This window comes from Phyllobates terribilis, unplaced genomic scaffold (assembly GCF_046119375.1).
Source record: "Phyllobates terribilis strain yellow unplaced genomic scaffold, ASM4611937v1 Scaffold_5__5_contigs__length_657084704, whole genome shotgun sequence".
Lineage (NCBI taxonomy): Eukaryota > Metazoa > Chordata > Amphibia > Anura > Dendrobatidae > Phyllobates > Phyllobates terribilis.
This window is the reverse complement of record NW_027362765.1, coordinates 77,486,048-77,774,405: the sequence shown is the minus strand read 5'-3', so window position 1 is coordinate 77,774,405 and position 288,358 is coordinate 77,486,048. Positions and strand designations below refer to the sequence as shown.

At 46.1% G+C, this 288,358-nt stretch overlaps 2 protein-coding genes across 3 annotated transcripts; one reads left to right on the top strand and one right to left on the bottom strand.

Annotated features, from left to right (window-relative positions):
• The first annotated feature begins 67,253 nt into the window (after nt 1-67,253).
• On the top strand, nt 67,254-265,420 carry LOC141272089 (oocyte zinc finger protein XlCOF8.4-like). Its single transcript, XM_073682396.1, has 7 exons — nt 67,254-67,323; nt 68,883-69,023; nt 250,097-250,276; nt 250,359-250,482; nt 250,566-250,663; nt 251,676-251,766; nt 260,374-265,420. The coding sequence occupies exons 2-7, from the start codon at nt 68,952-68,954 to the stop codon at nt 261,231-261,233; spliced, it is 1,425 nt and encodes a 474-aa protein (XP_073538497.1). The 5' UTR covers nt 67,254-67,323; nt 68,883-68,951; the 3' UTR covers nt 261,234-265,420.
• LOC141272087 (uncharacterized) lies at nt 101,856-215,396 on the bottom strand. 2 transcript variants are annotated; one of them, XM_073682394.1, is made up of 6 exons: nt 215,092-215,396; nt 214,886-215,009; nt 214,714-214,802; nt 213,531-213,621; nt 211,629-211,700; nt 199,718-206,193 (listed from the first exon to the last, which is right to left on the bottom strand). In XM_073682394.1, the coding sequence occupies exons 1-6, from the start codon at nt 215,389-215,391 to the stop codon at nt 205,379-205,381; spliced, it is 1,491 nt and encodes a 496-aa protein (XP_073538495.1). In that variant the 5' UTR covers nt 215,392-215,396; the 3' UTR covers nt 199,718-205,378. The 2 variants fall into 2 exon arrangements, with proteins under 2 accessions (XP_073538494.1, XP_073538495.1); XM_073682393.1 differs by lacking the exons at nt 199,718-206,193; nt 211,629-211,700 and adding an exon at nt 101,856-103,399.
• Nucleotides 265,421-288,358: the final 22,938 nt, after the last annotated feature.

The following is a 288,358-nucleotide window of genomic DNA, read 5'->3' as shown; positions in this document are numbered from 1 at the left end:
GTCTGATGCCTCGCTCTACTTTGAACCATGCTGTGTCACCGTGTTCCGTTCGGACTGTTGCTTCTTGGTCGATGTAAAGGTTCGTAATGAGGCTGATCAGATGGTTTGGCACACCCACATCCTTCATGGTATTCCAAATTTTCTGATGATCAACACAGTCAAAGGCTTTGCTGTAGTCGATGAAGCAAAAATAGATATCCTTGTTGTATTCTTTGGCCTTTTCCATTTTCTCTTGACCCTCTGCCTTTTCTATATCCTGCTTGTTCCTCTGGCAGCTCTTTGTCAAAGTATGGCTGTAGCTGTCTTTGTAGAATCTTCAGTAGTATTTTGCTGACATGAAGTATGAGAGCAGTAGTCCAATAGTTTCCACAGTCGGCACAATCTCTCTTCTTTGGGATAGGAATAAACACCTATCTTGTCCAGCTTGGCTTGGGCCATTTACCAGTTGCCCATATCTGTTGACACAAGTGTGTGATGACATGAACTGCTGCTACAGAAGACTTTGTTAGCTCTATTGGAATATTGTCAAATCCAGGTGCTTTGTTTTTTTGACAGCTTTATTGCAGCAACGACTTCATCTTTCAAGATGTTCAGTTCTCTATCGTTTCCAGTCTCATCCCCTATATCACAAGAGTCGTTCTTGTAGAGGTGCTTCGTGTATTCTTTCCATCTTTCCTTGATCTGTTCTGGCTCAGTTAGTTTGCTCTCGTTGACATCTTTCACCATTCCCACTCTTGGTTGAAACTTTCGCCATATCTATTTGATCTTTTGGTATGTCTTCCTGATCTTGCCAGTCAGATGTTTGATTTCTATCTCTGTACATATCTTTTGGTAATAAAGTTCTTTGCTCGATTGACTCTCTTTAGTCTTTTACTGATGTTGTCTAAAACCTGCTTGTTACCTTTTGCCATTTGTCTTTGTTCGATAATCTTTATGGTCTCTTCTCATCACAATGGCTACGTGGTCTTTTCTGCCTCTTGTTTATTGTCTTTCTTGCTACTTCAGTAATAATACACTGCTCAAAAAAATAAAGGGAACACTTAAACGACAGAATATAACTCCAAGTAAATCAAACTTCTGAGAAATCAAACTGTCCACTTAGGAAGCAACACTGATTGACAATCAATTTCACATGCTGTTGTGCAAATGGAATAGACAATAGATGGAAATTATTGGCAATTATCAAGACACACTCAATAAAGGAGTGGTTCTGCAGGTTGGGACCACAGACCACATCTCAATACCAATGCTTTCTGACTGATGTTTTGGTCACTTTTGAATGTTGGTTGTGCTTTCACACTCGTGGTAGCATGAGACGGACTCTACAACCCACAGAAGTTGCTCAGGCAGTGCAGTTCATCCAGGATGGCACATCAATGCAAGCTGTGGCAAGAAGGTTTGCTGTGTCTGCCAGCGTAGTGTCCAGAGGCTGGAGGCGCTACCAGGAGACAGGCCAGTACACCAGGAGACAAGGAGAGGGCCGTAGGAGGGCAACAACCCAGCAGCAGGACCACTACCTCCGCCTTTGTGCAAGGAGGAACAGGAGGAGCACTGCCAGAGCCCCTCAAAATGACCTCCAGCAGGCCACAAATGTGCATGTATCTGCACAAACGGTTAGAAACTGACTCCATGAGGGTGGTATGAGGGCCCGACGTCCGCAGATGGGGGTTGTGCTCACAGCCCAACACCGTGCAGGACGCTTGGCATTTGCCACAGAACACAAGGATTGGCAAAGTCGCCACTGGCGCCCTGTGCTCTTCACAGATGAAAGCAGGTTCACACTGAGCACATGTGACAGACGTGACAGAGTCTGGAGACGCCATGGACAGCTGCCTGCAACATCCTTCAGCATGACCGGTTTGGCAGTGGGTCAGTAATGGTGTGGGGTGGCATTTCTTTGGAGGGCCGCACAGTCCTCCATGTGCTCGCCAGAGGTAGCCTGACTGCCATTAGGTACCGAGATGAGATCCTCAGACCCCTTGTGAGACCATATGCTGGTGCAGTTGGCCCTGGGTTCCTCCTAATGCAGGACAATGCCAGACCTCATGTGGCTGGAGTGTGTCAGCAGTTCCTGCAAGATGAATGCATTGAAGCTATGGACTGGCCCGCCCGTTCCCCAAACTTGAATCCGATTGAGCACATCTGGGACATCATGTCTCGCTCCATCCACCACAGACTGCATCACAGACTGTCCAGGAGTCGGCGGATGTTTTAGTCCAGGTCTGGGAGGAGATCCCATCCGCAACCTCATCAGGAGCATGCCCAGGCATTGTAGGGAGGTCATACAGGCACGTGGAGGCCACACACAATACTGAGCCTCATTTTGACTTGTTTTAAGGACATTACATCAAAGTTGGATCAGCCTGTAGTGCGTTTTTCCACTTTAATTTTGGGGGTGACTCCAAATCCAGGCCTCCATTGGTTAATACATTTAATTTCCATTGATGATTTTTGTGTGATTTTGTTGTCAGCACATTCAACTTTGTACAGAACAAAGTATTCAATGAGAATATTTAATTCATTCAGATCTAGGATGTGTTATTTGAGTGTTCCCTTTATTTTTTTGAGCAGTGTAGTTTTTATTGCTGATGACCCAGTGTGCTCGCCACTGCTCGATACTCAATTGAGCATCGGGGTGCTTGGGTGCACTCGTTATTCGATCGAGTATCACGGATGCTCAAGCGCCATGTGTGAAGAATATTGGAGATATAATTCCATGTCAATCCAATTTGGCAGAGGATTCTAAAGCCCCTTAAGTGTGCAGTTGTAACAGGAAACCGAGCAGCTGCAGGAGGGGGGGGGGGGATCAAGAGAATGTGAATGACAAATATCACACCTCGAGCCAACTCAACTCAGAAGAAAGGACTAGCATGACATTTGGTCCCAAGCTATGTGGATTTCCTTTAGTAAGACAGATAGGAATTCCAGATCGAGTTATGGAAATACTATACATCTTAGCCCTACACCGAATAGATTTTTAAAATCCAGAGGACATGGTGAAGGTCCACCTGGGTCTCAACCCAGTGTAGCACATAGGGATAGGGAGATACATGTCACAGCCATTCGAAAACCCCTAGGGCCACTGTGTTTAATTGCAACAAGTAGCAAGGGCCCGGCTGGATTCGATGACACCAGAACCGGCTCCCTAGAATCATCCATTAAGGAGTTATGACCCATCTTAATTTCTGGAGTTTCTATCTGCTAGAAGCCAGGGGTGGAGATATAGGTCCAGCCCAGCGGGCAGAAGGGGGGTAACTCAGAGGGATTAAAAAGCTCCTGCAGCTCTTGGCCTATCGCTTTTTCTCAGGGAGGTCGCATCAACACATAATGTGGGAGAAGTCAACCAACAGAGGGAACCACAATCCTCCCATGTGGCAGCCCTCCCCTGCAAGCCAGGCCTTTCATTTGACTGGTAACTGACTATTAATATCTGCTTATATCTTTTGTACCACTACTATTTTGTTTGCATCTCTGACCATTATGTATGTATAACTCTTATGTATATAGTGTATTGTCTAGTGTGCTCTTAAGACGATTAAATATATAATTCAACCTTGGACTACTCTTTTATCTTGATCCACGAATCCACAGGTCCGCTGTTCTGTTCAACTTACATGCTACCCGGGGCTGGATTCTGGCCCCATACAATTCCCGCTACATACCGGGCTTATGTCTAATAGGAACTTGTGCCAGCTCTACCAGGCTGATAAGGTTCTGTTTCACTGGGGTGAGTGAGAGGAGCCTCTCAGCCTGTCAGGGGTGTGAGCGAGTGTGGTGCCACTTCAGTGACTGAGTGGACCGCCTCTTCTCACTCCCGATACTTTCATGAACCTGTGAGGACAGGGGGTGTCTGTGTAGAACTGTACCAATCTAACATTACATGCCCCCGAGGGGGTGCGGAACTTCACGTTGGTGCAAAGTGCGGATCCTTATCACGTGATCCATCTGACGTAATAGCGACGTCAGGCGGGAGGCGAGGTGGGGATCCTTCACATGTGGTGGCAGCGGTAGGATTCTGCATGATTTCCCCGATGCCATTCTTCACATGTGGTGGCAGCACGTTGGGATCGAGATAATAATGTGTGTGAGTGTAGAACGCATACTCACAGACACTAAAGACTGCCAGCAGTAGCTTTTGCTGCTGGGGTCTTAAAATCAGCTCAGCACTGCACACTCTGAGTGCAAATACTGTAAGGTGTGTGGGTGCAACAGGTTGCAGCTCTGTGTCAGTGACCATAGAGTGCAAGGATGGCCAGTGGTACCAGGGGCAGAAACAAGAGATGGCCAGTGCTATGGACGGTGGGGTGGAGGTGGAAGACTATGTCACTCTAGGAGAGAGGGAGTCCAGCCTAGGCTCCCCAAGGAGACAGTCGCCAGCGGTCGGTCCCGCAGTGGGCCACTCACCACCTGCCTATCCCCCCAGCCAAGCAGGCTCGCATGACCTCATGCAAGCTGCCTTGGCCAGTCTCAAGGCTGGGGACAAGGCCACCAATGAGACCCGCACAGCAGCAGTAGAACGTCGAGAGGTAGCATCAGCAGCAGAACGCCGGGAGGAACGTGAGCACCAGCAAAAAATGCTTCAGCTCCAACTCCAGGTCCAGCTGCCGACCCCAGCCAGTCACTGAACTGTATAACAGAGTCCCCTGAGATCAGAGTCCCATAGTTACGGGCGGAAGACCTCCCCTTGCTGGACAAAAAAGAGGACTTGGACACGTTCTTGCTGGCATTTGAAAAAAACTGCCATCAGTACCATCTGCCTGAGGACCAGTGGGTCCGGTTCTTAACCCTTCACCTCAGGGGTAAGGCCCTGGAAATCTTTGGGTACCTGCCCAGTGAGACCACCCTGAGCTATTAGGACATCCAGCAGGCTCTGGTCCGGCAGTACAACTTGACCCCTGAGACGTATCGGAAGAAGCTCCGGAGTATATAGAAGGGTCCTGCAGACAGTTGGGCCGATCACATGCAAGCCCTACTGAGAGCAGTTGTCCTAAAAGTTTTGGAGGATGGCACTGATGTCAGACATCCATGCCCACTCATTAGCTTTTATGTCCGGAGGCTGTTCTGAACTCCAATGGGCATGTTGAAGCTGGTACTCAACAACTGCCCTCTGCTGCTCACAAATTCTTCCCAACATCTGCAACTTTGATTTTCAACGTGTGGTCACATCACACACCAGTCGGTGAGCGGGAAGCTGCAAATGCTGCTGAAACACAGCCGGGGTGGCGTAGCTGACTTTCTGAAATGGGCTCAAGCTAGACAGCAGTGGTGGTCGGTCTCTTAGACAACGAGCAAACTCCTTCATGACGATAGAAGCCACCATCTCCTTAGCTTGCTGGTACTTTACTGTGGGAATGAGCTTGGCTCCAACCAGCCAGGAATGTTTCAAGTGAATTATGGCACACCATGGTTTGGTATTAGCACAGAGTACCAGAAGCGAAGCCATCCACAATTTCCTTCTCAGGAATTTTATTTGCTAGACTGGCTGCCCAAACATTAGTTTCTCACAAAGGAGCTGAAAACACTGAGTGGCGGTAGGTGGAAGTTTCTCTAGCATGACCTGTTTGTTAGTGTCACGCTAGGTATGGGGAGAACCCAGCGTATAAAGAAGGAAACAGAGGAGGGAGTCCCTACCAACATATGCAATGTTGATTTCCAACGTGTGGTCATATCGCACACTAGTTGGTGAGCTGGAAGCTGCAAACGCTGCTGAAGCACTGTCAGGGTGGCGTAGCTGTAGCTGACTTTTTGAAATGGGCACACATGTGGCGTACTTTCACAAGCAGCTCTGGCAGATCTGGGTAGGTTTTGAGAAACCGCTGAACCACTAAGTTGAGCACATTTAGTGCTCGCGCATCACTAATGTGTACCCCTGTATGGAGAACAATATCAGCACCAAAGAATTAAAATATGAAATGTAACCTCCCTTATATACCACGATAGTAAAAAAAAAAATTGATTTTATCATGTATACCCCTGTGTGGAGAACAATATCTGCACCAAAGAATTAAAAGATGAAATATAGCCTGCTTTATATACCACTGTAGTAAGAAAACCAATTTCGATTTTTTTAACATGTGTACCCCTGTGTGGAGAACAATATCTGCACCAAAGAATTTAAAGCTGAGATGTAGCCTGCTTTATATACCACGGTAGTAAGAAAATCAATTTTGATTTTATCACGTGTACCGCTGTGACAACAATATCTGCACCAAAGAATTAATTTCACTAGAGTATAACAATTATAATGGAGACTGACACCTCTTCCGTGAGTGAGGTGCAGGCGGAGATGTTATGGTGGATTGAGAAAGATGTGATGTGCTCGGTGAAACAAGCACAGCTGGCATGTCCGCTTCTGTTACAGCTGACAGGCTCTCACTCAGCCTGACTGAAGTAAGTAAAGAACCGGAGGTTCTGCGGTCAGAGACCTGCATGACTATACTTGGCACCAGGGCTGTGGAGTCGGAGTCGTGGAGTCGGAACCCATTTTGGTGGAGTCAGTATAAAATAGACCAACTCCGACTCCTAGAATATATAATAAATTGGGTACAGTAGTTCAATGCAGTTTGTGGGGAATATTTTTTTATAAGAATTTGGGAAAGTTATGAAATGTCCTATAAACTTCTGTCCTATTCCTGATCTAAGGGGCTAGACGTTTTGTGCTACAGTAAATTTATTACTTAAACATGAGCAATGTATGAGGGAGTCGGAGTCGTGTCATGGAAATTGAGGAGTCGGGAGTCGGAGATTTGGCTTACCGACTCCACAGCCCTGCTTGGCACGGATGGACTTTAGATGCCTGGTTCCCACCGTGAAGCATGGAGGAGGAGGTGTGATGGTGTGGGGATGCTTTGCTGGTGACACTGTTGGGGATTTATTCAAAATTGAAGGCATACTGAACCAGCATGGCTACCACAGCATCTTGAAGCGGCATGCTATTCCATCCGGTTTGCGTTTAGTTGGACCATCATTTATTTTTCAACAGGACAATGACCCCAAACACACCTCCAGGCTGTGTAAGGGCTATATGACCAAGAAGGAGAGTGATGGGGTGCTACGCCAGATGACCTGGCTTCCACGGTCACCAGACCTGAACCCAATCAAGATGGTTTGGGGTGAGCTGGACCGCAGAGTGAAGGCAAAAGGGCCAACAAGTGCTAAGCATCTCTGGGAACTCCTTCAAGATTGTTGGAAGACCATTTCCAGTAACTACCTCTTGAAGCTCATCAAGAGAATGCCAAGAGTGTGCAAAGCAGTCATCAAAGCAAAAGGTGGCTACTTTGAAGAACCTAGAATATAAGACATATTTTCAGTTGTTTCACACTTTTTTGTTAAGTATATAATTCCACATGTGTTAATTCATAGTTTTGATGCCTTCAGTGTGATGTACAATTTTCATAGTCATGAAAATACAGAAAAATCTTTAAATGAGAAGGTGTGTTCAAACTTTTGGTCTGTACTGTATGGCATACTGTATCACGTTTGTCACAGAAAAAAATAGATTTTTGTACTCTGCAGGAGCTCTGCATACAGCTGAATTTTGCCCCCACAAAATGACAAGGTGGGCTACTATGGCTTGCTGTATCACGTTAGCAACTGAAAAAACTAGATTTTTAAAAGCTGTATTCGTGCATGGAGCACAATAGAAGCAGTGCACAACAGACTTCTATGAAATGTGCCCTGCTGTCTTTGTGTGGATCTCAGCAATGGCACAAGAAAAAAAAATCTGCTGGAAGGTCGATTTCACATCCACATAGGACAGCAGCTACCTAAACTATCTGACTTTGAAGCTACCGCCTAGCTAACTAGCTAAAATCTCTAATGAGTCCAGGAGCAGCATCAGCAGCAGCCTCTGTGACTTGTTATAATGACAAAATGGCAATAAAACAACATGTCCGCTCTTAATATAGAGAGGGACATGTGATTTCAGCAGCCAATGGCACAAGCCCTTGTGTCTGGACATTGTGGATGGTTCCTGCGCCCTTTCTGGCTAGCTGCAATTTTCACACATAAAGTTAGGGAAAAAAAAAAGATTACAAGCATGCTGCTGCTCTGAGCTCTCCCCAAACCCTCCCCTCATCAAACACATCCCCCCGCTAATCATCATATACCACCACTATCCTAGCCAAAGTGACAAAAATACTTCAGTTGCAAGCAATAATTTCCCGCACTTTTACCAAATTTTACAGATTTTTGCCTATTTTAAGAAAAAACACTCACGAATCCGAATGTGCCATATTCGTGCCGAATTTGAAATTTGCGATTGTTTTTCGAACATATTCGCTCATCACTAGTTATTACATACCTGCTGGTCTTCTGTATAAATCCAACCTGTTGATTCCTACTTCTAACAAGCAATCTCCACAACCAGAAAATTGTGAGAAGATCTAGACAACATCTAATGTTTATGATCAGCTTTAGCTTGTCATGTTCACCAAGTATAAAACATATACTGCATGGCCACATCATTAGAGACACCCATCTAGACAAACATTAAACTTCTGTGGCCATCAGAATCTCAGCAATTTGTTGATTTGTTGTCGATTACACTTGGTGTTGAAATGTTGGCCAATGAAGACAGGATACTTTTTAACAAAACCTTGTGGCATGGAACATTGTCCTTCTACCACAGAGTAAATAGCTGCCATGAAGTGATGAACTTAGTCGTCCACAATGCTCTAGCTTCCAAACATCCATACACAAGTATCAGAGAATACAGGCTGTGCATAGAAAACATTCCCAGCACCATTACTCCATCTTAACCAGACTGAAATGATCAGTTCACTCGAATTTCCTATTTTATTATGGATTCAGTTGCAATTTGCATTAATTGTGCACCAAGTGTTTGTTCCTAAGAATGGTTCTTGATATCTTCTTAGATGATTTGTTAACTTCTACATGATCCTCTTTCAATGGAAGTTTATCCTCGATCGCAACATTTTCTGTATACTCCTGACACATTGTACGAATAAATAAAACAAAGTTGCCAGTTTCTGAAATACTTGTCCTGACCCTAGAACCGATGACAATGCCTCATTCAAACGTGCACAGATCACTCTTGTTTTTCATTGTAATGTGGATTCACAATGAAAAATGATCACTTCATCTCTGCTGCACTTCGGGGTCATTGGTCTAATTACCATACACGGAAACTCTAATTATGAAAGAACCAGTATCTCTAAAAAATTGTCCATTCAGAGTACAATACTGGTGGAAAAAACAAGACTGAACACAAGACCTTCACCGCCTTATACACATCATAGCAAAGATTTCATGACACCTTCTCTCCATCTACCTGATGATCCTGAGGAACATTGGGATTTTCTTGTTTACAGTCCTGTGGAAGAAGAAGACATCTCTCTGGTGTTGTCCTCTTAGGCTGCGTGCCCACTATGCGTTTTTCAAGCGTTTTTGCTGCAGAATTTCCGCAGCGAAAACGCTTAAAAAACGCTTGGTAATACGTGCCCCATGGTCCCCAATGATAATCCGCATGTGCTGTGCACATGCTGCGGAAATTTCCGCTGCGGATTATCATTGTGGAAAAATACGCAGCATGTCCATTAATTTTGTGGACACGCAGCGTAATCGCCGCCATTTACTTGCATTGGACCGCGTGACATCCGCATCACTGCATCTGTACATGCGGATATCACACGGTTCAATGTGCGGACGGTACCCAGGTCTGGAGGAGAGGAGACTCTTGTCCAGACCTGGGTACCAAAGAACCTGTTAAAAAAAGAATTTAAAATAAATAAAAAAAGATTATACATACCTTCCCATGTCCTCCCGGTGTTTTCTCCCCTCCATCTGGTCTGCTGTATGGGTCGCGGTGTTGTGAAGGAAGATCTCCACTGAGAGGATCCAATATTGTAGGGACCTGAATGGGAAGAAGATGAAGATGTAACATCATAAAGATCCCATGTAATATTACAATTACTGGACAAAATAGAGGTAAACATATGAGGAAATATAATGTGTAGATTTTGTATTCTCTCTTTGTATGGACTGGAACATGTAATATTGTATGAAGGCAGCTCCGTCACTAATACCAGAAGTCGAGGATGATGAAAACGCTGAAAGCGGGATATGTGTCATAAAGATGGAGCGCGGCCTGAACGCCATGTGCTTTATGTCGGTGGCCAAGAATCTACCGTCTTCATGGGAAGTGGTGGAGATTATGGGTAAGTGCACACGATTCGCACAGGCAGCACTTTGAACGCAGCATACTTTATGCTGCGTTCAAAGCGCTGCGTTATATGGCCGCAGGGGAATCCTCATGTGTTCATTGAACCATGAGGATTCACCGCACTCAATACATTGTAGTGATTTAATTTCTCTTGCGGAGACTAGCAACTTCACAAGAGAAATTAACATGCTGCGGTCTGGAAAGATGTGCCGCATGTCCGTAGGTGATCCGCAGGTGTACGGAGACGCATAGTGGACATGGGATTTCTGAAAATCCTGTCCACTATGCTATAACAACTGGTCACTCCGGGTTTGATACTGCATAACACACAGCGTCAAACCCGCAGTGGCTCCTGACCATGAGAACATACACTAATACTACAGGAGCCGCTCAGGTCACAGGGACTCCAGAAATATGGAGGAGACCGGCAGAGATACAAAGAGCGATGACACTGGAGGGTCCGGGGAGCGGCCATGAGGGGGATTTACAGGAGTCATTAATTATAACAGCTGCAATTATAAAAGTCACCAGAAGAAAGCGCGACAGAAACAAGTGATATATACAGTACAGACCAAAAGTTTGGACACACCTTCTCATTTAAATATTTTTCTGTATTTTCATGACTTTGAAAATTGTACATTCACGCTGAAGGCATCAAAACTATGAATTAACACATGTGGAATTATATACTTAACAAAAAAGTGTGAAACAACTGAAAATATGTCTTATATTCTAGGTTCTTCAAAGTAGCCACCTTTTGCTTTGATGACTGCTTTGCAGACTCTTGGCATTCTCTTGATGAGCTTCAAGAGGTAGTCACCGGAAATGGTTTTCACTTCACAGGTGTGCCCTGTCAGGTTTAATAAGTGGGATTTCTTGCCTTATAAATGGGGTTGGGACCATCATTTGTGTTGTGCAGAAGTCAGGTGGATACACAGCTGATAGTCCGACCGAATAGACTGTTAGAATTTGTATTATGGCAAGAAAAAAGCAGCTAAGTAAAGAAAAACGAGTGGCCATCATTACTTTAAGAAATGAAGGTCAGTCAGTCCGAAAAATTGGGCAAACTTTGAATGTGTCCCCAAGTGCAGTTGCAAAAACCATCAAGCGCTACAAAGAAACTGGCTCACATGAGGACCGCCCCAGGAAAGGAAGACCAAGAGTCACCTCTGCTTCTGAGGATAAGTTTATCTGAGTCACCAGCCTCAGAAATCGCTAGTTAACAACAACTCAGATTACAGACCAGGTCAATGCCACACAGAGTTCTAGCAGCAGACACATCTCTACAACAACTGTTAAGAGGAGACTTTGTGCAGCAGGCCTTCATGGTAAAATAGCTGCTAGGAAACCACTGCTAATAACAGGCAACAAGCAGAAGAGACTTGTTTGAGCTAAAGAACACAAGGAATGGACATTAGACCAGTGGAAATCTGTGCTTTGGTCTGATGAGTCCAAATTTGAGATCTTTGGTTCCAACCACCGTGTCTTTGTGCGAAGCAGAAAAGGTGAATGGATGGACTCTACATGCCTGGTTCCCACCGTGAAGCATGGAGGATGAGGTGTGATGGTGTGGGGGTGCTTTGCTCGTGACACTGTTGGGGATTTGTTCAAAATTGAAGGCATACTGAACCAGCATGGCTACCACAGCATCTTGAAGCGGCATGCTATTCCATCCGGTTTGCGTTTAGTTGGACCACCATTTATTTTTCAACAGGACAATGACCCAAACACACCTCCACGCTGTGTAAGGGCTATTTGACCAAGAACAAGAGTGATGGGGTGCTACGCCAGATGACTTGGCCTCCACAGTCACCAGACCTGAACCCAATCGAGATGGTTTGGGGTGAGCTGGATTGCAGAGTGAAGGCAAAAGGGCCAACAAGTGCTAAGCATCTCTGGGAACTCCTTCAAGATTGTTGGACGACCATTTCCGGTGACTACCTCTTGAAGCTCATCAAGAGAATGCCAAGAGTGTGCAAAGCAGTCATCAAAGCAAAAGGTGGCTACTTTGAAGAATCTAGAATATAAGACATATTTTCAGTTGTTTCACACTTTTTTGTTAAGTATATAATTCCACATGTGTTAATTCATAGTTTTGATGCCTTCAGTGTGAATGTACAATTTTCAAAGTCATGAAAATACAGAAAAATCTTTAAATGAGGTGTATCCAAACTTTTGGTCTGTACTGTATATAGAAAAGCAGAGAGTTTTCCCCAGGAGACGTGTGCGCTTCTCTCTATTCATCGTCTATGGAAGATAACAGGCAGTTCTGGCTCCAGGGAAAGAGAAGAAACCTCCATCAGTAAGTTATATCTCCAGCGCAAGTTGCTTATTTTATTAATTTTATATTTACTTGACAACCCGTGGTAGGTGTCCTTACTTGCAGCAGAAAACATCAAGGAGACCCATTAGCGCCACTATATACCATTTTGACAATGGTATTGTGATCAGTTGGCTCTCTCCAAATCATTGGGACTGCATAAGGCAACGATTGCCTCTTCCCATACTGGGTAAGATGTGATGCACATCTATTGCAGCATATGAGTGGAGCCCAACTCTTGTCCTGATCTCTTATTCTGAAGCCAAAATAAAGGCTGTGGCTTACCTTATTATCATGGCAGTTAGATGTAATAGACTAGCTACTAACAATTCAATAATGATGATGAAATAATAAAGACGCAATTTTTCTATAAGCCTTAGCAACCTTAGCAGAGAATGCTGCTGAACATCGTGCCTCGCTGGCCTGGTGGGCCACATTAAACATTGGCGATGATACTACTCCAGATGAATAGATCCAAGGAGTACTAGAGGTAGCCAAACAGCACCAACAAGCCTTCAGCCAACACCCCATGGACTATGGCCAGACCACTCTAATCCAGCATTCCATCCTGACAGGCGACAATCTCCCCATCAAGGAAATGTACAGGCCGGTACCCCCTGTCATGTACCAGCAGGTGAAGAAAATGGTTCAGGACATGAAGATATCAAATGTGATCAGGGATAGCCACAGTCCGTGAGCCGCCCCCCCTTGTTCTAGTAAAGAACAAAGGTGGGACCATACGGTTCTGCGTGGACTATCTCAAAATCAACAATATCACGCATAAAGATGCCTATTAGTGATGGGCAAGCACTAAAATGCTCGGGTGCTAGTTGCTCGGGTCGAGCACATTGGAATACTCGGGTGCTCGACCCGAGCAACGAGCCCAATGTAAGTCTATGGGAAACTCAAGCATTTTTCAGGCGGCACCCCTGGCGGTCTGCAGAGGGCCTAAAAATTGCCCAAATCAATGGGAACAGTGCTCAAATGGCATGGGAACAGCATGGGGAAGACCCCTGGAAGCATTTCTGACTCCCAGGTCACTGCTGTCAACAACGTTGTCAGAGGTATTACGCCACTTTTACGGACTCACAATAAAACATACTAAAACAAAACCAAAATGGATTTTCCTGGGAAATATGTTAAGGAACATCGTTTCCAGGGTAATGACTTGTATATAAGGCAAAATAAATATACAAAAACAAAAATATTCCTCCACACATTGGGCTATGTTCACACGTAACGTTTTTGATGCGTTTTTGCACTTTTGCATTGCTTTCAACCGTGACAAATGCATTCACCAGGAAATGTCATTTTAACATTTTACCACCTTATTTGGCCATGTGGTGTGTGAGACATGATCAGACACATCCTGTTTCATTTATGAAGGAGGGACTCTGAAAGTCACAAAGCCTATTTTTATAGGGCCATCAGGCGGCCTTTACTATTCTGAAAGGGCCAGCAGGCGGAGAGCCATCAGCCGGTTAGGAAGAGACGTGAGGGTCAGAGGACCTCCTGAAAACAATGTTCCCATTATTAGGATGTGGATTTCCCATTGTGTTTGCCTATGCAGTGAATGCAAGGGTTGCCAAAAATTGGGAGGCACTCCAATGCCCCTTGTAAGAGACGCGGAGGAGGGCCTCATAAAAACATTAGAGGGCCCATTAGAAAGGAACGGGTCTCCTATACTTGTAATGCCAATGCATTAAGTGTATGGGCTGGCAAACATTTACCCCTGGGGGGTATACATGAACATACTGTATAAAAAAAATTTTTTACCGGCATCATAAACACCCTTTAAAAAAATTATGTCGGTGTTGCATCATGGACCACGGTCACCCTGGTGATATGGTGGTGGAGGATGAGGATGAGGAGAAGGAGGAGGACAAGAGCAAATAGCCAAAATCAGGAAGCGTATACCCATGCGTGGGTGTGAAAAGGTGCATGTGAATACACCACCCAAAAAAAGACACTGGATTGAGTTTATGTTACGCTGCTATCAGTGGGTGGTGTTGAGAAGTCTGGCCCAATCCAGCCCTGGTTCATTTTTATAAGAGTCAGCATGTCAGCATTTTCAGTTGACAGGCGGATGCGCTTATCAGTCATAATTCCACCATAATTCCAGCGGCACTTAAAACCCGCTCTAATAGAACGCTAGCAGCAGGGCAGGCCAGGACCTCCAAGGCGTAGAGAGCCAGTTCATTCCACATATACAGCTTGGATACCCAAAAATTATAAGGCACAGAGGAATCACGGAGGACGTTGGTACAGTTGGCAAGGTACTCCCTCAGCATCTTCCCAAACTTTGCACTCCTTGTGAGAGTACCCCGCGCCTCAGGGCCTGTGCAATGGGAGGGGCTGAGAAAATTCTCCCAGAACTTGGACAGTGTTCCCCTTCCTCTGCTGGATTTGACTTGTGTCTCTCTCGCCTGTAGTCCTTGGTTGTCCAATGAACTGTGACCTCTGCCGCTAGCGTTTTCAGAAGGGAATTTCTTTAATAGTTCCACAACAAGGGCTTTCTGGTACTGCCCCATTTTTGTAGACCTGTTCGCCTCGACAATAAGAGATATAAAGTTCTCCTTGTAGTGTGGGTCTAGAAGTGTCACCAACCAGTAATGACTGTCACCCAAAATTTTGAGAACACGAGGGCCATGGGAAAGACAGCGTAACATAAACTCAGCCATGCGTGCCAGACTGCTAACAGGCAAAACCTCTGTGTCTTCATCAAGAGGACGACTGACCATGCTCTCCTCCACCTCTCTGTCCTCAGGCCATCCATGCTGAACAGACGGCATGACAGTTGTGCAGGTAGTACCGTCTATCGTGCATGAAACTAGCTCCTGTTCTTCTTCCTCCTCCTCCTCTTCCTCATTGTCACCCAATCTACATTGGGATGAGATGAGGCTGGGCTGTGTGTAATCATCCTGTATGGTTCCTTGCTCCATCTCATCGTACTCCGCCTGCAATGCATCCTCTTTGATTGTGAGCAGAGAGCGTTTCAGAAGACAGAGAAGCGGGATGGTGGCGCTAATTATGGCGTCATCGCCGCTCACCATCTTGGTGGAGTCCTCAAAGTTTTGGAGGATGGTACATATGTCTGACATCCATGTCCACTACTGAGGTTTAATATGTGGAGTCTGAACTGAATACCGACGGCCTTGTTGATGCTGGCACTCAACAACTGCCCTCTTCTACTCACAAATCCTTCCCAACATCTGCAGAGTTCCAACGCGTGAGGACATCACACACCAGTCTGCTGAAACACGGCAGAAGCTGTAGGTGACTTTCTAAAATGGGCACACAGGCGGCGTACTTTGACAAGCAGATCCGGCAGCTCTGGGTAGGATTTGAGAAACCGCTGAACCACGAGATTAAGCACATGGACCAGGCATGGTACGTGTGTGAGCTCGCCTCGCCTCAGAGCCGCCACCAGGTTCCGGCCATTTTCACACATGACCATGCCTGGCTGTAGGTTCAGCGGTGTGAGCCACACATCTGCCTGCTCTTTCAGAGCTGTCCACAACTTTTCAGCATTGTGCGATTTGTCACCTAAGCATATTAGCTTCAGCACAGCCTGTTGCCTCTTGGCCGAGGCAGTGCTGCAGTGCTTCCAGCTTGTGACTGATGTGGTCATTTCGGAGACGGAGGCTGAAGAGGAGGAGGAGGATGAGGTGCAGAAGCTGTACACTGTGGGGGCAAGCCTGATTGACCTAGGGCCAGCAATCCTTGACGTCGGGAGGACGTGTTCCGTCCCAAGGTCCGACTGGGTCCCAGCTTCCACTATGTTAACCCAGTGTGCTGTCAGCGAGATGTACCATCCCTGCCCACAAGCACTTGTCCACGTGTCCGTGGTTAGGTGGACTTTCCCGGTAACTGCATTGTTGAGGGCATGGCTAATGTTTTGGGACACGTGCTTGTGTAATGCGGAGATGGCACACCGGGAAAAATAGTGGTGGCTGGGGACCGAGTACCGAGGGATGGCTGCCGCCATCATGTTGCGGAGTGTTTCTGTCTCCATGAGCCTAAAATGCAACATTTCGAGCGCAAGCAGTCGCGAAATGTGGGAATTTAGTATTGTGGCCTGTGGGGCATTGACTGCGTATTTGCGCTTGCATTCCAAGGACTGAGGTATGGATAACTGAACGCTGCACTGGGACAAGGACGTGGACGTGCTTCCTGTTTCTGCTACTTGAGAGTGTGCAATGACGGGTGCAGGGCAGGAGGCATCTTCGCATGCACCATGGACAGGGGATTGGCTTGCATGCACAACAGCGGAAGAAGCAGTGGTGCCACCCGCAGACACTGTTCCTGGACCCTGCGGTTCGACCCACAAAGTAGGGTGCTTTTCTGCGATGTGCCTGATCATGCTGGTGGTGGTCAGGCTGGTAGTTTTGCCACCCCTGCTGATGCTGGCCTGGCAGGTGGTGCAAATGGCCTTTTTTGGGTTATCGGCAGAGTCTTTAAAAAACAACCAGACTCGGGAAGACCTAACAGTTGTACTGGCAACTTCCTTCGTGTTGGTGTTACAGGGAATGGTTGCCTGCCTTCTGTCAGCGACCACCACACTGCTTCTCCCTGCCTGTTGGGGTGCTCTGCCTCCCCCCCCCTGTGTGCTGCTGTCCTCAATCTGCATGTCCTCCTGCCAGGTTGGGTCAGTTACTATATCATCCACCACCTCGCCTTCCACTTCAGCACCCTGGTCCTTCTCCTGACTTTCTGGCAATTGTGTCTCATCATCATCCACTTCTTTTGACACTTTCCCACCGTCGCCTTCGTGCGACTGTGGCTGCTCAAATATGGAGTGGACTGGGCGAGGGGCCCTAATCTATAAATGGAAAAGTGAACAGCTCTTCGGAGTGTCCAAGTGTGGGATCAGTTATCTCTGGGCACTCGGCATGGTGGGAGGAAGGAGGTTCAGGGTGAGAAATATGCGGTCCAGACTCACGGCTACTAAGACTTGACCGTGTGGAAGACAGTGTGGTGTTGGTGGTGGCTAAGTGACTGGAAGGAATATCTACTATCCAGCCAATAACCTTTTCACACTGCCCTGTGTTCAATAGTGGTGTTCTGCGGTTCTCTATTAATTGGGACAGGAAGGTTGAGCGAGAAGTTGTGGGTGTTTGTTGTGGCACAATTTCAGCTTGCCCACGGCCTCGTACTCTGCATGCACCATCACCATCACGTCCAGTTCCCCGTTTTTTGCCCATTTTAAATGGAGGACAATATCTTCCACACTCGCTACAAATGGCTGAATTTGGAGCGAACTTATATGTGATCCGTGAGACGGACAAACCACAGTTTTAAATAGCTGGCCTGTAGGTAACTATTTTTAACAGCAAACTGGTGTCAATAGCTTCACTGACACACAAACAAAATTTCAATGGAGGCCAGAAATGGCATTATTTTCAACGCAATTATATGTGATCCGTATGACGGACAAACCACATTTTTAAATAGCTGGCCTGTAGGTAATTATTTTTAAAAGCAAACTGGTGTCAATAGCTTCACTGACACACTGAAATTTTTTTAATGGAGGCCAGAAATGGCAGTATTTTCTGAAAACGTATATGTGATCCGTTTGACGGATAAAACACAGTTTTAAATACCTGGCCTGTAGGTAACTATATTGAACAGCAAACCGGTGTCAAAAACTTCGCTGGCACACTGAAACAAATTTTTTATGGAGGCCAGAAATGGCAGTATTTTCTGAAAACGTATATGTGATCCGTGTGACGGACAAACCACAGTTTTAAATAGCTGGCCTGTAGGTAACTATTTTTAACAGGAAAGTGGTGTGAATAGCTTCACTGACGCACTGAAACAAAATTTCAATAGAGGCCAGAAATGGCAATATTTTCAGCGCAATTATATGTGATCCGTGTGACGAACAAACCACAGTTTTAAATAGCTGACCTGTAGGTAACTATTTTTAACAGGAAACTGGTGTGAATAGCTTCACTGACGCACTGAAACAAAATTTCAATGGAGGTCAGAAATATCAATATTTTCAGCGCAATTATATGTGATCAGTGTGTCTGACAAACCACAGTTTTAAATAGCTGGCCTGTAGGTAACTATTTTTAACAGGAAACTGGTGTGAATAGCTTCACTGACGCAATGAGACAAAATTTCAATGGAGGTCAGAAATATCAATATTTTCAGCGCAATTATATGTGATCAGTGTGTCTGACAAACCACAGTTTTAAATAGCTGGCCTGTAGGTAACTATTTTTAACAGGAAACTGGTGTGAATAGCTTCACTGATGCACTGAAACAAAATTTCAATGGAGGCCAGAAATGGCAATATTTTCAGCGCAATTATATGTGATCCGTGTTACGGACAAACCACAGTTTTAAATAGCTGGCCTGTAGGTAACTATTTTTAACAGCAAACTAGTGTGAATAGCTTCACTGACACAATGAAACAAAATTTCAATGGAGGTCAGAAATATCAATATTTTCAGCGCAATTATATGTGATCAGTGTGACTGACAAACCGCAGTTTTAAATAGCTGGCCTGTAGGTAACTATTTTTAACAGGAAACTGGTGTGAATAGGTTCACTGACGCACTGAAACAAAATTTCAATGGAGGCCAGAAATGGCAATATTTTCAGCGCAATTATATGTGATCCGTGTGATGGACAAACCACAGTTTTAAATAGCTGGCCTGTAGGTAGCTATTTTTAACAGGAAACTGGTGTGAATAGCTTCACTGATGCACTGAAACAAAATTTCAATAGAGGCCAGAAATGGCAATATTTTCAGCGCAATTATATGTGATCCGTGTGACGGACAAACCACAGTTTTAAATAGCTGACCTGTAGATAACTATTTTTAACAGGAAACTGGTGTGAATAGCTTCACTGATGCACTGAAACAAAATTTCAATGGAGGCCAGAAATGGCAATATTTTCAGCGCAATTATATGTGATCCGTGTGACGGACAAACCACAGTTTTAAATAGCTGGCCTGTAGGTGACTATTTTTAACAGCAAACTAGTGTGAATAGCTTCACTGATACAATGAAACAAAATTTCAATGGAGGTAAGAAATATCAATATTTTCAGCGCAATTATATGTGATCAGTGTGTCTGACAAACCACAGTTTTAAATAGCTGGCCTGTAGGTAACTATTTTAACAGTAAACTGGTGTGAATAGCTTCACTGACGCACTGAAACAAAATTTCAATGGAGGCCAGAAATGGCAATATTTTCAGCGCAATTATATGTGATCCGTGTGACGGACAAACCACAGTTTTAAATAGCTGGCCTGTAGATAACTATTTTTAACAGCAAACTAGTGTGAATAGCTTCACTGACACAATGAAACAAAATTTCAATGGAGGTCAGAAATATCAATATTTTCAGCGCAATTATATGTGATCAGTGTGACTGACAAACCACAGTTTTAAATAGCTGGCCTGTAGGTAACTATTTTTAACAGAAAATTAGTGTCAATAGCTTCACTGACACACTGAAAATAAATTTCAATGGAGGCCAGAAATGGCAATATTTTCAGCGCAATTATATGTGATCCATGTGACCGAGCAGTAGCGAGCATGCACGCTGATCACTAATGCCTATACCTTGCCTCGGATAGAGGAATCTCTCACAGCTTTAGGGGTCACGGCCTACTTCTATACTTTAGACCTGACTAACGGCTACTGGCAAGTTCCTATGGCCCCTGAAGACAAAGTAAAAAATGCTTTCACAACACCAATGGGACTCTTCGAATTCAATTATATATCGTTTGGGCTGTGTAAAGCCCCAGGGACGTTTCAGAGACTGATGGAGAGGTGTCTTGGACACCGGAATTTTGAAACAGTTCTTCTATACCTGGACGATATAATAGTGTACTCCAGGAAGTATGAGGAACATCTGCAACATCTGGCGGAAGTGTTCCAGACCCTGGCCTAACATGGGTTGAAGATAAAACCTTCCAAGTGCTTCCTCCTGGAGCCTCAAGTGAAGTATTTGGGCCACATTATGAGTGCTGCCAGAGTCCAGCCGGACCCAGACAAGATAGCTGCAGTGAGAGACTAGCCTGCTCCTACCACAGTCAAGGAAGTGAAGAGTTTCCTGGGATTTGCCAGTTACTATCAGAGATTTATCTTGAAATTTTCCCAGATAGCGGGTCCTCTCCAAGTGTTCTAAAGGGGCAGCCAAAAGGCTGCCAGAAGGCCAGACTCCTGGTGTGTTGGACAAATGACAGAGAAGCCACATCCAGTTACTGAAAGAGAAGCTGACTGAGCCACTGGTGCTGGGGGATGCAGATTACAGTTTACCCTTTATCCTATACTTGGATGTCAGCAAAAAAAGGCTTAAGAGCAGTGCTTTCCCAGGCCGGAACTGAAAGGGTTATGGCCTATGCCAGTTGTTCACTTAGGGAACCTGAGCAAAATGATCAGAACTATAGCTCCTCCAAGCTGGAATTCATGTCCCTGGTCTGAGCAGTAACTGTGAAATTTAAGGACTATCTGGCTGCGTCACCCTTCACCGTATACACAGATAACAACCCGTTGGCGCATCTGAATTCAGCCCATCTGAGAGCTCTGGAGCAGAGATGGGCCTCTCGATTGGCCAACTTTAATTTTAGTATAAGATACCGGGCCGCCAAGGCCAATGATAATGCCGATGCCTTGTCCAGGCTGACTGTTCAGATAGAACTCAAATCCTGGGACAATCAGTGGGAAGATGTGGAGATGCCTGCTTTTTATACTTGGAAGCCCTGTGTATCAGACAGCAGATTCCTAGGACTATTAGTGCTTCCCAGCCAGACAATCTTCTGCCTCCCATTGAAAAGGAGCTCTGGGAGAATCTTCAGGCCGAGAGGAGAGTCATTGTAGAACTACTGGATTACTTTTCCAGTGGGTGGGTGCCAGAAAGAATCCAAAGGAAGAGAGCTGATGCACAGCTGGGAAGTCTCTGGCGACAAAGAAAATGGCTCTTCCTCCAACAGGTCCTATTGCATAGATGAACTTTGAATCCAGAAACTTATGAGAGAATTTTCCTAGTGGTGGTCCCCAGAAGAGACACTAAAATGGTTCTGAACATGTATCATAACCAATCTGGTTACTTTGGAATGCAAAAGACATAGGTCACTATCAGGCAATGGTTCTATTGGATCAACATGAGAGCTGACATCGAGGCTTGGTGTCAAGAATGCCCCACCTGTGCTGTGATCAGGGGTGAAAAACATAATTAGCATGCTCCTGTTCATTCCATTGTGACCAAGAGCCCCTTGGAGCTGGTAGCCATTGACCATGTCAAACTGGAGCCTAGTCGGTCTGGGTATACGTATGCTATGACGGTCATTGACCACTGCACAAAGTTCGTGGTGGCCGCCCTCGTGAGAGACTTTACCGCCAAGACCTCTGCGGCTGCCTTGTGGAAAAGTTTTATCTTACTCTATGGGAGCCCTAGAAAGATTCTCACTGTTCAAGGGTTGGACTTTGAATCTCAGTTGTTTCAGGAGCTGTGTGCACTATATAATTGCAAGAAGCTGAGAACTACAGCCTATCATCCGCTGGGAAATGGTGTGCGAGAAGATGAACCAAACCCTAATTAGCATGCTCAAGGTGGTTTGCACACACCAGGGAACGAACTGGTCAAGACTTCTGCCGGAACTGGTGTATCTCTACAATAATACCATGCACTGCTCCACCGGATACACCACTTACTATCTGATGTTTGGGAGGCATGGGCACTTGACTGCTGACATTGCTTTGGATATCTGTGGACCAGACTCAGAACCTCTCCTTCCTCAGTCTGATTGGGTCAAAGAGCACCAGAGACACTTGGAAGATGCCAGAGGAATTGTGGACTGTAGAATTGAAAAGGCCCAACAAAGACAGAAGCAAAACTTTGACCTCCATGCCAGTGCGAAGCCCTTGCAGTCGGGGGATTAAGTGTGCTTAACGAACAATCACCCAATCAGTTAGCTAGATAGTAGATGGGAGCGTGAGCCATATGTAGTTATGGACAGTTTCTCTCCTGAAGTCTACCTGATTTATCGAGAGTACTGAGGTACCCAAAAAGTTCACCATAACTGGCTGAAAAAGTGCCTGCAAGAGCCCATTCCTCAGCAACTATCAAGAGAAAGTGAGCCAACTGGGCCATCATCTTCTTCAAGGGGTTCTCCCTTCGAGATGTCTTCTTTACCTGACCCGCTTCAATTGTCCTTGTTGCCACAGATCCTGGTGAGGATACCTATATGGACAACCACCGTTCGGGCGGGGTCTCTGCAGAAACCTATTGCCCCTTCTCCACCTTCAATTGAGGATATTGTCTCTTCAGAGAAATGGGTCGCTTTGCTTAGAAACTCTGTACCTGCAAGAAGTTCACTTCTGGTGGAGATTGGAGAATTATCAGGACACTCTGCGAAGGTCTCAAAGGGAGAACAAGGGATGACTTCCCTCTTATCTGCACAGTTAGGAGTTGTCCCAAGAGCAGAAGAAAGTTCCTATTCCTCCAAACCCTAGACCCAACGTCTAGAGTCACCTCTAAAACAATAAGTACCTCGCCCTACTGGGGAAAGGACTGAGATCAATACTTGAGTGCCCCATGATCCTGTTTTTTACTGAAAAGAACCCTGTTCGTGGTCTTTCTGGTTTTACAAGTTAACCCCAGTTATTCTATTCAAGTACTTGTGATGTGATGGTTTTCAAAATCTATTGCACTTCACCAAAAGACTCATTGCATTGAAAGACGGGACTCGTTGCTTTTAAAAATATGGACTCTTTGCTAACTATAAGTGTTGTAGAATAGCTAGGCTTTGTGTTCCAAAGAGCTACTCCCACAGAAAAGCTCTGCTTCTGAGGATCGATGTGTAATGGTTTTATTTCACTGTGTAGCTAGAATCCTAGGAAACATACTTAAGTTGCATATACTCTTAACCAGAGGTCTCCTTAAATGAAGCTGGAGCCAGCGGATAATGTGTCTCGGGTAATATGTGTTGCACATTAGTGAGACTTACACACTAGGTCACAAGCAGGCACAAATATACACTTGAATGTATCAAGGTGATGAAGCGTTCAGAGTAATTACAGGCCTTGATGAGCTTGAAGGGATAACTGTTTCATGACACCCTTCTAAAGGTAAATTGGTTCAACTGGTTAAGTGGTTGGAATAATCATGCCCCCATGCTCTTTGGGTTCTTAAGAGCTCAAATACAATCATGAGGAGTCTGCTAGAGTAGTCTTTGCCATAGGACACTAATTTTAGTAGAAAGTAAAATACACTTTAGTCAAAGCCTAGTCAGGGAACTGGGTATGAGTCTATGGCACTTCGCATACATGGGAGCTACATGAAGCATGAAGAGTAGCCTCGTGAACTCAAGTGAAGTTCTATAAGACTAATAACTGGAATTTCCAAAAGGTACACTATGATAGGAAAAAGGCATTCTCTTTAGGTGTACACCACATATCTGGGTGGTTACAGGACAATGCCCCATCAACTATTTAGCCGAGACCTCTTAGGCAAGCCAGGGGCGGCTTAGTTCTTCTTTAAGGGGGTATGTAATGACCCAAAAGGGGCCATTACAAACATTTCTGCATTCATAGGTGACTATAAATAATTCATGCTTTGATGTTTTGACTGGTGTCATTCTGTTAAATTAAATGTAAATCGTCGCTCTGTAATACCACTGGAGACCAGCAGGTGGCGGTATATGGGTCAGCAATGCACTGTATTGGAGGACGACTGATCAACATCCTCTATAGTCTGGTCACTATGGTAACCAGGGGGAGTTGGCAGTTGGCGCTTAGAGAGAATCAAGCCTGACTAGAGGTGAGGCGTAGGGTACAAGGGCTGCTAGGATTAAGTACCTTGCCAGACAATCTTTTTTAGAGCTCATCACAGCAAATCCAAACCTTTTCCCATATCAGAGTATCAGTCCTGTTGCCATCCAGATGGCAACTGTATGGAAAACCAGTACTGCAGCTAAATGCTGGAGAAGCTGTGAATCATTGATCTGTGATGCAGTAAACTGTTCATACAAGGTCTGGCCTGCCTTCTTCCTACCTACCTCTAAATCCTCTAGATGTACCCTGTGAACAGGTCTGGAGCACCAGGAACCAGGTAGGAGCACCGTGACACCCCAAACTTCTCAAGACCGCAGAAGAGTCATACCACCGCTCGGCACCGACGTCTGGGCCTAATAGTGCCTCCTGGCCCTATTACTCTGGTACATTACACATGGCATAGCCTATAAGTCTCCTTACAATGGCATGCCAGGAAACCTCACACCATCTATGAAAAACGGTAGTGATATTAGTGGTTTTGGCCTGTTTTGCTGCAGAACTAATTAACAATTACCACAAAAGTTTAGATGTAGTTATTACTGCAAAAAAAGTCACACAGCAGACACTGAAAGAAAACGTTCACATAGTTTTGCCACTCACAAACCCAGTGCTGCTCTGAACATTAAGACCAGGACTGCAGAGGTGACTTCTTCCAGCTGTCAGAACAGCTTGGTAGCCTAGTATTAGTAGCACAATACCTTGTTAATCCCCGCTGTTAGCGCCGCAGTTTTCAGAGCACAGCAGTGTAATAATATTGCTGCTGTGCTCTGAGCACTGATTGAGCTCTACTATGTCAGTGTAACACCTCATTTAGACCTACCTGTAAAACAGACATCTGAAGGATGCTTTACGATGGCATAGCAGAGCTGTGTATCTAATCCAATCATGTATGATACAGTCCGCAGAGCAGTGTATCTAATCCTATCATGTGTGATACAGCTCGGTGCTGCGTATTTTAATGGAGAAAGCAATAAAGAAAAATCAATTTAAAATTTACTCACGGATGTGACGTTTTTTTTTCCCCCTTTTGTCTGATGATTGCTGGAGCCTACAGAGAAGCTGCACCCATCTATATTAGCATTACAGCAACAAAGGAAACATGGTGAGTCCGGCACCGACTTGCCTTTTGAGTATTGACTATAATCTCATTGTTAAACGGCGCAACGAGAAAAAGAATCAAAATGCCAAAATTTCCTGTCATGGATAACAGCAGTTGAATCGCGCAGATCCCGCCGCTGCCACTAGGGGACACAACTCCGCTGCCTCCAATCATCAATATGCAGTGATATTATCATCTAATCTCATCAAACAATAATCATATAGGTGGACACCACCAAGAAATAGTCAGATAAATGGGAAAGGGGAAAGGAAGGGGGAAGGATGTGAATAAAATTTAACTTTTATTAAAGGGGTTTTCCCCATGAACAAAAATTCATTTTAAAAATTGTCTGTGTCTGACCGTGTACGGAACATACCACAGCTCCTGGGCAGGGGAGGTAGCAAAAGAGTATACAGACATTACAGCCGGGGATCACAGAGGATTAATTTTGTGAGGTAAAATATTGTTTAAAAATAGGCAGTGAAATATATTACCTCACAAAATGAATCCTCTGCTGCAATATCTGTATTGTATTTTGCTTCCTCCCCTGCCCAGGAGCTGTGGTATGTTCCTTACACGGTGAGACACAGACAATTTCTAAAATTAACTTTCGTTTGTGGGAAAACCCCTTTTAATTGTAATTATAAAATAATAACAAATTTACATACATCCAGATAAGGATGTATATTGAGTCACGGTTAAAAATATTATGTATTGTGTATAAATGTGTCACGGGTGTGTCAGATGTGACAGACAGTCACCCTGCAGTTGGTTGCAGGAGATTTCTTCATTTGGCATTACAGACACTTTCTTAGATCTGTCTCACTCTAGGACCCAGTGGCTGCCTCACTCTTGCTGATTAACACCCTGGCCTGGGTGTTTAAATACTTTCAGTCTGCAAAAGGGGGTTGTCGGTGATATTCGCATGTTTCCTTGTGAAAGCTTGGAGCAAGTGCTGTCTGCTTACTTCCTCTCTGGTGCAAAGTGGACGTGTGTGTTATCTCTCTGAAGTCGGCTCAAGCTAAGTTATTTTTCCCCGTGTCTGTCTACATTGTTGTCTTTAGTTGTTAGAGGGGACTGACTAGTGCTCACCCCCCCTTCCCTAGCCAGGGCCTAGCTCTAGAAAAATACAGGGTTTTAGGTTCCTGAGGAACCAATATAGGGACGAGAGGGGAGACAGGGTGATATCAGATCAGCCTAGGAGGTCTCCACTCCCCCTTTCCCTAGTGTCTGCGCTCCTTTCCCCCCATCTCTTCATGTTGCACTTAGTCTTTCCCACATCTTGCATGACAAAACTTGACCACTAAAGTCCAGATAAAAGACTAGATAAGATGTTATAAATTCTCGATCCCTAACCAATGTTCCTTCTAATTAATGGTTGGGCTTTCTATCTATTTAATAAAACTCAGATTTGATGCCATGGATGCAGTGTAAAACCACATGGAAAACTTCAAAAGTTAATTACACTAGGTCAAGTGCATACTGGTAGCCCAAATTGTTCAGAAAATTATATTATTATATACTCTTGGATGTGTAACATATGGCTATAATCTCTATATGACCATAGTATTATGCAGAATTAATCATGAGAGGGCAGTTACTATTCATTATGCCTCTTAACCAGTCTAACAACCAAGGTCTCTATTATATATTTATTGTGTGCTGTGATGGAATAAAAGCACTACATTAAGCACATAATTAATCACTTGTGTATCAAATATACAGTTAACTGCAGTGCGATGTATCACGCTGTCCACTGTACAGAGCGACTGACACCTTGTTGCGCTGCCTGCATCAGTGTGTATGCGATATGCCTTAGGGACCGTGTCTTGGTAAACCAGCTACACTCACGGACGAGTCTTTCACCACAGACACCTTCTCAATTAATTCATTCTGAAAACAGTTTATTTCTATACTATACACATATAGTTATCCTGAATTGTTACAGTAAAGAGACCTTCTGTATATAACAATGAAAATGCATATAATAAAACTCTGTAAAGGGAGTATAAATAAGCCACGAAAAATTCTATCATAATTACCAACTAGCGGTAGGCTTAAGTCCCATGGGGAACTTTTTGCATTCTCATTATGAAGATTATTACAAATATGAATATAAATATAAACAAGGTGGATATTATACTGCTCTCAAATCAAAAAGGGGTACAAATAGGCCAAATAATCAATTTAATTCATCTTCAAATTTTTTATGGAAAAAGTATCCAATCGTCAGTACAATTACACAATTGACTGACGATTAATGGATGAGGCCGTGGCTGTTTCTACTACTAGCCCGGTTACTGGGGAACTCACAGTGAGCGTGTATGGTATACAGTTAGGTCCATATATATTTGGACAGAGACAACATTTTTCTAATTTTGGCTTTAGACATTACCACAATGAATTTTAAACAAAACAATTCAGATGCAGTTGAAGTTCAGACTTTCAGCTTTCATTTGAGGGTATCCACATTAAAATTGGATGAAGGGTTTAGGAGTTTCAGCTCCTTAACATGTGCCACCCTGTTTTTAAAGGGACATAAAGTAATTGGACAAATTAAATAATTGTAAATAAAATGTTCATTTCTAGTACTTGGTTGAAAACCCTTTGTTGGCAATGACTGCCTGAAGTCTTGAACTCATGGACATCACCAGACGCTGTGTTTCCTCCTTTTTGATGCTCTGCCAGGCCTTCACTGCGGTGGTTTTCAGTTGCTGTTTGTTTGTGGGCCTTTCTGTCTGAAGTTTAGTCTTTAACAAGTGAAATGCATGCTCAATTGGGTGGAGATCAGGTGACTGACTTGGCCATTCAAGAATATTCCACTTCTTTGCTTTAATAGACTCCTGGGTTGCTTTGGTTTTATGTTTTGGGTCATTGTCCATCTGTAGTATGAAACGACGACCAATCAGTTTGGCTGCATTTGGCTGGATCTGAGCACACAGTATGGCTCTGAATACATCAGAATTCATTCGGCTGCTTCTATCCTGTGTCACATCATCAATAAACACTAGTGACCCAGTGCCACTGGCAGCCATGCCTGCCCAAGCCATCACACTGCCTCCGCCGTGTTTTACAGATGATGTGGTATGCTTTGGATCATGAGCTGTACCACGCCTTTGCCATACTTTTCGCTTTCTATCATTCTGGTAGAGGTTGATCTTGGTTTCATCTGTCCAAAGAATGTTCTTCCAGAACTGTGCTGGCTTTTTTAGATGTTTTTTAGCAAAGTCCAGTCTAGCCTTTTTCTTCTTGATGCTTATGAGTGGCTTGCACCGTGCAGTGAACCCTCTGTATTTACTTTCATGCAGTCTTCTCTTTATGGTAGATTTGGATATTGATACGCCTACCTCCTGGAGAGTGTTGTTCACTTGGTTGGCTATTGTGAAGGTGTTTCTGTTCACCATGGAGATTATTCTGCGATCATCCACCACTGTTGTCTTCCGTGGGCGCCCAGGTCTTTTTGCATTGATGAGTCCACCAGTGCTTTCTTTCTTTCTCAGGATGTACCAAACTGTAGATTTTGCCACTCCTAATATTGTAGCAATTTCTTGGATGGGTTTTTTCTGTTTTTTGCAGCTTAAGGATGGCTTTTTCACCCGTTTTTCTGCGCCATTTGCTTGTTGGCACTGCTGAATACAGCCAGGTCCTTTCCATATTACAGCGCTAGAAATCCATCTATTCAAAACTGTGTTTTCTCCGTCACACGGATCACATATACGTTTTCAGAAAATACTGCCATTTTTGGCTTCCATTTCAATTTTTTTTACTGTGTTAGCGAAGTTTTTGACACCGGTTTGCTGTTCAAACTAGTTACCTACAGGCCAAGTATTTTAAAACTCTGTTTTCGCCGTCAGACGGATCACATATACGTTTTCAGAAAATACTGCCATTTTTGGCCTCCATTCCAATTTTTTTACTGTGTCAGCAAAGTTTTTGACACCGGTTTGCTGTTCAAACTAGTTACCAACAGGCCAGGTATTTAAAACTCTGTTTTCTCCATCACATGGATTACATATACGTTGTCAGAAAACACTGCCATTTCTGGCCTCCATTAAAATTTCTTTCAGTGTGTCAGTGAAGCAAATTCTACCAGTTTGCTGTTCAAACTAGTTACCTACAGGCCAGGTATTTAAAATTCTGTTTTCTCTGTCACATGGATCACATATACGTTGTCAGATAATACTGCCATTTCTGGCCTCCATTAAAAAAAAATGTCTGTGTGTCAGTGAAGCAATTCACACCAGTTTGCCGTTCAAACTAGTTACCTACAGGCCAGGTATTTGAAACTCTGTTTTGTCCGTCACACAGATCACATATAAGTTTGCTCCAAACTCAGTCATTTGTAGTGAGCGTGGAAGATACTGTCCTCCATTTAAAATGGGCAAGGCACGTGGCAAGGGACGGGGAACTGGACGTGATGGTGATGGTGCATTCAGAGGCTGAGGACAAGGCCGTGGGCAAGCTGAAATTGTGCCACAACAAACACTCACATCTTCTCGCCCGACCTTCCTGTCCCAATTCCTAGGGGACCGCAGCACACCACTATTGAACCCAGAGCAGTGTCAAAAGGCTGTTGGTTGGATATCGGATAGTGCTTCCAGTCACTTAGCCACCACCACCACCACCCTGTCTTCTACATGGTCAAGTCTCAGTAGCCGTGAGTCTGGACCGCATATTCCTCACCATGATCCTCCTTCCTCCCACCATGCTGAGTGCCGGGAGACAACTGATCCCACACTTGGACACTCTGAAGAGCTGTTCACTTTTCCATGTATAGATTCGGGCCTCTCACCCGGTCCACTTGAAGCGGGGCAAGAGGAATTTGCATCTAGCGATGCCCAAATATTTGAGCAGCCATGGTCACACAAAAGCGACGGTGGGAAGGTGTCACAAGAGGTGGATGATGATGAGACACAACTGCCAGAAAGTCAGGAGGCGGACCAGGGTGTGGAAGTGGAAGACGAGGTGGTAGATGATATAGTAACTGACCCAACCTGGCAGGAGGACATGCAGAGAGAGGACAGCAGCACACAGGGGGAGGGAGGCAGAGCACCCCAGCAGGCAGGAAGAAGCAGTGTGGTGGCCGCAGACAGAAGGCAGGCAACCATTCCCTGTAACACCAACACGAAGGAAGTTGCCAGTACAACTGTTAGGTCTTCCCGAGTCTGGTTGTTTTTTAAATACTCTGCCGATAACCTCAAAAAGGCCATTTGCACTACATGCCAGACCAGCATCAGCAAGGGGTGGCAAAACGACGAGCCTGACCACCACCAGCATGATCAGGCACATGGCAGCAAAGCACCCGACTTTGTGGGCCGAACCCCAGGGTCCAGGAACAGTGTCTGCGGGTGGCACCATTGCTTCTTCTGCTGTTGTGCATGATGGCGGCGGCCGTCCCTCGGTACTCGGTCCCCAGCCGCCACTATTTCTCCCAGTGTGCCGTCCCTTCATTGCACATGAATGTGTCCCAAAACATAAGCCGTGCCCTCAACAACGCAGTTACCGGGAAATTCCACCTAACCATGGACACGTGGACAAGTGCTTGGGAGCAGGGACGGTACATCTCGCTGAAGGCACACTGGGTTAACATAGTGGAAGCCGGGACCCAGTCGGACCTTGGGTTCGGAACATGTCCTCCCGACGCCAAGGATTCCGGGCCCTAGGTCAATCAGGGTTGCCCCCACGGTCTACAGGTCTGCACCTCATCTTCCTCAGCCTCCTCCTCTTCAGCCTCCATCTCCGAAATGATCACATCAGTCACAAGCTGGAAGCACTGCAGCACTGCCTCGGCCAAGCGGCAACAGGCTGTGCTGAAGCTAATATGCTTACGTGACAAACCGGATAATGGTGAAGAGTTGTGGACAGCTCTGAAAGAGCAGGCAGATCTGTGGCTCACACCGCTGAACCTACAGCCAGGCATGGTTGTGTGTGACAATGGCCGTAACCTGGTGGCGGCTCTGAGGCGAGGCGAGCTCACACACGTACTATGCCTGGCCCATGTGCTTAACCTCGTGGTTCAGCAGTTTCTCAAATCCTACCCGGAGCTGCTGGATCTGCTTGTTAAAGTACGCCGCCTGTGTGCTCATTTTAGAAAGTCAACTACAGCTTCCGCCGCCCTTGCCTTTTTTGAGCAGCGTTTGCAGCTTCCGGCTCACAGACTGGTGTGTGATGTCCCCACGCGTTGGAACTCTACACTGCAGATGTTGGGAAGGATTTGTGAGCAGAAGAGGGCAGTTGTTGAATACCAGCATCAACAAGGCCGTCGGTATTCAGTTCAGACTCCACACATAAGACCTCAGGAGTGGACATGGATGTCAGACATATGTACCATCCTCCAAAACTTTGAGGACTCCACCAAGATGGTGAGCGGCGATGACGCCATAATTAGCGTCACCATCCCGCTTCTCTGTCTTCTGAAACGCTCTCTGCTCATAATCAAAGAGGATGCATTGCAGGCGGAGCACGATGAGATGGAGCAAAGAACCATACAGGGTGATTACACACAGCCCAGCCTCATCTCATACCAACGTGGATTGGGTGACCATGAGGAAGAGGAGGAGGAGGAGGAAGGATAGGAGGTAGTTTCATGCGCTATATACGGTACTACCTGCACAGCTGTAATACCATCTGTTCAGCGTGGATGACCAGAGGACAAAGAGGAGGAAGAGGAGAGCATGGTCAGTCATCCTCTTGGCGAGGACACGGAAGTCTTGCCTGTTAGTAGTCTGGCACGCATGGCTGAGTTTATGTTACGCTGCCTTTCCCATGACCCTCGCGTTTTCAAAATTTTGGGTGACAGTCATTACTGGTTGGTGACACTTCTAGACCCACGCTACAAGGAGAACTTTATATCTCTTATTCCTGAGGCGGATAGGTCTACAAAAATGGGGCTGTACCAGAAGGCCCTTGTTGCGGAACTATTAAAAAAATTTCCATCTGAAAACGCTGGCAGCAGAGGGCACACTTCATTGGACAACCAAGGAGTACAGGCAAGAGAGACACAACTTCAATCCAGCAGAGGCAGGGGAACACTGTCAAAGTTCTGGGAGAGTTTTCTCAGCCCCTCCCATCGCACAGGCCCTGAGGCGCAGTGTACTCTCACAAGGAGTGCAAAGTTTGGGAAGATGCTGAGGGAGTACCTTGCCGACCATACCAACGACCTCCGTGATTCCTCTGTGCCTTATAATTATTGGGTATCCAAGCTGGATACGTGGAATGAACTGACTCTCTATGCCTTGGAGGTCCTGGCCTGCCCTGCCGTCAGCGTTTTATCAGAGCGGGTTTTTAGTGCCGCTGGTGGAATTATAACTGATAAGCGCATCTGCCTGTCAACTGAAAATGCTGACAGGCTGACTCTTATAAAAATGAACAAGGGCTGGATTGGGAGAAGACTTCTCACCACCACCGAATGATAGCAGCGTAACATAAACTCAAATCCAGTGTCTTTTTTTGGAGGTGTATTCCCATGCATCTTTTCACATCCAGACATGGGTATACGCTTCCTGATTTTGGCTGCTTGCTCTGGGTCTCCTCTTTCTCCTCATCCTCCACCACCATATCACTAGGGTGACCGTAGTAAGTGATGCAACACCCACATAATTTTTTTAAAGGGTGTTTATGATGCCTGTAAAAACATTTTTTATACAGTATGATTATGTATACCCCCCAGGGGTAAATGTTTGTCAGCCCATACACTTAATGCATGGGCATTACAAGTATAGGAGGCCCGCTGCTTTCTAATGGGAACATTTTTTTATGAGGCCCTCCTCCACGTCTCTTCCAAGGGGCATTGGAGTGCCTCCAAATTTTTGGAAACCCTTGCATTCACTGCATAGGCCAGCACTATGGGAGACCCACTTTCTAATAATGGGAACATTGTTTTGAGGAGGCCCTCTGACCTTCATGTCTTTTCCAAGGGGCATTGAAGTGCCTCCAAATTTTTGGCAGCCCTTGCATTCACTGCATAGGCCAACACTATGGGAGACTCTCTTTTCTAATGGGAATTTGTCGTTACTGTGGCCCTGCTCTATGTCTCTTTAAATTGTTAGTGGGGTTTCTCCTAAATTTGGTCAGCTGTTGGACTCACTGCATACCCTATAACTGTATAGCAGACCCTCTGCTTTCTAATGGGAACATGTCGTACTTGTTACTGTGGCCCTGCTCTATGTGTCTTTAAATTCTTAGTGGGGTTTTTCCTAAATTTGGTCAGCCGTTGGACTCACTGCATACCCTATAACTTTATAGCAGACTCTCTCCTTATTAATGGGAATTTTTCGTTACTGTGGCCCTGCTCTATGTGTCTTTAATTTCTTAGTGGGGTTTTTCCTAAATTTGGTCAGCCGTTGGACTCACTGCATACCCTATAACTGTATAGCACACTCTCTCCTTTCTAATGGGAATTTGTTGTTACTGTGGCCCTTCTCTATGTGTCTTTAAATTCTTAGTGGGTATACCCTATAACTGTATAGCAGACTCTCTCCTTTCTAATGGGAACATGTCGTACTCGTTACTGTGGCCCTGCTCTATGTGTCTTTCAGAGTCCATCCATCATCAATGAAACAGGAAGTGCCTGATGATGTGTCACACACCACATGGCCAGATAAGGTTGTAAAATGTTAAAATGACATTTCCCGGTGAATGCATTTGCCTTAAAATATAACGTAAAAAAAAAAACAGTAGGATCTTTCTTTAGTATAAAAACAGAGTCGCGAATGTAACCTCAATGTAATCACATTGTTCAGCTCCTGCACCTCCTCCTCCATCTCTGAAATGACCACATCAGTCACAAGCTGAAAGCACTGCAGCACTGCCTTGGCCAAGCGGCAACAGGCTGTGCTGAAGATAACATGCTTAATGCTTAGGTGACAAACCGCCCAGCACTGCAGAGTTGTTGAAAGCTGTAACACAGCAGCTTGATCTGTGGCTCTCACTGCTGAACATACAGCCAGGCATGGTCGTGTGTGACAATGGGCGGAACCTGGTGACGGAGAAATGACAGCCGGAGTAGATACGGTTTCCCTCTATGCCAGTCCTTTCACCGAGCTAAAGAATATGGCTGTGGAGAAATACAACTCCAACTGAGAAGCTGTTTCAGATTGAAAAACATTGTGCCGATCGCGGCTAACTACCACCGCTCCACAGAATCTGTCACCAAGCCCTGACCTGGAATCAGACGCGGACGGTGGTGCGGACCTGGGAAGAAAGGGAAGCTCAAAGGCAAATGTGAGCCCCGCGACCCCCCCCCTCCATACCTGACAATCAAACCATATGCTATCTGGCTTCCCCTTGGCACGGCTGGGTCGGGTAGCAGGAACGGTAAGCTCCATCTTTGCAAGGCGCTATATAAGTGAAGTTGTTGGAGCGGCAGGCGGGCGACACTGCTCCTGCATATACGAACAACCTTCCAGCTCACTTAATACAATTATTAAGCCCAACTAACATCACAGAAGGGGGATTTAGTTAAGATTCCTCAGACACCTTGAAATACAGGCTGGGCATTGTAAGCGGCATCAAGGACCTAGGGAGATGAGGAAGTGGACTGTGACAGCTACTCTATAACCTTCAGAGCATCAGCAGCTTATCCCTCCTCCCCTCCCTTCACTCCTTCCAAGGTACTGAATAATTTATTAAAGAGAATATCCCTGAGACGCTAAGTGACTCCTCCGCACAACATAATAGGAGGCTCTGATATAAGGAGAAGGGAGAGAGACCCACAGATACCACTTTAAACTTAATAGATTCAGTGTGATCTCTCCCCCCTAGTCTCCACAGTACCCTACATACTGCCAGACTCCTCAACCTGCAGCATACAGGTTTATAAAAAATTGAGCAGGAGGAAAAGGAGCAAAGGTACAGGCATAGGATCTGGATGCTGCAGTGTGCTACTGCCACCTACTGTCCTTTTTGAAAATTGCACTTGTTGGACGAGCTCCTGACCCTGGGTCATACAATTGAGCGCAAAATTCTTAAAAATAAGACATTCTGCATAATTATCACAGTTTGATATTGTAAACCAGTGTGTGACGACAGTGACATCCAATGTTCAACACTGGAAGACCAATAAACCACTAATTAATACATCTGATGATCAGAACTGAAATCGTAATGAACATCTAAATAAAGCAACACGTTCAGGTAGTGTAAAAAAGCTGCACGTTATTAGAAACTCCAAAATGGTGAAAACAAATAAAGAATGTGCAAAGAGCCGACAAAAGACCCCTTCCGGAGGTCAACAACCTCCGTCACAAGGAGACATCGGCAGATACTTGAAGACACAACAGGACACTACGCGTACCCCTAAGATACGCCCACCGAAACGGAACATCTCGTCAGAGCAACTGCCGGACTCAGATACTAGCGGAGAGGAGTCAGAGGGAGATTCGGCAAGGGAAGACTACACTCCAATAACTAAGGACTTTATGGAACAGTTAATGGCGGGCACAATGAAACCACTAATGGAGGAAATCTCGGGACTATGGTCCGATCTACAACAAATAGGTCAAAGGGTTGAAGCCCTAGAATCCACTAATGGGAAGCTTATTGAGGCGGCCAGCTGCTTAAGAACGCAAGTTATATAGCAACAACATTTACTGAACATGGCCCTCCTCGCAACTGAAGATCAGGAAAACAGAAGTAGGAGGAAAAATATCCGCCTACGAGGAATTCCTGAGTCATTTGCTAATGAGACACTGGAGAAGGTCACCAAAGAAATCTTCGCAAATCTCTTGGGAGAGGAGAGGGCGGAATCTATAGTTATTGAGAGAGTACACCGCGCCCTAAAGCCAAGGCCGTAGCAGAATGAACCCCCTAGGGACGTAGTATGTGGATTACTCAGCTATGTGGATACCTCCGCCGTCCTCTCAAGAGCCAGAGAGTTGAAAGACATCACCTATGAAGAAGCACAGCTTCAACTATTTCAACACCTTGACCCTTCTACCCTTGCGAAGAGGAGAACCCTTAGACCGCTTCTACTGGCTGTCAAAGACAAAGGATATAACTACAAATGGCTCTTCCCTTTTGGCTTGGCGGTCACTGCAAAGGACCAACACATCGTTATTCGCTCCCCAGACGACCTGAGCAAGATCTGGGAGACGCTAGACATAGCACCAATCTCCATCCCCTCCTGGACACCAGTAGACACGGGCTGGAACTTCCCCCTGCCGTCCAAACCACCAGACTGGAACCCAGTCAAGAGGAATCACGCCTCAATTAAACAAAAGAAACATGGATCCAGAAGTCATCTAACCTGCAAGACATTCTCAACTTCTACCTTGTTATATTGATAATTCTGTTCTCCCGCCTCAGATCCCAAGCAGGTTTGAGGCTCTGTGATGACACTCCAGAATGTACAAACTAATATATTCCACACTGACATAACACAAGGAATATGAAGTTACTAGAGTAAAAACTGTCTGCTTTGAGCCTAAGTCACAAAGACACTACCTGAACCTCCTCACCTATGTGGGGACATAACCCCCCCCCCTGCTGTAGGCGATGTCTCAATTGTACAAAGTTATTATTATACTTGGTTTAACATGTTTCTATTGCTGTCTATCTCCTATCCCCTCCCTGACCCTAACAGTGTGAAGGTGAGCGCAACGGGACGAACCGACCATGACAGATAGCCTGAACCCCTCCAAGATCACCGTGGCATCCTTCAATGTCAAGGGATTAAACTCCCCAGCGAACAGACACCAGATCCTCAATATTCTTAAGAAACACAAGACTAAGGTAGCTTTCTTACAGGAAACCAATTTTAAACTGGATAGAACCCCCAATCTAACTTACGCATCCTTCCCCACTTGGTACCACAGTTGTAGCACTTCGGCATCAAAGGGAGTAAGTATAGCCTTCAAAAAAGGCCTCCCTTTCTCCTTCCAAGACAGTTTGAGTGATACCGAAGGTAGATATATCTTCGTGAAAGGTCATATAGCCAACATGGCAGTAACTTTTGCCAATGTATACGCACCAAATACACGCCAGGTCCAGTGGTTACTCACAATGCTAGACACTTTGACTTTATTTAAACACGGCCTGCTAGTGCTAGGGGGAGACTTTAATATGACATTGAACCCCTTACTAGACTCGACCAGCGGCCAATCCCCAATTTCTCAAAAACTGAGGAAACGCTTATTAGACAAACTCCACTCACTATCATTAACAGACGCCTGGCGTTCCTTACACCCCACAACAAAAGATTTCTCATACTTCTCCCCACCACATGACTCGTACTCGTACCATCGGATAGATCTCTTTTTACTACAAGCCAGAGCTCTCCCATTGCTTACATCTGCCAGCATAGATTTAATCACAATCTCCGACCACGCCCCAGTGTTCATAGACATACTCATCACCTCGCTACCAAAATCTGCCATGACATGGCGACTAAACGAAACCCTATTAGATAACTCACAAAATGTAGATAAATTACGTGATATTATATCGCATTATTTTACGGAAAACACTACGCCCGGAATGCCTGAGCCACTGATATGGGAAACACATAAGGCAGTTCTTAGAGAAATCATTGCTTTGAGCTCTTACATTAAAAAACAGAAAGAAAAAGAGATATCCTCGATACTCCATCAAATTTATGAGATGGAGAGATTAAGCAAACGTGTCGGGGCCTCGGGGTCCCACTTGGAACTCACGACTCTACGAAACAGCCTTAAAAATTTACTAAATGCACAATTGGCTAAACAGTTCATGCGATGCAGGCAACGCATCTATATGCATGGAAATAAGGCCGGGAAACTAACCTCTTCCTTACTTAAAAAACAAAAAGAAAAAACTTTTAGGCTGTGTGCCCACGTAGCGTTTTTCAAGCGTTTTTGATGCGGAATTTCCGCAGCGGAAACGCTTGTAAAACGCTTGGTAACCCGCACCCCATGGTCCCCAATGAGATTCCGCAAGTTCTATGCACATGCTGCGGATTTTTCCGCAGCGTTTATGCTGCGTTCAAAAATCCGCAGCATGTCAATTAATTTTGCGTTTCCGCAAGCAGAATTGCCTTTGTCCAATGCATAAAAAACTCAAGGCAATTCTGCATGTGGAAAACGCATGATAAACGCGCGAAAAATGCGCGATAAACGCGTGCGGAATTCCGCATGCGTTTTTCCGGGAGAGGACTTGCAGAAATGAAGCAGAAATTTTCTGCTTCATAAATGCAACGTGGGCACATAGCCTTATAAAACAAATTACTACAGAGGCTGGTGGAGAGGTCATGGGGACCGAGGGGATAGCTGAGGCATTCCGTCAATACTACGAATCTCTTTACAATCTTCCCACGCCAGAGAGCATAAAGAACCCAATAGAAGCCACTACCTTAATCCAAGGTTTTCTCAATCAGCTCTCCCTTCCAACATTGTCCCCATCTGAGGCTAATATGCTTCTTTCTAAGATCTCCCCAACAGCCATACAAACTTCACCCACAGGAAAAACACCAGGTCCAGATGTTTTTTCCATTGGATACTATAAAAAATTTTTAGACCTCCTCCTTCCACAGATGACGAAACTATTCAACGCTTTCCTGGCAGGAGAGACATCACCATATCAAGCTCTAGAGGCCCATATAGCTATCATCCCGAAGGAGGGAAAGGACAGCAACCTTTGTAGCAACTATAGACCCATTTCATTGCTCAATGTAGATATGAAGATCTGGGCCAAAATTCTGGCAACCAGAATTGGGAAGGTTCTGGGGGGGCTAATTCACCCGGACCAAGTGGGTTTTGTGAGAGGCAGAGAGGGCAAACAGAACTCAACACAAATTCTACAAGGTATCTCATTCGCGAGACGCTCCAATACTAGTCTTGCCCTTCTGTCTACTGACGCCGAAAAGACATTTGACAGAATTAGTTGGCAGTATATGGTACGCGTATTGGAGAAATTCGCTTTTCCTCCTACCTTTATAGACGCCATTATGTCCTTATATACTCGCCCCACTGCAAAGGTCGGGGTGAATGGGGTCCTCTCAGCTCCTTTCACGATCCGTAACGGAACTAGGCAGGGCTGCCCCCTTTCCCCTACACTCTTCATTCTAGTGATGGAAACACTAATTCAAAAAATAAGGCAAGATGAGTCAATTGTGGGCCTAAAAATCGGACAGGTGGAATTGAAAACGGCAGCTTTTGCAGATGATCTCCTACTCCTGGTGTCGAACCCAACAATAGCATTTCCCAAACTGCTGAAGGTTTTTTCAGAATTTGGTGTTATATCTAACTTCAAAATTAACATGAGTAAATCTGAAGCGCTAAATATTACGATAACCAAGGCAGAAGCAGACGAACTGATAAAGAACACCCCCTTTAAATGGCCCCCTAACAAATTGAAGTACTTAGGTATAAACCTAACTCCCGAACCGGACTCCTTATATACTGATAACTACTTACCTTTGCTTAATAAGATTAGAGACACCCTAAAGAAATACGATATTCCTGTGTTATCGTGGATTGGTAGATTTAACGTTGTTAAAACATATATTTTCCCGAAGATTTTTTATACCATGAACATGATGCCCATAAAACTCCCCGATTCCTTCTTTTCATCTTTACATCAAATTGTGTCCCAGTTCATATGGACATACAAAAAAGCCAGATTATCCCTTAAAACCATAATGAAACCTAGAGAAAGGGGGGGGCTGGGACTCCCAGATTTCCGCCTCTATTACTCGGCAATCCACCTCACCCGCTGGATTAACCTAGTAAAAGCTAAACAAGATAACAATATCTGTAATATAGAACTTATCATGCTGGGCACCGATGTTGATTGCTACCTGTGGACATCAAAACATCCCTCTCCAGGTCAGCTAGACGAAATAACTGACGCAACCCTTTCATTGAGACGTACCCTCATACCAAACCAACTGCCTTACTGCCACTTTCTAGAAAATATCCCGCTAAAAGTATTACCGTGTCTTGCAGACCCCCAATATAAGGATATATATAATGTATGGGAATTATTACCCAACTTACCAATTTCACATTATATAGACGACCTACCTGCATACCGGGAAAGCTGGCTGACGGTAAGAAACAGAAAATCATTCAACTTCCTTATGGAAGAACATATAAACTACACTATGTCACAATTTAAAACCACACTCAAACACAAGACAGATTGGCTTTGGCTCGAACTATTTGTTAGACTCACGGGCACCATAACTAAACTCACTTCCAAAATTTATGCCAACCTGACCAACCCAATTGAGCAGCACACCCCAGTATATATCCTTTCATGGGAAAAGAAGTTAGAGACTACATTTTCCTCTCAAGACATACGTCGCATCCTAGCAAACTCTCACGGATTTTCAAGGTGCACACTACTACAGGAAAATACTTTTAAAATAGTGTCCCGCTGGTATTATACCCCTGAACGCCTATATCACTTACAATTGGCAGAGTCATCTTTATGCTAGAGATGCTCTAACTCCAAAGGCACATTAACCCACATATTATGGTCCTGCCCTAAGATACAGCCTTTTTGGCTGGACATAAAAAACTCACTTCGCTCGCTAGGCATAAAAGAATGGGACCTTACTGCCCCAGAAATGCTACTATGCCTGCCTACTTATAAATATAAATCTAAGAAACACGCACTTGTTCCACTATTACTCTCTTGTGCAAAAAATCTAATCACGACTCGCTGGAAACAGGTTTCACCACCAACCTTACACGATTGGGTACAGAAAGTACAAGATCTCTATCATTTAGAAGAAATCTCAAGTTGGGAAACTGGATCCCATGACAAATTTGTAGATACCTGGTCCCTATGGTACGCAAACTTCCAATTGCTTGCATGCCCCCAGTCATCTCCTGCGGCCCCGATCTCAACCACTACTTGAGCCAATTATTCCAGACCTAAATCAATATGCCACGACGACTGAAACCACTAGTGGTTGGAAGGACACTGACGTTAACCATCACAGCCGATAAGCTCGCACCTCCCCTTGACAAACTTAATTTGATGTTTTTACTGAACTTGACATGACATCTAATTCTATCATGCACGACTTGCTCGCCTGAGACTATGTATCCCAAAGTTCTTCCCCATTCCACCCTCCCCCTCTTCCTTTCTTGTTAAAATTTTTTTTTTCCTAAATTAAAGTAAATGTTTATTATACATTTTGACTCACTAAGTAATAATTAGAACAATATTTACCGTATTTGCTATTGCTTTATTATTATATGTATACAAATTCCTTAAATAAAGATTTGAAAAGAAAAACATTGTGCCCACCAGAGGATTTGATTCTGAGGGCTCACCTTTCTCCCCCGCTCAAGAGCCCCATAGCAGCTGCAAAGTTAGCGCTATCATGAACTCTCCTGATGTAGAAGCCAAGGCACACCAGAGGATTCTCTGGTGGGACCATCCAACCCTGCCGAGAAGCAGTCCTGGCTAAGAAAAGTGTGTGGGAAGGTTCCCGGACACTCTATGGCTGCTTTTTTTACTGAGGTGGAAACCCACGCAAACATGGGGAGAACATACAAAGTCCTTGCAGATGTTGTCCTTGCTGGGATTTGAACCCCAGATCCCAGTGCTGCAAGGCTTCAGTGCTAACCACTGATCCAATGTGCTGCCGTTCACCCTCTAATATCTAACAGGCTGGAGAAACTTGCACCTACTGCCACTCTATCTTCAGCTCCTTTGTGAGAACTAATGTATGTGGACAGCCACTCAGTCTACCAAATAAAATTCCTGAGAAGGAAATTGGGGATGGCTTCGCTACTGGTACTGGTGGCAGTGCTAATACCATGGCGTCGTACCATAGTTTACTGGAAATATTCCAGGCTGGTAGGAGGCAAGCAAAATCCCACAAAAAAATACCAGCAGTAATGTTCAGGGACCCGCGCTTGTAGAAGGCGGAGACAACACTGGGAGAAATAGTGATGGCTGGGGACCAAGTATGGACACGAGGCATGAGGCTGCGAAAAGCTTCCGTCTCCATGAGTCTAAAAGGCCACATTTCAAGTGCAAGCAGCTGCCCAGAAATCTGGCAGTTTAGTACTGCAGCCTGTGGGTGGGTGGCTGGCTGCATACTTGCGCTTATATTCCAAGTAACAGAAAACTAAGTAGATGGTGGCCTCTATCATCATCATGGCCTCACCTCGACACTATGAACTCTCCTGAAGGAGAAGCCAGGGCCCACCGGAGGAGTCTCTGTTTTTTTTAATGTGTATCAGATGTGCTTATGCATGTTATTTCTCAAACCGCATTGCAGATCAGGCCATTGCCCAACTCTGTAGTCATGAAATTAAATGCGCAAAGAAAGATGTTTTTGTGTCAAAGCACCACCGAGAATTGCGAGTTGATGTTGGACGGGCTGCCATTGCTTCTGCAACAAGCTGCTTTAGAGGACTTCCTGGGAGAAATGACACCCAGAGTAGATGCGGTTTCCCTCTATGCCAGTCCTTTCACCGAGCTAAAGAATATGGCTGTGGTGAAATACAACTCTGAACAAAAAAAGTTGTGGACTGGTTCCGTACCGTCCCTGGCCACATTCACCTGGCTATGTGTTTGTGGTTAGGCGGTCCTTCCCAGTAAGTACACTGGGGAGGGCAGGAGTAATGTTGTGGGACCCGTGCTTGTGTAAGGCGGAGACGATACTGGGAGAAACAGTGGAGGCTGGGGACCGAGTATGGACTCCCGGCCGCGGCCGGCATGAGGTTATGAAAAGCTTCCGCCTCCACGAGCCTAAAAGGCCACATTTCAAGTGAAAGCAGCTTTAGAGGACTTCCTGGGAGAAATGACAGCTGGGTAGATATGGTTTCCCAAGTCCTTTCACCAAGCTAAAGAATATGGCTGTGGTGAAATACAATTCAGCAAAAAAAGCTGTGGACTGGCTCCGTACCGTCGCTGGCCACATTCACCTGTCCACGTGTTTGTGGTTAGGCGGTCCTTCTCAGTAAGTGCACTGGGGAGGGCACGTGTAATGTTGTGGGACCCGTGTTGGGAAGGCGGAGACGACACCGGGACAAATAGTGGCGGCTGGGGACCGAGTATGGATACCCGGTCGCCGCCGCTATAAGATTTTGGACAGCTCCGCCTCCACGAGCCTAAAAGGCCACATTTCAAGTGCAAGCAGTTGTCAAAAATTTGGCAGTATAGTATTGCAGCCTGTGGGTAGGTGGGTGGCTGGCTGCATACATGCGCTTGCATTCCAAGGAATGGGGTAGGGACAACTGAATGCAGCACTGGGACAAGGACGTGGACGGTGATTGTTGCAAGTCTGCAATGACAGGTGCATGGTGGGAGGCATCTTCGCATGAGCCAAGGATCACTTATGATGGGCATACTTTTAGGCAGTGACCTGGGAGTCAGAGATGCTTCCAGAGGTCTTCCTCATGCTGTTCCCATGTCTTTTCAGCACTGTATGCATGTGTGTGATGATGTGTCACACACCACATGGCCAGATAAGGTTGTAAAATGTTAAAATGACATTTCCTGGTGAATGAATTTGTCTTGGTTGAAAGCAATGCAAAAGTGCAAAAATGCATCAAAAACGCTACGTGTGAACATAGCCCAAGGTGTGGAGGAGCATTTTTTGTTTTTGGTTATTTATTTTGCCTTATATACAAGTCATTAACCTGGAAAGGATGTTCCTTAACATATTTCCCAGGAAAATCCATTTTGGATTCGTTTTTGTATGTTTTATTGTAAGTCTGTAAAAGTGGCGTAATACTCTGACAACGTTGTTGACAGCAGTGACCTGGGAGTCAGAGATGCTTCCAGGGGTCTTCCCCATGCTGTTCCCATGTCATTTGAGCACTGCTCCCATCGATTTGGGCAATTTTTAGGCCCTTTGCAGAGCGCCGGGGGGAGCCGCCTGAAAAATGCTCGAGTTTCCCATAGACTTACATTGGGCTCATTACTCGGGTTGAGCACCCGAGTATTCCAATGTGCTCGACCCGAGCAGCGAGTACCTAAGCATTTTAGTGCTCGCTCATCAATAGTGATAACTATTGCTCTCATGTCAATTTATAATATTTTCTATTCTTTCACGCAACTTTTCCATCTGTCTGTGACTTTTACAATATTTGTTTCAGGGTAAAGAGGCATATGTGAGGGGTGATGAGCGGTGGAAAGAGGAGATTCCTACAGATAACTGCACAGGTGAGTAGTGATCACTAAATGCAGAGAAGTCACAGATTTTATTCATCCAGATGTCATTACGCAAAATTGAAATGATGCTTTTCAGAATAAAAAGAGAGTTAATCTCCGTGTTTTTTGCGTCCAATCACTGGTTACAGCAGCGATGCATTGGTCACAGCCGAGGTTAGTGAGAGGCTGAAGTGGTCCCAATTATAAGGTGAGTATGCCTTATTAGTTTATTGTACGCCGGACCATAGTTTTTCTTATTCATGAGATATAATACATTTACTCCAGATCTCTTTACATTTATTTTACTCTAACCTGAATTCAGGATAAGAATTAGAAGACTCTGAGATAACCGCGGGACTCCCAGGGAAATTAATTAGGCCTATTGACTTACAGGGGTTGTTCACTACATTTTATTACCCCCCCAATGTATTCTCCCGTGGCCTCTAAGTGGTTTTGTAATTACCTTGGGGTGCAATTACTGCCTGTGAGCGGCGCCATCACTGGCCGCTCACAGTCATCACGTGACCCCTGGCTGTAGCCGGCTCTGACATCCGCTGATGTCACGTCATGATTCCAGATGCAGTCTGTCTTCTGCGTTCCACCGATGGATGCTTGGTTGTGGACGGGATTACCCCGCCCGTCACACCCGGCATCCACCGCATGCTTTCCCTATCCCCATTCATTGGGAAAGCGCGTGGTAGATGCTGGATGTGACGCGTGGGGTAACCTCGCCCACAACCCAGCATCCATCGCGGGGACCGCTTCACTGATGTCACGCCTCAGTGGCGGGTCACGTGATGCCTGTGAGCAGCCCACGGTAGCGCCGCTCACAGGCAGTATCTGCAACACAAGGTAATTACAAAATCCTTCAGGGACCCTAGGGGAATACATTGGGGGGGGGGGTAATAAAAAGTTGTGAACAACTTTGTTAAGATGAGACGCATGGGGACTCTCTACATGTTCAATTGGCAGCTCTGAAGATGGCTACTTTGAACAGGCTTGGAGCTAGTTAATCCAGTTTTCAGATCCCAGGGGTTGCCCTGATCTTCACCATTTAACTGCTGCGCAGGGATCTGGACTTACACATGTACCCCTAGGTTGGGGCCATGGAGTCAGCTGCTCTTCGATGGTGCAAGCTGACAGGAAAAATTGTCAGAGAGCTGGCTCAGAACCAGGAGGTACGGGTAGATACAAAATCATCAGACAGGAGAAATGTCAGCATAGAAGCCAAACTCAAAAACAAAAATATCCACTATTATACAGGGTCTGTGATACACAACCAGAGCGATTTAGGTTATAACTGGCAGTGGGAAGTAATTCTCAGGAGCTTAAATAGTGAGCATCCCCACCCAGGGCTGACAGCAGATAGAAACAAATACTAACAGAATTTAACCCCAAAGCTTCTTCACTGACCAGAGCCACATGTCCCAGGAGTAAAATGGGGCTACTAAATAGTCACCCTGCGTCGGGCGACGATTGAAATAGTAATAGCAAGAACAGGCCCCAGCACGGATGTCACAATCCCTGTCATCCTGAGCAATGGTACGCCACCAGAAATGTTATTTTAACCCCTTCCCAACCTTGGATGTACCCAGTACGTCATGTTTGGTAGGTACTTACCGACCATTGACATAGCTTGGAACGTCGGTGCTGTAAGAGTAGCTATCATAAGCTGAAGCCTAGCAACTAAGGTGTCACAGGGGCCAGCTCGGATTGGTGCAATTGGACGATGATGTAGATCACACCAATCGGAGCGCTCAGATGCCATCTGACCCAACAGTGACAGCCCTATACTTCCTCATTCCTGTTGCGGACGTGTATATGGCGATCACTGTGTCCTTCTGTGCACTGTGCTGGACCTTGTGATGCCACAGACTTTTTCAAACCTGTGTCATCACTTCTGATGTTGCTGCTGCTCATGCTTAAGAAAGAAGAGGTTCCTGATCCTTGCCTGATCCGTACCTAATCCACTCCAATCCCCCTCTCACACCTTTTCCCCCTTCTGTCGTTGAGTGCTGATCACTACTTGATCGCTCATTTTATGGCAGGTTTTTTTTTTCGTGCGTCCTGCAGCCCCTGAGTGCTGATCAGTGATACAAATTACTGATCCGCACTCATACACACTGTTTTCCAGGACTTTTTTCTTTCTATGTTTTCTTCACTCCAACCCCCTTTAGACCACCTCTGTGTGTGCTTCCTACAGCCGCTGAGCCGCTGATCAGATGCACACCACTAATTGGCACCCACGATCACCTTTGGCGAGGACTTTTTTTCCGTGTCTATTTTTTTATCCTCTTTTTGCACCACATCCGTGCGTGTGTCCTGCAGCCATCAAGCGCTGGTCGGTGACTAACATCGCTGACCGGCTTCCGGTTGTTGTTGTTTTTGGTGTTAAAAAAGAATCGAGTGAAAAATAATTTAGATTAGTTGATTAGGAACAGTAAAAATATACCGTAGTAGTCATCGTCTACTGCAGTATTTTTTGCTGAATTTAGTGTGTCCGTCCTACAGCCGTCGAGCTCTGATCGCTGACGTACATCAAGTGATCAACCTCCAGCTGTTTTTTTTTTTTTTTCTAAATAAAAAAAGTTTACACCAAACACACACACACACACACACACACACACCAGAATAAAATTTGCTACACACAGAACCACCACATACGTGAAAAAATGTCCCGCTCGTCCCAAACCTGGTATTCAGTGGCGGAAGCATACGCTTTCCTTTTCCGAGTATTTACAGCTGCTCGGTGATATGTTTGAATCGCTCTCGTGTGCATGATTTGCAACTGTTTGACAGCTTTATTACATGTGAGGAATGTGTAAGAAATAGACATTCCTCACATGTATTAAGAATGTCAAACAGTCGCAAATCATGCACACGGGAGCGATTCAAACATATCACTGAGCAGCTGTAAATACTCGGAGCTCGGCCCGAGCATACTCGGCGAAAGGGTTAATAGAACATACTCGCTCAACACTAGTTATCACCTCTACATAGATAACTTTCATACCAGGATCTCACTCTTCAAATCCCTCTCTGAGCGAGCTACTGCAGCCTGTGGTACTGTCTACAAAAATCAGAAAGGCCTCCCTAAGACAGGCAGCTGCTCAGAAAGGGTGAGAGCAGAGCCCAATGTAGCGACAACATGCTGGGGGTCAAGTAGAAGGACAAGAGGGATGTCCTTTTCTTGAGCACCATATATGGTGATGGTAGCACCTCCACCACTGTACGAAGTACCTTTTACACAGGTCCACAAACCAAACTACGTACTGGGGTACAACAAGAACATAGGGGGAGTTGATCTCTCTGATCAAGTCCTCAAGCTGTACAGTGCAATGAGGAAAGCCAAGGTGTGGTTCAAGAAGCTGGGCGTACACATTGTACAGATGGCAATGTACAATGCTTTTGTGCTATCATGATGTGCAGGCCAGACCGGTACGTACCTTCAGTTCCAGGAAGTAGTGATCATGGCCCTAATATTTGGCTGTCAGGAAGGAGCGGGCCCCTGTACTTTCGGAACTGAAGCTACTATCATATCAGGCCACCATTTCCCCGGTGAGGTCCCTCAAACTCAAGGAACGGAAGGTCGCAAAAGAGGTGCCAAGTGTGTTATAGAAGGAGAAACACAAGGACACCATTTGGCAATGCGACACCTGCCCCGACAAACCTGACCTGTGTATAAAAGAATGCTTCAAACTGTACCACACATCCATGGACTATTAAATTAATTTCTGACTTACGTATGCCAATCTGAAGTACACTACACAACTCACATATACCAACCTGACATAACACTACTGTTAGTGCCACGCCGGATCCCCGCTCAGACAAGCAGGGTCTCCGGCATGTGCCTTCACTCACTCGCGCTGTGGCCGGCGCTTCCCTTCCCCGTGCTCTTCCTGCTTCCAGCAGGGCTTCCAGCGGTGTCCTTAGGGCACGCGCGCTCTCCAGCCCTCTTAAAGGGCCAGCGCGCACACTTGCTATTATGTCCCCAGCCAATGGCTGTGGGACATTACATATATATTGCTTCCTCCCCACTGGGGAGGTACCTGAGCAATCTTCCTGTTCTGCAGTGTATGTTGTTAAGGTTGCGTACCAGTCCTCGCTACAAACCCAGCTTGTTGCACTCCGGTGCAAACTCAGCCTGCTTCACTCCAGTGCAAACCCAGCCTGCTGCACTCTGGTGCAAATCCAGCCTGCTGCACTCTGGTACAAACCAAGCCTGCTGCACTCTGGTGCAAACTCAGCCTGCTGCACTCTGGTGCAAACTCAGCCTGCTACACTCTGGTGCAAACTCAGCCTGCTGCACTCCGGTGCAAACTCAGCCTGCTGCACTTTGTTGCAAACTCAGCCTGCTGCACTTCGCTACAAACCAAGCCCGCTGCACTCCGATGCAAGCCCAGCCTGCTGCACCATCCGGTCTGTCCTACTGGTTCCAGCTGCTGCACGTCCGGTGATCTGTCCTGGAGTGGCACCTGGCGTTCATCGGGAGCCAAGTCTAACCTCACCATCAGAGGCACAGTCTGGTGCTCTCTTAGTCATGCCCCTCCAGGCTCTCCGCGGTCCGTGACACAGTGGTTCCACAAAACACGTCCGTGAAAGTTTGCTCAGGCCATGGACTCCGCTGGACCCCAGATCCCATCTGATCAGACCATATACCAAGAGCTCTGCCGACAGAAAGCCGTGCAGGAGAAGTTGTCAATGCAGTTGCAGTCCCTGACTACCAAGTTGGAGGCCTTAAACATCTCTCCAGAGTCCCCTCATGTTCAAGCAGCCGTGTCTTCCTCTGAACCTTCTCAGTCTGTTTGCTTAGTTAGAGATTCAGGCCCTCGAATCGCCGCTCCACCATGCTTTGACGGCAATCCGAAGCTCTGCCGCAGATTCATCAATTAATGCCGGCTACATTTTGAACTTCTTCCTCACCAGTTCCGGTCGGACCAACAAAGGTAGCATTCCTTATGTCGCACCTTGAAGGCGAAGCCCTGGCATGGTTGAACCCATTATAGGAGAGAGAGGACCCAGTCATCTCCAATTTGCCGGCATTCTTGGAGGCTTTTCGCAAAGTATTCGATGAACCTGGGAGAACCACCTCTTCAGCTTCCGCTCTTCTCCGCTTACGTCAGTCCGATTCATCTGTGGGTCAATATGCGGTACTCTTCCGCACTCCGGCATCCGAACTCAGATGGAATAACGAAGCATCGGTGGCGACATTCTGGGAGGGGCTTACCGGAAACATTAAAGATGAGCTAGCCGGTCGAGACCTACCAACTACCTTTGAGGACCTGATCTCCCTCACCATCCATATGGACCTTCGTTTCCTAGAGCATTCCCGAGAGATTGCACGTGAAAGAGGATTGCGGCGCCTGGCTCCATCCTTTCAAAGGCCACTTGTTCCTCCGCTGTCCCCTGTTGAGGCCTCACCTGAACCCATGCAGGTTGACTGCTTTGCCCTCGCCAGTCAGCGACAGAGGGATCGCCGCGCTATAGGCCAGTGCTTGTATTGTGGAGACATGGGCCACTTCATTCGCGCCTGTCCGGTGAGGCCAGAAAACTCCAGCATGTAGGGTTGGTGGGAGAGGCCTTCCTAAATGGAAAATACACCTCTCTACCCCTGACCCTTACTGTGGTTGTGACAACCAGTGAATGCCAGTTTATTAAGACTGCATATTTGGATTCCAGGACAGCAGAAAATTTTATCCTCCTGGCTGTAGTGGATCGCTTCCAAATCCCAATTCATCCACTCCAAAACCCTGTGGCAGTAACATCTGTCGATGGGAGAACTCTTCGGGAGACGGTTCGTCTGATCAATGAGCCACTCGAGGTCCGTATCGGGATGCTTCATACTGAGAAGATTGCCTTCTATGTCCTTACCCATATGTCTCATGCCTTTCTCTTAGGCCTACCATGGCTACAACAACACGAGCCTGCGTTGAATTGGAGGACTGGAGAGGTGCTCTGCTGGGGACATTCCTGTCATGAGAATTGTCTGGCCCCCATACGTCCGGCTAAGGCCCCATCTTCTGCAGCGTCGGTGCCCGGTTTGCCGTCCGCCTATTGGTCCTTTGCCGATGTATTAGAAAAAAAGAAAGCCGAGACTTTGCCGCCTCACAGGCCGTATGACTGCCCTATCTACTTGATTCCCGGATCTACACCACCTAGAGGCCGAATTTGTCCTCTGTGCCCAGTTGAGACTCAAGCTATGTTGGAATACAATCAGTAGAATTTGGTCAGGGGGTTTATTCAGAAGTCCTCCTCTCCCGCCGGGGCCGGGTTTTTCTTCGTCAAGAAGAAAGATGGATCCCTCCAACCCTATACAGACTTATCGGGGTCTCAACCAGATCGCGATGAAGAATAAATACCCTATCCCACTAATCCCTGAGTTGTTTGTTTGATTAAGGGGTGCCCGGATCTTCACCAAATTAGACTTAAGAGTCGCCTACAATCTAATCCGCATTTGCCTTGTAGACGAGTGGAAGACGGCCTTCAACACCAGGGACGGGCATTATGAATACCGAGTGATGACCCTCGGTCTCAGTAACGCATCGGCAGTTTTTCAAGAGTTCGTCAATGACATCTTCCAAGACCTGCTTTATTCCTGCGTTGTTGTGTATCTAAACAATATTTTGGTATTTTCCCCGGATGTGGCCTCCCATAGATGAGCAGTTCGCCGTCTTAGGGAGAATCGACTCTATGCCAAATATGAGAAATGCGTTTTTGAACAGTCCGTCCTTCCCTTCTTGAGTTACATTATCTCAGATACTGGGCTCAGGATGGATCCTGAGAAAGTCTCTTAAATGGTCGCTGCCTGTTGGAGTCAAAGTGTTAGAACCCTCCTGTTTGTTTTTTTCCATCTTGTGTTTTATATTCCAGCTCTGCCATTTTGGCTGTGCTGGACTTCAGTGTTTGACTGTTTCTCTAGCCAGGTGCTTCGGTGTCTTTCTCTGTCAGTTCGCTGGCTCCTTTAGTACCTTTTTGCCAGTTTGTCTTTTTGTGTTCTGCAACAACTTCTCTGTTTAGGAGGTGTCCCATTTTTGTCCCAGTCCTTAGTTCTTTTAGGGACCCCTCCCCTTATGCTATAGGTCTTCGTTCAGACTAGCCGAGGACTAAGGCGGGTCTGTTCGCTAGGAACAGGCAGCCCGCTACATCGTAGGGATTCAGCTTAGTCTTACTGTAGGGACAGCTTTCCCCTATCTTTCCTTAGTACTTGTTGCAGATCATAACAGTAAGTCCAGCCCAAAAAACTAAAAGGAAAGAAATTCGGGGATCAGTATGGTTTCCGTCCAGGATTTGGCTCAACCCTTGCAGGGATTGTCTCTGGAGGTGGCCGAGCTACTGCAACACGTGAGTAGCTGTTCTGGAGCGCATTTTGTGGAACCCAAGGTAGGACTACCTGATGTTTTTTATGGTAAACAGCAAGATTTTTTTTCCTTTAAAAATGCTTGTTTGTTATATTTTCGTTTGAGACCAAGGTCCTCTGGGAATGAACCACAGGGGTGGGCCTTTTCTCTCCAACCTAATGATCCATGCTTAGGGTCTGTAGAAGAATTTTTTTCTGCTATGGGTCTATTATATGACGATCCTGATAGAATCTCATCTGCTGAGGCAGAACTCAGGCGTTTGAATCAGGGGTCAGGTGATGTTGAAAGTTATTTCACACACTTCAGAAGAAGGGCTTCAGAAGTCTTATGGAATGATCCTGCTCTGAAATGTTTATTTCTTGCTGGTCTGAGTGAAAGGGTTAAGGATCTGCTAATTGCATTCCCTGCACCTGAGACTCTGCAGGATGCCATGCAATTAGCTGTTCGTGTGGACAGGAGGCTGAGGTGCAGGCTAAATGATGTAAAGACTCCTGTAATGTCAGGTCCTAGTCCCCAGAAAATCTGCTCAGACGGCGGAGAACCGATGGAGGTTGGGGCGATGTCACTCCGCTCTCAGGAAAGAGACCAGAGGTTCGCTGAGGGATTGTGTCTTTATTGTGGTAAAGCTGACCATTTGATTAAGTATTGTGAGCTTCGTTTAAGTAAAGAAAAAAAAAAAGGTCAGGTACGCCCATATTGCTTGTTTACGCTCTGCAGGAGTATTTCTTTCTGGGAGTACTACTTTGCAGGGAGATTTGATTGAATTTCAGGTATTTGTGGATTGTGGTTCAACACTTAATGTGATTGATAAAGGGTTTTTTGAAAAACTTAACTTGAAATCCAAACATTTGTCATCACCTATTTCTGTGATTGCAATTGATAATGACTCGCCCCCTGGGCCGTGGGGCACTCGGGACCGGGCAACAGGGCAACGCAGGGAGTAGTAGTGGCGGCCCGGTTCCGTGGCTCAGGGTTGTCAGACCAGTGGTAGTCTACTATGTGCTTTAAGTAATGTCCGACTACGCCACCCGTGGATTGCGGCTATCATGAACCGCCGCTGCAAGGCAGTCCCCTGAGGCTGATGGTGTGTGCAGCTGAGTTAGTATAACTCCCCACGGGAGGAGTGTAGCCTCAGGGCAATGTAGTAGATGGTGGGGGTGATAGTGCAGGGAGTCCCAGTACCGTTAGTGCTGGTGAAGTAAGAAGCACAAAGACAACATATTGCAGTCCAGGGTCTTTTACTCACAGTTCGTATACTCCAAGTCACTTCAGTACAGGTAATGACTGCCCGAGCCGTGCCGTTTCCACCAGGTGAGGGGCTCGGTCAACCCCCAGGCAATTCCGGAGTATGGCACAGGACTCCCTTCTATCCTTCCTCTGGCTCGTGCCCCACCAGTGACCAAGCTTTTGTCCAGCTGCCGCGGATCTATGCGGGTAAACGTGGGCCCCGTTTCCCGCTATCCTATATGGTGCCTTCCTAGCAGGGTTTAGTAGGGGGTCGCACCAAGTAATGATCACGACCTCCGGTTCTTGGCTGAGGGTAGTTTCTCCTCCACCAATTTGGGATCCGGTACCCTTTTCTCGCCTGACCCGTCACCCGTAATTTCCTGGGTCCTTAGGGTCCCTTCTGCCTTCTTGTCTCTGAGCCCTCCTACACTTTGGGTACTTCTCTTCCTTTTCTATTCCTTTCTGTTTCTTTCTGTTTCTGTTCCTTTCTGTTTCTGTTCCTTTCTTCTGGCTCCGGCCTTCACCCTAGGCCTGCCAAGTGGAGCTGGGCCCAGACTGAGCCACAGCTCCCTGTCAGCCCTCTCTGGCTGAACTCCTTCTCTCACTGAACTCAACCCAGAACTAAGATGGTGCCCACCTTATATACCTTCCCCTAGTGTGTGAGCTCAGGTGACCAGCAACCAATGAGCTCCTACGTATGCTCAGAAACCGTCCCCTTCTGCTCCTACATCACTGAGTTTCCTCCCCCATCCCCACTCCAGCCAGGGACATGGTCTGTCGTGCCTGCATTACTATATAAATGGGAGCACCGTTGAGCTGTCCCCAGAAATGGGGTGTGTGTGATGCATGCAGCTAACTGAGCCCTGGTCCATACTCCATCCTTACCCGGGAGTAGAATACCACACCTCTGGCAGAGGTGCAATACCCCTGTAGCGGCCGAACCCTCGGGGCGCTACAATAACACTCCCTTGAAATGTATTACTCACAAGGTTGCTGCATTTCCCCTCACTATCAATGGAGTTTACCAAGAAATTTTGGACTTGGTTGTTTTAGATAATTTATCCTCTCCGGTTGTTCTAGGATTGCCTTGGCTAAAACTGCACAATCCTTTACTGGACTGGTCTACTAATGTGATTAAGTCTTGGAGTCCGAAGTGCTATGATAAATGTTGTAATGCTTGCATTGCGGCTGTGGAAAAAGGGGAATTACCGGTACCTATTCAAGATTTTTGGAGGGTTTTTTCGGAGGAGGAGTCGCAAGTTTTACCTCCTCATAGGGATTATGATTGCGCCATTGAGTTTGTTCCGGGAGCTACTCTTCCCAAGAGTCACTTGTTTAATCTGACTATCCCTGAAAGAAAGGCCTTGGAGGAATACGTACAGACTATCCTGGCTACTGGACACATTAGACCTTCTAAGTTGCCTGTGGCAGCTGGATTTTTCTTTGTTAAAAAAAAGGACGGGGGTTTACGTCCATGTCTGGATTTTCGTGAAATTAATAAGATTACCATATGCAATTCCTACCCATTGCCATTAATTCCTGACTTGTTTAACCAGTTAGTGGGGGCCAAGTGGTTCTCTAAAATTGATCTCCGGGGGGCATACAATTTGTTACGAGTGAAGGAGGGTGATGAATGGAAAACTGCTTTTAACACTCCGGTAGGTCATTTTGAGAATCTGGTGGTGCCTTTTGGTCTTGCCAATGCACCTGCATTTTTTCAGAACCTTATTAATGACATCCTGAGACCTTTGATTGGTAAGAATGTGGTTGTGTATTTGGATGACATTTTGATTTATTCACCAGATCTAGAGTCCCATTGGCAGAGTGTACGTGAAGTTTTGCAGTTATTGAGTGATAATTCACTCTTTGCTAAGCTGGAGAAATGTGAGTTCGCTGTGCAGAAAATTAGTTTTTTGGGCTACATTGTCTCCAGCGAGGGCTTTGAGATGGACCCTGGAAGATTCAGGCTGTGCAGGAATGGCCTAGGCCTATTGGTTTGAAATCTATACAGAGATTTTTGGGTTTTGCCAATTATTACAGGAAATTCATTAACAATTTTTCTGTAATTGTTAAACCTCTAACTGATCTCACCAGGAAAGGTGCGAATACGGTCCAGTGGACTACTGAGGCCATTGAAGCGTTTAAGTATCTCAAAGAGAGGTTCAGTTCTGCCCCTATCCTTATGCAGCCTGATGAGACCAAGCCTTTTTTGGTCGAGGTCGATGCTTCATCGGTGGGGGTCCGAGCAGTTTTGTCTCAGGAGAACAGGGATGGAGTACATCTTTGTGCCTTCTTTTCGAAAAAAATTTCGGAAACCTAACTGAATTATGATGTTGGAAATCGGGAGCGGCTGGCTATTAAACTCGCGTTTGAACATTGGCGGCATTTTTTGGAAGGTGCTAGATTTCCTATTCAGGTTTTCACAGATCATAAGAATTTGGTCTATCTGGATGCTGCCAAGCGCTTGAATGCCGGTCAAGCTAGGTGGGCACTTTTTTTTTCTCGGTTTCATTTTTCTGTTACCTATATCCCTGGTACTAAGAATGTTAAAGCCAATGCTTTATCTTGCAGCTTCTCTCCTACGGTCGGTGCCGAGGAGGAGGAGAGCATTTTACAGAAAGGAGTTGTGGTGGCGGCATTGGACTCCGTTTTGGAGGATGGGATTCTGAAAGCTCAAAATGATGCCCCATCTAACACTCCCCATGGGAGGTTGTTCGTGCCTAGAAGCTTTAGGAGAGAATTGTTTGTGGAGTGTCATGAGTCTCGGTTGGCAGGTCATCCAGGAATTTCTGAGACTAAGAGCTTATCAGTCGCAGTTTTTGGTGGCCTGGATGGGAGAAAGAAGTCATCAAGTGGGTGCGTCAATGTACTGTGTGTGCTAGGTCAAAGACTTCACATACTACTGCTGCAGGGTTGCTTTGCCCTCTGGAGGTTCCTAGTGCGCCTTGGACGCATCTCACAATGGATTTTATTACTGATCTTCCTGTGTCCGAGGGTTTTACTGTCATCTCGGTGGTCGTGGACCCTTTTAGTAAGATGTGTCATTTGGTTCCATTCATTAAGTTGCCCTGCACCAAGACACTCGCTAAGGCGTTTGTTAAGGAGATTGTCAAGCTTCATGGCGTTCCCAAGGATATTGTTTCTGATAGAGGACCTCAGTTTGTGGCTCGCTTTTGGCGTGCTTTTTGTGACAGGTTGGGAGTCCATTTGTCATTTTCGTCTGGGTATCATCCTGAGTCTAATGGACAGACTGAAAGAAAGAACCAGGATGTAGAACAGTTTTTGCGTTGTTTTGTGGCGGACAATCAAGAGGTGTGGTCTGAGTTTCTGCCTCTCGCGGAATTTGCTCTTAACAATCATACATCCTCCTCTGCTGGGTGTTCTTTTTTTTTGTTGTACTGGGAGACATCGGTCTTTTGGTTCGTTCTCCAAATTGGGGTCGGCGGAGAATTTTTCCGGTGATTTGGAGAGAGTTTGGACTAGTGTACGTTGCAACCTTCAAGAGGCTAACAAGAAGTCCAAGAAGTATTTTGACAGGAAACATAAGGAGGTTTTGTTTACTGTGGGTGACATGGTTTGGTTGTCCTCAAAGAACCTGCAGTTGAGGATTCCCTCTAAAAAACTGGGTCCTAAGTTTGTGGGTCCATTTAAAGAGCTTCAGGTTGTTAACCTGTCTGCTGTTAGGTTGGATGTTCCTACTTCCTGGAAGATTAATCCTGTGTTTCATGTTTCCTTGTTGAAAAAGGCTAATGTGTCAGATACGGATGCCACTGTCACAGTTCCTCCTGTGGTGGAAGACGGCGAATATGAAATTTCTCGTATCTTGAATTCTAGATGGCATAGAGGGAGATTACAGTATCTCGTCTCCTGGAAGGGTTTCGGTCCCGAAGACAACTCCTGGGTAAGGACGGATGATGTCTCTGCTCCTAGGCTTGTTAAAGCTTTCCACAAGAGGTTTCCGGATAGGCCTGGGCCTGGAGGATCCGTAGGATCCTCATAAAAGAGGGGGGTACTGTTAGAACCCTCCTATTTGTTTTTTTCCATCTTGTGTTTTGCGGTCATGTGACCATCTGCCTTTATATTCCAGCTCCGCTCTTTTGGCTGTGCTGGACTTCAGTGTTTGACTGTTTCTCTAGCCAGGTGCTTCGGTGCCTTTCTCTGTCAGTTCGCTTGCTCCTTCTGGGACCTCTAGTACCTTTTTGTCAGTTTGTCTTTTTGTGTTCTGCAACAACTTCTCTGTTTAGGAGGTGTCCCATTTTTGTCCCAGTCCTTAGTTCTTTTAGGGACGACTCCCCTTATGCTATAGGTCTTCGTTCAGACTAGCCGAGGACTAAGGCGGGTCTGTTCGCTAGGAACAGGCAGCCCGCTACATCGTAGGGATTCAGCTTACTCTTACTGTAGGGACAGCTTTCCCCTATCTTTCCTTAGTACTTGTTGCAGATCATAACACAAAGCAATTCAGAGATTCCTTGGCTTTGCAAACTATTATCGACAATTCATTCCTCACTTCTCCACTCTTACCGCTCCCATCTCTGCCATGACTCAAAAAGGAACTGATACAAAGAACTGGTCCTCTGAGGCTGAGGAGGCCTTCCGCTCTCTGAGGCGGTCCTTCTCCACCGCTCCCGTTCTGCAACGTCCGGATTTGAACAAACAGTTCTTCCTAGAGGTGGACACATCATTGATAGGGGCTGGGGCTGTACTCTCTCAAAACTCTTCCTCGGGTCACCGAGTGTCCTGCGGTTTCTTCTCTAGGGCCTTCTCCGCTCCAGAGCATAATTACTCCATTGGTGACCGGGAGTTACTCGCCATTAAGATGGCTTTGGAAGAGTGGCGATACCTGCTGGAGGGCGCAGTCTATCCGGTGGTCATCTACACGGACCATAAGAATCTGACGTATCTTCAGTCCGCTCAGAAACTTAATCCACGCCAGGCCAGGTGGTCTTTGTTTTTTTACCCGCTTTAACTTTTTGTTACATTTCAGGTCCGGTGACAAGAATATCAGAGCTGATGTCCTCTCTCGCTCATTTCTGTCTGGGGACCAAGAGGAGGATCCTCAATTTATCATCAAACCGTCCAAGACGGCTACTGTCGCTGAAGTCAGCCTGTCGCGAATTCCCCCAGGAAAAACCCTTGTGGCCGAATCCGAGAGGGAGCGAGTTTTGTCACGGGGCCACTCATTCAAGGTGGCTGGTCACGCAGGACAAAGGAAGGTGCTACAGTTGATTTCTCGCCACTACTAGTGGCCATCCACGAGGAGGAAGATCCATGCCTACGTGGCTGCCTGTCCGATTTGTGCTCGCAATAAAGTCTCCAGACGACTTCCTACCGGTCCTCTCCTGCCATTACCCATGCCGTCTGGTCCATGGCAGCACATAGCAATGGACTTCATTACAGATTTGCCAATATCCGAGGCCTGCACCATCATCTGTATAGTCGTAGATCGCTTCTCCAAAATGGCGCATTTTACCCCGTTGTCTGCTCTTCCGTCTGCTCCCGAACTGGCTGACTTCAAACATATTTTCCGTCTGCACGGATTTCCTTGTCACATTGTGTCAGATTGAAGTTCGCAGTTCACTTCCAAATTCTGGCGAGCTCTCTGTAAGCATCTAGATATCGTTTTGGATTTCTCCTTGGTCTATCACCCTCAGTCCAATGGGCAAGTGGAACGTATACTTTGTATACATTGAGCCCTAAAGGCTTGAATAGGGAAATTGATTGGCTAACATGATGTGTTCTTTCCCCAGATTCAGTGATACTAATATACGAGGTTTCTGCTATCATCCCTTCTAGCATGGTAAAGTATAGTAGAATAAACAGTGGGAGGGGTAGTTCAACACATTACCCAAGTTTCTTTTCTTTGATTTGGACTCCTTCTTGATTGTATGTCACTTATCTTGTTATATCGATACAAACTTGAAATATATGGATGATATATCTATAGATTACACCTTCATCCATAATTGTTGTACAGTAACTTATCTTGATGTAACTTTACAAACTTGTAATATATCACAGTGTATCTATAGATTACACCTTCATCCATAACTGATGTACAATTTTTATGTGTATATTCACCATCACTTGATACAGAGCAAGATTGACACACTAGGGGGTCACCCTATTACATTATTCTTTTTTTCAGATTATTCCCCTTCTCTTAACAAACATTTTCCCCCCTTCTCTACCCCATCTCCCTCCCCATAGCATTCCCTCTCCTATCTTGATGGATACCGGGAGTTAATTACACCCCCGTAGCCCCTCGTCACTACAAACATGCCCAATGTGCGCAGCACGCATGCGCAGGGAGAGGCGTTACAGCATCTCCATAGTAAACTCACACATAGTGGCGATGCCGCATCTCAGAGATAGCATCACATCAAGGACTTCTGCTCACGCGCGGGCGTCTGACGCCACTTCCGGTCACATGACCGGCAGGCGCTTCATTTTGAAGCGCCGCTCCACACAATGTACCACACACCGCCAGGGCACGGACCGTGCCAGCTGCAGATCCAACAGTAAGCTGCCAACACAAATGGAAAGCAAAGATAAGTAGATTTTATTACCATCTCTACGTACTTACAATTGGTATTTCTCTACTATACTTTACCAACAGATTGACACCCTCAATATAACTATCAATACTCTCTATAGTAAATTAGTGACCAGAACCTACAAAAAAATTCTCCCCTTTCATTAAAATTACCCTAAGGTAAAGTGGGATTTTTTCTACATGCAGACATTTCTGGTTGTGATACGTCTATGATAAATTAAATAAGACACACTGTTTTAAATCTACTATCACGCAGTTTTGCATGAACCATATATTTGATACCCAGGACAAGGAGCGGTCCATAATACACAAAGCTTACTTGGCACAGGGGTATGGCTCATTTTTTTTATATAGCATTAGATTAGGTCATTTGGACCTTTTAATTCATATTGTCATAATTGAACAGGAACCCACTCTGCCAGAAGGAACCATAGGTTTAACCTGAGACCCGTCTTCTCCTCTTTGGAGTCCTTGTACCATTTTGCAGCTATAGGGAGACGTTTATGACCACCAGGATGCAAGACCCAACAGGTACAAACACCTACTTCAAATAAAATTTTCCACACAACAACCCACAAGTAGTTTATTTCCACCTTTGAACTACTCTCATTTACATCACTGAGGGATAGTTGACCTGATGAACATCTACATTTATAGATCTCTCTACTAGAATGATCATTTAACATGGGTTCACAAAATATGTGTAAATAGTGTAAATAGCAAATGGATTCATGGATTCTTTGTATTTATTTTGATTGTTTTCATTTATTCCTAGCGACACTGTGGTGGCCGAAACGTTAGCTTCTACCTTGTCATTTATTTCACATTTTGACTATATTGTATTGGAATAAATTATTTTCACTTGAAGCAAAACTATTCAGTACCGTGTGCAGTGATTACTACCACTGACGTATAAGTGGATCCTATGATCCGTTCATGCACACCGGAATAGACATTGTTGAGTGCTACCCATTTACCTTATTAATTCAACCAGGTCCTGGGCAACTACCTGTGACACTTCGTTAATGCCCACCACAATGATTGGGTGAAATTACTTCCCAGGGCTGAGTTCTCGTACAAAAATCGCACTGGTGAAGCCTCGGGAGAGTCTCCTTTCTCCAACCCGAGGTTCCCCTCGCGGTGACAGTTCCTTCTGATGTTCTTGCGGCAGATGTCCTCTCCAAGTATTTTGTAAAGTTGTGAGAGGACACCAAAGCCACTTTAGAAGCGTCCTTCGCTCGTATGAAGAGACATGCGGACAAAAGGCGCCTGAACCCTTCGTGCTTCCGCCCTGGTGACAAGGTATGGCTCTTGGCCAGGTACGTCCGGCTGAAGCTTCCCTCTTACAAGTTGGGTCCTCGTTTTATCGGTCCTTTCAAAGTGCTGAAGCGGATCAACGAGGTCTCCTATAAACTGAAGTTGCCTCCTTCATTACGGATTCCGAATGCTTTTCACATATCTCTGCTGAAGCCAGTCGTCCTGAGCCCCTTCTTCAAGGATCCTAGTACCACACTCGCGCCAACCGCCTCGGATGATCTTTTGAGGTGGAAAACATCTTGGCCACGAAGAAGGTGAGAGGCAAGACTTTATTCATTGGTCTATGTTTTCTCCCGGACAGGGTTACCAAGGGAGATCCTGACTGACCAGGGAACACTCTTTATGAGTAAGGTGATGAGAAAATTGTGTAAGGTCCTGCAAATCTCTCAACTGAGAACATCAGTATACCATCTTCAGACAGATGGCCTTGTGGAGAGGTTCAACAAAACTCTGAAGAGTATGCAGAGGAAAGTCATAGAAAAGAACGGCAGATACTGGGGCTGTCTCCTGCCGTATCTGTTGTTCTCTATCCGAGAGGTTCCACAGGCCTCTACTGGGCTCTCGCCATGTGAACTTCTGTATGGCCAACATCCGCGGGGTCTCCTGGATGTAGCCAAGGAAACCTGGGAAGCCAAAGTCACGCCCGACAGGAGCGTCATCGAGCACATCATCCTGATGCAGGAGAGGATTGCGAAGGTGATGCCCACCATAAAAGAATATCTCCAGGCACAAGAGGCGCAGGCCAGGGTCTACAACTAATCAGCCAGAGTGCAGCAGTTCAATCCTGGGGACAGAGTCCTTGTACTGATTCCTACCGTGGAAAGTAAGCTCTTGGCCAAGTGGCAAGGGCCGTATGAGGTGGTGGAAAAGGTTGGTGAGCTGAATTATAAGATTCATCCACCAGGACGATGTAAGCCATACCAGATCTACCACGTCAATCTCATCAAGCCGTAGCAAGACAGAGGCTGTTGAAGCTCCGTGCTTACTGGTCAAACCAGAAGGCGAGGTTGGAGGAGTCGCAATAGTGGAGACGCTCACAAAGGTCCAAAAACAGCAGTGTTGGGAATTGCTGCAGAAGAACAGGGATCTTTTCTCGTAATTGCCGAGGAACACAAAGGTTATAGAACACAAGGTTCTGACGGAGCCACATGTGATGGTGAACTTGAAGCCCTATCGAATTCCTGAGGCCTGACGAGAGTTGATCTCCAAAGAAGTGAGTCGTATCCTGAAACTCTGGGTCATTGAGGAATGCAAGAGTGGTTGGTCAAGCCCGATTGTCCTGGTCCCAAAACCCGATGGTGAATGGAGATTCTGTAATGACTACCGGAAGTTGAATGAGGTCTCCAAATTCGACGCATATTCGATGCCTCGTGTCAATGAGCTGATCGAGAGACTTGGGCCAGCAAGGTACATAACCACCTTGGATTTGACAAAGGGATATTGGCAGATCCCCATGTCATAGGGAGCCAAAGAGAAGACTGCGTTTTCTACACTGGACGGATTCTTCCAATATGCCCCTGCCACCTTCCAGAGAGGCATGGATCGAATCCATGCGCCCCATAAGAAATACGCCGCGGCATACCTGGACGATATTGTAATCTTCAGCCCAGACTGGGAAAGTCATCTGGAAAAGGTCCAGGCAGTGTTTGATGCTCTAAGGAAGGCGGGGTTTCCAATAAATCTTGAAAAATATGCCATGGGGAAAGAAGAAGCCAAATACCTGGGATATGTAGTGGGTAGAGGCGAGATCAAATTCCAAATTACTAAAGTGGAAGCAATCCAAACCACAGAGCCTTTCTGGGTGGACTGCAGAGGCGGAGGTGGCCTTTCAAGAAATGAAAGTGGCCCTGTGTAGACAACCGGTTCTGGTTGCCCCCGACTTCAAGAAAGAAGTTATTCTCAAAACAGATGCCTCAGATGTCGATGTAGGAGCAGTCCTTTCCCAGGAGATACACGGGGAGGAGCACCCTGTTCTCTACCCGAGCAGGAAGCTGTCCTCATGTAAGAATTATTCTGTCATAGAGAAGTCGTGCTTGGCCATAAAGTGGGCGGTGGACACATTACGGTACTATCTGTTAGGACGAAAGTTTACATTGGTATCCGACCATGTGCCACTCAGATGGATGAGGGAAAAAAAGGGAAAAAATACTGAGGGCACCCGCTGGTTTATAGCCCTACAGGATTTCAAGTTCCATGTAGAACATAGAGCAGCGAAGCTACATGGTAATGCCGATCCACTTTCGAGAATCCCCTGTCTAGTAGTAGAAGGTAGAAGGCAGAGGGGGGAGGTATGTAAGTTGGCTAACAGACACTTAGTTAATGGGAGATATGTATCACAGAGATGGCTGTCCTTTGTGATGTAACCCGGAATATTGCTCTAGTGCACATAAGCACTAAGAGGACTGTTTGGTGCACCTGGAACCGGGTTACTGGTAGTTGGAGAGATGGGCTGGTCTAGCTACCCAAATACCTCATCTTTGAGTATGGTTAACCTATAAAATGGAGGCCGTTGTTTGGCACATTATCTGTGTGTTTGGAGAGAGAAGGTCTCCTGTGTGTTGTGGTCTCCCAACTGATCCAGTGAACACTGAATGCTACCCAGCCTGTGTGCCCACAGGACTGGCTAACCAGAGACTTTGCTTTAAGGACTCTTTACTTTGTTTTTGCCTGAACTAACATCTGTTTGTATTCCTTTTACTTTTCCCTGGTTTATGAAGTAATAAACCGAGATGAACAATACCATCCATGCACTTAATAGCCTCTGTCTGTACTGTACACCTACAGACTGCCGACCAGTTCATGTAGTGGTATGTGCATACCCTATTTAGTATATTATGGCTGTATTATACAATATAATTACATTTTAGTTTTTGTGTCTCCCCTATTTCCTCACAGACTGTAAGCTTGCAAGCAGGGCCCTCACTCTTTTTGATATCTGAGTTATGCTTTTTCTGTAACGTCTTTATTGTCTGTACAAGTCCCCCCTTAAATTGTAAAGTGCTGCGGAATATGTTGGCACTATAAAAATAAAAATTATTATTATAAAACTCTGAGGAAAGTCTGACCGAAATCACTGATGAAACTCAGTCAGTTTTAATTGTACCTGAAAAAAACTGAAATGTGAATGAGCCCTTAGCTAGTTGGAGGTTATAGTAGATTCTGTCAGGGTTTCACAAGGACAACACCGGGGAGATCACGCAATATCTTACCGATGCCGTCACTCTGTCTGGATTTCGTCAGGGATTCACGAGGACATGATCCCGACTACTCGCTACGTAAGTATTGGCAAGCGACCAGTGAGCATATGGCGTCACACCTCAGGATTCCAACGCATGGAATATGTATGTACGCCCCCGTACGGTCACTGTCAGCTTCACTATAGACCAATCATTAATATTATTCGCTGCCACCACGTGGCAAGTGATACTATTTTTTCCGATATGATTTTACCTTTCTTTAGAGACCACACACGGCGTAGCTGCGATCCATTATTCTGGTACTTCTGCGCTACAGCTCCCTAGAGGGGCATACAGCGACGGAAAAATATCCATAATGTTCCCTAGCTGACCCGGTCACTAAAAATATAGGCCCCATTATTATCGGAATTAAGGAACTTGAGCTATTCCATATTTCATATCGGTGCCAGACGTCCTGGGAACCTCTATTAAATTCCCTTTGACGTCCTGGGAATAGAACTTCCTCAGCTACATGTAAATTGTCGCAAGCCTGTGTCTAATTATCCCGAGTCTGTCAGGGGAAAATACCCTCGCATTTTAATTGGGTTGTAGCACCTTTTGGCTGGCATTTGTTTACAAGTCACTACTGCTGGGTGTGTCAATTTGCATAGGAGCAGATGGTCCAAGTGTTAGCTCTTGGTCCTTTGACAATTACTATAGGGGAGGGGGAATGAGGGGTTTGGGAGAAATTGATAATACTCTCTTAATATCTCCATGACAGATTCTATAATTAGGAAGAAGGACAGAATAGTTTGTCACCAATAGCGCCTCAACCGAATGGTTTCCTGTCTCCCTAGTGCCAAGGATCAGTATGGTTGGAACGGGATGATAAATTACTGCAGGGGGCTGGTAAAGGTCCAATTGTCATGGTCAACATGGAAATCAATGACCGAATAAAGTGATAGATAGATGATCCTTGAAATTAATTTTAAGATTTAGGCTGCAAGCTGAAGGGAAGGACTTCCAAAGTAATATTCCCTGGAAAACTGCCTGTGCCATACACAACACAATAAAGACAGAGGGATCTTAGGAGCTAAATGCATGGCTTAAGTCTTGGTGCAAAGCTGAATGATTTGGGTTCCTTAAGCAGTGAGCTGACTTTTCATTGGGGTACAATCTGCATTCTGCAGATAAATTGCACCTGAATGGAAGATGGTTGTGAAGACCCGGGTCTTCCGTGGGCGTAACACTACTCAGACAACACAGGGTGCGGGTAAAACAGCGTGGCAATACTTTATTGAACCACAAAGAGAACAATAAACACACAGAACAGTCCCAGCAAATACCCAAGATGGTACAACATTTCAGTCTCACCCTTCCTTCTCCGCCTGCCTGGGATAGAACAGCTGCGACTTTGGAGACTTCCAGGGGCCAACTACCTCAACCAGTGGCCCCCGCTTCTGTCAGGCCCCCACAGAGAGGAGGTAGCAGCAAGCTTAGGAAGCTAGCAGGCCATCGAGGTACAAGACCAGGAGACCTAAGGGTTCCACCCTGGGCTCTACGAGAGTCTCCATAGGGCCAGGCGACTGGTGGGTCCCTCCTGGCAACTCCAAATGCTCCCATGGGTTCTAGGCGACCGGTGGGTCCCTCCTAGCAACCCCAAAACAACATATCCATGAGGCCAGGTGACTTCTTCGTCCCAACCCTGGTCTCCCCAAAAGTATCCATGTCTCTCTGATGGTCAATGGAGCAGATCCGAATCTTTCCAGTCATGGCCGGTACCCTTAGGCTAGAATCATATAGAATTCAAATCTGTGTCTCTTTGAATGCCATGCAATCCATCTGCTGTCCTGAAGGATGTCTCTCATTCTTCTTCTAAAGTCTTTTTGATGTTCCTTGATTCTCTGTCCCAAGTCTCACTGCTACAGAAGCACATGTCCTTTCTGCTTCTCTGGGCTCAAGTCTGACTCCTACAGAAGCATATCTCCATTTTTAAGTACACATCCACAGGTCAAGGGTCATTAGTCACATGTCAGAGGTAAGAGTGCAGGGCTCAGCTATCATTGTTTGAGATAATCTATTTACATAGTTGGCATCACTGGGGCTATTGTAAATAAACTTTCGGCTGACTTAGTACAATTTGTCATTAGCATAGTAAACATGATTGTTTCCAGATGAACAGAATTCAGCATTCAGAGTTATACAAATACTGGTCTGTCCACAGCCACGGAGATACACATATATTTACAAGTCAATTTAAACACAATAGTGTATTTCTCTTGGATTAACAAATCTAATCGTCTGGCTTAGAAAGATTTTAGGCTGTATCCTCACAATGGTCAAATCAATTTTACATAAAGTCCCCTCAAAAGACAAGGGAGCACTGCCTCCATCTGGAGAAAGAAAGGTTTATTCTCCAGAGGAGACACGTCTTTACTTTGAAAACTATTAATCTGTAGAACAGCTGACCTCAGACCTTGGTCACAGCAAGAACCATAGATGATTTAAAAAAATGTTTTAATGCTTTATTAGTAGACAATAACATAAATTCTTATGTAATTGTGTAAAGTTCTTTTGTGCATTTTGGTTCACTATAAACAATTCGGAGAGGGGGGATGGATTAGCTCTTCTAGGACAGGCTGGATCATGCATTATGGTGGTACACATACCCCTTTCCTTTATCGTTTCTCATCCCTCAGTTGAACTTCACTGAAATATTTTTGCCATTCTCTTATACCTGGCATCTCTGGAGTCTCCTGTGCTAAATAGGCAGCGACGTTATGACTTTGTGACCTTGTCAACGTCGAAAACGGTAAAGATGCTGGGAGCCAGAAGATGCCAAAATGGCTCACGGAAAACCACATCAGTGACGTGATCAAAGAAGTTGACTGGAGCTATTTCCTTATAGATTGTAGCTTGTGAGCAGGACCCTCCCTCCTCCTGTCACGGCTGAGCTGTGCGTTACTTTGTGTTGTCTTTGATCTCTGTACATGTCCCCTTAATTGTACAGCGCTGCGGAATATGTTGGCGCCATAGAAATAACATTATTATTATTACACCCATCACAGCAGAGTCCTGCAGACACTGAGACCCCTGATCATGTGACCCCTGACTCCTCCCCTCCTGTGACCTCATCACAGGTCCTGTGTGCACAGAACAGCCATATATCCAGTGTGCGGCTCTGCAGGTGGAGGTATGTGGAGATTCCCCATTACTATTAACCCCCTCAGTGCTGGTGACCTCTCTACTCTCCTTCCCATATAACTTACTGATGGAGGTTTCTTCTCTTTCTCTGGAGCCAGAGCTTCTGTTATCTCCCATAGACGATGAATAGAGAGAAGTGCACACGTCTCCTGGGGAAACCTCTCTGATTTTCTATATATATATATCACTTGTTTCTTCAGGTGACATTTATAATTGCGGCTGTTATAATTAATGCCTCCTGTAAATCCCCCTCATGGCCGCTCCCCGGACCCTCCAGTGTCATCGCTCTTTGTATCTCTGCCGGTCTCCTCCATATTTCTGGAGTGCCTGTGACCTGAGCGGCTCCTGTAGTGATAATCTCCACCGCCCCCCGTGTAGACGGCAGATTCTGGGGGACGGACATAAAGCACATGACGTTCAGGCCGCGCTCCATCTTTATGACACATATCCCGCTCTCAGCATCTTCATCATCCTCGACTTCTGGTATCAGTGACGGAGCTGCCTTCATACAATATTACATGTTCCAGTCCATACTGTCACGCCAGTGACTCGCAGAAGAGGTAAGTGCCTCCTTGCTCACTGTGGCCACAGCTCTGCTCCCCCCAGACTTGGAGACTGCTCTGGAGTGATACCTGGTGACTACAGGTGGCCAAGCCTATCCTCACCCACTAGTTATTACCCGGTAGTCACTTAGTTATGCACCTTCCAGGGTAAGCCCGGCTCGTGGCTCCACACCCACCAGTGTTGCACATACAAAGAGAGAATACAAAATCGACACATTATATTTCCTCATATGTTTACCCCTATTGTCACGGGTTTATCACGAAAGAGAAGGGCCAGAAGACCACGCTGTCTGATTTCTTGTACTCCTGCACTGATTAGAATCACTTCACCTTCATATTAAATGGTGCAGGTTTCTGCTAGCAGGGCAGGGGTTAATCTGTTCTGTTTTGAGCTCCTGGAAGCTTTTCTGCAGTGATGCTCTCAGCTGTTCAGGGTTAGCCACGCTCCTCTGCTATATATATTCCCTTCTAGCATGCAGACATTGCCAGAGTTAGTTCAGTCTACCTGATTCTGGAGCTGGATTTTTGGTTGTTTTGAGGAAGTGTTTTTCTATAAACTGTTACTTGGTGATTCATCTGTCTGCATCCTCATCCTCTCCTATTTTGTTTTTTTCCTTTACTTCCCGGTGTTCCACTTTTTTTTGTGAGTGCATATTTGTATGATTGGTATTTTCATTTATCCCTGTAAGTCTTCCCTTGTTAGTCTTGTTTGTATAATCCTATACATTACAACTCCCCACTTTCCTGGGTGGGGTTGGGGACAGAAAAGGGCTGATTCAGGATATCAGTAAAGCACGTGGCCCCAGCGTCTGCACCTTCAGAAGTAATCCGGGAAGCAGGGATAGGTAGGGTGCCTTTAGTGAGAGGGAGAGAGCACCTAGACCTGGGATATCTTGCAACTGTGCCGTGATATCTATTTTGTCCAATAATTGTATTGTTACATGGGATTTTTAAGATGTTACATTGCCATTTATCTCCCATTCAGGTCTCTACAATATCGGATCCTTTCAGTGCAGATCTATATAAGAGAATTTTCCTGAGTGACCCGTCAAGGATGGATAGGGACAAGATGGCAGAGAGGATATTACACCTCACGCTAGAGATCCTCTTCCGGCTTACTGGAGAGGTGAGAGATTCTGATGACGTCACATTACATCTTTCTTATCTATGGGAATAACAGATGGACAGAACTGGAGAAATGAGGACTCTGAAAATGTCTGTAGTGAGATATATTAATGTGTCTCTCCATAACCAGGATTACACAGTAGTGAAGAAGACCTTTAGTGAGCGCTGTCAGGCCCCTGTGTCTGAGGGATGGGAAAGACCCCTGAGCCCAATGTCAGGCCATCTACCTCACCCACTGATACATGAGGACATCAATGACCAGAAAATCCTAGAACTCGCTTACAAGATGATTGAGCTGCTGACTGGAGAGGTGACACTGCTGGGACATTATAGAGTAACGATATGAAGGGATCAGGGGGATGACGGTATCATTGTATGTGTCAGGTTCCTATAAGGTGCCAGGATGTCACCGTCTATTTCTCCATGGAAGAGTGGCAGTATTTAGAAGGACACAAAGATCTGTACAAGGACGTCATGATGGAGGTTCCCCAGACCCTCACATCACCAGGTAATAGACAAGTCTAAATAAACACGTCCTATATGTATGCAAAGAATGAATTCAGTCCCTGTATGTGTTTCCTACAGATCGATCCTGTAAGAGGACAACACTAGAGAGATGTCCCCATCCTCTTCTTCCACAGGACTGTAAACAAGAAAATCCTAATGTTCCTCAGGATCATCAGGTAGATGGAAAGAAAGTGTCATGATATCTCCCCTATGATGTGTAGAAGGCTTTGAAGGTTTTGCGTTCAGTCTTGTTTTATCCACCAGTATTGTACTCTGAATGGCCAGTTAATTAATGACACTGGTTCTTTCTTAATTTAGACTTTCCGTAGATAGAAATTAGACCAATGACCCCTGAGTGCAGCAGAAAATTAAGTGATCATTTTCAGTGTGAATCCACATTAGAATGAAAAACGAGAGTAATCTGAGCAACTTTGAATGAGGCAAAATCATGGGTGCTAGGCTCAGCACCAGTATTTCAGAAACTGCCTGCTTTGTGGGATTTATACAAGCTTTTGTATCAGGAGTATACAGAAGAAAAACTGCCTTTTAAAGGTGATCATGAGGATGTAAACATTTTGTCAAAGAAGATACCAAAAACCTTTCTTGGGGACACGGGGTGCACAGTTAATACAAAATTGAAACTGAACCATAAATAGAATAGGAAATTCAAGTGAACTGATCATTTCAGTCTGGTAAAGAGTAATCATACGGGGAATGTGTTCTGTACACATCCTGTGTTCTCTGACACTTGGATATGGATGTTTGGAAACTAGAAGTTACTTAAGCATTGTGGACGACCGAGTTCATCACTTGTTGGCAGCTGTTTACCCTGTGGTATATGGACAATGCCCCATGCCACAAGGCTTTGTAAAAAAGGTATCCAACAACAAATTTATGAGATTCTGATGGCCTCGGAGGTTTAATGCTCTACTAGATGGATGTCTCTAATAATTTGGCCGTTCAGTATATGTTTTATACTTGGTGGCGATGACAGGATAAAGCTGATCATAGACATTAGATGTCTAGATCTTCTCACAGTTTTCTGGTTGTGGAGGCTGCTGGTTAGAATTAGGAGCCGACAGGTTGGATTTATACAGGAGACCTGCAGCTATGTGATAACTACTGCTGTGATGTAATTTGTGAATTCATTATCTTTTCTATTTTTTCACGCAAATTTTACATCTGTCTGTGAATTTTACAATATTTGTTTCAGGGTCAAGATCTGACCCATATTAATACTACAGAGACATATGTGAGGGATGATGAGCGGTGTAAAGAGGAAATTCCTACAGATAACTGCACAGGTGAGTAGTAACCACTAAATACATGGTATCCCATGGGATTGCTCTGATTGAACCTCGTCTCCTCGTCTTTTTGGAGCTGATTTGTAATGCCCAGCAGTCGGGCCACCACCAATTTGAAACTGATGGTCTTTCTTAAGGACCATTCATCAATATCTTGTGACCGAACAACCCTTGTAAAACACATTTTAGCTGCAACCTTCAACTTAATAATGACCACGCTTTTAGGTTAATGTTAAAGGAGAAACTTTTGGACTTGCTCCTGTCAGCTGATTTCTTTTGTATATTACTATACTCTTGCCAGATAGTATTGAAATGATCAGAAACAACTATAGGAATATCAACTTCTACAGAAAAGAGGCAGACTTCATTGCAGAGCGTCTCTAGGTCATTCAACGAATTAGTATTTGACTGGCAGGTTTCAGCTTATGATAATAACTTGGTCAAAACATTGAGTTGGGTCATACCCAGAAGTCAGGCAGATGGACATCAAAGCAGGGAATGAATCATGAAGCAAGTCTGAAGCAAACTAAGGTCAATATAAGCAATAGGACAACCCCAATTTCAAATAAGTTGGGACGCTGTTCAAGATATAAAGAAAGCAAAAATGCAATAATTGGGAAATCTCTTATAGCGATATATTCTTCATAACAAAACATAGAAAACAGATCAAAAACTGAAGGTGTTATTTTTGCATTTCATTTGTAAACAGTTAAGTCATTTAGAAATTGATGGCAGGAACACATCGCAAAAAGTTGGGCCAAGGCTGTGCCTAGCATTGTGTAGCGTCCCATCTTCTTTTTACAACAGTCTGTAAGTGAAGGAGTTTTGTTGGAGTCTTGGGAGGTAAATTTTATCCCAATCTTGGCTGATTTAGGATTCTAGTTGTTCAACAGTCCAGAGTCTTCCTTCCCGGATTTTAATTCCATTATGCACCAAATGTTTTCTATTGGTGAAAGGTCTTGTCTGCACACGGCCAGTTCATCACCTGAACTCCTCTTCTGCAAATCCATGTTGCTGTGATGGATGCAGTATGTGATTTAGCATTGTCTTGCTGAAATATGCAAGGCCTTCCCGGAAATAGATGATGTTTTCATGGACCATATGTTTTACTAAAACCCCTATATGAAGGCTCTTTCACATTTACGTATTGGTCCCATTCTCATCCAGAAGAGTGGGACGATTTTCTCTCACTTGTCATCTGTGTGCTGTCCGTATGCAATCTTTTTTTTTTAACTCAGCAGCTATTGATCTTTTACAGTACCATTTTCAGTTTCCTATGCTACAGAATTGTAATGTATCAGTAAAAATCGGATTCCATACTGATGGTCCGTACGCCAAGCAATTTATTTTTCTCCTACTGTCCAATTTCGGAGTGAAATTGCAGCATGTTAGGAATTTTTTCTAATGCTGAATACAGCTGAGAAAAAATACGCTGATCTGCACTGCGTCATTGAATAACATTGATCCGAGAGCAATCCGATTTTTTAATCGGATTGTACTAGTCTGATTTATACATAATTATGAGCGTACCTTAATGCTCAGCATTGATAGGGCATTCCAAGATGTGTAATCTACACATGTCACAGGCACTAATGTAACCCTGAAAATATAGTAGTGTTCAAAATAATAGCAGTGTGTTCAAAAACATGACTTAAGCACAAAATCTTTGTACTAGTTTTTATTTCCATGCATTGGGAACATTGCACACAGTTTTCTAATTCAAAACATGAAGAGAAATGTATATAATTTAAACTACTTTACAGAAAATAGCAAAAAAATAACATAGGGCTGTTCAAAAAAATAGCAGTGTCTGCATTTGTCTTTACAAACTCACAATATGTACTTTTTTTAGGATTTAGCATTTCTGTGAAACATTAACCTAATATTTAATTGTATAACCACAGTTTTTTAGAACTGCCTCACATCTATGTTGCATGGAGTCAACCAACTTTTGGCACCTGTCAACTGTTATTCCAGCCCAGGATGCTTTGACTACATCCCACAATTTTTTGGCATTTGTTGGCTTTGCCTCATAAACGGTATTTTTGATGTCACCCCACAAGTGTTCTATCAGATTAAGGTCCGGAATTGGGCTGGCCACTCCATAACCTCAATCTTGTTTGACTGGAACCAAGATTTTGCTCATTTATTGGTGTGTTTAGGGTCGTTGTCTTGTTGAAACACCCATTTCAAGGGCATATCCTCTTCAGCGTAAGGCAACATGACCTCTTCAAGTATTTTAATATATGCAAACTGGTTCATGATCCCTGGTATGCGATAAATAGGTCTGGCACCATAGTAAGAGAAACATGCCCAAATCATGATGCTTGTACCACCATGCTGCACTGTCTTCAGAATGTACTGTGGCTTGAATGCAGAATTTGGGGTCGTCTGACTAACTGTGGCCCTTGATTAAATCAGCTGTCATGTGTAAGGAAAGGAGTGGGCTCAGCGCTGGAGCCCATATCAAAGTCATGGACAAGACATATGACATAAATATATGTCATATGTCCTGAAGAGATTTCCATATCATTGTATTCTTGTTTTCTCTACATTTTATACTGCGTCAATGTTTTTGGAATTGGGATTGTTCGAGGTCTTTTGTTGCAGCCAATGTCTTCCTCAGTTTAAAATCTAATTTTACTACAAATTGTATAGACCCTTTAATTAATAAATGTTATAAAATGTTATTTAATAATATCAGTCGTTCCATTTTTGCCAGATGACTGTACCAGGAGCTCAAAGGAACATATGATATTTTCAGATGTTAAAGCAGATGACCGTAGTATAACACCAGATACATATGAAGAGTATGCCATTATCCAAGATATACCTCCAGCCTTTCACAGCAAAGATGTATCATCTGATCCCTTTCGACAGGTTCTTTCTACTGATTCATCACAAACTTTTAAACAAAATAAAAATAACCAAATGGATGGTAAACATCAAAAAACTCACACAAGGAAGAAGACACGTTTATGTTCAGAATGTGGGAAATGTTTTAGTCAGAAATCACATCTCATTGAACATCAGAGAATTCACACTGGTCAAAAGCCGTTTTTATGTTTAGAATGTGGGAAATGTTTTAATAAGAAAAATAATCTTGTTTCACATCAGAGAATTCACACAGGGGAGAAGCCATTTTCATGTTCAGAATGTGAGAAATGTTTCGCAGACAAATCAAATCTTGTTAGACATCAAAAAATTCACACAGGGGAGAAATTATTTTCATGTCCAGAATGTAGGAAATGTTGTTCTCAGAAATATGATCTTGCTAAACATCAGAAAACTCACACAAGGTAAAATGCATCTACATGTACAGAATGTGGGAAATATTTTTCAAACAAATCAAATCTTGCTACGCATCAGAGAGTTCACATAAAGCCATTTTTATGTTAAAAATGAGGGAAATATCTAAATTAAATCTTCTTAAATATCAAAACATCAGATTATTCACACAGGAGAAAAAAAATGTCATACTTACAATATGGGAAATGTTTTAACCAAAAATCTATTTTTGTTGAACATTAGAGCACTCATAAAGAAATAGCCATTTTTTAGTTTTTTTTTTGTACTAAATTGATAAATTGTACAAGGCACAAACATCAGTTACAATGAAAGTAAAGTCTTTTGTCATAAATGAGGGATGGAAAGCACCTTGAAGCATTAATTGATGATTCAGGAATATCTAAAATTATCATTAAGCATTTGTCATCAAAAATCAAATAGAATCTAAAGAACTCACCCATACGCTAAATGGGCAACTTGATAGAGACACCATTGTTGTTTTTGGCTGCAATTTTCCACAGAATGATTCTTAATGGGGTTTTCGGATTCATAAAGCCTATTTCAAAGCTGCAGTATGTTTTTAAATAAAAAAAACTATCCTTTACTCACAGTCCCTTGGTCCAGCACTGAGTCTCACACAGCTCTATTTTTTGCAATGTGTCTTCCAAGCAAAATTGGCAAAATGGGTGATGATATAAGGATGTCAGTCTCAGAAATGGCAATCTTAGTGTGGCGTTCTGCAAAGACAGGCGTCACAAATATCTGTTAACTCTAATGGTGTAAGAAGCCGGCTCTTCAGCCATTTTTACACACACACATGTAATTAGTATAAGGGTTATTGTGAAGTCTGGTGGGTAGCAGCCCCTGCAGGAGAACTACTAAGCCCAAGAGAAGCAACACTGGCATTGTGTGGTGCTGGACATCAAGGAGGCCAGCCAGTGCCTTTGCTGTGGGTTTTGTGGTTGGGACAACAGCGAAATCTGTGCAGTCGCATGGGACATAGTGTCGTGTGCAGTTCAAAAAGTGCCCAACTGCCAGATGACGTCAGTTAGGGATGAGATGTGGGATGTCTATGGAAGATCCTTAGTTGTCAGTGATGGGAAGAGAGCTGAGGTATTTTCCTGTTAAGCCTGAGGTGCTATGGATGCCAAGGTCCAGGCTGATAGGAGAAGTTTTAGTGTATGCATAGTGCTATATGCAGCGGGAATGAGGAGAGCTGCTACACATTGCCGGAAAAGAGGTGGGTTCATCACACCATGAGAGGCTGTTGGCTCTGTGTAATGAATAACTGTGGAGAGCTGTAATCATCATCATTATCAACTGCTCCAGTAAAAGCGAGTTTTTCTTCCTGTTGCACCTGAAGTCTGGACATTGATTATTGAGACGGGCTGATCCTGTATCCCTTCCACAACTTTCCCCTTTTTACTTTGTCGAGGACGGCTTCCCGGCCGGCGAGGCCCCTTTGACAGTTGGCCGCCATTATGCCCCGGCTCGGTGGAGGCCGACCCAGACAGAAAACTGGCGTCACAAACAGGATTGCAGCCTGCTGTGCCATCTACCTGAAGACCTGTCTCAGAATTGTGACACAGGGGCTAGTGAGAGACTGCAACAACAAAACAATGAGTAGTATTAACTCCAGGTTAGCTGTAAAAGCAGGTGATAGCCATGTCACACGCTAATAACGTACCCGCAGGGGAGGAAAGAGCGGATTACCGAGCTGGAGCTGCTAGTTCCCATGGCAGCAATACCACCACCTTCATCTTGCCACTCACCATGCAATATCATATCTGGTGCAACCTGGCTACCACAGTATAGCAGTGGTCCCCATGCTCAGCAAGAATTTAAGGACAGGATGCAGAATTTCTTTGAGATATACCCCATGGCAGAGGCACAAGAGTCAACTCACTGGTGCTGCACAGCAGGAGGCCAAATCCTGGCCCCATGCTACCAAACAAACTGTAGAAGCTGTGCTCACTAGGTTAAGAGACACCTTTGATACTCGCACTACAGCAGAAATTAAAATGAGGTTTTTCAGCTGCAAATAAAGACCTCGGGAGACTATAAGGGACTATGCACTAAATCTGCAGGGGGCCCTTAGGGCCATTCAGCAGACTGATCCTGGAAGCATCCGAGAGGCTGATAAAATCATAATAGAGCAGTTCATAGCAGGCCTCCTGAATGTCCCAAAAAAGAAAAGAGCCACTTTGAATGATATTCACACTGCTTGATTGTAGCAAAAAATAACAAATCTTTGATTCCAAAGCATATAGACATATAAATTTAAAAACAATTAAAAAGTACATATATCATGAAAACCTCGTCTACTGTAATTGTTAGAGACTCACGAATAGAGGAATCTGTAGCACCCTGAGGATTCGGCTGCTACAGGGGTATTACACCTCAAGCCAGAGGTGTGGTATTCCACTCCCGGGTAAGGATGGAGTGTGGGACTGAGCTCAGTAGGCTGCATGCACTACATACATCCCATTTCCGGGGGACAGAACTACGGTACTCCCACCAAGTATATGTGCAGGTACGACAGCGTCTGTCCCTGGCTGGAGTGGGAGGGGGGTGGAACATCCCAGTAGTGTAGGGGCAGATAGGGGGAGTACTCTGGGTAAAGCTAGGAGCTCATTGGGTGCTAGTCACCTGGGCTCACACATAGAGGGAGTATATATGGTGGGCACCATCTTAGGACAGGGTCTTTTTAGCAGAGGAGTTCAGCCAGGAGGGCTGACAGGGAGCTGTGGCTCCGGCTGGGCCCAGCTCCAGGGCCAAGCCTGCAGTGAAGAGAGAGGAGAAAGAAAGGCCCAGAGTGGAAGACCAGAGGGAACCCTAAGAACCCAGAATCAGACCAAAAAGGGTGAAGGGTTGGCGGACACGGGTACCGGAACCCGAACTGGTGGAGGCCACTTATCCTCAGCCAGGAACCGGAGGTCGTGGTCAAGATTTGCCACGACCCTCACCAAATCCACCAGAAAGGCACACCAAGCATAGGGTCAGGGAACCCAGAGGAGGTTTGACCACTAAGAGACCCGAGGGAGCCGGCCAAAGGTGGATCCCTGGTGGGAATGGCCAGAGACAGAGAGGGAGAAGGGAGCTCAGGACCACGCTCCGGAACTGCCTGGGGGTTAGCCGAGTCCAGGACCTGGTGGACGCAGCATGGCTCGGGTGGTCACTCAAGGCCAGAGTGACTGAGAGAACACTTGTGAGTAAAACCCCTGAAACTGCATTTCCTGACTCTGACTCTTCTTACTGCACCGTCACAACCCCCATCATCTTCACCTGCTGCCCTGAGGCCATACCCCTCCCGTTGGGGGTTATACCACCACGCTGCACATCCTTATACACCTGGCCTCAGTGGACTGTTCTGCAGCGGCGGCTTCAAAGCCGCACTCAACGGGTGGCGTAGTCGATCAAGTTAACATCTACTGCCATAGACTGCCACTTAGTTTGACACCCTGGGCACGGACCGGGTCACCGCCACAAGGACTACTACCCCTACCCAGATCCGGCTCCGGGTATCCCCTGAACATGGCCCAGGGGGTGCGTCAACTTTGGCGTAGTCGGCAGGATCACGTGCCCGCAACCACCGGGTACTGCGTGCCTGAAGAAAAGTTTATCTGTACCGTAAAAAGGAGTCTCCCGCCAATTCCGGAGGGTCCCCGCCATCGGACGCCATCGCGGGTCGTTTTCCGCCGGTTGCCCGCCATCTGCAGCTTTTTCCCGCCATCCACGGAGTTTCCCGCCACTGGGAGGCGATTCCCGCCATCTTGGACAATTTCCCGCCCTGGCAGAGCGGACGCCATTATGGGCGTGCCAGAGGGTGGCAAGAGGTCACCTCCCATCGTGGGCCAGGACCAAGAATGGCGCCAAAAATGAAGACCGCCCCCACCAGCAGAGGCTGCGATGCTAGAGATGTCCATCAGCGTGGGGGGTCTGCCCCTGGAACTGACAATCACCAAGTTGCCCCAGGACCGCCCTGAGTGTGGGCGGATACAGAACAAAACAGAGAAGATGGGTGCAGCCTGGAGGAGTCTGGAGGAGCCGTACCCGGAGATGGAGGGAGAGGCAGGCAGCACCGACCCTGTGGTCAGGAGCCTGATGCAAGCAACCACCCCACAAGACCTGGTGGAGATCCTGGCACAGCTCCCCCGAGACCGGGAGCGTGCACAGACCGCGCTGGAGGGCCTCGCACGGAGGATGGCCCAGGTGCAGCGAGAAACGCTGACGGAATGGAGCAGGGAGATGGCCCAGCAGGCTGGAACCCGCCAGCGGAGCACACCACCCGCAACGAGGAGCATGCCTGCCCCTGAAGAGGATGCTGAAGGGACGGAGGCCGGAGACGACGCCGCAGAGGGAGCTGAAGAGACGGAGGCAAGTAAAGGGGACGTTACTACCCCAAGCCCAGCCACCGTAAGCCTACCCCCGCTCCCCGTCGCAGAGCCCGAAATCCCACCGATCGTGCCCGTTGCCGCACCGCTACCGCTCCAGACTAGGCCCCAAGCAGGAGCCGCGACCACGCCCCCTGTGACGTCACGCGCCTCAACCCTGAGCGCGGCCAAGCAGGAGACGCCACCGGCCTGGTCGCAGGGCCGAGTGCCCCCGGGCGCCGCCGTCTTCACGGTGCCCTTTACCTTCAGGGTACCCCAAGCCTGGTCGCAAGGCCTAGTGATCCCGGGCGCCGCTGCCACCACTGCGCCCTCAACTTCCACTGTGCCGCACCTGGGTGAGGACTTGTTTGCCCAGCACACTTGCCCGGATGGGCAGCCTTTTGAGTGGCCACCGGAGTACTACCATCCCCGACTCCGGAAGGAAAGGCCCCTGGATGAGCCCCTGATCCCGGCTCCGGCGCCCGCCAAGATCACCCCACTCTCGCTGGAGGAAGCGCAGTTTGCGTGGGACCCCACTGGAGGAGACCTCATCGGGTTCACTCAAGAGACCCGGGCGGTTGCAGCGGAGCGTGCAGAGTGCTGCCGCCGGCAGTTGGAAGTCTTTGAGCGAGAACGGAGAGAGAGACGGGTCCGCGAGGAGCGGCTGCAAGTAAAGAGTGCAGAACAAAAGAGCCGGACCCGAAGGAACCCCCGTGCAGCTCACGGTCCCCGTGCCACCGGGACTGTAATTAAATTCCAACTGCAGCACGGTTGGGGCTTCATCAGAGATCATCACACCCCCGGCGACGTCTTCGTGACCAGAAGAGATGTCGAGTCCCACCTACCGGAGGGACACAGAGGTCATGACCTTTACCTGGATGATGAGGTCACCTTTACCCGGCACCAATGTGCCAAAGGACCCTATGCCCTTCATGTACACCGACTGACAGAGGAAGAGCTGAGGTGTCAGGAGGAGCAAGAGGACCCGGACGGGTCTGAAGGGTACAGGGAGGAAGGAGCAGGAGGACGCCGCTACTAAAGTACGGTAAATGGAACTGTAAAATAGTTACCCGTTAGGGTACAGGAACTGTTACCATTATAGTCCCCGTTGGGACCAGCAAATTAAACTGTTACCCGTATGTCCTTTAATCCCACTGGCCGAGGACTGAGAGCGGTCATTCTTCCCTAATCCCACTGGCCGAGGACTGAGAGCGGCCACCTCCCCTTGTATATAGTTGCGCTTTCTAAGGCGCCCCCTACTGGTTTTATAAGGAACTGTGTTTTTGCCAGAAGAGACTGTTGCACTTTACCCGGTCACAAGTTGCACCGTGGCCGGAGGAACAAGAATGTTTATAATGAAAAGTCTTATATGAAGAGTTTTATGCTGCTGATAATATATATAGTGTTTTATATGTTTATGATGTTTTGAAAAAAAATTGTATGTTTTTGGATATTTTATTCTTTTACAGCCCGAGGACGTGCTGTGATTTACCAGGGGGGAATGTAGCACCCTGAGGATTCGGCTGCTACAGGGGTATTACACCTCAAGCCAGAGGTGTGGTATTCCACTCCCGGGTAAGGATGGAGTGTGGGACTGAGCTCAGTAGGCTGCATGCACTACATACATCCCATTTCCGGGGGACAGAACTACGGTACTCCCACCAAGTATATGTGCAGGTACGACAGCGTCTGTCCCTGGCTGGAGTGGGAGGGGGGTGGAACATCCCAGTAGTGTAGGGGCAGATAGGGGGAGTACTCTGGGTAAAGCTAGGAGCTCATTGGGTGCTAGTCACCTGGGCTCACACATAGAGGGAGTATATATGGTGGGCACCATCTTAGGACAGGGTCTTTTTAGCAGAGGAGTTCAGCCAGGAGGGCTGACAGGGAGCTGTGGCTCCGGCTGGGCCCAGCTCCAGGGCCAAGCCTGCAGTGAAGAGAGAGGAGAAAGAAAGGCCCAGAGTGGAAGACCAGAGGGAACCCTAAGAACCCAGAATCAGACCAAAAAGGGTGAACGGTTGGCGGACACGGGTACCGGAACCCGAACTGGTGGAGGCCACTTATCCTCAGCCAGGAACCGGAGGTCGTGGTCAAGATTTGCCACGACCCTCACCAAATCCACCAGAAAGGCACACCAAGCATAGGGTCAGGGAACCCAGAGGAGGTTTGACCACTAAGAGACCCGAGGGAGCCGGCCAAAGGTGGATCCCTGGTGGGATTGGCCAGAGACAGAGAGGGAGAAGGGAGCTCAGGACCACGCTCCGGAACTGCCTGGGGGTTAGCCGAGTCCAGGACCTGGTGGACGCAGCACGGCTCGGGTGGTCACTCAAGGCCAGAGTGACTGAGAGAACACTTGTGAGTAAAACCCCTGAAACTGCATCTCCTGACTCTGACTCTTCTTACTGCACCGTCACAACCCCCATCATCTTCACCTGCTGCCCTGAGGCCATACCCCTCCCGTTGGGGGTTATACCACCACGCTGCACATCCTTATACACCTGGCCTCAGTGGACTGTTCTGCAGCGGCGGCTTCAAAGCCGCACTCAACGGGTGGCGTAGTCGATCAAGTTAACATCTACTGCCATAGACTGCCACTTAGTTTGACACCCTGGGCACGGACCGGGTCACCGCCACAAGGACTACTACCCCTACCCAGATCCGGCTCCGGGTATCCCCTGAACATGGCCCAGGGGGTGCGTCAAATCACACATAAATAATTATAGTTGTATATAGCTTCCCAGGGTTCAGGACCCTGCCTCTACTGCTCTGCCTATGCCTCCTTACTACCGATAGGTGATATCTCTATTAATTAAGTCTGATGCCATTCAGCAAAGATGGGTTACCAGCGGCAATTTTAAGGGATGTACCAGTTTAGGCTCTATTCCTCCACTCTTGTTAGGGCACCTATTTTTAGGATAAAGCTTGGTTTGCCCTAATATCTATTCTTGTGGATTTGTGGTGTCCATTGAATTTTTCAGGGATTTCGTATTTGAGCTAGATACTATATATTGTTGCTCAAACTAATTGCCATAGATCTTTAGCAATCTTTGAGCTCTCTATATATACATATTAACTACTACCATGCACTGAGTTGTTTCATAAGGTATATGAGAACTACTTCTAGTTTTATACATACTTTATATTGACGGTGATATACAGTATATATTTTACTTTTTTTGAACATGATGTTTGAGTAATAGATGTACTGTATATAATCATATTGTATATTATTGTATACTGTTGTTTGGTCTACCTCACACAGAGGTGAATCTCTCTATATAACATTCCCGCAACATTAAAGCTCTTTTGCATTAATCATTTAGGTATTGGCTGTCATCATCACTATACAGACTTACCTGAGGCCTTTATGCAGCATATGTAATGCTTATCCAATTGGAAAGCTATATACAACTATAATTATTTATGTGGGATTCCTCTATTCGTGAGTCTCTAACAATTGCAGGAGACGAGGTTTTCATGATATATGTACGTGAAAGGGATGAGGGGGCCACACATACCAGGATTGGGGGATGGGGGGGCCACACATACCAGGATTGAGGGATGAGGGGGCCACACATACCAGGATTGGGGAATGAGGGGTACCATACATACCAGGATTGGGGGATGAGGGGTACCATACATACCAGGATTGGGGGATGAGGTGGGCCATGCATACCAGGATTGAGGGGTGAGGGGACCATGCATACCAGGATTGGGGGTGAGAGGACCACGCATACCAGTATTGGGGGTGAGGGGACCACGCATTCCAGGATTGGGGGATGAGGGGTGCCATGCATAGCTGGATTGGGGATGAGGGTACCATGCATATCAGGATTGGGGGTGAGGGTACCACGCATACCAGAATTGGGGGATGAGGGGTACCACGCATACCAGGATTGGGGAATGAGGGGTACCACGCATACCAGGATTGGGGGATGAGGGGTACGATGCATACCAGGATTGGGGGATGAGGAGTACCATGCATACCAGGATTGGGGGATGAGGGGTACCATGCATACCAGGATTGGGATGAGGGGTGCCATGCATACCAGGATTGGGGGAAGAGGGGTACCATGCATGTCAGGATTGAGGAGTGAGGGGTACCATGCATACCAGGGGTGAGGGTTACCTTGCATACCAGGATTGGGGGATGAGGAGTACCATGCATACCAGGATTCGGATGAGGGGCCATTCATACCAGGATAGGGATGAGGGCTACCATGTATACCAGAATAGGGATGAGGGGTACCATGCATACCAGGATTGGGGGTGAGGGTGCCATGCGTACCAGGATTGAGGGTGAGGGGTGCCATGCATACCAGGATTGAGGGTGAGGGGTGCCATGCATACCAGGATTGGGGGGTGAGGGGTGCCATGCATACCAGGATAGGGATGAGGGCAGCACATAACAGGATGGGGGAACAGGATTGGGGAGCACAAATACCAGGATAGGGGCAGCACAAATGCCAGGATGGGGGCAGCACATACCAGCATGGGAGACCATATACCAATAAAAATGCTCGCCACCCGGGCGTAGAACGGGCTCAATAGCTAGTAGTCTATATAAATAGACTGGTCACAACAGATGGGAGGATGGTTACGGACACTGGTGAGGTTATTAAACTTCTCCAATCTTACTATACGAATGTGTACACATGTAAAGCTAATGCTTTGGGAGGGAGATATTGCCTCTCACCTAGATGAAAATGCCCTTCCTTGGCAGTCTGGTGCTACAAGGGAGGCTTTGGATCAGCCCCTGGACTTGGAGGAACTAGATAATGCATTATAAACCTTGCAAAATGAGAAAGCACCTGGTGCTGATGGTGTCCCAGGAGAATTTTGTAAACTAAATTTAGGTACTGTTCCAAAGCTCTTAGATGTCTTTAATGAGGCACTAGAAAGGGGCTCCCTACCAGATTCTATGAATGAAGCCATAATAGTTTTAATACTAAAGCCTGGGAAAGATATGTCAAAACCTGACTCATATAGGCCAATCTCTCTACTCCCAGTGGATATTAAACTACTAGCTAAGGTTTTAACCAATAGACTGATTAAAGTTAAGAGAGAAATAGTGCATGAGGATCAATCTGGATTTATGCCAAATGCATCTACCGCTATAAATCTGAGCCATCTATTCCTTAACCTCCAAATGAGCTCAAAGGGAAATGGCACAAGGGCGTTTATGTCTTTGAACACTGCCAAAGCATTTGACAGTGTGGAATGGAGTTATCTGTGGGCAGTTTTAAAAAAGATGGGCTTTGGTCCTTACTACATTGCTTCAAACCCGCTGTTATACCACTCCCTAGTTGCTAAAATTCGAGTGAATGGTCAGCTCTGAGACTTTTAAACTACAGAAGGGCACTAGACAGGGATGTCCATTGTCGCCCTTTCTCTTTGCCCTGGCCATTGACCATTGGCTTGTCGCTTAAGAGAGTCAAGAGATTTTACTGGTTTTAAATGTGGAGAAATAGAGGAGCGATTCAGTCTCTATGCAGATGATATGCTGCTTTTTATAGATAACGTAACATCCTCAATTAGTCCAATAATGTCAATCATAACAGACTTCGGAAGGTTGTCAGGTTTATCAATTAATTGGAATAAATCTGTCCTGATGCCAGTAAATGCTCTGCCCCATTGTCCAATAGTGGAACAATCTCAGTTACAAATTGTAGACAAGTTTAAATTTAGAACTAAGGTGAATACATGGTCCAAACTCCCCCTATCAGTTATAGGTAGAGGAAATCTTATCAAGATGATCCTTATGCCACAATTTTTATATGTGCTTCATAACGCTCCTTGTTGGCTTCCTCCCCCCATATTTCGTAAAGTACAAACCATGTTCAGGGAATTAATATGACGTAAACAGCATGCTCGAATAAAACTACAAACTCTCCCAACGTAATAAGGATGAGGGTGGACTGGCCATTCCTGATCCATGGCTGTATTGTATTGCATCCCAAATACTACACTTCCATGGATGGGGAATAAGAGATGACATGGGCAAGACGGGTTCTCTTCTTTTGCAGGGCTTCACCTTTGCGTCTTCTGGCGTCTGGGACTTCTCCCGGAGGGAATCGTCTTACTCCCACACTGGCGTTAGTCTGTAAAGTGTGGGACAGAGGAAAGAAACTTATGGGTATTAAAGGATTCACCAAATACACACCGCTATGGCATAATCCCAATTTGGGTGAAGTATCAAAGTTAAAGGGTTTTTCTGATTGGGAGCAAAAAGGGATCTGATCAATAGAACAATTATTTACAAACTCTGTCCTTAAAAGTTTTCAACAGCTCAAAGAGGAATTCAATTTATCGCGTAACACTTTACCTACAAAACCGACGTGCTCTTTCAGCTCATTCGGGTCTGATGGATCTTAGCATACAACATCATCCGCTAATCGATACCATTGCTTCTACAGGTCATACAAAGGGTTTCATTTCTACCATATATAAATGCCTATTGTCATCCCAACTGAATAATCACCCTCTGACAGTTAAAGCTAAATGGGCGGGAGATGTAGGCCCTGTATCGATGGAGCTATGGAGAGAGATTCTAGAAACTGTTCCCAAATTATCTCCCTGTGAGGCCCAAAGGCTCGCTCAACTATATTTAATTCACAGAGTATACAAAACTTGAAGCTTTTTACACAACATAGGATATCGCCATAATGCAAAATGCCCCAGGTGTGGGATTGATGAGGCAAATTTGATGCATATGATTTTGGAGTGTAAACAGATAGGCCCATTTTGGAATTAGGTCATATCCTTGATAGAAAGGGTGTATGGAGTTAACAGATCCCCGTATATGTATATTGGAAATATTTGATTCAGAAATATCTCTCATATCTTATTTCAAGCACGTAAACTTCTTGCATTTCGCTGGTTAGACACACAACCTCCATCTATGGGAGAGCTACAACAAAGGATAAATAATATAATCTGGTTGGAAAGAGGAGTCTATCATAAATTTAACTGTATTCGCAAAATTCGAAAAGATATGGAGTCCTTGGTTGGATACTCCAGGGTTGCACACAAATCTTCCAATTAGAGATAGAATATTAACATTGCTTTGTTAGTCACTTTTTTTTATCATCTTCCTCCTTCTACGAATGTTATACTCCGTTATTCTAGAGCTGCTCTGAAAATAGTTCTCTCTAGAATGTTGGGATTTGGGTTTTGGGTGGGTTAGGGAATTGAAGTTAAGATACGTTGTTCATAATTTATACTATGGAATTACTATGTCATTTATGTTATTTGAAAGATGGAAAATTTGTATTTAGAGTTTTTCAATAAAAATTATTTAATTAAAAAAAAAAAGTTCATTCCACTCTGGGTGCTATGGCTGCTGCTGGCCCCTTCTGAGTCAGACAGTTCTGGAACCAGATCCACAACTGAGCAACCTAGTGCTCCACTAGTCCCGGGTGCCACATCGTATTGGCAAGGCACAGATCAACATCTCTTTGATCTTGTCTGACTCATCGAGACCTCGCTGCTCCACAAATAAATCAGCATAGCTTTCTTGTGCTTTTTATAAGCAACTGCCATTTTAGCTGTCACTAGCCAAATAAAAGATGGAACAGAAAAAGAAGAGGGGGGGGTGTAACTGCTACACTCAGAGTATTGTCACATATTTAAATATGTCACGGATAACAGCCGGGGGAATCGCGCAGATCCCACTGCCACCACCAATTTGTCAGGGAGGACACCAGGGAGATCACGCAGATCCCACCGCTGCCACCAATCTTGTCAAGGGACGCAACTCCGCTGCCTCCAATCTTCAGGACAATTACACAATTCACTGACTAGTGATGAATGAGGCCAGTTATATCCACTACCAGGCCAGTTATTGGGAAAGAAAAAGGGGGAAAAGACCGACCATAAAGTCCCCAACATCAAGTGCAGTAGAAAAATATATATTTTATTGATTACAGGTGACAAAAAATGGATTGCAGACAATGTCAATAGTAATGAAACATTAAAAACATCTAAAAACAGGGGCACATAGCCGGGTTGTGTGTAGAAAAATTCGGAACAGCCAATTGATAAATCTAATCAATAAACAGCAATTTATATATATACATAAACACGCATATGACCTTCACATAAGAATCACATGGAAGATAAACGAAATATAAAGTATATAAAGTGCTAGTGCATATGTATATCTCTCTTTCTCCCAAAATGTGCAAAGTTGCAATATATAACTCTCTCTCTCCCAGAATGTGCAAGGTTGCAAAATACATATTTCACATTCCCAAAATGTGCAAAGTTGCAATAGATATAGAGAGGGGAGGAGGGGTTGTGTGATGATGATGGCCAAATATAATAAAAGGAATAGTCAAGAAATCATTATAGTAAGGTAAACTCCGAGGTAGAATGTGCACAGGGAATGCTCCTTAACCACTAGACCACATAGTTGGCATGTATCATAATTGTAGGATACCTACAATGGATCAACAAAGTTCCCAATTACGGGCTGCGTCCACCCCGACGTGCGTTTTGGCAAGCGCCTTCATCGTTTTATTTGGCCATCACACAGGCTCAGGCAGAATCACCTATATGCAAAATTTGAGAAATGCCTCTTCGAGCAGACCTCTCTTCCTTTCCTGGGCTATATTATCTCTAAGACTGGTCTACGGATGGACCCCGAGAAGGTCTCTGCCGTCTTAAAGTGGCCCCGTCCGGAGGGCTTGAAGGCGATTCAGCGATTCCTGGGCTTCACCAACTATTACCGTCTCTTCATCCCACATTTCTCTTCCCGGACTGCTCCCATCTCTGCGCTCACCCGAAAGGGAGCAAATCCTAAGGAATGGCCGTCCGAAGCGGAGGAGGCCTTCCTCTCCTTAAAACAAGCCTTCTCTTCTGCCCTAGTGCTGCAACGTCCGGATAGCAACAAACAGTTCTTTCTGGAGGTTGATGCTTCCTCTTCCGGAGCCGGAGCGGTGCTCTCCCAGAAATCTCCATCCGGGAGAATGGTAAGCTGCGGCTTCTTCTCCAAACTCTTCTGCTCGTCTGAGCGCAACTACTCCATAGGAGACCGAGAACTGCTAGCCATCAAATTGGCGCTGGAGGAGTGGCGTTACCTGCACGAGGGGACTCTGCACCCGGTGGTCATCTATATTGACCACAAAAACCTGGCATATCTACAGAATAAACAGAAGTCGGCCTTCATTTTTGAGAACAGGTTGACAGGCAACCCGTCAATACATTGTGCCTGTCCCCCACATGCCTACTCAACTGCGTATGTAAAACAGGAGCACCGTAGAGTATATAGGGCATAAAACAGATTTTTATTAATACATAATTAAAATCTAACAATCAAAATTATACAGTATTACAATATGTATTGTCAATCATAATCCAAATCAAAAATAAGGTGCAAAAAAGGCCGTCACACCCCCCCCCCCAAAAAAAAGAGCAACATGTGGGCCCTAATAGACATTCACAGTGGTGGCCAAAAGTATTGGCACCCCTGCAATTCTGTCAGATAATACTCAGTTTCTTCCTGAAAATGATTGCAATCACAAATTCTTTGGTATTATTATCTTCATTTAATTTGCTTGCAAGGAAAAAACACAAAAGAGAATGAAGCAAAAATCAAATCATTGATCATTTCACACACAACTCCAAAAATGGGCCAGACAAAAGTATTGGCACCCTCAGCCTGATACTTGGTTGCACAACCTTTAGCCAAAATAACTGCGAACAACCGCTTCTGGTAACCATCAATGAGTTTCTTACAATGCTCTGCTGGAATTGTAGACCATTCTTCTTTGGCAAACTGCTCCAGGTCCCTGATATTTGAAGGGTGCCTTCTCCAAACTGCCATTTTGAGATCTCTCCACAGGTGTTCTATGGGATTCAGGTCTGGACTCATTGCTGGCCACTTTAGAAGTCTCCAGTGCTTTCTCTCAAACCATTTTATAGTGCTTTTGGAAGTGTGTTTTGGGTCATTGTCCTGCTGGAAGACCCATGACCTCTGAGGGAGATGCAGCTTTCTCACACTGGGCCCTACATTATGCTGCAAAATTTGCTGGTAGTCTTCAAACTTCATAATCTCATGCACACGGTCAAGCAGTCCAGTGCCAGAGGCAGCAAAGCAACCCCAAAACATCAGGGAACCTCCGCCATGTTTGACTGTAGGGACCGTGTTCTTTTCTTTGAATTCCTCTTTTTTTCCTGTACACTCTATGTTGATGCTTTTTCCCAAAAAACTCTACTTTTGTCTCATCTGACCAGAGAACATTCTTCCAAAACGTTTTAGGCTTTCTCAGGTAAGTTTTGGCAAACTCCAGCCTGGCTTTTTTATGTCTCGGGGTAAGAAGTGGGGTCTTCCTGGGTATCCTACCATACAGTCCCTTTTCATTCAGACGCCGACGGATAGTACGGGTTGACACTGTTGTACCCTCGGACTGCAGGGCAGCTTGAACTTGTTTGGATGTTAGTTGAGGTTCTTTATCCACCATCCGCACAATCTTGCGTTAAAATCTCTCGTCAATTTTTCTTTTCCGTCCACATCTAGTGAGGTTAGCCACAGTGCCATGGGCTTTAAACTTCTTGATGACACTGTGCACGGAAGACACAGGAACATTCAGGTCTTTGGAGATGGACTTGTAGCCTTGAGATTGCTCATGCTTCCTCTCAATTTGGTTTCTCAAGTTCTCAGACAGTTCTTTGGTCTTCTTTCTTTTCTCCATGCTCAATGTGGTACACACAAGGACACAGGACAGAGGTTGAGTCAACTTTAATCCATGTTAACTGGCTGCAAGTGTGATTTAGTTATTGCCAACACCTGTTAGGTGCCACAGGTAAGTTACAGGTGCTGTTAATTACATGAATTAGAGAAGCATCACATGATTTTTCAAACAGTGCCAATACTTTTGTCCACCCCCTTTTTTAGGTTTGGTGTGGAATTATATCCAATTTGACTTTAGGACAATTATTTTTGTGTTTTTTCATTGAAGACAAATTAAATGAAGATAATAATACCAAAGAATTTGTGATTGCAATCATTTTCAGGAAGAAACTGAGTATTATCTGACAGAATTGCAGGGGTGCCAATACTTTTGGCCACCACTGTAGCACGACCAGCGGACCACTGGCATTTGTAATAACCACTAGTGTGTATAATTGCCACATCTTAAGAATCAAGAAGGGTCCCACTTACCGACTAATACCATAGGGGAACATGGAGGGGTGAAAGATAAATCCTCATATTGCCAGGAGGGAGCCCCGACGCGTGTTTCGCCGCTGAAGCTGCAGGCTTTCTCAAGAGGCATAGAGATAGTTGGGTAAAAGGACCTTTTTAAATACCTCCCCAGGCAGTCACGTGACAAGAATATCAGTCACGTGATTGGGAGGTTACCAAGCAGACGGTGCTCTGCGGCGCATGCGCCAGGTCCCGAGGCCTCATAGCGCGGGCAACAGCCGTCACCCGGCGGCGCACATCTGGAAGCACGGGACCGCGCAAACCGGAGACGTGCGGCCGGGAACAAAGACAGCTGAGCACGGACCAGAGACCACGGAACCCAGAGCGCATGCGCACCGCACCGCATGTCGCGAGGCAGCTTAATGACAGGGGAACAAGGTAGGAGAGATCCAAAAAAGGGGCCAATCAATTCACATAAAGCAACAACGCAGTTTGACAATATTAACAGCAATACATAGGAGATAGACATACAATATCCAATCATAGCAATAACAATAATATACATATAACATAATTTAGAAGGATAAGGTGGTTCATCAAGTTCTTCCTATGATATGGATGATCCCAAACATAAAGTATTGTCCCACTTCAGTACTGGTAAAGAAAAAAGGAAAAAGCAAAAATAGTTAAAAATTGCATATTAAAAAAAACAATAATGCCAGGATCAGATATATAGGGCAGCACAGAGACGTTTGGACCAAACAAGGGATTAATCATAAGAAGGAGGCGAAACCTAGTGCCTCATTCAGACCCCGGGGGGCCATGGTATTGAGACAAACAATCCATTTTGTTTCTTTCTGGGCAAGAATTTTACCCCAATTACCTCCACGGGATCCCAAGTGTAAAATATCGATCCCACGTATTTTCAAAGATTTAGGGTCGCAATTATGTTTACGTTGAAAATGGCATGGGAGAGTTCTGAGCTCCCGTGGATCAGTCACTGTCCTGGCTGCACAAATGTCATGCACATGCTCCCGTACCCTCACTCTGAGTTCCCTAGTGGTCAGACTGATGTAAATCAATTTACACGCACAAGTGGCATAATACACTACATGAGTAGAGCCACATGAAATATAACTACGGATCTGATATTCACGGGAACCATCAGATGAGGTGAAGGAGACGGAGCGCACGACATTGGCACATGCCAATCAGTTACCACATGGATAGAACCCCGCCCTGGGTCCCCGGGCTCCAAATGGGTTGGTTAAAGGGGGGACGTAGTGACTGGACATCAGAATGCCCAAAGACTCAATCCGCGTCAGGCCCGGTGGTCTTTGTTCTTCGTCCGCTTCAACTTTACCCTACATTACCGCCTGGCGGACAAGAACGTTAAAGCCGATGCCTTGTCCCGATCCTTCCTGTCTTCCGATCAAGAGGAGGAGGCCTGTGCATATCATCGATCCCTCCAAAGTGATGAATGTGGCCCCCTTGGACCTGTCTCGACTCCAACCCGGTAAGACGTTTGTAGCGGTTCCGGATCGTAAGAAGGTTCTTCACTGGGGTCATTCATCCAAACTAGCCGGCCATGCTGGCCAGAAGAAGACCTTCCTGCTCATTACCCGGCCTTACTGGTGGCCTACCCTGCGCAAGGATGTGGTAGACTTCGTCACGGCCTGTTCGTCCTGTGCCCGCAACAAGGTTCCTAGACATCTTCCAGCCGGCCGTCTCCTGCCTCTTCCCATACCTGCTGCCCCGTGGCAACACATTGCTATGGACTTTATTACTGATCTCCCTGTTTCTGCCGGTTGTACGGTCATTTGGGTGGTCGCTGACCGCTTTTCTAAAATGGCCCACTTCATCCCTCTGCCTGGTCTCCCGTCTGCATCTGTGCTGGCTAAGGACTTCATCCATCACATCTTTTGTCTCCACGGCCTACCCCTCCACATTGTGTCTGATCGAGGGGTCCAGTTCACTTCGCGCTTCTGGAGAGCTACGAGTAAGCTGCTAGATGTCACCCTGGATTTCTCCTCTGCTTACCATCCGCAGTCCAATGGCCAAGTGGAACGTATCAACCAGATCCTTACCAGCTTCCTCCGGCACTACGTCAACTCTCACCATACTGATTGGGTGGAGCTCCTACCATGGACCGAGTTTTCCTATAACAACCATGAGAGCGAATCTTCTTCCAAGTCCCCGTTCTTTGTGGTCTACGGTCAACATCCCCGGATTCCGTTTCCCATTGCCGCTTCAGTGGACAACCCTGCTACGGAGTCTCTGGTCAGCGAATTTTACACCATTTGGGAGGACACTAGGTCCGCACTTCTTCAATCCTCCGAGCGGATGAAGAAACATGCTGATAAGAGACGTCTGGATCCGCCTCAATTCCGTCCGGGAGACAAGGTTTGGCTCTCCTCCAAACATGTTCATCTCAAAATACCCTCCTATAAGTTGGGTCCACGGTTCATCGGTCCATTTGAAGTCCTCAAGTAAATCAACCCAGTAGCCTACAAGTTAAAACTCCCGGCCACCTTATGGATTCCCAACTCCTTCCACGTATCTCTCCTCAAACCAGTTGTGCTTAATTCTTTTTCCGACAATCCAGGTACCTCCCCAGCTCCGGTCTCAGCTGAGGACGTCTATGAGGTAGAGAACATTCTGGTCACCAAGAAGGTAAGAGGAAAAACCTTTTTTCTGGTGGATTGAAAGGGGTTTGGCCCAGAGGAGAGGATTTGGGAAGCCAGGGAGAACATCCACGCCCCGCTTCTCCTTAAAAAATTTATTTCAGGCCTAAAAAAGAGGGGGCGTAAAGGGGGGTACTGTAGTATCGGCGTCTCTGCCTCCTTACAGGCAGAGACGCCGTCCCTCTTACCGCCGCACTCTCCACTCGGCATCCCCCGGCGATCCTGCTGCTGCCGGCGCACGCAGCTTCCCGGGCACTGTGCTTAGGGCGCGCGCTCCCTCCCTCTTAAAGGGGCCACGCACGCCATGGCCGGAGGACCTCTCATATAAAAGGCACCTCCTCCAAAATGGAGGTGCCCGTGCAAGGTTGTAGCTTTGTGTCCTAAACTCTGCTTCAGCCCTCAGGTCCCGCTGCTAGTCTGACTACCAGTCCAGTCTGCCAGCCTGACTACCAGTCCAGTCCGCCAGCCTGACTACCAGTCCAGTCCACCAGCCTGACTACCAGTCCAGTCCGCCAGCCTGACTACCAGTCCAGTCCGCCAGCCTGACTACCAGTCCAGTCCGCCAGCCTGACTACCAGTCCAGTCCGCCAGCCTGACTACCAGTCCTGTCCGCCAGCTTGTCTACTCTCCAGCCCGACAGTCTGTCTACAGTCCAGTCCGCCAGTCTGTCTATGGGCTCTGCCCGCCTGCTTACCTGGAAGCACCTGCCTGTTACCTGCCGTGCCTACCAGCCAGCCTACCTGGAGGCTCCTGCTTGTTACCTGCCGTGTCTGCCAGTCCGTCTACCCGGAGGCTCCTGCCAGTTACCCGTGGTGTCTGCCAGTCCGTCTACCCAGATCACCCATCAGCCTGCCTGCCGAGCTCATCTGCTGTTCCGGTCAGTCCCTGCCTTCTGACCCGTGGGAGTCACCTGCTCTCATACAAGGTCTGGCCCAGAGTAGCACCTGGTCCCTCTGCTCGGTCCTTCCCTGGTCACGGAGTCGATTGAGCCCCTGGCATCTTCACTATTAGAAGTAATATGGGGAACAGGGATAGCTAGGTTGCCCCTAACATTAGGGACAGGAAAGGAGCCCATGGCCCTGGGATACCCAACAATGGAGTCGTGACAGTTATGGCACGTGGAAGAAGGGGAGGAAATGACGAAAGCCAAAAAACAGAAAATCATCATGTCATGAAGGGTAAAAAGCTCCCTGCTCTGACACTGTTTCTCTAATACTTATAAAAAAAAAAAAAAGATTCTACTTACCATTCCCTGCTCCCATGATGCAGGGCGTCCTCTTCTGTAGCCAATACAGAAGCCGGGAGGTGATTTCAGCATGCAATCTATGGGCTGAGCATGACATAAATGCTATTCGCCGCCTGCACTGATTGGCGTGAATCCCACTTCCTCTACTGTGTTGTGTATGGCACAGGACGTTTTCCAGGCAATACTACTTTGGAGGCCCTTCCCTTCAACTTGCAGTCTAAATCTTTAAAATTAATTTTAAAGATCCTCTATATAACTGTTATTCTGTCATTGGTTTTCATGTGGACTATGATAGTTGGATCATCTTTAGTTCCCCACAGTAATTTATCAACCAGTTCCACCACATGCTGATCGCTGTCAACAGAGAGACCGAAAATCATTTGGTGGAGGCGCTATTGGCGACAAACTATTCTGTCCATCTTCCTAATTATAGAATCTCTATAACCAAATGACTAACTTTACCTACATTACAGTAGCTCAGCTCTTCTTTTGTCTGTTGGAAAGAACAATCCACTAGGATTGCCATTCCTTAGACTGACACACTTACAACATCACCCATTTTGTCAATTTTGCTTGGAAGACAAATTATAGAAAATAATAGGCCCAGGGAGCAAAGGCAGAGACTCCACACTGGACACAGGAAGGACCAGTAAAATACTAGTTTGTTTGTTTGTTTTTTTTAAGATGTGATGCAGCTAGGAAATGGGTTTTCTGAAACTGGAAAACTCCATTAAGAATCATTCTGAGGAACAGGCATTGCACATTCAAGAAAATTGCAGCCAAAAACACTGATGCTCCAACTACCCTCTTCAAAGACACAATTTATTGTTACTTAGCACAAATATACTGTAACAGGAAATGACCAGTTTCATTGCCATTGTCTAAGGGAAAAATAAGTGAGTCCAGTTGTGTCACCCCAGGCCTGGATGCCACAAATAATAAAGGCTGTGTCTGAGAGCAGGAGGGAGGTTCCCTGGTTAGGGACAATTAGCATACAGCACCTCCTGTCCCAGGCCAGTAGGGGGAGCAGGCTGCCCCTATAAAAGCTGGAACTGGGGGCAGGGTTAGTGAGAACTGGACGACCTAGCTCAGGACTGAGACTAGTCCCAGAGAAGGAGGGACAGTTCAGCTGTAGCTGAGGAGTCCGTGAGGCAGTGGAGAAACTGCAAGCCACGGACAGAGGCGACGAGAGCCGGTTCTGGCTGAGAGAACCAATCTACCGGACATTGGGGTCCGAGGCTGTCAGGGTTATAAGCCCAGCAGCAGAGAACCAATCCGCGAGGGATTTCATGTCCTTTGGCCTAAGAAGCCCGGAGGCTCCGCCACAACAGAAGGGACCAGCAAGGCCAAGAGAGGCCAAAGGTAAAAGGAACCCAAGTTGCAAGCCATACGGGTGAGAAGTACATGGCCAGCTCAGGGACGTGGGCTATTACACCACGAAGAGGGGGATAGTCAGAAAGAGCATAGAGAGAACGGTAGGCCTACACACTCACCCTGACCAGTGGGGCTCGCCCGAATGCTCTCAGACACCCAGGCTCATTCCTAACTGGTACCACTGTTGGGTCATTAATAATACCTACAATAAAGACCCTGGACTGTTTGAAGTGGACTCTGAACTCTTACTATTGCGGCCTGCACTATCACCCCCAGCATCCACCTACACTGCCCTGAGGCTACACTCTTCCCGTGGGGAGTTATCCTACCCCTGTGCTGCAAACCAACACCAGCCTCAGCGGTCTGCCCTGCAGCGGCGGTTATCCCTGACCGCAATCCACGGGTGGCGTAGTCAGACATTCAAAACACTGATAAATAGACTGCCACAATTTGGTCTGACCACCCTGAGCCACGGGATCGGGTTGACACTACTACCCCCAGCATCGTACATGAAGCCCGGTTCCGGGTACCCCACGGCCCAGGGGGCGAGTCAGCTTTGGCGTAGTCGGCAGGATTGCGACCAACCCGCCACAAACGGGTATTGCGTGCCTGAAAAAAACTTTATACATACCTGAGTGAAGTTTCCCGCCATTCGGGGCCATTTCGCGCCATCCGGAGCCGTCTCCCGCCATCGGGCGCCATCTTCGGGACGCCGTGCGGGAAGAAGAGGGGTGTGGACGTCAAAAAACGCGCGAGACCTGAAGCCCCGCCCTACGCTGAGACGCTGCGCAAGGTCCTGGAAGGAGATCCAGCGAACGCCGACGTCATCACCGAGCGACGCAAGGTCCTCGCCCAGAGCATCGCGAGCAGAGCCGCGGCCTACAGAAGAGGATCACCGGAAGGTAGGTCACGGTTAACTAGACCAATCAAGCTGGCTTCCAGTCCGGAGGATGTCCCGTGGCGTCGACAGAGGAGGATCCCGTCATTCAGAGGGAGGCCCGCTGATCGTTACACTGAGGATGGACTGCCGATTTGCCGCCGTTGCAGCCAGCCAGGACACATAGCCAGGTACTGTACTTTAAATGGGTCCGACCTGGGGCAGAGGGCCAACTCCCAGGCATACGGTCATCAGACCCGTCTAATTGGCGTGATAAGTACGTAGGGGGACGCCCGGTTTTGCCCGTAGTGCTGGATGGTATCCTCATGAGTGCACTGCTGGATACCGGGTCACAAGTAACTACCATCCCCTATGTACTTTTTAAGCAGTATTGGAGTGACACTGACATAACCCGCTATCCAGACAATGACTTGAGCATCATCGCCAGCAATGGCCAGCCCGTTCCGCAGGTGGGCTTCTGAGAGATGACCATTAAGATTGGTAAAGTTGAACTGCCGGCACAGGGAGTGGTCATTGTGGACATTGACCATCGAGAAAGTCACCCTAAAATAACCTTGGGTACTAACGTGATTGAAAATTGTCTTTCAGAAGTAATTGTAATTTTGCAGTAGGTGGCGATGAATGGGAGCTCCAGCCAACAGAGGGTCCTCCAGAAAGAGATAAGAGCCCTGATGAGACGGCAACAGGTAGAACTGTCTGGTGGTGAGATCGATAGCGTGAGGATGAGCGACCCGTTCCCCATTGCCATGCCTCCCAAAAGTGAAATGATGATCTGGTGTCGGACTGCAATCGGGTAGAGAGGAAGAGACTACCAAGCCATGGTAGAACCCATGTACTCAGACAGCAGGCCCGCCATTTTGACAGCCCGGGGGCTGGTTGATGTCCGCCATGGAAGGGTACCCGTCCGGATCTTAAACATTGAGGAAAGGGAAGTACACTTGCCCCGGTACGCTACACTAGCCAAATTGTATACTGTTGAACACAATGCTGTCAGGGCCGTGGAACCCTTGCCTCCATCTCCCCAGGCGGAGGGTAATGGCTCCCAGAAACCCGAGGAGGACTGGTGCCAGAAACTCCACGTGGGTGCTGACTCCACTCCCTTGCACCAAAAACAAGGAGTCTACCGGGTGGTTCAGGAGTACGAGAGAATCTTTAGTAAGCACCCGCTAGACTTCGGCAGAGTGAAAGGGGTAGAACACCACATCCCCACGGCGAGCCACCCACCAATAAAAGAGAGACACAGACCTGTACCCCCTGCACATTATCAGAACGCAAAGGGCATGCTGAGAGAAATGAAAGAAGCTGGGGTCATTAGAGATAGTTGTAGCCCCTGGGCAGCTCCCTTAGTTTTGGTAAAAAAGAAAGACGGTACCATGAGAATGTGCGTGGACTATAGACAAGTCAATCGTATCACCCATAAAGACGCGTACCCGTTACCTAGGATAGAGGAGTCTTTGGCCGCACTAAAATCAGCTAATTTCTTCTCTACTTTGGACCTTACTAGCGGGTACTGGCAGGTTCCTGTGGCAGAGGCTGACAAGGAGAAGACCGCCTTCACCACCCCGATGGGATTAAGTGAATTCAACTGTATGCCATTCGGGCTCTGCAACGCACCCAGGACCTTCCAGAGACTGATGGAATGCTGTCTAGGGCACTGAAACTTTGAGACGGTCCTACTTTACTTAGACGACGTGATTGTATATTCGAAGACCTACCAGGACCATCTAAAACACCTGGCAGAGGTGTTCGAAGCCCTGGCAGGCTTTGGCCTGAAGGTGAAGCCCTCAAAGTGTCACCTGTTGAAACCGAAGGTACAGTACTTGTGGCACATGGTGAGTGCTGAGGGAGTAGCCCCCGACCCCGACAAGGTTACAGCCATCAAGAGCTGGCCAAGCCCCTCTAACATCAAGGAAGTGAGGCAATTCCTCGGGTTGGTACTCTACTACCGAAGGTTCATCCCTGGGTTCACCAAGATGGCAGCCCCTATGCAGGACCTCCTTATAGGACAATCTAAGACCAGAAGCCAAAAGCCACCCTTCAAATGGGACAAGCCGGAAGAGGAGTCCTTCCGCCAGCTGAAGATGGCCCTCACGGGGGGATGAGATCCTGGCCTACCCCGATTATGGCCAGCCTTTTATCCTCCACACAGACGCCAGTAATGTGGGGCTGGGAGCCGTACTGTCACAGAACCAACAGGGCAGAGAAAGGGTGATCGCGTACGCCAGCCGGAAGCTGAGGCCCACCGAGAGAAACCCGGAGAATTACAGCTCCTTCAAGCTAGAATTCTTGGCAGTGGTGTGGGCCGTCACAGAGCGGTTTAAACATTACCTGGCCTCCGCAAAGTTCACTGTGTACACGGACAACAACCCGTTGACACACCTGGACAATGTAAGACTTGGTGCCCTAGAACAGCGGTGGATGGCCCGGCTATCAAATTATGACTTCACAATCAAATAGTGGGCAGGCAGAACCAACGCCAACGCAGACGCCCTATCAAGAATGCCCCACCTACCCGAAGGAGAAGAAGACTCAGAAGAGCTGGAGGAAGTAGAGCTCCCTGCGTTCCACCGGTATGGGGCCACTCAGTATTCTCACCGGGTAAGAGACAAAGACCTAACCACTGTCATGTTCAACCCCTTACCCCACCACGGCTGGGCTGAAATGCAAGATAGTGACCCTGCAATTCGCCTGGTGAAAGACCTGTTAACCCAGGCGGACGCTCCAGAAGAAGCCAAGCAGTTATGGAAGGAGAAAAGCAGGCTATTCCTCTACGAAGGTAAGCTGTGCAGAAGGCTTGTAAACCACCGGACGCACGAGCTGACCTGGCAGGTAGTGGTCCCGAGACAAGATGCCGCAATGGTCCTGGAGGCCTACCATGACAAAGCGGGACAATTCGGGTGGAAGAAACTGGAGTTCCTACTGAGAGAGCGGTTCTTCTGGGTCGGTATGAGAGGGGCCATAGAGAAGTGGTGCAGGGACTGCGGCCCATGTAACCTCAGAAGGAAGGACTGTACCAGCCAGAAGACACCCTTGAGGCCCATCGTCACCAGGCAGCCTCTTGAGCTGGTAGCTCTGGACCATGTGAAATTGGCTCCAAGCCGGTCGGGCTACGTCTATGCCCTGACAATAGTGGACCACTATTCCCGGTTCCTGGTGGTGGTTCCCGTTAAAGACTTGACAGCCCAAACAGCGGCCAGAGCCTTCCAACAACACTTCTGCCGTCCGCACAGGTATCCGGAACAGGTCTTGACAGATCAAGGTCCAGCGTTTGAGGCTAAAATCTTCCAGGAGTTCTGCAACCTCTATGGTTGTAAGAAGATTCGGACAACGCCTTACCACCCGCAGACCAACGGGCTGTGTGAGAAAATGAATAATATCATCATTGATCTCCTAAAAACGTTGCCCCTGGAGGAACGCAGCCTGTGGCCGGAAAAACTGCCGGACCTGATAGACTTATACAACCATATCCCGGTGAATGCTACAAATTGCACCCCGGCTTACCTGATGCGAGCAAGACCAGGAAGCTGCCGATAGACCTGGAGATGGGAGTCCTGACACCCGAGGACACCTCCCCAGATGCGGACTGGAATACGGAACGGCGGCTACAGTACAAAAAGGTACAGGAGAGTGTGGAGAGGAGTCTGGCTCAAGTGAGAGAAAAGCAAGAGAGGCTCTTCAACCAACACGCTCCTGCTGGTCCCCTGGAATCTGGTGAGCAGTTCCTGAAGCAGAAGAGAAAGCTTCACAAGCTAGATGACCAGTGGGAGAGAGACCCGTACACAGTACTGCCGTCCAACCACGACAACTCGAAGGTATGTGTAATTACCAAGGATGGAGGAGAAACCACTAGCACTGTCTCCAGAGACCACCTAAAACGGTGCCCCGAGCAACTACAGAGTGCAGGAGAAGATCAAGATGACCTTGAACCCGCAGAGGACAAGGAAGAAATGGTCAGCACCGTTCTCGGAGAGTTCCCCCGGTCCTGGACTCGGATAAACGACGCCATAGTGGTACCCGTCCTACACTTCTTCAACCTACCCAGCAGGAGCCTACAGGAGAGCAGGAAGAACGAGCAGCCCCAGAGGCAGAAGAACCCATGCCAGCAGCCCTGGAGAGTCAACCCTCTGCTGACAGTGAGCCTGCCATGCCTGCGGTAAACCAAAGGACCCGCAGACAGCTGCCTGCCCTGCCTGTAAACCCAGCTAGTAGCTGTACCCTAAATGCTAGTGGGGAAAGCCAGGTTAGACCACCACCAGACAGTGGGTTACGCAGGTCAACCCGGAGCACTAGGGGTCAAATACCAGCTCGCTGGAAGATCTAAATGCTGTATATTGCAAATGTTTTATACTTGTTACCTGGTTATTAATACTGTTTTCTCAGTTTTTCTAGATACAATGGACTGACAGGTTATGGACAGTGAAAAACCGGAACTACCATGTAGATAGTTGCACTTGGTGCCCTCTTGCGAAGATGGCCACAGAAGAAAAACCTGTCCGGCGTGGCCTCCTTGTGGTCCAAAGTAGTTAGCTTTTACCTTGCCGCCTCGCCCAAGGCCAGGAACTTGGGGTTTATAGGGACAGGTCCCCACACTGTGGAAAACTTCACCTTATTGGGTGATATGGACACCCGGTCACGGAAGCGCCGTGGCCTTAAGGACAAAATGTACTTGTAAATATGTTATGTTGTCATTTATACCCTGTTTGTTGTTGGCCAAAAAGGCTTAGTCCCGGAGTACTAAACTTGACTAGGGGGGAATGTGTCACCCCAGGCCTGGATGCCACAAATAATAAAGGCTGTGTCTGAGAGCAGGAGGGAGGTTCCCTGGTTAGGGACAATTAGCATACAGCACCTCCTGTCCCAGGCCAGTAGGGGGAGCAGGCTGCCCCTATAAAAGCTGGAACTGGGGGCAGGGTTAGTGAGAACTGGACGACCTAGCTCAGGACTGAGACTAGTCCCAGAGAAGGAGGGACAGTTCAGCTGTAGCTGAGGAGTCCGTGAGGCAGTGGAGAAACTGCAAGCCAGAGACAGAGGTGACGAGAGCCGGTCCTGGCTGAGAGAACCAATCTACCTGACATTGGGGTCCGAGGCTGTCAGGGTTATAAGCCCAGCAGCAGAGAACCAATCCGCAAGGGATTTCATGTCCTTTGGCCTAAGAAGCCCGGAGGCTCCGCCACAACAGAAGGGACCAGCAAGGCCAAGAGAGGCCAAAGGTAAAAGGAACCCAAGTTGCAAGCCATACGGGCGAGAAGTACACGGCCAGCTCAGGGACGTGGGCTATTATACCACGAAAAGGGGGATAGTCAGAAAGAGCATAGAGAGAACGGTAGGCCTACACACTCACCCTGACCAGTGGGGCTCGCCCGAATGCTCTCAGACACCCAGGCTCATTCCTAACTGGTACCACTGTTGGGTCATTAATAATACCTACAATAAAGACCCTGGACTGTTTGAAGTGGACTCTGAACTCTTACTATTGCGGCCTGCACTATCACCCCCAGTATCCACCTACACTGCCCTGAGGCTACACTCTTCCCGTGGGGAGTTATCCTACCCCTGTGCTGCACACCAACACCAGCCTCAGCGGTCTGCCCTGCAGCGGCGGTCATCCCTGACCGCAATCCACGGGTGGCGTAGTCGGACATTCAAAACACTGATAAATAGACTGCCACAATTTGGTCTGACCACCCTGAGCCATGGGATCGGATTGCCACTACTACCCCCAGCATCGTACAGAAGCCCGGTTCCGGGCACCCCACGGCCCAGGGGGCCAGTCACAGTGGGTATTGGTCCCATTTTTGCAGTACATGCGACAAGCAAACCTGTTTGCATGGGCCAATATTCCTGCATTTTATTTCAAGGCAAAATGCTGTAGCTCGTAAGGCTAAGAAGGTCCAACGCACTACTAGATCGGTGTATCTATCAAGGGTCCTATTGAGTGTATGAGAGTTATTTCGATTCTATTTGCTTTTTGATAACAAATGTTTATTTATAATTTCATATATTACTTAACTATCAGTTAGTGCTTTAAACGTTGCTTTCCATTTCTCTTCTGTGGCATATGACTTTACTTTGACTGTAACAGTTTGCTGTTTGTAACTTTTACAATAATTAAACAAAACGAAAAAATATGGCCACTTCCCTATGTGAGTGCTCTGAAGTAGAACCAAAAAATTATATTTGATTATTACATTTCCCACATTCTAAGCATGAAAATCTTTTTCTCTGAGGTGTGAAAAATCTGATGTCTAAAAAGATTTGATATAGATGTAAAATATTTCCCAAACTCAGAACATGAAAATGGCTTCTCCCCTGTATGACTTCTGTGATGTTTAACAAGATTTGATTTAGATGTAAAACATTTCCCACATTGAGAACATGAAAATGGCTTCTACCCTGTGTGAGTTTTCTGATGGTTATCAAGATCAGATTTCTGAGAACAAAATTTTCCACATTCTGGACACGAATATAATTTGTCCCCAGAGTGAATTCTTTGATGTGTAACAAGATTTGATTTTTTTGCAAAACATTTCCCACATTCTGAACATGAAAATGGCTTCTCTCCTGTGTGAATTCTCTGATGTGTAATAAGATGTGTTTTCTGATTAAAACATTTCCCACATTCTGAACATGAAAATGGCTTCTCCCCTGTGTGACTTCTCTGATGTTTATCAAGAGTTGATTTTTTTGCAAAACATTTCCCACATTCTGTACATGAAAATGGCTTCTCTCCTGTGTGAATTCTTTGATGTGTAACAAGATGTGTTTTCCGAGTAAAACATTTGTCACATTCTGAACATGAAAATGGCTTCTCCCCTGTGTGAATTCTTTGATGTGCAGCAAGTTGTGATATCTGATTAAAACTTTTCCCACATTCAGAACATGAAAATGGCTTCTCCCCTGTGTGAATTCTCTGATGTGTAACAAGATTTGATTTTACTGTAAAATTTTTCCCACATTGGGAACATGAAAATGGCTTCTCCCCTGTATGAACTCTCTGATGTGCAACAAGATAATATTTGTTTGGAAAATATTTCCCACATTCTGTACATGAAAATGCATTTTCCCCTGTGTGAATTCTCATATGTGTAACAAGATTTGTTTTCTGATAAAAACATTTCCCACACACTGAACATGAAAATTGCTTCTTTTCTGTGTGAGTTTTCTGATGGTTAGCAAGATCCGATTTCTGAGAACAAAATTTTCCACTTTCTGGACACAAATATAACTTCTCTCCGGAGTGAATTCTTTGATGTGTAACAAGATTATGTTTCCAATTAAAACATTTCCCACATTCTGAACATGAAAATGTCTTCTTCTTCCTTGTGTGAGTTTTTTGATGTTTACCATTTCTTTGGTTAATTTTATTTTGTTTAAAAGTCTGTGATGAATCTATAGAAAGAACCTGTTGAAAGGAATCAGATGATACATCTTTGCTGTGAAAGGCTGGAGGTATATCTTGGATAATGTCGTACTCTTCATACGTATCCTGTGTGATACTACGGTCATCTGCTTTAACATCTGAAAATATCATATGTTCCTTTGAGCTCCTGGTACAGTCATCTGCCAAAAATGAAACCGTTGATATTATTTAATAACTGTGCCTTTTAGGCATATTAATTCTAGTATACATTCAATAACATTTATTTAAGTGGCTATACAATTTGTAGCAACATTAGATTTTGAACTGAGTAAGACATTCGCTGCAACAAAAGACCTTTAACAACCCCAATTCCAAAAACATTGGGAGGCTCCGTAAAATGTAAAGAAAACAAGAATTATTTGGAAATCTCTTAACCCCTTCATGACAAATGACAATATTTGTTATTTCCTGACTTTGATATGGGCTCTTGCACTGAGCCTGCATCTTTCCCCAAACATGACAGCTGATATAGTCCAAAAAATAGTCTGATTAAAAGACACACCGGTATGGGGTATTGAAGCAAAAAATGTGGTCATGACGCACTGTTATGGGAGGAAGGGATCTGCTGCTGACACTGTTATAGGGGTAATGTCCCCCAATTCTGTGCTAATATCCCCCATCCTGGTATATATATGTCCCCATCCTTGTATATATGGACCCCCATCCTGATATATATGTCCCCATCCTGGTATACATTGCACCCCATCATGGTATACATGGCCCCCATCCCCATCTTGGTATACATAAAAAAAACGATTCTACTCACTTTCCTTCTTCTCCCTCGCAGCGCGGCATCCTGTTCTGATGCCAGCAGCTGATTTCAGCGTGTAAGCAGTGCATCATGGCACTGCCATGTGCCCCCCACACGCTGAGGTCAGCTGCCAGAATATTCACTGTTCCACACACCCGGGACTATGGGAGTGGAGAGCAGTGAATATTCACTTTAATAGCGGGCACACTGTTAGCCGCAGCCGCTGGCCCTTGCAGCGGCCGGGCGATCACTTATGCCCGCTATTAAGGAAAATGAATATTCACTGCTCTCCACTCCCATAGTCCCATCCACTTCTCAATGGCAGCTTCAGTACATAGAGGTGGGCGGGACTATGGGCATGGGAGCAGTAAATATTCATTCTCTTTAATAGTGAGCACACATGATCGCCCAGTGTTCATACAGTGTACCCGCTATTAAAGAAAATTAATATTCACTGCTCCACACGCCTATAGTCCCTCCCACCTCTAGGGGCCGGCTTCAGTACACAGGTGGGAGGGGCTATGGGCGAGGGGGGGCTGTGAATATTCATTTGCTTTAGCAGCGGGCACACGTTAGCTGCAACCGCTGACTTCTGCCTCCTGTGACCAGCTCCTTCGCCGCTGCCGCACCTCTCCCCCCAAATCCACAGCCAGACTGTAAGGTACATCCGGACTACGGACTAGAACACTCCACTTTCCTCCAAAATTTTGGAGGAAAAAATTGTGTCTTATAGTCAAAAAAATACAGTATTTGGTATCACTGCTTTCAGAAATGTCCGACTTATCAAAATATAAAGTAAACTAATCTGATCGGCAAACAGCAAAACTAGAAAAAAAATCGATACTCCAGAAATATATATTTTCTGGCGGCCCCAACATTGCAATAAAAATGCAATAAAAAGGCGATCAAAACATTCTCTAGTCCAAAATGGTAACAATAAAAATGTCAACTCAAGGTACAAAAAAATAAGCTATCAACCAGCCCCAGATCCCAAAAAATGGAAATGCTATGGATCTCAGAAAATTACGATAAAATCAAAAACTTTTTTTCATACAAATTTCTGAATTTTTTTCACCACTTAAATAAAAAAATAAACTATACATGTCTGGTATCTGCGTACTCGTACTGATCTGGGGAATCATATTGCCATGTCAGTTTATCATATATTGAACATGGTAAATAAAAAGGCCAAAAAACAATTATGGAATTGTACGTTATTTGCAATTTCACTGCATTTGGAATTTTCCCACTTTCATATACACTATATGGTAAAATCAATCGTGTCATTCAAAAGTACAACTTATACCGCAAAAACAAGCCCTCATAAGCTATATTGACAGAAATATGAAAAAATCATTGCTCTTGGAAGAAGGGGAGGGAAAAGCGAAAACGAAAAAAAAAAACAGAAAAAGGCCCAGGGTGAAGAGGTTAAAGTCATATTTTCAACAGAACAGAAAATACACATCAAAAGTTGAAAGGTAGAATTTCTCCATTTTATTGAAAAAGTTAACTCCTTTAGAAATTGATGGCAACAATAAATTTCAACAAAGTTGTGACAGGGTTAACAAAAGGAAGGAAAAGTAAGTGATACTAATGAAAAACAGCTTGAGGGTCAATATTCAACTAAGTCACATTTTTATATATAAAACATATACCTGAGGGGCAGAGTCTGTCAGAAGCAAAGTCAGAGGTTCAACAATCTGTGATCAACTGCGTCTACAAATTGTGTAATAATATGCCCAGTGTATCACGCAAGTGTGTCAGACAAGTGTGATGAACTGAATTAGACCTGAATTTAATACTATTTATACAGATTGCATCTTGTCATCTCTAACCATCGCACTCTAATCAGCATGTCCATGTATTTATTCTTCTTACAGGTATGTGACCCAGCTTTCCTAAGTCTAATCAATCTTACCTCTTCTGTATGCATTAACTTGGTATGTGACCCAGCTTTCCTAAGTCTGATCAGTCTTACTTTCTGTATGCATTAACTCGGTATGTTTGTAAGCTGCTCATTGCACAACCCCCGCTCACCACTTTTGTTTATGACCAGCCTGTTTTACTTTGCCTGTGTTTATATCCCGCATCTGGCTCAATTGTAATTATAATTACAATTGAGCCAGATGTAGGATATTCTGTTAAAGATGAACTCGGCCCCCCCCCCTCTGTTTCACACCTGAATGCATTTATTAGCAAATATATTGTGAGCAAGGAGCCTGCTGACGTAGTCTGCCCAGTGTATCACACAAATGTGTCAGACAAGTGTGAAGAACTGCATTAGACCTGAATTGGAACTGAAGGTAACTAGATACACTGTCAAAGTAAACACTGTTTCTGTCTGTTTTCACTATAACCCCTTCACTTCTTACTAACCCCCCTAATCCCTACACCAAGTAAGGAACTGGTCAATTCTCCCTCCATCCTCCCCATCCATCTCACCTCCTCCTCAAAACTATTCCTCAACATACAATCCTCTGTCTCCAAACACAGACAGCCACCTCATGCCCTCTCCTGCTCCCACCTACTAACACTTTCTCTGCTCCTCCGCACTGCCAGTGATATCTCTCCAAATCCTGGCCATCCTCACAACATCCCCACAGTCACTTCTACCTCTCATCCATGATCTATCACAAATTATCGCAACCTCTCTAACCTCATACCCATTCGCCCTGACCCACTCCTCCAGTTCCACTAAGAGGAGCTATATGGAACACTCGCTCTTTCTGCAACAAACTTTCCTGCATCTGTGATCTCTTCCTTACTAGTAACAAATTTTCCTTCCTCAGCATCACTGAAACCTGGGTCAACCCCTCTGACACAGCCTCTCCCGCTGAACTTTCGTATGGTGGATTCCATCCCAGCGGCAAGCATAGCAGAGGAGTCGTTTTTCTCCTGTCAGATAACCGCTCCTTCACCCAAATCACACTACCACCCCCTGTTACTCTCTTCTCTTTTGAGGTGCGCTGTGTGCGCATCTATTCCATCTCCAATCTCCAACTGGCTGCCATTTACCAGCTCCCAGGGCCAGCCATCATCTTCTTCAACCACTTCTCCACCTGGCTACTTTACTTCCTTCCACTGACATCCCCACTTTCATCATGGGTGTGACGTCAGCATCCCCATTGACACTTCCCACTCAGCTGCCTCTAAGCTTCTATCTCTCTCTTCCTACTTCAGCCTTACTCAATGTTCTTCCACAGCAACTCACAAAGATGGCCACACACTGGACCTCATCTTCACCCGCCTCTGTTCCCTATCTAGCCTCGCTAACTCCCCTCTCTTTCTTTCTGACCACAACCTACTTACATTGTCTTCCCTCTCCTCTCCAGGTGCACAATCCCCACTCCACAAACTTGCACACCCTCCCAGAAATCTCAAACACCTCGACCTACACTCACTTTCTGAATCCCTTCTTCCTCTTACAGGCATAAGTTCATTACATGATGCAGATGCTGCTGCTGCCGCTTTATATACCACCACAACAGGGCACGCTGTAGCCAGCAAAAGCTTCAGCTGGAGATGCATTTGAGGACGCACATACAGCTAAAGTGTATTGTGGCGTGCGAGTCCGAACGCCGCAATACATACTGCAGGTCATTAGCTGACGCCGATGAGCATGTGATAGGGTGCATGACGGTGACGTCACACGCTCCCATCGCACGCTGAGTCCTGCTGGCTTCACAAGAGGACGCACGATGGGGTGCATTATACTACTATGGATGAGGTGTATTATACTAGTATGGATGTTTATTGGGTGCATTATACTACTATGGATGTCTATGGGGGTGCATTATACTACTATGGATGTCTATGGGGGTGCATTATACTACTATGGATGACTATGGGGGTGCATTATACTACTATGGATGTCTATGGGGGTGCATTATACTACGATGGATGTCTATGGGATTGCACTATATTACTATGGATGTCTACTTGGGGCATTATATTAATATGGATATCTATGGGGGGTGTATTATACTACTATGGATGTCTTTGGGTGCATTATACTACTACTGTTGACTATGGGGGTGCATTATACTTTATGGATGACTGAGCTGTGCATTGTATTATATGGAGGACTATAGGGAGTGTGTTTATTCTTCTTCTATGTATGCTCCTGGTGAGTATAATAAAATTTATTCAGGATGGTTGGGGTGGCGGGGGGGCCCCCAGTCCAAATCTTTCACTGGAGACTGAAGTTAAAGTTACGCCACTTTTTTAACTTCTTTTCTATAGAGGTTGGGTTGATATTCCTGGGGATGTTTCTGATCATTTCAATACTATCTTGCAAGAGTCTAATAATATATAAAATAAATCAGCTGACAGAAGCAAATCTAAGAGTTTCTCCTTTAATGTTAAGCTAATAACATTGTAATTATTAAGTTGAAGGTTGCAGCTAAAATGTGCTTTAAATGGGTTGTCTGGTCACATGATTGATGAACAATCCTTAAGAAAGGCCATCAACATCAGATTTTTGGGGCCCAGCTGCTGGGCATTACAGAACAGCTCCAAATCAAGAGAACATGAGAGAACAGCAGTACCCAGAAGTGCACGCTACACAAGGTATGGAGCTGTATATTGCAGCTTCATTCAATGGCCCCAATTCATCAAGACTGGCAATTTTTAATGTTTTCATTTCAACTTAGCCTCTAACCTAGCTCTTCTATACCATTCAAATCTGCTATACTGCCACAGTCTTCTGACAAATTCAACTATACAGCTTCGCTCAACGCTACTGTTTATCTCTCCTTGACCGTCCAGTTATATCTAGTTCTACTACTTCACTGGGCTCCGCTGTAGCATTTATCCATTTCACCTAAGGCTCTGTGACATACTCTGCCCCATCGCTAAGGCTACTCAGATGTGCTACTATCTCACCTTTCCCTCATTAGTCTTTCTACGCTGACCTTTCAGCTTTTAGTGGACTCAACAGCTCCAGTTGCCGTTTAGTCTCTACAGTCTCTGCTCCTGCTACCGGATCGAGTACTGCACCAATGTAATCTGTTTGTATGGCGTTTCAACTGCACATGAAGACCAAAGGCTTTGATTCACCTCACCAGGTGAGATTTAACACCTGGTGACATTCTTCTAAGTTGAAATCCAGTTTTACACAAGACATTGGATTTAAAAATCACATTTCTGGTCGCCTACCATAGCTCAAGATGATAGGGACTGTGGCTTCCGTGCCTGGGCCTGTCCTTGTTATTGCTACTTTGATCGCTGCCATATTCAGGGTTACTATTCTTTAGACTTGTTTTTCTCCTGAGATTTGTGGCTCTAGCCAGTGAAGAAGCTTTGGAGCTAAATTCTGTTAGTTTGTGTTTTTCCTGCTGTCAGCCATGGATTGGGATGCTCACTATTTAAGCTCCTGAGAATCAGTTGCCACTGCCAGTTATTGTCATGCAACGTGTGGGAAAGACTAAGTACAACAGGAGGGAGGTAGCCGCTGTGTCCTAGAGTAAGACAGATTTAAGAAGGCGTCTGTAATGCCAAACGAAGAGACCTTCTGCAACCAGCTGCAGAACGACTGTCTGCTACATCTGACACACCTGTGACATAACCATTGCATATCGTCTCTGATAGAGGTACAGAGTTTGTAGCCAGATCCTGGATTTTGCTCTGTGAATTATTGCAGGTCCAATTAGATTTATTTTGCTCTCACCCTTAATGAAAAAAAGTTGAATGAGATTTTGGCCTGGAGACAATGGCTGAAGACAATGGCTGAATCTACTCAAAACATCAATCGGAATCTACTCAAAACATCAATCAGAATAATCCCATGGGCTACAAACTGCGTAGAAAAAGATAATAATGCATACTCACCTTATAATTGGGACAATTTCAGCCACTCTCTGACCTCAGCGGTGAACAATGCATCGCTGCTGTGACAAGTGATTGGACGCTGTTACGGTGGCAATTAGTGTGTAACCGCATCGCTGCCCCACTCACTGTGCGGTTTCTATTCCCGGCAGACGTTACAGCTGAATTGATTTCTTCCTTTGCTCCTCTGTGTTGCTGCTGCTGCATGTAGAATCCATATGGCCTTAGGGGGCGTGGTCGGTCTCTGCAGGAATTTAACCCTGCTGTGTCCTGCAGAGATTTGGTTCCCTAACCTATCTCTTGCCAGCAGTGCCTATTTTAGGCAGCTCCACCCACCATTCCTAGCTCGAACGTGGTTTCTGCTCCATCAATCTATGTGCATGCAACCAGGGCCGACTCCAGGTTTTTGTGGGCCCTGGGTGAAAGAGTCTCAGTGGGCCCCTTTAGCACATACCACGATTCATGATGCACAGATACCACAGAGAAATATATATATATATATATATATATATATATATATAGTACAATGCAAAGATTTCACTTACTTCATTACATGAGCAATATCTATTGTAAATTCTACAAGAGCTCAGAAACCGGCGAATCCTCACAGCGCACAGTGCAGACCGGACAGTATAGTCCTCCATACAGTATAATGGACCCCATATAATGCTCCATACAGGATACTGACCCCCATAAAATGCTCCATACAGGATATTGATCCCCATATAATGCTCCATACAGGATACTAGCCCCCATATAATGCCTCATACAGGATACTGACCCCCATATAACGCTCCATACAGGATACTGGTCCCCATATAAAGCTCCATACAGAATACTGGCCCCCATAAAATGCTCCATACAGGATACTGGTCCCCATTAGTGTTGAGCCACCCCCACAGTGTTCGGGTTCGGTTCGGTTCGTCGAACACCGGGATGTTCGAGGAACTGTTCGTCGAACTGTTCGTCGAACACCTTAGAACACCGTCGAACACCGTTAAAACCAATGGCAGGCAAACAAAAACACATAGAAACACATAGAAAACACCTTCAAAGGTGTCCAAAAGCTGACAAACTGCTCAGAAGACGCTTTCTTTAAAAAAGCCGGCCGGCAATTCAGCAGCGGCATACACCGGTACCCGACAATTTAGACAAGAAGGAATAGAGCCTCACACATAGATTAGATAGATAGAAACATGTCAGTCACATATATATGAAGTACAGTGACAGTGTTGCTTACTGTACTTGTCATTTAGTGTAAAGGATTTATTAAAAAATATAATAGTGTTTTCATGCACTGTCTCTTTAAAAAAGCCGGCCGGCAATTCAGCATCTGTACCCGACAATTTATAACAGACAGAATAGAGCTTCACACATAGATTAGATAGATAGAAACATGTCAGTCACATATATATGAAGTACAGTGACAATGTTGCTTACTGTACTTGTCATTTAGTGTAAAGGATTTATTAAAAAAAATAATAGTGTTTTCATGCACCGTCTCTTTAAAAAAGCCGGCCGGCAATTCAGCATCTGTACCCGACTATTTATAACAGACAGAATAGAGCTTCACACATAGATTAGATAGATAGAAACATGTCAGTCACATATATATGAAGTACAGTGACAATGTTGCTTACTGTACTTGTCATTTAGTGTAAAGGATTTATTAAAAAAAATAATAGTGTTTTCATGCACCGTCTCTTTAAAAAAGCCGGCCGGCAATTCAGCATCTGTACCCGACTATTTATAACAGACAGAATAGAGCTTCACACATAGATTAGATAGATAGAAACATGTCAGTCACATATATATGAAGTACAGTGATAGTGTTGGTTACTGTACTTGTCATTTAGTATTAAAATAAAGGATTTATTATTAAAAAAAATTGGCGTGGGGTTCCCCTTAATTTTAGTCTCTAGCGGAGGTTAAGCAGACAGCTGGGGCAGATGCTTGAAGCCTGGGAAGGGGGTAATACCCACGGAGCTTCCCAGGCTACTAATATGAGCCCCCAGCTGAATACATAGCATTTACTAGCTATTAAAATGGGGGACCCCCCCAAAAAAATGACGTGGGGTCCCCCCTAATTTAATAGCTAGCAAAGGCTAGGCAGACAGCTGGGGGCTGATATTAATAGCCCAGGAAGGGAGCCATGAATATTGGCCCCCTCCCAGGCTAGAAACACCAGCCGTCAGCCGCCCCAGAAATGGCGCATTCATAGGATGCGCCAATTCTGGCACTTAGCCTCGCTCTTCCACGCTGCCCTGTAGCGGTGGCAGGGGGTAATAGGGCTGGGGTTGATGTCAGCTTATAATGTCAGCTGACATCAAGCCCAGGTTAGTAATGGAGAGGCGTCTATAAGACACCCCCATTACTAACCCCATAGTCAAAGTTAAAAGAAAACACAAACACCCAGAATAAAGTCCTTTAATTGAAATAAAGACACAATCCTTTATTGTTCTAAATTAAACCATACTTACCATCACGCCCATTCCAGCTGAAGCCAACGATCTCCTGCAATAAAAGAAAAATAATAAAGCAACATCATCCTTACCTTTCCATGGTTCCCACGACAGCTTCAGCTCTGCTACATCGAGATGACAGGCTGGACCGCAGCAGAACGCTGCCATCCAGCCTGTCATCCCGCAGACACTGAGAAGCGCAGGCATGCTTGCGCTCTGCAGTGTCTGGCTGTGACGGCATAAAGATGAGACGAGTTCATGTCCAATGAACTCGGCGCACCTCATGCACGTCACTGACAGCGTGGGAAAATTCTCACGCTGAAGCGCTGAGTGCAGGAGAATTCTCCCACACTGTCAGTGACGTGCATAAGGTGAGCTCATGTCCAATGAACTCAGCTCACCTCCTGCACGTCACTGACAGCGTGGGAGAATTCTCCTGCACTCAGCGCTTCAGCGTGAGAATTCTCCCACGCTGAAGCGCTGAGTGCAGGAGAATTTTCCCACGCTGTCAGTGACGTGCATAAGGTGAGCTCATGTCCAATGAACTCAGCTCACCTCCTGCACGTCACTGACAGCGTGGGAGAATTCTCCTGCACTCAGCGCTTCAGTGTGAGAATTCTCCCACGCTGAAGCGCTGAGTGCAGGAGAATTTTCCCACGCTGTCAGTGACGTGCATGAGGTGAGCCGAGTTCATTGGACATTAACTCGGCTCATCTGGATGCCCTCACAGAGAGACACTGTGGAGCGCAAGTAAGCCTGCGCTTCTCAGTGTCTGCGGGATGACAGGCTGGATGGCAGCGTTCTGCTGCGGTCCAGCCTGTCATCTCGATGTAGCAGAGCTGAAGCTGTCATGGGAACCATGGAAAGGTAAGGATGATGTTGCTTTATTATTTTTCTTTTATTTCAGGAGATCGTTGGCTTCAGCTGGAATGGGCGTGACGGTAAGTATGGTTTAATTTAGAGCAATAAAGAATTGTGTGTTTATTTCAATTAAAGGACTTTTTTCTGGGTGTTGTGTTTTTTTTAAATACTTTACTAGAAATTCATGGTGGTCATGTCTAATATTGGCGTAACCCCATGAATTTTGGGCTTAGGGCCAGCTGATAATGCCAAGCTGGCCCTAACCCCTTTATTACCCAGTGAGCCACCGCACCAGGGCCCTGGATGAGTTGGGTACAGCGCCAGAAGATGGCGCTTCTATGAACGCGCCATTTTCCGGGGTGGCTGCGGACTGCAATTTGCAGCGGGGGTGGCCCAGAAAGCTTGGGCCTCCCTGCGCTGCGGATTCCAGCCCCCAGCTGCCTAGTTGTACCTGGCTGGACACATAAACAGGGCGAAGCCCCACGTCAATTTTCTTTAAATTATTTCATGAAATAATTAAGAAAAAAAGGGCTTCCCTATATTGTTGTGTCCGGCCAGGTACAAATAGGCAGCTGGTGGTTGGGGGCAGCCCGTTCCTGCCTGCTGCACCTGACTGGACACAAATATAGTGCGAAGCCCCACGTCAATTTTTTTTTAATTATTTCATGAATTTCCTGAAATAATTTAAAAAAATTGAAGTGGGGCTTCGCACTATATTTGTGTCCAGCCAGGTACAGCAGGCAGGAATGGGCTGCCCCCAACCACCAGCTGCCTATTTGTACCTGGCCGGACACAACAATATAGGGAAGGCCTTTTTTTCTTAATTATTTCATGAATTTCATGAAATAATTAAAAAAAATTGAAGTGGGGCTTCGCACTATATTTGTGTCCAGCCAGGTACAGCAGGCAGGAACGGGCTGCCCCCAACCACCAGCTGCCTATTTGTACCTGGCCGGACACAACAATATAGGGAAGGCCTTTTTTTCTTAATTATTTCATGAATTTCATGAAATAATTAAAAAAAAAATACGTGGGACTTCGCCCTATTTTTGTGTCCAGCCAGGTACAACTAGGCAGCTGGGGGCTGGAATCCGCAGCGCAGGGAGGACCAAGCTTTCTGGGCCCCCCCCGCTGCAAATTGCAGTCCGCAGCCACCCCGGAAAATGGCGCGTTCATAGAAGCGCCATCTTCTGGCGCTGTACCCAACTCATCCAGGGCCCTGGTGCGGTGGCTCACTGGGTAATAAAGGGGTTAGGGCCAGCTTGGTATTATCAGCTGGCCCCAAGCCCAAAATTCATGGCGTCACGCCAGTATTAGACATGACCGCCATGAATTTCTAGTAAAGTATTTAAAAAAAACACAACACCCAGAAAAAAGTCCTTTAATTGAAATAAACACACAATTCTTTATTGTTCTAAATTAAACTATACTTACCATCACGCCCATTCCAGCTGAAGCCAACGATCTCCTGCAATAAAAGAAAAATAATAAACCAACCTCATCCTTACCTTTCCATGGTTCCCACGACAGCTTCAGCTCTGCTACATCGAGATGACAGGCTGGACCGCAGCAGAACGCTGCCATCCAGCCTGTCATGCTGCAGACACTGAGAAGAGCAGGCATGCTTGCGCTCCTCAGTGTCTCGCTGTGACGGCATCCAGATGAGCCGAGGTCATGTCCAATGAACTCGGCTCACCTCATGCACGTCACTGACAGCGTGGGAAAATTCTCACGCTGAAGTGCTGAGTGCAGGAGAATTCTCCCACGCTGTCAGTGACGTGCATGAGGTGAGCTCATGTCCAATGAACTCAGCTCACCTCATGCACCTCACTGACAGCGTGGGAAAATTCTCCTGCACTCAGCGCTTCAGCGTGAGAATTCTCCCACGCTGTAAGTGACGTGCATGAGGTGAGCCGAGTTCATTGGACATGACCTCGGCTCATCTTTATGCCGTCACAGAGAGACAATGTGGAGCGCAAGCAAGCCTGCTCTTCTCAGTGTCTGCGGGATGACAGGCTGGATGGCAGCGTTCTGCTGCGGTCCAGCCTGTCATCTCGATGTAGCAGAGCTGAAGCTGTCGTGGGAACCATGGAAAGGTAAGGATGAGGTTGCTTTATTATTTTATTTTTATTACAGGAGATCGTTGGCTTCAGCTGGAATGGGTGTGATGGTAAGTATGGTTTAATTTAGAACAATAAAGAATTGTGTCTTTATTTCAATTAAAGGACTTTATTCTGGGTGTTTGTGTTTTTTTTAACTTTGACTATGGGGTTAGTAATGGGGGTGTCTTATAGACGCCTCTCCATTACTAACCTGGGCTTGATGTCAGCTGGCATTATAAGCTGACATCAACCCCAGCCCTATTACCCCCTGCCACCGCACCAGGGCAGCGTGGAAGAGCGAGGCTAAGTGCCAGAATTGGCGCATCCTATGAATGCGCCATTTCTGGGGCGGCTGACGGCTGGTGTTTCTAGCCTGGGAGGGGGCCAATATTCATGGCTCCCTTCCTGGGCTATTAATATCAGCCCCCAGCTGTCTGCCTAGCCTTTGCTAGCTATTAAATTAGGGGGGACCCCACGTCATTTTTTTGGGGGGGTCCCCCATTTTAATAGCTAGTAAAGGCTATGTATTCAGCTGGGGGCTGATATTAGTAGCCTGGGAAGCTCCGTGGGTATTACCCCCTTCCCAGGCTTCAAACATCTGCCCCAGCCGTCTGCTTAACCTCCGCTAGAGCCTAAAATGAAGGGGAACCCCACGCCAATTTTTTTTAATAATAAATCCTTTATTTTAATACTAAATGACAAGTACAGTAACCAACACTGTCACTGTACTTCATATATATGTGACTGACATGTTTCTATCTATCTAATCTATGTGTGAAGCTCTATTCTGTCTGTTATAAATTGTCGGGTACAGATGCTGAATTGCCGGCCGGCTTTCTTAAAGAGACGGTGCATGAAAACACTATTATTTTTTTTAATAAATCCTTTACACTAAATGACAAGTACAGTAAGCAACACTGTCACTGTACTTCATATATATGTGTCTGACATGTTTCTATCTATCTAATCTATGTGTGATTCTCTATTCCTTCTATTCTAAATTGTCAGGTACCGCTGCTGAATTGCCGGCCGGCTTTTTTAAAGAGACGGTGCATGAAAACACTATTATTTTTTTTGATAAATCCTTTACGCTAAATGACAAGTACAGTAAGCAGCACTTTCACTGTACTTCGTATATATGTGGCTGACATGTTTATATCTATCTAATCTATGTGTGAAGCTCTATTCTTTCGGTTCTAAATTGTCGGGTACCGGTGTATGCCGCTGCTGAATTGCCGGCTTTTCATGTTTCACTGTTGGCACTGTTCCCATCGATTTGGGCAATCACTGTAATGCCACAACCACCATGGCTGTGGCATTACAGTGAGTGGCAGACAGTCCCTGCATGATTGGTGCTCTAAATAGCGCCAGACATGCAGGACACGCTTTTGGTGCACGAACAGTTATCGAACATAACCTCGAACAGCCGAATTTTTTGCAAATCGTTCGGGTTCGTCGAACAACTCGAACACCGCCCAAAACAGCTCGAATTTGAGATTGGCGAACAGTTCTAGTCGAACACCGCTCATCTCTAGTCCCCATATAAAGCTCCATACAGGATACTGGTCCCCATATAACGCTCCATACAGGATACTGGTCCCCATATAACGCTCCATACAGAATACTGGCCCCCATAAAATGCTCCATACAGGATACTAGTCCCCATATAAAGCTCCATACAGGATACTGGTCTCCATATAACGCTCCGTACAAGATACTGGTCCCCATATAACGCTCCATATAGGATACTGGTCCCCATATAACGCTCCATACAGAATACTGGCCCCCATATAACGCTCCATTCAGAATACTGGCCCCCCATATAACGCTCCATGCAGGCTGTTCCCGCCTTATAATGCCGCATGCAGGATGTCACCCCCCTTATAATGTCCCATGCAGGATGTCACCCCCCCTTTTAATGCCCTATGCTGGATGTCACCTCTCCCCCTCCATATAATGTCCCATGGAGTATGTCACATACCCACCCTCCTTATAATGCCCCATGCAGGATGTCACCCCACCTTATAATGCACCATGCGGGATGTCGCACCCCCCCTCACTTTATAATTAATGCCCCATGCAGGATGTCACACCCCCCCTCCATTATAATGCCCCATGCAGGATGTCACACACCCCCCACCATATAATGCCCCATGCCCCCATACATGAAAAAAATAAAAAAATCCAATACTCACCTCACTTCTTACCTGCTGCTGGCGCTGCTCCGGACTCCAGCGTCGCCCGCGTCTTCCCGCTCTGCACTGTGACAGGTCAGAAGAGAGCGCGCACGGTGTAAAGACATCACCGCGCCCTCTGACCTGAGACGTCACAGTCAGAGGACGCGGAAGATGCTGTGGAGGCATGGGGAGGGGTAAGTATTGCGCCAGCTGCCGGGGCACTGAGCAAGCGCGGGGGTGGCGGGCGCTGACACAGGCACCGCACCGCTCATGGGTCCCATAGCGCGGTGGGTGCCCAATGGCAGTGGGCCCCTCCGCCTGCTCAGGGCCCCGGCACTTGCCCGGGTGCTGACGCTGGCCCTGCATGCAACCCCCTGTATCCAGCTTCCCGTTTACAACCTGGCCTGTTTACCCAACTGCCTGACCTCTCCGCTACTTATCTCAGTTACGTTTTTGATCCTTTGCTGCCTGCCCCTCGGACAGTCTGACTTCTCTGTCTCGCCTCCCCGAACCGCATACCAGTGTCCCCAAACCTTCGGTCAGCTGCCGCAGTCCAGGGGTCTGCCCTGAAGTGGCACCTGATGGTTACTTGTGGCCAAGCCTAAACTCACCACTAGATGCTCTAGTGAACACTAGGTAGTCGCTTAGTCATGTCCCTCCTGTGGCACATGGGTCCACACCCACCAGCGTTACAGGCGCAACAATCACATTTCCGTAAATTCAGAACAAAACGTACGGAAATTAATTCTCTCTTTTTATTCTAAATAGCATCATTTCAATTTTGCCTATTGAAATTTTGCAAAATCAATGCAGTAAAAATAAAAATAAAAAAACATGTATGGAAATGTAATACACCCTAAAAATTCATCATATAATTTTATCAGCATATGAATGAATAAAATCTGTGATTTCTCTGCATTTAGTGGTTATTACTCACCTGTGTAGTTATCTGTAGGAATCTCATCTTTACACCATTCATCACCTCTCATATTTGTCTCTGTAGTATTAATATTATTAATATCTTTACCCTGAAACAAAGATTGTAAAGTCACAGACCGATGGAAAAGTTGCATGAAAGAATAGAAAAGATTATAAATTCACAAGCCGACCACAAATGACATGACAGCAATAGTTATCACATATCTGCTGGTCTCCTGCATAAATCCAATCTGTTGGCTCCTAATTCTAACCACCAGTCTCTATAACCAGAAAATTGTAAGAAGATCCAGACAACATCTAATGTCTATGATCAGCTTTATCCTGTCATCTACACCAAGTATAAAACATACACTGAATGTCATTTTCATTAAAGACACCCATCTAGTAGAGCATTAAACCTCTGTGGCTATGAGAATCTCAGAAATTTGTTGTTGGATACTTTTTTACAAAAACTTGTGGCATGGGGCATTGTCCTTCTACCACAGGGTAAAACAACTGTCATGAAGTGATGAAATTGATTGTCCACGATGCTTAGGTAAGCTCTAGCTTCCAAATATCCATATGTGAGTATCACATGACATAGGATATGCACAGAAAACATTCCCGCACCATTACTCCATCTTTACCAGACTGAAATAATGAGTTCACTTGAATTTCCTATTCTATTCCTGGTCCAGTTTCAATTTGCATTAATTATACACATGTCCCCACGTGTACACCACATGTTCTTGATATCTTCTTTAGTGAAATGTTTAAATCCTCATGATCCCCTTTTCTTCTGTATACTCCTAACACCACGGCACGTATAAATCCCACAAAGTTGGCAGTTTCTGAAATATTGATATTGACCCCAGCACTGATAACTGTTCCTCATTCAAAGTCGCTCAGATCACTCTTATTTTTCATTCTAATCTGTATTCAAACTGAAAAATGATCACTTCGTTTTCTGCTGCACTTCGGGGTCATTGGTCTAATTTCCATATACGGTAGCACTAATTATGAAAGAACCGGTGTCTCTAATAAATTGATCGTTCAGAGTATAATACTGGTGGATAAAACAAGACTGAACACAAGACCTTCACAGCCTTCTACACATCATAGAGGAGATTTCATGACACGTTCTCTCCATCTACCTGATGATCCTGAGGAACATCGGGATCTTCTTGTTTACAGTCCTGTGGAAGAAGAGGACGGGGACATCTCTCTGGTGTTGTCCTCTTACTGGATAGACCTGAAGAAAACACATCTAGGGACTGAATTCATTCTTTGCATACAGATAATTATAGGCCGTGTGTATTTAGTCCTGTCTATTACCTGGTGATGTGAGGAGCTGGGGAACCTCCATCATGACGTCCTTGTACAGATCTTTGTGTCCTTCTAAATACTCCCACTCTTCCATGGAGAAATAGACGGTGAAATCCTGATACCTTAGAGGAACCTGATACATACAATGATTTCATCATCCCCGATCCCTTACTAGCGTTACTGTATAATGTCCCAGCATTCCCAGCTGTGTCACCTCTCCAGTCAGCAGCTCAATCATCTTGTAGGTGAGTTCTAGGATCGTCTGGTCATTGATGTCCTCATGTATCAGGGGGTGAGGTGGAGGCCCCGTGATTGGGCTCAGGGGTCTTCCCCATCCCTCAGACACAGGGTCCTGACAGCGCTCACTAGAGGTCTTCTTCACTACTGTGTAATCCTGGTTATGGAGAGACACATTAATAAATCTCACTACAGACATTTCTAGAGTCCTCACCTCTCCAGTTCTCTCCATCTGTTATTCCCATGGAGAAGAATGATGTGATCTGATGTCATCAGAATCTCTCACCTCTCCAGTAAGCCGGAAGAGGATCTCTAGGGTGAGGTGTAATATCCTCTCCACCATCTTGTCCCTGTCTCTATACATCGTTGATGATCAATCAGGAGAATTCTCTTATATAGAAGATCTCCACTGAGAGGATCCGATATTGTAGGAACCTAAATGGGAGGAGCATCTCTGACTCCCAGATCGCTGCTGAGAACAATGGTGTCACACTTTTACTTCACTTTAAGTACTGACAATAAAACATTCAAAATCAACAAGAATTTGGAGTTTACAGGAAAAAAAAATGTTAAGAAACATTATCTACTGTATAATTACTTGTATATAAGGCAACATTTAAAAAAATATAATTTAAGTAAACCAAAATAGTTTTTTTTAATAAAATAAATTGGAAATTTCAGTATCATTTAAGGAATTTAATTTAAGGAAGCAATAACTGGCAAAAATTATGGACTTAGATATACCCTGTATATCTAAAGGAGGGCCTCAAACACATTCTGTTCAAATTGTAATGTAGTGGTACCCCTAGACTCATAAAGGTCTACGGGTACCTAGGTACTAAGTGCAAATCCTGCCCAAAATTACAAGCAGGGTCATCCATACTCCCCTGAAGACACCAACTGTAGTGCTTCAATCAAATATTGTGAACAAAATATAGTTGTGGTACTCCTACACTCATAAAAGTGCAAAGCCTGAAAATAATTACAGGCAGGATCATTCATACCCACTTGAAGGCACCAACTGTAGTGTGCCATAAAAATGTTTTAATAAAGTGTAATTGGGGTACTTTAACACTCATTAAGGCTTTGCTCAAAGTGTAAAGCCAGTAAAAAAATTATAATTAGGGTATTTCAGTCATTTATAGACCCTAGAAGGTAACAACTGGCAGGCCTTATTCAAATATTGAACATAAAATTATTTTAATGTGCTGCTGGCATCTGGTGGTGTTGAAAAATCCAGGCTTTAGTCATTATTATCATAGAGTGTGCCTCTCTGCAATTTCTGTTGACCGGTGAAATCGCTTGTCTGTTATGATTCCCCCGGTGGCACTAAAAACCCGCTTAGGCAAGACGCTAGTGGCAGGGCAGCACAACACCTCCAAGGCATAGATGGACAGCTCATGACAGGTGTCCAGCTTTGAGACCCAATAGTTAATATGCAATTTGCCTCTTGAGAAAGAAAGAGGACTTGAACTCTATAGCGCCATCTGTTGTAAGCAGCAATCCTACAAGTCACTATGGACCCTTTAACGAGTCTTGCAATATGACTTTGGATAAAAGCCAAATCAGAATCTCAGTTTGCAGACACGTTGTTTTGGGCTATTGGTCCTTTTCGGTGCAAAGTATGCGAACTGATTTGGCTAGGTGAGAGGCTCTGGACTGAGATCTAAGGGGTAACATTTCTTCTTGTGGAGAGTGAAATACTGGCTCTGGCATACCAAGGTAAGGAGGCTCATTCGCCGTGTCTGCAAATTGAGATTTTGATATGGCTTTTATCCTAAGTTATATTTCAAGACTCGTTAAAGAGTCGATAGTGCCTTGAAGGATTGCTGCTTCCTCTTTGAAGAGGCAATTTGCACATTAAATTACCCAGAGGAACATTGCACGGCGAATAAGCCTCCTTACCTTGGCATGCCAAAGCCAGTATGTCACTCTCCACAAGGAGAAACGTTACCCCTTAGACCTCAGACCCAATAGTTGAAAGTTGCTAGGGAATTAGGAAGTACGCTAGTTTGGTTGACTAGGTGCTGCTTGACTATCTTTAAAAGCTGTTCCCTCCTTGTCAAAAATACCCGATCATCAGGGCATGGATGCTTGCCCCCTGCCACTAGCGTTGTCTGAATTTATTTTTTTCAGCATATTTTTCACAGTGGACTTCTGGTATAGCATAATTTTAGAAAACCTCTCCCCCTTAGGAAGAAGAGATGCAAAGTTCTTCTTGTGGCGTGGGTCTGGCAAAGTGAACAACCAGTACTCTTTTTTGTGCAAGATGAATGTAACGCGAGGGTCACGGTAAAGGTCCCTACAGCCAACACTTCCCTGTCTCCACCACGATGCCTACTGTCCATCTCCTCCTCCTCATTCCCCTTGTCAGCCCATCGATGTAGGAGAGAGGGGATGAAGCTTGTGTCGGTACTAGACTCTTTTGCGTTATCAGCCAGTTCCTGTTCTTCCTCGTCAGCCTCCACCTCCTCATTGTTATCTAATCCGTGCTGAGCAGATGAGATGAGGCTGGGCTGGGGAGTATCTCGATGTCTCATGTCTTTCTCTGTCTCCACCTGGTCCGCATGCAAAGCTTCATGTGGACCATTGTCAGCAGCGACTCATTAAATAGGCACAGAAGCGGGATCGTTGCGCTGATGATGGCGTCATCACTGCTCACCACCATTTTAGAGTCGTCTTGGAAAACTGCACAAATGTCAGACATCCGTGCCCACTCTTCAGTTGTTATGTGGGGAGGCTGACCAGAATACCGACAGGCATGTTAGAGCTGGTATTCCCAAACTGGCCTCTACTGCTCACAAAGTCTGGCCAGCATGTGCTGTGCGGAGTTCTAGCACGTGGTCATGTCGCACACTAGTCAGTGAGCTGACACTTGTATCTGCTGCTGCAGCACTGCTAGAGCAGCGCCAGCTGCAGCCGACTTGCGGAAATGGGCGCTGACGCAGCGTACCTTGACCATAAGCTCTGGCAAATCTGGGTAGGTTTTCAGAAACCGCTGAACTATCAAGTTTAGCACATGTGCCAAGCATGGTAGGTGTGTGAGCTTGTCAAGCTTCATAGCCGCCAACGGGTTACGACCATTATCACACACGATCATGTCTGGTTGGAGATCCAGCTGCAAAAAACACAGATTTGTCTGGTCTGTTATTCCTTTAAGCAACTCTGCCGCGGTGTGCAGTTTGTCTTCTAGCCAAATTATCTTCAGCAGAGCCTGTTGTCGCTTCACTCAAGCAGTGCTGCAGAGCTTCCAGCTTCTGGCTGATGTGGACGTGCTCTGAGATAGCACTTTAGAGATGGAGGATGAGGAGGACCAGGAGGGGGTGCAAAAACTGGAGTACGAGGTGGAGGAAACCCTGAAAGCAGTAGGGCCAGCAATCCTTGGCATCGGGAGCACATGTGCTGTGCCAGGGTGGGACTTGCCCCAGCCTCCACAATGTTCACCCAGTGTGCCATCAGGGAAATGTAGCATCCCTGGCCACAAGCGCTTATCCACGTGTCGGTCGTTAAGTGGACAATGCCAGTAAGTACGTTTGTAAGTGCACAGGTGATGTTCCTGGATACGTGCTGGTAGAAGGAAGGGACATCACAAAGGCAGAAATAGTGGTGGCTGGGGATCAAGTACCAAGAGACCAAATTTGTACACCTGTAGCAGGACAATTTTTTTTTTTTATTTCAAACCAACGAAATTTCACACAAACCAAGTTCTACAGTATATGTGACAATAGCCACTTTTTGAACAACCAAATTTCTACACCTTTACCAGCCCAATTTTGTTTTTTTATTTTAAACCAACGAAATTTCACATGAAAAAAGTTTGACAGTATATGTCACAAGTAGAGATGAGTGAACCTGTATATTTTCAGGTTTGCTGGTTTCGCTGAACATACAGTAAAAAGTTCAGTTCGGGTCTGAACTTGACCTCGAACTTGACCCTGGACCCAAACCAAATGCAAGTCAATGGGGACCCAAACTTTTTTAAAATGGCTGTAAAATGGTCATAGTTAGGGCTAGGGGGCTGCAAAAGGAAGCTGAATGGGGGATGAGAGCAGGACAATTGTCCTGCAAACAAATATGGATAGGAAAATTACTTAAAAGGCTTCTTTCACCATAGCAATCATGGTAAAATAGGAAGTAAATGAATAAAATAAAAATTTTAACAGTGCCCTCACAGAAACTGAAACTTGCTACTTCCAGTCCAGTTAAAAATGTCACCCACAGAGCATGGGGCACAGTACCCCTACATTAACAGCTTAAAAATTTCACCCACAGAGCATGTTTCCCATATATCCCACAGAAGCTGATAATGGGGCACAGTACCCCCACAGCCCAAAAATGTCTGCTCGAGTAGCATATGTTACAAATGCCGCTGAGCATTACAAGCTGGTAGTTTGATCTTGGATTGAGCTGGAGGTCCACAGCAAGGCTTGCTACTGGCAGTCCAAATTTTGCCCACATAGCATTTTTACACAATTTCCTCACAGCTCCAAAATTTAACCTCCAGTAGCATTCAAGCAGCCGCAGATAAAAAGCTCGTAGTTTGATTCTGAATACAGCTGGCGGTCCACCGTCAGGTTTACTACTGCCAGTCCCAGCCCCTTTGCTTTGGGACGCTTCCCAATGGTCTTGCTTTTGTGTCCTGAGGGCTCAAAGTGTTTCCCTTGAAAAAATTAGCAAGTATTCAAAGTAGGCAACCACGCCTGAATACTTCAGCTTTTGATAATGAAATTGTACTCTGTTTCTATTTTCTTGTTTGTTCAAACTGGGGCCATGATATTTTTCGGACCATAAGACGTACTTTTTTTCCCCCAAATCTGGGAGGAAAATTGGGGATGCATGTTATGGTCCGAACGTTGCGTACCTGCGGTGGTGGTGGAGCGGGATCGCGGGGCCTCTCTCCTTCAAGAACCTGGCAGTGGTGGCGGTGGTGGCGGCGGTGGCGGCAGCAGCAAAGGAGGAGGAGGTGAGATGCTGCAGGTGTCTGGCTGGGGGCCGGAGCGAGTTGGACTGGATGCGGGCAGTGTCTGGATGGGGGCTGGGGCCGGTGAGCGGCACAGGTTTCCCCAGGCCCTCAGCCCTGCCTCCAGCCCTCAGCCAGGCCCCCAGCCAGGCACCGGACCCCAGCCATCTCTTCTGCTGCAGCCACCCTGAGGGAGGGAACAGAGGGCCCTGCGATCCTGCTCCACTGCAACTCCTCGCTGCTGGAGCACCGGATTCCTGAGGGACCCTGCCACTTGTGACCCTCGCTCCACCGCCCCCCAGATAAGATACTGAACCTATTAAGACTATAAGATGGACCCCCATCTTATAAAAATATTTTTTTTATATATTTCACCCCAAATTTTGGGGTGCTTCTTATGGTCTGGTGCATCTTATAGTCCGAAAAATACGGTAAGTGGAGATCCAGTGGAACACGAAGTGAAGGAACTGGACGCACTCTCAGCCATCCAATCTCAAACCACCCACAGGCGGGGTTGCAGAGTACACATATGTAACAGAGACACAACCTGATAAACCTTTCTATTCCGGAGACGCAACCTGATAAACGTGTACCACATCCAAAAAAGGCAGCAGTCAAGTAAATGAACCACTTCTCAACTGAATAAGGAGTCGATATTGCGAGACAGAATAGCCATCCATGACAATTTAGAGCCTCTGTAATTGGAATGAGTAATTAAATCCTTTGAAGGGCTTTAGACCCGGCCACAAAGGTAGAAAAAAAATATTTTTTCAGGTATACTACTTGCACAGACAGGGCTGCAGAGTACACAGAGGCTTTTGGGCACATTACCCCCACAGAGCATGTTTCCACATTTCTCCCACAGAGGCTGATTATAAATTTCACACCCAAACAATGGCCCACAGTACCAGGGGCAAGCGTGGGATTTGAAAGTGGCTTCCAGGGACGTCGGTGCAGACCCAGGAACATCATTCAAATTGTGTGGGTGGTGACAACTGTGACTGAACGCAATGAAGCACACCCCTATGACTAAATAAGCAGGTACGATATAACTATATAAAGTGCTTTTTGCACAGGATTACAGTGCCGTTTTTAATGGAAAAAATGTGTTATTGATGCACATTGCATTACTAACAACGCAGTGGGGACAGTTTAAATGATACAAATGACATGACAGGTTCCCTTTAAATGAGAGAAGTGAGGAATGCAGTTGTTTGGATGTTGTTGTGGGATCTTTTGTGACCTGTGTGATGAGTCATCACTGCGTTCTTGGGGTAATTTGGTCTGCAGGGCACTCTTGAGAAGGTTCACCACTCTTACATTTTTTCGCCATTTGTGAATAATGGCTCTCACTGTGGTTCGCTGGAGTCCCAAAACTTTAGAAATGGCTTTATAACCTCTTCCAGACTGATACATCTCAAATTCTCATTTGTTCCTGAATTTCTTTGGATCACAGCATGATGTCTAGCTTTTGAGGATCTTTTGGTCTACTTCACTTTGTCAGGCAGGTCCTTTTTAAGTGATTTCTTGATTGAGAACAGGTGTGGCATTAATCAGGCCTGTGTCTTGCTAGGGAAATTGAATTCAGCTTCCCAAAAAAGTAGTAACAGTTAGCTGATGTTTTAAGGTGGGGAGGGGGGGGAGCAATCACTTTTTCACACAGGGCCCTGTAGGTTTGGATTTCTTTTTCCCTTAATAACAAAAACCTTCATTTAAAAACTGCATTTTGTGATTATATGTGTTATCTTTGTCTAATATTTTAATTTGTTTTGTGATCTGAAACATTTAAGTATGACAAACATGACAAATAATAAGAAATCAGAAAGGGGTGTGGTAGAACGACTTGCTCGGCCATTTCCGGAAGTAGACTCAGGAACCTGGGTTTTCTTTGCAGGCTTTATTAACAGCATAAAGCTCTGCACTTCAGCAAAATAAACACAGCCTTACTTGGCAAAACAAGAAAACAAAAGATAAACTGTAGCACAGTCCATACATGTGTGTGGGTCGTTCACACAGGTTATGTCCAGCCTTCAGCTCCCTCCTGAGCTATGGTTGTCTAGTCTGGAGACCTTGCTTCTCCAAACACATCACAGAGAAAAAAAACAGGGCTGAACAATTATACGTTTCTCAGACACACCCTGAGGTGGAGGTACGGGCAATGACATCCCTCCCATCTCAATGTCATTCCCCTAAAACCACGCCCTTTAAGTGAGTTAACCCACCAGCTTATAACATGCAGTCAGAAAGTTTATTGGTTTCAGTTCACACAGGCTAGCAACCTGTGCGACACATACCTCCCCTCATAAATCATACCAGTGTCACAGGGGGCGAACAGTTTTTTACACCACTGTATATAAGTACAATACGTATGCATGTATCACATTAATAGTGTGTCATGGAGATATAAGAAAATATTAACAATTTCTCCCAAAGCCCTCATTCCCCTTCCCCTATTGTAATTGTCAAAAGAAGAGCTGACAATCTAAAGAGCGATCTCTCTGCAAATTATCACCCACAGCAGAAGTAGCTTAAACAAATTCTGGCACAAGAGAGGTGTTATCAACCCGATTAAAATGCTAGTGTATTTCCCCCCAACGATAAGTTATCACTAGTGTTGAGCGAACATGCTCGACACTGCTCGGTACTCGCCCGAGCATCACGCTACTCGGGATGTTCGGCGAGCACCGAGCATTTCCGGGTTACTCGGGCGGGAGCTCGGGTCTCCGCCCTGCATGTTTGGCGCTCTTTACAGAGCCAATGAACATGCAGGGATTGCCAGCCAGTCACTGTAATGCTGCAGCCATGTTGGTTGTGGGCATTACAGTGATTGGCTGGCCGCACAGCGTCACCTCGAGTATTTAAAACGGGGCGCCGCCATCTTGGACACAGTCGCTCCGGATTAGACAGTGTAGGGACAGCGTTGCTGATTTAGGGAGAGATATAAACTGCGAAATAGTTAGTGTAGGGTCTGTAAAGGCTGCCAGAACAAACAAACAGTCCTTTTCAGGACTAATATCCATCCCAGATACCAGGCAGGCAGGCTGTATAGGAGACACAGTGGTTATACCAGCAAACGCTGCATTACAGTCCTGTGTGCTCCTGTTGCTGAAATTGCTGGACTTAGCACCAGGTGTCGGCGGCCAGGAAAAATCCTTTTTTTTTCATCTAAATCCTCCTTTTTTTTTCCACCTTCACACTGTACAAATACCCGTCTTATTAACCTTTTGGTGCGTCCCCCCCCCCCCAAAAAAAAAGCGTGTCTCCAATTTTTCAGACACAAATATAACTGTTGAAAATAGTCTGGTGTAGGCTAGAGAAACAGAAGTGTTGTTTTGCACTTCCACGGTTCAAACCTCTGTATTATCCATTTTGGGCCATTTGTATCACGGTAAAAAATCTCTATTATTCAGGTTTTGGTAGTTTTTTCCGTAAAGAAAAACAGTAGTGTCTCCTGACTGTTGTGACACAAAAATATATCTGTTGAAAATAGTCTTGTGTAGGCCCGACATCCCAATGTGGTTTCGTAGTTCCACGGGTCAAATCGCTGTACTATCCAGTTTTGGGCCTTTGGTATCTTTAAAAACAGCAGTTTGAGTGTGTCGCTCACTGTTCAGCCGCAAATATCTCTATTTAAAAAAGTGTGGTATACCCCAGTAAACAATAACTGTGGTTTTGCCATCCCACGGTAAAAAATCTCTATTATTCAGCTTTTGGTAGTTTTTTCCGTAAAGAAAAACAGTAGTGTCTCCTGACTGTTGTGACACAAAAATATATCTGTTGAAAATAGTCTTGTGTAGGCCCGACATCCCAGTGTGGTTTCGCAGTTCCACGGGTCAAATCGCTGTACTATCCAGTTTTGGGCCTTTGGTATCTAAAAAAAAAGCAGTTTGAGTGTGTCGCTCACTGTTCAGCTGCAAATATCTCTATTTAAAAAAGTGTGGTATACCCCAGTAAGCAATAACTGTGGTTTTGCCATCCCACGGTAAAAAATCTCTATTATTCAGCTTTTGGTAGTTTTTTCCGTAAAGAAAAACAGTAGTGTATCCTGACTGTTGTGACACAAAAATATATCTGTTGAAAATAGTCTTGTGTAGGCCCGACATCCCAGTGTGGTTTTGCAGTTCCACGGGTCAAATCGCTGTACTATCCAGTTTTGGGCCTTTGGTATCTAAAAAAAAAGCAGTTTGAGTGTGTCGCTCACTGTTCAGCCGCAAATATCTCTATTTAAAAAAGTGTGGTATACCCCAGTAAACAATAACTGTGGTTTTCCTCTTCCACAGTTCTAATCTACTCTTTATTACCCTTTTTCCATTGATAGTGCAAGTGTAAGCTATTTTACTTCATTTACAATGGGCAAGGCGCGTGGCAAGGGACGTGGAAGTGGACGTTCTGGTGATGGTTCGTGCAGAGGACGGGGCCGTGGCCAAGGTGAAAATGTGCCACAACCAACAGCCACATCTTCTCGCTCCCACTTCTTGACCGAATTACTAGGGAAGCACAGAACAACACCAGTATTGAGAACTGATCAGTGTGAACAGGTTATTAATTGGATAGCAGATAATACTTCCAGTTACCTGGGCACCACCACCTCTGGTCTGTCTTCCACACGGTCAACTCTTAGTAGCCGTGAGTCTCGACCGCATACTCCTCCTCACCCTGATGCTCCTTCTTCCCACCATGCCGAGTGTCGTCAGACAGCAAGTGATCCCACACTTGGACACTCTGAAGAGCTGTTCACTGGTCCATTTCCATATTTGGGCCTCTCGCCTGATACGCTTGAAGTGGTGGAAGAGGAGATCCCATGTTGCGATGCCCAAATATTTGAACAGCCACGGCCACAGGAAGTCGACGTTGGCAATCTGTCACAAGAGGTGGACGATGACGAGACACAATTGCCAGGAAGTGAGGAGGAGGATCGTGGTGTGCAAGTGGAAGAGGAGGAGGTGGTGGATGATCTAGTAACTGACCCAATGTGGAAGGAGGACATGCAGAGTGAGGCCAGCAGCACACAGGGGGAGGGAGGCAGAGTACCCCAACAGGCAGGAAGAAGCAGTGTGGTGGCCGCAGACAGAAGGCAGGCAACCGTTCCCCGTAACACCAACACGAGGGACGTTGCCAGTACAAGCGGTAGGTCTTCCAGAGTCTGGAATTTTTTTAAAGACTCTGCTGATAACCCCAAAAAGGCCATATGTTCCACCTGCCATGCCAGCATCAGCAGGGGTGACAAAAATACCAGCCTGACCACCACCAGCATGATCAGGCACATGGCAGCAAAGCACCCGACTTTGTGGGGCGAAACCCAGGGTCCACGACCAGTGTCAGCGGGTGTCACCACTGCTTCTTCCACTGCCGTGCGTGCAATAGAACCCCCTGTTGTGTGTGCAAGGCAATCCCCTGTCCATACTGCATGTAAAGATGCCCCCTCCTCTCAGTCTTCACTTGTTATGGCAGTTTCTCAAGAAACAGCATCAACGTCCACGTCCACATCCCACCGCAGCGTTCAATTGTCCATATCCCAGACCTTTGAACGAAAGCTGAAATTCGCAGCTAACGCCCCACAGGCCACAGTCCTAAATTCGCACATTTCACGACTGCTTGCATTGGAAATGCTGCCTTTTAGGCTTGTGGAGACGGAATCCTTCCGCAATCTTAAGGCGGTGGCCGTCCCTCGGTACTCGGTCCCCAGCCGACACTATTTTGCCCGGTGTGCCATCCCCGCACTACACAAGTATCTGCCGTGCCCTCAACAACGCAGTTACTGGGAGAGTCCACCTGACAACGGACACGTGGACAAGTGCTTGTGGCCAGGGACGGTACATCTCTCTGACGGCACACTGGGTAAACATAGTGGAAGCCGGGACCCAGTCGGACCTTGGGACGGAACACATCCTCCCCACACCGAGGATTGCGGGCCCTATGTCAGTCAGAGTTGCCCCCACAGTGTACAGCTCCTGCGCATCCTCCTCCTCCTCATGTTCAGCCTCCATCTCAGATATCACCACATCAGTTACAAGCTGGAAGCATTGCAGTACTGCCTCCGCCAAGCGGCAACAGGCTGTGCTGAAACTCATAAGCTTAGGTGATAAACCTCACACTGCTTGTGAGTTGTGGACAGCTGTGAGTTGTGGACAGCTTGTGGACAGATCTGTGGCTGAGACCGCTGAACCTACATCCCGGCATGGTCGTGTGTGACAATGGCCGTAACCTGGTGGCGGCTCTGAGGCGAGGTGAGATCACACACGTACCATGCCTGGCTCATGTGCTTAACCTCGTGGTTCAGCGGTTTCTTAAATCGTACCCCAAGTTGCCAGATCTGCTTGTGAAAGTACGCCGCCTGTCAGCTCATTTTCGCAAGTCGGCTACAGCTTCCGCCGCCCTTGCTGTGTTGCAGGAGCGTTTGCAGCTTCCGGCACACCGACTGGTGTGTGATGTCCCCACACGTTGGAACTCTACCCTCCACATGTTGCAAAGGATTTGTGAGCAGAAGAGAGCAGTTGTGGAGTACCAGCTGCAACAAGGCCGTCGATGTTCACGTCAGACTCCACACATAAGACCTCAGGAGTGGACCTGGATGTCTGACATATGTACCATCCTGACAAAGTTTGAGGAGGCCATCATTAGTGTCAGCATCCCACTTGTCTGTCTTTTGCAACGCTCTCTGCAGAGAATTAAAGAGGAGGCATTGCAGCCAGATTATGATGAGATGGATCAAGAAGCCGTAGCGGGCGATTACACACAGCCCAGCCTCATCTCATCCCAACGTGCATTGGGGGACAATGAGGGAGAGGAGGAGGAGGAGGAGGAGGAGGAAGAACAGGAGCTGCTATCATGCGTTGTAGACGGTAGTACCTGTACAAGTGTCATACCGTCGGTTCAGCGTGGGTGGCCTGAGGACAGGGGGGAGGAGGAAGAGGAGGAGGAGAGCATGGTCAGTCGTCATCTTGGTGAGGACACGGAAATCTTGCCCGTTACCAGTTTGGCACGCATGGCTGACTTTATGTTACGCTGCCTTAACCGTGACCCTCGCGTTGTCAAAATGTTGGGTGACAGTCATTACTGGTTGGTGACACTTGTAGACCCCCGCTACAAGGAGAACTTTCACTCTCTTATTCCTGAGGTGGAGAGGTCTACAAAAATGGGGCAATACCAGAAGGCCCTTGCTGCAGAACTCTTAAAAAAATTCCCATCTGAACACGCTAGCGGCAGAGGTCACAGTTCGTTGCCCAACCAAGGCGTACAGGTGAGAGAGATGCAACTCCAATCCAGCAGAGACAGGGGAACACTGTCAACGTTCTGGGACAGTTTTCTGACACCCGCCCAGCTTACAGGCCCTGAGGCGCGGGGTACTCTCACAAGGAGTGGAAAGTTTCAAAAGATGGTGAGGGAGTACCTTGCCGATCGTACCAGCGTCCTCCGTGATTCCTCTGTGCCTTTTAATTATTGGGTATCCAAGCTGGACACTTGGAATGAACTCGCTCTGTACGCCTTGGAGGTCCTGGCCTGCCCTGCCGCTAGCGTGTTATCGGAGCGTGTTTTTAGTGCCGCTGGGGGAATTATAACTGATAAGCGCAATCGCCTGTCAACTGACAATGCTGACAAGCTGACCCTTATCAAAATTAACAAGGGCTGGATTGGGCCAGACTTCTCATCACCACCAAATGACAGCAGAGTAACAAAGTCAAATCCACTGTGTTATTTCGGGAGGTGTATTCACATGCACCACTTCACACCCACACATGGGTATATGCTTCCTCGTTTCGGCTGTTTAATCTTCTTCTCCTTATCCTCAGCCTCCACCACCACTATACCACCAGGGTGCCAGCATTGCAAGTTCCTCCGTCCTTATTTTTGGCAGCTTTTGCTTGCAAGGTATAAGCAAATACTATGGGACACCCACTCCCCAATAATGGGACTTATGTTTGTAATATGCTGTACTGCATGGCTCTTGTAAGGGGCATTGCAAGTTGCTCCGTCCTAATTTTTGGCAGCTTTTGCTGGGAAAGCATAAGCAAATACTATGGGACACCCACTCCCCAATAATGGGACTTATGTTTGTAATATGCTGTACTGCATGGCTCTTGTAAGGGGCATTGCAAGTTGCTCCGTCCTAATTTTTGGCAGCTTTTGCTGGGAAAGCATAAGCAAATACTATGGGACACCCACTCCCCAATAATGGGACTTATGTTTGTAATATGCTGTACTGCATGGCTCTTGTAAGGGGCATTGCAAGTTGCTCCGTCCTAATTTCTGGCAGCTTTTGCTGGGAAAGCATAAGCAAATACAATGGGACACCCACTTCCCAATAATGGGACTTATGTTTGTAATATGCTGTACTGCATGGCTCTTGTAAAGGGCATTGCAAGTTGCTCCGTCCTAATTTTTGGCAGCTTTTGCTGGGAAAGCATAAGCAAATACTATGGGACACCCACTCCCCAATAATGGGACTTATGTTTGTAATATGCTGTACTGCATGGCTCTTGTAAGGGGCATTGCAAGTTGCTCCGTCCTAATTTTTGGCAGCTTTTGCTGGGAAAGCATAAGCAAATACTATGGGACACCCACTCCCCAATAATGGGACTTATGTTTGTAATATGCTGTACTGCATGGCTCTTGTAAGGGGCATTGCAAGTTGCTCCGTCCTAATTTTTGGCAGCTTTTGCTGGGAAAGCATAAGCAAATACTATGGGACACCCACTCCCCAATAATGGGACTTATGTTTGTAATATGCTGTACTGCATGGCTCTTGTAAGGGGCATTGCAAGTTGATCCGTCCTAATTTTTGGCAGCTTTTGCTGGGAAAGCATAAGCAAATACTATGGGACACCCACTCCCCAATAATGGGACTTATGTTTGTAATATGCTGTACTGCATGTGACGCGCCCCCTGGGCCGTGTGTACACGTGTGTGGGATACCCGGTGCCGGGTCTCTGGGGTCTGTAGTCTCCGTGGCGGTGACCCGTTCCCGTGGCTCAGGCTGGTCAAACCAGTGGCAGTCTTTCTTAGGTTTTGAGGCTAATTGTCCGACTGCGCCACCCGTGGATTGCGGTCAGGGAGTACCACCGCTGCGAGGCAGACCGCTGAGGCTGGTGTTGTGTGCGCAGCATAGAATGGGATAACTCCCCTCGGGAGGAGTATAGCCTCAGGGCAGTGAGTGTGGATGATGGGGGTGATGGTGCACGAGCGCAGCAGGAAGGACTCAGAGTCTTTACAGTGCAGTTCAGGGTCTTTACTGATGATTATAAGGTAGACCCTCCCGGGAGTACTGGCTAGCATAAGAGGCCTGGTCAGTCTGTGAGCAAGCAGGAGTTCCCCTGGCCAGGTGGAGTTGTAGGCCTCCCCGTCTGTCTGCACTCTTCCTGGCTACCTTGCTGTAAGCGGGTAGAAGTAGCCCACGTCCCTGAGTGTACCGTGTAGTGCTCACCGTATGGCTGGTGACTTGGGGCCTTCTGTTAGCCTCCGCTCCACGATGGCGGTGCTGGTCCCTTGCTTGTGACTGAGCCTCCGGGCTTCTATGGCCAGAGGACCTGAAATCCCCTGCCGGCTGGTTTTTGCTGCTGGATATATAAGTCCTCACAGCTTCGGACTCCTGTGTCCGGTTCCTATTGTCTTCTGCCAGGGCGAGCTCTGCTCAGCTTCCAGCCCCTGGTCTTTAGCTCCTAGCTCCTACAGAGCTCCTTGCTGTTACTTTCCCTTGCTCTCACTCTGACTCTGACTGTTCTCTGACTCACTCAACCCCGCCCCAGATCCAGTTTATAAGGGCAGAATTCTCCCCTCCCAGGATTGGGGCAGGAGGATGTTGCATGTTTAAGGGATCCTGACCAGGAAACCTCCCACTTGCTCTCTGACGTAATATTTCTATTAATGTGGTGACCAGACCCCTGGGGTGCCACACATTATGAGGGGCATTGCAGTTCCTCATAATTTTTGGAAAGCCTTCCATTCACTGCTTAGGCCAACAATGCACGGGAGACCCAGTTGCTATAAATGGAAAAAAAGGTTTAGTTAACGCCCTCTGACCTCCATGTCATTTCCAAGGGGCATTGGAGTGGCTCAAAATTTTTGGTAGGCATTGCACTCACTGTATGCCCTATAACTGTCCAGCCGAACCGCTCCTTTTGTTACAGAAACATATCCTACAAGACATATCTGGTTGACTGGCCTGATATTGATGTGAATGATCCCTGTTCCTCCTGCTCTTTCTCCTTTGCCACTACCTCATCCATCATTTATCACCTGAAGCTTTGTTTTAACGGGAGTCATAGAACTTGGATAGTAGCAGGAAAACATCCAGCAATCCTCGAAGGAGGTAGGATATGCGCCAAAACGCTGACCACCTCAGGCCTAGCCGCTACTACATACATGCGCTTGCATTACAACAAAACAAAGCAGATGCTAACTTCTATCATCCTCATCATGCTCCTCACCTTGGCACTCTCAACTCCCCTGATGCAGAAGCCAGGGCCCACCGGAGGAGTCTGATAGTCCGGTGGGCTCGGCCAATGCTGCCCTAAAGCAGGCCAGGCTAAGAAAAGTGTGGGAAAGGTTACCGGGACAAATAGGGGTGGCTGGGACCGAGTATGGACACCTGGCCACCCCCTGGAGGCTGGGGAGCAAGCGGGGACACCCGGCCACCAGGCGGCTGGGGACTGAGTATGGATACCAGGCCGCCGACATAGCCATGGCGTGGTGGCCAGATTCCGCCTCCACATGCCTAAAAGGCCCAATTTAAAGTGCAAGCAAGCAGTATGGTATTGCAGCCTGGGGGTGGGTGGGTGGCAGGCTGCATACTTGAGCTTGTATTGCAAGGAATGGGGGAGGTACAATTGAACACTGCCCTGGGACTAGAACTTGCATGGGGATAGTTGCAAGTCTGCATCTTCTGATGCAGTAAGGATCACTTATGATGGGCACACTTTTAGACAGTGACCTGCGAGTCAGAGATGCTTCCAGGGGTCTTCCCCATGCTGTTCTCTTGTCTTTTCAGCACTTTATGCATGTGTCACACAGCACATGGCCAGATAAGGTTGTAAAATGTTAAAATGACATTTCACAGTGAATGCATTTGTCATAGTTGAAAGCAATACAAAAGTGCAAAAACGCATAAAAAATGCTACTTGTGAACATAGCCGAAGGTGTGGAGGAGTATTTTTGTTTTTGGTCATTTATTTTAACTTATACACAAGTCTTTACCCTGGAAAGGATGTTCCTTAACATATTTCACAGGAAAAAAGTTTCACTTTCGTTTTTGAACGTTTTATTGTGAGCCTGTAAAAGTGGCTTAATTCCTCTGACCACGTTGTTGACAGCAGTGACCTGGGGGTCAGAAATGCTTCCTGGGGCGATCCCCATGCTGTCCCCATGTCATTTGAGCACTGTCACTATCGTTTTGGGCACTTGTTAGGCTTTTAAAAGACTGCTGGGGGTGCCACCGCAAAAATGCTCGAGTCTCCCATAGACTAACATTGGGCTCGTTGCTCGGGTCGAGCACCCGAGTATCACGGCGACCTCGGCCCGAGCTTCGAGCACCCGAGCATTTTAGTGCTCGCTCAACACTAGTTATCACAAAAAATAGATATTTTTTAAAAAATGTGCAGGCTAGGGCCCAGCCCACGTGATGTCAGCACAGGGGGTGTGTGGGCAGGTCTCCCCTTAGGTATAAAATTATCCACAGAGGATGGAATAGTACTCGTTGCTGGGATTATATGTATCATAAGCAAGGGGTCGCGTTCGCTGAACAGTCATAGGAGAACTCCCCTCCAGCTTTATTGAATCGTCTCAGCGTTTCTTCTTTAATCTTTATTATTTTGTGTAACTGTATATTCTGTACTGTACTGTTTCATAACACTGCCTCCCTTTGGGATTAAATATAAAATATAATAGTCCTGTTTCTTTTGCTCTGTAATCGCTCCCTTTCCCGAAGCCATATACGCTACCAGAATGCAGGCATCCAACCAGGCCTGTATTATATTTCAAATCTGGACGGTGGTGGCAGCGAATAATAATAATTGGGCTATCGTGAAGCTGACAGTTACCGTACGGGGGCGTATACACATATTCCATGCGTTGGAATCCAGAGGTGTGACGCCATACACTCACTGGTCTCTTGCCGATACCTATGTAGTGATAGCTGGGATCGTGTGCTCGCGAATCCTTGTTGAAATTCTGATAGAGTGACGGCAACGGTGAGATATTGTGTGATCTTCCCGGTGTCGTCACTGTGGAACCCTGACAGGGACTATGAGGCCGTCAAGCAGGCCCTGATAAAAAAAGTAACAGCTGACTCTGGAGGTTTACCGGAAAAAGTTCAGAGCCCTCCAACGTGGACCACATGACAGCTACAGTGACGTGGTGGATGGGCTCAGAACCAACTTTGAGCAGTGGGTCCAAGGACTGTTAGTCACCAACTTTGAGGACCTAAAGGATCTGATGGTGAAGAACCAGTTTCTTCCGTCTTTGCCCGTGGAAGTGCGACAGTTTGTGCTGGACCGGGAGCCGAAGGAAGCCGCCAAAGCAGCCCAGATCGTAGATGCCTATGAGGCCAACCACACACCAAAGGTGCAGAAGTCCACCTCTGTCAGCTGGAAAGGGGGTACGCCGACAGCCACTCCCAATGTTCCAGCCAGCCGACCCTCAGCGTGTTCTGCCCCATCTTCCAGCACCCGGCCTGCATTTGACTCCCGTAAGTGTTATACATGTGACCAAACAGGTCACATCAGCCTTGTGTGCCCGGAGTGGCAGAAGATGCACCTCACACCTGAAGCCCCAGGGCCTACTGCAGCCATTTTTTTTGTGGGTGGGGAGGTTGGCCGGGTCCGTGAGAACTTACAACCGGTTACTGTGGGCAATACCGTTACTGTTGGCCTTAAGGACACTGGCGCAGAACGCACTCTCATCCGCCCTGAGTTTGTGTTACCCGAAGAACTCATTCCTGGGAAGACCCTGACTGTTACCGGGTTTGGGGGTGTTCGCCTTTCCATACCGATGGCCTGAGTTTTCTTGGACTGGGGTGTGGGGGTTAAGGGAAGTGGGGGTGTAGGAGAATTTCCCCACTAATGTGCTATTGGGAACTGATCTTGAGACAGATGGTTGACCAATACATTCCTGACAACCCTCCCAGATCTGATATGTCATGTAATGTCACTGTCAACGTCGATGTAATGCATAATAAAAATGTGTGTTGTGGTAAAGGGAAACTCAGACACCTGACCCCGCGGGGTGATGCTGCTGAGGATCCCCTCAAGCGAGCCAGTATAAGTTCTTAGGGCAAGAGGAGCAGGTACGGACACCAGAAAGCAGGTCGTCCCGTGCAGGTGACCAGTGTCACGCCAGATAGTGACATGGTCAGTGGTAGCTGCCCTATGACTAGCATGGCTCCAGAGGTGAGGAGAAAGGATGGGGAGAAACACGGGGATCATAGGGAAAGTGGTCCCGTGCCGCCAACCGGTGTCACGACGGACTGTGACATGGCCGGGTAACCATGAGGGGTGGAGAGGTAGGCCCCACAACCAGGCAAGGTAGAAGAAATGTGTGTCCCCCTGTCTGTCAGGAGTATGGGAGGAAGGTGCCCATAGCCTGACAGAGGTGTGGGGAAAATGTATCCCAAACCGTTCAGGGTGATCGGAAAGCTGGATCCCCAGTCGGTCAGAGTAGTGGGCAAATTGGGTCGACGGCTTGTCGGATCAGCAGGAAGGGTGGGTCAAAAGGTGAGCTTAAGGGGTGATCAGTAAATCCGCCCCTACGCCATCTCAAAGAGGGGGAGATGTCATAGAGATATTAAGAAAATATTAACAGTTTCTCCCAAACCCTTCATTCCCCCTCCCCTATAGTAATTGTCAAAAGAAGAGCTGACAATCTAAAGAGCGATCTCTCAGCAAATTATCACTCACAGCAGAAGTAGCTTAAGCACATGCTGGCACAAGAGAGGTGCTACCAACCCGATTAAAATGCGAGTGTATTTTCCCCTCACAGAGGCAGGGGATAATTAGACACAGGCTTATGATAAATCTACATCTAGGTGGGAAGGTTGTATTCCCAGGAGGTCGAGGGGAATTTAACAGAGCTCTCCAGACGTTCAGTACCAACACGAAATATAGAATATCTCCAGTTCCATATGTCCGATACTAATGGGACCCATATTTTGAGTGGCAGAGTCAGCTAGGGAACAATATGGATATTTTCCCGTCACTGTAAGACTCTCCGGGTGGCTGTGGCGCAAAAGTAACAAAATAGCAGATCGCAACTGTGTCATGTGTGTTCTCTACCGGAAAGTAAATTCATAACGGAAAAAATGGTATCACTTTCGGGCCTCTATGATTAACCAACGATAAGTTATCACAAAAAACAGATATTTTAATAAAAATGTGCAGGCTAAAGCCCAGCCCACATGAAGTATATGTATCATAAGCAAGGGGTCACGTTCACTGAACGGTAGGAGAACTCCCCTCCAGCTATATTAAATCGTCTCAGCGATCTTTATTAAGTTTCTTCTTTAACCCCTTTACGACATAGGGCATATTAGTACGTATCTGTGCCCTGGGCCTTATGCACAAGATACGTATTAATACGCCCTGGCGATTTCGCCCGCACACAGAATGTGCGGGTGCGATCGCCGCCGGGTGTCAGCTGATTGTCACAGCTGACACCCGGGGCTATGTGCAGGGAGCGGTCTCGCACCGCTCCCGGCACATTAACCCCCGCAATGCTGTGATCGAAGTCGATCGCAGCATTGCGGTGGCTAAGGGTAGGTGATTGGTGTACTCACCTCCTCTTCCGGCCTCCAGCGCTGTCTGCCGCGGCTTCCTGGATGTTGCCATGACGACCCGATGTCGTCATGACAACATCCGGGTCACCAGACAGCAGGAAGATTTTTTGGACATGCGCAGTGCATTTCCAAACTATCTTCTCCCTGTCCAGCGCTGACAGCCTGCATGGCACAGGGATGGTGCTCCATTCCTGTGCCATGCAGGCGATCAGAGAAAAAAAAGTGAAAGTCCTATAGTGGGACAAAGTAAAAAAGTAAAAAAAAACTGTCATAAAGTGAAAAAAAAAGAAAAAAAATAATCCACCAAAAATAAAAATATAATGTACCCATCAATAAATATTATTATGAAAAAAAAAAAAAAACGATAAAAGTACACATATTTGGAATCGCCGCGTCCGGAACGACCTGACCTATAAAACTGTCCCACTAGTTAACCCCTTCAGTGAACACGGTAAAAATAAAAAATAAAAAACGAAGCAAAAAACAATGCTTTATCACCATACCGCCAAACAAAAAATGGAATAGCACGCGATCAAAAAAACGAATATAAATAAAAATGGTACTGCTGAAAACATCATCTCGTCCCACAAAAAACAAGCCACCATACAGGTCCATCAGCCGAAAAATAAAAAAGCTATAGCTCTCAGAATAAAGCGATGCTAAAAAATAATTTTTTCTATAAAATTGCTTTTATTATGTAAAAGTGCAAAACATAGAAAAACGATATAAATGTGGTACCGCTGTAAATGTACTGACCCAAAGAATAAAGCTGCCTTATCAATTTTACCACACGTGGAACAGAATAAAAAACAAAACAAAAAACAATTCCTGAATTGTTGGTTTTTGTTTATTCTGCCTCCCAAAAATCTGAATAGAAAGCGATCAAAAAATGTCACATGCCTGAAAATGGCACCAATAAAAACGTCAACTCATCCCACAAAAAACAAGCACATGACTCTCTCTGCCAAAATCTAGAAAAATTATACCTCTCAAAATAGGGCGATGCAAAAACTAGATTTTACAAAAATGCATCTTTTAGTGTGTGACAGCTGTCAATCATAAAAACCCCATATGATTCTGGTATCGCTGTAGTCGCACCGACCCGAAGAATAAAGTCGTCTAATCACTTATACCGCACGAGGAAGTGTGTAAAAAATAAACTCTCGGGTTAGGGTTGTGCTAGGGTTAGGGTTGGGCTAGGGTTAGAGCTGGGGTTGGGGTTAGGGTTGTGATGGGGTTGAGATTTTTTTCAAAAGTAAGAAAAAAAGATGACGATATGGCGACTAGTGTTGAGCGCAAGTGCTCACTACTTGAGTTTGCATCGGGTGCTCTGGTATGCATTGAGTATCGTGGGTATTTGAGTGACATGCTCGAGTCTCCGCCAGATATGCTTCGCGGCCAAAAAAACTTTGCTGGGATTGCCTGCCATGCACGAGCGATCCCCGCATGTTTTTTTTTGGGTGTTTAATAACCGTGAAACATGCGGGCCAGGGACTCAAGCATGTCACTTGAGCATACGCAATACATGGTACATACCTGAATACCCAATGCAAACTCAAGTCACGAGCACTTGCGCTCAAGACTAATGACAACTTATTCAATATGATGACCTAATGTTATCAACTTCTGTGTCATACCTCTGGGTTCAAAATGTTCACTATACCCCTTGATAAAATCCTTGAGGGGTCTAGTTTCCAAAATGGGGTCACTTTTGGGGGGTTTCCACTGTTTAGGCACATCAGGGGCTCTCCAAACGCGACATGGTGTCCGTTAACAAATTGAATGGAAAATCGGCTCAAATTGTCAGCGGATACCATGTTGAGTTTGGAGAGCCCCTGTGTGCCTAAACATTGTAGCTCCCCCACAAGTGACCCCATTTTGGAAACTAGACCACCCAAGGCACCTATCTAGATGCATAGTGAGCACTTGGAACCCCCAGGTGCTTCACAAATTGATTCGTAAAAATGAAAAAGTGGAAAAAAACTACTTTTTCATTTTTACGGATTAATTTATGAAGCACCTGGGGGTTCAAATTGCTCACTATGCATCTAGATAGGTGCCTTGGGGGGTCTGGTTTCTAAAATGGGGTCACTTGTGGGGGAGCTCCAATGTTTAGGCACACAGGGGCTCTCCAAACGTGACATGGTGTCTGCTAACAAATTGGAACCATGTCGCGTTTGTAGAGCCCCTGTGTGTCTAAACATTGGAGCTCCCCCACAAGTGACCCCATTTTGGAAACTAGACCCCCCAAGACACCAATCTAGATGCATAGTGAGCACTTGGAACCCCCAGGTGCTTCACAAATTAATCCGAAAAATGAAAAAGTATTTTTTTTCCACTTTTTCATTTTTACGAATCAATTTATGAAGCACCTAGGGGTTCCAAGTGCTCACTATACATCTAAATAGGTGCATTGGGGGGTCTAGTTTCCAAAATGGGTTCACTTGTGGGGGAGCTCCAATGTTTAGGCACACAGGGGCTCTCCAAATGCGACATGGTGTCCGCTAACAAATTGGAACCATGTCGCGTTTGGAGAGCCCTGTGTGTCTAAGCATTGGAGCTACCCCACAAGTGACCCCATTTTGGAAACTAGACCCCCCAAGACACCTATCTAGATGCATAGTGAGCACTTGGAACCCCCAGGTGCTTCACAAATGAATCCGTAAAAATGAAAAAGTATTTTTTTTTTCCACTTTTTCATTTTTACGAATCAATTTGTGAAGCATCTGGGGTTCCAAGTGCTCACTATGCATCTAGATAGGTGCCTTGGGGGGTCTAGTTTCCAAAATGGGGTCACTTGTGGGGGAGCTCCAATGTTTAGGCACACAGGGGCTCTCCAAACGCAACATGGTGTCCGCTAACAATTTGAGCCTTTTTTCCATTCAATTTGTTAGCGGACACCATGTTGCGTTTGGAGAGCCCCTGTGTGCCTAAACATTGGAGCTCCCCCACAAGTGACCCAATTTTGGAAACTATACCCCCCAAGGCACTTATCTAGATGTAGAGTGAGCACTTGGAACCCCTAGGTGCTTCACAAATTTATTTGTAAAAATGAAAAAGTATTTTTTTTTCCACTTTTTCATTTTTACGAATCAATTTGTGAAGCACCTAGGGGTTCCAATTGCTCACTATGCATCTAGATAGGTGCCTTGGGGGGTCTAGTTTCCAAAATGGGGTCACTTGTGGGGGATCTCCAATGTTTAGGCACACAGGGGCTCTCCAAACGTGACATGGTGTCCGCTAACAAATTGGAACCATGTCGCGTTTGGAGAGCAAGTGCACCAATTCTGCATTGATCACCCACTCCTGGTTTTGGCTCCCACTCCTGAGAAAAAATACTGACCGAATACTGACCAAATACTTATAGTGGGGCCGTGGCCTTACGTACAGTTTTTTCTCGATCTCCGCATGTTTTTGATTTCTGTTACTTAAACGCCGTTCAATTAATTTTAATTCTTTATTATAGAGGGTTAGATCACTACAATTTATTTTTGTTGTAATTATCTCACCTTCAGGGATAGACTTTGTTGTGTGTGGTGGGTTGAAACTATGAGAATGTAATAAGTAGTGATGAATGAGCACTAAAATGCTCGGGTACTCGTTGCTCGGGTCGAGCACATTGGAATACTGGGGTGCTCAACCCGAGCAACGAGCCCAATGTAAGTCTATGGAAAACTCGATCATTTTTCTGCCGGTTCCCACTGGCGGTCTGCAGAGGGCCTAAAAATTGCCCAAATTGATGGGAAAAGTGCTCAAATGACATGGAAACAGCATGGGGAAGACCCCTGGAAGCATCTCTGACTCCCAGATCACTGCTGTCAACCACGTTGTCTGAGTATTACGCCACTTTTACAGACTCACAATAAAACATCCAAAAAAGAAACCAAAATGGATTTTCCAGGGAAATATGTTAAGGAACATCCTTTCCAGGGTAATGACTTGTATATAAGGCAAAATAAATAGCCAAAAACAAAAATATTCCTCCACACCTTGGGCTATGTTCACACGTAGAGTTTTTGATGCGTTTTTGCACTTTTGCATTGCTTTCAACCAAGACACAAGCATTCACCAGGAAATGTAATTTTAACATTTTACAACCTTATCTGGCCACGTGGTGTGTGACACATCATCAGACACATGCATACAGTGCTGAAAAGACATGGGAACATCATGGGGAAGACCTCTGGAAGCATCTCTGACTCCAAGGTCACTGCCTAAAAGTGTGCCCATCATAAGTCATCCTTGGCGCATGCGAAGATGTCTCCCGCCATGCACCTGTCATTGCAGACTTGCAACAATCACCGTCCACGTCCTTGTCCCAGTGCATCGTTCAGTTGCCCCTACCCCATTCCTTGGAATGCAAGCGCAAGTATGCAGCCAGCCACCCACCAACCCACAGGCTGCAATACTATACTGCCAAATTTTTGACAGCTGCTTGCACTTGAAATGTGGCCTTTTAGGCTCGTGGAGGCGGAAGCTGTCCACAATCTTATGGCGGCGGCGACCGGGTATACATACTCGGTCCCCATCCGCCACTATTTTTCCCGGTGTCGTCTCCGCCTTCCACAAGCTCGGGTCCCACAACATTACCTGTGCCCTCCTCAGTGCACTTACTGGGAAGGACCGCGTAACCACAAACACGTGGACAGGTGAATGTGACCAGGGACGGTACGGAGCCAGTCCACAGCTTTTTTTGCTGAGTTGTATTTCACCACAGCCATATTCTTTGGCTTGGTGAAAGGACTTGGGAACCCATATCTACCCAGCTGTAATTTCTCGCAGGAAGTCCTCTAAAGCTGCTTTCACTTGAAATGTGGCCTTTTAGGCTCGTAGAGGCGGAAGCGTTTCATAACCTCATGCCGGCGGCGGCCGGGTGTCCATACTCGGTCCCCAGCGGCCACTGTTTCTCGCGGTATCTTCTCCGTCTTCCACAAGCACGGGTCTCACAACATCACCCGTGCCCTCCCCAGTGCACTTACTGGGAAGGACCGCCTAACCACAAAAACGTGGACAGGTGAATGCGGCCAGGGATGATACGGAGCCAGTCCACAGGTTTTTTGAGTTGTATTTCACCACAGCCATATTCTTTAGCTCAGTGAAAGGACTGGCATAGAGGGAAACCGTATCTACTCTGGGTGTTATTTCTCCCAGGAAGTCCTCTAAAGCAGTTTTTGCAGAAGCAATGGCAGCCCGTCCAACATCAACTCGCACTTCTCGGTGGTGCTTTCACACACAAACATTTTTCTTTGCGCATTTAATTTCATGACTACAGAGTTGGGCAATGGCCTGATCTGCAATCCGGTTTGAGAAATAACATGCATAAGCACGTCCGATCTACATTGAAAAAACAGCCATAGAGTGTCCGGGAACCTTCCCACACACTTTTCTTAGCCAGGGCTGCTTCTCGGCAGGGTTGGACGGACCCACCAGAAAACAGGAGACTCCTCCGGCGGGCCCTGGCTTCTCCTTCAGGAGAGTTCATAGTGCCAAGGTGAGGCCATGATGATGATAGAGGCCACCATCTGCTTAGTTTTCTGTTACTTGGAATGCAAGCGCAAGTATGCAGCCAGCCACCCACCCACAGGCTCCAATACTAAACCGCCAGATTTCTGGGCAGCTGCTTGCACTTGAAATGTGGCCTTTTAGGCTTGTGGAGGCGGAAGCTTTTCATAACCTCATGCCTCATGCCTCGTGTCCATACTCGGTCCCCAGCCGTCACTATTTCTCCCGGTGTTGTCTCCACCTTCTACAAGCGCGGGTCCCTGACCATTACTGCTGGCACTTTTCTGTGGGAATTCGCTTGCCTCCTACCACCCTGGAATATTTCCAGTAAACTATGGTACGACACCATGGTATTAGCACAGCCCACAGTAACAGTAGCGAAGCCATCCCCAATTTCCTTCTCAGGAATTTTATTTGGTAGACTGAATGGCTGCCCAAATACATTAGTTTCTCACAAAGGAGCTGAAGATAGAGTGGCAGTAGGTGCAAGTTTCTCCAGCCTGTTAGATATTAGAGGGTGAACGGCAGCACATTGGATCAGTGGTTAGCACTGAAGCCTTGCAGCGCTGGGATCCTGGGTTCAAATCGCAGCAAGGACAACATCTGCAAGGACTTTGTATGTTCTCCCCATGTTTGCGTGGGTTTCCACCTCAGTAAAAAAGCAGCCATAGAGTGTCCGGGAACCTTCCCACACACTTTTCTTAGCCAGGACTGCTTCTCGGCAGGGTTGGACGGTCCCACCAGAGAATCCTTGATGCAGTGATAAAGAACCCAAATGAGCGTTCGAAACGCGTCTTGCTCCCCTACCCTGTCTATGCAACCTTTGTAATTTTTTGCAAGTTTTTAATGGACGAAAAATAGAGAAAGAATTATTTTACCAGACGCTGGAGCAACTATTTCTTTTTTTGAGCATATTCTGGTGTGGATCCACCTGGTTCCGTGCAAGCTGGATTATAAGTACTGGGTGAGCTGGCTTTCCTTTTACTATATGTGAATCCTCTGGTGTGCCCTGGCTTCTATATCAGGAGAGTTCATGATAGGCTATCTTTGCAGCTGCTATGGGGCTCTTGAGTGTGGGAGAAAGGTGAGCCCTCAGAATCAAATCCTCTGGTGGGCACAATGTTCTTCAATCTGAAACAGCTTCTCAGTGGGAGTTGTATTTCACCACAGCCATATTCTTTAGCTCGGTGAAAGGACTGGCATAGAGGGAAACCGTACCTACTCCGGCTGTCATTTCTCCGTCACTAGGTTCCGCCCATTGTCACACACCACCATGCCTGGCTGTATGTTCAGCGGTGAGAGCCACAGATCAAGCTGCTGTGTTACAGCTTTCAACAACTCTGCAGCGCTGGGCGGTTTGTCACCTAAGCATTAAGCATGTTATCTTCAGCACAGCCTGTTGCCGCTTGGCCAAGGCAGTGCTGCAGTTCTTTCAGCTCGTGACTGATGTGGTCATTTCGGAGATGGAGGAGGAGGTGCAGGAGCTGAACAATGTGATTGCATTGAGGTACATTGGCGACTCTGTTTTTATACTAAAGAAAGATCCTACTGGTTTTTTTACGTTATTTTTTAGGGCAAATGCATTCACTGGGAAATGGCATTTTAACATTTTACAACCTTATCTGGCAATGTGGTGTGTGACACATCATCAGACACATCCTGTTTCATTGATGATGGAGGGACTCTGAAAGACACATAGAGCAGGGCCACAGTAACGAGTACGACATGTTCCCATTAGAAAGGAGAGAGTCTGCTATACAGTTATAGGGTATGCACTGAGTCTAACGGCGGACCAAATTTAGGAAAAACCCCACTAAGAATTTAAATTCAATGTGTTCGACCCCAAGGCTGTAGGTCTGGTGGGGGGAGAAACAAAAAACAGGCACAGATCTAAGTGTAGATGTATATATATATATAGAAACAGAAGAAAAATGAACTGCTCACCTTTAGCAGATCTTGTACCAAGGCTTATCGACCAATTCTGGTCTAATGTAGGTAGCTGGTCCACTGGTATGCAGCTTCTATCTGGATTAAACGGATCTCCCAGCTGGAGTCCATAAGAATAGGGTTCAGCCAATTGAGCGCTCCCAGGGTCACAAGGAATGATTATCCAAAAAAAGGATTTAATTCTTCAGAAGATTTATTCAGGTTGGTAAATAGATAAAACTTATAAATAAAACAACGCGTTTCGGCTATTAAAATTAAAGATATATAGCCTTCCTCAGGTCTAATGTAAGAGAGTCAATAGTGGTGGTTATATAGTCACTATAAAAACCTACCTAGTGAAATAATTATCCTAATCACATGTAAATTGGTTTGAGTTGGAACGCCCAAATCCCATTCTATAGAGACTCAGCTTTCTCAGAGTTAGGATTTTCCAGCTTTTTCCTCTGATTATAGAATAAACAAATTATAGAGCAGCTAAATTTGTCATAATAAAATTTGTCATAATAAAATTTTCCATAATAAAATTTTGGTAATGAAGATATTATACTTTCTCCTTCTCTTTCTTTCCTTTCTTTTTCTATCCCTTTAAGAGGAGAAAATAAGTGCATTAGTAGAAAAATCTATACCATGAACCTGAATTTAAGAAGATTTTCATTCAATAGGTATATCAATGAAATTCAGATAAGGGGAGCTTAATTCACATGGATATATATGCCAATGGTAGTAAAACGGAGAGAGAGAAGAAAAAAAAAAAAATTTAAAAAAATCAAAACAATAAAAAAAGCATAAAAACGCATCAAAAAACGCAAGAGAAAAAAAAAAAAAAAAGGAGAGAGGTTATTATTATACATAGTGAATGAAACATTAATTGTGGAGATATCTCCGTGAACTCTATACATTCTCCAATTTATCATTGAGGCCATCAGGATACAAACAACGTAGTCTATATATCCAGAAGGCCTCCTTCTTGTTAAGTTGTTGGATCCTGTCAGGAATATCAGCTGGGATCTGCTCCACCGGTGTAAGTCTCAATTATCAATTATGCCTACACAGCAGGTATCCTTACAAAAAAAGAAAAAACCTTTTTAAACAATAAAGAACCATCATTGGCATTCTTTTATCACTTGCCGAAAATTCACAAGGATTGTAATAGTCCTCCTGGACGACCTATCATTTCAGGAATTAATTCCCTTACTAGTCCACTCTCCCACTTTATAGATCTGTACCTTCAGCAATATGTAAAATCTCTCGCCTCCTATTTAAAAGATTCTACTCAACTTATTTTTGAATTGAATGCACTACAATGGGAAGATAATTAACTCATGATTACAATGGATGTTAATGCACTTTATTCAAATATTGGTCACGATTTAGGTATAAATGCAGTGAATTTTTTTTTACAGCAGGATAAAGATATGCCACAAGGTCAGGTAGATTTCCTTTTGAGAGGCTTAAATTTTATCCTCAAACATAATCTTTTTGAATTTGAGGGACACCTCTATTTACAGAGGCTTGGTACCGCGATGGGGACTTGGGTAGCCCCAAGTTTTGCTAATTTATTCATGGGGCTATTCGAGTCCCAGTCGCCCCTATGCTCCCCTAAATATAGCAATAATATAGTACTGTACAAGCGCTATATAGATGATCTATTCGTGATATGGAGGGGCAGTAGAGAGGATGCTCAGTCTCTAGTCAATGAATTGAATGAGAACACCTGGGGCATTACTTTTTCTTCTAGTATCGAACCAAAAATAGCTGTTTTTCTTGATTTAGAAATTTCACATGAAGAAAAAAAAATAATAATGAAAACTCATTTCAAATCTGTTGATGTGAATGGCTACTTAGACTATCAAAGTGCCCATTACATCAAATGGAAAAATAACATCCCTTTCAGCCAATTTCATCGAATTAGAAAAAATAATACTAAGGATTCGGATTATATCAGACAATCGGATATACTCAAGAAGAGATTTAAAGAGAAAAAGTACCCCAAGCAAATTATTGATGAGGCATACCGTATAAATTTGACTAAAACCCAAACTGATTGTTTGGGGAATGGGGATGAATAGCCCCATAAGGAATCCAGGGATAGTGACACTAGGAATATGAATAAATGGAATCATAATTTTATCACCTCTTATAATAAGGGGAACCAATTGATTAGGAATATTTTGCAAAAGCATTGGCATATCTTGAAACAAGATCCTCTCCTACGAGATATATTGCCAAAAATACCTGGCATTACATTTAGGAGAGGAAAAACTCTAAGAAACCTCCTCGCACCTAGCCGTTTAAAAAAACGGAAACCAGGAGGCCAACCAGTGTTCTCTCAATCTAAAAACATTTGTCCCTTGATTAGTACAAATAGACTCACACAGAATGGCACTTATAGGTGCTCTCAGAAAAAATGTCAGTGCTGTCATATAATTACTCATGGGTCCCATTCCATTACATCGAATAGCACAGGAGAGACTTTTAATATCAAGGATCACCTGACCTGTACTAGTGACTATGTAATCTATGTTATTACATGTGATTGCGGTCTCCAGTACGTGGGTAGGACCACACAAATGGTGAGATCCCGACTCAATGCCCACAGATACAATGCCAAAAATGGCTTATTAACACACAGCCTCTCCAGACATCTTCTTACTACCCATAACAAAAAATTTAAAGTGAGACTTACACCGGTGGAGCAGATCCCAGCTGATATTCCTGACAGGATCCAACAACTTAACAAGAAGGAGGCCTTCTGGATATATAGACTACGTTGTTTGTATCCTGATGGCCTCAATGATAAATTGGAGAATGTATAGAGTTCACGGAGATATCTCCACAATTAATGTTTCATTCACTATGTATAATAATAACCTCTCCCCTTTTTTTTTTTTTTTTTTTCTCTTTCGTTTTTTGTTGCGTTTTTATGCGTTTTTTTTTTTTTCTCTCTCTCTCTCCGTTTTACTACCTTTGGCATATATATCCATGTGAATTAAGCTCCCCTTATCTGAATTTCATTGATATACCTATTGAATGAAAATCTTCTTAAATTCAGGTTCATGGTATAGATTTTTCTACTAATGCACTTATTTTCTCCTCTTAAAGGGATAGAAAAAGAAAGGAAAGAAAGAGAAGGAGAAAGTATAATATCTTCATTACCAAAATTTTATTATGGAAAATTTTATTATGACAAATTTTATTATGACAAATTTAGCTGCTCTATAATTTGTTTATTCTATAATCAGAGGAAAAAGCTGGAAAATCCTAACTCTGAGAAAGCTGAGTCTCTATAGAATGGGATTTGGGCGTTCCAACTCAAACCAATTTACATGTGATTAGGATAATTATTTCACTAGGTAGGTTTTTATAGTGACTATATAACCACCACTATTGACTCTCTTACATTAGACCTGAGGAAGGCTATATATCTTTAATTTTAATAGCCGAAACGCGTTGTTTTATTTATAAGTTTTATCTATTTACCAACCTGAATAAATCTTCTGAAGAATTAAATCCTTTTTTTGGATAATCATTCCTTGTGACCCTGGGAGCGCTCAATTGGCTGGATACATACTCTGAACACTAAGAATTTAAAGACACATAGAGCAGGTCCACAGTAACAAGTACGACATGTTCCCATTAGAAAGGAGAAGGTCTGCTATACAGTTATAGGGTATGCAGTGAGTCCAACGGCTGACCAAATTTAGGAAAAACCCCACTAAGAAATTAAAGACACATAGAGCAGGGCCACAGTAATGACAAATTCCTTTTAGAAAGGAGAGAGTCTCCCATAGTGTTGGCCGATGCAGTGAATGCAAGGGCTGCCAAAAATTTGGAGGCACTTCAATGCCCCTTGGAAGAGACATGGAGGTCAGAGGGCCTACTCAAAACAATGTTCCTATTATTAGGAAGTGGGTCTCCCATAGTGTTGGCCTATGCAGTGAATGCAAGGGTTGCCAAAAATTTGAAGGCACTCCAATGCCCCTTGGAAGAGACGTGGAGGAGGGCCTCATAAAAAAATGTTCCCATTAGAAAGGAGTGGGCCTCCTATACTTGTAATGCCCATGCACTAAGTGTATGGACTGACAAACATTTACCCCTGGGGGGGTATACATGAACATACTGTATAAAAATTTTTTTTACGGGCATCATAAACACCCTTTAAAAAAATTATGTGGGTGTTGCATCACGGACGACGGTCACCCTGGTGATATGGTGGTGGAGGGTGAGGAGAAGGAGGAGGACAATAGCAAATAGCCAAAATCAGGAAGCGTATACCCATGTCTGCGTGTGAAAAGGTGCATGGGAATACACCTCCCAAGAAAAGACACTGGATTTGAGTTTATGTTACGCTGCTATCATTTGGTGGTGTTGAGAAGTCTGGCCCAATCCAGCCCTTGTTCATTTTTATAAGAGTCAGCCTGTCAGCATTTTCAGTTGACAGGCGGATGCGCTTATCAGTTATAATTCCCCAGCGGCACTAAAAACCCGCTCTGATAAAACGCTGGCGGCAGGGCAGGCCAGAACCTCCAAGGCATAGAGAGCCAGTTCATTCCACGTATCCAGCTTGTAAACCCAATAATTATAAGGCACAGAGGGTTCACGGAGGCCGTTGGTACGGTCGGCAAGGTACTCCCTCAGCATCTTCCCAAACTTTGCACTCCTTGTGAGAGTACCCCGCGCCTCAAGGCCTTTGCGATGGGAGGGGCTGAGAAAACTCTCCCAGAACTTTTGACAGTATTCCCCTGCCTCTGCTGGATTGAAGTTGTGTCTCTCTCGCCTGTAATCCTTGGTTGTCCAACGAAGTGTGCCCTCTGCTGCCAGCGTTTTCAGATGGGAATTTTTTAAATAGTTCCGCAACAAGGGCCTTCTGGTACAGCCCCATTTTTGTAGACCTGTCCGCCTCAGGAATAAGAGATATAAAGTTCTCCTTATAGTGTGGGTCTAGAAGTGTCACCAACCAGTAATGACTGTAACCCAAAATTTTGAGAACGCAAGCGTCATGGGAAAGGCAGCGTATCATAAACTCAGCCATGCTTGCCAGACTACTAACAGGCAAGACTTCCGTGTCCTCACCAAGAAGATGAATGACCATGCTCTCCTCCTTCTCCTCCCCCTCCTCCTCTCTGTCCTCTGGCCATCCACGCTGAACAGACGACATGACAGCTGTGCAGGTAGTACCGTCTATAGCGCATGAAACTAGCTCCTGTCCTTCTACCTCCTCCTCCTCATTATCACCCAATCCACGTTGGGATGAGATGAGGCTGGGCTGTGTGTAATCACCATGTATGGTTCCTTGCTCCATCTCATCGTGCTCCGCCTGCAATGCATCCTCTTTGATTGTGAGCAGAGAGCGTTTCAGAAGACAGAGAAGCGGGATAGTGACGCTAATTATGGTGTCATCGCCGCTCACCATCTTGGTGGAGTCCTCAAAGTTTTGGAAGATGGTACATATGTCTGACATCCATGTCCACTCCTTAGGTCTTATGTGTGGAGTCAGAACTGAATACCGAGGGCCTTGTTGATGCTGGTACTCAACAACTGCCCTCTTCTGCTCACAAATCCTTCCCAACATCTGCAGTGTAGAGTTCCAACACGTGGGGACATCATACTCCAGTCTGTGAGCCGGAAGCTGCAAACGCTGCTGAAACAAGGCAAGGGCGGCGGAACCTGTAGCTGACTTTCTAAAATGGCCACACAGGCGGCGTACTTTAAAAAGCACATCCGACAGCTCCGGGTAGGATTTGAGAAACCGCTGAACCACGAGGTTAACCACATGGGCCAGGCATGGTACGTGTGTGAGCTCACCTCGCCTTGCCTCAGAGCCGTCACCAGGTTCCGGCCATTGTCACACACGACCATGTCTGGCTGTAGGTTCAGCGGTGTGAGCCACAGATCTGCTTGCTCTTTCAGAGCTGTCCACAACTCTTCAGCATTGTGCGGTTTGTCACCTAAGCATATTAGCTTCAGCACAGCCTGTTGCCGCTTGGCCGAGGCAGTGCTACAGTCCTTCCAGCTTGTGACTGATGTGGTCATTTCGGAGATGGAGGCTGAAGAGGAGGAGGAGGCTGAGGAGGATGAGGTGCAGGAGCTGTAGACCGTGGGGGCAACCTTGACCTAGGGCCCGCAATCCTTGGCGTCAGGAGGACGTGTTCCGTCCCAAGGTCCGACTGGGTCCTGGCTTCCACTATGTTAACCCAGTGTGCCATCAGCGAGATGTACTGTCCCTGCCCACAAGCACTTGTCCACATGTCCGTGGTTAGGTGGACTTTCCCGGTAACTGCGTTGTTGAGGGCACGGCTAATGTTTTGGGACATGTGCTTGTGTAATGCGGGGACGGCACACCGGGAGAAATAGTGGCGGCTGGGGACCGACTATCGAGAGACGGCCGCCGCCATTAGGTTGCGGAATGCTTCCGTCTTCACGAGTCTAAAAGGCAACATTTCAAGCGCAAGCAGTTGTGAAATGTGAGAATTTAGTAGTGTGGCCTGTGGGGCTGCATATATGCGCTTGCGTTCCAAGGACTGGGGTATGGACAACTGAACACTGCGCTGGGACAAGGGCATGGACGTGCTTCCTGATGCTGCTACTTGAGAGTGCGCAATGACAGGTGCAGCACAGGAGGCATCTTCGCATGCACCATGGACACGCGATTGGCTTGCATGCACAACAGCGGAAGAAGCAATGTTCCTGGACCCTGGGGTTCGTCCCACAAAGTCGGGTGCTTTGCTGCCATGTGCCTGATCATGCTGGTGGTGGTCAGGCTGGTCGTTTTGCCACCCCTGCTGATGCTGGCCTGGCAGGTGGTGCAAATGTCCTTTTTGGGGTTATCTTCAGAGTCTTTAAAAAACAACCAGACTCGGGAAGACCTAACAGTTGTACTGGCAACTTCCTTCGTGTTGGTGTTACGGGGAACGATTGCCTGCCTTCTGTCTGTGGCCACCACACTGCTTCTTCCTGTCTGTTGGGGTGCTCTGCCTCCCTCCCCCTGTGTGCTGCTGTCCTCGCTCTGCATGTCCTCCAGCCAGGTTGGGTCAGTTACTATATCATCCACCACCTCGTCTTCCACTTCCGCACCCTGGTCCTCCTCCTGACTAGTGTTGAGCCACCCCCGTAGTGTTCGAGTTCGGTTCGGTTCGTCGAACACCCTTGTGTTCGTCGAACTGTTCGTCGAACACCTTCGAACACCGTTAAAACCAATGGCAGGCAAACAAAAACACATAGAAACACATAGAAAACACCTTCAAAGGTGTCCAAAAGCTGACAAACTGCTCAGAAGACATAACTAACACATGGAAAAGTGACAAGTACATATAGTCATGCGAACAGAAAAGAGGTGGAGGAGTAAAAGGAGGGGGAGACACAGATATAGGCATGTCATGCCCTTCTAAAATCCAAAAAGTGAGAAGCCGACACGGCCAGTCTGTTCCTGCCTGTGCCACCTCCGTTTGTGCCAGAGCTGCGGTGGACCCTGACGGCCAGCCCCCCTCTCCCAATACTGGTGCCTGTCCACTGGTGGGTCGAGCGAGCCCCCCTGTGGTGGAGGCAGCTCTAAGCTTTTTAATTTAAATTGTCTCTCTAATTTGAATGAATACACTTTAAATCCTTTTACAAGGATCTATTGAAGGGCAAGTCTCATGCCAGCAGCCGCGTAATTCCAGCTCCAGTAGCGTCCACTAAAGCTGCTGCAGTTAAAAAGCTTTTATAAGGATCAAGCTCGGCTGTCCACCGCAAGGCGTCCTACCGCCAGTCCCAGCCCCTATGCCTTGGGGTGCCTCCTGATGCTCTTCACTGAGTATCCCGTGGTCCCGAAGCATTTCCTTTGAAAAAATTAAGTGTCCAAACTACAGGTGGTGTAGCTTGCTTAACAGCCGGGATAATCCGCTGACTAGCAGACACTGCTACTAGGCACAAAGTATTTCCTGGGCTAGATGCAGTTAAAAATTTGTAATTAGATACTCTCGTTGGATGCTGAGAAAGCATTCCATAGAGTCTCCTGGCACGCCATATATTATTCTCTTAAAAAGCTTGGGGTAGGGGTCTAGGGGACCCTTTTATAGCCAAAATCACAGCCCTGTATCGCAATGCGTCACCTAGGCTGAAGATAAATGGAACTGTAGCACCCCGAGGGCTCGGTTGCTGCAGAGGTATTGCACCTCACCCAGAGGTGTGATATCTCACTCTCAGGTAAGGATGGAGTGTGGATCAGGACCCCGACACCTGCATGCATTACACCACATTGCCGTGGGGCAGGGCGATCAATATGCCCCTGAGATGGGCACGACAGTCCCTGTCCCTGGCTGGAGTGGGGGGAGGGAACACTGAGGAAGGGGAACCCTGTAGTGCAGGAGCAGGGAGGAAGCAGTTCCTGGGTGCATTGAGAAGGGAGTATAAAAGTTGGGCACCATCTTAGTTCAGTGCAGAGAAGTCTGAGCAGAAGTCACAGGGAGCAGGGGCTCTGCATGAGCTCTGCTCCAGAGGCGGGCCTAGTAACAGAGGCCCAGGCCTGGAAGAGGGAGAAGGAAGGAAGAGGAGCGGAGAAGGCTCCAGGAACGAGGAACGAAGGGATCCCAGGGGTGTGGACGGGCGAGTCGCCACCACACGCCCGAATCCACCTGCGTGGAGGGGTCAGGCCAAAGGGGGAGACCGGTCCCCGAAACTAGTGGAGGCGGGAAACGACCCTCAGCTAGAAACCGGAGGCTGTGACATTTTATGTGGCGCAGCCCCTCGCTACACCCGCTAGGAGGGCAGCACATAGGGTCAGGGAAACTGGCGCCAAGTTTACCAAGAGGAGGCCCGAGGCAGCCGGACAGAAGGGTTGGTAAGAAAGGCCAGACAAAGGACACACAAAGGGGGTCCTGTGAAGCGCTCCAAAGTTATCTGGGAGTTGTCTGAGCCCCTCACCTGGTGAGCACAGTACGACGTGGGCAGCCGTTACCTGCAGAAGTGGTCTGGATAATAAGAACTGTGAGTAAAGGCCCTGGACTGCATCACTGACTCTGTGTCGTTACTGCTGCTGCCCTGCACCATCACCCCCATCCTCCACATACACTACCCTGAGGCTATACTCCTCCCGTGGGGAGTTATGCTACGCTCTGCTGCACCCACAACACCAGCCTCAGCGGTCTGCCCTGCAGCGGCGGTTCACTCTGACCGCAATCCACGGGTGGCGTAGTCGGACATTTAAACATCAAAACCACATAAATAGTTCCGCCACTGGTTTGACCGCCCTGAGCCACGGAACCGGGTCGCCGCCACGGAGACTACAACCACCAGCATCCACCAAAAAGGGTCCGGCTCCGGATGTCCCAAGGCCCAGGGGGCGCATCAGAACATTTTCATCACCTTTCATAATCACCAATGGGACAAGGCAGGGATGTCCTCTGTCCCCTCTCTTATACATCCTAGTGATGGAGCACCTGCTCTCATCAATTCGCCATAGCCCCAATATTAGGTGGATTGAGGTGGGAGGCACCGAGTACAAGTGCTCTCTATTTGCTGATGATGTCCTAGTATATATCACTCAATCACATATATCCATCCCTGCTGTTATGGCTGAAATAGATCACTTTGTTACATGGTTAAATTTTAAAATCAATACAGCGAAGTCTGAGGCCCTCGATGTCTCCCTCCCCAAATCCATACAGGATTCCATCCAGTCCAACTTTCCCTTTGCCTGGCCCTCACAGGGTATCAAATTCTTAGGAATTCCTATTCATAGAGACCTCTCCCGTCTATGTTATCTTAATTTTGGGCCCTTTATTGAACAACTCCAAACAGACCACGGTTGGCAAGTTAGAACTGTAAGATTCACTACGTGAACCACTGGTGTTTTGTGGAAAAGCACATGTACACTGTGTTCCAAATTATTATGCAAAAAGTGTTTAGGAGTGATAAGGGAAGAATTTGTTTGTCAGTTAAACTCATTGATGGTGATGTGTGTCAGGGCTCTTTATATCACTGTAAGCAATTGCAGACACTTGTGCTAATTAGTTTGGCAGGTGTGTTCAATGAACAGCAAGACTACTTAAGAAGGCTATCCCACTTTATTAAGCAGCCTACATTTTCTGCCAAAATGGGAAAGAAAAAGGATGTGTCGGCTGCTGAGAAGCAACAAATTGTGGAGTGTTTAGGCCAAGGCATGACTACGATCAACATTGTGCGATGATCAGGATGAAGTGTCTTGGCAATCAAGAAGTATGTATGTAGCAGATTCACAGTACACACGTGTGCGTGCTGATAAGGGCAAATTGAGGACTCTTTCCTACAGGCAATTACGTCAGGTTAAAAGAGCAGCGGCAAAAAAGCCTTGTCATAGCAGCAGACAAGTTTTTGAAGCTGCTGGTGCCTCCAACGTCCCCCGAACAACAAGATGCAGGGTCCTTCAGAGGTTTGCAGCTGTGCGTACGCCATCCTGGCTCCAGTGGGCCAAGCATTACATGAAGACTGATTTCAAAACTGTTTTGTTCACGGATGAGTGCCGTGCAACGCTCGATGGTCCAGATGGATGGAGTGGAGGATGGCTGGTTGATGGACACCCCACGCAAACACGGCTACAGCGCCAACAAGGAGGAGGTGGAGTAATGTTTTGGGCTGGAATCATGGGGAGAGAGATTGTCAGCCCCTTTAGGATCCCTGAAGGGGTAAAGATGTACTCCATAATGTATGTGGAGTTTCTCAAACAGCACTTCCTGCCATGGTTCAAGAAGAAGAACCGTGTATTCCGCAGCAAGATCATTTTCATGCATGATAATGCACCGTCTCATGCTGCACATAACACATCTGCATCTCTGGCTGATATGGGCATAAAAGGGGACAAACTTATGGTGTGACCCCCATGCTCCCCTGACCTCTACCCCATTCAGAACCTCTGGCGCATCATCAAAAGGAGTGTCTATGATGGTGGGAGGCAGTTCACATCTAAGCAACAGCTCTGGGAGGGTATTCTGTCCTCATGCAAAACAATTGAAGCAGAAACCATCCAAAACCTGACAAATTCAATGGACGAGAGAGTTCAGAAGCTCCTTTCGAACAAGGGGTCCTATGTGCAAATGTAACATCACCTAGAATAAAGTTTTGAGTTGAAAACTGTTTGATTTCAGTTTCTAATAACCTACTAATGCTTATAATTTCAAAAATGACCATTTTTTTGGTCTTTATTAAAATGAAAAGGTTGATCGAAGAGTGTGGGGGATCTAAGAGTGTGGCAACCCAGTAGTCAGGATTACTTCGAATTCTGACAATCTGAGGGTCATGTTGCAGGTAGTGCAGCAAGAAGGCACTTATGTGTCATGCGCATCTCGGAGCCCCAAAATTATTTTCCGGGCTAGATGCAGCTAAAAATTATTATTAATTTTAAATCTGGTGGAGCTTAGTATAGATGGCCTAATAGAATCAGTACTGCACACTGCTACAAAGCCCAAATTATTTTCCAGCCAAGATACAGATAAACATGATTAGTAATTTCAAAGCTTAAAACGGTTGGTGAGGTGATTTTAACCAATCATCAAGCTTTTACTCTCCGCAGGATGACACAGGGGTAGAAAAGTCGTTTCAGATCCATGATTTGTTCATCTTTATGAACGTGAGTCTGTCTACATTGTCAGTGGAGAGCCGCGTGCGCTTATCTGTCAGCACACCACCAGCAGCGCTGAACACACGTTCAGACAGAACGCTGGCTGCGGGGCATGACAAGATCTCCAAGGCGTAAGTGGCGAGCTCCGGCCATTTATCCAGAGTGGAAGCCCAAAAAGAGCAAGGGTCCAGTGACACAGTCATGGCTTCAATGTTTACTTGGAGATACTCCTGTACCATCGTCTCTAGGCGTTGATAATGTGTCAGACTTCTTGTCTCATGTGGCCTTGCAAAGGATGAGCTAAAAAAGTGGTGAAATGATTCCGCAAAATTGATGTTACCAGCAGATACTGTGTTTCTGTTACGTTTTGAGTGCTGAACACTCGACGGTCCCACGGTTGGCAAGTTGGAACTGTGAGATACACTACGTGCACCACTGGTGTTTTGTGGAAAAGCACATGTAAGATTCTGCAACAGTCTCTGCTGATACTCCTGCATGCGTGCATCCCTTTCTATGGCAGGAATTATTTCTGCAAATTTACTTTTGTACCGGGGATCTAACAGTGTGGCAACCCAGTAGTCAGGATTATTTCTAATTCTCCCAATTCGAGGGTCATGTTGCAGGTAGTGCAGCAAGAAGGCACTCATGTGTCTTGCAGATCCAGGAGTACCAAGTCCCTGTTGTGTTGGTGGCGAGGTAACAATCATGCTTCCTTCCTCTGTCCTCTCCCCCCAACCTCGCACAACAGAAATGTGATCAAGGTCTCCCTCATCTGATGAGTCTTCCATCAGTTCGTCCTCCACTTCTTCCTGGGCTCCTGCACCTTCCTCACTAGTTTGGCTGCTACCATGCGCCCTGGTAAAACCATCTCCCCCACCCTCACATGCCTGCCGCCTTGGTGCTGCCGACCGTCTGGACCTTGCAGATGTTAGCCCTTCCGCATACAACTCCTCCTCCTCTACTTCCTCCACCTCCTCTTGTGCCACCACCTGACTCCGAATTCTGTTTAACATGTGCTCCAGCATGTAAATCACCGGAATAGTCATGCTGATAATGGCATCGTCACCACTAAACATCTTCGTCACCATTTCAAAACTGTGCAGAAGGGTGCATAGGTCCCTGATCAGAGACCACTCCTCCAGCGTGATTTGCCCCACCTCTGGATCCCGTTGGCCCAGGCTATAAGTCAGAACGTATTGCACCAGGGCTTGTCGGTGCTGCCACAGTCGCTGCAACATGTGCAGAGTTGAATTCCACCGGGTAGGCACATCGCATTTTAGCCCGTGAAGTGGCAGGCCCAACGACTTCTGTAGAAATTGCTGGACAACCAGGTTCAACACGTGAGCCATACAAGGCACGTGTGTGACATTGCCCCGGCGAAGGGCCGCACCCAGGTTTGCAGCATTGTCGCACACGGCCTTCCCTGGTTTCAGGTCCAGTGGAGACAACCATTCATGAAATTGGTTCTCCAGAGCTGACCACAACTCCTCAGCTGTGTGACTCACATTTCCCAGACATTTCAAAGTAAACACCGCCTGATGACATTGAGCCCTACTGCCAGCATAGTAAGGAGGTGTGCAGGATCCCTTCTGCGCAGTTAGAAAGCTTGTGGCATGACCAGACAGGCTTTGGGTGCAGGTGGAAGACCGAGAGGAGGTTGAGGAGGCAGAAGCAGTGGAGGAACTTTGACATAAAGAGGATTGACGCACAACTCGTGGGGACGGCAAGACTTGGACAGCAGCCCCTTGTCCTGCTGTCACCATAGTTACCCAGTGCCCAGTCAGCGACATGTAACGCCCCTGTCCATGCCTACTCGTCCAAGTGTCTGTGGTGAAATGCACCCTGTCACACACAGAGTTTCTCAAAGAAGCGGTGATGTTGTGTGCGACATGCTGGTGGAGCGCAGGCACACCTTTCTTTGAGAAGTAGTGCCGACTGGGCATCTGGTACTGGGGCACTGCGACGGACATAAGGTCTCGAAAATCCTCTGTGTCCACCAGGCGGAAAGGCAGCATTTCTGTAGCCAAGAGCTTGCAGATGGTGAAATTCAACCTCTTAGCTTTTTCATGGCTAGGAGGAAATGGTCTTTTACTTGTCCACATCTGAGGGACTGAGGGCTGGCTGTTGTGCTTAGACGGGGTTGATAAGGGTGTCCCCGGCAAACTGCCGGTCTGTGAGGAAGATGCAGGCGGACATGTTAGGTTGCCTTGATCCAAAGGTGGTGCTATCGATGTCGGACAGCGCTCAACACCAGCTGGTGTTACCACCTCCAAAGAAAATGATGACCTGCCAATCACGCTGGCTGTTGCGGGTAAAGAGGTGGCAGGTCTGCGTCCCAAAACAGGTGTGACTGCTGTCCCCCCAGTCACAGAGGATGAAGAGGCCGCAGATGCACAAGATGGGGCAGACGGTGGTTGGCCCGGCCGGCTAGGCCGCATTGTAGCACAGTGAGCTTCCCACTGCAACTTATGCTTCATGTCCATGTGCCGGTTCATGCATGAAGTACTCAAACTATGTATTTTTTGGCCTCTACTTAGCTTTTGTTGACAAATGTTACAGATAACACGAGTTGGGTCATCTTTATCGATCTGAAAAAATGCCCAGGCTATGCAAGGCTTTGCACCCATGCGACCTGAAGAGCCACCACGACTTGTGGTCAGAGGCAGAGTTGTGTTTGAGGATGCAGTTGTTGACGTGCTTCCAGTACTACGTCTCTGTCCAGGAAGGCGCAACCTGACCTCGTCGTCACTAGCATCCTCCTCCACCTCCTCTGCTGACCTCATCTCTTGGCTGACTGTGGGTTGACAGTAAGTGGGATCTCCAACCTCATCATCATCACCCTGTGTGTTATCACACCCGTCGTCCTCAGAGCCAACCTGTTCCTGCCCTGACAAAAAACTAAAGTTGTCGCTCCAATCAGGTATTTGAGTCTCATCATCGTCTTCCTCATTGTCTCCACCAACAGGAGTTACAGTTTGGGAATGAGGGTCTACATTATGGTCAGAACCTTCTGCGTCTGGTCCTGGATCCGACTCATAAAGATTCTGGGCATCAGTGCAGATCATTTCCTCGTCTGGATTCACAGAAGCCCTGGAGCCGACCTCTGATTCCCAGGCTATAGTATGAGTAAACAGCTCTGCAGACTCAACCATCTGTTCTACCTCATACTCAGACGGGCAGCTGGAGATTTGGCAGCTGTGAGGAAGCAAGTGCGATTGGGGTGACACCTCTGAGGACTGGAGTATTTGTGATGTTGAAGTTGATGTGGAGGAGAGCCCACTTAAAGGAGCACTTGATATCCGTTGAAGCACCTGCTGTTTTTGTGCCTCATCTGGAATTTGTAGCGATTGGCGTGGCCATAAGAAAGGGATCTTATCACATTGTCCGCTAAAAGAAGTAGACATTTTAATTTTGCTGGAAGATGGTCTTTCTTCTGCAGATGTTACTGTTGCTTTAACACCTACTCCACAGACACAACCTTTTTTCCCCTTCCCAACACGCCTATTCCCCTTTCCACCAGCAGCAGGCCTTTTTCCACTCATTTTGGTGGTTAACTAATTCACAACTCTGGAGTTGTTTGCACAAAAAAACAATGGATGGGAACCGAGCAGAGCTGAGTGGCCAAACTGTGGTAGTAGGCCAAAACTATTGTCTGGGTTAGATGCAGAAAAAAATTATATTCAGTTTGCAACCTGATGGAGGTCAGTATAGATGGACTAATAGAACAAGTCCCACACACAGCTAGAAGCCCAAATATTTTTTCAGAGGTAGATGCAGAAAAAAAATATATTCAATTTGCAACCTGATGGAGGTCAGTATAGATGGACTAATAGAACAAGTCCCACATACTGCTAGAAGGCCAAATATTTATTCAGAGCTAGATGCAGAAAAAAATTATATTCAATTTGCAACCTGATGGAGGTCAGTATAGATGGACTAATAGAACAAGTCCCACACACAGCTAGAAGCCCAAATATTTTTTCAGAGGTAGATGCAGAAAAAAATTATATTCAGTTTGCAACCTGATGGAGGTCAGTATAGATGGACTAACAGAACAAGTCCCACACACAGCTAGAAGTCCAAATATTTTTTCAGAGCTAGATGCAGAAAAAAATTATATTCAATTTGCAACGTGATGGAGGTCAGTATAGATGGACTACTAGAACAAGTCCCACACACTGCTAGAAGGCCAAATATTTTTTCAGAGCTAGATGCAGAAAAATATTATATTCAATTTGCAACCTGATGGAGGTCAGTATAGATGGACTAATAGAACAAGTCCCACACACTGCTAGAAGCCCAAATATTTTTTCAGAGCTAGATGCAGAAAAAAATTATATTCAATTTGCAACCTGATGGAGGTCAGTATAGATGGACTAATAGAACAAGTCCCACACACTGCTAGAAGGCCAAATATTTTTTCAGAGCTAGATGCAGAAAAATATTATATTCAATTTGCAACCTGATGGAGGTCAGTATAGATGGACTAATAGAACAAGTCCCACACACTGCTAGAAGGCCAAATATTTTTTCAGAGCTAGATGCAGAAATTTTTTTTATTCAATTTGCAACCTGATGGAGGTCAGTATAGATGGACTAATAGAACAAGTCCCACGCACTGCTAGAAGGCCAAATATTTTTTCAGAGCTAGATGCAGAAAAAAATTATATTCAATTTGCAACGTGATCGAGGTCAGTATAGATGGACTAATAGAACAAGTCCCACGCACTGCTAGAAGGCCAAATATTTTTTCAGAGCTAGATGCAGAAAAATATTATATTCAATTTGCAACCTGATGGAGGTCAGTATAGATGGACTAATAGAACAAGTCCCACACACAGCTAGAAGCCCAAATATTTTTTCAGAGGTAGATGCAGAAAAATATTATATTCAATTTGCAACCTTATGGAGATCAGTATAGATCTACTAATAGAATGATGCTATGCCCAAAAGGTTTTACTTCACTAGGTGCAGTAAAAAAATTGGTATTCTATACACAGGTGGTGTAGCTTGCAACACAGATAGGCTACTCCACTGACTAACACACTCTGCAATAGGCCAAAAAGGATTAGCTTTGCTAGATTTAGCCAAATGCTGTGAAAAAAACTTGCACAGCACTGGCACAGACCTGCCTGGCAAAAACTGATAGGAACTGATCTAACTTAGTCCTGAAAAGGACTGCAATTACAATTAGTCTTTACTCCCAACCTATCTATTTAAGAGCACAGACCTGCCTGATAAAAGTCGTAGGAAATGCTGTAACCTAGTCCTTAAAAGGACTGCAATCACAACTATTCCCTACTCCCAAGCTATCTGTAGATTTGTGCGAAAATTGGCTTGAAATTAACAAGGTATAGAGCACACAGCAACAGCGGTGCCGTCTAACACGCAGCTGCAGCAGTGAGAAAATGGTGGCGACGGGGAAAATGGCTGGGTCTTATAGGGCAAGGACATGTGACATACACTGCCAATGACACATGCCCTTGCTTGTGTGAAAAAAAGCACTTCGCTCCATGTGTGCGCTGCTGATAGGCTGACAGATTGCACCTCCCCACTGTAAATGCGGGAAAGAGAAAAAAAAAATGGAGATCTTCATTATTCCTGCAGAGATCCATCCCCTGCCCCTCCCCCCGCCCCGCTGCACACTCAAACTGCGTATTAACATTAATTTTCATCATTACTGAGAAAAAATCCAGTTATGATTTTGGTGCACGAACGGTTATCGAACATAACTTCGAACAGCCGAATTTTTTTCAAATCGTTCGTGTTCGCCGAACGGCTCGCACAACGCCCAAAACAGCTCGAATTTGAGATTGGCGAACAGTTCAAGTCGAACACCGCTCATCTCTACTCCTGACTTTCTGGCAATTGTGTCTCATCATCGTACACCTCTTGTGACACTTTCCCACCATTGCCTTCGTGTGACTGTGGCTGCTCAAATATTTGGGCATCGATACACGCAATCTCCTCTTGCCCCGCTTCAAGTGGACTGGGCGGGAGGCCCGAATCTATAAATGGAAAAGTGAACAGCTCTTCAGAGTGTCCAAGTGTGGGATCAGTTGTCTCCGGGCACTCGGCATGGTGGGAGGAAGGAGGATCAAGGTGAGGAATATGCTGTCCAGACTCACGGCTACTGAGACTTGACCGTGTGGAAGACAGGGTGGTGGCTAAGTGACTGGAAGCATTATCCGCTATCCAACCAACAACCTTTTGACACTGCTCTGGGTTCAATAGTGGTGTTCTGCAGTCCCCTAGGAATTGGGACAGGAAGGTCGGGCGAGAAGATGTGGCCTTGTCCTCGGCCTCTGCATGCACCATCACGTCAAGTTCCCCGTCCCTAGCCACGTGTCTTGCCCATTTTAATTGGAGGACAGTATCTTCCACGCTCACTACAAATGACTGAGTTTGGAGCAAACTTATATGTGTTCCGTGTGACGGAGAAAACAGAGTTTTAAATACCTGGCCTGTAGGTAACTAGTTTGAACAGCAAACTGGTGTGAATTGCTTCACTGACACACTGAAAGAATTTTTTTTTTTTTTCTGACAAAGTATATGTGATCCGTGTGATGGAGAAAACAGAGTTTTAAATACCTGGCCTGTAGGTAACTAGTTTGAACAGCAAACCGGTGTCAAAAACTTCACTGACACAGTGAAAAAAAATTGGAATGGAGACCAAAAATGGCAGTATTTTCTGAAAACGTATATGTGATCCGTTTGACGGAGAAAACACAGTTTTAAATAGCTGGATTTGTAATGCTGTAATATGGAAAGGACCTGGCGGTATTCTGCAGTGCCAACAAGCAAATGGTGCAGAAAAACTGTGTTCTCTGGATTGCTTTTTAAGGAAATATTGAGGATTAAGATCCAAAAAAAAAGTATTCCTGGCCCCTGGGACCTGGGCCTTTGTATAGAAATATCTAACAGCAGCAGAAGGCAGAATTGGAATGGAGCCTCTTGTGCTATATACACTGCCTGCCTATATACCCTGCCTGCCTGATATCTCTGCAGATGGATTAGTTAGTCCTCAAAACGACTGTTTGTTGAGATGGATATGTGTAATGTATGGTTTTTCTCCCTACACTACCTAATACCCAAGCAAATCTCTCCCTGACGCAGCAGCACCTCTTCCTACTCTGCCTGATTCCGGAGTGACTGTGACGAGGCGCCAGGTCTGATATAGACCTGATGACGCTTTGCGGCCATACAGTCAGTAATGCTACAACCACCATGGCTGCAGCATTACAATGAGTGGCAGGCAATCCCTGCATGTTGATTGGCGCTCTAAAGAGCGCCAAACATGCAGGGAGGGGACCCGAGCCCCAGCCGAGCAACCCCGGAAATACTTGGCGAGCGCCAAGCATCTCGAGCAGTGAGATGCTCGGGCGAGCACCGAGCAGTAGCGAGCATGCTCGCTCATCACTAATAATAATCCTCTTCAGGTGTATGCTCTACTAAGGGAGGTTAGTGAGACTGCCTCCACCTGGTTCCAGGAGCCCGATTCCCAGGTGTCTGGGCTGTAAGTGACCCGGGTTCAGGTAGTGCCGGAGCCCCTGACATGTACAAATGGGTGACAGCTCCCTGGGTCACCTGCACCATCACCTGCTCCCGCATAGGAGGTGGGGAACCCCAAGGACAGTACTCTCTCTCGGGGGTGGTAGTAGTCCTGTCTTGAGCCGCCTCACGGGGCCTCTCCTAGGCCAGTTCATTCTTTAAGAATGGTTCATCCTGCTCGCTTCCTTCTCCGATCACACCCACTGCATACCAGCGACGTTGTAGCTGTCAGCCTTTGAGGAAAGTGTTCTGTCTCTACAGCCCGTCGGTTGAACGAGATGTGATGATGGGTCCCAAACTCTTCAATGGAGCCCCTTCTCTGCTGACGGTCGTAAGTAACGACCACCCACTGGGATGCCAATTTTCGGTACCTTGCCGCTAGTGGGCCCAAAAACATTTCTCCAGACCTGGTCCTGGCTCACCTACTTGTCTCTTCCAACCAGCCTACGCCCCACAGTTTGCTCATCAGTTCCTGGATTCTGGCTCTCCCATTCACAGTCCAGTGGTAAAGGATGCGGCCTTGGTTCGGGCCTTGGTGGGGCAGGGAAATCGGCCGGATCCGGATCATAGGCTTCTGCCACCTTTGCTGTTGTGCCAGCTTCCTTCAATGTCCCTCCTGTCACTCTCTCGGGAGTCTTGTGTGGTTCTGCCATCTTTGTCGCCCACTAAGCACGTTACACTGCATGGATGACTAATTGAATACAGCAAAAAATTGTACCCCAGACCAGGGAATAATGCATTGGTGAGAAATTTAACTCAAAAAATGTTAACGCTTTTTTGGAGTGTTAGATATCACAAAAATGTACCAAAAAGCACATAATACTGTATCGTGGCAAATTTAACCAAGCAAAATTTTTCAATGCTTTTTTGGAGTGTTAAATATCACAAAAATGTACCCCAGAAAACGTAATACTGTATGGCTGAGAAATTTTACCCAGCAACATTTTTAAATGCTTTTTTTGAGTGTTAAATATCACAAAAATGTTGATTAAAGGGAACCTGTCATGTCGTATCTACTATCTACACTGCCCCCATTGTGTTGTTAGTGATCCAATGTGCATCACTTACAAGCTTTTTTCATTAAAATTGGTGGTGTTATAATGAATCTATATAACATTTTATGTACTTAAATCCTACCTGCTCGTTTATAGTCATAGGGGTGTGATCCTCATATTCAGTCAGGGACGGGCGCCTCATTCAGTCACTGCTGACGCCGCCCACGTATTTGAATTTTGCTCCTGGCTAGCGCCTATATTAGTGGGGCACTTGTGCAGTTTTACAACGCCAGCCTCGGGTCCCTGCGCGTGTGCAGTGAGGCTGTGTAGTTCGCAGCTTCACTGCGCATGCACTATGACGAGTGGCTCCCAGCTCTTCACATGGCATGACATGCTCCAGCTCCATAGCGCTGTGATTTATGGCGTCCCGCTTCACCAGCAATCTGTCTGATGAAGGCCGTGGTTTAACGACTGATACTTTACGCTTTGTGGATTGCATTTCACAAATTCTTTATGGAACTTTACCTGCATTATTAAAAATGCAAATCTGAGTGCCGGACCCTATCTTTATGTTGTTAAGGAGTGGTTTCTTTTCCTTGCTCCATTACTCGGAGTGATATATATCTGAATTCTAACAGAAGTTCTGGCTCCAGAGAAAGAGAAGAAACCTCCATCAGTAAGTTATATGGGAACGAGAGTAGAAAGGTCACCAGCACTGAGGGGGTTAATAGTAATGGGGAATCTCCACATACCTCCACCTGCAGAGCTGCACACTGGATTTATGGCTGTTCTGTGCTTACAGGACCTGTGATGATGTCACAGGAGGGGGAGGAGTCAGGGTCACATGATCCGATGGCTCAGTGTACGCAGCTTTTTGGCTACAAAGCTAGATAGCATAATAGAGCTGTGGAGTGTAAGCCAAACCACCGACTACAATTCCTCAATTTGCCCTGACTCCGACTCCACAGCATAGCCTCACTACTGAGCGTGTACATAAAGTGAAGCACAGATTCATAAAAACCTTAGATCAGGATCAGATCAGACATTTTAAGGACATTTCATAACTTTCCCAAATTCTTATGAAAACATTTACCGCACACACTGCACTGAACTACTGTAACCAATTTATTATATATTTTAGGTGTCAGAGTCGGTCCGTGTGGCGCCCCTGAGGGTTCGACCGCCACAGGGATGCTGCACTTCTCTAATGGAGTGTGGTGTTCCTCCTCTGAGGTAAGAACAGCGTGATGGTCAGGACCCTACCTTTACATCCAACACCACATTTCTCCACCAGAGGGGGCTAGTAAGCACTAGGTGCTGCCCTCCTAGTTACAGTGAGACTGGGGAACCAAGAGTGAGGGGAACCAGTTAGTGGGTGAGGGTGGAGGGCTCACAAACTAGTGACACTTTAAATTTCATATTTAATAAAAAGCCATCTTTGGTTTTGGTTCTTTGATCGTTCTTTGACTGTACAGAGGTCGTGATCTCCCACCCTGATAGTGGACCCTGTGTGGGCCTGCAGAGGTCGGAGACACAGCCCTCGTACCCTGGCCTTGGGACGAGAGGCAGGTTGCAGACGAGGAATGTCTCAACCCGGTCGAGGACCATGACCAAGAAGGCCTGGAGCTTAAGAGTGTGGCTCCACAGCAAATGGATCCCAGGCAGGATGCAGACAGATCGGTGTACGCCACCTGTCCTCGCCATGCTGATATATTCAGAGGGAGTCTGGCTGTAAGAGGGGTACCGGCCCCCGACACCCGACCTTGCTACTCCACGTCCTGGTCGGGGAAGCCCGGTAGGCCCTGAGGATCCCACCGGGTATCGGATGGAGCGGAGCTGCCACCCGTGCCCTTGTTCTGAGAGGAGCTCAGAGGGAGACCCGGCCTATTTACACATGTGTCACCCCAGGCCTGGATGCCACAAATATTAAAGGCTGTGTCTGAGAGCAGGAGGGAGGTTCCCTGGTCAGGGACCATTAGCATGCAGCACCTCCTGTCCCAGGCCAGTAGGGGGAGCAGGCTGCCCCTATAAAAGCTGGAACTGGGGCAGGGTTAGAGAGACCAGAACCCACTTCTGAAGTGACCAGAAGGGTTCTCAGAGAAGAGGGACAGGTCAGCAGCAGCTGAGGAGTCCATGAGGCAGAGGAGAGACAGCGAGCCAGGGACAGAGGCGACGAGAGCCGGTCCTGGCTGAGAGAAGCACACAACCGGACATTGGGGTCCGAGGCTGTCAGGGTTGCAAGCCCAGCAGCAGAGAACCAACCCGCGAGGGATTTCAGGTCCCTTGGCCTAAGAAGCCTGGAGGCTCCGCCACACAGAGGGACCAGTACAGCAAGGAGAAGCAAAAGGTACCTAAGGCCCGAGTCGCAAGCCATACAGGCGAAGGACACGGCCAGCTCAGGGATGTGGACTTTTACACCACGAAAAGGGGGATAGTCAGCAAAAGCATAGAGAGAACGGTAGGCCTACACACTCACCCTGACCAGTGGGGCTCGCCCGAATGCTCTCAGATACCCAGGCCCATTCCTAACCGGTACTCCTGATGGCGGCTCCAATGCAGGATCTCCTGATAGGCCAGTCTAAATCCAGAAGTCACAAGCCACCCTTCAAGTGGGACAAGCCGGAAGAGGAGTCCTTCTGCCAGTTGAAGATGGCCCTCACGGGGGATGAGATCCTGGCCTACCCCAATTATGGCCAGCCTTTCATCCTCCACACAGACGCCAGCAATGTGGGGCTGGGAGCCGTACTGTCACAGAACCAGCAGGGCAGAGAAAGGGTGATTGCGTACGCCAGCCGGAAGCTGAGGCCCACTGAAAGAAACCCGGAGAATTACAGCTCCTTCAAGCTAGAATTCTTGGCAGTGGTGTGGGCCGTCACAGAACGGTTTAAGCATTACCTGGCCTCCGCAAAGTTCACTGTGTACACGGACAACAACCCGTTGACACACCTGGACAATGCAAGACTAGGTGCCCTAGAACAGCGGTGGATGGCCCGGCTATCAAATTATGACTTCACAATCAAGTACCGGGCGGGCAGAACCAACGCCAATGCAGACGCCCTATCAAGAATGCCCCACCTACCCGAAGGAGAAGAAGACTCGGAAGAGCTGGAGGAAGTAGAGCTCCCTGCGTTCCACCGGTATGGGGCCACTCAGTATTCTCACCGGGTAAGAGACAAAGACTTGACCACCATCATGTTAAACCCCTTACCCCACCACGGCTGGGCTGAAACGCAAGATAGTGACCCTGCAATACGCCTGGTGAAAGACATGTTAACCCAGGCAGATGCTAGCCCTGGCCCGGACGCTCCAGAGGAAGCCAAGCAGTTATGGAAGGAGAAAAGCAGGCTATTCCTCTACGAGGGTAAGCTGTGCAGAAGGCTTGTCAACCACCGGACGCACGAGCTGACCTGGCAGGTAGTGGTCCCAAGGCGAGATGCAGCAATGGTCCTGGAGGCCTACCATGACAGAGCGGGACTCTTCGGGTGGAAGAAACTGGAGTTCCTGCTGAGAGAGCGGTTCTACTGGATCGTTATGAGAGGGGCCATAGAGAAGTGGTGCAGGGACTGCGGCCCATGTCACCTCAGAAGGAAGGACCGTACCAGCCAGAAGACACCCTTGAGGCCCATCGTCACCAGGCAGCCTCTTGAGCTGGTAGCTCTGGACCATGTGAAGTTGGCTCCAAGCCGGTCCGGCTACATCTATGCCCTCACGATTGTGGACCATTACTCCCGGTTCCTGGTGGTGGTTCCTGTTAAAGACTTGACAGCCCAAACAGCGGCCAGAGCCTTCCAACAACACTTCTGCCGTCCACACGGGTATCCGGAACAGGTCTTGACAGATCAAGGTCCAGCGTTTGAGGTGGAAGTCTTCCAGGAGTTCTGCAACCTCTATGGCTGTAGGAAGATTCAGACAACGCCTTACCATCCGCAAACCAACGGGCTGTGTGAGAAAATGAACAATATCGTCATTGATCTCCTCAAAACGTTGCCCCTGGAGGAACGCGGCCGGTAACCGGAAAAACTTCCGGACCTGATAGACTTATACAATCATATCTCGGTGAATGCTACAAATTGCACTCCGGCTTACCTGATGCGAGCAAGACCAGGTAAGCTGCCTATAGACATGGAGATGGGAGCCCTGACACCCAAGGACACCTCTCCAGATGCGGACTGGGATACGGAACGGCAGCTACAGTACAAGAAGGCACAGGAGAGTGTGGAGAGGAGTCTGGCTCAAGCGAGAGAAAAGCAAGAGAGGCTCTTCAACCAACACGCCCCTGCTGGTCCCCTGGAACCTGGTGAGCAGGTCCTGAAGCAGAAGAGAAGGCTTCACAAGCTAGATGACCAGTGGGAGAGCGACCCGTACACAGTACTGCAGTCCGACCACAACAACCCGAAGGTATGTGTAATTACCAAGGATGGAGGAGAAACCACTAGCACCGTCTCCAGAGACCACCTAAAACGGTGCCCCGAGCAACTGCAGAGTCCAAGTGAAGATCAAGATGACCTTGAGCCCGCAGTGGACAAGGAAGAAATGGTCAGCACCATTCTCGGAGAGTTCCCCCGGACCTGGACTCGGATAAACGATGCGATAGTGGTACCCGTCCTACACTTCCTTCAGCCAACCCAGCAGGAGCCTACAGGAGAGCAGGAAGAACAAGAGCAACAAGCTGCCCCGGAGGCAGAAGAACCCATGCCAGCAGCCCAGGAGAGTCAACCCTCTGCTGACAGTGAGCCTGCCATGCCTGCGGTAAACCAAAGGGCCCGCAGACAGCTGCCTGCCCTGCCTGTAAACCCAGCTAGTAGCTGTACCCTAAATGCTAGTGGGTAAAGCCAGGTTAGACCACCACCAGACAGTGGGTTACGCAGGTTAACCCGGAGCACTAAGGGTCAAATACCAGCTCGCTAGAAGATCTAAATGCTGTATATTGCGAATTTTTTATACTTGTTACCTGGTTATTAATACTGTTTTCCCTGTTTTTCCTAGATACAATGGACTGACAGGTCATGGACACTGAATAACCAGCACTACCATGTAGATAGTTGCACCTGGTGCCCTCTTGTGAAGATGGCCACAGAAGAAAAACCTGTCCGGCGTGGCCTCCTTGTTGTCCAAAGTAGTTAGCTTTTACCTTGCTGCCACGCCCAAGGCCAGGAACTTGGGGTTTATAGGGACAGGTCCCCACTCTGTGGAAAACTTCACCTTATTGGGTGATATGGACACCCGGTCACGGAAGCGCCGTGACCTTAAGGACAAAATGTACTTGTAAATATGTTATGTTATTGTTTATACCCTGTATTTGTGTTTCCTGTTAGTCCCGGAGTACTAAATTTTACTAGGGGGGAATGTGTCACCCCAGGCCTGGATGCCACAAATATTAAAGGCTGTGTCTGAGAGCAGGAGGGAGGTTCCCTGGTCAGGGACCATTAGCATGCAGCACCTCCTGTCCCAGGCAAGTAGGGCGAGCAGGCTGCCCCTATAAAAGCTGGAACTGGGGCAGGGTTAGAGAGACCAGAACCCACTTCTGAAGTGACCAGAAGGGTTCTCAGAGAAGAGGGACAGGTCAGCAGCAGCTGAGGAGTCCGTGAGGCAGAGGAGAGACTGCGAGCCAAGGACAGAAGCGACGAGAGCCAGTCCTGGCTGAGAGAAGCACACAACCGGACATTGGGGTCCGAGGCTGTCAGGGTTGCAAGCCCAGCAGCAGAGAACCAACCCGCGAGGGATTTCAGGTCCCTTGGCCTAAGAAGCCTGGAGGCTCCGCCACACAGAGGGACCAGTACAGCAAGGAGAAGCAAAAGGTACCTAAGGCCCGAGTCGCAAGTCATACAGGCGAAGTACACGGCCAGCTCAGGGACGTGGGCTATTACACCACGAAAAGGGGGATAGTCAGCAAAAGCATAGAGAGAACGGTAGGCCTACACACTCACCCTGACCAATGGGGCTCGCCCGAATGCTCTCAGATACCCAGGCCCATTCCTATCCGGTACTCCTGTTGGGTCAGTGATAACATCTGCAATAAAGACCCTGGACTGTTTGAAGTGGACTCTGAACTCTTACTATTGCGGCCTACACTATCACCTCCAGCATCCACCTACTCTGCCCTGAGGCTACACTCTTCCCGTGGGGAGTTATCCTACCCCTGTGCTGCACACCGACACCAGCCTCAGCGGTCTACCTTGCAGCGGCGGTCATCCCTAACCGCAATCCACGGGTGGCGTAGTCGGACATTCCAAAACACTGATAAATAGACTGCACAGCATTTGGTCTGACCACCCTGAGCCACGGGATCGGGTTGCCACTACTACCCCCAGCATCGCACAGAAGCCCATTTCCGGGTGCCCCACGGCCCAGGGGGTGAGTCACACACACGGACAGGAAAGGATTCGGTCTGTAGTTCAGGAACACTCTGGTACAGGGTCCCGATTGAACGCTGGACTTACTCGGAGGTTGTCGGACCCCCGTCCCTGGTGACGGCAGGACTCCGCGGGGACCAGGGAGTCGCCTTCCTTCTGCCATCTCTAATGTGAGTAAAGCCTTGGAAGTTCACTCCTATGGCCTCCGGACTGTTTATTCTGCACCACACCGCACGACACGGCGCCCATCTTCCTCTACTACTACCCCCTCCATCCTGTTCCTCTGCCCTGAGGCCTTGCTCTGCCTGTGGGGAGTAGTAATAACTTTGGCCGCCATAACACCATGCCTCAGCGGACTGCAGCGGCGCTGGTGGCCTTCACCAGGTGCCACAGGTGGCGTAGTCGTAAATCAGCCACTCAACCCGGATAAGCCCACACCATCCTTTTTAATGTGACGGCCCTGAGCACGGGTCGTGTCCGGTCCACGGCTGCACCCCATCTCTCCATAAGGACCCGACTCCGAGTCCCCCATCTCCCAGGGTAAACAAAAGGGCTTCCGAGAAGAGGTGTCACAAGCTTGGCGTAGTCGGCAGGATTGCGTGCCCGCAGCAAAGGAAGGAATTACCCATTGCTACCGGGTACTGTGTGCCTTACACCTTGAACTGTCGTTTTACACTTAAAATGGCGCCTGCCCAAGAAGAACAGGTGCCATAATACGGTGAAAAGACTGTCTTTGAACGCCTCCCATCGTGGGCTGGGTGCCAAAAATGTGGACTGCCCCTTCCATCAGAGACTGTCCGCGGGGTAATGCCCGTCAAACTGGATGGGCTGAACGAAGGCGGGCCTGTCAGCATGCCGCCCAGGAACCGCCCCGAAAGAGGAGGAAAAAGAAAAGCAACAAGGTGCGGCCATTGCAGTTGGAGGTTGGCAATCATCAGAGGCAGACATGGACGCTTCTGGAGCGCAAACCGACGAACCTTCTGAACCCAGTTCAGGCCCTTCACCCGGCAGAGAGCGAGGCGGCAGCGTGTTAACCTCAGGAGATTTTGAATTTCTCCGACAGGAAGCGCCGGGTCTCTTGCGGAGACAGAGAGAGGCCCAGGAGGCGGCGACGGCTGCGTGGCGGGAAGAGATGTTGCTACGTATCCGGGCCCGCCGCCAAGGAGTTGAAGTTCCAGGACAAGGAGACGCGGTGACAGAGGTCGTGAGCGGCCCAGTGGCGGGTGAGTGTGCTACCCCTGCCCCGGCTGCAGAGCCTACCGTCCCTATCCTGGACCTCATGGCCGAATACCTCATACCCCATGCGGCCACCTGGGAGCAGGTCTTGGCTCGGGAGCTGCAAGCGGCAGCTGTAGGTGGGGACCTGCGATGCCACCCTACTCCTGAACCCGAAGTGCCTGAAGCTGCAGAGGTGTCCACCGACTCCAACCCGAATTGGTCCGCGCCTGTAGAGGACCCGCAGCAACCCTTGATGACGCCGTTACCCGCACCAGCAGTAACCTGGCCTGAGGCTGAGGAGTGGGCCTGGGACAACCAGGGGGGGGACCTAATGGGCTTCCCCCGGGAGACCCAGGCTGAAGCGCACAGGAGCCAGTGGTGCAGCGACCAAATATTCCAGCTCGCTCGGGAGCAACGTCAACGGGAGCTCCGCTGCGAACGCCTCGAGGTACGGGCCAAAGCTGCTAAATCCCGGGCTCATCAGGAAGAGGCCACCCATCCCAGTCCCCGAGTGGAAGGGCAAGTCGTCCGCTTCCATCATGAGGCAGGATGGGGGTTCATTAGAAGTCCCCAGCACGAGGACGATGTGTTTTTCAGCCGGCGGGACATCGAGCCAAGTCTGAAGAAGGGACACCCTGGCCGGAACCTCTTCCCGGGCGACATAGTGACCTATTCTCGCCACCAGGGGGTGCAGGGTTGGTACGCCCTGGATGTACACAAAGTGTCCGGGAGCGACGCCCCCTCACGCTCAGCCTCAGGGGACCGGTCAGCCTCCGTTGGGAGGAACGAGCCTTTTCCCAGGAGGGAACCCGAGGTTTAAGCAGCCCTGGCTGTTGCAATTTGTTTATAAGTTAATGTGTTGACATTTCTATTTTTCTTACTTTATACACTGTGTTCCAAATTATTATGCAAATAATATTTTCTCAGATTTTCCCAAATTACCTATATGAATTGCAGTCATTGTAATTTTCCAGTCAAATAACTATTAGAGTACAATTGAAAGGTTTTTGTACAAACTGCCTATGATAACAGTATATTTTAAAAAAAATGAAAAACTCAAACTGCACTCAAAATGCATGTTCCAAATTATTATGCACAGCAGAGTTTTCAACCTTTCCATTTTAACAAAGAACAAAAAAATGGTCATTTTTGAAATTATAAGCATTAGCAGGTTATTACAAACTGAAATCAAACAGTTTTCAACTCAAAACTTTATTCTAGGTGATGTTACATTTGCACATAGGACCCCTTGTTCGAAAGGAGCTTCTGAACTCTCTCGTCCATTGAATTTGTCAGGTTTTGGATGGTTTCTGCTTCAATTGTTTTGCATGAGGACAGAATACCCTCCCAGAGCTGTTGCTTAGATGTGAACTGCCTCCCGCCATCATAGACACTCCTTTTGATGATGCTCCAGAGGTTCTCAATGGGGTTGAGGTCAGGGGAGCATGGGTGCCACACCATAAGTTTGTCCCCTTTTATGCCCATATCAGCCAGAGATGCAGATGTGTTATGTGCAGCATGAGACGGTGCATTATCATGCATGAAAATGATCTTGCTGTGGAATGCACGGTTCTTCTTCTTGAACCATGGAAGGAAGTGCTGTTTGAGAAACTCAACATACATTATGGAGTTCATCTTTACCCCTTCAGGGATCCTAAAAGGGCCGACAATCTCTCTCCCCATGATTCCAGCCCAAAACATTACTCCTCCTCCTCCTTGTTAGCGCTGTAGCCGTGTTTGCATGGGTGTCCATCAACCAGCCATCCTCCACTCCATCCATCTGGACCATCGAGATCATTTCATGCATGATAATGCCCTGTCTCGTGCTGCACATAACACATCTGCATCTCTGGCTGCTATGGGCATAAAAGGGGACAAACTTATGGTGTGGCACCCATGCTCCCCTGACCTCAACCCCATTGAGAACCTCTGGAGCATCATCAAAAGGAGTGTCTATGATGGCGGGAGGCAGTTCACATCTAAGCAACAGCTCTGGGAGGGTATTCTGTCATCATGCAAAACAATTAAAGCAGAAACCATCCAAAACCTGACAAATTCAATGGACGAGAGAGTTCAGAAGCTCCTTTCGAACAAGGGGTCCTATGTGCAAATGTAACATCACCTAGAATAAAGTTTTGAGTTGAAAACTGTTTGATTTCAGTTTGTAATAACCTGCTAATGCTTATAATTTCAAAAATGACCATTTTTTTTGTTCTTTATTAAAATGAAAAGGTTGAAAACTCTGCTGTGCATAATAATTTGGAACATGCATTTTGAATGCAGTTTGAGTTTTTCATTTTTTTTTAAATATACTGTTATCATAGGCAGTTTGTACAAAAACCTTTCAATTGTACTCTAATAGTCATTTGACTGGAAAATTACAATGACTGCAATTCATATAGGTAATTTGGGAAAATCTGAGAAAATATTATTTGCATAATAATTTGGAACACAGTGTAATCCCAGTTTCTAGAGACATGTGTCCCTGCGGACTGGCAGCAGACAGACTCTTTCCCTTGTAAATAGTTTGCATCTCTTTAGGTGCTCCATATTGGTTTTATACAAAAACTGTGGACATTTCTACCTCGAGACCTCAGAAGGAAAACCTGTCAGGTTGGCTCTCTGGGAGGTCCAACTTGGGATCTTCACGCCCTGCAGCCACCCCAGGGCCCACGTTGAGGGTTTGGGGCAGGTCCCTTGCACTTCTGAACTAACTCTGCGTCTTTGCACCTTGACCCGTCTGTTTGCACAAAATGTCTCTGGAAAAATGCTAGCACTTTTATAATTTTATACTTTTGTATTTTTGTACTGTATAACCTGTTTTGCAACGTTTAAGAAGATGTGCCTCCCATAAAGGGAAGATAGTTTATGTTTACATAAAAAGAAAATTTCCTGGGTGTTACTCTTTTGCAGCCCGTGGACGTGCTGTGTTTCACCAGGGGGGAATGTGGCGCCCCTGAGGCTTCGACCGCCACAGGGATGCTGCACTTCTCTAATGGAGTGTGGTGTTCCTCCTCTGAGGTAAGAACAGGGTCATGGTCAGGACCCTACCTTTACATCCAACACCACATTTCTCCACCAGAGGGGGCTAGTAAGCACTAGGTGCTGCCCTCCTGGTTACAGGGAGACTGGGGAACCAAGAGTGAGGGGAACCAGTTAGTGGGTGAGGGTGGAGGACTCACAAACTAGTGACACTTTAAATTTCATATTTAATAAAAAGCCATCTTTGGTTTTGGTTCTTTGATCGTTCTTTGACTGTACAGAGGTCATGATCTCCCACCCTGATAGTGGACCCTGTGTGGGCCTGCAGAGGTCGGAGACACAGCCCTCGTACCCTGGCCTTGGGACGAGAGGCAGGTTGCAGATGAGGAATGTCTCAACCCGGTCGAGGACCATGACCAAGAAGGCCCGGAGCTTAAGAGTGTGGCTCCACAGCAAATGGATCCCAGGCAGGATGCAGACGAAGCGGTGTACGCCACCTGTCCTCGCCATGCTAATATATTCAGAGGGAGTCCGGCTGCAAGAGGGGTACCGGCCCCCGACACCCGACCTTGCTACTCCACGTCCTGGTCAGGGAAGCCCGGTAGGCCCTGAGGATCCCACCGGGTATCGGATGGAGCGGAGCTGCCACCCGTGCCCTTGTTCTGAGAGGAGCTCCGAGGGAGACCCGGCCTATTTACACACACGGACAGGAAAGGATTCGGTCTGTAGTTCAGGAACACTCTGGTACAGGGTCCCAATTGAACGCTGGACTTACTCGGAGGTTGTCAGACCCCCGTCCCTGGTGACCGCAGGACTCCACAGGGAGCAGGGGGTCGCCTTCCTTCTGCCATCTCTAATGTGAGTAAAGCCTTGGAAGTTCACCCCTATGGCCTCCGGACTGTTTATTCTGCGCCACACCGCACGACGCGGCGCCAGTCTTCCTCTACTACTACCCCCTCCATCCTGTCCCTCTGCCCTGAGGCCTTGCTCTGCCTGTGGGGAGTAGTAATAACTTTGGCCACCATAACACCATGCCTCAGCGGACTGCAGCGGCGCTGGTGGCCTTCACCAGGTGCCACAGGTGGCGTAGTCGTAAATCAGCCACTCAACCCATGATAAGCCCACACCATCCTTTTTAATGTGACGACCCTGAGCACGGGTCGGGTCCGGGCCACGGCTGCACCCCATCTCTCCATCAGGACCCGACTCCGAGTCCCCCATCTCCCAGGGTAAACAAAAGGGCTTCCGAGAAGAGGCGTCACATCCATTTTATACCAACTCCGACTCCACAGCCCTGGTTACCAACAGCCAAAAGGCATGAGTTGCAAGAATGACACAATATTCATTTGTTAAAAGGGTTTTTTTGTGTTTATTTCTTGTTTGAGTTCATATCTATTGTACAATACGTGTAATAATAATTTAAAGAGAACCTATCAGTAGGATTTTGCCAAGTAAACTACAGGCAGTGTCATGTTGGGGCTGTTACACTGATTAATATGATACCAGAGGTGCAGAAATCTGTCTCGTGGTTCTTGTCTAATCAGTGTTTGCAGTTTTGAGTTAATGATATGCCCGTGCTCCAGGGCAGCACTGGAGGAAGGATCTTATCTCTGTGCTCTATGCCAGATCAGCAAGAAAAGACCTGACCACAGGCCCGCTCCTGTCTCTCTGTCTGGCTGTCTATATGATGAGGAACATACTTGTCCTCTGGGGCGGGACTGTAGGCAGGGTCTTTCTTTGGTGCTCTAGACCAGATCAGTAAGAAAAGATCTGCCCACAGGCCCGTCCCTATCTCTCTCTGTGTCTGGCTGTATCTATGATGAGGAACATACTTGTTCTTCGGGGTGGGCCTGTGGGCAGGTCTTTTTTTGCTGATCTGGTCTAGGGCACCAGGATAAGATCCTGTATACAGTCCCGTCCCGGAGCACGGGCATATTATTAACTCAAAACTGCAAACACTGACTACACAAGAACCACAAGATGGATTTCTTAGCTCAGGTATCATATTAATCATTGCAGCAGCCTCAACATGACATTGCCTGTAGTTTACTTAGCAAAATCCTGCTGACAGGTTCGCTTTAAATACATTTTAAATGGCACATCATGTTTTTTTGTATACACATTTGCCTAATTGTGTTATGCACACGCCCGGGCTAAGCGGCGTGTGCGTGTGATTGGTAGTGATTCCACTGGACCGTGCCGGAGAGTGAATGCCTGGAGGGGCGTAACTAGGTATTCACCCGATCCGACCAGGGTCGCACGACGGCATACGACGCCAGTGCACCAAGGAGGAACCGAGCAGAGGGACCAGGTGCTACTCCAGGACAGACCCCGGACACGGCTGTTGACCCACACAGGGGAATACAGGAACAGACTGGTAGGCTGGCACACTGACTGGTGGGTATAGGCAGGCACGACTGGTATGCAGGCAGGCGGGTAAGCAGGCAGGGGGGTATAGGCAAGCACAGCAAGAGTGCAGACAGGGAGGCACTAGCAGGTAGGAACACAGGCGGGATAGGACCCAGTACACACCGGGACTCAGGAACAATACAGGCAGAAGGGTACAGGCAGGGCAGGACAGGACTGCCGGAGCAGCGGGCAGAAGCAGGGCAGGACAGGACTGCCGGAGCAGCGGGCAGAAGCAGGGCAGGACAGGACTGCCGGAGCAGCGGGCGGAAGCAGGGCAGGACAGGACTGCCGGAGCAGCGGGCAGAAGCAGGGCAGGACAGGACTGCCGGAGCAGCGGGCAGAAGCAGGGCAGGACAGGACTCTGTTCACACGGAACAGACAGGAAGGGAAAGACAGAGCCAGACACCCACAGGGTACTTGCAGTGAAGTAGCGAGTGGACCACAAACTCACAAACGGGAGTACAGAGACAACAGGCAGGAGTTAGGTACGAGTTCAGACTCTGCAGAAAAAGGAAGGGAACGGACATAGAGGAAAAACAGGTAAAGGATAGGAGAGAGTTCAGACTGGAACTGAGTGTACGGAGGAGACCGACACTGCAGCGGGATACAGGAGCGGGTCTGGGAATACTGCCCCCAGAGAGGCGGGACGAACAGGCAAGGAGCGTGTTCAGACAGGACAGACAAGATACACAGAAAGGACTCAGTTCAGACACGGGAACTAATACCGCAAAGCAGGAGACATACAGGACTAAGTTCAGACAGGCCTGGAAATACAGCCTCCAGGAAAGGCAGACAAGGAAACAAAGACGGGACCTGGCACCTTCAGAGTGCAAACACACACTGAAGGAAAACACTATGCTCAGGCAGGGATAGAAGGGAGCTGCTGAGCTATATACCAAGTGTCAGACAGCAATAGGCTGAGGACGCACAAGGGGTGTGACCCACAGCAGGTACAAAAAGCAGGAAGTGATCGGGCGCCGCCCTTAAGCAGCAGAGACAGACACAAACAGACAGCATGGAGGGAAGCCAGAGAGACATTCTGGACAGGAGATCAAGTGCGCGCTCCTGCACAGTGGGAAATGGACCACTATGCAAGGACGCCGCCAGGTATGTTACAGTACCTCCCCCCTTACGCCCCCTCTTCTTCAGGCCTGCCAGAATCTTCCGCAGGGAATTCGAGGACCAGTCGTTCACTGGGTTGGAGGGGGACAGAGACTTGAGGGTAATCTCTGCTTCGAGGTACATCTTGTCAAGCTCACAGGAAAAAATAGACGGGTTATCAGGTACATAATGAGGAAAAGTCACTGTCTCTTTGTTATCTGGTGGTACCCCGGAGGATTCAGGAAACAACTGGAGGTCCTCCGCCGGGTCAGAAGAGTGCAGAGGCTCAGAGAAAACAACTGCTTCAGAGTACACTAGGTCGGACTCACTGGAGGAAGCAGGCGAGGTATCGGGTACCGAGTATAGGAAAGTCTCTGTCCATTCACCACCAGGTGGCACCCCGAAGGGTTCTGAACACAACTGGAGGTCCTCCGCCTGGTCGGAGGGGTGTAGAGACTCGGGAGTAACCTCTGCTTCGGAGTACACTAGGTTGGACTCACTGGAGGAAGCAGGCGAGGTATCGGGTACCGAGTATAGGAAAGTCTCTGTCCATTCACCACCAGGTGGCACCCCGAAGGGTTCTGAACACAACTGGAGGTCCTCCGCCTGGTCGGAGGGGTGTAGAGACTCGGGAGTAACTTCTGCTTCGGAGTACACTAGGTTGGACTCACTGGACGAAGCGAGCGAGGTATCAGGTACAGAGTATAGGAGAGTCTCTGTCCTTTCGCTACCAGGTAGCACCCCGAAGGGTTCAGGAGACAACTGGAGATCCTCCGCCTGGTCGGAGGGGTGTAGAGACTCGGAGGTAACTACCACTTTGGGGTACCCATTGTCAGGCTCACAGGACGAAGCGGACAAAGTATTGAGTACCGGGTGTAGAGAAGTCTCTCTCCATTTGTCATCGAGTGGTATCCCGGAGGATTCAGGAGGCAACAGGGGATCCTCCGCCAGGTAGTAGAGGTGCACAGACTCAGAGGTAACCACAGCTTTGGAGCATCCTTGGACATGCACACCGGTTAAAGAGAGAGAAGCATCTGATGCCGGGTGCAGGAAGTTCTCCTGTGTGGAGTCTGGATGGGCAGAAGTCTCTTCGGGCAGGAGAACTGGTGCACTACCCACGCACATTACCCATTGGGGTTTCTCCGGGATACAGGGAGATGAAGCTTCAGTAGGGACTTCAAGGTTGGGGTCAGGAGGTCTCAGGGAGGACAGACCCTGGCGTGACGGCTTGCCTCTACGTCTAGCACGTCTGGACTGCCTCTTGAGGTTGAGAGAAGTATTCCGGAAAGCGTAGTCACCCTGTGAGGATTCTGGGTGGGCAGTAGTCTCATTGGGCTGGAGGACTATTGCGCTACCCACACACATTACCCGTCGGGGCTGCTCCGGGATATTGGGAAGTGAAGCTTCAGCAGGGGCTTCAGAGTTAGGGTCCTCGAAGACCATACGAAAGGCCACCAGGAAGGCCTGCAGGTCAAGGATGACAGGATCCCATGCTTCCCATAGGGGGGTGACCCATTTCAAGGCATCACCCGCTAGGTAGTCAATCATAAAGGCCACTTTAGCCCAATCGGAAGGAAAATAGAGAGGGTAGGCCTTAAAGTGTAGCATGCATTGCTCCACAAATGCACGACACTGTCTTGGATCCCCATAGTAACGTGGCGGATCCGCAGGAACGAGGGCTGATAGATCCATCTGGACGGGTGCGTAATTCGCCTGGAACTCAGCTAAAGGGGAAAAAAAATGTATTTATTTTATTTTAATGCATGTATTCGCTGGAAAAACTTCTCAAAGAGCGAAGGCCGTGGGGCTCAACGGGAACCATGGCCTGAGCATGCTGTTATGCACACGCCCGGGCTAAGCGGCGTGTGCGTGTGATTGGTAGTGATTCCACTGGACCGTGCCGGAGAGTGAATGCCTGGAGGGGCGTAACTAGGTATTCACCCGATCCGACCAGGGTCGCACGACGGCATACGACGCCAGTGCACCAAGGAGGAACCGAGCAGAGGGACCAGGTGCTACTCCAGGACAGACCCCGGACACGGCTGTTGACCCACACAGGGGAATACAGGAACAGACTGGTAGGCTGGCACACTGACTGGTGGGTATAGGCAGGCACGACTGGTATGCAGGCAGGCGGGTAAGCAGGCAGGGGGGTATAGGCAAGCACAGCAAGAGTGCAGACAGGGAGGCACTAGCAGGTAGGAACACAGGCGGGATAGGACCCAGTACACACCGGGACTCAGGAACAATACAGGCAGAAGGGTACAGGCAGGGCAGGACAGGACTGCCGGAGCAGCGGGCAGAAGCAGGGCAGGACAGGACTGCCGGAGCAGCGGGCAGAAGCAGGGCAGGACAGGACTGCCGGAGCAGCGGGCGGAAGCAGGGCAGGACAGGACTGCCGGAGCAGCGGGCAGAAGCAGGGCAGGACAGGACTGCCGGAGCAGCGGGCAGAAGCAGGGCAGGACAGGACTCTGTTCACACGGAACAGACAGGAAGGGAAAGACAGAGCCAGACACCCACAGGGTACTTGCAGTGAAGTAGCGAGTGGACCACAAACTCACAAACGGGAGTACAGAGACAACAGGCAGGAGTTAGGTACGAGTTCAGACTCTGCAGAAAAAGGAAGGGAACGGACATAGAGGAAAAACAGGTAAAGGATAGGAGAGAGTTCAGACTGGAACTGAGTGTACGGAGGAGACCGACACTGCAGCGGGATACAGGAGCGGGTCTGGGAATACTGCCCCCAGAGAGGCGGGACGAACAGGCAAGGAGCGTGTTCAGACAGGACAGACAAGATACACAGAAAGGACTCAGTTCAGACACGGGAACTAATACCGCAAAGCAGGAGACATACAGGACTAAGTTCAGACAGGCCTGGAAATACAGCCTCCAGGAAAGGCAGACAAGGAAACAAAGACGGGACCTGGCACCTTCAGAGTGCAAACACACACTGAAGGAAAACACTATGCTCAGGCAGGGATAGAAGGGAGCTGCTGAGCTATATACCAAGTGTCAGACAGCAATAGGCTGAGGACGCACAAGGGGTGTGACCCACAGCAGGTACAAAAAGCAGGAAGTGATCGGGCGCCGCCCTTAAGCAGCAGAGACAGACACAAACAGACAGCATGGAGGGAAGCCAGAGAGACATTCTGGACAGGAGATCAAGTGCGCGCTCCTGCACAGTGGGAAATGGACCACTATGCAAGGACGCCGCCAGGTATGTTACAAATTGTAATTATTATTTCCACGTGATTGGGGTAGGTTTGTTTAATAAGGTAGCTTTCCACAATCTTTTGCATTGTCTATGACTATAAGTGGACACAGTGCCAGAAACACGTAAGAGAGTTTTTTTTATCACTACAATTTGGATTTTAATTGTTTGATGTATATGAAATAAATTTTAAAGATGTTATCACAGTTTTTGGATGTGCAGATAAACTTTATTGTTCTTGGACACATTTTCTGTCCCCGTATTTGAAATGGCACCCATCGCAAAGAAAGGACAGATTTCATCATTCATTCCACGATGAGAAATTTATTTGATTTTTTTTGTCATATAGATGGTACTGGAAACCAAATCTGCTGATGGTTTGTCCAATTAGGGGCAGTATATAGGGAGACGAAGAGGGGACCTAGGACTGAACCCTAAGGGGAGAAGGAGGGGAAGAAGAGCCGGCAAATGTTACAGTAAAGGAACGGTCAGAGAGATAGGAGGAGAACCAAGATAGAGCAGTATCCTTGAGGCTGATGGAACGGAGCATAGTGAGGAGGAGCTGGTGATCCATAGTGTTAAATGCAGCAGACAGTTCCTGGAGAATCAGCAGGGAGTGGTGACCATTAGATTTAGCTGTAAGTAGATTATTATAGACTTTAGTAAGGGCAGTTTCTGTATAGTGTAAAGAGCGGAAACCGGACTGAAAAGGGTTAAGAAGAGAGAGATCTGGGAGATAGTGAATCAGACAAGAGTGGACCAAGCGTTTCAGGAGTTTAGAGATGAAGGGGAGATTAGAGACCGGTCTGTAGTTAGCAGTGCTGTTCTGGTCCACGGATGTTTTTTTTAGTAAAGAGGTAAATACAGCATGTTTGAATGAGGAGGGAAAGATACCGGAAGAAAGAGGTTAAATATTTTAGCTAGGTGGGTAGTGATAACTCGGAAGATAGAGACTGAACGAGATAAAATTTATGTGTGGGAACAGAAGGAATTTACAGTGTGGATATAGCAGAGCCGTATGTGTACGAAATGTACAGAGCAGATCCGTGTGTGTACAATATTTAATGAGCTGAGCCGTGTGTGTACAATATTTAATGAGCTGAGCCGTGTGTGTACAACGTGTACGGCGCGGAGCCGTGTATGTGTAGCGCCCCGTGGGTTCGGTCGCTACAGAGGTATTGCATCTCACTTCCAGGTACGGATGGAGTGTGGCTCAGGACCCTAACACCCACATGCACTACACCACATTTGCGGGGGGCAGGGCAACAATGCTCCCAAGAGTGAGCACAACTGCCCCTGTCCCTGGCTGGAGTGGGGGGAGGGAACACCTAGAAAGGGGGAACCCAGTAGTGTGTGGGTGGGGAGAGTAGATTCAGGGTGCACTGGAAAGGGGAGTATATAAGGTGGGCACCATCTTGGAGTCAGAGAGAGGAGAGAGAGCAGAGAGAGAAGAAGGCTGGGAGCAGGGGCTCCGTACGGGCTCTGCTCCGCAGGGAGGCCAAGTCTCTAGGCTTGAGCCTAGAGAAGAGAAGAGCTGCTGAGTTCAGTCAGAGAAGGGAGGAACAGAGGAGGCTCCAGGAGTGGAGTGAAGTGACCCTAGGGGTGCGGACCGGCCAGTCGCCACCGTACACCCGCCGCTACCAGAGTAGGGGGGTCAGGCCAAGAAAGGGAACCGGATCCCTCAGCTAGTGGAGGAGAGCAACTACCCTCAGCTAGTAACCGGAGGCCGTGGCATTGCACGTGTTACGGCCCTTCACTACACCCATTAGGAAGGCACCATATAGGGCCCAGGGAAACAGAACATACGTTTGCCCGCCAAGGCCCGAGGCAGCTGGACAGAAATGTGGTCAATTGTGGGTTACGACGGGCCAGAGGAAGGACACACGAAGGGGGTCCTGAAAAGCATTCCAAAGGTACCTGGGAGTTGGCCGAGCCCCTCACCTGGTGAGCACAGTACGACGTGGGCAGCCATTACCTGCAGAAGTGGCTTGGAGTGTAAAACTGTGAGTAAAGACCCTGGACTGCATCACTGGACTCTGAGTCATTACTGTTGCTCCCGCGCACCATCACCCCCACCATCTGCACTTGCTGCCCTGAGGCTACACTCCTCCCATGGGGAGTTATACTACCCTCTGCTGCGCACACAACATCAGCCTCAGCGGTCTGCCCCGCAGTGGCGGTTCTCAGTGACCGCAATCCACGGGTGGCGTAGTCAGACATTTAAACATTAAAAACCAAGTAAACAGATCCGCCACTGGTTTGACCACCCTGAGCTACGGGATCGGGTCACCGCCACGGAGACTACAACCCCTAGCATTACACAGAGACCCGGCTCTGGGTATTCCCTCACACACCGCCCAGGGGGCGCGTCAACTTTGGCGTAGTCGGCAGGATTTCGTGCCCGCAACCACCGGGTACTGCGTGCCTGAAAGGAAGGAGAAAGGGACTGTTTCACTGTAGTGGATGTGGCGCCTGCCGCAGCAGAACGGACGCCATTATGTGCGCGCCAAAAGACAACAAGAAGCCACCTGCCATCGTGGACCAGGTCCCAGAATGGCGCCAAAGACGGAGCCCACCCCCGACAGCCATGAGTGCGGCTGTAGAGATGTCCATCAACGTGGGGGGGCTGCCCCTGAGAGTGATCGTCAGCAGGTTGCCCCGGGACCACCCCCAACAGGGGCGGAAGGGAAAGAAAACCGAACGGCAGGGTGTGGTCTGGGTCAGTCTTGGCAGACCACACCCGGAGATGGCAAGGAGCGCCAGCCCCAGTACCCTCACCAGTGGCCTGCTCCAGGCCTAAGCGGCTCCGTGCAGCCTCGCGGAGCTGATGGCCCAGCTCCCCGGAGAGGACCCTGAATTCCTCCGGGCTGGGCTGGAGGATTTAGACCGGAGGATGGACTAGGCACAGCGGGAGGCCATCTCGGGGTGGAAAGAGGAAATGGACCGGCGGGTCGCGACCCGCCAGCAAGTGGCGCTGCCAGCACCCGACAGCGTGCCTGCCCCTGAGGACAGAGAGAGACCACCGGAGGCTGAGAGCAGCGCTGCAATGGGAGCAGGTAAGGGGGACGGCCCTGATACAAGCCCTGACGCCACTAGCCTGCCCCTGGACCCCGTCGCGGAGCCGATCGCCCCAGGAGTCGCTGCACCTCCTCCACTCCCGCCGCCTACACCTAGGCCCCAAGCCCCGAGTGCAGCCGCCGCACCACGTCGCACGCCGTGCCCCTTGATCCCGGGTGCGGCCGGAAGCGGACCGCTCCAGGCCTAGTCGTAAGTACCCTATATTTCATATGCAACTTTGCTTTACATTTATATATAATGATGGTAGGGTATGTGATATATTTTTTGTCTTTTGTAGGTTTTGTATCCTTTTGCTAGTGTGAACATGCTATTATTTCTTGCATGTGTACCATCTTAGACCTCAGTTCACATTGCTTGGTTTTTTGTCTTGTTTGCATTCTGTGCAAATTAGGGGCGTGGCATCCCCCTTGTTGAGCTGGTCAGTATATATGTAGCTTACCACGGGCTTAGGTGGGCTGATATTGGGACCCGGTTCTATTTGTCTACCCTTTTATATGCATTACTTCAACTTTGATATACAGTAAGGTTTTTAATATAGACAGTGTAGGACCGTCCCAATTAGGGTCACCTTGTCGCTGGTGGGACGGCTTGTATACTTTTTTTGATCAAAAATAGTTCACTAAGTACCCTATATTTCATATGCAACTTTGCTTTACATTTATATAGAATGATGGTAGGGTATGTGATATATTTTTTGTCTTTTGTAGGTTTTGTATCCTTTTGCTAGTGTGAACATGCTCTTATTTCTTGCATGTGTACCATCTTAGACCTCAGTTCACATTGCTTGGTTTTAGGCCTAGTCGCAAGGCCTGATGCCCCCAGGCACCTTCCACCAACTAGCGCCCCCGGTCCCAACATTACCACCCCTGGGCATGGACTTGTACAGCCAAATTATCGGTCCTGATGGAGAGCCGGTCCCCCTACTACGCGGATGGGTTCACCCTTGCCACCGGAGGGACCCGTCCGCGGAGGCCAAAGCCCCGCTTCCTCCGCTCCTGCCCGCTTTGCAGCCAATCACCATCCTCCAGCTCCTGGATGAAGAGGTCCAAATTGAGTGGGATCAGACCGGGGAGGGCCTGATGGGGTTCTCGCAAGAGACGCAGGCGGACGTAGCCCGCAGGCGAGAATTCTGCCGCTGGGAGATAGCGCAGCTGGAAAAGGAGAGGCAGGCGCGGGGCCAAAAACAGGAGCAGCTACAGGCCCGGAGCGCGGAGGAAAAGACCCGGGCCCGCCGAGACCCCCAGGCTGCACGCGGTCCCAAAGTCACCGGGATTGTGGTCAGGTTCCACCAGGAGAAGGGGTGGGGGTTCATTCGGAACCCGACGACGAACACAGACATCTTTGTTAACCGGAGGGATGTGGAGAGTCTCCTGCCCGCGGGTCACTCGAAACGGGATCTGTTCCTGGGGCATCAGGTGTCATACACCCGACACCGAGGCCTACGGGGGTGGTACGCCCTCAACGTTCAGCGGGTAGAAGAACAGCGCTACCCTGAATCCTACTACATGGAGGACCCGGACGGGTCTGAAGAATTTGTTGAGCAGGAACGTCCACAAGGGGGACACCGCTACTAGAGAGCAGCAGCTCGAACTGTATATAGTTACACGTCAGTGTAGAAGAAAAAGAGTTTCAAGTTATGTCCGTTTGGGGATTATAAAAAGTTCACCCGGTTCGGGATTGTTGTCCGTTTATATGCTAAAGTTACCCGAAAAGGGTCCGTGAACTATCCGGCTGAGGACTGGGAGCAGCCAACCCTTTCTATCCGGCTGAGGACTGGGAGCAACCAACCCTTGTAAATAGTTGCACTTCTTAAAGTGCCCCCTATTGGTTTTATAAACTCCTACCTCAATAGATACCTGAAGGTGTTTGAAAGTTTGCACTTAGTAAAATTGCCCCTTGTTGGGTGACATGGACACCTGGTCACAGCAAGGACTGCGGCCTGTTAAAGAGACTTCGCCGTTGAAATGTTGCCGATAATGTTTTATATTTTCTACTTAAAAGAATGTTTTATATGTGTATATTGAAAGTTATATCAAGGAAAGACTAACTGTAAATGAAAGGAATGTTGTATATGTTGATAAAAAGAGAAAAGTTTTATGACAAGTAACGTTAAAAAAAACCCAAAAAATAAAACCTTTAATTCTGCATGTCTTGAAATCAATTGTCTTTTGCTCTGTTCCAGCCCGCGGACGTGCTGTGATTTACCAGGGGGGAATGTAGCGCCCTGAGGGTTCGGTCGCTACAGAGGTATTGCATCTCACCCAGAGGTGTGATATCTCACTTCCAGGTAAGGATGGAGTGTGGCTCAGGACCCTAACACCCACATGCACTACACCACATTTCCGGGGGGCAGGGTGACAATGCTCCCAAGAGTGAGCACAACTGCCCCTGTCCCTGGCTGGAATGGGGGGAGGGAACACCTAGAAAGAGGGAACCCGGTAGTGTGTGGGTGGGGAGAGTAGATTCAGGGTGCACTGGAAAGGGGAGTATATAAGGTGGGCACCATCTTGGAGTCAGAGAGAGGAGAGAGAGCAGAGAGAGAAGGCTGGGAGCAGGGGCTCCGTACGGGCTCTGCTCCACAGGGAGGCCAAGTCTCTAGGCTTGAGCCTAGAGAAGAGAAGAGCTGCTGAGTTCAGTCAGAGAAGGGAGGAACAGGGGAGGCTCCAGGAGTGGAGTGAAGGGACCCTAGGGGTGCGGACCGGTCAGTCGCCACCGTACGCCTGCCGCTACCAGAGTAGGGGGGTCAGGCCAAGAAAGGGAACCGGATCCCTCAGCTAGTGGAGGAGAGCAACTACCCTCAGCTAGTAATCGGAGGCCGTGGCATTGCACGTGTTACGTCCCTTCACTACACCTGTTAGGAAGGCACCATATAGGGCCCATGGAAACGGAACATACATTTGCCCGCCAAGGCCCGAGGCAGCTGGACAGAAACGTGGTCAATTGTGGGGTACGACGGGCCAGAGGAAGGACACACGAAGGGGGTCCTGAAAAGCATTCCATAGGTACCTGGGAGTTGGCCGAGCCCCTCACCTGGTGAGCACAGTACGACGTGGGCAGCCATTACCTGCAGAAGTGGCTTGGAGTGTAAAACTGTGAGTAAAGACCCTGGACTGCATCACTGGACTCTGAGTCATTACTGTTGCTCCCGCGCACCATCACCTCCACCATCTGCACTCACTGCCCTGAGGCTATACTCCTCCCGTGGGGAGTTATACTACCCTCTGCTGCGCACACATCAGCCTCAGCGGTCTGCCCCGCAGCGGCGGTTCTCAGTGACCGCAATCCATGGGTGGCGTAGTCGGACATTTAAACATTAAAAACCAAGTAAACAGATCCGCCACTGGTTTGACCACCCTGAGCCACGGGACCGGGTCGCCGCCACGGAGACTACAACCCCTAGCATTACACAAAGACCCGGCTCTGGGTATTCCCCCACACACGGCCCAGGGGTCGCGTCATATGTAAGATGTGTACTGAGCAGGGCACAATATGTTGTGGTAGATTGACTCACTCGGCTCCTTTCAGAGGTAGACACAGGAACGTTTTAGTCTGCTGGTTTATGTCAATACGGCATATACCAGGACAGGTTCAACAAAATAAACATAGCCTTGCTGGCATAACGGCAAAATAAAAGATAAATGATAGCACAGTCCATAAGCATGCGGGATTCGCCCGTTCAGGTTGCAATACACTTCATCTTCTACTGAAGTTCCACACAGGAGACTTCCTGGTCTCCAAACACACGCAAAAAAAAACTTAAACAGCTGTGACACATGCAGGAATTGCCTATTTGTTAGGGTTTCACATCACCTAAGATAGCAAACTCCGTGACACATCTCTCTCCTCACATACATCTCCAGAGACCCTATCCCAATTTATATAGTGGAGAAGGCTTGCCATGTGGACTTTTTATTTTTTGTGGACAGCTTATCAAACTATCACTGACAGACAATATTTTTTACATACACATTGGAAAATGATAATGAATCATTCTGATTATAAGTGATCCATATCTACAGCCCATAATTCTGATATAAGACATTAGCTGTTGTTATTGTAAACTGATGACAATCACAGTCAAAGTAATCTATATAAGTTTCTTCAGCATCACATTATTTTTTTTATGGACAGGACAAAATAATTCTCTATTTTTACTGACTGTGCAAGAATTTCTGGATGGTTAGCAACCCTGTAGCAGTGTTATGTGTGTGCACGCTGCATACGGAGCAGAACTGTGTGTGTATGATGCATACAGAGCAGGAGTATAGAGCGGGTCCATCTGTGTATGATGAGTGTCACAAAATGGTGTGATTTGTGAGTGCGTGTAATAGTGGGGAAGGATGTAGCCTTCCTTCGGCACTGATGTAGTTAAAAGAGAATATTCCCGGAGTTAGACCTCTCTGAACTGTTGTTAGGCCAAGCTAAGGGGTTAGCTGCAGTGGTCCAGTCAGTAGAGTAGAGGGGGAACTTAGATCAAGCATCGAGTGTTTATAGAGCTTGTTCCTGAAGTAATTCCTTGTAGGCTGCAGTACTTGTAACCAGCCACAAAATGCCAGTTTTGAGTGCAGATGCTAGGTTGAGTCTGCCAGCAGTATTGCAGACAGTGATGGGGTTAATGGTTGTGATGACAGCCCACAGAGGGTGGGCACTCTAGGAAATCTGTGTTGAGTTTCCCAGAACAAGTCAGTAAGAGTTAGGACAGTGAACCGTACGGGTAGCCTGAGTATATGGTAGCTGCTAGGGTAGACGGGAGCTCCGTACCCTCAGACATTGGGATCACCAGTGTGAAGATCTCCCTACGCAAGAGTCCTGTTAGCCGGCCAGAGAAACTCAACGGAGGTATTGAGGACTCGGGGCACTTCTAGTCTGCAGGTAGCAGAGGAAGATAGATAGGACTCCAGGCTAAGACGTGGGGGAGACATAGGATCCGGATACTCTGTTGATATTGAAGATTATCTTGGGCTAGAGATTAGAGTCACAGAGATGCTTCACTTAAAGAGGGAACCAGGGCTAAAGATGTTGCCAGCGCCTGTGAGGGAGATAATAACCTGTCGGATCCATTATATCTGCCTGTAAATATTGTACATATTCCTCTTCCCCAAGTAAAGTCCAAGTTATGGTTAAGAACCTCGTGTCCTCTGAATTTATTGCTGCCCTGGTCCCAGAAGAGAAATGCCTGGAGACAGCAGCGATCTGATGGTTTGAAGTAAGTGGGGAGCACCACATACACAGCCACACATCAGAGGGAGGACGCGTATTGTCTGTAGGGTGCCAGAGCGAGCAGGGGCTACAGCTCGCCCACGACTACCTCGCTTGGGTACCTTACATGTGCCCAGGGGTAACCACTACAACCCTTAATGTACATTTCCCATTTACGAGCAATCACCCCAGACGGCTGTCTCTAAGGTTTGCCTACTGGGAAAAAAGATACATTTAAAAAAATTTGCAATTTTCAAACTTTTAATTTTTATGCCCTTAACCCCTTTACTCCCGAAGGTTGTTTGCATGTTAATTACCAGGTCAATTTTTACAATTCTGACCACTGTGACTTTATGAGGAAATACCACTGGAACGCTTAAATGGATCCCACTGATTCTGAGATTGTTTTTTCATGACATAGTGTACGTCATGATAGTGGTAAAGTGTTTATTTGTGAAAAAATCAGAAAACTGCTAAAAATTTAGAAAATTTCACAGCTTTCAAACTTTGAATTTTTATGCCCTTAAATCAGAGAGATATGTCACCCAAAATAGTTAATAAATAACATTCCCCACATGTCTACTTTACATCAGCACAATTTTGGAACCAATTTTCTTTTTGTTAGGAACTTATAAGGGTTAATAGTTGACCAGCAATTTCTAATTTTTCCAACAAAATGTATAAAACCATTTTTTTAGGGACCACATCACATTTGAAATGACTTTGATGGGCCTTTATGACAGAAAATACCCAAAAATGACACCATTCTAAAAACTACACCCCTCAAGGTGCAAAAAACCACATTCAAGACGTTTATTAACCTTTCAGATGCTTCACATGGAATTTTGGAATGTGTGGTGAGCCCCTTGAACAACCGTGAAACATGCGGGGCGGGTACTCGAGCATGTCACTCGAGCACCCATAATACTTAGTGCATACCCGAGTACCCGATGCAAACTCAAGTAATGAGCACTTGCGCTCAACACTAGTTGCCATATTGTCATCATTTTTTTTTTCCCAACCCTAATTCAACCCTAACCCCAACCCTAATACAACTCTAACCCTATTACAACTCTATCCCTAACAGTAACCTTAATCCTAACCATAACCTTAATCCTAACCCTAACACAACCCTAATCCTAACACAACTCTAACCCCAACACAACCCTAGCCCTAACACAACCCTAATCCTAACTCTAACAAAACCCTAATCCTATCCCAGGGGATCCATTCACTATAATGAGGCAGCAGAGTTACTTTGGACTCTGAAAAACTAAAGACAAGCAAAATACCCAAATAATTGGAAGTAAATGGATAAATCGCACAGTGCAAAAACAATGATAAATAATAAAGGGTATTTAGGCAACATAATTTTGATCAAAATAATGTAAAAGCCATCCCGCCACTTCACGGCAACCCTTATGGACAGTCCTAACTCTAATATTAAAACCTTACCATTTGTCAAGTGACATACATATGGATAAGGGCAGAGAGACTGAACCCCTAGTAGAAGCATAGACCTGAGAGGCAGAATGAAACTTTCAACTCAGACAAAGGGCGGCCACACCCTTATATGCACTGAAGCACACTAAACTACAAAGAAAAAAACAAAATCAAAATCATGTTAACTAAATACCCTTTATTATTTATCATTGTTTTTGCACTGTGCGATTTATCCATTTACTTCCAATTATTTGGGTATTTTGCTTGTCTTTGGTTTTTCTCTGTCTAGTGGCCTTATGTGAACATGCATTTACATTTTGCATGCACATCAATTTACGTTTCAGTTCAGACTCCCAGGTTTTTACTCTGGACTCTGTCTGGCCTCTGTTTAGCGGTGTCCTTTTTTTCAGAGGTTCACAAAACTGTGACCGACAGCACTTTAATGCACTCCTAATAAAAAGACAAACACCATGAGATCACAGGCCAGAAGGCGTCCACGGTTCCTCCATCTACCTCATTACAGGGAATCTTCCGCCGAAGGTTCCGTCTGAATCACGTATTTCAGATATATACACGGAAACCCCGATGTAAGCACTCAGCGCAGAGCGCAGGATAAATGTGAGCTGAGCCATACTGCGATCTTTGGGAGGCTGAATGAACAAATCATATCTAATTGATTAGACGACTTTATTCTTCAGGTCGGTGTGATTACAGCGATACCAGATTTATATTGGGGTTTTTATGTTTGGCTGCTGTCACACACGAAACGGCACCTTTTTTGGCATTGACATAATTTGAGAGCTATAATTTTTTTCCATATTTTGGCCGGCAGAGTCATGTGAGGGCTTGTTTTTTGAGAGACAAGTTGTTCGGCAGTATGATAATGAAGCACCGTTTTTTGCTTAGTTTTTTACGGTGTTCACTAAAGGGGTTTATATTTAAAAAAAATATTTTTACAACTTTTTTTTTACTTTTTTTTTCACTTAGTCCCACTATGGGACTTTCACTTTCGCAGTTATAATGTACAGCAGTGCAGGATCACTGCTAAATATCATAACCTGTCAGTGCTGTAGACACAAGTTAGTTTGACCATGTACTGTGCATGATCAAACTAACTTGCTGGTGCCTGGTGACCCGGATGTCGTCATGACGGCGTCGGGTCACCATGGAAGCGATTGGGACCCTGCGCTGTCTGATCCAAGAGCAGAGGGGCTTCTGTCCCTCTGTTCGCTCACTAAATGCTGCGATTGCACCGATCACAGCATTTAGAGGGTCAAAGTGCCGGGAGCGGTGCGAACACCAGTCCTGGCACTGAGTGCCAGGTGTCAGCTGTCAGAAGGTGCCTCTCTGCAGGCCTGATCGCCTGTGCGTAAAAATACGTTCCTGGTCAATAAAGCTCAGGGCACAGGGACGTATTATTACCCACAATGTCAAAAAGGGGTTAAACAGATCGTCATCCCACACAATAGTTAATAAATAACATATGTCTAGTTTACATCAGCATCACTTTTGAAACGCCTTTTTAATTTTTTTTTTCCAACAAAAGTTACAAAATGTATTATATTTACAGACTTTTTCACTTTTGAAGTCACTTTGATGATCCCATATTCTGTATCAGGAAACCCCAAAATTGATACCAATTTTAAAACTGCACCCCTCATAGTATACAAATCTGCATTCAGGAAGTTTTTAACCCTTCATATGGTTCACAGGCATAAATGGAAAGTGAAATGAAAAACTATAGGCCCTATGTTCTATTAGCAATTTATTGAAGTCACTTCTCAATCTTTTGTCTTGTGGTATTCCCAAAACATTTGTGCATGAAATTCTTCAGAATGGCACTAGCAATTCAGGAATTTGGAGTAAAATAGTTTAGAACGTTGGGATATCATAATAAAACTTTTTTTTTTTCACATTGATATGTTGTATTAGCCACAAATTTTTCATTTTCACAAGAGTAGCAGAAGATATTGGAGGCCAAAATTTGAAAGAAGGAGGCAGTACCCAATATGTGGCCAGAAACTATTGTTTGTGCACGCAGTATGGTTTAGAAGGAAGGTATCACTATTTGGGTCTTGGAGTGCAAATTTGGCTGGAATAATTTGGAATAGCAGAAAACCCCCAAAGTGACCCCATTTCAGAAACAACATTCCTCAAGTAATTGATCTAGGGTGTGGGGAGAATTTTGAACCCACAATTGCTTCATTAAAAATGTATAATGCTGGGTCATGGAAAATAAAAATTATGCTTTTTTTCCACCAAAATGTTGTTTAATGTCCAAATTTTTCAATTTTACAAAGGGTAAAAATGGACCCTACAATTTGTAAAAAAAAAATCTCCCAAAACCTAAGGTAAAAAAAACACTACTGTTTTTGCACATGGTAGGACTCAAATGGAAAAATTCACTATTTTGCTTTTGGAGCATAAATTTGGCAGTCATAGGTTGTGGGTGCCAACTGAAAAGCCCTGAGGTGTGTGAACAGAAGACAACTCTCAAAGATGACCCCATTTCTGAAACTGTGCCCATCATGGGAATTTATCTTAAGGGTGTAGTGGGCATTTTTATCCCACAGCTGTTTCACTAATTTTTTTACCATTTGGCTGTGTGAAAATAATATATTACATCTGTTGCAATAATAAGTAGTGTCACAACCTCCCTCGCTTAAACTGGTGTGAATGGGGGGGTATCCACTACAAGACCACCTAATATGTCTAAAAAGATTACAATTCCCCAATGTACAGCTCACTCTCATGAATAAATGCCTAAAACTTCCCTCACAAAGGTTTGGCTCAGTAGCTCTTCTCCCTCCTCCTTCATTTTATCTGAGGTACACCGAGAAAGAGAAACACCTCCATTTTATCTGGAAGAGGTTAAAGTGGCCTGTGCCAAATAATGGGGAATCTCCACATACCTCCACCTGCAGAGCTGCACACTAAATATATGGCTGTTCTGTGCTTAAAGGACCGGTGATGATTTCACAGTAATGTGATCAGTCACATGGAGGGGAGGAGTCAGGGGGTCACATGATCAGGGGCCACAGTAAATGCAAAGTGTGATCTGTGCGACTCCTTTACAGTGAGATCCGGAGTGAATTTGCTACATGGCAACTTATTATTATTATTATTTAATGGCTTTCAGCTCGAGATATTAAACCATGGCGATTAGATGGATGAACGCTGTGTAGGAAAATCAATAGGTTCACCGGGGTCTTCTCTGCAGTTAACTTGATAATATCAAGCCATCGGGTTGCTGGTCTTTCTCTTCATCTTGTTCCTTCTATTCTTTCGACCGCGATGTCCTTCTCCAGTGATTGCTCTCTCCATATGATGTGTCCAAAGTAGGAAAGTCATAGCTTGGGGATCCTTGCTTCGAGAGAAAGGTCTTGCTTGATCTGTTCCAAAATTGATTTGTTTGTTCTTCTTGCCATACATGGTATAGATAATATTCTTCTCCAGCACCACATTTCAAAGACGTTGATTCTTCTTGTGTCTTGTTTCTTTATCGTCCAGTTTTCGCATCCATATGTTACTACAGAAATGATAAGACTATGTACGAACCATGTCTTCGTCACCAGTGAAATGTTCCTCGATTTGAAGACTTTCCCCAGTGACTTCATTGTTGATTTGCCCATAGCTATTATTCTATTGAATTCTTGCCACTGCCATCACTACATCTTGTGTGATCATTGAGCCAAGTAAGTTTAAGTCCTTTACAACTTCCAGTTCGTCGCCTTCCATCTCAACTGTGTCCAGGTCATACCTGGTAGTAGACAACATCTTTGTCTTCTTTGTATTAGATAGGAGTCCCATGTTTGAACTTTCCAGATTGACACTCCGTAATCATTCCATCTACGCTTGTTGCTATCAATGTTGTATCGTCTGCATATTTGAGATGGTTGATGATTCGTCCAGAAATTTTGATTCCTCCTTTTTCATCAAGTCCAGCTTTCCTGAAAATAGCTTCTACATATCAATTGAAGAGAAAAGGTGACAGGTTGCAGATTTGTCTGACGCCTCGCTCTACTTTGAACCATGCTGTGTCGCTGTGTTCCATTCGGACTGTTGTTTCTTGGTCGATGTAAAGGTTTTCAATGAGGCTGATCAGATGATTTGGCACAACCATATCCTTCATGGTATTCCTCATTTTCTGATAATCAACACAGTTGAAGGCTTTACTGTAGTCGATGAAGTAAAAATAGATCTCCTTGCTGTATTCTTTGGCCTTTTCTATTATCCATGTAATGTTAGAAATTACATCTCTTGTTCCTCTGGCAGCTTTTTGTCAAAGTATGGCTCTAGCCGTATTTATAGGATCTTCAATAGTATTTTGTTGGCATGAGGTATGAGTGCAATAGTCTGATAGTTTCCACAGTCAGCAGCATCTCCCTTCTTCAGAATAGGAATAAACACCTCGTCCAATCCAGTGTGTTCAAGATATCAAAATTGTAGTTTATTCCTCCAGATTACAACATTTCGACCGTTCGCCAGTCTTTATCAAGTATAGTCATATACTTGACAAAGACCGGAGAATTATTGAAATGTTGTAATCTGGCAGAATAAACTACAATTTTGATATCTGGAACACGCTGGATTGGATGCTGTTTTTTCTTTTATATGCTGCAATTTTTACAAGTTGGCTCCTTGGAGTCAAAGGGCATCCATTTTGCTGAGTGCTGTTGGTTCCTTCTTCTTTGGACATAGGAATAAACACCTATCTTGTCCAGTCCTTGGGCCATTTACCAGTTGCCCATATCTGTTGACACAGGTGTGGGATGACATCAACTGCTGCTTCAGAATACTTTATTAGCTCTATTGGAATATTGTCACATCCAGGAGCTTTGTTTTTTGACAGAAGCTTTATCACAGCAACAATTTTGTCTTTCAAGATGTTCGGTTCTCTATCATTTCCAGTCTCAGTTTCATCCTGTATCACTGAGTCATTCTTGTAGAGGTGCTCCATGTATTCTTTCCATCTTTCCTTGATCTGTTATGGCTCAGTTAGTTTGTCCTCATTGACATCTTTCAACATTCTCACTCTTGGTTCAAACTTTCATCGTATCTATTTGAACTTTTGGTATGCCTCCCTGGTCTTGCATGTCAGATGTTTGCTTTCTATCTCTGTACATATCTTTTTGTAATAAAGTTCTTTGCTCAAATGGCTCTTGTCATGGTTTCACAGTGACAGGGATGACACCGGGGAGATCACACAATATCTCACCGTTGCCGTCACTCTGTCAGGATTTTGTCAGGGATTCGCGAGCATACGATCCCGACTACTCACTACGTAGGTATCGGCAAGTGACCAGTGAGCGTATGGCATCACACCTCCGGATTCCAACGCATGGAATACACCCCCGTACGGTCACTGCCAGCTTCACGATAGCCCAATTATTACTATTCGCTGCCACCACCATCCAGATTTGAAATATAATACAGGCCTGGTCAGACGTCTGCACTCTGGTAGCGTATATGGTTTCAGGGGAGGGAACGATTACAGAGCAAAAGAAACAGGACTATTAAATTTTATATTTAATCCAAAAGGGAGGCAGTGTTATGAAAAATATACAAAGATTTTACAAAGGGGAGAATTCAGTGCAGAATATACAGTTACACAAAATAAACAGGATTAAAGAAGAAACTTACTCTATACAGTTCATAGGGATGACTCAGAATAGGTGGAGGGGAGACACTCCAGATTTGACCGTTCTCGAACAGGATCTGTTGCTGTAATAAATATATATTCCCGGCAATGAATATGGATCAATCTTCAGTTGGATCTTTTATGCTGAAGAGGGGACCTGCCCACACGACCCTTGTTCTGACATCATGTGGACTGGGCTCCACCCTTCATGTTTTTATTAAAAACTTTAACTTCTTTGATAACTCCTCACTGGTTGATCATAGAGGCCCGAAAGTGATACCACTTTTTCTGCTATGAATTTACCTTAGTGTAGAAACCACACATGACAGTTGCGGTCTGCTATTTTGTTACTTATGCGCCACAGGCCCACGGAGGGGCTTACAGCGACGGGAAAATAAGCATATTGTTCCCTAGCTGACCTGCTGCTAAAATATAGGCCTCATTATTAGCAGAATTATAGAACTTCCAATATTCCATATTTCATATCAGCTCTGAATGGACTGCCAGACCTCGGTTAACTTCCCTTTGACATCCTGGGAATAAAGTTTCCTCAGCTCGATGTAAATTTATCGCAAGCCTGTGTCTAACTATCCCCTGCCTCTGCCTGGGTGAAATATACTCGCATACTGTTTGGGTTTGTAGCACCTTTCTTTTTGCTGCATTTTTCTACAAGTGACTTCTGCTGTGTGTGATACTTTGCATACAGACAGATGGTCCAAGTGTCAGCTCTTGGTCCTTTGACAAACGGTATAGGGGAGGGGGATAAAAAGAAGTTTCAGGGAAAGAGAAAAATCCTTAATATTTTCCTTAATATCTCCATGACAGCTCTCTTTAGTCTTTTACTGATGTTGCCTGCGTCCTGCTTGTTACCTTTTGCCATTCGTCTTTCTTCGATGATCTTTAGGGTCTCTTCTGTTAACCATGGCTACAGGGGTCTCTTCTGCCTCCTGTTTATTGTCTTTCTGGCTTCTTCAGTAACAATAGTTTTTATTAGTGATGAGTTAGCGGGCTCGCCACTGCTTGATACTCAGTCGTGCAACGTGGTTGCTCGGGTACACTCGTTACTCGATTGAGTATCGCATGCGCTCGAGCGCCATGCTCGAGTCCCCACCCCGCATGTTTCACGCCTGTTAAAAATCTAATAAACATGCGGGGATTGCCTGCCACACATGGTAATGCCGTAGCTATATTGGCTACTGGCATTATTGTGATTGGCTGGCCGCATCGCGTCATCGGATCTTATATAAGAATCAACAATTAAAAATTGCAATGTGCGCTGTGGTCCCACTTCTATAACTCTGAAAATAAAAGCTGAGTATACTGGTTATTAAATGTCCCACTTACTACCTTGGTATAGACCTAAGAAGCGTTAGGCAATAACATGGAAGCCTGTATACAATACAAAAACCTACAGAAAAACAAAGGTCCTCCAAAAACCATCCGGGTTAAATGAATAATTTTATTAAAGCAAAGAATAAAAAAATATAAAAAAGGGAATGCCAATGCAATTGAAAAAAAATGAAAAACTGAACAGATATGTGTTTGGGGTGATGTTGGGGTGGAGACGACGAAAGGTACAGTTTTTCAAAATTTGTAAGATCCCTACTGAGCCGTCGATCTTTTCTAACGTGGGAATAGAAATGTTGCAATTGTCTAGTCATAGTCGACTCTTGAAGGGATAGAGCAGTCCTGAAATATCTCGTTGAGGGGTATTAAAGATGAGTAAGATAGTACATGAGCAAAGTGAAGAGGGCGATATTTACTTCTTCCTAGAAATCGATTGGAAGAAGATAGTCCCGGTAAAAAGGTGGGATTGTCTGAGATTGGGTATAATGGGCCCTGTGGGTCAATTAGAGAGATCTTCTTATTGTCTCGACATATGAATAGGATTGTACAATATGTGCTGTAGGATTGCTGAGAGGGTTTAAGGACTGAGGGTTGTGGGTTACAGGGGAGTGTAGTTAATGCCCTTGGACATATAGTTTGCGCTATATGAACCCAAAGCTTCCCATGTTGATGGTGAAAATAATCGATTATTCCGGCATGGACTGCCGCCATGTAGTATTTTCTCCAATCCAGAAGACCGAGGCCTCCCATCTGCTTAGACCTAACTACCGTAATATACCACCACAAATACGTGGACAACTAGTCGGCCAGATGAACTTACAAAAGCTACTACATAGATGTTTCCAAAAATTTAAAGGGATTTTGGTCAAGATAGTTTGAAAAAGGTAAAGCAGTCTAGGTAAAATTTTCATTTTTAATATATTTACTCTGCCAAATCATGAGAAATCCTTCACAGTCCATGAATTAAGGTCCTTATGGATTTGATCAAGTAAGGGTTTGAGGTTAAACAGTCAAGAAAGATCACTATATATGCATATCCCTAAGTATTTTATACCCTGTGATGGCCAAGAAAAAGGACAATTTGATTGGATGATAGCGTGAGTGGTAGTTGGCAAGGAAAAGCATTTAATTTTTTATGGCATTGAAAAGGTAGATTGCCCGACTAGGGGAGGTGTTTGGAGGAAAAAAATGCTACTTAGAGCAGCATTTTGGATAATACAGTTAGACACCAAACAACCTAAAGGATTGAACTATAGGAACGATAAAATATTGATTTATTAGAATTAATACCTATGTGATATCAATAAAGTTGGTTATATATCATGGAACGATATGATGCGGGTGCATTAGAATTTTTCATTAATGTATTATATCAATGTAACTAGAGTTCACTATACACTGCAATGATCTGTCTGTACTCACGTGGTATTTTCCTTGCTCCATGATTGCTTAGTATGTGTTTTAAATTTTATTGTCACATGGTTTGTATTCAGCTCAGTGATCAAGGGCAGCATGCCAGAAACACATCTGAGCATTCCTCTATCCTCCATCATCGACTTTTAATATCTTTGTATTACAGTAAAGCTTTGAAGATTTTAAAAGTGGCCGCAATCCAGAATTTTTCTTCCATTTGAATAGCATTTTTGGGTGCAACATTTTCCCTTATGGGTCAATATACTGTTTATGTTTGCACTTGAAAGATTTTAGAGTTCTAGGTGACCTCAGAGTGTTTTACATATCTTTTCAGAACAATTCTAGGTTCTGATTTTTTTTTTTCAACGTTTGGCAAATTTGAATTTCAAAAGAATCACTCATCTCTAGAATCAAAAGTAATTTACTAATATCAATCCAGACTCCAGAGCAAAATAAACATATGTAAAAGAAAGTTTTCAAAAATCATAATCATCAAAGTCCAGCTCCAGTCAACTTCTTTGTTTACGTCACTGATGCGGTCTTCCATGAGCCATTTTAGCATCTTCCGGCTCTCAGCATCTTTAGCGTCTCCTGCACTGACAAGGTGGCAAAGTCATAATGTAGCTGCCTATATAGCACAGGAGACTCCAGAGATGCCAGATGCAAGAGGATGTCAAAAAAACTTCAACTGAGGGATGAGAAATGATAAAGTAAAGGGGTATGTGTACCACCATAATGCATGATCCAGTCTGTCCTAGAAGAGCTAATTTTCCCCCTCTCTGAATTTATGTTATTTTTTACCAATAAAGCATTTAAACCTTTTTTAGAAATCATCAATCGATCTTGCTGTTATCGAGTCAGTAGGTCAGCTGTTCTACAGATTAATCGTTCTCAAGATAAAAGCGTGTCTCCTCTGGAGACTGAACTTTTCTTTCTCCAGGTGGAGGGATTGCCCCCTTGTCTTTTGAGGGGACTTTGCATAAAATAGCTTTGACTCTCTTCCATTTAAGTGCAATTTATCTGCAGAATGCAGATTGTACCCCAATGAAAAGTCAGCTCACTGCTCAAGGAACTCAAATCTTTCAGCTTTGCACCAAGACTTAAGCCATGGATTTAGCTCTCTAAGATCCCATGGTCTCTCTTGTGTTGTGTATGGCACAGGCAGTTTTCCAGGGAATATTACTTTGGAGGTCCTTCCCTTCAGCTTGCAGCCTAAATCTTTAAATTCATTTTAAGGATCCTCTATCACTTATTCTGTAATTGATTCACATTTTGACCATGACGCTTGGATCTTCACCAGCCCTCGCAGTAATTTATCAACCCATTCCACCACATGCTCATCCCTGGCAGTAGGGAAACAGGAAACCATTCAGTTGAGGCGCTCTTGGTGACAAACTATTAAATCCCTCTTCCTAATTACAGAATTTACTATAACCTCCAACTGGCTAAGGGCTCATTCACATGTCAGTTTATTTCAGGTACGAGTCAAGTAACTGAGTTTCATCAGCTATTTCAGTTAGAGTTTCCTCAGAGTTTGTTCTGAGTTTCTTTAGTTTTTCTCATACTTAAAAAAAATATATTGCTACCTTCTCTTATCTAACAGTCTATGAAAATCGGACCACCCTCGGATGGCACCAGAGTGCTAACTGTTATTTTTACAGACCCATAGATTTGCATTGCCGATTTTGATCCAACGCTCAAAACAGTATCAGGCGTGTCGATGATTTTGGAACGCTTGGAATCCGCATCACTGCATCTGTACATGCGGAATCCAAGCGTTTCAATGTGCATATGGTACCCGGGTGTGGAGGACAGGAGATTCTCCTTCGGACCCGGGTATCATAAAACCTGTAAAAAATAGAATAAAATAAAAAATAAATATCATATTTACCTTCTGACGGCCCCCGCTGCGCTTGTCCTCCCTTGCCGGCAGATCGTGGTGGACTGAAAGACCTGCGCTGAAGTCATAGTCAAGTGATGGCAGGTCCTTCAGTGTAGTGTACTGCGAGCTGCCGGCACGCCAGGACGGAGCGAAGCAAGACTCCTTGGGCCATCGGAAGGTAAGTATAGATTTATTTTTTGATTTTTAAACATTCTTTAAGGTCACAGTATATAAATCCATGCCGTTTGCATGGATTTATATAGTGTGACCAAGTTAACAAGCACTTTCCAAGTGATGCTAAAATCGCTTGGAAAGCGCTTGTCAACCTGCGTGCGGAAATGCATGTGAAGAACGCTTGACATCCGCAAGTCCCTGGCAGGAAAAACGCATGTACAATCCACATGCGTTTTTTCTGCCAGGGAGATGCAGAAACGCTCAGGAAAAAATCCTGAGCATTTCTGCATCGTGGGCACATAGCCTAACTGATGTTTGTACCTTGTACAATTTGTCAATAGTAATAATAAAAAAGAAAAAAATGGCTACTTCCTTATGTGAGTGCTCTGATGTGCAACAAGAATTGATTTTTGGTTAAAATATTTCCCACATTCTAAACATGAAAATATTTTTCTCCCGTGTGAATAATCTGATGTCTAAGAAGATTTGATTTAAATCTAAGATAATTCCCAAATCAGGAACATGAAAATGGCTTCTCATCTGTGTGAACTCTCTGATGTGTAACAAGATTTGATTTGTTTGAAAAATATTTCCCACATCCTGTACATGAACATGCATCTTACCCCGTGTGAATTTTCAGATGGTTATCAAGAGTTGATTTAGCTGTAAAACATTTCCCACATTCAGAACATGAAAATGGCTTCTCCCCTGTGTGAATTCTCAGATGTGTAACAAGATTTCTTTTCTGTAAAAAACATTTCCCACACACTGAGCATAATAATTGCTTCTCCCCGTGTGAGTTTTCTGATGTGTAGTAAGATCATATTTCTGAGAATAACATTTCCCACATTCTGGACCCGAAAATAATTTCTCCCCTGTGTGAGTTCTTTGATGTCTAACAAGAGTTGATTTGTCTTTAAAACATTTCTCACATTCTGAACATGAAAATGGCTTCTCCCCTGTGTGAATTCTCTGATGTGAAACAAGGTATGTTTTCTTACTAAAACATTTCCCACATTCTGAACATGAAAATGGCTTCTTCCCTGTGTGACTTCTCTGATGGTTATGAAGAGTTGATTTAGCTGTAAAACATTTCCCACATTCTGAGCATGAATACGGCTTTTCCCCTGTGTGAATTCTCTGATGTTCAACAAGAATTGCTTTCTTATTAAAAGATTTCCCACATTCTGAACATGAAAATGGCTTCTCCCCTGTGTGAATTCTCTGATGTATAGCAAGATTTGTTTTGTCTGTAAAATGTTTTCCACATTCTGAACATGAAAATGGCTTCTTTCTTGTGTGATCTCTTTGATGTTCACCATCCCTTTGGTTATTTTTATTTTGTTTAAAAGTCTGTGATGAATCAGTAGAAAGAATTTGTAGAAAGGGATCAGATGATACATCTTTGCTGTAAAATGCTGGAGGTATATCTTGGATAATGGCGTACTCTTCATATGTATCTGGTGTGATGCTATGGTCATCTGCTTTAACATTTGAAAATATCATATGTTGCTTTGAGCTCCTGGTACAGTCATCTGCCAAAAATGAAACCATTGAAATTATTCCATAACAGTGCCTTTTAGGCATATTAATTCTAATATACATTTTATAACATTTATTTATTAAAGTGTCTATACAATTTGTAGTAAAATTAGATTTTGAACTGAGTAAGACATTGGCTGCAACAAAAGACCTCGAATAATCCCAATTCCTCAAAAAATATTGAGACGCGGTGTAAAATGTAAAGAAATTAAGAATGCAATGATTTGGAAATCTCTTAACCCCTTCACGACATATGACGTATATTTATGTCATATATCTTGTCCCTGACTTTGATGCGGGCTACGGAGCTGAGCTCGCATCTTTCCCCGCAAATGACAGCTGATTTAATCAGTTATCATGGGCCTTTAACAGCTGTTAATGTGTTAAATCTTACTGTCAATCTCTGACAGCGGGATTTGACAAGCGTCAGCAGGGTGCTCATCATTACACGCTCCCATGGGCGCGAGTGTGAGGCGATCACAGGGCACTGATAGGTTGTTATGACAGCCAAGGGTCTGCAGAAGACCCTCGTGCCTGTTATTACGATACTCCTGCGAATGCTGGTTCTTGGCCGGCATTCATAGAAAATCGTGACTTCTGCTATACATAGCAGTGCTGAAGCATAACACAAGCGATTGGAAGATCGCAGCTTCAAGTCTCCTGAAGGGACTATTAAATAAAGTAAAAAGTGCGAAAAAAAACTGTTAAAATCCACATATTTGGTATCGCTGCATTGATAAATGTCCAATCTATATATTTTGTTTGTTTGTCTGTCTGCTACTATTTCTGTTAGGAGGTGTCCCATTTTCCTCCCAGTCCTTAGTACTTGTAGGGATTCCTTCCCCACATCTATAGGTCTCCGTACAGACTAGCTTAGGACTTTAGCAGGTCTGATCGCAGGATCAGGTTCCCTGTTACATCGTAGGGATTCAGCTGAGTTCTATCGTAGGGACAGATTTCCTCTCTTTCCTTAGCTCTGGTAGCAGAACATAACAATTTCAGGGTATGACTCAACTCAATCTTTTGACCTAGTTACTGTCATAAGCTGAAACCTGCCAGTCAAAGACTAATTCCTGGTATGTCTCAGCTTTGAGTATACCACCATCTACACTACATAACATTATCCTGAAGATTCAGAGATCCTGGAGAAATCCATTCACACCGGGAACAAGGCCGAAAATCAATATTGTGATTCTCATAATCTACTGTCCCTATGGTGGCACTGCATTAAAAACAGACATGATTCAGTCACGCAAATCACTGTTTGGGCTTAGGAATACTTCCAGAAATCATTCTCTATGTGTAAAGAGATTGGCATATTGCCCTGTAATTGTTATGTTCTGCTACCAGAGCTAAGGAAAGAGAGGAGATCTGTCCCTACGATAGAACTCAGCTGAATCCCTACGATGTAACAGGGAACCTGATCCTGCGATCAGACCTGCTAAAGTCCTAAGCTAGTCTGTACGAAGACCTATAGATGTGGGGGAGGAATCCCTACAAGTACTAAGGACTGGGAGGAATATGGGACACCTCCTAACAGAAATAGTAGCAGACAGACGAACAAACAAAATATAAAGAACATAGAGGTCAGTAAACCAAGCAAACTAACAGAGCAAGACACAGAGCACAGGCTAGCTAGAAAGTAGATATACAATGAAGTCCAGCAAAGCCAGAAGGGCGGAGCAGGATTAAATAGGCCAACAAGGTCATGTGACCAGCAAAGGAAAAAAAACCTAACAGCAAGGTTCTAACAGTACCCCCCCTTCTAAGAGGATCCTCCGGATCCCCTAGGACCAGGCTTATCAGGAAATCTCCTGTGAAACGCTCTGATAAGTCTGGACGCGGAAACATCATCTGACCTCACCCAAGAGTTATCCTCGGGTCCGAAACCTTTCCAGGCCACAAGATACTGCAAACTACCTCTATACCGTCTAGAGTCAAGGATGCGAGAAATTTCATATTCCCCGTCCTCCACCACCGGAGGAACAGAGGCAGAGGCGTCACCATCCGACACAACAGCTTTTTTTAACAGAGAGACATGAAAGACCGGATTAATTCTCCAGGAGGTAGGAACCTCCAACCTAACAGCAGATTGGTTGACAACCTGAAGCACCTTAAAGGGCCCTACAAACTTGGGACCCAATTTCTTAGAAGGAATCCTCAACCGCAGATTCCTAGAGGACAACCAAACCATGTCACCAACAGCGAACAAAACCTCCTGTCGTTTCCTATCAAAGTAGTCTTTAGATTTTCTGTTGGCCTCCTGAAGATTACCACGCACATCCGTCCAAACTCTTTCCAAATCACCGGAAAAATTCTCCTCCTCAGGCACGGCAGATCCCAACTTGGAGAACGACCCAAACGACGGATGTCTCCCAGAACAACAAAAAAAAGGCGAACAACCAGCAGAAGAAGATGTATGATTGTTCAGAGCAAATTCGGCAAGTGGCAGAAACTCAGACCACCCCTCTTGATTGTCTGCCACAAAACAACGCAAGAACTGCTCAACATCCTGGTTTTTCCTTTCTGTCTGGCCATTAGATTCAGGATGATATCCGGACGAAAACGACAAATGAATTCCCAACCTGTCACAAAAGGCACGCCAAAAACGAGCCACGAACTGAGGACCCCTATCAGAAACAATGTCAGTAGGAACGCCATGAAGTCTGACAATTTCCTTGACAAAGGCCTTAGCGAGAGTTTTAGCGCAGGGCAGTTTGATGAAGGGAACCAAGTGACACATCTTACTAAAACGGTCCACGACCACCCAGATGACAGTAAAACCCTCAGAGGGGGGAAGGTCAGTTATAAAGTCCATAGCCAAATGTGTCCAAGGAGCACTGGGGACCTCCAAAGGACAAAGCAACCCCGCAGCAGGAGTATGTGAGGACTTAGATCTAGCACATACAGTACATTGGCGTACCCACTTAATGACTTCCTTCTGCCATCCAGGCCACCAAAAACTGCGACCCACCAGTCTCTTGGTCTCAGAGATTCCGGGATGACCTGCCAACCGAGATTCGTGACACTCAACAAACAAATCTCTCCTAAAGGTCCCAGGCACAAACAACCTCCCATGAGGAGTGTTAGATGGGGCATTCTCCTGAGCTTTAAGAATCTCATCTTCCAAAACGGAGTCTAAAGCAGCTATCACAACACCTTCTTGTAAAATGTTTTCCTCTTTCTCAGCACCGACTATGGGAGAAAAACTGCGAGACAAGGCATCCGCCTTAACATTCTTAGTACCAGGGATGTAAGTAACGGAGAAATTAAACCGCGAGAAAAACAGTGCCCACCTAGCCTGACGGGCATTCAGGCGCTTGGCAGCGTCAAGATATATCAGATTTTTATGATCCGTAAGAACCTGAACGGGAAATTCCGCACCTTCCAAGAAGTGGCGCCAGTGTTCAAATGCGAGTTTAATAGCCAATAATTCCCGATTACCAATATCGTAATTCAATTCAGTCTCCGAAAATTTTTTTGAAAAAAAGGCACAGGGATGTAATCCATCCCCGTTATCCTGAGACAATACTGCGCCAACCCCCACAGAGGAAGCATCAACCTCAACCAAAAACGGCCTAGTAACATCAGGCTGCATAAGGATGGGAGCAGAGGTGAACCTCTCCTTGAGATACACAAAAGCTTCAATGGCCTCAGAAGACCACTGAACCGCATCAGCACCTTTCCTGGTGAGATCAGTCAGAGGTTTGACAATACTAGAAAAATTTTTTATGAATTTTCTATAGTAATTGGCGAAACCCAAAAACCTCTGTATCGATTTCAAACCAATAGGCCTAGGCCATTCCTGCACAGCCTGAACCTTAACCGGATCCATCTCAAAACCTTTGCTGGAGATAATGTAGCCCAAAAAACTAATTCTCTGTACAGCGAACTCACATTTCTCCAGCTTAGCAAAAAGCGAATTGTCCATTAATAACTGTAATACCTCACGCACGCTCCGCCAATGAGACTCCAGATCTGGCGAATAAATCAAAATGTCATCCAAATACACAACCACATTTTTACCGATCAAAGGTCTAAGGATGTCATTAATCAGATTCTGAAAAAATGCAGGAGCATCAGTAAGACCAAAAGGCATAACCAGATTCTCAAAATGACCCACAGGAGTGTTAAAAGCAGTCTTCCATTCATCACCCTCCTTCATGCGCAACAGATTGTATGCCCCCTTAAGGTCAATTTTAGAGAACCACTTGGCCCCCAATAACTGGTTAAACAGATCAGGAATCAATGGCAGTGGGTAAGGATTGCGTACCGTAATTTTGTTAATCTCACGAAAATCCAGACAAGGACGTAAACCGCCGTCCTTTTTTTTTTACAAAAAAAAATCCATCCGCCACAGGAGACTTAGAGGGCCTAATGTGACCGGCGGCCAAACTTGTCTGTATGTATTCCTCCAAAGCCTTCCTCTCAGGAATAGTAAGGTTAAATAAACGACTTTTAGGAAGAGTCGCTCCAGGGACAAATTCAATAGAACAATCATAGTCTCTATGGGGAGGCAAAACCTGCGATTCCTTCTCAGAAAAAACTCTCCAAAAATCCTGAATAGGAACAGGCAATTCTCCCCTATCCAAAGCTGCAATACGCCCGTTACAGCACTTGTCATAACATTTATGGCTCCAGGATTTAATTTCACTGGTAGACCAATCCAGTACAGGATTGTGACATTTTAACCAGGGCAATCCCAATATTACTGGAGAAGGCAAGTTATTCAACACTACCAAATCCAATTTCTCATGGTGAACACCATTAATAGTGAGAGGAAATTCACAGACCTTGAGAGTAATATTCTTCAAAGGGGAGCCATCCACAGAAACCACAGCAATGGGGGATGATAAAGGTTCAGGTTTTAAATTGAGTTTTTCCACGAATCCCCCATCAATTACATTCAGTGTAGACCCGCAATCAACAAACACCCGAAATTCCATTAATTTTTCCTGAGCAATCGTGGAAGCAGCTAAAAATACACCCTTGGAATTTAAACAGGCAATACGGGCATGACTGACCATTTTTTTTTCTTTCTTCATACGAAGCTCACAGCCTTTAATCAAATGACCAGATTTTCCGCAATAGAAACACAAGCCTTTCGAAAAACGACGGTCTTTTTCTTGAGAGCGAGGTGCCACCGATCCAATCTCCATCGGTTCACCACTGTTAGTACACACATTATCATAACCAGAAACTGACATAGCAGAGGATTTGCTCTCATTAACCCTAGCACGCAGTCTTCTATCCACCCGTATAGCTAATTGCATAGCCTGTTGCAAATCCTCAGGTGTAGGATAAGCAATTAGCAGGTCTTTAACCCTTTCACTGAGCCCAGCAAGAAATAGACTTTTCAGAGCAGAATCGTTCCACCCTGTTTGAGTGGACCAACGACGAAAATGTGTACAATATTTTTCGACATTACCTGATCCTTGTTTTAAACGTCTCAACTCAGTCTCAGCTGATGCGACACGGTCAGGATCATCATATAATAGTCCTAAAGCAGAAAAAAAACTATCCACTGATCTGAAGCATGTATCACTAGGTTGCAAAGAAAAGGCCCACTCCTGAGGCTCTTTGCGCAAAAGTGACATTATGAACCCTATGCGCTGGGATTCATCCCCAGAGGACTTGGGTCTCAAACGAAAATACAATAAGCAAGCATTTTTAAATGAAAAAAATTCTCGATGTTCACCAAAAAATAAATCCGGCAAACATACCTTAGGCTCCAAGAAATGTGCTCCAGAACAGTTACTCACGTGCTGACGGAGCTCGGCCACTTCCAGAGAGAGTCCCTGCAGGCGATGAGCCAAATCCTGAACCGACACCATGATGGAACAGAAAAATCTTTCCTTAGAGAATTTGCTGGCTGGACTTACTGTTATGTTCTGCTACCAGAGCTAAGGAAAGAGAGGAGATCTGTCCCTACGATAGAACTCAGCTGAATCCCTACGATGTAACAGGGAACCTGATCCTGCGATCAGACCTGCTAAAGTCCTAAGCTAGTCTTTACGAAGACCTATAGATGTGGGGGAGGAATCCCTACAAGTACTAAGGACTGGGAGGAATATGGGACACCTCCTAACAGAAATAGTAGCAGACAGACGAACAAACAAAATATAAAGAACATAGAGGTCAGTAAACCAAGCAAACTAACAGAGCAAGACACAGAGCACAGGCTAGCTAGAAAGTAGATATACAATGAAGTCCAGCAAAGCCAGAAGGGCGGAGCAGGATTAAATAAGCCAACAAGGTCATGTGACCAGCAAAGGAAAAAAAACCTAACAGCAAGGTTCTAACAGTAATGTGTATAATGTCATGCATTATTGTGAGAGTGCTGTGTAATGTGAATTGTGTTGTGATGCATTGTAGTGTTCTGCCCAGCAACAGACAGTGAGTAGGGTAAGATAGAGTTAAGTGTTGAGATTAGCCCATAGTGGGAGGGGCATGTGCAAGGGAAAGACACTATTTCCTGTTACAAAATCAGTTAAGGCTCAGCGAGTGACAGAGACGGACCTAAGGTCCAGCTTGTGCAGTGCCACAGAAAGAGAAAGAGTTGACGGAGTTACAAAGTGATCAAGGTGAAACGGGTCAGCAGACTGACCGGGGACAAGGAGACTGAGTGAGACGGGTCCTGGTACTGGACACACCAGAACGTGGAATGAAGTGAGTGTCCCGGGCTGGAGCTCCTTAGGCGTCGACAAGCGACAAGCAAATGTCAGGGCAACTCCTGGGATTTGAAAAATGGATTAATTATCTTGAAGTCTGTTCAAAGTAGCCATCTTAAGAGCTGCCAAGTGACCATGAAGAGTGTACCCAGGCATTTCATCTTAAGTCAATAGACCTAAATCATTTCCCTAGGAGTCTCGCTGTTATCTCAGAGTCTTCTAATTCTTATCCTGAATTCAAGTTCGAGTATAATAAATGTAAAGAGATCCGGAGTAAAATTATTATATCTCATGAATTAGAAAAACTATGGTCCGGCATACAACAAAATAATAATGCATACTCACCTTATAATTGGGACCACTTCAGCCTCTCACTAACCTCAGCGGCAACCAATGCATCGCTGCTGTGACCAGTGATTGGACGAAGCAATCACATTTCTGTACATCCAGAACACAACGTACAGAGATCAATTCTCTCATTTTATTCTGAAAAGCATCATTTCAATTTTGTCTAATGAAATTTTGCAAAAACAATGCAGTGAAAATAAAACAAGTAAGAAAATGCTGAGTAATACACCCTAAAAATTCATCATATAATTGTATCGGTATCTGGGTGAATAAAATCTGTGACTTCTCGGCATTTAGTGGTCACTACTCACCTGTGTAGTTATCTGTAGGAATCTCCTCTTTACACCGCTCATCATCCCTCACATATGTCTCTGTAGTATTAATATGGGTCAGATCTTCACCCTGAAACAAATATTGTATAAGTCACAGACAAATGGAAAAGTTGTGTGAAAAAATAGAAAATATTATAAATTAACAAGACGACCACAAATGACATGACAGCAATAGTTATCACATAGCTGCTGGTCTCTTGTATAAAACCAACCTATCCGCTCCTAATTCTAACCAGCACTCTACACAAAGAGAAAATTGTGAGAAGATTCAGACAACATCTAATGTCTATGATCAGCTTTATTCCATCATTTCCACCAAGTATGAAACATACACTGAATGGCCACATTATTAAAGACACCCATCTAGTAGAATATTAAACTACCATGGCCATCAGAATCTCAGCAATTGGTTGTTGTTGATTACACTTGGTGTTGAAATGTTGGCCAATGGAGGAGGTGTCGCACTGTATGTCAGAAAAGTGTATATCTCAACAGAGAATGAAGCTTCACAGACTGGGAGTTCAGTGGAAACTGTTTGAGTAAGAATACAACGGAGAGAAAAACGGAAAGGACACCATTGTAGGCATTTACTGTAGGCCACCTGGGCAAGCTGAAGATATGGATGAACTCTTTATGTATCAGATGGCCAAGTTATCAAAAAAATATGACGTAGTGATCATGGGAGATTTCAACTATCCAGACATTTGTTGGGAATCTCCCTCAGGCAAGAGTAACAGGTCCAGCAAATTCTTATCCTCTCTTGCTGACAACTTTATCTTCCAAAAGGTAGAAGAGAGATCTTCTACCTTGGATATAATCCTCATAAACAGGGAGGAAATGGATGAGGAGGTAAGGGTGACTGGGACCCTAGGAGGCAGCAATCATGCAATCATAGAATTTTGTATAACTAGAGGAGGAAGACGTATGAAGAGTCAGACTTCAAGGTTGGATTTCAGAAAGGCAGCTTTTAAGGGACTCAGAAAGAGGATAGGAGGGATCCAATGGCTGGATGTCGTTAAGGACAGAAATGTCCAGGACCGATGTCTCTAATACATTGGCCATTCAGAGTACAATACTGGTGGATAAAACAAGACTGAACACAAGACCTTCACAGCTTCTACACATCATAGTGGAGATCTTATGACTCCTTCTCTCCATCTACCTGATGATCCTGAGGAACATTGGGAATTTCTTGTTTACAGTCTTGTTGAAGGTGACATCTCTCTGGTGTTGTCCTCTCACTGGATTGATCTAGAGGAAACACATAAAGGGACTGAATTCATTCTTTACATTTAGATAATTATAGGCCGTGTTTATTTAGTCCTGTCTATTACCTGGTGATGTGAGGGGCTTGTGAACCTCCATCATGATGTCCTTGTACAGATCTTTGTGTCCTTCTAAATACTCCCACTCCTCCATGGAGAAATAGACGGTGACATCCTGACACCTTATAGGAACCTGACACATACAATGATACTGTCATCCCCCGATCTCTTCATACCATTGCTGTATAATGTCCCAGCATTCCCAGCAGGGTCACCTCTATAGTTAGCAGCTCAATCATCTTGTAGGTGAGTTCTAGGATCTTCTGGTCATTGATATCCTCATGTATCAGGGGGTGAGGTGGAGGCCCCGTGATTGGGCTCAGGGGTCTTCCCCTTCCCTCAGACACAGGGTCCTGACAGCGCTCACTAGAGGTCTTCTTCACTACTGTGTAATCCTGGTTATGAAGAGACACATTAATAAATCTCACTACAGACATTTCCAGAGTCCTCACCTCTCCAGTTCTGTCCATCCATCTGTTATTCGCATAGATAAGAATGATGTAATGTGACGTCATCAGAATCTCTCACCTCTCCAGTAAGCTGGAAGAGGATCTCTAGGGTGAGGTGTAATATCCTCTCTGCCATCTTGTCCCTGTCCCTAGCCATCCTTGATGGTCACTCAGGAATATTCTCTTATATAGAAGATCTCCACTGAGAGGATCCGATATTGTAGGGACCTGAATGGGGAGAATATGACGATGTAACATCATAAGGAATTCAATGTAATAATACAATTACCGAACAAAATAAAGGGAAACATATAAGGAAATATCATGTGTAGATTTCGTATTCTCTTTGTACAGACTGGAACATGTAATATTGTATGAAGGCAGCTCCGTCACCGATACCAGAAGCCGAGGATGATGAAGATGCTGAGAGCGGGATATGTGTCATAAAGATGGAGCGCGGCCTGAACGCCATGTGCTTTATGTCCGTCCCCCAGAATCTGCCGTCTACACGGGGGGCGGTGGAGATTATCACTACAGGAGCCGCTCAGGTCACAGGGACTCCAGAAATATGGAGGAGACCGGCAGAGATACAAAGAGCGATGACACTGGAGGGTCCGGGGAGCGGCCATGAGGGGGATTTACAGGAGTCATTAATTATAACAGCCGCAATTCTAAATGTCACCTGAAGAAACAAGTGATATATATATAGAAAAGCAGAGAGGTTTCCCCAGGAGACGTGTGCGCTTCTCTCTATTCATCGTCTATGGGAGATAACAGAAGCTCTGGCTCCAGAGAAAAAGAAGAAACCCCCATCAGTAAGTTATATGGGAAGGAGAGAAGAGAGGTCACCAGCACTGAGGGGGTTAATAGTAATGGGGAATCTCCACATACCTCCACCTGCAGAGCCGCACACTGGATATATGGCTGTTCTGTGCGCACAGGACCTGTGATGATGTCACAGGAGGGGAGGAGTCAGGGGTCACATGATCAGGGGCCTCAGTGTCTGCAGGACTCTGCTGTGCTGGGTGTGATAATAATAATGTTATTTCTATGGCGCCAACATATTCCGCAGCGCTGTACAATTAAGGGGACATGTACAGAGATCAAAGACAACACAAAGTAACGCACAGCTCAGCAGTGAGAGGAGGAGGGAGGGTCCTGCTCACAAGCTACAATCTATAAGGAAATAGGGGGCACAATAGGTAGAACGTGTGGTTTGTCAAATCATTTGAGAAAGTGCATTCCAGAAAACTGGGCCAACATGAGAGAAGTCTTGGGGATGGAGGTGTGAGTTTCGGATTATGGAGAATGTTAGTCTTGTTAGCTGTGTGCGGTGATGTATGGTGGTACAGAACTGTGGGTGAGATCCATAAGTTTATTTAGTACTCTCTGTCTAGTGGATGGGCAACCAGAGCAATGACTGGCAGAAGGTGGGGCATCGGTGAAGCAGCTAGACAGAAATACGACCCTGGCCATGCACAAGCTCTACATCATCCACATGGAAACTATTTATGACAATAAACACAAGTAAAAAAACACAGCGCTATATCCCAGGCCACCAAATTTCACAAGGACTCGGCCAGCCTGTCATGTGAATATAGCAGAGCTGAAGCTGTCCTGGGAACCATGTAAAGGTAAGGATGAGGTTGGTTTATTATTTTACTTTTATTGCAGAAGACATTGGCTTCAGCTGGAATGGGTGTGATGGTAAGTATGGTTTAATTTAGAACATTAAAAAATTGTGTGTTTATTTCAATTAAAGGACTTTATTCTGGGTGTTTGTGTTTTTTTTTAACTTTAACTATGGGGTTAGTAATGGGGGTGTCTTATAGCTGCCATTATAAGCTGACATCAACCCCAGCCCTATTACCCCACTGCCACCGCTACAGGGCAGCGTGGAAGAGCGAGGCTAAGTGCCAGAATTGGCGCATCCTATGAATGCGCCATTTCTGGGGCAGCTGATGGCTGGTGTTTCTAGCCTGGGAGGGGGCCAATATTCATGGCACCCTTCCTGGGCTATTAATATCAGCCCCCAGCTGTCTGCCTAGCCTTTGCTAGCTATTAAAATAGGGGGGACCCCAAGTCATTTTTTTATGTGGGGCTTCGCCCTATTTTTGTGTCCAGCCAGGTACAACTAGGCAGCTGGGGGCTGGAATCAGCAGCGCAGTGAAGCCCAAGCTTTCTGCCCCCCCCCCGCTGCAAATTGCAGTCCGCAGCCACCCCAGAAAATGGCGCATTCATAGAAGCGCCACCTTCTGGCGCTGTACCCAACTCATCCAGGGCCCTGGTGCGGTGGCTCACTAGGTAATAAAGGGGTTACAGCCAGCTTTGTATTATCAGCTGGCCCTAAGCCCGAAATTCATGGGGTCACGCCAATATTAGATATGACCGCCATGAATTTCTAGCAAAGTATTTAAAAAAAAACACAACACCCAGAATAAAGTCCTTTAATTGAAATAAACACACAATTCTTTAATGTTCTAAATTAAACCATACTTACCATCACGCCCATTCCAGTTGAAGCCAATGTCTTCTGCAATAAAAGTAAAATAATAAACCAATCTCATCCTTACCTTTCCATGGTTCCCAGGACAGCTTCAGCTCTGCTACATTCACATGACAGGCTGGATCGCAGCCGAAAGCTGCCATCCAGCTTGCCATGCCACAGACACATGTCCAATGAACTCAGCTCACCTCATGCACGTCACTGACAGCGTGGGAGAATTCTCCTGCGCTTGTCGTGAGCACAGGAGAATCCTCTCACGCTCACCGCATGCGCAGGAGAATTCTCCCACGCTTTCAGTGACGTGCATGAGATGAGCTGAATGTTGCGCTGGGATAAAGAAGTGGTTGCTGATGGTGGTTGTAAGTGTGCAACAACAGGTGCAGGGTGGGAGGCATCTTTGCTTGCGTCATGGACAGGGGATTGGCGTGCACGTACAACAGAGGAAGAGGCAGTGGTGTCATCTGCAGACACTGTTTCTGGACCCTGATGTTCGTCCCAACTAATCGGGTACTTTTGCTGTCATGTACCTGACATATCATGTTCCTGACTACCAGCATGACCACCTGGTGGTGGTCAGGTTAGTAGTTGTGCTGCCCCTGCTGAAGCTGGCATGGCAGATGGTGCAAATGGCCTTTTTTGGGTTAACTGAATAATCTTTAACACCAACTTTCCCTGTGTTGGTGTTCTGGGGAACAGTTGCCCGCCTTGTGTCTCTGGCCACCCCATTGCCTCTTCCTGCCTGGTGTGGTGCTATGGATCCCACCCCCACTGTGCTGCTGTCCTTGCTCTGCATTTCATCTTTCAAGGTTGGGTTAGTGACTTCATAGTCCACAACCTTGTCTTCCACTTCTGCACCCTGGTCCTCCTCCTGACTTGCTGACTTAGCAACATCACTTTTTGGTAATTGTGTCTCATCAGCATGTGGTCCAGAATCACGGCTACTGAGACTGGACCGTGTGGAAGACAGGGTGCTGCTGAAAAACTGACTAGAAGCATTAACTGCTATCCAACCATAACCTTTTCACATTGGTCTGGTTTCAAGAGTGATGTTCCGCGTCCCCCTAAAAGGTGGGAGAGGAAACTAGGTCTACATGATGTGTGTGTTTGTTGTGCTCTCGCAGCAAGCACAATTTCACCTTGCCCACGGCCTCGGCCTCTGCGCTGACCATCAGCATCACGTCCACTTCCTTGTCCCTTATTACACGCCTTGCCCATTTTAAATTACGTTTGATATTTCCCTGCTGAAAAAACTTTGCAGGATTATAATCGCAGGAAAATTTGCCCACTTCAGATGAACTTGGAACACTGCAGTAGCAATAAATAAATGGAGTATAATATTTAGATGCTGAGAAAACTTTGTAAGATTTGTATTGCAGGAAATTTAGCACACCTCAGATGGACTTTTCTCACTGCTTGCACTTGTGACTGGTGTTACAGTTTGTGCTCAAAAGTTTACATACTCTGGCAGAATTTTTGCTGTCTTGGCCTTGTTTCAGAGAATATGAATGATAACAAAAAAACTTTTTCTCCACTCATGGTTATTGGTTGGGTGAAGCCATTTATTGTCAAACTACTGTATTTTCTCTTTTTAAATCTTAATGAAAACCAAAAACATCCAAATGACCCTGATCAAAAGTTCACATACCCCAGTTCTATTGTCCCCTTTAACATCAATGACAGCTTGAAGTATTTTGTGGTAGTTGTGGATGAGGTTCTTTATTTTCTCAGATGGTAAACGGCCCATTCTTCTTGGCAAAAAGCCTCCAGTTCCTGTAAATTCCTGGGCTGTCTAGCATGAACTGTGCATTTGAGATCTCCCCAGAGTGGCTTAATGATATTGAGATCAGGAGACTGAGATGGCTACTCCAGAACCATCACTTTGTTCTGCTATAGTCAATGACAAGTCGACTTGGCCTTGTGATTTGGATCGTTGTCATGTTGGAGCGTCCAAGTACATCCCATGCGCAGCTTCCGGGCTGATGAGTGCAAATTTGCCTCCAGTATTTGCTGATAACGTGCTGCATTCATCCTTCCTTCAACTTCTACCAAGTTTCCTGTGCCTTTGTAGCTCACACATCCCCAAAACATCAGCGATCCACCTCCGTGCTTTACAGTAGAAATGGTGTTCCTTTCATCATAGGCCTTCTTGACCTCTCTCCAAATGTAACGTTTATGGTTGTGGCCAAAGAGTTCAATTTTGGTTGTGGCCAAAAAGTTCACTCCAAATTACCTTGCTCCAGAAGTTTTGAGGCTTGTCTCTGTGCTGTTTGGCGTATTGTAGGCGAGACACTTTGTGGCATTTGTGCAATAATGGCTTTCTTCTGGCAACTCGACCATGCAGCCCATTTTTCTTCAAGTGCCTCCTTATTGTGTTTCTTGAAACAGCCACACCGCTAGTTTTCAGAGAGTCCTAAATTTCAGCTGATGTTATTTGTGGGCTTTTCTTTGCATCCCGAACAATTTTTTCTGGCAGTTGTGGCCAAAATTTTTGTTGGTCTACCTGACCGTGATTTGGTTTTTACAGAGCCCCTGATTTTCCATTTGTTAATCACAGTTTGAATGCTACTGACTGGCATTATCACTTCCTTGGATATCTTTTTGTATCCCTTTCCTGTGTTATACAGTTCAACTACCTTTTCCCGTAGATCCGTTGACAATTCTTTTGCTTTCCCCCTGACTCACAATCCAGAAACGTCAATGGCTGGATGAAAGATGCAAGAGTCTGTCTGTATCCCATAAACTCACACAGCTTTTATGCACACACACTGATTACAAGCAAACAGGTCACAGGTGAGGACAGGGCTGGCGTCAGCACCTGATGCACCCGGGCAAGTGCTGGTGCCCTGAGCAGGCAGGGGCGCTCACTCACCGTTGGGCACCCCGGCGCGCTATTGGACACATGAGCGGTGCGGTGCCGGTGTCAGTGCCCGCTCCCCCCCGCTTGCTCAGGGCCCCGGCACAATACTTACCTCTCCCCGTGCCTCCGCAGCATCTCTGGCCTCTTCCGCAGCTGCTGCACTGTGATGTCTCAGGTCAGAGGGCACGGTGACGTCTTTACACCACGCTCTCTCCTGAGCCGTCGCAGGCAGCGCAGAGTGGGAAGACGCCAGTGAGGGGTCCAGAAAAGTGGCAACAGGTGAGAAGTGAGATGAGTATTTGATGTATGGAGGTATGGGGCATTATATGGTGGGGGGGGAACAAGTGACATCCTCCATGGGGCATTATATGGGGGGGACAAGTGACATCCTGCCTGGGGCATTATATGGGGGGAAGAGGTGATATCCTGCATGGGGCATTATAAGGAGGAGAGGTGACATCCTGCATGGGGCATTATATGGAGGGGGAGAGGTGACATCCTGCATGGGGCATTATATGGGGGGGAGAGGTGACATCCTGCACGGGGCATTATAGGCGGGTGACATCCTGCATGGGGCATTATATGGGGGTGACATCCTGCATGGGGCATTATATGGGAGGGAGAGGTGACATCCTGCTTGAGGCATTATGTGGGGGGAGAGGTGACATCCTGCATGGGGCATTATATGGGGGGGAGAGGTGACATCCTGCATGGGGCATTATAGGGGGGTGACATCCTGCATGGGGCATTATAAGGGGGGTGACATCCTGCATGGGGCATTATATGGGGGGAGAGGTGACATCCTGCATGGGGCATTATATGGGGGGGAGAGTTGACATCCTGCATTGGGCATTATAGGGGGGTGACATCCTGCATGGGGCATTATATGGGGTGGGTGACATCCTGCATGGGGCTTTATATGGGGGGAGAGGTGACATCCTGCTTGGGGCATTATATGGAGGGGAGAGGTGACATCCTGCATGGGGCATTATATGGGGGGAGAGGTGACATCCTGCATAGGGCATTATATGGGGGGGAGAGGTGACATCCTGCATGGGGCATTATATGAGGGGGGAGAGGTGACATCCTGCATGGGGCATTATATAGGGGGAGAGGTGACATCCTGCAGGGGGCTTTATGGGGGGGTCAGTATTCTGTATGGAGCATTATATGGGGACCAGTATCCTGTATGGAGTGTTATATGGGGACCAATATCCTGTATGGAGAATTATATGGGGACCATTATTCTGCATGGAGCAATATATGGGGCCCATAATACTGTATGGAGCACTATACTGTCCGGTCTGCACTGTGCGTTGAGAGAATTCGCCGGTTACTGACCTATTGTAGAATTTACAATAGATATCGCTCATGTAATGTAAGAAGTGAAATCTTCGGCATTGTATTATATGTATATTTCTCTGTGGTATCTGTGTACATTAATCGTGGTATGTGTTAAAGGGGCCCACTGAGACTCTTTTGCCCAGGGCCCACAAAAACCTGGAGCCGGCCCTGGGTGAGGATGTTACCTTTAGTAGCCATTCAAATCCATTTGTGTAAAATTCTGTGCATGTTATCAGGCCAAAATCACCAGGGTATGTGAACTTTTGATCAGGTTCATTTTGATGTTTTTGGTTGTCATTAAGATTTAAAAAGAGAAAACACAGTAGTTTGACAATAAATCAATAACCATGAGTGGAGAAAAAGTTTTTCTGTTATCATTCATATTCTCTGAAACAAGGCCAAGAAAGCAAAAATTCTGCCGGGCTATGTATACTTTTGAACACAACAGTATGTGCAAGGGGAAGTATGTGACACTATGGCTGCTAGCCTGTGTGAACTGAACCTACAACTTTTCTCCTGCATATTATATGTTGGGGCTTAGTTCACCTAAAAAGGGTGTGGTTTTGTGTGAATGGCAAAGAGATGGGTGGAAAGTCATTCACCCTACCCTGAGGGTGTGGCTGAGCTAGGTTAAATGCTCAGTCACTATTTTTTTTTCAGTTGTTGTGTGTGTCTGGAGAGGCAAGGTCTCCAGACTAGAAAGCTATAGCTCAGGAGGAGCGGAAGACTGCTCTACAACCTATATGGGCGAACCCTACACTCCTATGGACTGTGCTATCATTTATCTTTTGTTTTTCCGTTATGCCCGGATGGCCATGTTTATTTTGTTGAGTCTGCAGAGTTTTATGTCATACAATAGACCTGCAGAGGAAACCGTATCCTGAGTCTACTTCTGGAAGCAGTCGAGTAAGTCATCTTACCACAGTTGGTGGAGAATGCGGGCAAGATTCCAGGAACACGAGTACCTGCCACAGAGAACGGTAGATGTCCTGGGTAAAGGCCACCAGCCAGCAAGAGATGTCCAGCACAATGGAGGAGCTCATTAAGCACCTGGGGCAGAGCAAGCAGCACATGCAGCAGCACCGAGAGCAGGAACAGCTGCAGCAGGAGACGAATAAACTCCTGATGCAGCAGATCCAACAGCAGCAGCAGAAGTCTGCACCAGAGAAACCACTCCTCCCCCAACTCCAGGTGATGTCTCATACGTCCAGAAGGCGGTAAGGCAAGCTATGCAAAAGATGACCCCAGGAGATGATGTTGAGGCATTTTTGACTGTGTTCGAAAGGATGGCAGAGTGGGAAAAGCTGCCACTGGAGCAGTTGGCGGAGGTGCTGGCCCCCTATTTGACGGGTGAACCCCAAAAGCCTTATTTTGACCTGGCCTTGCAAGATGCACAGGAATATGGCAAGTTAAAGATGGAGATAATGGCACGCTCTGGAGTGACTATGACTGTTAGAGCTCAAAGGGTCCACCACTGGGCGTATGCTGGCAACAAACCCCCTCGATCGCAGATGTTTGACTTGTTACATCTAGTCCAAAAATGGTTGTAGCCAGAGTCTTCCACTCCTGCCCAAATGGTCGAGCGTGTGGTGATTGACAGATTCATCCACTCCCTTCCCTGTTGTTAAGGACATGGTCTGTTGGCATTGTCGTAGTCCCGGACTCATAGCCGCCTGGTGTCATGTCTTCCCTGAACCAATGGACTGCAGCTTAGGCCGATGTTGTTCCTATTATGCATATCCGGCCTGTAGCGTGGATGGCCAACCTGGTGAGGGTCTGCAGGCGTGTGCCATGTCTATCAATGGGGTGATGGTGCTTGGACTATTGGACTCAGGAAGTCTGGTGACTCTGATCAGTGCCACCCTTCCCCACCAGCTGATCCCTGCCAAAACTGTGGGTGTACGTTGCATACATGGGGACGCCAAGGATTACCTGGTGGCCAGAGTGACAGTGGGAACAGACTGTGGTGCCCAATCCCACGAGGTCAGGGTGGTCAAGGACCTGATACATCCCGTCATACTGGGGCGCGATTTTCCTTTTTTCTGGAACTTGTGGGGAGAGGGGACCAGACTGAGTCACGTGGACAAAAGCCAGGTCCCTTGGGAAATACCCCGGTCGACATCTGAAGTGGATGAGTTCCCAATGTGTGTCCTTGCCGGAGACGAGGATGAGACTGTGACCAAAGAGGCCGACCTCCCTGTGTTAGAGGTGCCCAGAAAGAACTTTGGGTCTGCTCAAGTTCGGGACTTGACCTTGAAGGGGGCATGGGACAATGTTACTGTCTTTAATGGGGTTGCTCAAGAGTCGGGGGCAGACCCCTGTTACCCACACTTTGCAGTTCAGGGGGAGCTATTATACCGGGTGTCAGGGTTTCACAGCGAAAGGGGCGACACCGGGGAGACTACACAATATCCCACCGTTGCCATCACTCTGTCAGGATTTCATCAGGGATTCACGAGCACACGATCCCGGCTACTCAGTATGTAGCTATCGGCAAGTGAACAGAAAGAGTATGGCGTCACACCTTGGGGTTCCAACGCATGGAATCTGTGTATACGCCCCAGTATGGTTACTGACAGCTTCACGATAGCCCAATTATTATTATTCTCTGCCACCACCGGCCAGATTGGAAATATAATACAGGCCTGGTTGGACACCGTACACCTGCGTTCTGGTAGCGTATGGCTTCGGGGAAGGGAACGATTACAGAGTAAAAGAAACAGAACTATTAAATTTTATATTTAATCCAAAAGGGAGGCAGTGCTTATGAAAAATATACAAGATTTTACAAATGGAAACAATACAATACATATGCAGTTACACAAAATAATAATTACTGTACGATCGCAGATACGATTCAATATAGCTGGAGGGAAGCTCTTCAGATTTGACTGTTACTAAATGGGATCCGTTGCTTATAATAAATATATATTCCCCACAATGAATGCTCATCCATCTTCCGTGTATTCTTTTATGCCTAAGGGGAGACCTGTCCACACACCCCCTGGGATGACATCATGGGGGCTGGTCTCCAGCCTTCATATTTTTACTAGAATATCTGGGTTTTGCGATAACTTATCGTTGGTTGATCGCAGATGCCCAGAACTAATACCATTTTTTCCGTTATGAATTTACCTTCCTTTAGAGACCACACATGACATAGTTGCGGTCTGGTGTTTGTTACTTTTGCACCACAGCTTACAGAGGGGCTTACAGCGATGGGAAAATATCCATATTGTTCCTCAGCTGACCCTGTCACTAAAAATATGGACCCCATTATTATCGGAATTATGGAACTTCCATTATTCCATATTTCGGGTCGGCTCCATCCCGGCTGCCAGACCTCTGTTAAATTCCCTTTGACGTCCTGGGAATAAAGTTTCCTCAGCTACATGTAAATTGTTGCAGGTCTGTGTCAGGGGAAAGCACACTCACATTCTAATTGGGTTTCTAGAACCTTTCTTTGTGCCAGCATCTGTCCAAGCCACTTCTGCTGTAGGGGCTAATTTGCATAGGAGCAGATGGTCCAGGTTTCAGCTCTTGGTCCTTTGACAAACAGTGGATAAGGGAGGGGTGAGAGGGGCTTCAGGGGGAGAAAGAATATTTTCAATTTTTCTATGACACCGGGTGACAAAACTAAGAGGTGAAGAAATAGTGGAACAGCTGTTAGTTCCAGGGCCATACCGACGGAGGGTAATAGATATGGCCCACTCACATGTTCTGGGGGGGGGACATCTGGGGGTTGAGAAAACCCAGGAAAGAATGAGGAGGTTCTATTGGCCAGGATGTTAACGGGAGATCCTAAACTGTTGTAGGTCCTGCCCCACCTGCCAGATAACTGAGCCCTCTTCCCACTTCCGTAGTTCCTTACTTCCACTACCTGTGATAGTGGGTCCCTTGGTTAAATCAGCCCGGGGCCAACAATACATCCTGGTGGTCATGGATTATGTGACCCAGTACCCCAAAGCAGTACCCTTAAGTAACTCGTCCAGAATAGCCCAGACAGGTCTGCCAAAAGAGATTTTGACAGACCAGGGAACTCCCTTCATTAGCAAAGTGATGAAGGAGCTATGTGGAGTCCTTCAGATTGCCCAGATATGGACCTCAGTTTACCATGCACAGACAGACAGCCTGGAGGAGCGCTTTAACAAAACCTTAAAAGCAATGCTCAGGACGGTCGTTGAAAAGGATGGGCGAGACTGGGACTACCTGCTTCCATTTCTACTCTTCTCCATCAGAGGAGTTCCCTAAGCCTCCATTGGCTTCTCTCTGTTCGAGCTCCTGTATGGCCGGCATCCAAGAGGTCTCCTAGACATCACTAAGGTAACCTGAGAGGCCAAGGTCACACCCCACCGGAGCATCATCGAACATGCCACCTAGTTGCAGGAGAGAATGGCGAAAGCGATGCCCATCGTGAAGGAACATCTCCAGGTGCAGGAAGCACAGGCGAGGGTGTATAACCGGTCGGCAAGGCTAAGACAGTTTCAGCCTGGGGATCGTGTTCTGGTTCTCATTCCCACCATCGAAAGCAAGTTCCTGGTCAAGTGGCAAGGCCCGTATGAGGTGGTGGAGAAACTCGGCGAAGTGAACTGCAGAGTCCACCAGCCTGGCCGAGGAAAGCTGCATCAGGTATACCATGTAAACCTGCTCAAGCCTTTGCGAGATCGGTAACCCGTGGGAGCTCTGTGCTTGGGAGCCACTCCCAAAGGCCAGGTGGAAGATGTCACAATAGCGGAGACTCTATCGCCGGCCCAGAAGCAACAGTTTTGAGAATCGTGACCTGTTCTCAGAGTTGCCAGGGCATACACAGGTGGTAGAGCATGACGTGCTAATAGAGCCACATATAAGGGTGAATCTGAAGCCCTACAGGATTCTGGAAGCATGCCGGGAGGTGATCTCCACCAAGGTGAAAAGGATGTTAGACCTCGGCGTGATAGAAGAATCAAAGAGTGGATGGTCAAGTTCCATCATCCTTGTGCCAAAACCCAACGGGGAGTGGAGGTTTTGTAATGACTACCACCGGCTGAATGAGGTATCCAAGTGTGATGCATACCCGATGCCCTGTGTTGACAAACTCATCGAGAAGCTTGGACAGGTGAGGTATATTACCACCCTCGACCTGACGAAGGGCTACTGGCTGATCGCCAAGTCCCAGATGGCCAAGGAGAAGATGGCTTTCTCAACACCTGATGGGTGTTTCCAATACACTCGGATGCCGTTCAGACTGCAGGACGCCACAACCACCTTCCAGAGGGCTATGGATCGGATCCTAAGAAGTATGCTGCAGCCTACCTTCACGACATTGTAGTCTTCAGCCCAGACTTGGCTAGTCATCTGCCTAAGGTACAGGCTATTCTGGATGCTTTGAGGAAGGCAGGGTTTACTATAAATCTGAAAAAATGTGCTGTTGGAAAGGAGGAGGCCTTGTCGTCGGGAGAGGCGAAATAAAGCCACAAGTCAATAAAGTGGAGGCGATCCAGAACTGGCCGCAACCGCTCTCCAAGAAGCAAGTGAGAGCGTTCCTGGGAATTGTGCGATATTACCGGCGGTTTATCCAAAATTTTACCATGATGGCCGCGCCACTTATGGAACTCCTAAAAGGCACCAAATCAACGATGGTGAAATGGACGGGGGAAACAGAGACGGCGTTCCAACGGTTGAAGCTAGCGCTGTGTAAGCAGCCGGTCCTGGTCGCACCAGACTTTGAGAAAAGATTCGTGGTCCAGACAGACGTTTCAGAAGTTGGCCTAGGAGCCGTACTCTCTCAAGAGATAAATGGGGAAAAACATCCCATTCTCTATCTGAGCCGGAAGCTCTCGTTCTGTGAGAAAAACTACACGATAGTAGAAAAAGAGTGTTTAGCAATAAAATGGGCCATAGATACACTGAGATACTACCTACTAGGCCGGAATTTTAAACTGATATCAGACCATGCCCCTTTGAGATGGTTGAGGGAAAAGAGGGGTAAAAATGCCCTGATAACTAGATGACTCTTAGGTCTCCAGGACTTAAATTTTCACGTGGAGCATAGACATGGGAAGTTACACAGGAATGCTGGTGCCCTCTCTAGAATTCCCTGCTTGGCGTCTGAAGGTGCCCAAACCCCCGGCTTTGGGCAGAGGGATACAGAGTCACAGATGTTATGTGCGAGGGAAGGTATGCACACTGGTGTTATGTGCGAGGGAAGGTATGTGTCACTACGGCTGCTAGCCTGTGTGAACTGAACCTACAACTTTTATCCAGCATATTATATGTTGGGGGTTAATTCACCTGAAAAGGGTGTGGTTTTGTGTGAATGGCATAGAGATGGGTGGGAAGTCATTCACCCTACCCCCCTCCCCTCCTCAGGGTGTGGCTGAGCTAGGTTAAATGCTCAGTCACTATTTTCTTTTCAGTTGTTGTGTGTGTCTGGAGAGGCAAGGTCTCCAGACTGGAAAGCTATAGCTCAGGAGGAGCTGAAGGCCCGTGCTACAACCTATGTGGACATACCCCACACTCTTATGGACTGCGCTATCGTTTATCTTTTGTTTTTCCGTTATGCCAGGAAGGCCGTGTTTATTTTATTGAATCTGCAGAGTTTTATGCCATACAATAAACCTGCAGAGGAAACCGTGTCCTGAGTCTACTTCTTTTAGCAGCCGAGTAAGTCATCTTACCACACACTATATAGCAGTGCTATTGCAAACAACCAAGTATGCCTGTATGCTTTTAACGCACAACTGGTGCAGTTTAAATGGCGTATAATATTTTGATACTGAGAAAACTTTGCAGGATTAGTATCACAGGAAAATTTGCCCACGTCAGATGGACTTGTTACACTGCAGTACCAATATAGTGATGCTATGGCAACCAGCCAAGTCTGTCTGTATGTTTTAATGCACAACTGGAGCAGTATAAATAGCGTGTAATATTTTGATGCTTAAAAAACTTTGCAGTATTAGTATCGCAGAAAAATTTGCCCACCTCAGATGGAGTTGTTACACTGCAGTAGCAATATAGAGATGTTATTGCAACCAACCAAGTCTGGCGTATGCTTTTAACACACAAATGGAGCAGTTTAAATGCTGAGAAAACTTTACTGGGTTTGTGTCACAGGAAATTTAGCACACTTCAGATGGACTTTTTTCACTGCTTGCAATATAAAGCTATGCTATTGTAACCAACCAATTCTGGCTCTATGCTTTTAATGCACAAATGGAGCAGTATAAATAGCGTGTAATATTTGGATGCTGAGAAAACTTTGCAGGATTAGTATTGCCGGAAAATTTTCCCACCTCATATGGACTGGTTACACTGCAGTAGCAATATAGCGATGCTATTTCAACCAACGGAGTCTGCCTGTATGTTTTTAACGCACAACTGGAGCAGTTTCAATGGTGTATAATATTTAGATGCTTAAAAAACTTTGCAGGATTAATATCACAGGAAAATTTGCCCACTTTAGATGGACTTGTTACACTGCAGTAGCAATTGTCAGAATTCCTGTTGTCCTTCTACAGTTTGACCACTAGTGGCTGCTGTTGTTCACCTTAATATTTTGCTACAATCCCACTCCTTACCACTGGAGGCTGCTGTTGTGTTCTGCAATTGCCCTTTACTAAGAAGGCAGATTCTGAACCTCTGGGATCCATCTTGTTTCCTGTTTGGGCCTACTTAAAGCCGCATGGATCTCTCACTCATTACTTGAGTATTGTGTCTAGCTGTCAGCCTAATTCCAGTCTCCAGCTCCAGAACATTCTTACCAAGACTGTTCTCATCTATCTATGTGTTGTTTCCTACTACTCCTTTTGCTAACTCCAACAACTTCTACTACCACTTGCTGTTCCTGCTCCACTTGTTTCCAGCAGTACTACGCCAGTATACTCAAGCCTTCATCATGGATGCCGCCTAGGGAAATTTGGAGGTTCCTGTAAATAAGATGAACTGTTTGCTTACCAACATCTATGCAGATATGCAAACACTAAAAACAAAATACACAGCATTTGAAACTCAGACATCTCATAACGTTCAAATTTTTGGACAAGCTACACAGGATCTACAGAATATTGTGCAAGATCTAAGAAACAAGATTGCACTGCAGTCCGAAAAGATCCTTCAATTACAAAATCAACATATTGCTACGGCCCCTCCACCCACCCTTCCACTTCCACCTTTCAGATTTGGTGGAGACCGTGACAAATTTTGTGGATTCATCAACCAGTGCAGATTGTACTTTGGTGTACACCCTGCTTACTTCCATACTGCCAGATCTAAACTATTGTGTATCATTTTGCTACTGACACATAAAGCTTTGGCTTGGGCTAGCCCCCTTATTGAAACTCATGATGATCGATTTAATGATGTGGAGGCTTTCCTAGCAGCCATGGGCCAAGTGTTTGATGTCCTTAATTGTTGTGCAACAGCTTCAGCTACACTGATAGAGCTACGTCATGGTAAACACAAGGTTGCAGAGTACGCCACAGAATTCCGACGGTGGGTAATTGATACTGAATGGAATAATGCTGCAAAATTATCTTTTAAGAACGGACTCTCCAGCGCACTCAAAGATGAACAAGCCCGAGCTGATGCTCCCACAAATTTTAATGACTTCATTTAACATTGTATTCATAAAGACAACCGATATCAGAGAGAAGATTGGAAAATTGGAATTCAAACTGTTTCCATAACAGTAATCGTTATCCACCTGTTTCAACCACCAATCCACAGAGACTTTGAGATAAAGAGTCCTCACATATCTGAAGTTGAATCCATGCAGGTCGACAGCCTGTTAAAACGTGAAAGTGCTGAGAGAAAAGAACAGAGACTTCAGGAAAATCAGCGTTTTTATTGTGGCAAGACTGACCACTTTCTTGTCAATTGTCCTTCTTGACTACGTAAAGCTGTGGCAGTGGTAGCGGATACCAACTTGTCCGACGAAGAATCAGTCTGGTCTGAACCAGCACCTGTCAGAATTCTGTCATCCATTCAATTTCTTCTATTGCACCCAACATTGCTTCATTTCTATTAAGTTTCAAGTTAATTCTCAATAGATTTTCACATCTGCCATGGTTGATTCAGGAGCAAACGGAAATTTTATGGACATCTCTTTTGCAAAGGAACATGGGGTATAAATTCAAAACAGACTTTCATCTATTATCATGGAAACTGTTGACGGATCTCCACTAAATTCGAGACCTGTGAATCAAGAGACTGAATCCCTAGAAATAGTTATGGAACCTAACCACCATGAGGTTTTATCCTTCCTACTAATCTCAGCTCCACATTTTCCAATAATCAAGGGGTTGCCATGACTCAAAATCCCACAATCATTTGGGAAACCAAAGAAGTGTCTTTTCCATCTACTGTACACTTTCCACCGGCTTCACGAAATTAAGAGATTGCAGAGGATCCTGAACAATCTTCTAAACTACCAGCTATATATAAGAAATTTGATGATGTATGTGACAAAAAAAACACAGACAAACTCCCTCCTCATAGGCCATATGATTTTCCAATTGATCTATTGCCTGGAGCAGCAATACCCTTTGGAACCATTTACCCACTGGCAGAGCAGGAATTAAAAACACTCAATACATTGATGAAAATTAAGCTAAAGGGTTTATTCGTCCATCTTCATCACCAGCAGGTGTGCCTATATTTTTTGTTAAAAAGAAAGACTGTTCCTTTACAGAGAATTGAATAAAATTACTATAAATAATCATTACCCTCTGCCTTTGATCCCTGAATTGCTGGACAGAGTTCGTCATGCAAAGTTGTTCACAAAACTGGATCTTCGAGGGGCATATAACTTGGTTCGTGTTAGACCAGGTGATGAGTGGAAAACGGTATTCAGATCATGTTATGGACACTATGAGTACTTAGTCATGTCATTTGGACATGCTCCTGCAACGTTCAGCATTTCGTTGATAACATTTTCGGAGATTTGCTTCATCAATTTGTAGTCATTTATCTAGATGATATACCAATCTTTTCTAATTCTGCAGAAGAGCATCATAATCATGTGAAAACTGTACTAGAGCATCTAAGAACTCATCATCTTTTTATTAAGCTGGAAAAATGTGAGTTCCATCAAACAGAGATCAAGTTCTTGGGCTATATAATCTCTACTCAAGGATTGCAAATGGACTCTAGCAAGATTCAAGCTATCATTGAGTGGCCAATGCCAAAAAACTTGAAAGAAGTCCAACGATTTGTGGGCTTTGCCAATTTTTCTAGGAGTTTCATTAAAAAATGTTCAGGTATAATTTCACCAATCACCGAATTAATAAAGAAAGGCATTTCGTTTGTTTAGTCTCCTCAAGCACAAGATGCTTTTTCTTGCTGGAAAACGAAGTTCACCACCAAAACTGCCTGCACATCACCAATGGGATTATTGCAGCCTCTGCAAATTCCATCTCGTCCTTGGGGCTGTATAACTATAGACTTTATTGTTGAACTACCATTTTCAAAGAGAAAGAGTTCAATACTAGTAGTGGTCGACCGATTCACCAAAGCAGCACATTTTGTCCCCTGCACTAGTTTACCTTCTGCTAAAGAGACTGCTGATCTTGTAAATCAAAATGTGTTTCAGCTTCATAGGGTTCCAGACGAAGGGTTCACAACAATTTGCAGAATTAAGAGAAAAAGAATATTAGTATCCCTGAGAAGGGCTATTGATATGAGTAGCAGCTTAAAGGATGTGTAATGAATCCTATCCTGTTCTACACTATTCCTTTGGCGGAATCTCTCCCTAAGTGCTGCTAACAACAGTATTAATATTGGTTATAAAGAGCCTTAATAAGGGCTGTTGTTGCAGTTGAAAGAAATAAAAGTCTTGTTGAATCGCTGCCTATACACAGCTAAAACTCTGTCCCTCGTTCAGCAGCACCTCTCCCTGCTCTGCCTGTTTCCGTTGGTACACTGTGATGAAAATTAAGTCCCGGGATTTATATATATCCAATGACGCTATGCGGCCAGCCAATCACAGTAATGCCACTACCAACATGGCTACAGCATTACAGTGAATGACCAGCAACCCCCCTCATGTTTATTGGCTGTTTAACAAGTGCCAAACAGAAGCTACGAGGGTCAGTCAATAAGTAATGCCTCCTATTTTTTTTCTCCTTTTAATAGGCAAGAAATTCAAATGCAATTACCTAGGTTGAAAACCACAACATTAACGATTAATTTGTCACTTTTCAATATAATCTCCATCCATTTCCTCAGTCTTAGTCCACCGTTTAACAAGGACATGTATTCCAGCATGGTAAAAGCATTCTTGGGACCCACCGTGTACAAACTTTTCTGTATCCCAGTTGTCCAATAATTTTCATCACACTGCCTTTACTGAGGCAGATAATGCCACACAATTCATCTGCAGTCACCCGGCGGTCACCACGAATGATGTCATCGACTCGCTGAATGTTGCTTGGAGTCACTGCGGTTACTGGCCTGCCACTCCGCATTTTGTCAGTCAACGGTGATGGCCCTTCAGCTGTGTTACAGCGACGAACCCATCGTCTAACAGTACTGACATCCAGGGCGGACACAGACTGTAGTGGGCCCCTGTGCAAGAAATTTTTCGGGGCCCCCCCTGCCCTTGATAAGGCAACAAAGTTATGTAAACATAACCCCCCCATGTGCATCTCTCACCCCCCCCATGCATCTCACCCCCCCATGCATCTCACCCCCCCGTGCATCTCTCATCCCCCATGTGCATCTCTCATCCCCCCGTGCATCTCTCATCCCCCCATGTGCATCTCTCACCCCCCCATGTGCATCTCTCATCCCCCCCATGTGCATCTCTCATCCCCCCATGTGCATCTCATCCCCCTGTGCATCTCTGATTCCCCCCACTCCTAGTTAATTAATTGTATTTAAAAAAAAATAAAACTTGTTATACTTACCCCCATGCGATCCCTGCAGAATCCTGGTGCTCGTCCACGTCGCTGCCACCAGGTTCTCCTGACGTTCGGCCATGTGACGGCGCCACTTACATAGCCATCAGCTTTTGTTTTGGCCAAAAGATTTTTAAAGCCGCCACCACGATAAGGTAGACTCTTCTGGCCGGGCCCTACTCTAACCTATTAAAATTTTCTTAAAATATCCAATACTCTTTTTAGATATATTTTTATTTAGTTTTCTTTAAGGGCATGTGTCATATACATTTTTTTTTAAAATGACCAATAATACCACATACAGGGAATTCCGCCACACCATGACCAGACCACATATTACCACAACATAGTGACCGAATAATACCACACAGAAGGGAGAAAAACTGCCACACCATGACCAGACCACATATTACCACCACATTACTAATATTACCACCACATTACTAATATTACCATAAGTGTCATTGTACACGGGAGCTCTATACATGGTATGTATAATGTAAGTGTCCAGGTAATCTAGTGATCACCAGTGACATTATACACAGGAGCTCTGTATATAGTGTCAGTGTACAGGTAATACAGTGATCACCAGTGACATTATACACAGGAGCTCTGTATATAGTGTACAGGTAATACAGTGATCACCAGTGACATTATACACAGGAGCCCGGTACATAGTATATAGTGTAAGTGTACATGTAATACACTGACTCACTGGTGACGTCTCTAGGTGAAGTCCTTCAGCTACGCTTTTCTCCTTCATCCAGCACAGACCGCCATCACGTCTTCCAGCCAGGACTCGTCTCTGCATAAAATAACACAGTTATCTAGAGCACATTCCCCAACTTCTACATTATGCAGCTGAATACAGACGTGCATCCACCATCAATATATGGTTAGTTATTATGCAACCTACCATTCCAAATATAAATTGTAATCCACCACGGTGCCCCCATTAACTGTAAATAGGCACTTAATATATAATTTAATTAGATCTTCTACTCTTTCCATCAATTTGTTACCAGTTACACTCCTGCATCCGCAACGCCCCCTACTCTATACTTCCTGCTCCCCGCATTCATTATTTACATGTACCCCCTGCCCCAATTCATTATATCATGTAAGTGCTCTCCCCACCCCATCATCATTTATCATTTACTCTCCCCCACCCCACATTCATTATGTGCAGCTCATTATCCCCCTACTCCCAATTCCCCCATGTGCAGCTTATTTTCTCCCAATTCCCCCATGTGCAGCTCTCAAACCCCCCCATGTGCAGCTCTCAAACCCCCCCATGTGCAGCTCTCATCCCCCCATGTGCAGCTCTCACCACCCCCCCATGTGCAGCTCTCACCACCCCCATGTGCACATCTCTCACCCCCCCATGTGCACATCTCTCACCCCCCCATGTGCACATCTCTCACCCCCCCATGTGCACATCTCTCACCCCCCATGTGCCCCTCTCTCACCCCCCCATGTGCATCTCTCACCACCCCCCCATGTGCACCTCTCTCATCCCCCCTCACATGTGCATCTCTCTCACCCCCCCACATGTGCATCTCTCTCATCCCCCCCCCACATGTGCATCTCTCTCATCCCCCCCCCCACATGTACATCTCTCTCACCCCCCCACATGTGCATCTCTCATCTCCCCCCCACATGTGCATCTCTCATCTCCCCCCCACATGTGCATCTCTTATCTCCCCCCCATGTGTATCTCTTATCTCCCCCCCCACATGTGCATCTCTTATCTCCCCCCACGTGTATCTCTTATCTTCCCCCCATGTGTATCTCTTATCTCGCCCCCCACATGTATCTCTTATCTGCCCCCCCCACATGTGCATCTCTTATCTCCCCCCTACGTGTATCTGTTATCTCCCCCCCACGTGTATCTCTTATCTCCCCCCCACATGTATCTCTTATCTCCCCCCCACATGTGCATCTCTTATCCCCCACCACATGTGCATCTCTTATCTCCCCCCCACGTGTATCTCTTATCCCCCCCCACATGTGCATCTCTTATCTCCCACCCCCACATGTGCATCTCTTATCCCCCCCCACATGTGCATCTCTTATCTCCCACCCCACATGTGCATCTCTTATCTCTCATTCCCCCCACTCCTAGTTAATTGTATTTAAAAAAAAAAAATAAAACTTGTTATACTTACCCCCATGCGATCCCTGCAGAATCCTGGCGCTCGTCCAAATCGCTGGCACCAGGTTCTCCTGACTTCCGGCCATGTGATGGCGCCGTCACATGACCAGAAGTCAGGGGAATCATGAAGGCACTGCCGCAGCAGCGCAGCGCTGAGATGTCCCGGACCCGGCGCTTAGAATGGGGCCGGGGGCCCCATGAGGAGAAACACGCACAAGAGGGGGGCCCCATACTGGAGTCAGGGCAGTCATGCCCTGATGGCGGCCCTGCTGGAGGCTGGAGGGGCCCCCTCTCCCTCGGGGCCCCCGTTCAATGAACCGGCTGCACGGGCGGTAGTTCCGCCCCTGCTGACATCCACTGTTGCATCACTGTACACATTTTTCAGTCTCTCATGAATTCGAATGGACGTTTCACCTTCTGCATGCAAGAATTCAATCACAGAACGTTGTCTAATACGAACATCGATGTCAGCCATTTTGCAAACGGATACAGTCCTGCCACCTGTTGGTGCAGGAAGTTGCAATTGCTGTGGATTGGAGAAGAAGGTTTGAGGAATTGTGCCAAATTCGAACATAACTACCTTATTTAAGGAGAAAAAAAATAGGAGGCATTACTTATTGACTGGTCTTGCAAATGATTAATCATTTACAAGACCATTTACAGTTTCCTTTGTTACAGAAGTGCAATGTATCCATAAAGATCGGATGCCATACGACACATTCGATTTATTTCACTCACCTATAGACTTCAATGGGTGAGCCTCATCCGATTTCTGGAGTAAAATTTACACACAGATTTGGTCAATGAAAAGAATCATTCATCTGCATTGTCCCACTGAATAACATTGGTCTGAGTTTCTTTAACCACTTCACCAACTTGCGATTTTCTGTTTTTGCGCTTTCATTTTTTGCTCCCCTTCCTCCTAGAAATAAGTAGCTAAGTGTGCCCACCAGTAGTGGTGCTCACCAAACTCTCTCTAGTAATGTAACTGTATATTAGAAGCAATGACAGTGCCAATAAAGCATAAACTTTAATAAACAGGGATAAAAAGAGCCACGCCAAAGAACAAACAAGTAGATGTATAAATGTAGGTATTAAAAACGTGCATACTAATGTGTATGAAAACACAACAATACATGGTGTTAACAATAAGAGCCTACGATGACAACAGTGCCGGGGAAAAAAAACGGGAAGATCTCATCCATATTCTTAGAAATCGCCCATAGAAGAAAGCTCTGAAGGAAGGTGAAAAGGTAGTTGTGCTAGACTTATGATCCCTTGTTGTACCCATGTAAGGACTCCTGCCCTGAAAGGGCAGTACCCAAGTGTGGACCTAATGTTGGTAGTCCCTAAAGTCCCTCCCTATGCATTTTGGCCTTAATATAGAGGCCTCATCAGAGGAATATGTAGTTATAGAAGGGAAATGGCATGAAAATAAATATTATAGTCCTATATCAGGCTGTGTAGTGGCACTAAGCCCTAATGCAGGCATGTGGGATATCGCATAAAAAGTGCCTAATAGCCCCTGAGCTGTGTGTCAAGAGGCTATATTAGTGGAGGCACATATATAAATCTCGGCATCTGAGGACCAATAGAAGCCTGATTGGAGTGTGATGACGCAGAGCACATTGTCAGAAGGAGAACCCGGAGGTGTGGCCACTACTGATGTCAGTGAAGGCATCTACCAATAGCCGTAGCGGGAAAAATTACACCGCACCGGTAGTCTGGGGACGGGGTTCGTGCGCGAGGTGTGGCTATTGCTGACATCAAAGTGACATCAACCAATAGCTTCAGGAATTAGGCAAATGCAGCCGGAGGGCCAGGTCATGATAAAAGTCCCATTATTCATGGAATACTCCCACTCCAAGGGGACAGACTAGAAGGCATTCTAGTGAGGGTGATAGACCAGAATTCCAAGCCTGTATATCGGCTGCAGGGAGACAGCACTTGCTAGTACTTTGGTTGCAATGATCATGGAATATCCATTACTGGTTACAGTAAGCAGGGCCGGCGTCAGCACCTGGGCAAGAGCGGGGTCCTGAGCAAGCGGCGGGACCCACTTGCCGTCAGGGACACCAGTGTGCTATGGGGCCCGCCCCCGTGCTTTAAGCTGCTTTCAATACTTAACCTATCCCTGTTCCTCCGCAGTTCTGGTGTCTTCCGTGTCTTTTGACTCTGTGACGTCTCAGGGCAGAGAGCACGATGACGTCACTACAGCGCGCCTTCAGTGCTGAGCATTCACAGTGCAGAGAGCTGGAAGATGCTGAAAAGACAGGACCTGCGGCCAGTGAAAAGAGGTGAGTATTTGATTTTTTTCAAGTAAGGAGCAATATATGGGGCCCATTATATATGGAGTATTATATGGGGCCCATTATGTATGGAGTATTGTATGGGGCCCATTATGTATGGAGCATGATATGGGGCCCATTCTATATGGAGCATTATATGGGGTATATTATTCTGTATGGAGCATTGTATGGGGTCCATTATTCTGTAAGGAGCATTGTATGGGGCCCATTATACTGTATGGAGCACTATATGGGTTCCAATATACTGTATGGAGCAATATATGGGTCTCATTATTCTGTATGGAGCAATATATGGGGCTCATTATACTGTATGGAGGACTATGTAGTGCCAATAATACTGTATGGAGGACTATGTGGTGCCCATAATACTGTATGGAGGACTGTACTGTCTGGTCTGCACTGTGCGCTGCGAGGATTCGCCGGTTTCTGAGCTATTATAGAATTTACAATAGATATCGCTCATGTAATGTAAGAAGTGAAATCTTTGGCACTGTACTATACCTATATTTCTCTGCGGTATCTGTGCATCATGAATCGTGATATGTGTTAAAGAGGCCCACTGAGACTCTTTCACCCGAGGCCCATGAAAACCTGGAGCCGGCCCTGACAATTGGTCACAGAGTTAACCTCACAATAGGGGTGAGACCTAGGAAAACCATGAATGGAAACTAAAAAGACAACCTAACAACCTGGCTCTAAGACATTTTAGACGGATTAATCAAAAGTGGAAATAGGACACTGGTGAGAGAAAAAAAAAATATAAGGTTAGCAGGGATGTGAGGTGAAAGGGCATTATAGGAATATACTAGGAGGCTCACCTAATCTGATGGGGCGCAATAAGGGCGAAATAAGCGCCAGAAACGCGTAGGAGTTATTTTTTATATCACGAACATGTGGTTTTCAATTGTTTCACGTGTATGGAATAAAATTTTAAGATTTTATCTCTTTTCTTTATTTTTTTTGGACATACCATCTTCATGCTGATGACACCCATTTATACACATCTTCTCCTGACATCAGCCCCTCATTACTACAAAATACCAGGAATTGTCTGTCTGCTTTCTCTAACATCATGTCCTCCCTCCATCTGAAACTGAATCTCTCAAAAATGGAATTTCTCATGTTTCCTCCTTCTACTAACCTACCTATACCCAATATAGCAATCTCCTTGGGTGGATCAACCATGACTCCCAAACAGCACGCTCGGAGACAGAACATTCCTTTATTCCATATATCTAATCACTCGCTCACTCATGTTACCTGTATCTTTAAAAACATCTCTAGAATCCAACTTTTTCTCAACTTTGAAACTGCAGAAACTCTTATTCAATCTCATCTGGACTCCTGTAACTTTCTACTGATCGGTCTCCCTCTGACCAAACTTTCTCCTCTCCAATCCATCCTGAATACGGCAGCCAGGGTTGTATTTCAGTCCAGCCGCTTTACCGATGCCTCCATTTTGTGTCAGTTATTGCACTGGTTGCCCATCTGCCACAGAGTACAATATAAACTTATCTCTCTCACCCACAAAGCTTTCAACAGTTCAGCACCACCATACATCTCTTCCTTCATCTCTGTGTACCACCCTACCCGTGCTCTCCGTTCTGCAACAGATCTAAGACTAACATCCTCTATAATCTGAACCTCACACCTCCATCTCCAAGAATTCTCTCACGCTGCACCTGTTTTCTGGAATGTACTACCCTGAATGATTCAGTCAATACCTAGCCACCAAATTTTAAGCGTGCTTTAAAAACACATCGCCTATCACCTCACCTCACTAATCTAACTCTTTCCTGTTTCCCCTTCTAATTTTCCCTCAGAGTCTGCTCCCTCCTACTCATCTGTCTCCACATCCTCCATGCTCCCAATAGCACTTGGTAACTGCACTTAGACAGATACCGACTGATGACCGGATCCTGCAGCTTTATATGAAAGCCCCTATTTATTACACTGATGGCAGCACCGTACATGACGAGCGCGGTCTACCTATTGTGCCCCCTATTTCCTTATAGATTGTAGCTTGTGAGCAGGACCCTCCCTCCTCCTGTCACTGCTGAGCTGTGCGTTACTTTGTGTTGTCTTTGTTCTCTGTACATGTCCCCCTAATTGTACAGCGCTGCAGAATATGTTGGCGCCATAGAAATAACATTATTATTATTACACCCAGCACAGGAGAGTCCTGCAGACACTGAGGCCCCTGATCATGTGACCCCTGACTCCTCCCCTCCTGTGACCTCATCACAGGTCCTGTGCCACAGAACAGCCATATATCCAGTGTGCGGCTCTGCAGGTGGAGGTATGTGGAGATTCCCCATTACTATTAACCCCCTCAGTGCTGGTGACCTCTCTACTCTCCTTCCCATATAACTTACTGATGGGGGTTTCTTCTCTTTCTCTGGAGCCAAAACTTCTGTTATCTCCAGGACCACCATCAGGGCATTACCGCTCTTACTGCTGTATGGGGCCCGGTGAACAGCAGTAAAGAGCTGGGGCCTGGTCTGGATTTCCCCTTCTTGTGCTTCTGCTCACCGGGCCCCGGAGTATTGCACGCTGTTGTGCCGGCAGCAGCGTATTTCTCGGCACAGGGAGCTTCTGCCTTGGAACTCTCACAGCTGAACAGCTGTGCAGCTCCAAGGGAGGCCCTCCGCCTTTAATGTGAAGCGCTGGAGTTGGCGCATTTGAGATGACGTCATTGCATACTCGCCGGCATCAAGCGCCAGGATGCCAGTTCGAAGGAGAGCTGCACCTGCAGGGGATTCTATGAGAGGTAAGTATGAAAACTTTTTTTTATAGAATTAATTAAATGGTCTTGGGGGGCAGAGCATATGATAAACTGGGACTGGGTAGTGGGCAGAGGCATATGATGAACTGGGACTGGGTAGTGGGCAGAGCATATGATGGACTGGGTAGTGGGCAGAGCATATGATGAACTGGGTCTGGGTAGTGGGAAGAGCATATGATGAACTGGGACTGGGTAGTGGGCAGAGCATATGATGGACTGGGTAGTGGGCAGAGCATATGATAAACTGGAACTGGGTAGTGGGCAGAGCATATGATGAACTGGGACTGGGGAGTGGGCAGGAGCATATGATGAACTGGGACTGGCTAGTGGGGAGAGCATATGATGAACTGGGACTGGGGAGTGGGCAGAGCATATGATGAACTGGGACTGGGTAGTGGGCAGAGCATATGATGAACTGGGACTGGGGAGTGGGCAGAGTATAATGATTGAGTGGGGGGTGAGGAGAGCACATGATGAACTGTGAGTGGGGGGTGAGGAGAGCACATGATGAACTGTGAGTGGGGGGTGAGGAGAGCACATGATGAACTGTGAGTGGGGAGTGGCGAGAGCACATGATGAACTGGGGCTGGGGAGTGAGCAGAGCATATGATGAACTGGGACTGGGGAGTGGGCAGAGCATATGATGAATGGGGACTGGGCAGAGTATAATGATTGAGTGGGGGGTGAGGAGAGCACATGATGAACTGTGACTGGGGGGTGGCGAGAGCACATGATGAACTGGGAGTGGAGGGTGGGGAGAGGACATGATGAACTGTGAGTTGGGGATGGGGAGAGCACATGATGAACTGTGAGTTGGGGATGGGGAGAGCATATGATGAAGTAGGGGTGGGGTGAACACATGATGAACTGGGGGGTGGGAGAGCATATGATGAACTGGGAGTGGGGGTGAGGAGAGCACATGATGGACTGGGGGGTGGGGGGAGCATATGATGATCTGGGACTGGGTCTGGAGAGAGCACATGATAAACTGGAAGTGGGGGTGGGGAGAGCACATGATGAACTGGGAATGGGGGTGGGGAGAGCAAATAATGACCTTGGAGTGGGGGGTGGTGGGAGATAATGAAATAGGAGTAGAGAGGGGGAGCAAATGAAGAATGGGGGTGGGGAGAGCAGATGATGAAATGGGAGTGGGGTGGGGAGAGCAAATGAATTGGGAGTGGGTATGGGGAGAGCAAATAATTAATTGAGGGTGGGATAGTGCAAATAATGATGAGTTGAGCATGCGGATGGGGAGAGCAAATGATAATGAATTGAGGGTGGGGGACTACAAATGAGGATGAATTGGGGATGGGAGAGAGAGAGGACATGACAAAAATGAATTTGGGCAGAGGAGGGCATGTAAATATAATGAGTTGGAAGAGGATGACTGAGTGTGACTGGTAATGAATTGGGAGAAAAAGTACAGGTTCTAATTCATTTATTTATTAGGTGGGGAAAGTGGCTATTTGCAGTTAGTGGGGGCACAGTGGTGGATTACAATTTAGATTTGGAATGGTAGGTTGCATAATAGCTAATTATATAATAATGGTGGGCGCATATATGTATTCAGCTGAGTAGCGTAGAAGTTGGGGAATGTGCTCTAGATAACTGTGCTATTTTATGCAGAGACGAGTCCTGGCTGGAAGAAGTGATGGCGGTCTGTGCAGGATGAAGGAGAAAAGAGAAGATGAAGGACTTCAGCTAGAGATGTCACTGGTGAGTCAGTGTGTTACCTGTACACTGACATTATACACTGTATAATATGTACAGAGTTACTGTAAACAATGGTACTTATGGTAATATTAGTATTGTGTTTTTTTTATTAATGATCAGTATTGTAGTATTCGGTCACTATGTGATGTCAATATGTGGTTTCGTCATGGTGTGGCAGTATTTGTCCCTTGTATGTGGTATTATTCAGTCACTTTGTGATAGTAATATGTGATCTGGTCATGGTATGTTGGTATTTGTTCCTTGTATGTGTTATTATTCAGTCACTATGTGTGGTAATATATGGTCCAGCCATGGCGTGACGGTATTTGTCTCTTGTATGTGATATTATTGGTCATTTAAAAAAATGTATGTGACACATTCCCTTAAAGAAAAATAAATAAAAATATACCTAAAAAGAGGACTGGATATTTTAATGTAGACGGCAGATTCTGGGGGACGGACATAAAGCACATGGCGTTCAGGCCGCGCTCCATCTTTATGACACATATCCCGCTCTCAGTGTCTTCATCATCCTCGACTTCTGGTATCAGTGACAGAGCTGCCTTCATACAATATTACATGTTCCAGTCCATACTGTCACACCGGTGACTCGCAGAAGAGGTAAGCGCCTCCCTGCTCACTGTGGTCACCGCTCTGCTCCCGGAGAAGATTGAATATAAGTTCCAGCTTCCAACATTGATAAAAAAAGTTTTTATTGTTAAAATGACAATTCCATATGAAAAGATGCGACCAAAGCAACGCGTTTCCAACGCTCAATGCGTTCCTTGTCAAAGCTACATGATCACTGAACAAGCATGATGAAATACAAAAAACACACCAATACAAATAGAGATGCCAATAGAAGATGAGAAAAATGACATCATACATTTGCCGGTGAATAGAATAAATCCATATATAAAACCATATGCAATATACATAAAATACATATTACATGCAAACAGATGAAGAACACATTTTATACTAATAGTAATACATTAATTCACTCTGCATATTCAGGCCGTTAGGATGGCATGTGTCAAGGTTCATCATCCAATATGCTTCGTGGCTTTGCAAGCGTTTTCCCAGATTTCCTCCTCTGTGGCTGTGAAAAATTCTCTCAACACCCATGACCTGGAGTGAGGACACACTCCTATTATGGAACTGTATTAAATGCCAAGAAGAGTAAGAAATATTGCGATATTTTTCAGAAACATTCATTATATCAGAAATGTGCTCAGAAATCCTTTTTTATTTAGCTTTCTAATCATACAACCCACATACATTTTGTCGCAAACGTTACAATTAATTTTATAGATTACATGATCACTATTACAATTAATAAATTGGTGTATGTGAAATGATTGGGATTTATCTGTGTTGCAAAAGTTTTTTGTTACCTTAACATACTGGCAAAGATTAAATCTGTTTTGCCCACATTTGTAAAATCCCTGGCAATCTAGCCAAGTATGGCGTTTGTGCAGAGGATTAATCATTGAGGGAGACAAAATGTTTCCTAACGTTTGTGCTCTCTTTGCTACCACTTTAATGCCTGGTGACAAAATTTTGGCTAGTTGTAAATCATCATGTAATATGGGTAAGAATTTTAAGACAGTATTTTTGATTATATAAAACTGTGGACTGTATTGGAGAGATAGTGTGACCTGTTTATGATTATGACATTTTTTAGTGCTACTGGTATTATTAGTTGCCCGTCCACTGTGGATAGCCTCTATTTATCAATTTATTTTTACAGTGAGTTATTTCCTTATTTAAATTCTTGGGTTCACTACAGTTACGTTTTATTCTAGTCATTTCTCCTATTGGGATGGATTTGATTGTATGAGCTGGATGTCCCCTCCTGGCGTGGAGAATCGTGTTATCTGACACTGGTTTGGAGAACGTGCATGTCGATATCCCCCATTCGGTTCCTTCTAACTGTAAATCCAGGAAGGAAATATGCATTGAATGAAAATTATATGTGTATTATTGTTCAAATATTCTATGAATAATGCTATAACAGAGCTATCCCCTTTCCAAATAATAAGCTGGTCATCTATAAATCTACCATACCAATGAATGTATCCCAAAGAAGGGTTGTCAGAGGAATAAAGAAATTTGTACTCCCAGTAAGAAATGACTAAGTTAGCCAATGAGGGGGAGTATTTCGCCCCCATAGACACACCCTTACATTGCAGATAATATTCCCTTGAATATACAAAAAACATTTTTTGACATAAGAAATACAATAACTTGTTTGATGTAATTACATAAATCTGTAGTATAGTTGCTGAAGCTGGTAAGATGGTATTCAATTGCCAACAAAACAACTTCTTCTGATATACTTGTATATATCGAGAAAACATCGCAACTCAGCCAGGTAAATGTACACTACCGTTCAAAAATTTGGGGTCATTTAGAAATTTCATTATTTTTGAAAGAAAAGCACATTTTTTTTCAATGAAGCTAACATTAAATTAATCAAATTAAATGTGGTAAATGACTATTCTAGCTGCAAACGTCTTGTTTTTATTGCAATATCTACATAGGTGTATAGAGGCCCTTTTCCAGCAACCACCACTCCAGTGTTTTAATGGTACATTGTGTTTGCTAACTGTGTAAGAAGGCTAATGGATGTTTAGAAAACCCTAGAAAACCCTTGCACAAGTATGTTAGCCCAGCTGAAAACGGTTTGAGTGATTTGAGAAGCTATAAAATTGACCTTCCTTTGAGCTAGTTGAGAATCTGGAACGTTACATTTGTTTGTTCTATGAAACTCTCAAAATGGCCAGAAAAAAAGAGAACTTTCATGTGAAACTCGATGGTCTATTCTTGTTCTTAGAAATGAAGGCTATTCCATGTGAGAAATTTCCAAGAAACTAAAGGAGTAGGGTGTGTACTACTCCCTTCAGAGAAGAGCACAAATAGGCTCTAACCAGAGTAGAAAGAGAAGTGGGAGGCCCCGCTGCACAACTGAGCAACAAGACAAGTACATTAGAGTCTCTAGTTTGAGAAATCGACGCCTCACAGCTCCTCAACTGGCAGCTTCATTAAATAGTACACGCAAAATGCCAGTGTCAACGTCTACAGTGAAGAGGTGACTCCGGGATGATAGCCATCAGGGCAAAGTGGAAAGAAAAAGCCATATCTGAGACTGGCTAATAAAAAGAAAAGATTAATATGGGCAAAAGAACACAGACATTGGACAGAGGAAGATTGGAAAAAAGTTTTATGGATAGACGAATCAAAGTTTGAGGTGTTTGGATCACACAGAAGAACATTTGTGAGACGCAGAACAACTGAAAAGATGCTGGAAGAATGCCTGTCGCCATCTGTCAAGCATGGTGGAGGTAATGTGATGGTCTGGGGTTGCTTGGGTGCTGGTAAAGTGAGAGATTTGTACAAGGTAAATGGTATTTTGAATAAGGAAGGCTATCACTCCATTTTGCAACGCCATGCCATACCCTGTGGACAGCGCTTGATTGGAGCCAATTAAATCCTACAACAGGACAATGATCCAAAGCACACCTCCAAATTATGCATGAACTATTTAGGGAAGAAGCAGGCAGCTGGTATTCTATCTGTAATGGAGTGGCCAGCGCAGTCACCAGATCTCAACTCCATTGAGCTGTTGTGGGAGCAGCTTGACCGTATGGTCCGCAAAAAGTGCCCATCAAGCCAATCCAACTTGTGGGAGGGGCTTCAAGAAGCATGGGGGGGAAATGTCTCAAGATTACCTCAGCAAATTAACAGCAAGAATGTCAAAGGTCTGCAATGCTGGAATTGCTGCAAAGGGAGCATTCTGTGACGAAAGCAAAGTTTGAAGAAGAAAATTTTTCTTTCTAATAAAAATCATTATTTTTAACCTAGTCAATGTCTGGACTATATTTTCTAATCATTTTGCAACTCATTTGATAAATAAAAGTATGAGTTTTCATGGAAAACACAAAATTGTCTGGGTGACCCCAAACTTTTGAACGATAGTGTACAGTCCCATGTAATAGTGGATAATTGGCTCAAAGCATCCCTAGAGTCTTTTAAGATTCCAGTTATTCTTTGTACTAGAGGTTAAAGGAGATTGTCCAGCCTCCTTTGCATGTAATATGTATTTTATGTATATTGCATATGGTTTTATATATGGATTTTTTCTATTCACCGGCAAATGTATGATGTCATTTTTCTCATCTTCTATTGGTGCCAGAATCACGTGATTCTTATCTCTATTTGTATTGGTGTGTTTTTTGTATTTAATCATGCTTGTTCAGTGATCATATAGCTTTGACAAGGAACGCATTGAGCGTTTGAAACGCGTTGCTATGGTCGCATCTTTTCATATGGAATTGTCATTTTAACAATAAAAACTTTTTTATCCACATTGGAAGCTGGAACTTATATTCAATCTTCTCCGTTTTGCAAGTGATCTCTTGAGGTTCCATGCTCCAGGACGCCAAGGAGTGTGGGTGAGCTGGCTCTTTTTTTCTTTCTTCACCGCTCTGCTCCCCCCAGACTTGGAGACTGCTCTGTAGTGATACCTGGTGACTACAGGCGGCCAAGCCTATCCTCACCATCTAGTAAATACCCAGTAGTCACTTAGTTACGCCCTTCCAGGGTAAGCCCGGCCCATGAGTCCACACCCACCAGTTTAAGGCTATGTTCCCACGATCACGATGCAGAAATGCTCCGAATCTTTCCTGAGCATTTCTGCATCTCCCTGGCAGAAAAAACGCATGCGGATTGTACATGCGGATTGTACATGCGTTTTCCTGCCAGGGACATGAGGAAGTGAAGCGGTCTTCACTTGCATTTCCGCATGCATGTTTTCAAGCGCTTTCCAAGCGATTTTAGCATCACTTGGAAAGTGCTTGTCAACTTGGTCACACTATATAAATCCATATAAACTGCATTTATATAGTGTGACCGAAAGAATGGTAAAAATAAATATTATACTTACCTTCTGATGGCCCCCGGTGTCTTTGTCCTGGCTTGCCGGCAGCTTGCGGTAACTTAAAGGACCTGCCGACGTCAACGGTTGCGTGACCTGTCACATGACTAAATGACGTCACAGCAGGTCCTTTAGTCTACAGTGAGCTGCCGGCAAGCCGAGACAAGGACACCGGGGGCCATCAGAAGGTAAGTATAATATTTATTTTTTATTTTATTATTTTTTTCACAGGTTCTATGGTACCCGGGTCTTGAGGAGAGTCTCCTCTTCTCCAAACCCAGGTACCATCCGCACATTGAAACGCATGGAATCCACATGTACAGATCCAGTGATGCGGATTCCATGCGTTCCAATGCAAGTAAATGGCGGCGAAAACGCTGCGCTTCCGTAAAATAATTGGTAGTGCTGCGGATTTTTCCGCAATGATAATCCGCAGTGGAAATTTCCGCAGCATGTGCACAGTACATGCGGATTATCATTGGGGAACATGGTAGATCTTCTACCAAGAGTTTTTTAAGCGTTTGTGCAGCGGAATTGCCGCTGAGGAAAGCTTAAAAAATGGATATTGGGCATACAGCCTTACACATACAAAGAAAGAATACGAAAACTACACTTTATATTTCCTCATATGTTTACCCCTATTGTGATGGGTTTACCGCATCAGAGAGGGTTCAGAAGACCACGCTGTCTGATTTCTTGTACTCCTGCACTGATTAGAAGCACTTCACCTTCATATTACACGGTGCAGGTTTCTGCTAGCAGTGCAGGGGTTAATCTGTTCTGTTTTGAGCTCCTGGAAGCTTTTCTGCAGTGATGCTCCCAGCTGTTCAGGGTTAGCCACTCTCCTCTGCTATATATACTGCCTCTGGCATGCAGATATTGCCAGTTTGTTCAGTCTACCTGATTCTGGAGCTGGATTTTTGGTTGTTTTGCAGAGGTGTTTTTCTATAGACTTTTGCTTGGTGATTCTTCTGTGTGCATCATCCTCTCCTATTTTGCTTTTCTTCCCGGTGTTCCACTTTTTTTTGTGAGTGCATATTTGTATGTTTGGTATTTTCATTTATCCCTGTACATCTTCCCTTGTTAGTCTGGTTTGTGTAATCCTATACACTACAACTCCCCACTTCCCTGGGTGGGGGAGGGGAAAAAAATAAGGGCTGATTCAGGAGATCAGTAAAGGCCCCGTCACACTAAGCGATATCGCTAGCGAGATCGCTGCTGTGTCACGGTTTTGGTGACTCACCAGCGACCTCACCAGCGATGTCGCTATGTGTGACACTTTGCAACGATCAGGCCCCTGCTGTGAGGTCGCTGATCGTTGCAAAGTGTCCTGGACCATTTTTTGGTCGTTGGCCTCCCGCTGGCCAGCACACATCGCTGTGTGTGACCAGCGGGACCAATGATCTGGCTGGTAACTATGGTAAACATCGGGTTACTAGGGGCACGCGCGCACTTAGTAACCCGCTGTTTATCATAGATACCACTCTGCTACTGTGAGCGGAGGCTCCAGCGCACGGTAGCAGAGTGGTATCCATGGTAAACAGCGGGTTACTAGGGGCACACGCGCACTTAGTAACCTGATATTTACCATAGTTACCAGCCTGCTCCTGCTTAAGCAGCAGGCTGGGAACGGGAGCAGGACATCGTGGAACGATTCTTTCCACGATGTCGCTGCTCCCCTGATCGCTGGTGAGCCTGCCTGTTTGACAGCTCACCAGCGATGTATTAGCGATGCAGCAACGATCCCTGACAGGTCGTATCGTTGTCGGGATCGCTGCTGCATCGCTTAGTGTGACGGGGCCTTTAGGCACGGGGCCCAGCTTCTTCACCATAATCCAAGTAATCTAGGAAGCAGGAATATCTAGGGAGTCCTTAGCTTTAGGGAGAGTGAGCGAGCCCCTAGCCCTGGGATATCTTCCTACTGTGCTGTGACACCTATTTTGTCAAGTAATTGTATTCTTGCATGGGATTTTTATGGTGTTACATCGTCATCTTCTCCCCATTCAGGTCCCTACAATATTGGATCCTCTCAGCGGAGATCTTCTATATAAGAGAATTTTCCTGATTGACCTGTCAAAGATGGATAGGGACAGGGACAAGATGGCGGAGAGGATATTACACCTCACCCTAGAGATTCTCCTCCTACTTACTGGAGAGGTGAGAGATTCTGATGATGTCACATTACATCAGTCTTATCTATGGGGAATAACATATGGACAGACCTGGAGAGGTGAGGACTCTGGAAATGTCTGTAGTGAGATTTATTAATGTGTCTCTCCATAACCAGGATTACACAGTAGTGAAGAAGACTTCTAGTGAGTGCTGTCAGGCCCCTGTGTCTGCGGTACGGGAAAGACCCCTGAGCCCAATCACGGATCCTCCACCTCTCTCCGTGATACATGAAGACATCAAAGACCAGAAGATCCTAGACCTCGCCTACAAGATGATTGAGCTGCTAACTAAAGAGGTGACAGTGCTGGGAATGCTGGGACATTATACAGTAATGCTAGTAAGGGATCGGGGGATGATGGTATCATTATATGTGTCAGGTTCCTATAAGGTGTCAGGATTTCACCATCTATTTCTCCATGGAGGAGTGGGAGTATTTAGAAGGACACAAAGATCTGTACAAGGATATCATGATGGAGGTTCCCCAGACCCTCACATCACCAGGTAATAGACAGGACTAAATACACACAGCCTATAATTATCTGTATGTAAAGAATGAATTCAGTCCCTGTATGTGTTTCCTCCAGTTCTATCCAGTCCGATTACAACCCCAGAGAGATGTCCCCGTCCTCTTCTTCCACAGAACTGTAAACAAGAAGATCTCAATGTTCCTCAGGATCATCAGGTAGATGGAGAGAAGGTGTCATGAAATCTCCCCTATGATGTGTAGAAGGCTTTGAAGGTTTTGCGTTCAGTCTTGTTTTATCCACCAGTATTGTACTCTGAATGACCAGTTAATTAAAGACACTGGTTCTTTCATAATTTTAGTTTCCGCAGATGGAAATTAGACCAATGACCCCTGAGTGAAGCAGAAAATTAAGTAATGAAAAACAAGAGTACCGTAATCTGAGCAGCTTTGAATGAGGCACAGTCATTGTTCCTAGGGTCAGCACCAGCATTTCAGAAACTGCCAACTTTGTGGGATTTATACAAGCTGTTGTGACAGGAGCATACAGAAGAAAAACTTCCATTTAAAGGGGATCATGACAATGTAAACAACGTATCAAGAACCGTTCTTAGGGACACGTGGTGCACATTTCTTGCAAATTGCACGGAACCAGGAATAGAATATGAGTGAACTGATCATTTAATTCTGGTAATAATGGATTAATAGCGCAAGGATTGTTTTCTGTGCACATCCAGTGTCCTCTGATACTCGTGTATGGGTGTTTGGAAACTAGAGCTTACCTAAGCATTGTGGACGACCAAGTTCATCACTTCATGACAGGTGTTTTACCCTGTGGTAGAAGGACAATGCCCCATGCCACAAGGTTTTGTAAAAAAGTATCCAACAACAAATTTCTGAGATTCTGATGGCCACAGAGGTTTAATGCTCTACTAGATGGGTGTCTTTAATAAAGAGGCCATTCAGTGTATGTTTTATACTTGGTGTAGATGACAGGATAAAGCTGATCATAGACATTAGATGTTGTCTGGATCTTCTCACAATTTTCTGGTTGTGGAGATTGTAGGGTTAGAATTAGAAGCCGACAGATTGAATTTTTTCAAGGAGACCAGCAGCTATGTGATAACTATTGCTGTCATGTCATTTGTGGTCGTTTTGTTAATTTATAATATTTTCTATTCTTTCACACAACTTTTCCATCTGTCTGTGACTTTTACAATCTTTGTTTCAGGGTAAAGATCTGCCCCATATTAATACTACAGAGACATATGTGAGGGGTGATGAGCGGTGTAAAGAGGAGATTCCTACAGATAACTGCACAGGTGAGTAGAGACCACTAAATGCAGAGGAGTCACAGATTTTATTCATCCAGATGCTGATACAATTATATGATGAATTTTTAGTGTTTATTACTCAGCATTTTTATACTTGTTATATTTTTTTATTTTTACTGCATTGTTTTTGCAAAATTTCATTGGGCAAAATTGAAATGATGCTTTTTAGAATAAAAAGAGAGAGATAATCTCCTTACATTGTGCTCCGGATGTACAGAAATATGATTGCTTCGTCCAATCACTGGTCACAGCAGCGATGCATTGGTCACCGCTAAGGTCAGTGAGAGGCTGAAGTGGTCCAAATTATAAGGTGAGTATGCCTTATTATTTTATTGTACGCCCGACCATAGTTTTTCCAATCCATGAGATATAATAATTTTACTCCGGATCTCTTTACATTTATTTTACTTGAACCTGAATTCAGGATAAGGATTAGAAGACTCTGAGATAACAGCGAGATTCCCAGGAAAATGATTTAAGTCTATTGACTTAAGATGAGACACATGAAATAATAGAGAATCTGCAAAGATGCTGGAATGTGCAGTTTGTAGCCCATGCGATTGTTCTGATTAATATTTTGAGTAGATTCAGCCCTTGTCTCTTTGGAGCTGTTCTGTAATGCCCAGCAGTCGGGCCTCCACCAATTGATACTGATGGCCTTTTTAACCCCTTTAAAGCCCATGACGTACTAATACGCGTCTGTGCCCTGGGCTTTAAAAGCCTGACCCGTATTAGTACGTCATCGCGATCGCGCGCGCACACAGGCTGTGCGGGCGCAATCGCCGCCGGGTGTCAGCTGATTGTCACAGCTGACACCCGGTACTATGTGCAGGGAGCGGTCCCGCACCTCTCCCAGCACATTAACCCCCGCAATGCTGCGATCGAAGTCGATCACAGCATTGCGGTGGCAAGGGGAGGTGATCGGTATACTCACCTCCTCTTCCGGCCTCCAGCGCTGTATGCCGCGGCTTCCCGGGTGTTGCCATGATGACCCGATGTCGTCATGACAACATCCGGGTCACCAGACATCAGTAAGATTGTTTGGACATGCGCAGTGCATCTCCAAACTATCTTCTCCCTGTCCAGCGCTGACTGCCTGCATGCCACAGGGATGGTGCTGCATTCCTGTGCCATGCAGGCGATCAGAATAAAAAAAGTGAAAGTCCCATAGTGGGACAAAGTAAAAAAGTAAAAAAACTCCCAGAAAGTGAAAAAAAAAAGAAAAAAAAAATTGTAAAAATATAAAAAAAAATAAAAAAATAATCCACTAAAAATAAAAATATAATGTACCCATCAATAAATATTATTATGAAAAAAAAAAAAAAAAAAGTACACATATTTGGTATCGCCGCGTCCGTAACGACCTGACCTATAAAACTGTCCCACTAGTTAGCCCCTTCAGTAAACACGGTAAAAAAATAAAATAAAAAACAAAGCAAAAAACAATGTTTTATAATCATACCGCCAAACAAAAAATGGAATAACACACGATCAAAAAGACGAATATAAATAAAAATTGTATAGCTGAAAACGTCATCTCGTCCCGCAGAAAACAAGCCACCATACAGCTCCATCATCCGAAAAATCAAAAAGTTACAGCTCTCAGAATAAAGCGATGCAAAAAAATATTTTTTTCTATAAAATAGCTTTTATTGTGTAAAAGCGCCAAAACATAAAAAACGATATAAATGTGGTACCGCTGTAAACGTACTGACCCGAAGAATAAAGCTACCTTATCAATTTTACCACACGCGGAGTAGAATAAAAAAATATAAAAAAACACAATTCCTGAATTGTTGGTTTTTGTTTATTCTGCCTCCCAAAAGCTGGAATAGAAAGCGATCAAAAAATGTCACATGCCTGAAAATAGCACCAATAAAAACGTCAACTCATCCCGCAAAAAACAAGCCGTCACATGACTCTGTCGGCCAAAATATGGCGATGCAAAAACTAGGTTTTACAAAATATGTGTCTTTTAGTGTGTGACAGCTGTCAATCATAAAAACGCGATATGATTCTGGTATCGCTGTAATCGCACCGGCCCGAAGAATAAAGTAATCTCATCACTTATACCGCACGAGGAACGGCGTAAAAAATAAACGCTAGGGCTGGGGTTGGGGTTGTGCTAATGTTAGGGTTGGGGTTGTTTTTTTTTTCAAAAGTAAAAAAAAAAAGATGACGATATGGCAACTAGTGTTGAACGCAAGTGCTGGCTACTTGAGTTGCATCGGGTGCTCGGGTATGCACTGAGTATCGCGGGTGCTCGAGTCTCTGCCCCATATGCTTCGCGGCCAAAAAAAACTCGCGGGGATTGCCTGCCATGCACGAGCAATCCCCGCATGTTTTTTTTTCCCACTTTTTCATTTTTACGAATCAATTTGTGAAGCACTTGGGGGTTCCAAGTGCTCACTATGCATCTCGATAGGTGCCTTGGGGGGTCTAGTTTCCAAAATGGGGTCACTTGTGGGGGAGCTCCAATGTTTAGGCACACAGGGTCTCTCCAAATGCAACATGGTGTCCGCTAACAATTTGAGCCGATTTTCCATTCAATTTGTTAGCGGACACCATGTTGCATTTGGAGAGCCCCTGTGTGCCTAAACATTGGAGCTCCCCCACAAGTGACCCCATTTTGGAAACTAGACCCCCCAAGGCACCTATCTAGATGCATAGTGAGCACTTGGAACCCTCAGGTGCTTCACAAATTGATTAGTAAAAATGAAAAAGTGGAGAAAAAATACTTTTTCATTTTTACGAATCAATTTGTGAAGCACCTAGGGGTTCCAAGTTCTCACTATGCATCTAGATAGGTGCCTTTGGGGGTCTAGTTTCCAAAATGGGGTCACTTGTGGGGGGTTTCCACTGTTTAGGCACATCAGGGGCTCTCCAAACGCAACATGGTGTCCGCTAATTATTCAAGCAAATTTTACAATCAAAAAGTCAAATGGCGCTCCTTCCCTTCCGAGCCCTGCCGTGCGCCCAAACAGTGGTTTTTCCCCACATATGGGGTATCTGCGTGCCCAAGGGAAATTGCACAACAAATTTTGCGGTCCATTTTTTCTTGTTACCCCTGCGAAAATAAAAAAAATTGGGTCTAAAGTAACATTTTTGTGAAAAAAGTTAAATATTCATTTTTTTTCTTCCACATTCCAAAAATTCCTGTGAAGCACCTGAAGAGTTAATAAAGCTATTGAATGTGGTTTTGAGCACCTTGAGCGGTGCAGTTTTTAGAATGGTGTCACTTTTGGGTATTTTCTGTCATAAAGACCTCTCAAAGTGACTTCAAATGTGATGTAGTCCCTAAAAAAATGGTTTTGTAAATTTTGTTGGAAAAATGAGAAATCGCTGGTCAACTTTTAACCCTTATAGCTCCCTAACAAAAAAAAAATTTGGTTCCAAAATTGTGCTGATGTAAAGTAAACATGTGGGAAATGTTATTTATTAACTCCTTTGTGTGACATATCTCTCTGATTTAAGGGCATAAAAATTCAAATTTTGAAAATTGCTAAATTTTCAAAATTTTTGCCAAATTTCCGTTTTTTTCACAAATAAACACAAGTGATATCGAAGAAATTTTACCACAATCATGAAGTACAATATGTCACGAAAAAACAATCTCAAAATCAGGGGGATCCATTGAAGCGTTCCAGAGTAATTACCTCATAAAGTGACAGTGGTCAGAATTGTAAAAATTGGCCTGGTCATTAACGTGCAAACCACCCTGGGGGGTAAAGGGGTTAAAGGACCATTCATCAATATCTTGTGACCGAACAACCCCTTCTAAAACACATTTTAGCTGCAACCTGCAACTTAATAATGACCACACTTTTAGGTTAACGTTAAAGGAGAAACTCTTGGACTTGCTCCTATCAGCTGATTTCTTTTTTATATTACTATACTCTTGCCAGATATTATTGAAATGATCAGAAATAACCCTAGGAATATCAACCTTTACAGATAAGAGGTTCAACCATGATTTTGTCATGAATCGGCTTAGAAGATTGTTCAAGTGAAGAAAGATCAAGTCTATAGACCTGAGCCTCCAGAAATGACCACTTATTGATTTGACTGATATCTTATGATGCAGTCTGATATGTGCCGTGATATATTCTGTAGGATGGAGTGAATAATTCCAGTTTAATCTGATGGTGGTAAAGGTATTTCACCCATCCATACAATATCCTATAAAGTCTGAAAGCAAATTCATGACAGTCTACAGAGAATCATGGGTTTTATTGTGAATAGCCCACGCCATACACAATGGATGCTGACTCTCATACAGCTCTATCAACGTAAAAATAAAAAAGTTATGCATTTCATAAAAAGTTAACTGATTTCTTCAACATTGATAATTTTTTTAAACCACTAAAATATAAGTTTGGTTTAGTCATAATTGTATTGCTCTTAAAAACCATGTGAAATCCATTTTTACCACTCATTGAATACCATGACAAAAAACAAAAGTTTTTTTTGTCTTTTTACCATAAAACATGATATGGAAAAATGAAAATTGGCCTTGTCTTGAAGATGTTAATCAACTCCAGAGATACCATCTCTGCAGACTTATGAGGGAGAGTGAATGCCCACATCTGAGGATCCTCCTGCAACAAAGAAATACTAAGGGTTGTTGTGCAAAGGCAGAAGACGATAATTAAAATAGCCATAGCACAAATGTATTGGTAATCTCCCAAAAAATCAATTAGATATATTTATCCTCTGCTTTAGATACAGGAGCTAAAGTTTCAGTATTAAAGGGAAATTACCAAAGTTTCAATTTGTTTGGCCAATTCATGTTACAAATGCTATTTGCATTTGTGAATTGCATGGCCAACTGTGTTCACAGACAGTGATTTCTGGAAGTATCCCTGATCCCAAACAGTGATTTGCTCAACTGAATCATGTCTATTTTTAATGCAGTGCTGTCATAGGACCCGTAGATCATGAGAATCCCAATATTGACTGTTGGCTTTGTTCCCAGTGTGAATGGATTTCTCCAGGATCTTCTGATGATATTATGTAGTGTAGATGGTCGTATATTCAAAGCTGAAAGAATCCATGAACTTGATCCAAGATACATTGCATACAAGTGTGAAAAAGCACATGGAACTTGGTGCAGGCCAAAGCAGACAATTGGTCAAATGGACTTCTAATATTCACCATTTAACAATGATTTAGACTTCATTGCAGGGAGTCTCCAGGTCATCCCAGGAATTAGTCTTTGACTGGCAGGTTTCAGCTTATGACAATAACTAGGTCAAAAGATTGAGTTGTGTCATAGCCAATAGTCAGGCAGATGGACATCTAAGCATGGAATAAACCATGAAGCAAGTTGGAAGCAAACTAAGGTCAATTTAAGCAATAGGACAACCCCAATTCCAAATAAGTTGGGACACTGTTCAAAATGTAAAGAAAATAAGAATGCAATAATAGGGAAATCTCTTATAGGCATATATTCTTCATAACGAAACATAGAAAACAGATAAAAAACTGAAAGTCAGTCATTTTTCCATTTCATTTGTAAAAAATTAACTCATTTAGAAATTGATGGCAGGAACACAGCTCAAAAAGTTGGGCCAGGGTCGTGCCTACCATTGTGTAGCTTCCTATCTTCTTTTTACAACAGTCTGTAAATGTCTAGCAAGTGAAGGAGTTTTGCTGGAGTTTTGGGAGAGAGTAATTTTATCCCAATCTTGGCTGATTTATGATTCTCTGTAGTCTTCCTTCCCCGATATTTAATTTTATAATACATCAAATATTTTCTACTGGTGAAAGGTCTAGTCTGCACATGGCCAGTTCATCACCCGAACTCTTCTTCTGTGAGTCCATGTTGCTGTAATGGATGTAGTATGTGGTTTAGCATTGTCTTGCTGAAATATGCAAGGCCATCCCTGAAATAAATGATGTCTTACTAAAACCCCTATATGAAGGCTCGCTCACGCTTACGTATTGGTCCCATTATCATCCAGGAGAGTGGGATGATTTTTTTCTCACTTGTCATCTGTGTGCTGTCTGTATGCAATCCGTTTTTTTACTCAGTAGCTTTTGATCATCTACAGTTTCCTATGCTACAGAATTGTAATGTATCGGTAAAAATGGGATGCCATACTGATGGTCCGAACGGCATGCAGTTTTTCTTTCTTATACTTTCTGATTTCGGGGGGGAAATTGCAGCATGGTAGGAATTTTTTCTTATGCCGAATACAGCTGAGAAAAAATACGCAGATCTGCACTGCGTCATTGAATAACATTGGACCAAGAGCAAACCGATTTTTTTTATCGGATTGTACTAGTCTGATTTATACACAATTGTGAGAGTACACTAATGCTCAGCATTTAGAGGGCATTCCAAAATGTGTAATCTACCTATGCCACAGGCACTAATGCAATCCAGTACCACCAGAGATGCAGGAACTGTGTGCTGATAACAAGTTGAGTGGTCCCTTTCCTTTGAGTCCGCAGAAAACAGCGTCCATGGTTTCCATAAAGAATTTTAATCTGATCATGGAACAGTTTTACATTTTTCCTCAATCCATGTTAAATGAGCTTTGGCCTAGAGAAGACAGTAGTATTTCTGGATTGTTTTGCTATAGGGCTTCTTCTTCGAATGACAGAGCTGTAACTTTTATTTGCGAATTGCATGGTGAACTGTGTTCACAGTTCTTTCAGTTATTTCTGAAGTATTCCTGAGCCCACACAGTGATTCGCACAACCAAGTCCTGACAGCTTTTAACAGAGTGCCACCTGAGGGCCATTAGATTACTAGCATCTCATTTTGTGTATATGGATTTGTCCAGAATTGCTGAATTTTTTGATAATGTTATATGCTGTAGATGGTGGAATATTCAAAATATTTGCAATTCTACATTGATGAACATTTTTCTGAAATTGTTCCCTAATTTGTAGATGCAGTTAATCACAGATTGTTGAACCTCTGACCATCTTTGCTTCTGAGAGACTCTGCCCCTCTATTATGATCTTTTTATATACAATCATGTGAATTGAATATTGACCCTCAAGCTGTCTTTCATTAGTGGCACTTACTTTACCTGCCTTTTGTTAACCCTGTCACAACTTTTTTTGATATATTGCTGCCATCAATTTCTAAAGGAGTTAACTTTTTCAATCAAATGGAGAAATATCTGCCTATCAACTTTTTGATATGTGTTTTATATTCTGTTATGAAGAAAATGGCACTCCCAGGCCATTTTCCCTGTTTTCTCGATTTTGTTTTTTTCTCCCCTTCTTCCAAGAGTTCTAACTGTTTTTATAGTTCCATCAATACAGCCGTATGAGGGCTTGTTTTTTTGTAGGATTAGTTGTACTTTTGAATGGCTGTATTGATTTTGCCACATAGTGTACTGGGAAATGGGGAAAAAAATTCCAATTGCGGTGAAATTGCAAAAAAGTGCAATTCAACAATTCTTTTTTGGGCTTTTTGTTTATCAAATTCACTATATGGTAAAACTGATCTGGCAATATGATTCCCCAGGTCAGTTGTTGAAAAAGAATCAGAAATTAGTATAAATAAAAGGTTTTGCTTTTGTCGCCATTTTCCGAGACCCGTAGCATTTTCGTTTTTCAGGATCTGGGGCTGAGTGATGGCTTATATTTTTGAGTTGATGTTTTTATTGTTACCATTTTAGGGTAGATACGATGTTTTGATTTCCCCTTATTGAATTGTATTGCAGTTTTGCGGCAGCTAAAAACATATTTCTGGCATTTTGATTTTTTTTCTCGTTACGCTGTTTACCGATCACAATAATTTTCTTTATATCTTGCTAGATCGGACATTTCTGAATGCAGCAATACCAAATAAGTGCATTTATTTTAAATGTTTTACTTTCAATGGGGAAAAAGGGGGTGATTTAAACTTTTGTGGATTTTTTTTAATTATTTTCATATTTTTTTAAACTTTTTTTTTCTCACTTTTTACTTTATTTAATAGTCCCCTTAAAAGACTTGAAACTGCGATCGTCTGGTCGGCTGTGCTATACATAGTGGCGCTCCAGCATTGCTATGTATAGCAGAAATCATGATGTATAAATGCCGGCCTCAAGCCAGCGTTCCGAGGAGTACCGTAATGACAGCTTTGGGGGTCTTCTGCAGACCCTTGGCTGGCAACCCGAGATCAAGTCACGGGCGTGCCAATGGAAGCGTGGAATAATGTGTGACCCGCCAATCCATGTTAAATTCGGCTGTCAGAGATTAACAGCGGGATTGAACACATTAATAGCCGCAGGCGGAGCACACTTCACCTGCCGCTGTTAAATGTACATGAAAGCTGATTAAATCAGCTTTCATGTGTGAAGAAAGATGTGAGCTCAGCGCCAGAGCCCGTATCAAAGTCAGGGACAAGACATATGCCGTAAATATACGTCATTTGTCCTGAAGAGATTTACAAATCATTGCATTCTTGTTTTCTTTACATTGTATACAGCGTCCCAACTTTATTGGAACTTGGGGTTGTTCAAGGTCTTTTGTTGCCGCCAATGTCTTCCTCAGTTTAAAATCTAATTTTACAACAAATTGTATAGACACTTCAATAAATAAATGTTATAAAATGTTATTGAATAATATCACTGGTTTCATTTTTGGCAGATGACTGTACCAGGAGTTTAAAGGAACATGTGATATTTTCAGATGTTAAATCAGATGATCGTAGTATCACACCACATACATATGAAGAGTACGCCATTATCCAAGATATACCTCCAGCCTTTCACAGAAAAGATGTATCATCTGATCCTTTTCAACAGATTGTTAGTATTGATTCATCACAGACTTTTAAAGAAAATAAAAATAACTTAAGGGATGGTAAACATCAAAGAGATCACGCAAGAAAGAAGCCATTTTCATGTTCAGAATGTGGGAGATGTTTTAATCAGAAATCACATTTTCTTGAACATCAGAGAATTCACACAGGGGAGAAGCCATTTTCATGTTCAGAATGTGGGAAATGTTTTAATCAGAAATCAAATCTTCTTGAACATCAGAGAATTCACACAGGGGAGAAGCCATTTTCATGTTCAGAATGTGGGAAATGTTTTAATCAGAAATCACATCTTCTTGTACATCAGAAAAGTCACACAGGGGAGAAGCCATTTTCATGTTTAGAATGTGGGAAATGTTTTAATCGGAAATTACATCTTCTTGAACATCAGAGAATTCACACAGGGGAAAAGCCATTTTTATGTTTAGAATGTGGGAAATGTTTTAATAAGAAATCACATCTTGTTTCACATCAGAGAATTCACACAGGGGAGAAGCCATTTTCATGTTCAGAATGTGGGAAATGTTTTGCAGAGAAATCAAATCTTGTTAGACATCAAAGAATTCACACAGGGGAGAAATTATTTTCATGTCCAGAATGTGGGAAATGTTGTTCTCAGAAAAATGTTCTTGCTAAACATCAGAAAACTCACAGAAGAGAGAAGCAATTATTATGTTGTTCAGTGTGAGGGAAATGTTTTTTACAGAAAAGAAATCTTGTTACACATCTGAGATTTCACAGAGGAGAAAATGCATTTTCATGTACAGAATGTGGGAAATATTTTCCAAACAAATCAAATCCTGTTATGCATCAGAGAGTTCACACAAAGGGAGAAGCCATTTCATGTTCCCAATGTGGGAAATATCTTACATCTGAATCAAATCTTTTTGGACATTGGATTATTAGGGGCGTGGCCTGACCGGCATGTTAGGCAGACGCACTGTGTGAGAGTGCCCGCTCTTAATCCGGCTATATCCTGAAATACTAGCTGTAATTTGCCTTCACTGCTGACCCTGTGACTCAGATACCTACCAAGAATCGGGGCCCCTAGCACGAAGATAAATTCCACCACGACCCATGGCAAAAGAGGAGAGAAGGAGTCAGTAGAACGTTAGGCGGCTGCATCAGCAGAGTATCTGAAGCGGCAGTAAAGCTGGGAAAATTCGCTCGCATTCCACCTGAGCAGGTCTTCTCAGGATTGCAGAGATGAGGAGTGCCTTGGCCCAGATCTGGACGTGGAGCTGGAGCCCACAAGTGAGCACCTCACAAGTAAGATGACCACCGCTTGACACACACACAAGAACCGGGAGGCAGCATGCAGGCTACTCCTGAAGGGAGAATGGAGGGGGGTACTGCGGATGCAGAGACATTGCTAGCTGAACCCACAGTTAGGGATGTTCTGTCTGCAGTAAAAAAACAGGCAATTCTATTTTGATTACATTAAGCACGCAGATGAGCATCATGAAAACAGACATATCCTGTATTAAGCAAGATTTATGTGGGATTAATAAAAAAGTGGGATAGCTGGAGGGGAGAGTGAGCTACATAGATAATAAACTTCCTCCCTTGACTCGTGACCTGGGGAAAGCAGTACATAATATCTCATTGCTGATAAATAAGATGGATGACTTGGAGAACAGGTCACGTAGGAATAACCTGTGCCTGGTGGGAGTTCCTGAAAAGTCAGAAGGAAGAAACCCTCTGGCATATTTTGAAACATGTCTGCCAAAAATCCTGGGGGGGAATGTGCTCTCCCCATTCTTCACAATAGATAGGGCGCATAGGATTCCAACGCCATCCCCCTCACCTTGAGCACCCCCACATCCGTTGATCATCCGATTGCTGCACTTTAAAGACAGAGATTATGTGCTTTGGAGGGCCAGGGCCCTTAAAGATATCACCATAGATGGTCTATTTTCCCTGACTTCTCAATGGAGGTGCAAAAATAGAGAGGACAATATCAAGACATCAAAAACCGGCTGAAAAATCTGCAGATACCATACTCCATGATGTTTCCCACCGCATTACGTGTGGTTGCTAACAGAAATATACACCTGTTTGATTCTCCTGATGCAGCACTGACCTGGTTGGATACAAATGAGAAGATTGTGCTCTGGGGAGACACCTGATCTTTATACTTTTTATATTGAAATATGGAACATAATGCTTGTGCCAGTATATACTCTTTTCGTATCCTAATATGGACATGAAGCGGAGGGCATCTTAGAGCATTCCTGTTATACAAAATGCCAGACATGTTGGTCTCTGCCTCATGTGGACTAAGGGAATAAGATAGCCCCACTTCTCTCCATTTGAGAAAAATGTCAAGGTTGTCAAGTTGGTTGTTCATGGTTGCTTTTTTCTTCTCCCTCCATTTTTTTCTTTCTTCCCTACCTCTTCTTGTCTTTTTTTCCTTTCCTTATCTCTTTATTTGCCACTTTATTGCCTAAATCTTACATCAGAGTCAAAAGTGTTTATAGACGTGTGTGTTCTTAAGGTGCAACCTCGTATTACATACATAAGAATATTACTATGACATTAATACTAGATGTGGTAGTATGGAATGTCGGGGGATGGGGAAGGCCACTAAGAGATGTGCAGTTTTTACGTATTTAAAGCAGTTCTACCCAGTTATACTATGTATTTCAGAAACGCATATGGTAAAAAATAGGGTCCACTTAATGCATAAAAGAGAGGTTGCTCATGAATATCGCTTGGTGTACTTGACACATTCTAGAGGAGTGAGCGTTTTGGTTCACAAGGATCCGTGTTAATGGATGTACTTCTGAACCCTTTACCCTTTAACCTGGGAAGAGGTACTCTGGCGGTTTTACTTCACTGCTCAAAAAAATTGGTGGTTTTAAATGTGGGAACATTTAACAGGTGTCCCTTTATGTGGATGATCTGCTCTTATATCTGGGAGAGGTCCAGACTTCGATAGTGCCGTCCATGAACATAATTGGGGAATTTGGGAGGTGGTCTGGGCTTCAGATAAATTGGTCAAAATCAGCCCTGATGCCTGTGGATCCCTTACCGTCAGAGTTCCCTAATGTGCAGATTCCAGTGGTGGATAAGTTCAAATATCTGGGAATAATTATTAGCGTAAAGCCATTAGAATACCAGTCTCTTAATCTGGACCCCTTACACAATTTAGAATTATGGGCTACACCTCGTGTCACCTTCCACTGTCGGTAATTGGCAGAGCTAATCTAATTAAAATGGTGTTAATGCTGCAACTGCTATATATTTTACATTATGTTCCGGTATGGAAACACAGGCAATTTTTCAATAAAGTCAATAATCAATTGTTTGGAAGAAACAAAATGCGAGGATTAGGTTAGAAATACTTCAGAGGGAAAAAGATGGTGGGGGTTTGGCAATACCGAATCCACGGGTATACTATATTGCATCACAAATGCAACATTTTAGAGGTTGCAGGACAGACGAGGCACATGAGGCAGGGGGTCGTTGATAAAAGAGAGCACAAGATGGAAGAACTTTGTGGGATCATTGGAGGTGGGAAATCTCCAAATCAAAAAAGTGAGACACACAACACTTGCTATAATTTTTAAGGTATGGCATAGAGGTAAAGCATTAATGGGCATAGCAGGATATACGAACTATTATCCACTATGGCATAATGCGGGACTGGTTGAGATACAGAAGCTCATAGGCATTAAAGAATGGGAAGATAGAGGAATAATGCTGGTGTCTCAAATATTGCAAAATAATGTATTTAAAAGTTTTGAACAAATCCAAAGTGAATTTAGAATTCCACACAGAGCCTTTTATCAATATCTGCAGCTGAGACATGCATATACGAAACAAGCAAAATTAACCAGTATCAAATTGGAACATAATCGTTGCCTTAATAATCTGCTCAAATCTGAATCCTCCAGAGGTATTATTTCTATGCTATATAAGAAATTTTTGCCTTTACACCTTAATAAATTCCCCTTGCAGGTTAGATCCAAATGGGAGAGAGACTTGGGATCACTATCACAGGAACAATGCATGGATATTTTGCAACAGACCCCTAGGCTGGCAGTTTCGGAGGGACAAAGGCTATCTCTGCTCTTTCTCTTGCATAGAGTATACAGAATGCGCACTTTCTTGCACAAAATTGAGGTTAGACAAGATGAGATGTGCCCTGGCGGGATAACGCACACCTTATGCACATGATGTCGGAGCATTGGGAAGTATTGGAAAGATACTCTGAATCTGGAAAAAACAGGTCTATGGCATTCAGATTCTGCCAAACCCAATGCCATGTGTCTTGGCCTTCAAGAGGAGGGGATGGATCCGGATTTACCAATGAACCTGGGTATCTCCCGTATAATGTATCAGGCTAGGAAATTATTGGCTTATCATTGGTTGTATGCTGCCCCCCTCCCCAACTATTGCAGAACTTAAGAATAGAATAAATAATATATTACGCTTGGAGAGGGGTGTGTATCTGAAAAGAAATGTATTACACAAGTTCTATAAGATTTGGAAGCAAGGAGTGGCTGTGACGGGTCTCCCCTCACCAGGTATGTTGCAGGATAGTGGGTTGGATCAGCTCTTACTTCTCATAGTCTAGTTTAAACAATAGTTATCTGGCCCCTTGATATCATGGAACTGGATGACTGCCCACTTTTGTTTTTCATATCCCCCCACTGTGTTGGATAGAATTCATGTGATATGATGATAGGTAGGAATAGTCATTTAAATTATAAAGCGAAATGGAGAACAACTTGAGGTATAACCTTTTATTATCAAGATACGCTGGCGTTTGTAATAGGCAAATGTACACTGTGTAAGTTTTATATTCAGTGTTCACCTACATTGTTACATTTATTAATGGTGTTTTGTTAATGTAAAATGAAGATACTTAATAAAAATGAACCTGATTAAAAAAAGACATCAGATTATTCTGTGGCGCCCCTGGGGGTTCGACCGCCACAGAGATGCTGCACCTCTTTAATGGAGTGTGGTACCTCTCCTTCAAGGTAAGGATGGTGCAATAGTCAGGACCCCACCTCTACATCCAACACCACACTTCTCCCACCAGGGGGGGGCCAATAGGCACCAGTGTGCTGCACCAGCCGGGATAATGGGAGATTGGGGAACCATGTAGTGGGTGAGGATGGAGGACGCACATATAGGTTACACTTAATAATTCATATTTAATAAACGGCCATCTTGGGCTTATGGTCTTTTGATTGTGATCTTCATCACTGAACGTGGCTTTCTGTGTGAACCTGCAGTTGATGGGGACACGGTCCTCGTACTCTGACCTTGAGTCGAGGAGCGGGTCTGAGTTAATGGCTGTCTCAACCCGGTCAAAGTCCCTACCCAAGAAGGCCTGGAGCTTAGGAGTCTAGCTCCGCCGCAAAAGGATGCCAGGGGGATGCAGACGGAGCGGTATGCGCCACCTATCTTCGCTATTCTGGCCTAGTCAGAGGGATTCCGGCTGCAAGAGGGGTAACGGCCCCCGACACCTGACTTTGCTACTCTACGTCCTAGTCAGGGAAGCCCGGAAGGCACAGTGGATCCCACCGGGTAACGGACGGAGCGGAGTCGCCACCCGTACCCTTGTTCTGCGTGTAGTCCAGAGGGAGACCCGGCCTTTCTACACACGCACGGACAGGAGAGGACTCAGTTTGAAGTCTAGGAACACTCTGGTGCGGGGTCCTGACTAAGCGCTTGAATTACTCGGAGGTTGTCGGATCCCCGGTCCTGGTGACCACAGAACCCCGTGAGGAGCAGGGAGAAGCCTTGCAGTTGCATGCTCTACCGTGAGTAAAAACCCTGGAAGTCAACCCCTATGGCCTCCGGACTCTTTATTTCTGCACCGCACCGCACAACACCAGACCTCCTCTACTACGACTGCCTCCATCCGCGTCTCTGCCCTGAGGCCCTGCTCCGCCTGTGGGGAGTAGTATCAATGTCGGCTGCCACAACATCCCGCCTCAGAGGACTGCAGCAGCGCTGGTGACCTTCACCAGGTACCACAGGTGGCGTAGTCGATTTCACCACTCGATGAACACTAACCCTGTCAGCCCATTACATCCTTTTTAATGTGACGGCCCTGGGCACGGAATGGGTCCAGGCCACGGCTACAACCCACCAAACATCTGACCCGGCTCCGAGTACCCCCCATCTTCCCAGGGTAGGGCTGCGAGCGTCACATAACTTGGCGTAGTCGGCAGGATTGCGTGCCCGCAGCAACGGAAGGAGCTTGCCCATTGCTACCGGGTACTGTGCACCTTTCACCTTAGACTGTAGTTTCCACTCAAAATGGTGCCCACCCAAGAAGAACGGACGCCATAATGCACTGAAAGGACAGTCTCCTAGCACCTCCTATCGTGGGCCAGGCTCCCCCATGGCGCCAAAAGAGCAGACCGCCCCTTCCATCAGAGACTATCCGTGGGGTAGTGCCCGGCAAAACGGATGGGATGACCGAAGGCGTGCCTGTCAGCCTGCCGCCCAGGAGCCGCCCCAAAAAGAGGAGGGAATGGAAAAACAACAAGATGCTTCCATAACAGTCAGAGACTTACTATCCTCAGGAGCGGACAAGGACGCTGCTGAAGCGAGTCTATCGGAGCCTTCCGAACCCGGCCCAGGTTCTTCTCCCGTCGGTGAGGAAGGTGGCATGTCTCTGACCTCGGGAGATATAGAGTTTCTCCGGCAAGAAACCCCGGACCTTGCTCGGAGAGTGGCTGAGGCCCAGCAAGCGGCATCCGCTGCGTGGCGGGAAAAAATGCTGCAGCGCATCTGGACCAGCCGCCAAGGAGCAGCAACTCAGGAGGAGGCAGCAACAGAGGTCGCGTGCAGCCAAGGAGCGGGTGAGTGTGATACCCCTGTCCCGGCTGCTGAGCCCACCGTGCCCCTCCTGGATCTCATGACTGAGTACCTGCTACCTGGCGCAGTCACTTGGGAGCAGGTCTTTGCCCCGGAGCTAGAGGCCTCCGCTATCGGCGGGGACCTGCATTGCCTCCCATCTCCCGTCTCGGAAGAACCTGAGTCTGCTGGGGTATCCACCGACCCCAACCCGGACTGGTCCGCAGTTCTTGAGGTCCTCCTCCGCCTGTGAGGAGTAGTATCAACGTCAGCTGCCACAACATCCCGCCTCAGAGGACTGCAGCAGCGCTGGTGACCTTCACCAGGTACCACAGGTGGCGTAGTCGATTTCACCTCTCGATGAACACTAGCCCTGTCAGCCCATTACATTCTTTTTAATGTGACGGCCCTGGGCACGGAACGGGTCCAGGCCATGGCTACAACCCACCAAACATCTGACCCGGCTCCGAGTAGCCCCCATCTTCCCAGGGTAGGACTGCGAGCGTCACAATTCACATGGGAGAAAAAACATTTTCATATTTACAATGTGGGAAATTTTTGTTGCACATCAGAGCACTCACATCAAGAAGTAGCCATTTTCTTTTTTCTTTATTTTTTTAAATGACTATTGACAAATTGTACAAGGCACAAACATCATTTACAGTGAAAGTAAAGCCATATGTCATAGATGAGGAATGGAAAGCAACTTAAAGTATTGATTGGTGATTCAGAAATATATGAAATTATCAATAGGCATTTGTCATCAAAAAGCAAATAGAATCTAAATAACTCACCCATACACTAAATGGGCAACGTGATAGAGACACCGGTGTTTTTTATGGCTGCAATTTTCTTGAATGTGCACTGCCTGTTCCACAGAATGATTCTTAATAGGGTTTTCGGACTCAGAAAGCCTATTTCTAAGCTGCTGTTTGTTTTAAATAAAAAACCTATCCTTTACTCACAGTCCCTTGGTCCATCGCTGAGTCCCTGACACTGTTCTATTTTCTGTAATGTGTCTTCCAAGCAAAATTGCCAAAATGGGTGATGATCTAAGGGTGTCAGTCTCAGAAATGGCAATCCTAGTCTATGCTACTCTTCCCAATCACATGAACAGCCCAGCTAAGATAATGTAGGTGCAGTAACGGTTCATTCAGACATCTGTATTTTGCGTACATGGTTTTCACGGATAGCACTCGCACCTACAATAGTAAATGGAGCGGTTCACATGTCCATGATGTTTCATGGACAGAGCAGTTTGCGTGAAATTGTGGACACATGTCTGATATTTTTTCAAATGTTGGATCAAAATCGGCAATGCAAGTCTATGGGTCTTGTGAGGCAGTGACTGGGATCGTATACGAAGGACGTTATATATCCTCCAGAATGTGTACAGAGACCTATTAAACCCGTTGGAGTGCATTGTAGTCACAGACACAGCTGCGACTGCAATGCAGGAATGAAGGTGAGCATTGACCTGGTCAGGCTATCTGGCTAAGGCAGATTAAGTAAAACCCGGCAGGGCCTTCATTTCTTGGAGGAGGCTGCAGGAAGGCAGTGGGGCGGCCTTGTCCCTCCAACCTGGGTTTTCCAGTGGCTCTTGCCACAGGTCCTTTAAAAACCCTGCATTAAGGATTAGTGTTGTTCAGTGTTGGGACCTGCTAGGAGCATAGCAGGAAAGCTCGACGGGCTTGTGTGTAGCTGAACCCACACCTGGGAAGGCTCTGCACCCATCAGGATCTGAGCGGCCCGGCTCGGCCGTTGCCCACGGTAACTGTTGATATGGACTTGTGTTAACCCGGCTGCGAACCAGAGGACTTTCTGTTTTACCCGGGAGTTGCTGAATAAAAGCTGCTTATGTTGGACTTGCTTGGGTCACTGCCTCAGTTACTGCACGGTGTGAACACCGCCGCCTTACAGCTTGGTGGAGAATGCGGGCATTGTGACTGAGGCATACCCCACAGGCAGCTGCATGATCACAATCCGACCTGCCACCTTTCAGCCCAAACCCGTGGACAAAATGGAGGAGCTGTTAAGGCAATTAATCCTCACGCAGCGGCAGCAGCTGATTATGTACAGCTGTCATGCTCTCTTCACAATGTTATACCACACAGATCCATTCATTCCCACCATACAACACAGGAAACGCTCTCACAAATCACTCAACCATCTGCTCACTCTCTGTATCTTCCTTCTCTTAGTTGCAGGTGATATTTCCACTAATCCAGGACCCTCCAGTAATAACATTAACTTTTCCCTGTTACATTCTATAACCCTGCTAATCTCATTAATATTCCCTGCATATCTTCTGTCTCATTCAACTGTTCCCTTTGGAATGCGCAATCAGCATGTAATAAACTCTCTTACATCCATGACTTTTTCCTCTCTAATTCCCTCAAACTTCTGGCTCTCACTGAAACCTGGATCCAGCAGTCGGACACCACCTCTGCTGCAGCTCTCTCCTATGGTGGCCTACACTTCTTTCATACTCCGAGACCTGACAACAGATCAGGTGGAGGTGTTGGTCTGCTTCTTTCAACAAAATGTACTTTTCAGGTTATCCCCCCAGTACCCTCCCTTATCTTCCCTTCTTTTGAGGCCCACACAGTCAGACTCTACCGGCCCTTCTCCCTTCGAGTGGCCGTTGTCCTCCTACACAAAGAACAATTCGGCATAGACGGCGACAACCCTGGCACACACCTCAAACACATCTTCTCCAGCGGTGTTCCAGGTGCGCTGAAAGGCTTGGAGAAAACCGAATCTGCCCGAAGATTTCCTCCATTATAAATTTATGCTGAAAACATATAACTCTGCGCTTCACCTCTCCAAACAAACCTACTTTAACAACCTCATAATCTCAATTTCCAATAATCCTAAACGACTCTTTGACACGTTTCATTCTCTCCTCAATCAAACAGCACAGGCCCCGATCACCGACCTCAGCGCTGACGATCTGGCCAATTATTTCAAAGAAAAAATTGACCATATCCGAAAGGAAATTTTCTCCCATTCCCCAAGCGTTATGCATGCTCTCCCCTGCCACATCGTATCTTGCTCACTTTCGGACTTCGAACCAGTCATGGAAGATGAAGTGATCAGGCTCCTTGCATCTTCTCACCCTACCACCTGCACCAGTGACCCTATTCCCTCACATCTCCTTCAGTCCCTTGCTCCAGCTGTCACCACTCACCTAACTAAAATTTTCAACCTCTCCCTCTCATCTGGTATCTTTCCCTCTTCTTTTAAACACGCCAGCATACATCCATTACTTAAAAAACCATCCCTTGACAAGAACTGCACGGCCAACTACAGACCCGTTTCCAATCTTCCCTTTATCTCTAAACTCCTGGAATGCCTGGTCCATTCCCGTCTAATCTGCTATCTCTCAGACAACTCTCTTCTTGACCCTTTACAATCTGGTTTCCGCTCTTTACATTCTACTGAAACTGCCCTCACTAAAGTCTCTAATGATCTACTCACAGCTCAATCTAATGGTCACTACTCCCTGCTGATTCTCCTGGATCTCTCTGCAGCATTCGACACTGTGGATCACCAGCTCCTCACTATGCTCCGCACTATTGGCCTCAAGGACACTGTTCTCTCCTGGTTCTCCTCCTATCTCTCTGACCGCTCCTCTGTGTCTCTCGCCAGCTCCTCCTTCTCTCTCCTTCCCCTTACTGTCGGGGTTCCTTAAGGATCAGTCCTAGGGCCCCTTCTTTTCTCCTTATACACCGCTCCCATTGGACAAACAATCAGCAGATTCGGTTTTCAGTACCATCTCTATGCTGATGACACCCAATTATACATCTCTGCTCCGGACATCACCCCTACATTACTACAAAAGACCAGTGATTGTCTTTCTGCTGTGTCTAACATTATGTCCTCCTTCTGTCTAAAACTGAATCTGTCAAAAACTCAACTACTCGTATTTCCTCCCTCCACTAACCTACCTGTGCCCGATATTGCCATTTCCGTTTGTGGCTCAACTATTACTGCCCAGCAACAAGCCCGCTGTCTTGGGGTCATTTTTGACTCAGATCTTTCCTTCACTCTTCACATCAAATCACTCGCTCGTTCATGTCATCTACACCTCAAAAACATCTCAAGAATCAGGACTTTTCTCACCTTTGACTCAGCAAAAACTCTTACTGTAGCTCTTATTCATTCTCGTCTGGACTACTGCAACTCTCTACTTATCAGGCTCCCTCTTACTAAACTCTGCCCTCTCCAATCCATCCTTAACGCAGCAGCCAGGATCATATTCCTCGCCAACCGCTACACCGATGCCTCTTCCCTGTGCCAGTCATTGCATTGGTTACCCATCCAATATAGTGTTCAATTTAAACTTATCACGCTTACCCACAAAGCGCTCCATGCTTCAGTACCCCCTACATCTCCTCCCTTGTCTCAGTCTACCACCCTACACGTGCCCTCCGTTCTGCCAGTGACTTAAAACTAAAATCCTCCATAATCCGAACTTCCCACTCCCGTCTCCAAGATTTCTCGTGTGCTGCACCAATTCTTTGGAAGGCACTACCCAGAACAGTTCGATTAATTCCCGATACCCACAGTTTCAAGCGGACCCTAAAAACCCATTTCTTTAGACTGGCGTATCGCCTCCACACACTATCTGTCCATCCCAGTTGTCCGTCCCAGTTTTCCCCCATATTAAAATCTTCAATTTCAGGTTCATACCAACCATGCACATAATAGCCTCGGTCAGGACTGTACACATACTGGCAGGCGACCAGTCCATGTATTATTTATCCTATTTAGTATATCAAGGCTGCATTATACAATATATGTACATTCTACCTTTTGTGTCTCCCCCATTTCCTCATAGACTGTAAGCTTGCGAGCAGGGCCCTCACTCCTTTCGATATGAGATATGCTTATTCTGTATTGTCTGTATAAGTCCCCCCTAAAATTTGTAAAGTGCTGCGGAATATGTTGGCGCTATAAAAATAAAAATTATTATTATTATTATTATTATACAGCAGCTCACAGCTCTGCGGGAGACGCCAACGGCACCAGCCCGGGAACGTCGAGAGGCCCGGGACAAGGTTCGCTCAGCGTTGAGGAAGATGGGACCGGAGGACGACGTGGAAGCCTTCCTTACCATCTATGAACGCACAGCAGAGCGGGAAAACCTACCAGCCGGCAAGTGGCCGGAAGTGGTGGCTCCGTTTTTAGTCGGTGATGCCCAGAAGGCCCACTTTGACCTTAGTCGAGAGGACGCCCAGGACTACCAGAGGCTTAAAGGTGAGATCCTTGCCCGACTGGGGTCAATACATACGTGAGGGCTCAGCGCGTATTTTCATGGGCCTTTGTGGAGACCCGACCCGCCCCGTCTCAGGCTTATGACCTTCTGCAGCTGATAAAGAAGTGGCTCCAGCCTGAGACTTTGACTCCAGCCCAGATGGTGGAGAGGGTGGTGGTCGACCGGCTGGTGAGGACTCAGCCGGCCGCTCTCCAACATTGGGTGGGGCAAGGGGACCCCGGCACCCTCGACCAGTTGGTCAGCCTAATCGAGCGGTGCGTGGCCACTCAGGCCTTTATACGGGACTCTGCCCCCTCGCGTCTGTCACGCTGGACCCTGCTAACCCAGGAACCGGGAAAGGGGTCGCGTCCCTCTGCTGAAGACAGTCAGCACCATGCCTGTGCTGAAGGGGTAGCCCGGAGTGAGAGTGGCAGGAGACTGGTTCCCTCCCAAACGGTCATAAGAACTAATAGTACCTCCACCATTAGATGCTGGCGGTGTCAGGGGCCGGGACATGTAGTTGCTAACTGCCCCCTGACTACGGAGCCCATCGACTGCGGATATAACCGCCAGGTCTCACTGTACACCCAGACCGTCTGCACTGTGAGTGCCGATCCCCCTGGTCAGTGAACCCCAACTGTGCCAGGTACTGGTTAATGTGTACCTCCTCTGACTTTTACGGAACTTACATATGGCTATATAGACTAATACTAGGGCTAATACAGGCTTTCATTCATTGGGTATCATAGGTTTCTTAAAGTGGTACACACTAGTATTCAATTGTGTTTATATTATATTCAGAGACCCTTATGTATTCATCTTTGCAGCTGATCCTCTTGTGAACCTATGACCTGCTAGGGACTGGGGCTCTCATAGGCCCTCATATAAATCACTTTTTTTTTTTTTTTTTTTGTACTACAATTTAAGATAGGTTAAATATGGTGCCTGTATTTTTATAGACCTTTAAATTAGGGGTCTTTCAATAGGAATTTAGACTGCTCACTCATTGGAACATAATCGTTGCCTTAATAATCTGCTCAAATCTGAATCCTCCAGAGGTATTATTTCTATGTTATATAAGAAATTTTTTGCCTTTGCACCTTAATAAATTCCCCTTGCAGGTTAGATCCAAATGGGAGAGAGCCTTGGGATCACTATCACAGGAACAATGCATGGATATTTTGCAACAGACCCCTAGGCTGGCAGCTTCGGAGGGACAAAGGCTATCTCTGCTCTTTCTCTTGCATAGAATATACAGAATGCCCACTTTCTTGCACAAAATTGAGGTTAGACAAGATGAGATGTGCCCTGGCGGGATAACGCATACCTTATGCACATGATGTCGGAGCATTGGGAAGTATTAGAAAGATACTCTGGATCTGGAAAAAAACAGGTCTATGGCATTCAGATTCTGCCAAACCAAATGCCATGTGTCTTGGCCTTCAAGAGGAGGGGATGGATCCGGATTTACCAATGAACCTGGGTATCTCCCGTATAATGTATCAGGCTAGGAAATTATTGGCTTATCATTGGTTGGATGCTGCCCCCCTCCCCAACTATTGCAGAACTTAAGAATAGAATAAATAATATATTACGCTTGGAGAGGGGTGTGTATCTGAAAAGAAATGTATTACACAAGTTCTATAAGATTTGGAAGCAAGGAGTGGCTGTGACGGGTCTCCCTTCACCATGTATGTTGCAGGATAGTGGGTTGGATCAGCTCTTACTTCTCATAGTCTAGTTTAAACCATAGTTATCTGGCCCCTTGATATCATGGAACGGGATGACTGCCCACTTTTGTTTTTCATATCCCCCCACTGTGTTGGATAGAATTCATGTGATATGATGATAGATAGGAATAGTCATTTAAATTATAAAGCGAAATGGAGAATAACTTGAGGTATAACCTTTTATTATCAAGATATGCTGGTGTTTGTAATAGGCAAATGTACACTGTGTAAGTTTTATATTCAGTGTTCACCTACATTGTTACATTTATTAATGGTGTTTTGTTAATGTAAAATGAAGCTACTTAATACAAATGAACCTGATTAAAAAAAGACATCAGAATATTCACATGGGAGAAAAAACATTTTCATATTTACAATGTGGGAAATTTTTGTTGCACATCAGAGCACTCACATCAAGAAGTAGCCATTTTACTTTTTTCTTTATTTTTTTAAATGACTATTGACAAATTGTACAAGGCACAAACATTAGTTACAGTGAAAGTAAAGCCATATGTCATGGATGAGGGATGGAAAGCAACTTAAAGCATTGATTGATGATTCAGAAATATATGAAATTATCAATAAGCATTTGTCATCAAAAAGCAAATAGAATCAAAAGAACTCACCCATACACTAAATGGGCAACTTGATAGAGACACCGTTGTTGTTTTTGGCTGCAATTTTCCACAGAATGATTCTTAATGGGGTTTCGGATTCATAAAGCCTGTTTCTGAGCTGCAGTTTGTTTTAAATAAAATAAAACTATCCTTTACTCACAGTCCCTTGGTCCAGCGCTGAGTCCCTGACACTGTTCTATTTTCTGTAATGTGTCTTCCAAGCAAAATTGCCAAAATGGGTGATGATATAAGGGTGTCAGTCTCAGAAATGGCAATCCTAGTGTATGCTGTACTTCCCAATCACAGAGCGAACAGCCCAGCTAAGATAATGTAGGTGCAGTAAGGGCTCATTCAGACATCTGTATTTTGCGCACATGGTTTTCATGGATAGCACTTGTACCTACAATAGTGAATGGAGCGGTTCACATGTCCATGATGTTTCATGGACAGAGCAGTTTGCGTGAAATTGTGGACACGTCTGATATTTTTTCAAATGTTGGATAAAAATCGGCAATGTAAGTCTATGGGTCTTGTGAGGCAGTGACTGGGATCGTATACGAGGGACGTTATATATCCTCCAGAATGTGTACAGAGACCTATTAAACCCGTTGGAGTGCACTGCAGGCACAGACACAGCTGCGACTGCAATGCGGGAATGAAGGTGAGCATTGACCTGGTCAAGCTATCTGACTAAGGCAGATTAAGTAAAACTCGGCAGGGCCTTCATTTCTTGGAGGAGGCTGCAGGAAGGCAGTGGGGCGGCTTCCTCCCTCCAACCCGGGTTTTCCAGTGGCTCTTGCCACAGGTCCTTCAAAAACCCTGCATTAAGGATTAGTGTTGTTCAGTGTTGGAACCTGCTAGGAGCATAGCAGGAAAGCTCGATGGGCTTGTGTGTAGCTGAACCCACGCCTGGGAAGGCTCTGCACCCATCAGGATCTGAGCGGCCCGGCGCGGCCGTTGCCCACGGTAACTGTTGTTATGGACTTGTGTTAACCCGGCTGCGAGCCGGAGGACTTTCTGTTTTACCCGTGAGTTGCTGAATAAAAGCTGCTTATGTTGGACTTGCTTGGGTCACTGCCTCAGTTACTGCACGGTGTGAACACCGCCGCCTTACAGCTTGGTGGAGAATGCAGGCATTGTGACTGAGGCATACCCCACAGACAGCTGCATGACCACAATCCAACCTGCCACCTTTCAGCCCAAACCCGTGGACAAAATGGAGGAGCTGTTAAGGCAATTGATCCTCACGCAGCAGCAGCAGCTAATTATGTACAGCTGTCATGCTCTCTTCACAATGTTATACCACACAGATCCATTCATTCCCACCATACAACACAGGAAACGCTCTCACAAATCACTCAACCATCTGCTCACTCTCTGTATCTTCCTTAGTCGCAGGTAATATTTCCCCTAATCCAGGAGCCTCCAGTAATAACATTAACTCTTTCCCTGTTACATTCAGTAACCCTGCTAATCTCATTAATATTCCCTGCATATCTTCTGTCTCATTCAACTGTGCCCTTTGGAATGCGCGCTCAGCATGTAATAAACTCTCTTACATCCATGACTTTTTCCTCTCTAATTCCCTCAACCTTCTGGCTCTCACTGAAACCTGGATCCAGCAGTCTGACACCACCTCCACTGCAGCTCTCTCCTATGGTGGCCTACACTTCTCTCATACTCCGAGACCTGACAACAGATCAGGTGGAGGTGTTGGTCTGCTTCTTTCAACAAAATGTACTTTTCAGGTTATCCCCCCAGTACCCTCCCTTATCTTCCCTTCTTTTGAGGCCCACACAGTCAGACTCTACCGGCCCTTCTCCCTGCGAGTGGCCGCTGTCTATCGCCCTCCAGGTTGCTCCCATCAGTTCCTGGATCACTTTGCTGCCTGGCTTCCAAATTTTCTATCCTGCGACATCCCCACGATAATCATGGGAGATTTTAACATCCCAATTGACGATCCTCTTTCCCCATCCTCCGTTCACCTTTTATCACTAACCTCCTCCTTCGGCCTTTCACAGCTTGCTAATTCTGCTACACATGAGGACTGGAACACATTGGACCTGATCTTCTCCCGGCTTTACTCAGAACATGACTTTACTAACTCTCCCCTTCCATTGTCTGACCATAATCTTCCTTCATTCTCTGTCAAGAACTGTGACCCTACTCAAGACCCCCCCACTTTCCACACTTATAGAAATATACGCGCCATTAACACCCAGAAATTTATGAAAAAGTTGCAATCAGCATTAGCCCCAATCTCCTCCCTCTCATGTCCCGACTCTGCATTGAAGCATTATAACAAAATAATGTTATGCGCCCTGGATGAAGCCGCACCTACACAAAGAACAATTCGGCATAGACGGCGACAACCCTGGCACACACCTCAAACACGTCTTCTCCAGCGGTGTTCCAGGTGCACTGAAAGGCTGTGGAGAAAATCTAATCTGCCCAAAGATTTCCTCCATTATAAATTTATGCTGAAATCATATAACTCTGCGCTTCACCTCTCCAAACAAACCTACTTTAAGAACCTCATAATCTCACTTTCCAATAATCCTAAACGACTCTTTGACACGTTTCATTCTCTCCTCAATCAAACAGCACAGGCCCCGATCACTGACCTCAGCGCTAACGATCTGGCCAATTATTTCAAAGAAAAAATTGACCATATCCAATGGGAAATTTTCTCCCAATCCCCAAATGTTATGCATGCTCTCCCCCGCCACATTGTATCTTGCTCACTTTCTGACTTCGAACCAGTCACGGAAGATGAAGTGATCAGTCTCCTTGCATCTTCTCACCCTACCACCTGCACCAGTGACCCTATTCCCTCACATCTCCTTCAGTCCCTTGCTCCAGCTGTCACCACTCACCTAACTAAAATTTTCAACCTCTCCCTCTCACCTGGTATCTTTCCCTCTTCTTTTAAACATGCTAGTGACTCGCCCCCTGGGCCGTGGGGCACTCGGATCCGGGCAATAGGGGGAACGATGGGAGTAGTAGTGGCAACCCGGTTCCGTGGCTCAGAGTGGTCAGGCCAGTGGTAGTCCGTTATGTGCTGATGTTTATGTCCGACTACGCCACCCGTGGATTTGCGGTCATTAGGAACCGCCGCTGCAAGGCAGACCACTGGGGCTGATGATATATGCAGCTGGGATGGTGTGACTCCCCACGGGAAGAGTGCGGCCCCAGGGCAGTGTGGTGGATGGTGGGAGTGATGGTAGTGAGAGTCCCAGTGCTGATAGTGCTGGAGGAGCAAGGAGCACGCAGACAACAGGTTGCAGTCCAGGGTCTTTACTAGAACAGGTAAATTGACCCACAAACAGTCCCAGCTAGGAGGGGACCTGGGTGTCTGAGAGCAACGGGGAAATTGGCCCTGGTCAGGGTGAGGGTGTAGGCCTACCGTGCTTTCTGCGCTCCTTCTGGCTATCTCCTCGTTATAGGGTAACAGCCCACGTTTCCGAGCTTTCCGTGTATTCTCGCCTGTATGGCCTGCGACGTGGGTTCCTTTCTGCTCCCAGCCTTGTACGGCTTTGCTGGTCCCTTCTGTTGTGGCAGGGCCTCCAGGCTTCTTAGGCCAAGGAATATACAGTCCCCTGCGGACTGGTTATCTGCTGGAGAATGTGGAATCCTTCCAGCCTCAGACACCAAGTCTGGTAAATTAAGTCCTTTCTCTGCCAAGACAGGCTCTCTTCGCCTCTTGTCTCTGGCTTGTGGCTGTCCTCCGGCCACACTTCCTCTTAGGTGCAGTGCAACTGTCTGTCCCTGCTTTGCTCTGGGACAAGTCTCAGTGCTGAGACAGGCCATCAAGTTCTCCCTAACCCTGCCCCCAGTACCAGCTTTTATAGGGGCAGCCAGCTCCCCCTACTGGCCTGAGACAGGAGGCATTGCATGCTAATGTTCCCCTGACTAGAGAACCTCCCCCTTGCTCTCAGACACAGCTTTATTACATTTTGTTGCATCCAGGCCAGGGTGACACACTAGCATACATCCATTACTTAAAAAAAATCCCTTGACCAGAACTGCATGGCCAACTACAGACCTGTTTCCAATCTTCCCTTTATCTCTAAACTCCTGGAATGCCTGGTCCATTCAGTCTAAAGGCCCCGTCTCACATAGCGATATCGCTAGCGAGATCGCTGCTGAGTCACGGTTTTGGTGACTCACCAGCGACCTCACCAGCGATGTCGCTATGTGTGACACTTTGCAACGATCAGGCCCCTGCTGTGAGGTCGCTGATCGCTGCAAAGTGTCCTGGACCATTTTTTGGTCGTTGGCCTCCCGCTGGCCAGCACACATCGCTGTGTGTGACCAGCGGGACCAACGATCTGGCTGGTAACTATGGTAAACATCGGGTTACTAGGGGCACGCGCGCACTTAGTAACCCGCTGTTTACCATGGATACCACTCTGCTAAGGTGCGCGGAGGCTCCCGCGCACCGTAGCAGAGTGGTATCCATGGTAAACAGCGGGTTACTAGGGGCACACGCGCACTTAGTAACCCGATGTTTACCATAGTTACCAGCCTGCTCCTGCTTCAGCAGGCTGGTAACGGGAGCAGGACATCGTGGAACGATTCTTTCCACGATATCGCCGCTCCCCTGATCGCTGGTGAGCCTGCCTGTTTGACAGCTCACCAGCGATGTATTAGCGATACAGCAACGATCCCTGACAGGTCGTATCGTTGTCGGGATCGCTGCTGCATCGCTTAGTGTGACGGGGCCTTAATCCGCTATCTCTCTGACAACTCTCTTCTTGACCCTTTACAATCTGGTTTCCGCTCTTTACATTCTACTGAAACTGCCCTCACTAAAGTCTCTTATGATCTACTAACAGCTAAATCTAATGGTCACTACTCCCTGCTGATTCTCCTGGATCTCTCTGCAGCATTCAACACTGTGGATCACCAGCTCCTCCTCTCTATGCTCCGCACTATTGGCCTGAAGGACACTGTTCTCTCCTGGTTCTCCTCCTATCTCTCTGACCACTCCTTCTCTGTGTCTTTCGCCGGCTCCTCCTCCTCTCTCCTTCCCCTTACTGTCGGGGTTCCTCAAGGATCAGTCCTAGGCCCCCTTCATTTCCCCTTATACACCACTCCCATTGGATAAACAATCAGCAGATTCAGTTTTCAGTACCATCTCTATGCTGTTGACACCCAATTATACACCTCTGCTCCGGACATCATCCCTGCATTACTACAAAAGACCAGTGATTGTCTTTCTGCTGTGTCTAACATTATGTCCTCCTTCTGTCTAAAACTTAATCTGTCAAAAACTGAACTACTCGTATTTCCTCCCTCCACTAACCTACCTGTGCCCGATATTGCCATTTCCGTTTGTGGCTCAACCATTACTCCCCAGCAACAAGCCCGCTGTCTTGGGGTCATTTTTGACTCAGACCTTTCCTTCACTCCTCACATCAAATCACTCGCTCGTTCATGTCATCTACACCTCAAAAACTTCTCAAGAATCAGGACTTTTCTCACCTTTGACTCGGCAAAAACTCTTACTGTAGCTCTTATTCATTCTCGTCTGGACTACTGCAACTCTCTACTTATCGGGCTCCCTCTTACTAAACTCTCCCCTCTCCAATCCGCCCTTAACGCAGCAGCCAGGATCATATTCCTCGCCAACCGTTACACCGATGCCTCTTCCCTGTGCCAGTCATTGCATGGGTTACCCATCCAATATAGAGTTCAATCTAAACTTATCACGCTTACCCACAAAGCGCTTCATGCTTCAGTACCCCCCTACATCTCCTCCCTTGTCTCAGTCTACCACCCTACACGTGCCCTCCGTTCTGCCAGTGACTTAAAACTAAAATCCTCCATAATCCGAACTTCCCACTCCCGTCTCCAAGATTTCTCTGCACTACCCAGGACAGTTCGATTAATTCCCAATACCCACAGTTTCAAGCGGACCCTAAAAACCCATTTCTTTAGACTGGCGTATCGCCTCAATGCACACTATCTGTCCATACCAGTTGTCCGTCCCAGTTTTCCCCCATATTAAAATCTTCTTCAATTTCAGGTTCATACCAACCATGCACATAATAGCCTCGGTCAGGACTGTACACATACTGGCAGGCGACCAGTCCATGTATTATTTATCCTATTTAGTATATCAAGGCTGCATTATACCATATATGTACATTCTACCTTTTGTGTCTCCCCCATTTTCTCATAGACTGTAAGCTTGTGAGCAGGGCCCTCACTCCTTTCAATATGAGATATGCTTATTCTGTATTGTCTGTATAAGTCCCCCCTAAAATTTGTAAAGTGCTGCGGAATATGTTGGCACTATAAAAATAAAAATTATTATTATTATTATACAGCAGCTCACAGCTCTGCGGGAGACGCCGACGGCACCAGCCCGGGAACGTCGAGAGGCCCGGGACAAGGTTCGCTCAGCGTTGAGGAAGATGGGACCGGAGGACGACGTGGAAGCCTTCCTTACCATCTATGAACGCACAGTAGAGCGGGAAAACCTACCAGCCGGCAAGAGGGCGGAAGTGGTGGCTCCGTTTTTGGTCGGCGATGCCCAGAAGGCCTACTTCGACCTCAGTCGAGAGGACGCCCAGGACTACCAGAGGCTCAAAGGTGAGATCCTTGCCTGACTGGGGTCAATACATACGTGAGGGCTCAGCGCGTATTTTCATGGGCCTTTTTGGAGACCCGACCCACCCCGTCTCAGGCTTATGACCTTCTGCAGCTGGTAAAGAAGTGGCTCCAGCCTGAGACTTTGACTCCAGCCCAGATGGTGTAAAGGGTGGTGGTCGACCGGCTGGTGAGGACTCTGCCGGCCGCTCTCCAATATTGGGTGGGGCAAGGGGACCCCGGCACCCTCAACCAGGTTGTCACCCTGATCGAGCGGTACGTGGCCACTCAGGCCTTTATATGGGACTCTGCCCCCTCACGCTTGTCACGCTGGCCCCTGCCAACCCAGGAATCGGGAAAGGGGTCGCGTCCCTCTGCTGAAGACAGTCAGCACCGTGCCTGTGCTGAAGGGGTAGCCCGGAGTGAGAGTGGCAGGAGACCAGTTCCCTCCCAAACGGTCATAAGGACTAATAGTACCACCACCATTAGGTGCTGGTGGTGTCAGGGGCCGGGACATGTGGTTGCTAACTGCCCCCTGACTACATTGCCCATGGACTGCGGGTATAACCGCCGGGTCTCACTGTACACCCAGACCGTCTGCACTGCAAATGCCGACCCCCCGGACAGTGAACCCCAACTGTGCCAGGTACTGGTTAATGTGTACCCAACGGAGGCCCTGTTAGACTTTGGGAGCCTAATGACTTTGGTACATGAGTCGCTGGAGGCAGGAGACAACGCCAGTAGATGGACAGTCGGGGTTTTGTATATCCATGGGGACCTCCGAGAACACCCAACCGCGGAGGTAGTGTTGTCCACGCCATGTGGGGACACAAAACAAGTGGTGGGGGTGGTAAAAACTCTTCCCTATGGGACTGTGTTGGGAAGAGACTTGCCCCTGTTCTGGACTCTGTGGAAAAACACTCCCCGGTAAAATTTATTACGGGCGCTGTACCCGAAGAACCCGAGTCAGGGGTACCTGCTGTAGGGGTGTCCAAACTAGGGACAGAGGTTTCCCTTAGAGGTGCTGGCAGGAGAGATCGAGGAGACCCCATCGATCCCCGAGCTGGAAGTGTCCCGGGGCACGTTTGGGACAGCTCAGCTACAGGATCCCACCCTGACTCGGGCGTGGGAAAGGGTGTAAGAGGTAAATGGTGTAGCTCAACAGCCCGGTGCAGATACTGTGTTTCCACGCATTGTGGTCAACGGTGAGTTGCTCTATATGGTAGACAAAATCAGGGACGAAGTTGTGGAACAGTTAGTGGAACCTCAGTCGTACCATCGGGTGGTTCTGGAGATGGCACACACACACCTGCTGGGTGGACACTTAGGGGTTAAAATGATGCAAGAGCGTATCTTACAGCAGTTCTTTTGGCTGGGGATTTACGCGGAGGTCCAAAAGTACTGCGAATCCTGCCACGAATGTTAGCTGACAACACCCACCGCAAGTTTCCGTAGCCCATTGGTACCTCTGCCAGTGATAGAGGTACCTTTTGAACGGATTGCAATGGACTTGGTAGGGCCTATTGTAAAATCCGCTCATGGCCACCAACATATACTGGTGGTCGTCGACTATGCCATCCGGTACCCGGAGGCTATACCGCTACGCCACACCTCGGCGAAACTGATTGCACGGGAGCTGTTTGCCATGTTCTGTCGCCTTGGGCTACCTAAGGAGATCCTGACGGATAAAGGGACCCCTTTTATGTCCAAGGTGATGAGGGAACTGTGCAAACTGCTAAAAATAAAACAATTGCGCACCTCGGCGTACCACCCTCAAACCGACGGGCTAGTAGAACGGTACAATAAAACCCTCAAGTCCATGTTAAAAAAGGTGATTTCTAAGGACGGAAGGGATTGGGACATGTTGCTACCCTATTTGACGTTCGCCGTCCGGGAGGTACCCCAGCCTTCCACAGGGTTCTCTCCCTTTGAGTTATTGTATGGCAGACACCTTAGGGGGCCAAGTGGCAAGGGCCATATGAAGTTCGAGAAAAGATGGGGGAGGTAAATTACTGGGTGTATCAGCCCAGAAGGAGGAAACCTGAGCAGCTTTATCATGTAAACCTGCTAAAATCTTGAAAAGATCGAGAGTGTTTAGTTACAGGCGTCACTCCGGCATGCTGCCAGAGAGTTCTCTACCTTCAGCCAGGGATGCGTCCAGGGAAGACGTCAGGATAAGTGATGCTCTCACTAAACAGCAGCGACGGGAGGCTCGCTCGCTGGTGCAGCAGAATACTTACATGTTCTCAGAGCTACCGGGTAGGACTACGGTTCTCCAACATGACATTGTCATCGAACCTGGGGTGCGGGTACGAATGAGACCGTACCGGGTACCCAAAACCTGGAGGCAAGCCATCACAGCTGAGGTAAAACAAATGCTCCAGTTAGGCGTCATCGAGGAATCACGGAGTGAGTGGGCTAGCCCCATCATACTGGTCCCGAAACGAGACGGATCGTTACGCTTCTGTAACGATTTCTGGAAATTAAATGAATTGTCGAAGTTGAACCTTTATCCAATGCCTGGGGTGGATGAGCTGATTGAGAGACTGGGGCAGGCCTAGTACTTTACCACGCTCAAACTCACCAAGGGTTACTGACAGGTACCTCTCACGAAATCGGCGAAGGAAAAGACCGCCTTCATAACTCCGGAGGGTCTAAATCACTATGTGGTCTTACCTTTTGGGTTATATGGGGCCCTGGCAACATTCCAGAGGCTGATGGATATAGTGCTCAAGCCCCATCAGGAGTACGCGTCCACGTATCTAGATGATATCATCATCTTTAGCACCGACAGGCATATGCACCTATCCCAGGTGCAAACGGTGTTGGATTCTCTCAGAGCCACGGGGTTAACGGCAAACCCCAAGAAATCTGCGATAGGGCTAGAGGAAGCCCGATATTTGGGGTATGTGATTGGCCGAGGTGTTATCAAGCCCCAAATCAATAAAGTTGAGGCCATTAAAAACTATCCTAAGCCGTCAAGTACAAAACAGATGAGGGCGTACTTTGGCATCCTTTAGTATTATCACCGGTTTATACCTAATTTTGCTGGGAGAATGGTGGCCCTGACCGATCTCTAGAAAGGAAAAAAAACGGTGTTGGTTCGGTGGAACCCTCAGGCAGAAGAAGCGTTTCAGTCCATGAAGTTGGCCCTGTGTGGACAGCCGGTTCTCATCAGCCCCAACTTCAAGGAAACCTTCATTGTACAGGCAGATGCCTCGGAGGTCGGCCTAGGGGCGGTATTGTCACAAAAGGTGAATGATGAAGAGCACCCAGTCACCTACTTGAGTAGAAAGCTTACCCCGGCGGAGAAAAACTATAGCATGGAAGAGAAGGAGTGTTTGGCTATTAAGTGGGCCTTGGAATCACTACATTATTATTTGCTCGGGTGTCAGTTCCGCTTGGTGACGGACCACTCACCCTTGGTATGGATGAGGAACGCCAAGGAGAGGAATGCGCGGGTCACCAGGTGGTTTCTGTCACTGCAAAATTTCAGTTTCTCTGTAGAACATCGCGCTGGGACGTCGCAGGCAAACGTGGATGCCCTGTCCCAGTACCCTGTATGGTGACAAATGTTCAACCCCACAAGTTTGAACAGAGGGGGGGGATATGTGAGGCAGTGACTGGGATCATATAGGAGGGACGTTATATATCCCTCAGAATGTGTACAGAGACCTATTAAACCCATTGGAGTGCATTGCAGTCACAGACACATGCAGGAATGAAGGTGAGCATTGACCTGGTCAGGCTATCTGGCTAAGGCAGATTAAGTAAAACCTGGCAGGGCCTTCATTTCTTGGAGGAGGCTACAGGAAGGCAGTGGGGCGGCCTCCTCCCTCTAACCTGGGTTTTCCAGTGGCTCTTGCCACAGGTCCTTTAAAAACCTTGCATTAAGGGTTAGTGTTGTGCAGTGTTGGGACCTGCTAGGAACATAGCAGGAAAGCTCGGCGGGCCTGTGAGCAGCTGAACCCACGGCTGGGAAGGCTCTGCACCCGTCAGGCTCTGAGCGGTTCAGGGCGGCCGTTGCCCACGGCAACCATTGCTATAGACTTATGTTAACCCGGCTGCGAACCGGAGGACTTTCTGTTTTACCTCTGAGTTGCTGAATAAAAGCTGCTTATGTTGGACTTGCTTGGGTCACTGCCTCAGTTACTGCACGGTGTGAACACCGCTGCCTTACAGTGTGTAAAAAAATCGGTCAGCACTCCGATGATGTCATCCGAGTGTTGACTTTTAGAGAGGAGAAGGCAGAGAAACTTTTTTTTTTCACATACGAGAAAAACTGAAGAACATTGGACCAAACTCTAATAAAACTCTGAGGAAATTCTGACCAAAATAGATGAAACTCAGTCACTTGACTCATACCTAAAAAAAATTAGGTTATAGTAGATTCTATAATTAGGAAGAAGGATAGAATAGTTTGTCACCAAAAGCGCCTCAACCGAATGGTTCCTGTCTCCCTAGTGCCAGGGATCAGCATGTGTTGAAACGGGTTGATAAATTACTGTGCAAAGTTAATTTTTAAACAATCTGGAAATTGTTTTAATGTGTGAAGTTGGCACAAAATCATAATTATATAGGGGAAGTTTGCGCGCACTCCTCAGGGGCGACACCAGGTGGCAGTGTTGTCTAACTCACAGTGACTTACATCAGACCTTAATTCCCTGCATATTACATTGATTAGTGACGCTGCACAACTTACTACCAGAATAAGAAGCGTCTATATTTCTATACTCTCGTTACTCTACTTGTTGGGATAAGTTGGCGGAAAAAAATCCAGCATAGTTAATAAGCTAAAAGCCTTTGCTAAAGAGGATCCTACAGAGACAGCCCGGTTGTGAAAGGGAACAGTAATTTCAACGGCCAAAACAGCTGACCAACGCAAGGGCCATATGTCTGATGATGAGGAGGGAGGGAGGGTGACTGTCTTGGCAAAAAGGTCCCATTAAACACTACAATTCCACTATTTCTATTTTTCCGGATTTTTCAGTGGAGCTACAAAAGCAAAGAGCTCAGTATATGGACATCAAGAAGAAACTCAAAGGCAGAGGCATCACTTACTCGATGACTTACCCAGCTCATCTTTGAATTGCCTTTGAAAATTCCACCATATTCTTTGCCCCCCCCTGAAGAGGCACTGGAATGGCTTCAATTACAACTGGAGCCGAGAAAGGGATGACTAACTTTCTTTACCCCCCATCTCCACACTGAATATTGGTCTTTGAATAAATAAACTTGGACATATGAGGGGGTTTTAACTTACACAACTTGAGACACAATTATACCTTACACTGCGTTCAGTGAAGGAATCCCCTGAAGGTGGAGCGGTACAAGGAATGCCTAGTTTCACTTCTTTTCTTAGTCATATTGACTGTTATTATTTACAAGTTAAATGCTGCCATGATATTTAAGTATTTCTATGATATCACTATTAGTGTTGAGCGAGCACTAAAATGCTCGGGTGCTCGAAGCTCGGTCCGAGCTCACCGTGATACTCGGGTGCTCGACCCAAGCAACGAGCCAAATGTTAGTCTATGGGAGACCCAAGCATTTTTGCGGCGGCACCCCCGGCAATCTGTAGAAAGCCTAAAAAGGGCCCAAAACGATAGTGACAGTGCTCAAATGACATGGGGACACATGGGGATCGCCCTAGGAAGCATTTCAGACCCCCAGATCACTGCTATCAACAACGTGGTCAGAGGTATTAAGCCACTTTTACAGGCTCACAATAAAACGTTCAAAAATGAAACTGAAACTACTTTCCTGTGAAATATGTTAAGGAAGTTCCTTTCCAGGGTAAAGACTTGAGTATAAGGTAAAATAAATAACCAAAAACAAAAATACTCCTCCACACCTTGGGCTATGTTCACAAGTAGCATTTTTTATGCGTTTTTGCACTTTTGCATTGCTTTCAACCGTGACAAATGCATTCGCCGGGAAATGTCATTTTAACATTTTACAACCTTCTCTGCCCATGTGCTGTGTGACACATGCATACAGTGCTGAAAAGACAAGGGAACAGCATGGGGAAGACCCCTGAAAGCATCTCTGACACCCAGGTCACTGCCTAAAAGTGTGCCCGTCAGAAGTGATCCTTGCCGCATCAGAAGATGCAGACATGCAACTATCCCTGTGCAAGTCCTTGTCCCAGGGCAGTGTTCAATTGTACCTCCCCCATTCCTTGCAATGCAAGCGCAAATATGCAGCCAACCACCCACCCACCCGCAGGCTGCAATACTATACTGCTAGCTTACACTTGAAATGGGGCCTTTTAGTTTGGAGGAGGCTGAAGCTGGCCACTACCTCATGGCTGCTTCGGCGGCGAGGTCTCCATACTCAGTCCCCAGCCGCCATTATTTGTCCCGGTAACCTTCCCCACACTTTTCTTAGCCTGGCCTTCTTTAGGGCAGCATTGGACGAGCCCACCAGACAACCAGACTCCTCCGGTGGGCTCTGGCTTCTCCATCAGGGGAGTCGAGAGTGCCAAGGTGAGGAACATGATGATGATGATAGAAGTTAGCATCTGCTTTGTTTTCTTGGAATGCAAGCATAAGTGTGCAGCCTGCCACCCACCCACCCCTAGGCTGCAATACCATACTGCTAGCTTGCTTGCACTTGAAATTAGGCCTTTTAAGCTTGTGGAGGCAGACGCCGGCCACCATGTCATGGCTGCGGCGGCGGCCTGGTATCCATACTCAGTCCCCAGCCGCCCGGCGGCCGGGTGTCCACACTCGGTCCCCAGCCACCTGGGGGCGGCAAGGTGTCCATAAACGGTCCCCAGCCA

What these genes read in the sequence shown, in the direction of transcription:
- LOC141272089 (XM_073682396.1), top strand. Translation starts at nt 68,952, where the DNA reads ATGGATAGGGACAAGATGGCAGAGAGGATATTACACCTCACGCTAGAG. An exon ending in TCTTCCGGCTTACTGGAGAG is followed by an intron (nt 69,024 to 250,096) that starts GTGAGAGATTCT and finishes CTCCATAACCAG; the next exon opens with GATTACACAGTAGTGAAGAA. An exon ending in CCAGACCCTCACATCACCAG is followed by an intron (nt 250,483 to 250,565) that starts GTAATAGACAGG and finishes TGTTTCCTCCAG; the next exon opens with TTCTATCCAGTCCGATTACA.
- LOC141272087 (XM_073682393.1), bottom strand. Translation starts at nt 215,391, where the DNA reads ATGACGTCACATTACATCATTCTTATCTATGCGAATAACAGATGGATG. An exon ending in TTGAGCTGCTAACTATAGAG is followed by an intron (nt 215,010 to 215,091) that starts GTGACCCTGCTG and finishes TGTATGTGTCAG; the next exon opens with GTTCCTATAAGGTGTCAGGA. An exon ending in ATGTTCCTCAGGATCATCAG is followed by an intron (nt 213,622 to 214,713) that starts GTAGATGGAGAG and finishes TATTTGTTTCAG; the next exon opens with GGTGAAGATCTGACCCATAT.